This window comes from Malaya genurostris, chromosome 3, assembly GCF_030247185.1.
Source record: "Malaya genurostris strain Urasoe2022 chromosome 3, Malgen_1.1, whole genome shotgun sequence".
Classification (NCBI taxonomy): Eukaryota; Metazoa; Arthropoda; class Insecta; order Diptera; family Culicidae; genus Malaya; species Malaya genurostris.
The window spans coordinates 126522259-126810616 of record NC_080572.1 but is presented as its reverse complement, the minus strand read 5'-3'; the positions used below and the strand labels follow the sequence as shown (position 1 = coordinate 126810616).

The following is a 288358-nucleotide window of genomic DNA, read 5'->3' as shown; positions in this document are numbered from 1 at the left end:
AACTGCAAGGCGGTCCTGTGTTTGGATTATTTACATTAGAAGAAATAGGTGATAGATTTCTACCTAATATACCAGCATAACTGACATTAGAAGAAGATGATGACGAGGTCGATCTACCTGTCAATAAATTGTTTTCGTTAGAAGACGAATTGGCAGGCGTACCTGTTTTTTGTTTAGAAGAAATCAGTGCCTTAAAAGAATTAGGCGTGGCACCTGTAACGGTTTTCTGATTTTCAGGTATGTTCTGTAAATTTAAGGTCGTTGATTTGACTTGTTGTCGAAGCGAACGAGCGTTTAAATTTTTTTCCCTGACAGGACATTTCAAAAAATTGGATTTATGATTTCCATTGCAATTTGAACATGAAAATTCATCAGTGGTTTCATTCATTGGACAAACGTCTTTCGAATGCGATTTACCACAATTCAAACACCGTATATCCATATGACAATTTTTGATTCCATGACCGAAGCCTTGGCAACGACGACATTGCGTTAAGTTTGCAATACGATTATGCCGTTTATAATGTTCCCAATGAATTTTAATGTGGGAAATGAAACGTACTTTTTCTAAAATTTTCAAATTGTTTACATCACTTTGATTGAAGTGTATTAGGTAAAGTTCATGGGAAATTCCAGAGCGTGGTTTAGAAGTACCATTCGCTCTTTTTTTCATAAGTATTACTTGGGAAGGGGCAAAACCAAGCAGTTCTTTTAGTTCATTTTTAATTTCATCAATACTTTGATCATTTGATAATCCTTTCAAGACAGCCTTGAAGGGTCTGTCTGATTTTATATCATATGAATAAAATTTATGAAGTTTCTCGGACAAATATCGAATAAGACGTTCGTAATCTTCCAATCCATCCACCAAGACTCGACATTCTCCTCTTCGTCCGATTTGAAATGAGACTTTTACTTCCGGGAGAAAAGTAGAAAGCTCAGTACGGAATGCTTTGAAGTCGGAAATCATCACCGTCACTGGTGGCATAGATTGATGTTTCTTCCCAGAACGACAAGCGTCCATTTTGGGAATTTTTGAAGAATTTTCTTCTATGTCGCTACAATCGGATTCAGGAAGAATCTCGTAAATATTGTTAGACGGCATAGGATCAATGGAAGGGAAATCCGTCCGTTGTCTTTTATTTTTACATTCAGATTCTATAAGATCGTGAATGTTATTAGATAAATGTTGAATAACGGATTGTGATTTATTCCGTATTGAATTATTTTTAGCCTTAGGCTTGTTGCCTTTCCGGTTGGACGCAGGCATTTTTGAAATTTTAAATTAAATTAACTAGGCTAAATTAGTCTTCGATTAGACTCCTAGCTAGCCTTAAAGAAGGCTGATTAATTTCTTAGTCACTCTAATATCACTCTTTGTATCACTTAGTCACTCTAATATCACTCTATGTATCACTTAGTCACTTAGTTAGTGATTCAGGTAGCCTTGAAAAAGACTGAAGCCTTGAATCAATGAAACTCTAGGTAGCCAGAAAAAAAACTATTTAGATTAAATCCAATAAAACGCTATTTACCATGAATTTGATTTACAGAAGTTACAGGACCGCAGCATTTTGTTTGTATGCCTGCTGTCAGCGTTTGAATTGGCGTTGCGATACCCTGCTCTCCAATTACTTTTGCATATGATATTCAAGCTAATTTGAGTAATATTTTTTAATCAGTTGCCTATATGTGCGAAAAATATGAAAGTAAGTGCACTGACTTTTCTCAGAGACGGTTGCGCCGAATCAAAGACATATGAGAAAGGCATCATTACACCAAAGCAAAGTCTTGGCATTACATTCCCTTTGTGGAATTTGACCTTTCTGTTTCAACAGACTTCGCAGCCGATTCTTAGCATACAGAATCATTGGCATGGCTAGTACTATGGATCCTACTGACACTAAGAATCTTTCCAAGTCGGGACTCGAACATTACACCACTAGGTGGATTGAAACAGGTTTTTTATTTATGGTTTTATTATCGTTATAACTATTATTGATCACAGCACTTATTGCTTTTATTTATGATGTTACTCAACAACCACGGTATTACTGAATAAAATTTGAATATAACTCCACTTATCAACAGAGCAAATTGCAAGAGCTAAAACTTTAGCTTTTTTTCATTTCAACCACCTTACGCGCAATGAACATTTCAAAAAAGGTTCAGTTTTTGTTCATCGGTGAATTTATTCATCATGTATTCTGCAAAGGGTTGAGATATAACAACTATGAAAATAAATTTCCCAAAAATTGTGCGAACTTTTTCCTAAATATCATCGAGGATAATGTTCGCTAGTGATCTTTTTACAACTGATTTTTTTGTCATGTACGATCACTAGTGAAACTTTCTTAAGTGAGTTTTCTGATCGATGATTTTTTTGTCTGAAAATCCCTTGTGGTTTGAGTTGCGATTTTCGAAATTTTGATTTTTTCCCAACACTGCTACTGAGATATAATGCAACTTGTCAAACCAAAAAAAGTAAAGTCTTGGCATTACACAACCCATTCCTTCTGTGGAATTTGGCCTTCCTGTTTCAACAGACTTCACAGCCGACTAGTACTACGTTCCTACTGACATTAGGAATCCTTCCAGGTTGGGGTTCGAACATACGACAATTGGCTTGTAACAGATCGGCTGAAAAGTTCGTATCGTTTCTATGAGAGGGCGCCACTAAAATTAAATCCATACCATTTTCAGTTAGTGCCAACCTTCAAAAGATACGTGTATAAATTTGACAGCTGTCTGATTATTAGTTTGTGAGATATTGCATTTTGATTGAAGCTTTTGTTATTGTGAAAAAAATGGAAAAAAAGGAATTTCGTGTGTTGATGAAACACTACTTTTTGATGAAAAAAAGTGCCGCCGATACCAAAAAATGGCTTGATGAGTGTTATCCAGACTCTGCACCGGGCGAAGCAACAATTCGTAAGTGGTTTGCAAAATTTCGTACTGGTCATATGAGCACCGAAGACGATGAACGCAGTGGACGTCCAAAAGAGGCTGTTACCGATGAAAACGTGAAAAAAATCCACAAAATGATTTTCAATGACCGTAAAGTGAAGTTGATCGAGATAGCTGACACCCTAAAGATATCAAAGGAACGTGTTGGACATATTATTCACGAATATTTGGATATGAGAAAGCTTTGTGCAAAATGGGTGCCGCGTGAGCTCACAATCAAGACAATGCACCATGTCACAAGTCGATGAAAACCATGCTGAAATTGAACGCATTGGGCTTCGAATTGCTCCCTCATCCACCGTATTCTCCAGATTTGGCCCCCAGTGACTTTTTCCTGTTCTCAGACCTCAAGAGAATGCTCGCTGGTAAAAAATTTAGAAGCAATGAAGAGGTAATCGCTGAAACTGAGGCCTATTTTGAGGCAAAGGACAAATCGTACTACAAAAATGGTATCGAAAAGTTGGAAGATCGCTATAATCTCTGTATCGCCTCTGATAGCAATTATGTTGAATAATAAAAACGAATTTTGGCAAAAAAATTTGTGTTTCTATTAAACGATACGAACTTTTCAGCCGAACTGTTAAGACCAATGCCCTATGCATTGAGCGGCCAACCCGGGCCGTTGTCAAACCAGTAAAATGGTTTGTATCACATTTTTGTGAAAAATAACAATAAATTTTAACTCTCGATTTCAGTAACTGAGTGTAATGATTTACTAATTTTCAAAATAATATTTTTCCTGATGAAAGTGATTTGCAGATACTTTCACTAGAATTACCGATTATATGGTTGTAACTTCAATGAAAAGCAGCTAAAATGCTATGAGACATTATATTTAAAAATATTTCTAGTTTAAGAAGTTGCAGTATTCTAAGTTTCAATGGAAGATATCTCATATGTAATACACACTGACTTTATTGATTTTGCTTCCACCTTTGTTCTAAAACTGCAAAAATAAAGTTTGTATCACCTTTATTACTCACGCATCTCGCTTGATTTTCAATCAATTCCATACTTGAAATCAATTCAAACGTTCTCAGTCAAATATGATAAATTTATCTGAATTATACATGAATCACCGGTAAATGAAGATCTTGTAAAATAAGATTGTTGCTCTTCAATTCCAATTAATGGTAAGGCCAGAATACGATGCACAGTTATGACAAAATCAGCCAAGGAAAGCTTTTTTCTAATTCAAATTTTGAATCATTTCATTTCAATTTTGCATCATAAATGGCGATCATGAATGATGGAATTCAAAAACCTTATATTTTGATCATGAAATTTTTAATAATCGCCATAGTGTCATGTTATAGCATACTTCATTGTTGAAAGTTGTGACTTTTGTGAATCTGTTTATATTCTACAAACGTAAAATAAGAATGTTTTTTTACACGGAATTATCTAGATACAAGGATTTTCGAGAATGCATATTTGATAGTGCTTCTTCTGAGGCAGCTATGCAACAACTGAATTGCATCTAAGAAATCAAAAACACATAACCCGAGCTTTTGCTAAGAAATTGTAAATAACAACGTAAAATGCAAAAGGAACAACAAACTGCTATTTTCTTGGCATGCACAAAAACGCATTACTTGCGCTCGGCAATCACACAGGACAGACCCCGTAAACGAGATGCACTACAACGGTAAAACAAGTGGCGAGACAGAGAGCGAGAAAGCTCTCACGCCAAAGCAACGCCTACTTCTCTCGTGGGCTACAACCGCATTTCGTTCGAGGGGGAAAAGCTTTTCACCGGCGGCGCGTCGGAGTGTTGCATCTCGTGTGTACATGCTGCTGATGGCTACTGGTGCTGTTGCACTTTATTTTTCCGAGCAGCAAGTACGAGACTACGACAACGACGCTAAAACGAGTTGCCGACGACGATACAAACAGCATCTCAAAACGAAGCGTTGCACAAGAAGACACAACAAAATAAGCAGCAGCAGCAACAGCAATGGCAATATTATGAAACACACGATGAATGAGCTGAGCATACTTGTATACAAGCTCCAAACGATGAGAGAGCATCTCTTCTGTGTATGACCAACAGCAAGAAGGGAAAATCCAACTCATTTTGTGTTTATGTAGGATACTTTTCACGACGTATGTAAATAATAAATAAACACAAATACACGCCGGATCAAAACAGCAAAACTGCCGTTGTATTAATATAAAGCATGTTTTGTATTTCTTATCCGTCTCAGTTGATACTTTTCTTCCAGTAGCATAGTGTAGCTGCTAGTGTTCTGTTGCTAAATCGTTGTTCCGGTATTCGAGTGTTGTTGCACCGTGCGCTTAGAAGGTTTTCAAATTTTCGACAATAGAAACTTGGAATCACGTATCGACATCCTGTCAATCAAATCATTGACACAGAGCGTTTAACATTTACTATCTTCATTATGGACCATGATCGACCATCAAGCGTCAAGAGTGAAGAGGTCAGCAACGATGCACCAGAGGTTGAACCAAACAGTCACGGTAATTTAGTATTATAAGTTATAACCAACTCTTCATCAAAGCAATCCAACCCCTACGGAATAGAGACTGTAGAAAGAGAGTCAGTGCCAAAAAACGATCCGATAATGAGCCCATAATTCATCATTCTACCTCATATCGAACCGGAACACGTGCTGCAAGCGATTTCACGCCGACAGGTAAGATTTCGGACAACACTGCTAAATGTGGGCAAGGTGACATCGCCCTTCATTGACGAAAACACAACGTTGGGGACAAAAAACCACCCCGTAAGTATCGAAAATGTTAAATGTTGCTCCGTTGATAAATGGTTCGCAATGTGTCAAAGTGAGTGATTGAGGTAGAATGGGGTGAAAGTTTAGTTGAGGATAAAATTCTAATAAAGAACCGATTGGTTTAGATTGTTTTGATGAACGATGTTGGCGGATTCTCACTATATTTAGAAATATAAAACAGGTTCTTGCTTGCATCTGGATGGAAAATATTTGGATTAATTTTTACAGGTTGTTTATTACTATATACTCATTTGTTTTGTTTAAATAAAATTAAATATTATAATCAAGCATTTAACTATTTTACTTCAAAACGAGAAAATCCTGTATTGTAGATAACAGTTGGCCTTTTTACAAAAAAGGCTATGCCACACATAACCAGATTAGGACTAGTGTTATATACCACTCGACTCAATTCGTCGAGATGTACAAATAACTGTATGCGTATGTGTGCATGCGTTACATACACGCATGAATTCGTGAATGTAACACAAATGACCACTCGATTTCCTCAGAAGCCAGATAGTAGTAGTGTAATTTCCGTACATTGGCATTTCTCTCAGAAGCTCTTTGGTCGCCAGACAAGACTAGCTCCAGTAGTTTACCGTCACTATATTCTAATTTTCGTGAATTTCCGAAGAACAAATCCAATTTCCTTAGATTTTGTCTACGGATCCGCAAGTCTTAACCACAGGAAAATGTACTCAATATGAAAATGTTGTGCCCCACATTTTTTTCAATTACAACAGCAGGATGATGAATATTACAGTGATATCAAGAGTTTGTATCTGTAAACGACAATGTAAGAATAATCAAAATCGTTTAACCCGAACACCTCATCCTACTGGTTTGCTAATCCTGTTTGTTGATGACTGGTTATACAGGTCCCTTGTTTCCGGCATAGGAAATACAGAAGATAGAGGTAAAGAACACCAAAATGTATGTAACTCACTTTAATTTCTCAAGATGGTTGAGCCAATCTCAAACCTAGATTCAAATTAAAGGTTTCATGATCTCCTAATAAACTATCAAATTTTATTCATATCCGACTTCCCATTTTGAAAATGCAGAGTGATAAGTGTTGAAAATTTTAAACGTAAAAGGTTTTTTTTTCGACTAAAGAAGTTTTTACCTTAAGGTCATTCACTTCTTCGGGCCAGAAAAACCGTTTTACCTTATGTGCGGGGTTGGGAATCGAACCCAGGTGGGCTGCGTGAAAGACATCGACTTACATCATGTTATATCGGCTCATTTACGTAAAAAGTCTTCGGAACTGGGTTTAAATCTGCGATCAAACCTACCGCTCCGGCTGTACCAATTCCGGAAGTACCGAAAATGAAGAGCAAAACCCCCTAAAACTCATTTCAATGACTCATGTAAACGGAATCACTACATCACCAGGTGGATTTAAACAATTTTAATTGAATTTAGAAACACTAAACTTTACATAATAGTAACCACTAATTGGAGTCGAAATTTGAATGTTTGCAAGTAGTTATGAAGCTTTTGCACAATTTTATTTTCAAATATTACAACGTGGAAGTAAAATCATGGCGTTAACACGTCGGCCAAAGAGTCCCCGATCTGACAAACAAAACAACACATTCGTTCAAATTTTTATTCTATTCATCAAAGTATTCTCCTTTAAAGGAATACAATTGTTCAGATGAGAAATTTCTTTCCAGTTTCTATTTTAATATATATATATATATATATATATATATATATATATATATATATATATATATATATATATATATATATATATATATATATATATATATATATATATATATATATATATATATATATATATATCACTGGGGCCAAGTGTAGTGAATATGGTGTATGCGATATCAATTCGAATTTCAATTCATGGAATTTAGCCATCGTAATGATAAGTTGTTTTAGAAACCATTTCCGAAACAAAAGGTTTTGGATATCCAGAACATGGTGCATCATCGGTTGTTGCACGTTAAATTTAAAATTTGCCCATTCGTTCAACAAACTTCGATGCCGATTCTTTACTCACATAACCATTGTAATGCTAAGGCTTGTTCGCGAAAAAAATTAGACAACTCTAAATATCTCTGGAAATACTGGAACGATAAACAAAGAAATGTACTGTGAAGGATGCATGAAGGATCGATTACTACCATTCAAAAGCAGCTATGACGCTCCTTCGCTATACTGGCCTACTTTGGCATCTTGTCACTACGCCAAAGATGTTTTGGAATGGAATAAAGCGAGTGGAGTCAATGTACATGTACCAAAACAGGCGAATCCACCTAACTGCCCAGAGTTACAATATCTCAATATAAAAAACAAGCTACAACCATAAAAAATTTTCGATAATCATGGACAAAATCAGCTTAGTAAAATCGCAGTTTCTTCATGAAGTTTAATTAAATAATTGTAACTAGTTTTTAGATTACTAATAATGTACAATTAAATGATTAGAAAATACATCTTGGATTGAACTAACAGCAATCAACCCTTCTGAAATGAATATATCATAACTGGTTTTTCAAACGAAAACAAAGATTCACTTAATTTGATTATGCCTTAAATAAACATGTATTTATTTACCTCTAGGAACAGAAGAACTTTTTTAATATTTGTTTGTTGTTGTTGTTTGAAATGTGAAATTGAACTCGGCTAAGATACATGCATTGCGTCATGATTGCCAGTAACAAAGTTAGAAGGTTTGGGAGTTCTATCAGTTATGTGGTGATGGTGAGCTCACTTCGTCCGTTTTTGTTTCACCAATTTATATATCATAGTCAAATAAATCAGGTGATCTGGGTCGCCAGTCAATGTCGCCTCTTTTTTCCGATATATTCGACTGTTTTCGATGTAAAGTGTCACTCATTCAGCGCGTTGTTTCGGTGTGAAGCGATCCATGGTAAAAAATTGTGTTATATTGTACTGTATCATACTGTATTGCATTGTATTATATTAATATAATACATTTATCGTGGGGACGCAATGGGAGGGAGCATCAGGGCATCGGACAAATTGATGGCTAAACGAGGGATCGTGGATAGTCAGCTCAAGTCACTTGAAGAAAACTTGTTTTTTACCCTTCTCAAACAAACTATGTATAGCGATATGCTTCATCCATGCACTGGATATTCTGGTTGGAAGAGCATCTTTATAGTGACCAAGAGTTCGGTACTTGCATCGATATCTGATGAATGGATGAACCAATTTCCACTAAAAATTTTCACGACTTACTATTGAAAACAAAAAAAAAGAGTTTCGGCCGTGTTGGTTAACAATATCTGTCTCGTGAAGCTTCGGAAGTAATCAAAACGAATCAGAACGGAACTTATGTATAATTACGTGGCGAATGAAAAAAATTATATTAGGTAAGTGATATCAACTTCTCAGGACATGTTGGCACGAATTAAGGTTCAAATAAAAGGTATAATGTTGTTGGATATTAAGAAGTTAATTGCCAAACTCATAGTAATAAACAAATTTTATTATTATGAATAACAGTGAAGTTTGTATTGCGAGTATTTATAAGCTAGTTAGAGTGCTAGGAATTCGAACCTTTCAATGAGATTCGCAAATGTAGTAGAAATCTGATAAATTGTTACCATATATCGTTTTTGTAAGCTGTCATAAACTTTTGTTTATCTGGTTATATGGGAATATTCATTTAATATTATTTCCAATGGTAAATATCATGACTACCTCAACCTAAGAAAAATCATGTTTCAACTGCGATTGTTAATATAACAAGAATATTTTACCTCCGAAGCTGTTCATCCCTCCACTTTAGTTCATAATCGGTAGCTAATCCCACACCACTCGTTTTAAAAAGTCCCTAAATACTTGGAAAGGGAGAATTCACAGCCGTTGTTTCGAACGATTACGATTTTCCCCCACTTTTGAGTTCATATTTCATTGGGGTGGCCGAATACTGGTGAGGCGAAAGTGCGTGAAGTGTGTGAATTTTCACATCAAAATCTGTCCTCGATTCAGACGTGTACAGAGTAGAATGCTATAAATGTGCGGTAGAACTGCGTCGTCATCGGAACTGAGGAGTTGTTGGACGTATATATTTCAAATTCAGCCCCAGTGGTTTGCCAGTCATCGTCCGACTCTTTGCTAGGGGGAAACGAAGGGAGCAAAAGTGGACGACGAGAAGACAGGCATGATGTACGGCAGCACGTTGTTTTTACGTTTTTTATTGCGAACTTGACTTCCGGAATCAGCACGCAACGTGTCGCCGTGCCAAAATTGGTTCACCAACCTCATCAGGAGTAAAGCGGAAAGAAATCTAATTTTCCACATCCTATCACACGACGACTGAACGGTTTAGTTGGGTTTTGCTCGTCGATCGAAACGCATTGGAAGAAAATTGGTTCACTGACTGATTAGATTGTTTTATGAGTATCAGTGGCTTGCGGATAGTAACTACAAACAATGATAACACAGTATCTACTGAACACAAGTGATAAGCCTGCAATAATTTTGTGAATATACATAGATCGAACAGTAAAAAAGAATATTTGTACATTAATTGATGATACTCCCTGAGGCAATCAAATGCAATGGATGTAAAAATATTACGAGTGCATGTAACGATAAGTTTCACTAATGATGTTACAGTTTGTTACTTCAACATAATTTAAATTATCGAATGCTGCAGAACTACATTTTGATAACAAGTTTAACTATGAACCGGGGACAAAGTCAGATTTATACTTTAAGTAATAGCTATGTAATTTGAAGAAGAATCTCATTTAGGTGGATACGAGTTAATATTTCTGTCCTTATCACAGTAATCGTATTATTAATTAAGTGGTAACCTTCTAGCTACAGTACTAGAGAAGAGTAGGAAAGGGTCAAACATTTCCAATTCATCTGTTTTACAAAGATTAAAAAACCCGTCAATATTCTCAATTTTGCTTAATCGCTTCCATCCAATCATTTCTCACATTTGTATGCTTCTCGATTATCGTTTGAATCTCATAAAAGAAATTTAAGTTTTACATTTTGAATCAAAACCAAATGAATTAAATAATTTGAAGCTAAAATCTATTCTGTAATAAAGTACCGTTGCTATTAACACTGTTGCAAACAAGTGAAAAAAATAGTAGTGATTTGGTTAAGCAACAATAACTCTATTGGATATTATTATGCACTGATAAAATCAATTATATTGCTCAATATTTTATTTTAAAATAAAATGTCTACATTGAAGCTCTATTTATTGAAGGCGTAGTGAACTATATTTTTGGATTCAATACAAACATTTTCATGTGATGACGATAATAATGTGCAATGAAAAGAAGTTTTTTGGAAGTGATTATTTTAAAAAGTGGTTTTTAAGTAAGTTTACTTCATTGCAAATTAATTTCATCGGACTAGTATTGGTCCACATGAAATCTTGGATTGGAAAAAGCTCACTTGAGGGACACTCAAACGGGAATGTATACCCCATTATTTCTTTTCACATACAGTTAGGGTACAAAATATTGACAATACATTACATAATTAAATGGTTACATAGTTATAAAGTCTTACAATCTACATCAGTCGATTGATGGTAACATTATTCGTCACTGGTAGCGACCAAACCTCAACTTTACTGCAAGTTTTAATATCATTTGCAGTGCTTCATCATTAGGAATTCACTCACAAACAATTTCAGCATAGCAACATATTTAGAAATTTGTCATTCGATTTTTGTAAAAATTCTGAATCTTCAATAGACATCTGCTGAAAAATAGAACACGGTAGCTCTCCCGTTTTTACACAGTAAAAATGAAATGTCTTGAAACCACAGTCGCTTAGGTTTGACGATTGTGTTGTCCTTAAAATGAGAATTAACGTTAATTTCGTAGGTTTAAAGTCGGTTGATTCCCTCAACCAAACAGATGGACTGTTTGACTACGTCTTTCGAGAGAGAGTCTTCGCTCAGTGGTATCTACTTCAGGGAAATCAAGTTATTTTACTTGTTCCCTTATTTCCCAGTTCCCTCCTTATTTACTGTTTCCTATTATCTGTCCCTGATCGGTAGTTCATAGTATAAGGTACTGGTCTCGAAGACCAGCTGTCGTTTGTACGAAATCCAGTTTGGAATCACTCCTAATGACAATAGTATCGTAGCATTATCTATGCAATTGTCATGTCATTTATGAATCGGTTGCAAAACCTCTTGATACAGAAGAACAAGTTCCGTATCGGAATACGGAACCTTGAGTTTGTTTTGCTTAACTACTTACTATTAATTACAACTATACGTTAAAATACAGATATATTAGCGGAATAATGATACCTTTGTTCAATACCGGTTGAAGGAGAACTCAAGTCTTTACTACTTTTTTAGTACTTCTGGAACCGGAATCAGGGAGGTGGTATAGCCGAAGCCAATTCGTTTGCGTTTGTAACGTGTCAATCTAAATGACGGTTCCTGAACCGGAAATTGTATAGCAATTGATGCCAAAAGTTTATCACATCTGCAACAAAATGTCCAAATTCGCTTCCGAAATACACTTTTTCCATCTATCTCGCCTAGAATATAGTGTGTACCATTACTTTCCAGTCGTCCAATACCGTTCAAAAAACAATGTTTTTTATGAGAGAACAAAAAAAACGTTCCAGACCAAAAAAATTCTCTCGTCAATCTCTGTAAGAATCTTTAGGCTTCCTAATTACATTTAAAGAAACGTATACTAAATGATGAGACCGGAAACAACTGAATCGATTGGTGTATAATACAAGTTCAAAATTTGCTATACATAGGAACGTTTAGTTCAGGTTAATATTGGCTTACTCGAATCGTTTCACTTTCTACCTAGAGTAATATTTAATATAAGGCCAATTACATGGTGGTCATAGTCCTGATACAATGATGATCTTCTGTGTCAATGCGAGGGTAATTTCATCAGCCAAACGTTACAATACACAAAGACAAACCAAAACTTTCTTGACGACCGCAAAGAAGAAGTCCCAAAAGTTTTTGTTTTTCCTCCCAGATTCAAAACACGCTTTTCCGGAAAATTGAGATGAGGTGTGCCGGGTGAAAATTTGATTGCGTTCTTTTTTGTTTTATTTGCCTTTACTTTCCGTGGTTGGGAACCGCATCGAAAAGATTTTTACTTGGGCCCTACCGACTAGCCGAGAGTTTCATTCTTCGGGTTTGATTTAACGCGTAAGAATGAAGCGGCAGATATTCACCCCTCCAAGAAATCAAGGATCAAGCGCCGCAGCACAACAATAAACATAATTATTATTTTTCCATCCGCGTGCGTTTATCATTCATAATTTATTCTATGGTTTATTTATTTTTTGCCGAAAGCAAATCTTCCGTTGCTAGATATTTAAACTGAAAACAGGGATCCGAAGTAAAGAGAAGCTCCCTTTTCTTCATGGGGGCTTAGGTAATCGTTCTCGTGGAGCGCTCAGTTAGAAGATATTTTAGCTTTCCCTTCCTTTATTACCTAAACACTACCAAAACGAATTTTATCTGAACGATGATACATGATAGCATGCATCAGATAAGGTTAAACCCGAGTGTATATCATTTGAATTATCCTTGAATAAACGGGTATGCACAATTGGATGAGAATCTGTGCTGCATATATTTATTGCAGTGGGAGAATTGTCCTTTGCAGACTTTGTAACGATCATAACATTTGAAACATGGCCCTCACAGAAAAATTATGACTTCGACTTTTGAAATGACAATACAATAGCGACAATAATGTTATAAGTATGCAAATCAATTCAATAAGTTGATTAATTCTACTCCACAAATAACTCACAATTTACTCGAAATTTCAACCAAAAATAGTTCTAATATTTAAATAAAAATTCCCGTATTTCCATCTGAGCTCTTTCATTAGTCTCTTCGTTAGGAACCTTTATAAAGAGTGCAATTTGACATTTTAGTTAAAGGTATGGCTTCAAATGATAGGATGAAAAATGATGAGCTCACAACAAATATAATAAATGCATGCGTTATGCTTCTCTCCGAATCGCAATAAAATTCAACTCAGTGTTCAATTAGTTGAATTAAAAACATAAACTTCAAAGCTGAATAATTAAAACTAGCACCTCCATTGGCAGGATTAGGGTCACTATTTTTAAAACAAAAAGGATAACACAGCTGAAAGGAATGTTATACAAAATTCAAGGTCTTTGGGAGCTTTCATCACGGTTGCTAAAAAGATGTGAGGTTATTAATAACTTCGAAAGGCAAGTTGAGCTTCAATCTCAAACAACTTTAATGACAGTATATTTTAACCATATGTGACAGGAAATCAACCCTTCAAGATATATTACTATCCGTGACAGCCTCCTAAATGTCCCTGACTCAATGTTATTTTTCGACACATCCATACAGCGCGATGTGCGCGGAATCCCGGATCACCATTTACTCAAACATGATTGGCAAGAATGAACCGATTGTCTGGGGCAAAATAAAATAATACCTTAACGACATTTTAAATAATAACCTTTAAATCACTATAGTTTGGGTCCTGGCTCATTGCTCCATTCCAGGCAATGAAATAGTCGATATTTTAGCCAAACGTGGTGCTATAGAGGGTGAAATTTATGAGAGACCAATTGCTTTCAACGAATTCAATAGCACCAGAGATCACTTGCCAGCTGGCAAGCTTCTTGGGATAGAGATGATCTGGGTCGATGGATGCACTCAATTATTCCTAAAATATCGGTAAAGGTAGGGGACTGGATGTGAGTAGGGACTTCATTCGGGTGATGTCCAGACTCATGTCCAATCACTACACGTTAGATGCACATCTCTTTCGAATTGGACTTTCTGAGACTAATTATTGCGTTTGTGGCGAAGGTTACCGCGTTATTGATCATGTCGTTTGGACATGCGTGGAGTATCGTGATGTTAGATCTCAACTAATAAATTCCTTGCGTACTCAAAGTAGACTATCCAATGTCCCAGTTCACGACACTCTTGCTTGTCATGACCTTCCTTACATGAAACTTGTTTATCGTTTCATTGAGGCCATTGAAATTTCAATTTAATAATAGGTGAAATTCGGAGATTGAATTTCGATTCGATTATATAGACATCTATTAGAAAACGGTTTGTTATAGCCGTAATCAGTGCGAACGGATTGAATTCTGAGAAATGGATGAGATCGGAGATTGCGAGAGGGCACGACTGTAGCATATTAGAGAATAGTGTGAACCAGTGAACAATATAGTGCTTTTAGACAATATATGTTATTGAAGTTCTTTGTAATGCGAAATATAAACCCTAGCATCTTGGCAGCCTTAGAGATTTTTTTAATTGCCACCACACTCCCACACACCAAAAATCTCTACAAGGAGCCCCCTGGTAATGAACGCTACTAATCTCAGTTCATTAACACTGGCAATTTTAATACTAACAAAAAACAACAAGAAAAACTGAGATTACAAAAAAATTATTCTAAGATGTGCAATTAACTAATTTACTGGTATGGAATCCCAGTGGAAATAAGTTTCCTTTTAAGGGATCCACGTTTAATATCTAAAATAGAATAATAAAATACTGTTGACGTTCAACTAACATTGATATAAAGATAGATTACGTTTGTTCAAACGTTATCTATCTTTATATCACTGTTAGTTACGCTTATTGTATAAAAGTTTAGTTAAGTTTACGCTTATTGTATAAAAATTTCATTTAGTCTCTGTCTAAAGTAGTACTTCAATCTAGATTTAAATATGGTACGGATATTGATTTGTTATATGTCAAGAGAAAGTGCATTAAATTTTGTAGGACCAACAAACAGTATACCCCTTTGGTCCAGAGTTGTGGTTGTTCGAATGCGTTGCAAGTTGCCATTACGGCGCGTCGCGTACAAATGGTTTGGAGTTTAAAACAGTATGTTACAATGTGTCGTGACATGCAAGGTGTCATGAACGAACAACAAGGTTTGCATGTCACATAAGTAAGCTATTGGTAGAGCACATTAAAAACGTAGAAAACAGCAGAGGTCTATAAAATATGGTTTTAAGATACCTATTCGAAAGAGTTTGTAATTTTTTCAGATGAGAGCTAGCTGCACGGCTCCAGACTGTAACAAGACAATTAAGTTGTGAGTGAATATAAGCGTAGTAGTAGCTCAAAAGTGCACGCCGAGGAACATATGATCGCACTCTCCACATGATACCACAGGAAGATGCGATACACTTTTCAACAAAACTTATATGATGAGTCCAAGATAACATAAGGTCAAGATGTATGCCCAGGTATTTAAAGCATTGTACATTTTCAATTACGAAATCTGTTAGCTTCGGGTTGTCATGAATTGGTAACACTTTTCGCATCGAACGAAAGATCATATATTTCGTTTTAAGTAAATTCAATGACAATAACTTAACGTTGTAATATTTGTCGAGGACCCGGATCAGAAGAGAATATCAAACGAAGACCATATTATGTCATTCTTTTCAAAATAGCTAAATAGTTTTATTTGGTATTGGTTAGGTTTAATTAAGAGCTAAAATATCAAAACTGAATACCAAAAACTTACACCAGATACCAAAACAATACCACGAGAATATTAGTATATCCCGATCATAAGAGAAGAGCAAACGAATATCATAACTATAGTTTATTTGGTTATCATAGCTTATTTAGCTATCATAATGGACTGTAAAATGTTGCAAGAATTGCTGGAAATAGTAAAGTAATGAATAAATATACAATGATAGCTGAGGAATGTATGAATCTATTAAAGTGCCACTGTCAGCATTTTCTGTCATTTTTAGTATATTGTAGTGAGAAGTTCATTATATATACGGAAAAATACGAAATTTTCATCTTTCTCAGAGGATTCAAAATCTGTGATCACTATTGCATCAGCGGAATTTTCCCTCAAAGCTGAATAGTGAAAATTGCATCATTTCGCCACATCGCAGCTCTCTACACGGCCACTTATTAGAAGCACCCTGATTATATTTTTTTTTGAACTTAACTCCCTGTACCTCCGTAACCGGAATCCCGATTCAACTAAAATTCTTGAGTATTGTATTGGATCACAAGACCTTTTATATGAATCTAAGTTTATGAAAATCAGTTCAGCCAACTGTGGGAGAAAGTGAACTCAATTTGTTGTACACACATATACAGACTTTTCCGATCTCTTTTTTTAATTTACTATTTATTGGAATATGAGTTAAAATTAAATTATTAAGATTTAAATAGGGTGTTCAGCCACAAGTTGTGACTTCTCAGCCCTATTATATATATATGATTTGCTTCCGCAATAACTAATACAGAGAGCGAATCGATTCAATTGAAGATTGCATCGATTTTTGTCGGAATTTGCTTATAATATTATGTGACATTACATCTAATGGTTCTATATTTGTGAGTCTGTGTAACTCATTTGTACTAAACCAGGGAGGACGCTTCAAAATCATTTTCAGAATTTTATTCTGAATCCTTTGAAGCGTTTTCTTCCTGGTGAAACAACAACTTGATCAAATTGGTACTGCATAAAGCATGGCTGGTCTGAAAATTTGTTTATAAATTAACAATTTGTTTTTTAGAGACAGAGTTTATAAGAGGATATAAACATTTAATATATTGATTACACTTTGCCTGGATTTCTTCAATGTGATCCTTGAAAGTGAGTTTTTGTCATACGTTAAACCTAAGTATTTAGCTTGATCAAAGCATGTCAATTCCAAGTCATTCAATTTGAGAATGTGATTATTGTTTGGTTTAAGAAAAGAAGCTCTGGCTTATGAGGAAAAATAATTAATTCCGTTTTTGCTGCATTTGGTTTAATTTTCCATTTTGACAGATAATCACTGAAAATATTTAAACTTCTTTGAAGGCGACTGCAGATCACTCTTAGATTTCTACCTGTGGCTAACAGACTTGTGTCGTCACAGAATAGCGATTTCTGACAACCAACGGGTAGATTTGGAAGATCAGAAGTGTAAATATTATACAAGATTGGAGCTACGCTCGAACCCTGCGGAACAACGGCTCGTACGGGTAGCAATTCAGATTTACAATTCTGATAGCTAACCTGAAGAGTACGACTTTTCCGATCTTGACGAACGGATTCGAGTGGTAAATGACACTCAACCCTCTGGGTCTTGGTTGAATAGTCGTGTTCAATAGTGATTGCACATCCTTTCTATATAAGAAAGGCAAAACACAATAATCAGTGAATGTTAAATTGCAAATCAATGCGAACATCGGATAAAAGCTCTGGGTGTAAAAAACAAACTCGGGTCGTTTATATATAATGCAAAAATTGTTGTAAAACATCTTCATTTCTAGAACCGTACAAAAAAATTGTACGCAAAAACAGGTTTATAACATCTGGTTAGCTGGTTCTTCCGAAACAAATGCCTCCGATAGGTTTTGGGCCGATTATCGTTTAGAAACGCAGCGTGGATCAGACCCCGTAACAAATAAACAAATTGTTCTTCGTTCGCAGCGAAATTCAGTCGAAACTAAACTCGTTCTTTCTATACAAATGTTTGTTCGGTTCTCGCAAAATACATGTTTTCTAAACGATTTTAGTAATGTTAAGTCCGTGTTCGAATTCTGCATTCAAATATACATACTTAAACTGCCTTTCCAAATTTAATTGTATTTATCCGTTATTGACATATTAAAAGTTAATTTAGAGGCATGATAAATTTGTACATGCTTTTGGTTGTAAATTTAAGTAAATTGAGACGTAAATTACCATGATTTTCTCTTAGTATGCCCCTTACAAACATTTACAAAAAGACCTCTTCAGAAATGGAATAAAAAAAAACTTCGTTCATCTGTCGATTCCAGAATTCTGTCAAAACATTCGAACTACTGCAGTGTACCGCAAAATTAGTGACGTAGATTAGCATTATAATTTCGTAGAGGTGCGATGAACAAGAACTCATTACGTGGTTCGTGCTCGCATCTCACTCGACGCAGTCGAAAATCATTTTCGGTCGCAAATCATTTACGGTCGAACCAACAGAAACAAAGACAATACAGTACAGTGAACAATAGAGTGTACGGAATAGTCAAATACGATTTAACAAAGCCGGAATCTTGGCCTACAAGACCAAATTCAATTTGTATAGATTTCAAGCGTTGCAAAGTTAGACTAGCAGCAAATGAAATTGAAATCTTACTTAAAGAACGAATGCATCTAGACGCTAATAAAGTAACTGAGATTCAATTTAACAAGGCGTCTAACTGTGTGTACATTATGTTTAAACGTGAAAGTGATGCAATTGCATCCCTGTGCACATGGTGGACAATGCCATAGAAGTACGCGTGCATGGCCTCCCCCCGGCGGTCACCGATCAGTACGTTCGGGAGAATATGTCGCGGTACGGTGAAATCCTTTCCATCGAAAGGGAAGTATGGCGGAATTTTTCCCCGGTATCCGGAATGGCGTGCGAGTGGTACGTATGCATCTACGTAAGGCAATTCCATCTTACATCATTTTTGGTCAAGGTGGGACACATCCGTGTAAAACGCTGATTACCTATGAAAATCAGCTGGTTACATGCCAGTTTTGTGAACAACCTGCACACTACGGTAAACCTTGCACCGAAACTGCGAAAAGGACATCTTCAACCAAAGACAAGGTCAACCGTTCAACAATGGAAACTAGTGAGCGCAGTACTCCTGTTTCACCATCAAACCAACCAGCAACTGCAACCAATGTACAACAGGGCGCATCTACAGCAACTAGCAACGAGCTCAAGACTGCGAACATCAAGGAAAATTAAAAGAAGACGGAAATCAACAACAAAACCACCGATGCGGCAATGGATGACGAGACGAGTCACGAATAAAGTGCCCCTCAACCCTCGCAGGAGGGAAATGGAAGCTCCTCTCCTCCTAGAAAAAGAGTGACAACGAGATCCACTTCAAAAAATACATTATTTAAAAAATCGGCTAATTCGGCCACGTAAAGCTTGTACGCAAATAGGCCTGAATAAAAATACCTTTTAAATAAAAAAAAACTCATTACGTGCTTATATACTAAATGCACTTGAAAATTTTTGGATAAATTCGTTTTGACAATTCCGAATACATTTCATGAAATAACAACAAATGCAACAATGTGATGTATTTGAAAAAAATTCATTTCAATTCAATGTGCTTTACATATTACTAAAAATTACAATCATTATCGTTCCTAGTTACAGTTATTCATGAAAGAAAATAGGTAATCATAATTGAATGACACAGTACCTACATGTAATTTTTGGGAAGTTTTTTAATTGAACGGCATTTTGTTTTTCTGAAAATGGCAGTGTGAATAAATTTGATATGTGTAAAACATGAAAATATTGTCACACATTTTTCTCGTAGAAATGCGAACCGATTTCCTCCATCTAAGATTCAAATAAAAGGTGAATTATCTCATACAAATTTCCTATTTTTTAATCATATCCGACTTCGGGTCCAGAGATATAGAGTGATTAATGTAAAAATGTTAATTTCACACAAATTAATTGGGCTTGTCGGGTATACAGATTTTAATATTCGATGACCAAATAAACTTATATCAATTATAGCGATATTCGTTCACTTCGACGATGCATGGAATGCCTAATCAATTTTCACACGACTCAAAGGAATAATTTTATAATTTCATGCAATTTTTCTTTTCGATCCGACTCGCAGCTCCGAAGTTACAGAGTAGTGAGGGATTGAAATTTCAAACCATCACATAAACCGACGGTGCGAAAAACTAGCAACAACGACGAATATGCATGCGAAAACACATGTGGATTGATAAAGACAGGTAGTGGTAAAAGGTATCATCTCGCTGTTATTAGGAACGTTTTCGTATATAAGATGACTACTGGAGCTGAGATGAATATACCCCGCAATTGAATACGGGGCTGTGCACGAACGCACAAACTTAGGCTTCAGCGCATTCAAAGTAAGATCTTAAAGATGATTCTAAATCTATCCCTTTTGGACAAGGACTAGTGAAGTACATGAGATGGCCTCCCTAGAACAAAAATTCGAACAATACTGCACGAAATTTGATGAGAGGTGCTCAATCTCTGTAATACAAATAATTCAAAATTTGTACGTATTAGGTTAGGGATAGTTATAAGTAGGTAGATGTTTTATTAATAATTAAAATATATATTATATTTAAACATTAGTATGTAAAACAAGAGTACCTAAAACACCTATTATAAATAACGAATAGTATGAACAACAAAGATGAAAGGCCAAAGGGTCGAAACACTTGTAATGTAAAACGTAGATGTAATACACAAAAATAAGATTAATAAACAAATATTTACGAAAAAAATGCTGAGATGAATGGGAGTACGGTTACCCTACACGTTGCCGCTGTTCTCTCTGATGTTTTGTATTTCGGCAAATCGAAACTGGATGCGTCAAAGACATAAAAATTGTATTCATTAATCGATGTGAAAAATACAGAACATTTCCAAGAAAAAATACAGTACAAATTAAAATGCATTACATTTTAGAGCTAAAATCGATTGACTAGCTCACCTTAATTTCTGAAAATTTTGAGAAGTGAGAAATTTTATTCTTTGTTAATTATAGTCGAAAAATTGTTCAATCAATTAGTGTACACAAATTTTTTTCTTTGAAATGATTTTGACAAATTTTGCAAAAGCACCAACAATTTAAACAGTAGCTCTGCTCCAAACTTTCTTAAGATTTCAAATCAAATCAAAAGCATTCTGGCTGAAGAAAAAGATTTCCATTTGAGACTATCGAAATCGCTCAGCTATCACTTAGATCTTGATCTCTTTGTTCGATAATCGACACACACATACATACATACCATTTTTAGAAGTTTAAGCGAATTCCATACTTGTACAGACCTTACAAAAACTACGGATGAACTATTTTTTAGATATTGGATAAATAACATAAAATTTTCCATTTTTAATAAACAAACCATTTTAGATCGGATGTCGCAAAAACATATCTACCAACGGTTTAACATACTTGTTGCCAAAACAAAGTTTGATAGTTATATGAATCGAATAAAAATGTAATAAATGAAGATAAGTGCACCGCAAACAAACAGGTAAATTTTATATCATTGAAACCGTTGAGTTGCCATCTCATGTGTCGTGGAGTTTCAATGTTTACCATATTATCTCCTGTATCAACTCACAATAGGATGGCAACAACAGGATGTCTATATATTTAAAGTAATTTTAATGATCTGCACAGTTTTGTCAACTCCTGTGGAAATCAAATCGTTTTCATGTTGCATATTCTAAGCGATTTCAAATACAGTAATGCAAAAGCAATAATATTTTATTAGCATTTTTATCTTTATTGGATTATCGAAAGATTGTTTTAAAACCGGTTCGAGTTTTGGACTCCTTCGTTTAGATCTCCCCGTTTTACAGACAAGTTATACTGATCTAGATATTTGCAGTACAGAAAAACAGACTGACAAGACGAATTAGTGAAAACTCACAGAATACATCGTCCAAAGGCTGGATCGTTTCACAAAAAAGCAAAGCAAAGTCTTAGCATTGCATTCCTTTTGTGGAATTTGGCCTTTCTTTTCTAACAGACTTCGCAACCGATTCATAGCGTACAGAAGCATTGCACGACTAGTACTACGACACTATAAATCCTTCCAAATCGGGTCTGGAGCATATGACAACTGGCTTGTAAGACCAGCGCCGTATGCATTGCACCATCAACCCGGGTTGACGTTTCACTATCCCCGTTTTATGGACAAAGTTTGCCAATCTCAAAGTTATTTGCAGTACTTTATATCAGAGAAACAGAATGAAAAAATGAATCCACATAAAAAAAGCTATTTTCTTTACATAGTCACTGCAAGCAAACTAATAATTGCGACTTAACGTCAAACTTCCAAAATATGTCACTATTCATTCATGTAATCATTTTAAAAATTCGTTGCGAAACCGATGAGTACCTAATTCAACGGCCCCTATTTTTCTGCTCGTAATGCTCTGGCTCTGGGAAAACTCACAATTTGACGAATTCGCAATTCTGAACAAATTATCAGCAGTTACATCAAATTTACTTCGCCGTTTTGCTGCATTCTCTTTACTTGTTCGATTTCAAGGGTAAAATTGTTTTGTTTCGTGTCAGAGCAAAGAAAATTTCATCAATCATTGTACGTACCACTCAAAATTATTTTTCGTCTTCAACTGATCCAAGTGGAACAAATGCGAACTAATGTGCCTAACTGAAAATAATTTCCTTATTTTTCTAACATCCGCCTAGATTTATATGTTTTATCCGAAATAGAAGCATATTTATAGACAGTATTCTTGATTCCTAATATTAATTGTCTATACATGTATACAATGTGAATACATACGGACGAATGTGAACGCTAGACGTAACATATTCAAATAATTCACATAACATCATTGCTGGTAGCATGATGTTGTCAATAAGAAGGAAAAAATCATAGAACACAAAAACGAGCTGTATCATCAATTGTCTATTCATTTATCAACAAACTGAAAATTTAACTTTGACAGAAAAACTTGAAATAATGAAATAACAGATATAATGTACAAGATTGAAAACTCACTAATGCTGCAAAAAATTCTGGGACCCTTGAAAAAAAACTTGGAAATATAAGGCTATAAGTTCTTCATTTGTTGTAATTTCAGATATTCTCTTTAATGATAAAAAGGTTGTATTGATAAATAATGTAATAAAGTTTAATATTCGCGCGATATACGTAACTTGAACACTTGAACAATTGTAGAAAAGTGTTGGGGTAACAAATATGTATTAGAATTAACATGAAACAACTCATTTTTGGAATATTTATTTACACGTTGGCGTCAATCAAGTTTAAGATAACTTTGAACTTTCGGATTTTTCAAATTAACGTTTTTATTAAAAAAAAACTCATTGATGCATAATTTTCATTTTCAACGATTTTTATTAAACTGATGTAATGCAATCACTTTTGCACAACAAATTGTTAGGTTTACACTTAGAATTACCTGTCTTTGATAATTAAACACATCGCATTTACATTAATTTCTTTGTATTAAATAACACTCCTAATTTTTCTTGGGCTTATTTCATGCTAAATAATATCTTTTGAAATACTTAATTATATTTCATTCCTTCATTCCACCGAAGTGTTAATATGAAAACTTTTTTTTTATAAGACACAGATCTTATCCTACGGCAGTCTGCCGGATTACTAACGAAGAAGCTTCCGAAGCTACCAGATATCTGCTGAAAAGTATATAGACAGGATTCACTCTCGCGCACTCTCGTCGCAAGCTGAAGAAAATCGTCCTTCTATTTACTTCGCTTTCCCATTTAATATCAAACAAAACTGAAAATGTTGCAGCGTCACGCGGGCGATATAAAACATAAGCAAAAACAGAACCCGGACCTACATAAACAACAATCGCGTTAAGGATGAACATGAACAAGACGTCTTCGCTACCGCCACCGCAGCAAGGGATGAGTCTTCCGAACGCTGTAACGAACGACAGACCGAACGATGCCAAGCGGAAGCTTTACTAACGCGACTTGCTGCTGTTGATGCTGCTACTGCTGCACGCTCCTTTCGATGTTGTATTCTGTGTTGGTGAGCGAGTAAAGAAGCACGGCATGCTTTGTTGTGTCGCACCCATTTAGCTGCTGTTTGTACCGTCGAGCAACGGAAAATATATGCAGCGGCATTAACCAACACAACAACTGCATCCCTTAGGAAGAACACTCTAGTGAGAGAGCAAGAGAGGCACACATGGAGAGTGCAAAAGCTCTGTATGGCAATATGTTCATCAATCTTGGTGCATCCGGAGATGGGGTAAAAAAGGCGTTCCCAGACTGCACTAACAATGGTTGATGATTTTGTGTACATGAAAAGCTTTTTCTCTTTCACTTTAAAGATACCAATGTTGCAGATATTGTTGTTTTTGTATTACTGGTGCAAGTACACCTCTCTTAACGACGGTTATTACATAGCGCAAACTTCTCTTTCCGTCTCAAGCTGCAAGATGCGAGCTAGGCGAGTGTATCTTGTTTTTTCTTTTGTTGATTATTATTTACTGTATTTATTTTCATTTTTTTAATAGTTTCTGTTTATCTTTTGCTAGTTCTCTGCAGCGAGCTTTTCTCCATCTTTGCACCAATTAGAGAATGCGACGAACCTGATTCGATGCAGCCAAGCCCAGGATTCGTCTCGAGCTGTTTCACGAATCCGAAGCGAACGAATCTCCTCCCGCCTCTGGGAGTGTTTTTAACTGTACAAATGTAAATATTGTTATTTAAACTATGGCGTATATAATAAATAAACAATTTGTATATAATCTCTTCGTTGCATCTCACCCGAAAATAACAACAGCGTTCTTCAGGCAATCCGAGTATGGGCGTTAATACACAACAAATATGCTAAACAGCAGTCCCGATTGAAAACTTGCATCGGAAGGGTTCTCAGTATCGTTGCACTTTTACGCCCACAGTTCTAGGGTTTTCCCATTTTGATACAACGTATCGCGGAAAGAAAGTGTGAAAAATGGATTCATCAAACGACAACAGTTCTGGCATTCCTAGAAATGATTTCGACCAATTTCGACACCATTGCCGTGATGTGGATATGAATAATAATTGTGCATGTGTGACAAACGAGGACCACGATGTCGACGAGGGCGACGAACTTGTCTGCAATGAAAACCATCTCGTTGAGTCAATCGATCAGCTGCCTCTATTGATCCGTGCTGCACTCGTCCGCAGACGCAGGAGTAAAAGTAAAAAAAAGTCCCGTGTTACGACTGTCAGGCATGTAGTCACTATCGAAAAGCTAATCAGTCGAATTAAAAGTATAACTAGGAATGGTCATCATCTCCAAAAAGAGAACAACAAAACTGATAAGCATGCTGTGGGAAATGTTAAAGTTTTTCGATAAGTAAAACATAAGTAGATTGTAACTATTTAAGTTCAGTTCTCTAAATTCTAGTCAATAATGTATGTATAAAATAAATGTATAAAAGCGAACGTATACATGTTAATTAAACATTTTAATATAAATATCCTCCTATCTGAATCGAAATACAGCAATTCAGTTTTTACTCATGTAATACTAAGAATATCACATCCCTACAACTCAACAAAATATGACCATAACATTCCTCTTACCTTTCCCCTAGAGTTTACAAATCTTATTCAGTCTTTGAAATGGTTTCGTGTTTTTTACCTTTTTTTATAAATATAAAAAATAGGTATAGAATTCGCTCAAACTTTAGAAAAATTTTCCGAGGCCCGGAGGGCCGAATGTCATATACCAATCGATTCAGCTCGACGAACTGAGCAAATGTCCGTGTGTGTATGTGTCTGTATGTGTGTTGTCAACTAAGAAGTCTAGATCTCAGAGGTGGCTGGACCGATTTTGGTCAAACTAGTCGCAAATGAAAGGTCTTCCCGTTACTATTGAATGGTTTTGAGATCGGATGTTTACTTTTTGAGTTATACGTCAAGTGTTATGTCAAAATTTTCAGTTTTTTGACAGTATCTGTCACAATTGACCTTGAAAACAGAATATATTTTCAGACTTAGATTCCGTACGGTAATACCTATCCAACAAGCCATAGATTGCTAAAATCCGTCCATTTTTAACGGAGATAACGAAATTTTTGTGTAAGCGACTTTTCCCCTATTCCAGCAGTGGAAGTTTTGAGCGCTGTCTGGCAAAGAAATGCTTGGGAGCAACATAAAACACGATTTTTTATACTGTTACATACATTTGTCTCTAAGTACCCAAAAGACTGTGTACAGCATGATATTTTGCCTTGGACCGATTTTAGCACGGTTCGTTTTAGCAACATAATCGTTCGAATATGCCGTATGTAAACCAGATAATGGCAGAATTTTCGAGTTGAAAACAATTCCATAATTATATTGATTTAAACTACTTACAGCAATAAATGCTGAAAGAACATAACAGCCATATACCATTCGAATCAGTTCGTCGAGATCAGCAAATGCGTGTGTGACAAATAATTTCACTCAATTTTTTTTCGGAAATGACTCAACCGTTTTCTACAAACTCAGATTCATATGAAAAGTCGTATACACCCAAACACGGTTCCTGAATTATGTTTCGTTCCGACCTCTGGTTCCAGAACTACAGGATGATATGTGAAACGAAATTAAAGCTATGTAAGTCATTTTTCTCGTAGATGACTGAACTTATCTAAGATTCAAATGAAATCTAAGAATCATCTAAGATTCAAATGAAAAGTTTTAAGATTCTACAAAACATCTTGTTTTTCAGTCAGATCCAACTTCCGGTTTCGGAGATACAGGGTGATTAGTATAAAAATGTCTATTTCACATCAATTAATCAGGTTTATCGGGTTAGTAGATTTGGATAGTCGTTAACCAAATAAACTTGTTTCATTTTTGGTTGTATTCAGTTTTCGTTTCGGAAGGCACCCAAAAATTTAATTCGCACTACGATTCCTCAAAGATGTCTACATTGATTTTCAAACATTTTGAAACACATGTAAACTATTCAGCTACTCAGGTAAATTTGTCTAACTTCGACTACACCGAATTTCGAATTCCGGTTTCAGTATCGAATCGTTTCTCAAAGCTCAACTGTTTTCTCAAAAAAAGCCAAATCGAACCAAAAAGCCAAATGACCTTGAAAACAGAATATATTTTCAGACTTAGATTCCGTACGGTAATACCTATCCAACAAGCCATAGATTGCTAAAATCCGTCCATTTTTAACGGAGATAACGAAATTTTTGTGTAAGCGACTTTTCCCCTATTCCAGCAGTGGAAGTTTTGAGCGCTGTCTGGCAAAGAAATGCTTGGGAGCAACATAAAACACGATTTTTTATACTGTTACATACATTTGTCTCTAAGTACCCAAAAGACTGTGTACAGCATGATATTTTGCCTTGGACCGATTTTAGCACGGTTCGTTTTAGCAACATAATCGTTCGAATATGCCGTATGTAAACCAGATAATGGCAGAATTTTCGAATTGAAAACAATTCCATAATTATATTGATTTAAACTACTTACAGCAATAAATGCTGAAAGAACATAACAGCCATATACCATTCGAATCAGTTCGTCGAGATCAGCAAATGCGTGTGTGACAAATAATTTCACTCAATTTTTTTTCGGAAATGACTCAACCGTTTTCTACAAACTCAGATTCATATGAAAAGTCGTATACACCCAAACACGGTTCCTGAATTATGTTTCGTTCCGACCTCTGGTTCCAGAACTACAGGATGATATGTGAAACGAAATTAAAGCTATGTAAGTCATTTTTCTCGTAGATGACTGAACTTATCTAAGATTCAAATGAAATCTAAGAATCATCTAAGATTCAAATGAAAAGTTTTAAGATTCTACAAAACATCTTGTTTTTCAGTCAGATCCAACTTCCGGTTTCGGAGATACAGGGTGATTAGTATAAAAATGTCTATTTCACATCAATTAATCAGGTTTATCGGGTTAGTAGATTTGGATAGTCGTTAACCAAATAAACTTGTTTCATTTTTGGTTGTATTCAGTTTTCGTTTCGGAAGGCACCCAAAAATTTAATTCGCACTACGATTCCTCAAAGATGTCTACATTGATTTTCAAACATTTTGAAACACATGTAAACTATTCAGCTACTCAGGTAAATTTGTCTAACTTCGACTACACCGAATTTCGAATTCCGGTTTCAGTATCGAATCGTTTCTCAAAGCTCAACTGTTTTCTCAAAAAAAGCCAAATCGAATTTCAGAAACAAAAATAAATCCAATTTTATCCAATTCTGACTTCCGATTCTATAATTGTAGGATGATGAATTTTTAAAATTCAAAGCGATATAGAAGATGACAATCCCGAAAAGTTGGACTCAAAAATATTGCAATTTATTCGTCATATGGCCATATGAATCGGTTTGGGTTATGCTGGTTCCTGAATACCGACTTTGGAAGTACCTTAAATTACCCTAAATTCTGAAGTGGAAATTACTTCGACATATCATGTAATGTTTAATCGATTGTTACACTTTTAGATTCAAATTCGATCCGATTTGCAGTTTCGACATTACAGAGTAATGAGTGATTAAAATCTCAAATTGCCACTTTAAACGACGGACATAAGACTGAAACACCGAAGAATATTCATGCAAAAAACACATGCGAATTGACAAAAAAAAACCTGTTTTAATCCACCTAGTGGTGTAATGATGCCTTTCTCATGTACATATAATATTGTGGTATTCTATTTGTACTTCCGGAACCGGATACCGGAAACCAGCATAGCCGGAATCGGTTTGTTTAGTTGCCTACTGATAATGACTATCGATTTGTGTAGTTTTGAGACCAGTTTAGAATTTTTTTTACGTTTTTTGTTTCGCCGGTTTAAGTGACGGTGTACAATATTGAACACACTTTACTCTATAACTCCGGAACCGGAAGTCGGATCCAGATGAAATTCAGGAATTCCGTATGGGACCACGAGACCTTTCATTTGAATCTAAGTTTGTGGAAATCGGTCAAACCATCGCTGAGAAAAGTGAGTGAGATCCATTTTGGTATATATGACCACTATTTCCGGTACTTCCGGAACCGGGTACCGGGAAACAGGATAGCCGGAATCGGTTTGTTTAGTTGCCTACTGATAATGACTATCGATTTGTGTAGTTTTGAGACCAGTTTAGGATTTTTTTTACGTTTTTTGTTTCGCCGGTTTAAGTGACGGTGTACAATATTGAACACACTTTACCCTATAACTCCGGAACCGGAAGTCGGATCCGGATGAAATTCAGGAATTCCGTATGGGACCACGAGACCTTTCATTTGAATCTAAGTTTGTCAAAATCGGTTCAGCCATCTCCGAGAAAACCTAGTGAGATTATTTGACACATACACACACACACATATACATACACACACACACACACACACAGACATTGCTCAGCTCGATGAACTGAGTCGAATGGTATATGACACTTGGCCCTCCGGGCCAATTTTCACTAGTCGGTTTTTCAAGTGATTGCATAACCTTTCTATATGAGAAAGGCAAAAAGGTATCATCTCACTGCTAGGTGGATTAAGCACGTTTTTTAAGTTGAAATGGCTACAGATTTAAGCTCTGTGCACTGAATTTAAGCAACGAAATCAAGGTTTTTTCGCGAATGTTGAGAATACTATAATTTGTTTGAAGAGCACATAACCTTATCACAAAGAATAAAATGATAGCTCAGATGTCATGTGTCGATTAAAAAGTTAGGAAACGTCTGCAAAATCGATTCATAGCCGGCTGATTGTACTTTGGGAATTTTTAAATAATCTCTACTGGGACTGGCAAATCATCATTCAAAGTACATCTTCTGGTAAACCCAGAATTAATTGATTAGTACCGACACCGGTCAAACCCGATTGTAGATCGACTAAGAAATGGGAAGTGATGTTAGTCCAATACTTTATATTACTAGAGGCCGTATATACTAGAGATGGGAAATATCGAATAAAATCTGTTATCGATAATATCGATATATCTCAATTCAATATCGATATTATCGATAAATATCGATATTTGTCACCAGTTAAATGAAAATTTATTAAAACAAGAAAGTATATTTGATTGCAAAAATTAATTTTAGGTTCACAGCCGAACAAATTCAAATTTTCAAAAATTGAAATATCCCTGGGCTGAAACAAGCCGTGTTTCCCGCTGTGGAATTGACTCTTTCAGCGTCTTTTTTTTTGCTAGAATTATCAAAAGACGCTGTGCAATAAATTTCTGTGTAATTTTCCCAATAAGAGAACATATCTGTTTTCTCTGGTGCTTGCTCAACACTTAGCATACACGCTGCCAACAAAATACTTAACATTAAGTACTGTTCGCCCTTTACAAGAGTTGCGTGCAGGAAGTCAATTTTAGCAGACCCTGTCAGCTTGGAGCGAAATTAGTCTTCAGTCCAGTAACGCCATCGCACGGCATCACATTCAACATATCATGTCATTTGTATGGGCGCGTATTATTCGTGCGCGCCAAACGAATTTGACATTTCTCTCCCCTACTTCTATGCTAAGACAAGACCTGACAACTGGCTTCTTATTCTTCCTTCTGAATCATCCTTCTCGTCATTTCCGCCCTGTGGAATAAATACCAACGTATCGGCTACAGTGTAGCCATACTTACAGACTTTTTAATAACTTTATGATAAGAAAAAAATATTTACTTAATTTAGATTTTTAGACACGAGTTTTGAATTGAAATAAATATGAAAAATGTTTTGGTGCATTTTTTAATTTTATATTAATGCTTAAAACCAATTAATTGAGCTTTGATGACAAAACACGAAATATCTCATGTTGAACGCAAAATATAGTCCATTGTTGACATATTATCGGATCTTTTGGAAACCGGAAAAAGTCAAGTTTGGATAGAAATACTTAGTGCAACCACAGTGTGGAACACAACAGTTCATTCTTCTCGTAAAACTAAACAAACTTTCGAGTTTACACTAATTTAACCAATCTTTTTTGATTACACTTTAATTCACTAAAAAGAAAAACGGCTTGATGCTGATTTTAATTGCACAGTGCTGTTACTATATACATTTATTACAAATGAGATTGAAAAAAGTTAAACATTCTCTGAAAATTTTCATTGGTGAGCTAAAATTATACATTTTAATAAACTCGTTTCTGATTTTCTTCACACTTGGCATCATTGCTCGCGTACCCTGCAAAATATTTTTCTTTTCATAATGTGCGGGTAGCAACATCAAAATCAGCCAATCAGAAACTGGTCCATTTTGGAACAAAAGCAGCCCCCCAGTTGTCAGGTCTTGTCTTAGCTTCTATGTATGAGATTCAATGCGAACTCGCCTGAGGGTGCCATGCTCGCTAAGAACGATGTTGCCAATGATTTGTTCGTGAAATGTGAGAGCTGGATATCTAGTTAATATGATGTCTTTGATTTTAGGTAAGATTTTATTAACGTATTTTTTGACAAAGCCTAAATATCTAATATTAGATAAAAACTACACGAGCGAAGTAATAATAAGAAATTATAATTTTACTTAACTCCATGGTTGCAATATAGAATATCGATATTTTTCGTCAATGCTCTGAATTATCGATGTCGTCGATATCGTGGCAATATCGATATTATCGATAAATATCGATAAGTTTCCCATCTCTAGTATATACTACTGTTCATTCCACAAGTGTCACGAGAAAAGGATATTTGTTAGCATGAATTTCAGTATTGATAGTATTCGCGTACGACTCAACATTTTCCGGTATCAATATGCTCGGATGCACAACAAAACTCATGGAATTCCCAAGAAATGTTTCAACAATATACTGAACTCCCGAAAAGTCTCGATTCAAAGTTTTTATTCGTATAAACTGAGGCCAAATTTAACTATTTTTAAATCTATTTAACAGATAAAGTACGTGTATTAATTATTCTATGAATCATATCATCTCATTTTAAATCACTAAACAAAGGTCAACAGCCTTATCGAGCGTCTTGATTGTTTATTATTTGCACTATATTATTATTTTTTGCCACGAAAATGATTAATTGGTTATGTTGGTAGATCTGGGCAGCCGACTACCGAGAAAAAATAATTAATTTATTTACTTTTAATCAGAAGTGAATCTCTTCTATCGGTTATAAGGAGTTAGGTGATCAAACAAACAAGTATTTCTCCACTATACATTCAATATACCGATATATGTTATCTTGAAGGACAAGCAATAAAATGGAAAAAGAAAAAATAACAAATAAAACTTTTCTCAAGAGCTAGATGTAAATATCAGGTGTACAACTTTGCTTCCGCCGTTTGCCGATAGGTGGCTGTACCGGCTGAGGCTGGTTAAAATACATAGATGATAATGCCTTTAAAGTGAGTGTGTACAGTGCCTAACGAATTGTCATCGTCGGCTCAGTAACAGTTGTTCTTGTTTTCGTATTATTCACGCTCGAAAATGTCTGTTTATGTGCCCAATTCTCGCCATTTGCGGAAAGTTATAATTTTCTGCTACAATTCGAAAAAAATGCAACTGAAGCGCATCGAATGCTTTCAGAAACTTACGGTGATGCTGCTTTGAGTAAAAGAACGTGTCGGGAGCTGTTTCAACGTTTTAAAAATGGTGATTTCGATGTCGAAGACAAACATGGTGATGGAAGAGAAAAAACCACCATATTTGGTAGGATCAGCTCGATGTGATTTACTACGAGCTCTTAAAACCGGGTGAAACCATCACAGGAGATCGCTACCGAACGCAACTGATGCGCCTTAGTAGCGCGCTAAAAGAAAAGCGGCCACAGTATCAAGAGCGACATGACAAACTCATCCTCCAACACGACAATGCTCGGCCTCACGTCGCAAAAGTGGTCAAAAAGTACCTGGAAACGCTGAAATGGGAAGTCTTGCCCCACCCGCCGTATTCCCCAGATGTCGCCCCTTCTGACTTCCACCTATTCCGTTCGATGGCACACGGCCTGGTAGATCAACATTTTCAATCCTTCGAAGAGTTGGAAAAATGGATTGCTTCATGGATAGCGTCAAAAAAAAACTCCTTTTTTCGAGTCGGGATCCGAAAATTTCCGGAAAGATGGGAGAAAGTTGTCGACGGACAATACTTTGAATAATACATCTGTAAGCACTTTTTCACAATAAAGCTTTAAATTTTGGAAAAAAACGGGGGAAGCAAAGTTGTACACCTAATAAATAAGAAATCATTTTGTCGTGAAAATTTAAAAAAATATTTTAAATAAATAAATGTTTGTTGAATGAAAAGATAATTTAGTAAAACTGAAGAAAAAACGAAAATTATGCAATTGCCGCCTTTTACGACATAGTAGCAGGAAAAAAGTGGATTTATTCTTGGATGTTGTTTTCCCCGCCGGATCAAATGAAGGGCCGGATGTTTTTTCTGCTGCGTGACATCTAAGCAGGTCCTGCCCGGAGAAAGATAATATATATCTCCTAGTGGACTCCAGCTCCAAACATTGGAATGATCTCTAGTTGGTCATAAACACCCTAAATCAGCATCTAAACAGCCTGTGTAGTAAGAAAATATGTGGGTTTTATGGTGTTACTCTTTGGATACGTGTTCCCTTACAATATGCAGTTGATGATGAAATAACAACACATTTTAAGTTTGAAATGAGATATGAACTGATGAAAATCGATAGCATTGCTGACGAATCGCTACTTGAAAAAAATTACAGGGTTTTGTACGAGACACGACCGATCACGATGACATTAAAAAAGCATCAAAGAGAAAAAACCATTTATTTTTGTATACACTGTACATCATCTTATAACTTATAACTATCACTTTCATTCAAAGTAAGATAACTAGCTAGTGAAAATTGAAATTGAAACTCAAAGGGTCTTTATGAAATGATAAAGAAGATTCATGAAGAAGAATGTCGCGAACTGGGACATTGGATAGTATACCTTGGGTACACAAAGAATTTATTAGTTGAGACCTGCCATCACGATAGTACGATACGATACACGTGTCCAAACTACATGATCAATATCGCACAATTAGTATCGCTGCATGGATGTGTCGAAAAATAAAGTTGAGTCAGAGACATTTAGGAGGCTGACACGGATAGGAATATATATTGAAGGTTGATTTCCTGTGACATATGGTTAAAATATATTTGTCATGAATCTTGTTTGAGATTTAGGATTAATAACCAGGGGATTCAAATTTTTAGCATTCATGATGGAAGCTCCTAAAAACGATCTTTCAATGGAAGAACTCCCGCCAGAACTTCAAGACTCATCGAATGTGTAGAATACATGCAGCCTAAGGCGATTCGCAAACAACGATACTGAATTCGCTCAAGTTTGATAATATGAGAGTTTGCAGCCGAACGAACACAAACGCATCCATATTCCATCACAGAAAGTATCGTTGTCTGATACAATTTTATTGGATCTTCCGGATGAGCACCCCTTCAATATCCTGTTATTGTTTAAAAAAAACTCTTTGTTGGCATTTTGTTATCAAATACCTAATGTGTCCTCTCCACGTGCATTTGGAATCAAACCACACCCCAATGTATTTTAAAGTCAAAACCTGTTGGATCATTCTTCCCATCAAATGAAGCTGAAGCAGCGCGGGATCATGCTTGAAAAGCCGACCAGCTCTGTTTTCTCCGCAGAGAAATCGATACCCAGATGAACAGCCCAAACAGACAGGTTATCTAAGCTATCTTGCAATGGTTTTTGCAGATCAACAGCTTTGGGTCCAGTAGCTGAAACCATGTAATCATCTGTCAACTGTCTTAGTGTACATGGGGTTACTAAACAGCTGTCAATGTCATTCACGTAAAAATTATAGAGGAGCGGACTGAGGCATGAGCCTTGCGGGAGATCCATGTAGCTAATTCTGAATGTTGCCAAATCGCTATGTGAACCATACATGCATTTCTCTGACAAAAGGTTGTGCAAATAATTATTTATAATCGCTGGAATTCCATGTGGATGGATCTAGTCTGAAAGAACATCAATGGAAACTGAATCAAATGCTCCTTTAATGTCTAAAAATACAGATGCCATTTGTTGTTTTTGAGCGAAGTTAATGTGGATATCGGGCGAAAGCAATTCAAGGCAATCATTCGTCCCTTTATTCCTGCGGAAGCCAAATTGAGTATCTGACAACAAACCATTAGCCTCTACCAGACCCTGCCAGCTTGGAACGAAATCAATTTTCAGTTCAGCAACGCCATTGCACGGCGTCACATTCAACATATCATGTCAATTGTATGGGTGCGTCGGGTTACTATTTTGGCGCGCACGAATTTGACATTTCTTCCCTATACTTCTACGTAGGAGATTCGATGCGGACTCACCTGAGGGCGCCATGCTCGCAAAAAAAGATGTTGCCAATGATTTGTTCGAGAAATGTGAGAGCTGGATATCTTGTTAATATGATATCTTTGCCTCTACCCAAGTGTCGAAGAATAATGTTTTCGAACAATTTTCTGATGCAGGACAATATTGCGATGGGTTTATATGAGTTATGATTGGAAGCTGGTTTCCCTGACTTATGAATGGTGATAATTTTTATTTGCCTCCAGTCAGGTGGAACAAAATTTTGCTCAAGAAACTTGTTGAACAATTCCAACAAGCATCTTTTTGCGAGGTCAGGTCGTCTGACGGTGTTCCAAGAATGTCTCACTGAGGTTTCTCTTGACAAACCTTCGACAAAATATCTCCAATAGCTACACTTCTTTGCCCTTTTTAATTTTCGACAAGCCGACAACATCAATTTTCAAACGCTACTTGACAACCCAGTCACCATCTCAGATTTGAAAATAGCTCCAAACATTACTTTTTAACATAAATTCGCCATACCCGTTCCAAAAATAATAATATTGTAAGAATTTGCTTTATCCTCGATAAAGTGGAAGTCGCTAATTTGGGTTTAATAGTGACTTGAAGCATCATCCACACACCTTGCAATATTCGTCGAGCGAAATAATGTTTTGTTTTGTCATCCACTAATCAAAAAATTTGCCTAGCTCACAGTCCGAAGGGTCATATGTTAATAGATTCTCTTTTGCGCGATAGTTTGTACGGTCGAGAGGATGACATCATTATGACAAGCTCTGATTGGTTCGTGAAACATAGGTTCAAATCGATTTTTCAATGGTATACTATTAAAATACTTAAGCGATGTTACCTCATATGTTCAAGTTAAATATTTCCGAATCGATTGATAGTTAAATTATAATAGTCTATCAACAAACAACTGAGTTATACGCGTTCAAAATTATGACAATTGTTAATGCCAAAAGAAACTACTGCAATTGTCGCCTTTCAGAACATGGTAGCCGGAACCCAGTGGATCTATTCGTGGTTAGGTTTTTTTCCGCCGAATTCCAAACGGCATCTGTCCAGATTTCAACCGCCCGAGTGAACGGGTGCTTTTTGGGCATTGTGCCACAAACCCGCGAGCGCAAATTATTCATCATTTACTTTTACATTTCTTGACCCGCGGCGAGTAGTGCTTTTTGCCTTTCTCTATAAAGATATTAGAATTGCTGGTAAAACCGACTTTCGAACGGAGCCTCGGAGACCCATAGTGTTATATACCATTCGACTCAGTTCGACGAAATCGGAAAATGTCTCTGTGTGTGTGTATGTGTGTGTGTGTGTGTGTGTGTGTGTGTGTGTGTGTGTGTGTAGGTGGGTGGGTGTGGGTGTATGTGTGTGTGGGTGTATGTGTGTGTGGGTGTATGTGTGTGTGGGTGTATGTGTGTGTGGGTGTATGTGTGTGTATGTGTGTGTATGTGTGTGCACTTTTCGAAGATATTTTTACCGCTCAATTTTCTCAGAGATGACTGAACCGATTTTAACAAACTTGGGCTCGTTTGAAAGCTACTATCGGACCATTAATCAAGTTCGAAGACCAAAAGGCTGTGATTTTTGGTTCCAGAGATATAATGGTATAAGTGACGTAACCGACAAAACACGTTGATTTTTACCGCTCTTATATAAGGGTGCCAAAATTTTGGGTTCACCTCTATTTTCGTAAAGCTCTAGTGCTCAAAAGTTTAAACACCTCGAAAAAAGCCCTCATGCAAAATTTGAGCTAAATCGGACATGCGTGAGGGGTGCTGCTCGGCGGTAAAGTTTAGAAAATTTTCAATCTTGAAAAAGCACCATAGTCTCAAAACTGCATGAAACGTCGAGATTTAGTGTCATCTCAAAAATTTTTTTTTGGAAAAATCAACTTTCTGGGTCCCAAAAAGTCGATTTTTAAAAAAAAAAATTGCTTTCGAGATGATACTAAATCTCGACGTTTAATGCAATTCTAAGCCTTTTGGCAACAAATTTTTTTTTTCGATTTCGGAAATTTCATGTATTGTATTATTGTATTACTCAGTATTTAAAAACAACGGCCATATCGAATGAATCATTCAATCATATCGAGTCATTATTGACCGATATTCAAACGGAGCTGACCAAAATAAACAACATTAATACTGCAACCGAAAAAAAATATCACTGGAATTTTCTAAGCTATCAGAAACCATTAGCATCATTTAGGGGTTAGCCAAATTTTGTGTAGGGCACATAACCGTTTTTATTATGTTTACGTTTCGTCTTTGACTCATCAGTGCAGAGCAGTTCAAATTGAACTGCTTAGTAGACGTAAAGTTTCTGCTACTTACAGAACACTTTTTGTTTTGCAACGAAGTGCAATGTCTTTTCTGACGTGCCGAACGAAAACGTGTTTTCGACTATTTCTGGCCGATGCAGGTTTGGTCATTTAGGGGTTAGCCAAATTTTGTGGGGTTAGCCAAATTTTGTGGAATAATAACCATAAGTATGCCTGAATCTCTTGCTGATGAATCAAGTAATACACTGGCAATTAATGCGCAGTCGGCAATCGAAAAAAGGACTGCAGTTCTACTTCACAAATTTGACGAATTCGAAACAAGAATCGATGCTGACGCTAGTAGTCTCAACATAGACATGAACAAAATCGTCTACCAAGTTATGAAAGAAGTTGAATTTTTATCGTCAGAATTTTCTAACCCGAGGCAAGAGAAAAAATTCGCCCATCCAAGCCTAAAAGAAGAACTATTGGACTGGACTGGACTCCTGAACTCGACAGCACAACTTTAGAAACAGAGAAGGAAAGTCAAGCATGCGACAGTGGCTGGCGCTTCATTGGAAGTAAAAAAAATCTGGAAACGAGACTGGAGTGAGTATGACAAGAAACAGCGCACTCGACGGCTGCAAGAAAAACAAGCAGAAAAAGTAAACCTCAAACGGAAACATAGGAAGAGTAAACAACAAAATAACACAAATTTCAACAGCAAATATTACAGTATACGCAGTAAAACAACAACTACAACAGCAAACACGACAACAACAACAACGACAACAACGGGCACTCCAGCAGCAATTTCAACACAAATAGTAACAATACCTGTCACAACAATAACAATAATATGTCATTACAATATACCTTACCCTTGGAAAAGGACTTACTAGCAGCTGCACGGGTTCAATTCTCCGGGCACCCAGGTGCAGATATTGCCTCAAAATTCATAAATTTTCAAAAAGGTGAAACAATCAACCCTTACAAAGGAACAAGAACTAATCAAAACAACACTACTCTGGTCTTTGGAAGTAATGACATTGAATCTATACCACCCACTAGCTATGTGAACACATCTGCAATATCACAGAACATCAGGAATCAGAACAAATTGGCTCAAATGGCACGTTCTTGAAAGCAAGACTCCGTGACCCGAAAATAATGCACGTCGTCCGTCTGTATTTGTCATACATGAAAAATCAACAACCTACAGTATGCATCGATGGTATGATATCCACTAGTATAAAAATTCTATTAGCATCAGAAGGCCTTCCAACAACATTCTACGAATCTTCATCGAAGTCCACAGGAATATGGAATGAATCCTAAGGAGCGCTGGCCGACCTGGACTCTTATGGGAAATTTTTGGCAAGTGAACACATCCGCCGACTTTAACTAATACGGGAAGCCGAACACAATTTTACAAGGCCGAATCTTCGGAAATAACGACGCCCTCTATTGAGGTAGTATCCTTTAATAACATAAGTGACACTACACTTCACTCAAATCCTCAAATTTCTTCATATTCACATTCGTATTATTTTATTATCGGGCCAAGTACTCTAAAATTATATTCCAGATAGCTGATACAATCGAGAAGCGAATCATGCATATTTTCTGGTAAAAAAAGATTTCCTCAGGTAAATGAAACTATGTCAGTTTACGAAGCTTACATAGCTTCCAACTATAACCAATTCAAAGCATCATCAGAAACGGTATTGCTAGATAAGATGTTTAAATGTACCAGCATTCTACTTACGTGGAAAGGACAAGATTCAAATATTACCGACTGTGCACTTTACCGACTTTTAGAATTTTTTCGTTTTCGCTACTTCAACGTTTTCCAATTATCTTTCGTTTAATTATTTTATACTTGAGTAGTACCTTGTGTCATAACGAATGAAATGATGTTAGTTTTGCATTTCTTAGCTTAGAAATGTAAAATTTTCTGAAACAATTATGTATTTGGAATATGAAACTTTTTTTTCTATTAAGCACATTGTTGTTTTGCATTGTTCTGTCGATATTTAGTGTAAAACAATTGACCTATCGCAACATCCTCAACGGCCATTCCAAGGGATTGAAAAACTGTGATACCACTAATTGGAATGTTCTTCTGGTGCAGCATAACCTCGCCTATTTCACCAACGATATTTGCTTTCAAATTAACTAGTTCCGCTCGAACTCCATCCCAATAGTCAATGAATACTTGACAATCATCATAGACATCTTGGTCTATTTCGATATGATGAATAGCTCTAGCTCCAATAGCTGATGGGAATTAGTAAAATTAGTTCTCTTAAATCGAATAAATAATTTAAAAATGTACCATTAATATGTGAATTAGGCTTCAGATAGGTTTTGAACACCAGAGATTCGTTCGAACTGGTGGCTGTTACAAGAACATCGCATTCCTTGCAACAATCGGAAACGGAATCATGAACTGATATTTCAACTTCTGGGCTGACGCTGATCGCCGCCATTTCGATCAACTTCGTCTTCAATAGTTCGGCACGAGTTCTAGTACGATTCCATAATTTGATTTGATGAAACTTATGTGTGTTCATAAATCCAATAGCATGAAACTCTCCCTGGAATTGAAATAAATAAGTTTAATCAGATCGCTCACGAGCCCATTGGGAAATAATGTTCGTGAAAAGTGAAGAGCACTTCAGCAGTGGTCAAATCCAAGATCACCCGTGATGGAAAAACGTGAAAATAAAATTTATTAAATAATAAAATATAAATATTTATAAATTTTTCGTTACTAATTTAACAAGGAACCCAACTGAACGAAAAAAATGTACCTGTGTTCCGCAGCCGATAATTCCCAGAATTAGCTTGGACTTATCCTGAATTCTTGGGAAAAACACCTGCTCGGTGGCGACTATTGATGCAGCTGCTGTTCTCAATCCGGTGAGATAATTTGCCTCTAAAGTGGCCTGTAGTTTCCCAGTATTTTCGTCGAACAGAAATATATTGCCGTTAATGTCCGGAAGTGGAGAGTTTCTTCCAGGGTTGCCAGAAAAACTAGTTATCAATTTACAGGCTAGTGTAGACCGACGCGTGGAATCAAGAGAGTTTTTGAAAACGTTGTGATTTCCCATGAAACCTGGCATACATAAAAGAACACCTGTAATGAAATTTTTTTTATTATTGATAAATTTGATTATTGAAATAGTTATAGTTATAGACAAGCAAAATAGATCATAGTTTTTTTTCGAACCTCTCTAAAAATAAAATCGGCTTGTCAAACACACAAAATAATTTTATGTGTTTATCGGTATCTAACAAAAAAACAGAAGAGACTGAGATCCAATAAGAGACTAATAGTTCCTAACATCTTTCTCCGGACAGGACTAACACAGTGAAAAGTATTGTCTCTCATGTTCTGTCACAACGAATAAACTGGTATTTTTATGGACTCGATTGCAACTCTTTTTTTTTTAAATAGGTACCCGTACGCTTCGCACATTGAAATAGTTTCGGTTCCATCGATGGTATGTGCTAGAAGGAGGCAAAAGTCATAGTCACTTAAACAGAAAATGTTCATAGTCACTTGAACGCAGGTAACTTGAAATTTCGAAGTGCCGATGTTGAGAGAAATATATTCTCAAAAACGAAAATATAATTTGGATCTTGTTTGGGCTAATTGAAGACGAGTTTCATTGATTCAAGGCTTCAGTCTTTCTCAAGGCTACCTGTATCACTAACAGTCTTTTAAAGACTAACAAATAGACAGCCTTTCTCAAGGCTATACAAAGAGTGATATTCTAATATAATCAGTCTTTTTCAAGCCTAAGAAATTAATCACTTTTTTTAGGCTAGCTATTCGAAGAACTATTCTTCGAACTAATCAGTCCTTAATAAGACTACCACAAAATCAGTCTTTATCAAGACTTTTCCAAACTAGGAATCTAATCGAAGACTAATTTAGGCTAGTTCATTTAATTCCAAATTTCATTCATTTCAAAAATGCCTGCGTCCAACCGGAAAGGCAACAAGCTTAATGCCAAAAATAATTCAATACGGAATAAATCACAATACGTTGTTCAACATTTCTCTAATAACATTCACGATCTTATAGAATCTGAATGTCGAAATAAAAGACAACGAACGGACTTTACTTCCGTTGATTCTATGCCGTCTAACAATATTTACGAGATTCTTCCTGAATCCGATTGTAGCGACAGAAGAAATTTCTTCTAAAATTCCCAAAATTCCCGCTTGTCGTTCTGGGAAGAAACATCAATCTATGCCTGCAGTGACGGTGATGATTTCCGACTTCAAAGCATTTCGTACTGAGCTTTCTACTTTTCTCCCGGAAGTGAAAGTCTCATTTCAAATCTGACGAAGAGGAGAATGTTGAGTCTTGGCTAATGGATTGGAAAATTATGAACGTCTTATCCGATATTTATCCGAGAAACTTCATAAATTTTATTCATATGATATAAAATCAGACAGACCCTTCAAGGCTGTCTTGAAAGGCTTATCAAATTATCAAAGTACTGATGAAATTAAAAATGAACTAAAAGAATTGCCTGGTTTTGCCCCTTCCCAAGTAATACTAATTGAAAAAAAGCGCGAATGAAACTTCTAAACCACGCTCTGGAATTTCTCATGAACTTTACCTAATACACTTCAATCGAAGTGATGTAAACAATGGAACCAAAAATTGCCATATGGATATACGGTGTCCAATGAATGAAACCACTGATAAATTTTCATGTTCAAATTGCGATGGAAATTATAAATCCAATTATTCGAAATGCCCTGTCAGGGAAAAATTTTTAAACGCTCGTTCGCTTAGACAACAAGCCAAATCAACGATCATAAATTTACAGAACATGCCTGAAAATTAAAAATACGTTGCAAATGCCACGTCTAATTCTTCTAAGAATTTTCCAATTCGTCTTCTAACGAAAGCATTTCATTTCAAATCGGATGGCAATTTGCAAATAACATTGTAATGAATTTAAAATTTAACAGTGATGTTAAATAATTATTTGAATATTTTAAATTGGAATGCTCGATCTTTAAAATCGAGTGAAGATGAATTTTATAATTTTCTCAAAGTTCACAAAATTCATATTGCCATTGTGACAGAAACTTTTCTTAAACCAAATGTCAATTTGAAAAGCAATCCACATTGAGTGGTTCATCGATTTGACAGGTTTACTGGAATAGGTGGTGGAGTTGCTATTTTTGTCCAACGGCAAATTAAACATCGAATTTTACCATCTTTCAATACTAAAGTTATTGAATGCTTGGGAAACGAAGTAGAAACCATTCATGGAATTTATTTCATCGCTGAAGCATATTTGCCATGCCACTGCACCGGCAAACAATTAAATTTCTTTAAAGGCGATTTGTAAAAACTCACAAGATATCGACCGAAATTTTTCATATTAGGGGATATAAAAGCAAAGCATGTCCAGTGGAATTGCGATTACACATGCTGACTTTGACTCAGATCATCTTCCTGCAGAGATGGCAATTTACCAGAGTGATACACGCTGGAGTCAGATTCTTGTCCACACCGAGGATGCAAAAAACGAAGCACCGCACAAAGAGGAAAGCGCACTTCTTCTCAGTGTCGAATAGACAGCATTTGAGTGTGTGCTTGTGGTTAAAGCAGCTGGCGCGAGTGAAACACATTCTCTTCGCATGAATCGCTCACACGCGCTCTCGTCTAAATACACCCAAGTGACCACTGGCGCGTGATGGTGAGCGAACACTTCTGTGAACTTCAATTAATAGAGAGTAGATCTGGCTTGCTTTAAAAAATTTGCAAGGAAAACCGAAAATTTTACGATGAATTGTTTTATTTTGCTGATTTTGCGTGTCCACGCTTCTTCTACGCAAACCATACAGCAGAGTGCTCACCGGCGTGTACACCTCTGTGAAAGTATCTGCATCCACCTCAGAGAATTTATTAGCTAGTGCTCTAGCACTTTGGTGCGATTCAGTGGAAGAGGTAAAAGGAAATAAACAAACGCACTCATGATGCGTGCACACTTTATACAACAGTGGTGTATAAATGTGAAAGAGAAGAGCTCTCGTTGAAGTTGTCAGTGCGAGGGGAGAAATTTTGCTTGCTCTTCGTCACACAGAGGAGATAGACATCTCTGTCTTCCTGTAACATTCAGACTTTCCAACGAAGCTATAATTAATCAAATTAGTTCTATATTTAACTATCATAGAGCTAATTGGTTGGAATACAGATCTCACATTGGAAATCATGTGGATCATGAAATTATTTTTAAAAAAATTTTAAAAAACATCGACACAGCAATAGATAATTTGAGTTATTACATTATCGAAGCTAGAAATCTTTCGGTTCCCAAAGCTCCAACTAAATTAAATTCTCCTATCATCGATGACAATCTTCAACTGCTCAAGAATGTTCGTCGACGTCAATATCAACGTTCTCGTGATCCTGCTATGAAAACCATAGTTAAGGATTTACAAAAAGAAATTAAACATAGATTTACTCTTTTGCGAAATGAAAATTTCGCTAAAGAAGTAGAACAAATTAAACCATATTCTAAACCTTTCTGGAAACTTTCTGAGGTTCTTAAGAAACCTCAGAAACCAATTCCTGCTCTCAAGGAAGGAAATCAAGTACTTCTGACAAATGGCGAAAAAGCTCAAAAACTTGCTCAGCAGTTCGAGAGTGTCCACAATTTTAATTTGAACGTTGTAAGTCCTATTGAAAATAAAGTCTCACTGAAATATGATCATACTTTAACTCAAGTGTCAATCATTAGGAAACTTAAAAACACGAAGGCTCCTGGTAATGATGAAATTTTTAATATTCTTATTTGAAATCTTTCCGGTGTTGCCTTGAGACTCTTGGTTAAAATTTTCAACAAGTGTTTTTCTTTAGCTTACTTCTCAAAAAGATGGAAACGCTAAAGTAATTCTTTTCCTCAAACCTGATAAAATCCCAGCAGAAACATAAAGTTATCGACCAATTAGCTTACTTTCTTCTATCAATAAACTTTTTGAAAAAATTATCTATCAATACACTTTTTGAAAAAAAAAAGCCAAGAGTTTCATTTCTTAAACCAAACAATAATCACATTCTCTAATTGAATGGCTTGGAATTGACATGCTCTGATCAAGCAAAATACTTAAGTTTAACGTATGACAAAAAAGTCACTTTCAAGGATCACATTGATGGAATCCAGGCAAAGTGTAATAAATATATTAAATGTTTATATCCTCTTATAAACAGAAATTCTAAGCTCTGTCTAAAAAACAAATTGTTATTATATAAACAAATTTTCAGACCAGCCATGCTTTATGCAGTACCAATTTGGTCAAGTTGTTGTTCTACCTTCAAAGGATTCAGAATAAAATTCTGAAAATGATTTTTAAACGTCCTCCCTGGTTTAGTACAAATGAGTTACACAGCATCACAAATATAGAACCATTAGATGTAATTTCACATAATATTATAAGCAAATTTCGACAAAAATCGATGCAATCTTCAATTGAATCGATTCGCTCTCTGTATTACTTATGTCGTTTTCGCTTGAAAAAACTGAAACTGACCCAGGGTAGTTTCATCAAACAAACATTTTTCACGAAACTGTGTTGTTTTCGCACTTAGCAACGGGGGTTTGAACAAAGCTGATATAAAATCCAGGTTCGAAACTGGCTGGCTTCAAACAAACGGTTTGACAGCAGTTAGAGTGGAAACTGGGTTAGGTTTGGCATCGAGTGAAAACGACATTAGTGAGTTATTATATAAGTTCCTTTTCCCCATTACACAATACAAGTAGGTTTAGAATTTTCCCTACACAAAAGTCACAGAATTGCGGAAGCAAATGATGTCTTCACGGTAATAACCAAATCATGTATATAATAGGGCTGAAAAGTCACCACTTGTGGCTGAACACCCAATTTAAATTTTAATAATTTAATTTTAACTCATATTCCAATAGTTATTAAAAAAAACTCAGTATGCAGTGAGTGGAAAATTTCCAATTCTATACTGAATCATTTTCTAGACTTTCTCCACACAAAGAATCATTTGTAAATCGGCAAAACTGCTATTACTAATAACAAACGCCGAATTCGATAACTTTTGAAATCGATTGAACTTGGACTCTACCAGTATTTTTAGTTTGTTAAAAGTTTGTTCATTTCAAATTGTATTATGACTCACTACACTATACTACGCTTTGTTCCTGTTGTCTCGGTAGTAAGATGTTTGCTTTTCTCCAAGTGGTAGGTGCTGTATTAATTTAAATTAAATCTGCTACATAAGTCTTGGATCAAATATTCCTTATGCAGAATTTGACCTCAACAGACTTCGCAAACGATTCATAGCGTACAGAATCATTGAATGGCACAACTAGTTTATGAGTCCATTTACATTGAACCGCTAACCCAGCTAATTAAGAAATCAATAATAGCCCAACGTTGATAACTGATAGCTAATTTGTATGTAACTAAAAGTAGTTAAATTAATTTTGATGTTCGAAAATTCAAATATTTCAAAAACTTTCATCATATAAGGTAATGTATGCAAAACCAAATAGAACGAATAATAGCACCATAGTAACGGTAATTGATACTGACAATTTAAGATTATCAAAACAGTTTGATAGTGGTCTTCTAAGCCCCTTATCTACAGCTCGAATAACCCTCTCTTCATCTTCGGCGAAAATGTGATTCGACTATTCAAATAAAATTTGAACCTGCACAACCTTATCTAGGGTAAGAGATTATAAAATGTACCTCTTGCAAAATATCATAATATCCTATATTTATAGTTCTTTGAAACTAAAATTAAAGTTTTGCAACAGAACCCAAATACTAAACTTACATTGCAGAACGGTCCTCAGAAACGATAAGCGTTGAATGCGTCGAAAAACATTGCATTTTGTGGTTAAGACTCAGATGGACCATTTCATAATACTTCACCCTACGTCATTAGTAAGTAAAACACGCTCACCTTCGCCTGTACTCACAAACGACCTTTTTGGTTGTGAGCTATGAGGATGATTGCTTAACTTAGTCGTGTTTGACACAGATAAAAACGCTTGCTCGAGGACAAATTTTATCTCTTGCCAATTAGTATATGATTTTAAATCATTCTCACTGATAAACACTGGTTCAATTGAAGCCTAGAAAATAAGTTGTGTTAAATGCGATTTCATATGCCAATTAGTTATATTTTTACCATTTCCAAAATATGTACTTGCGATTGAACAACAAAAACACAAAACAAAACGAATTGAACCGGTTTTCGAGAGATCTGAAGATACACTGTCGATCGGTAGGAAACGCTTTTGAGCGAACAACGGATTGAGAATTTCGCATCAATCGGAGAGAAATCATTACACGGGCAAATTTTCGATTCTATAAATGAACAAAAATCACGATTTCTGAAAAAGAGTGTGTTTTCATGTTATGATGATACATCATAATTTATAGTTTCTATATCATGCACTATTTGGACTTATTTTGGTGCAACTGAAACGTGACGTACCTCACATTGCGGGTTATAACTTTATGCGCATCAATGTTATGATAATCATATTTACAGTACAAATTGAAATTGTCTTGAAATAAAAAAATGATTTCAAATTTAGAAAGCGAATAGCGAATTATAAAGCAAACAATCTTAATAATTTTTATTTCTATTAAGAAGAATGCTTTCGTATCGATCAGCAGAAACATATAATATTTTTACCAAACCACAATTTGAAAAATTGTCTCATTTATACCTAAATATATTTGTAGTTTATAAACGAATTTATCGTTTTCCGCTAGCTCTCGGAATATTATTTTAACAACAACCACAAAAATCAAACACTTAAAAATACATAACAACATATCTATTGAAAACTCATTAGTTTGAGGTTTATCAATTTATGATGTCAATTCTCTATCATTCAGTTAATCAATGCAATTCTTCTCTTAAATAAACATTGCTCACAAAAACAAATAAACAATTTCAATAGTAATTTTATCATAGTGTCTGATTTTGCCTTTCCATTATTCTATCACATTATCACTTGATTCAGAAGTTTCCGAAAAGAAAATTGGAATAAAATTATAGATTTTTCCATGCAAAGATAACTTTTGATTCTGGGGACGGATATAGCATGATGAGTTAGTCGATGCCTTTGACGCAGCCCACCTGGATTCAACCTCCAACCCTGCACATAGCGTCAGAAAGCTTTTCTGCCCCGAAGAGGCGAATGACCTGAAGATTAAAATGAAAGGTATATCCAAATTAAAATCCGCTTATTATATACAAGGGACGTTCAGAAAGTAAGTGTACTGGTTCTCTAACAGCTGTAGGGAATACTTTTTCGCCTTGTTGACCACGCTGCTACGTAGCCTGACCCCTGTCTTTCAAAATGAGACCAATCTGTGGTTACTTATTTACCTAGCAGTTATAGTACTGGGGTGTCCTTTGCTGTATCAAAGCATACGTCTCCACATAACTCGGTCTATGGCTTCTAGTCGCCAGTTACTCAAGGCGCGAATGCTTAGTAGATCGTCCTCCACTTGATCGACCCACCTTGCTCGCTGCGCTCATCTTCTTCTAGTCCCACTCCGTCACAGATGGCCCGCAGCACCTTTCTTTCGGGCGCGTTGGTCCTCTGCCAACATATTCCAGGTCTTCTGACCATAGAGAAAACCGGTCTAATGAGCGGTTTGTAAAGGTTGTTTTTAAGAGCTTAAGAATTTAAATAAAACACATGCCAAATTATGCAATGTTCAATTTTTTTTATTTGCCATTTAAAATTTAAATATGATTTCGGAAATATGGTTATTTTTCGCAAAAGTCATTGTGAAGGTCTAATTTTCGAGCACTTTTTCAAGCATTTGAGGGCGTATTTCAGCAATGACATGTTGAATATTGGTTTTCAAAGTTTTCAATCAATTGTTGCTGGTTTATCCACATAAAGCAATGACTTCATGTATCCCCACAAAAATAATCGAGTGATGTCCAATCATCCGAACGCAGAAGTCAATTCAACGGTTCATTTCTCGAAATAATGTTGTCGTTGAAATGTTCGTTCAATAAGTCGCAGTATGACAAGTGGCACCATCCTGTTGGAATCACATTTCGTGCACATCCATATCTTGAAGATTTGGCAACAAAAATTTCTTGATCGTGGTTCTGTATCGATTTCCTTTTACGGTAACGCGTCGTCCCTCATTTTGAAAGAAATAAGAACCGATGATTCCACTAGCCCATAGACCGCACCAAACAGTACATTAATCGGGATGCATAGGTAATTTTTGAACGGCGCACAGTGGTTCGAATCAATAAAACCTGTTTTAATCCACCTAGTGGTGTAATGATGCCTTTCTCGTGTATAATTTTGTGGTATTCTATTCAAAAATTTTCTCTTCGATTTTTGAAAGAAACCAAGAGATTGTTTGTGCATTAACTAGTATAACATACAGAATAAAACAGTGCTTTGATTGCGTAGGTCATCCTTAAGAAAACCAAGTGGGTTCACTATTATAAGCACTTCCGGCACCGGAACCCGAGAACCAGCATAATCAAAGTCGGATCGTACGGCCACCAACTAACATGACATACAAACTCTACTATTTACGATTTAAATGTATGTTGCATCCGAAAATATGCAGTAATTTTTGGTAGGACCACAAGACCTTTCAATTGACCCTAAGATTGGGAATAACGGTTTAGAGTCCAGTTTAGAAATTTTTTTACGTTTTTTGTTTCGCCGGTTTAAGCGACGGTGTACAATATTGAACACACTTTATCCTATAACTCCGGAACCGGAAGTCGGATCCGGAAGAAATTCAGGAATTCCGTATGAGACCGGAAGACCTTTCATTTGAATCTAAGTTTGTGGAAATCGGTCCAACCATCGCTGAGAAAAGTGAGTGAGATCCATTTTGGTATATATGACCACTATTTCCATTTTCGTATATATGACCACTATTTCCGGTACTTCCGGAACCGGATACCGGGAACCAGGATAGCCGGAATCGGTTTGTTTAGTTGCCTACTGATAATGACTATCGATTAGTGTTGTTTTGAAACCAGCTTAGAAATTTTTTTACGTTTTTTGTTTCGCCGGTTTAAGTGACGGTGTACAATATTGAACACACTTTACCCTCTAACTCCGGAACCGGAAGTCGGATCCAGATGAAATTCAGGAATTCCATATGGGACCGGAAGACCTTTCATTTGAATCTAAGTTTGTGGAAATCGGTCAAACCATCGCTGAGAAAAGTGCGTGAGATCCATTTTGGTATATATGACCACTATTTCCGGTACTTCCGGAACCGGATACCGGAAACCAGGATTGCCGGAATCGGTTTGTTTAGTTGCCTACTGATAATGACTATCGATTTGTGTTGTTTTGAGACCAGTTTAGAAATTTTTTTACGTTTTTTGTTTCGCCAGTTTAAGTGACGGTGTACAATATTGAACACACTTTACCCTATAACTCCGGAACCGGAAGTCGGATCCGGAAGAAATTCAGGAATTCCGTATGAGACCGGAAGACCTTTCATTTGAATCTAAGTTTGTGGAAATCGGTCCAACCATCGCTGAGAAAAGTGAGTGAGATCCATTTTGGTATATATGACCACTATTTCCGGTACTTCCGGAACCGGATACCGGGAACCAGGATTGCCGGAATCGGTTTGTTTAGTTGCCTACTGATAATGACTATCGATTTGTGTTGTTTTGAGACCAGTTTAGAAATTTTTTTACGTTTTTTGTTTCGCCAGTTTAAGTGACGGTGTACAATATTGAACACACTTTACCCTATAACTCCGGAACCGGAAGTCGGATCCGGATGAAATTCAGGAATTCCGTATGGAACCGGAAGACCTTTCATTTGAATCTAAGTTTGTGGAAATCGGTCCAACCATCGCTGAGAAAAGTGAGTGAGATCCATTTTGGTATATATGACCACTATTTCCGGTACTTCCGGAACCGGATACCGGGAACCAGGATAGCCGGAATCGGTTTGTTTAGTTGCCTACTGATAATGGCTATCGATTTGTGTAGTTTTGAGACCAGTTTAGAAATTTTTTTACGTTTTTTGTTTCGCCGGTTTAAGTGACGGTGTACAATATTGAACACACTTTACCCTATAACTCCGGAACCGGAAGTCGGATCCCGATGAAATTCAGGAATTCCGTATGAGACCGGAAGACCTTTCATTTGAATCTAAGTTTGTGGAAATCGGTCAAACCATCGCTGAGAAAAGTGAGTGAGATCCATTTTGGTATATATGACCAATATTTCCGGTACTTGCGGAACCGGATACCGGGAACCAGGATAGCCGGAATCGGTTTGTTTAGTTGCCTACTGATAATGACTATCGATTTGTGTTGTTTTGAGACCAGTTTAGAAATTTTTTTACGTTTTTTGTTTCGCCAGTTTAAGTGACGGTGTACAATATTGAACACACTTTACCCTATAACTCCGAAACCGGAAGTCGAATCCGGAAGAAATTCAGGAATTCCGTATGAGACCGGAAGACCTTTCATTTGAATCTAAGTTTATGGAAATCGGTCCAACCATCGCTGAGAAAAGTGAGTGACATCCATTTTCGTATATATGACCACTATTTCCGGTACTTCCGGAACCGGATACCAGGAACCAGGATAGCCGGAATCGGTTTGTTTAGTTGCCTACTGATAATGACTATCGATTTGTGTTGTTTTGAGACCAGTTAAGAAAATTTTTTACGTTTTTTGTTTCGCCGGTTTAAGTGACGGTGTACAATATTGAACACACTTTACCCTATAACTCCGGAACCGGAAGTCGGATCCGGATGAAATTCAGGAATTCCATATGGGACCGGAAGACCTTTCATTTGAATCTAAGTTTGTGGAAATCGGTCAAACCATCGCTGAGAAAAGTGCGTGAGATCCATTTTGGTATATATGACCACTATTTCCGGTACTTCCGGAACCGGATACCGGAAACCAGGATTGCCGGAATCGGTTTGTTTAGTTGCCTACTGATAATGACTATCGATTTGTGTTGTTTTGAGACCAGTTTAGAAATTTTTTTACGTTTTTTGTTTCGCCAGTTTAAGTGACGGTGTACAATATTGAACACACTTTACCCTATAACTCCGGAACCGGAAGTCGGATCCGGAAGAAATTCAGGAATTCCGTATGAGACCGGAAGACCTTTCATTTGAATCTAAGTTTGTGGAAATCGGTCCAACCATCGCTGAGAAAAGTGAGTGAGATCCATTTTGGTATATATGACCACTATTTCCGGTACTTCCGGAACCGGATACCGGGAACCAGGATTGCCGGAATCGGTTTGTTTAGTTGCCTACTGATAATGACTATCGATTTGTGTTGTTTTGAGACCAGTTTAGAAATTTTTTTACGTTTTTTGTTTCGCCAGTTTAAGTGACGGTGTACAATATTGAACACACTTTACCCTATAACTCCGGAACCGGAAGTCGGATCCGGATGAAATTCAGGAATTCCGTATGGAACCGGAAGACCTTTCATTTGAATCTAAGTTTGTGGAAATCGGTCCAACCATCGCTGAGAAAAGTGAGTGAGATCCATTTTGGTATATATGACCACTATTTCCGGTACTTCCGGAACCGGATACCGGGAACCAGGATAGCCGGAATCGGTTTGTTTAGTTGCCTACTGATAATGGCTATCGATTTGTGTAGTTTTGAGACCAGTTTAGAAATTTTTTTACGTTTTTTGTTTCGCCGGTTTAAGTGACGGTGTACAATATTGAACACACTTTACCCTATAACTCCGGAACCGGAAGTCGGATCCCGATGAAATTCAGGAATTCCGTATGAGACCGGAAGACCTTTCATTTGAATCTAAGTTTGTGGAAATCGGTCAAACCATCGCTGAGAAAAGTGAGTGAGATCCATTTTGGTATATATGACCAATATTTCCGGTACTTGCGGAACCGGATACCGGGAACCAGGATAGCCGGAATCGGTTTGTTTAGTTGCCTACTGATAATGACTATCGATTTGTGTTGTTTTGAGACCAGTTTAGAAATTTTTTTACGTTTTTTGTTTCGCCAGTTTAAGTGACGGTGTACAATATTGAACACACTTTACCCTATAACTCCGAAACCGGAAGTCGAATCCGGAAGAAATTCAGGAATTCCGTATGAGACCGGAAGACCTTTCATTTGAATCTAAGTTTATGGAAATCGGTCCAACCATCGCTGAGAAAAGTGAGTGACATCCATTTTCGTATATATGACCACTATTTCCGGTACTTCCGGAACCGGATACCAGGAACCAGGATAGCCGGAATCGGTTTGTTTAGTTGCCTACTGATAATGACTATCGATTTGTGTTGTTTTGAGACCAGTTAAGAAAATTTTTTACGTTTTTTGTTTCGCCGGTTTAAGTGACGGTGTACAATATTGAACACACTTTACCCTATAACTCCGGAACCGGAAGTCGGATCCGGATGAAATTCAGGAATTCCGTATGGGACCGGAAGACCTTTCATTTGAATCTAAGTTTGCGGAAATCGGTCAAACCATCGCTGAGAAAAGTGAGTGAGATCCATTTTCGTATATATGACCACTATTTCCGGTACTTCCGGAACCGGATACCGGGAACCAGGATAGCCGGAATCGGTTTGTTTAGTTGCCTACTGATAATGACTATCGATTTGTGTTGTTTTGAGACCAGTTAAGAAATTTTTTTACGTTTTTTGTTTCGCCGGTTTAAGTGACGGTGTACAATATTGAACACACTTTACCCTATAACTCCGGAACCGGAAGTCGGATCCGGATGAAATTCAGGAATTCCGTATGAGACCGGAAGACCTTTCATTTGAATCTAGTTTATGGAAATCGGTCCAACCATCGCTGAGAAAAGTGAGTGAGATCCATTTTCGTATATATGACCACTATTTCCGGTACTTCCGGAACCGGATACCGGGAACCAGGATAGCCGGAATCGGCGTTTTCTTCCTGGTGGAACAACAGCTTGACCAAATTGGTACCGCATAAAGCATGGCTGGTCTGAAAATTTGTTTATAAACTAACAATTTGTTTTTTAGACAGAGCTTAGAATTTCTGTTTATAAGAGGATATAAACATTTAATATATTTATTACACTTTGCCTGGATTCCTTCAATGTGATCCTTGAAAGTGAGTTTCGTTATTAGGTTTGAGGTAGACTGTGGGTCGCTAATTTCGGTGATTAACTCGACAGACAAGATAAACTTTTTGAAAAATGATTTCCTTGAACAAACAAACGTCAACGTGAAGGTTGAGTATAAAGCGTATTGCGCCTATTCTTCGTAAATATACAGAAGAATCCACTTTTGGGACGGGAATGGACGCGGGAAAATTTTGATTGGAATAAGGTCATACGCAATTATCATTTAACTGTCAATGCTACTGCGGTCCGAACGCATGCCGCAAGTTTGTACTTTTCCGCTGTTAGAGTGCTGCTAGAAAGATAACCAAGTGTTTTTGAGGACTCAACACATCTCGGTTTATACCAATCGACACGATTAATGTATGGTGTAGCACCGGAACCAGCAATTTTTCAACGTGAAATATATTTATATATATATATATATATATATATATATATATATATATATATATATATATATATATATATATATATATATATATATATATATATATATATATATATATATATATATATATATTCTGACGGATCCGAAAAACCAATACAATACGCATCACAAACCTTGAATAAGTCTCAGCACAAACTACATGCAAGTCGATAAAGAGGTATACGCGATTATATTCGGCGTTAAGAAATTTTATCAGTATCTCTTTGGTAAGAAATTTATTCTAGTTATTGATAATAAACCTGTGGCAAATTTTGGCTCCAAACATGATTTTTCCGACTCTATCGGCATAAAGAATGCAGCACTACGCCATATTTCTTGAATCATTCGATTATGACATTCGTTATCGTTCATCTAAAGAAAAGCGCATTCGTAACCGAATGTTCGAAGTGAGCACACGCGTTTTTTAACAATCGACATCGGTAAGACGAAGGTGCCTATCACAGCAGAGGCTGTAGTATAGGCATTAAATAAAAGTGATAAAAAGTAGCATCCCCGCAAGTGAGTTCTGTCTGTGCACCGGTTTTGTATCAGTATCGACAGTAGACGCTATTGTGCTATCCTCGGGCAGCAGTTATTTCTATTGTTTGCTACCCGCATCACAGCAGCCAAATCCTGAGTCAAGGTCACGCTGAAGCACAACGAAGGAGTGAAGGAGCAACTCACCTAACAGCTTACCGTGACATACTGTTAAGTATTTTCTCAAACTTTTTCTTTCAACTTTTACTATTCATATATTTTCTTTTCATTTTATTTCTTTCTTTTTCATTTCAAGTGCGGGAGACTTCTTTACTCCCGCACTTTAAATATGAATATTGATGACAGTGGGGGTGTCTCGGAGGAGGGCGAAGCTGAACGAATGAACGAAGAACATTTAGAGGCTGAGTTTGCTTCCGAGATGCCATCTACCCCTCCTATACCATCTCCCCCTCCGATACCATCTCCCCCTCCGATACCATCTCCCTCTCCGATGCCATTTCCCTCTCCGATGCCTCCATCTCCCTTTAAGATATTGCCTGCTCGCCAAAAAGTTTACCAAGACGATGGCTCGGGGGGTCCGTGGGTGGTATACTTCCGGCCCAAATTAAAGTCTCTCAGAGTTTTAAATATTGCTCGGGACCTGGAAAAACATTACTCGGCAATAAAAACAATAGATAAGGTTTCGCCAAACAAGTTACGCGTTGTTGTGTCCGACCTGAAGCAAGCAAACGGGATTGCTACCAACGAGTTGTTCACGAAGGAGTACCGCGTGTACGTCCCGTCTCATGTGGTGGAGATCGACGGTGTGGTCCGTGACGAAAGTCTGACAATCGAAGATCTGATGAAGGACGGGGTAGGCCGTTTCAAAAACCCCGACCTTCAACCAGTGAAAATTTTGGAGTGCAAGCAATTGCACTCCAAATCGATAGATGGTAAATTTTACCAATCGGACTCATTTCGCGTGACTTTTGCCGGATCTGCACTTCCAAATTATTTGGTAGTGAGTGGAGTTCGTCTACCTGTTCGGCTGTATGTACCGCGGGTAATGCATTGTACAAGCTGCAAACAGCTAGGTCATACGGCAACCTATTGTTGCAACAAACTGCGATGCGGCAAATGCGGAGAGGCCCATGAGGACGATCTCTGCAGAAGAGCAGTGGAAAAGTGTTGCTACTGCGGGGAGAATCCTCATGATCTTTCGGTGTGCCCTACGTACATACAGCGTGCGGAGAAATTGAAGCGATCCGTGAAAGAACGTTCTAAACGTTCTTATGCGGAAATCTTAAAAAGAACCACTCCATCGACCCCTGAGAACCCGTTTGCAATCTTGCCAGTTGAAGAGGATACCTCTGACGACCCAGGCGAAGGACCTTCCTACACACAGGTTGAAGGAAGCAGGAAAAGACAAAATCTGGCTTCTCCCAAGCTTCATCGTAAAGGCCTCAGACTGTCCTCTTCGTCACAAAAGAACCAAACGGAAACAAAAAGTGCTGACTCAAAACCGAAGCAAACACCTCCTGGGTTCAAAAAACTTAGGGATGATAAGGAGTACCCAGCACTTCCTGGGGCATCAAAAACCCCGAATGACCCCAAAGCACAACCAGAAAATCCAACAAACGCTGGATTATTGAAATTTTCTGATATCGTGGACTGGATATTAACAGCCTTCAATATTACTGATCCTCTGAAAAGCTTCCTAACTGCTTTACTGCCAACAGTAAGGACATTTTTAAAACAGTTGACTGAACAATGGCCCCTCCTTGCAGCGATCGTATCTTTTGATGGATAATTTACCACTGAGAATCGAAGATATGATCATTGTGCTTCAGTGGAATTGCAGAAGTATCATCCCAAAACTTGATTCTTTCAAACACTTAATACATACTCATAATTGCGATGTATTCTCCTTGAGTGAAACTTGGCTTACTTCTAACATCAACCTCGACTTCCATAATTTTAACATAATCCGCCTGGACCGAGAAGACTCTTATGGAGGGGTACTTTTAGGGATTAAAAAGTGCTATTCATTTTATCGTATTAACCTCCCCTCGACACCGGGAATTGAAGTTGTTGCTTGCCAAATTAATATTAAAGGCAAAGATCTATGTATAGCTTCTATCTACATTCCTCCCAGAGTCTCGATAGGGCATCGTCGGCTTGCAGACATCATAGAACTTCTTCCTTCACCGCGGCTGGTTTTAGGGGACTTTAACTCGCATGGTACAGGATGGGGCTGCTTATATGATGATAATCGTTCTTCGTTAATTCAAGATCTGTGTGACAACTTCAATTTGACAATTCTAAACACGGGAGAAATGACACGGAACCCTAGACCACCAGCACAACCAAGTGCGCTGGATTTATCCCTTTGCTCGACTTCGCTACAGTTAGATTGCAAGTGGAAGGTAATCTGTGATCCTCACGGTAGCGATCACTTGCCGATCATAGTTTCTATCACCAACCGTGGAAGACCATCGGAAACAATCAAAGTTTCGTACGATTTCACACGAAACATTGATTGGAAACGTTACGCGAGCTCGATGTCTGAGAAACTGGAAACATCACAGGAGCTTCCTCCGGAGGAAGAGTATACATTTTTGGCTGGCATGATTCTTGACACCGCAATTCAAGCTCAGACGAAACGAGTACCTAGCGCGCAAACTAGTATGCGTTCTCCCAACCCATGGTGGGACAAAGAGTGCTCAGAGCTGAAAACGAAAAAAGCTTCAGCCTTCATCTCGTTTAGAAGGAACGGAACTCCAGATAATTATCGGAAATACGCGACGTTAGAATTTCAAATGAAAAGTCTGATTAAAGCTAAGAAACGCGGTTACTGGCGAAGGTTTGTTGACGGATTAACGAGAGAAACAGCAATGAGCACTCTTTGGAATACGGCCCGTCGCATGCGCAATCGAAATCACGCGAACGAAAGCGAGGAATATTCTAACCGCTGGATATTTGATTTCGCTAAGAAAGTATGTCCTGATTCTGTTCCGGAACAGAAGATATCCCGCGTCGCGACATTGAATACAAACGAAACACCGTTTTCGATGGTAGAGTTCTCACTTGCGCTCTTGTCGTGTAACAATAGAGCCCCGGGGTTAGACAGAATTAAATTCAACTTGTTGAAAAATCTGCCCGACTCTGCCAAAAGGCGCTTGTTGAATTTATTCAACAAGTTCCTCGAGGGTAATATTGTCCCACACGAATGGAGAGAAGTGAGAGTTATTACTATTCAAAAACCTGGAAAACCAGCCTCCGATCACAATTCGTATCGGCCGATTGCTATGCTTTCCTGTATTCGGAAATTGTTGGAGAAAATGATTCTCTTCCGTCTAGACAATTGGGTCGAAACAAATGGATTGCTTTCAGGTACACAATTTGGGTTCCGCAGGGGCAAAGGAACGAACGATTGTCTAGCGTTGCTCTCAACAGAAATTCAAATGGCATTTGCTCGTAAAGAACAAATGGCATCAGTTTTCCTCGACATCAAGGGGGCATTCGATTCAGTTTCCATTAACGTTCTATCTGAGAAGTTGCATCAGCATGGTCTTTCACCAGTTTTGAACAACTTTTTATATAATCTATTGTCCGAGAAACACATGCATTTTGAGCATGGTGATTTGACGACAAAGCGATTCAGTTACATGGGTCTTCCTCAGGGCTCATGCTTAAGCCCCCTTTTATACAACTTTTACGTAAATAACATTGATGAATGTATCAACACATCTTGCACGCTAAGACAACTTGCCGACGACAGTGTTGTGTCTATTATAGGACCCAAAGCTGCCGATCTCCAAGGACCATTGCAAGATACCCTCGACAACTTGTCGACATGGGCTTTTCAAATGGGTATCGAGTTCTCTACGGAGAAAACTGAGCTGGTTGTATTTTCAAGGAAGCGAGAACCTGCGCAATTACAGCTTCAACTAGGGGGTGAAACCATAGCTCAGGTTTTCACATTTAAATATCTCGGGGTCTGGTTCGATTCCAAAGGTACCTGGGGATGTCACATTAGGTATTTGAAACGAAAATGCCTACAGAGAATCAATTTCCTTCGTACAATAACCGGAACTTGGTGGGGCTCTCACCCAGGAGACCTGATCAGGTTGTACAAAACGACGATATTGTCAGTAATGGAATATGGATGTTTCTGTTTCCGCTCCGCTACGAATATTCATTTCATTAAACTGGAAAGAATTCAGTATCGTTGTTTACGTATTGCCTTGGGTTGCATGCAATCAACCCATACGATGAGTCTTGAAGTGCTGGCGGGCGTCTTACCGTTGAAAAACAGGTTCTGGGATCTCTCATATCGACTGCTAATCCGATGCGACATTTTGAATCCGATGGTGATAGAAAACTTTGAAAAGCTCGTCGAGCTTAATTCACAAACCCGTTTTATGTCCTTGTATTTTGACTACATGGCTCAGAATATAAATCCTTCTTCGTTTGTTCCCAATCGTGTTCATTTTGTGGATACTTCTAATTCTACTGTGTTCTTCGACACATCCATGAAAGAAGAAATTCGTGGAATCCCGGATCCTGTACGCCCTCAAGAGATCCCAAAAATGTTTAATAATAAATTTAAAGAAGTCGACTGTAATAAAATGTTTTACACTGACGGATCATATCTAGACGGGTCCACTGGCTTCGGTATATTCAATGTAAATTTCACCGCTTCCTATAAACTCAGTGATCCAGCTTCAGTTTACGTCGCAGAACTAGCTGCAATTCAGTATACCCTTGAGATCATTGACACTCTGCCCACAGATCACTACTTCATTGTATCGGACAGTCTCAGTTCCATTGAGGCTCTCCGTTCAGTGAAGCCTGGAAAGCACTCACCGTATTTCCTGGGGAAAATACGGGAACAATTGAGTGCTTTATCTGCAAAATCATACCAGATTACCTTGGTTTGGGTCCCCTCACATTGTTCCATACGGGGCAATGAGAGGGCGGACTCGTTAGCCAAGGTGGGCGCACTAGAAGGTGATATCTATGAAAGACCAATCTGCTTCAATGAATTTTTCAGTTGCTGTCGTCAGAAAACTCTAGCTAGCTGGCAGAATACATGGAATAGTGGAACTCTGGGACGATGGTTACACTCAATAATCCCACAGGTATCGACGAAAGCTTGGTTCCGGGGGTTGGACGTGAGCCGAGACTTTATTCGTGTAATGTCAAGGCTCTTGTCTAATCATTATATGTTCAGCGCGCATCTCCGTCGTGTGGGGCTCGCTGAGAGTGGTGTCTGCGTTTGCGGTGAGGGTTATCATGACATCGAACATGTTGTTTGGACATGTGTCGAGTATTGTGATGCCAGGTCCCAACTCATAGGTTCCCTTCGGGCCCGAGGTATACCACCCTTCGTACCAGTCCGCGACGTCTTGGCAACTCGAAATCTTCCTTATATGACTCTCATCTATAACTTCTTGAAAACTATCAATGCTCAAATTTAGTGCTCTCCCTATCTCTTTCTCGTCTACAGCTCTACCGCACTCTTCTTTACGTTGCTGGAAGTATGGCCTGTGTAAACGATGCTTCGGAGCATGCACCTGCCTTGAACTGACTGAGTTGCTGGAAGCTACCCAAAAACGTCACATCAACGTCAGAACACACCAACGAAGCATCCCAATCCAGAATAATCTCTTCATTGCTACAAGCTGAAAAACATGAAGATTCATCGAACGCAAAATGTGTCTAAAAGATGTATGCCACAAACCAATGATGTATTCAAATTTCAATTCAATACTGTGTAGGTCCCACCCTCCCTATGTCCCCTTACTAACTGGGGAGTATGCCGCCCCGTAATACGGCATCCCTTTCTCTCTCCCTAACAACAAGACAATCGGCCACGTTAAGCTAAAGCAAATGAGCCTAATAAAAATTTTATTTGAAAAAAAAAAAAAACACTTGAGGCCTTGGCAACCAACATCAGCGAATTTTCTTTCGATCCAGAAAATGAAGTTACATTCGAAAAATGGTACAGCCGATACGCGGACCTTTTTGATTCGGACGCCAAGAACCTGGAAGATGCCGCAAAAGTTCGCTTGCTGCTGAGGAAGCTGGATACACCATCACATACGGGGTATACCAACTACATTCTGCCAAAGCTTCACAAAGATAGCAACTTTACTGACACCGTCGAAATCATCTAGATGATTTTCGCATCGCAAACTTCTGTCTTCAACAAGCGCTACCAGTGTCTGCAGTTGATGAAATCAGAAGTCAGTTACGGCGGAAAGGTAAACCGTGTATGCGAGGACTTCGATTTCAAGAACATGAAAATTGACCAGTTCAAGTGCTTGGTTTTTCTCTGTGGCCTTAAAGCGCACTGCTACACAGACATACGAGCCAGGTTACTTTCTCGCATTGAGGCTGAAACAGCAGAAGCTCCCGTTACACTTTAGAATCTGATCGACGACTATAAACGGCTAGACAATCTCAAGGCGGACACATTCATGATCGAGCGTCAAGTGAACCACCAATGCAAACAGTGAAACTGCAGTGGTCACAATGAAGGATACTGTAATTATTTTTCCAAGACGAAATCAGTTTTTTCTGGTGAAGAGAAGAAGTTACTGAACAGACCAAGAAAATCTGATAAAGCCAATCCCGAAGAATCTTTATTGTGAACCACATCGCGCGTGGAAGTCAAGCTGCAGTAAGACACAACAAGCGACATCACAGTGATATCTAAGCGAACCTGGAACTCGCTAGGTAAACCTTCTATCAAGAAACCAACGATTCAAGCCATGAACGCATCGGGAAAGCCGCTTCATTTGTTTGGTGAGTTTCATTGCGACGTCACCATCAACGGTAACACTAAAAAAGGAATATGTTTCGTCACAACGTCTATCAATCTCAATATCCTTGGTATCGATTGAATCGAACTTTTCAAGTTGTGGTCAGTTCCCATCGGTTCGGTCTACAATCAAGTAAAAACAGAATCGGTAGAGCAGCGAATTTGTAAATTTAAAACACTGCACGCCATGTTTATTAGCAGCCAAGACTCCTACAAAGCAATATATATATATATATATATATATATATATATATATATATATATATATATATATATAATATATATATATATATATAATATATATATATATATATATATATATATATATATATATATATATATATATATATATATATATATATATATATATATATATATATATATGTATATATATATATATATATATATATATATTATATATATATAATATATATATATATATATATATATATATATATATATATATATATATCGATTACGGAGGTCCCATAGATGGTGTCTATAGTTGATTTCTTCTCTAAGTGGCCTGAAATACATCCAACAAAATCGACGACAACAGAAACCTACTGATTCAAACCTTTGCAACATTCGGAAATCCAGAAGTAATAGTGTCCGACAATGGAACTCAACTTTCCAGCCACGAATTTCAAGATTTTTGTACAGCTCAAGGAATACGTCATATTCGTATCGCTCCGTACCATCCGCAATCCAACGGTTTAGCCGACTCCACATTCAGAAACAGGAAGAATCAGAAAAAATCATTCAACAAAAAGCACGGCGCAGTCAAAAGAGAATTTCAGCACGGAGATACCGTCTACGTAAAGGTACATCGAGAAAATTCATGGCAGTCGCAACCGTGATCGAGAAAATCGAATCGTGAACTACAATGTCTTCCTGGAGGATTAACATCGCCTGATACGGTCACATGCAAACCAACTCAACGCTTGAGTTCCTGAACCCAGTACACCGCTTTCGGTATTTTTCTTGAAATATATTTTTCTTGAAATATATACAGCTCTTGAAATATATTCTGTCTCTGTCACAAGACTAAAAGTAAGAATTTTGTTCAAAACATGTTTGAATTGCTCGTACACTTTCTGAAGTAACACTAGGAACATTTCATCCTTTCCAGAAGATTTGTACGGAGCAAAACTATCAACTGCATATTTGACCGATTCGATCATCCTTTTCTTCTAACAAGTGCCCAAGAATCTTAACTACTCGAAAAAGTCTCAGGAACAGCTGTCTCCATACATCTTGGAAAGTGAGTGCTAAAAAGATAGTTAAGTAAATCACCTTCATCAGACAAGTACTCAACATCTGAAATTCTTAAGAAACCGAGAAGAAAGTTTTTCGATTTAGAAAGTATCTTAGTCAATTTGCTAGGCTCGTGTGTTGTATCCGGAAACTCCCGGAATGAAACTTCGGATTGAATACTTCTAGCTGTTGCTTTATTGGAAATCAATCAAAGAATGAATAAAATAAGATTCATGTCAGCTGTTATATGATCGTCCAACACGGTTCTTCGAACACCTGTGGGTCTGGGTTGTCAACAGGAACATTGAGAGCTTTTGGAGCCGTTAATCCGAAACCATCGAAAAATACCGAAAGCGGTTGTACTGGGTTCAGGAACTCAAGCGTTGAGTTGGTTTGCATGTGACCGTATCAGGCGATGTTAATCCTCCAGGAAGACATTGTAGTTCACGATTCCGATTTTCTCGATCACGGTTGCGACTGCCATGAATTTTCTCGATGTACCTTTACGTAGACGGTATCTCCGTGCTGAAATTCTCTTTTGACTGCGCCGTGCTTTTTGTTGAATGATTTTTTCTGATTCTTCCTGTTTCTGAATGTGGAGTCGGCTAAACCGTTGGATTGCGGATGGTACGGAGCGATACGAATATGACGTATTCCTTGAGCTGTACAAAAATCTTGAAATTCGTGGCTGGAAAGTTGAGTTCCATTGTCGGACACTATTACTTCTGGATTTCCGAATGTTGCAAAGGTTTGAATCAGTAGGTTTCTGTTGTCGTCGATTTTGTTGGATGTATTTCAGGCCACTTAGAGAAGAAATCAACTATAGACACCATCTATGGGACCTCCGTAATCGATATATATATATATATATATATATATATATATATATATATATATATATATATAATATTATATATATATATATATATATATATATATATATAATATATATATATATATATTATATATATATATATATATACATATATATATATATATAAATATATATATATATATATATATATATATATATATATATATATATATATATATATATATATATATATATATATGTATATATATATATATATATATATATATATATATATATATATATATATAATATATATATATATATAATATATATATATATATATATATATATATATATATATATATATATATATAAAGGGTGATTTTTTAAGAGCTTGAGAACTTTTTTAAACAATAAAACGCATAAAATTTGCAAAATCTCATCGGTTCTTTATTTTAAACGTTAGATTGGTACATGACATTTACTTTTTGAAGATAATTTCATTTAAATGTTGACCGCGGCTGCGTCTTAGGTGGTCCATTCGGAAAGTCCAATTTTGGGCAACTTTTTCGAGCATTTCGGCCGGAATAGTTACTGGCTTATTTCTGTAGACTTTAGACTTGACGTAGCCCCACAAAAAATAGTCTAAAGGCGTCAAATCGCATGATCTTGGTGGCCAACTTACCGGTCCATTTCTTGAGATGAATTGTTCTCCGAAGTTTTCCCTCAAAATGGCCATAGAATCGCGAGCTGTGTAGCATGTAGCGCCATCTTGTTGAAACCACATGTCAACCAAGTTCAGTTCTTCCATTTTTGGCAACAAAAAGTTTGTTAGCATCGAACGATAGCGATCGCCATTCACTGTAACGTTGCGTCCAACAGCATCTTTGAAAAAATACGGTCCAATGATTCCACCAGCGTACAAACCACACCAAACAGTGCATTTTTCGGGATGCATGGGCAGTTCTTGAACGGCTTCTGGTTGCTCTTCACTCCAAATGCGGCAATTTTGCTTATTTACGTAGCCATTCAACCAGAAATGAGCCTCATCGCTGAACAAAATTTGTCGATAAAAAAGCGGATTTTCCGAATGGACCACCTAAGACGCAGCCGCGGTCAACATTTAAATGAAATTATCTTCAAAAAGTAAATGTCATGTACCAATCTAACGTTTAAAATCAAGAACCGATGAGATTTTGCAAATTTTATGCGTTTTATTGTTTAAAAAAGTTCTCAAGCTCTTAAAAAATCACCCTTTATATATCGATTACGGAGGTCCCATAGATGGTGTCTATAGTTGATTTCTTCTCTAAGTGGCCTGAAATACATCCAACAAAATCGACGACAACAGAAACCTACTGATTCAAACCTTTGCAACATTCGGAAATCCAGAAGTAATAGTGTCCGACAATGGAACTCAACTTTCCAGCCACGAATTTCAAGATTTTTGTACAGCTCAAGGAATACGTCATATTCGTATCGCTCCGTACCATCCGCAATCCAACGGTTTAGCCGACTCCACATTCAGAAACAGGAAGAATCAGAAAAAATCATTCAACAAAAAGCACGGCGCAGTCAAAAGAGAATTTCAGCACGGAGATACCGTCTACGTAAAGGTACATCGAGAAAATTCATGGCAGTCGCAACCGTGATCGAGAAAATCGGAATCGTGAACTACAATGTCTTCCTGGAGGATTAACATCGCCTGATACGGTCACATGCAAACCAACTCAACGCTTGAGTTCCTGAACCCAGTACACCGCTTTCGGTATTTTTCGATGGTTTCGGATTAACGGCTCCAAAAGCTCTCAATGTTCCTGTTGACAACCCAGACCCACAGGTGTTCGAAGAACCCGTGTTGGACGATCATATAACAGCTGACATGAATCTTATTTTATTCATTCTTTGATTGATTTCCAATAAAGCAACAGCTAGAAGTATTCAATCCGAAGTTTCATTCCGGGAGTTTCCGGATACAACACACGAGCCTAGCAAATTGACTAAGATACTTTCTAAATCGAAAAACTTTCTTCTCGGTTTCTTAAGAATTTCAGATGTTGAGTACTTGTCTGATGAAGGTGATTTACTTAACTATCTTTTTAGCACTCACTTTCCAAGATGTATGGAGACAGCTGTTCCTGAGACTTTTTCGAGTAGTTAAGATTCTTGGGCACTTGTTAGAAGAAAAGGATGATCGAATCGGTCAAATATGCAGTTGATAGTTTTGCTCCGTACAAATCTTCTGGAAAGGATGAAATGTTCCTAGTGTTACTTCAGAAAGTGTACGAGCAATTCAAACATGTTTTGAACAAAATTCTTACTTTTAGTCTTGTGACAGTGACAGAATATATTTCAAGAGCTTGGCAGGAAATAATCATCAAATTCATTCCCAAAGGTGGTCGCGACACTTATGAGGAAGCAAAGAGTTTCAGGCCTATCACTCTTAGCTCAATTCTTCTTAAAACAGTAGAACGTATGGTCGATCACTATATCAGAAATGTTCGTTTGTGCGTACATCCGCTACATGAAATGCAACATTAGTCAATGTTGTACACAACATCATGAAACAGTATTGAAGAGGACTTTCCACGCCGGTATGCGTGGAAAGTCCACTTCAATACTGTTTCATGGTGCTGTGTAGAACATTGATTATTAGGTTTTATTAAATATGCATTTTGGCACCTGCAGATCGTTCAGCATCCTTTAGGTGATGCTGAAAGATTTGTTTCTTTTTGTTTTGTTCTGTTTTTCTAACTCACCCACTTCATAATCATTTTCGGTGTTCCTTTTATACTTTCCTGTCCATCACGAAAATGAAGAAAAGTCACGGCAAGGCACAACTCTCCAAATAGCTAGGGGAACGCGCCACTTCACCCAATTAGTTCTGATACCTGAATCTACTGATTCACGTAAAACGTTAGATTTAAAGAGCGGCTAGGTCTGAATACGGTAATCATTATACGCAAAATAAGAGCGGCGTTTATTCTCCGCTTGATGGTGGCTTCGTAATCGTCGCTATGAATGTACGTAAAAGAGATGTCTTGATACATGAGAAATAATAGAGCGACGAATCGACATATTAGTAGCCAGCTATTTCATCCAAAAAGATGTAAACAATTATAGTGGTATTACGGTCACCTTACTTGTAAACTGGGAACATAACAGAAGCTGGGGAAAATTTCCATAGCGTGTGACATAGTCGACAAAGAAAAGCGATTAACACAGTCGATGTTCTGAATTATGCAAACCTTTTCATAACAGTTATTTGTTATTAGCCTAACAGGAGTTGTGATATGAAAATTATTTGAAAAATGTGATTTTTAAAATTGTTTTAATATAACAATAAACTTGATAAATAAATGATTTTAATTACAAATTATTTGTTTGACGTATAAATAAGACGATATGGATAGTAGTATTATACACTGTTTATTTTCAGGGCTGTAACTGTTTTACAAACTCATTCATTGTTCAAAGATTTACCGTGAAAAGAAAACAAATAATGAACGTTATAACTCAAGTTTTGAGGTCAGGTCAGCGAAATCATGTCCTTTCTATTTTAGAACAAATCAATTGGTATTGTGTGATTCAGTTCTTCTTGAAAACAATTTGAATGAATCGATACCAAAAAAGTGGTGTAAATTAAAAACATCATTAAATAATGAAATGAAACAAAATAGGTGCCATAAAATAACTTTGCACTACATCTACATGAGTAAACATGAATTTACAACATAATACGAAAATAATTTAACAGATTGTGAAACTTTAATTAGTTTGATAATGCATGATAATGTAGATAATGAATGGATGATGGATGACCTCCTAACTTCAATCATTGAATTGAAGTTCAACTGCGCTGAAATTCGAAGCCACGGCCCTCAAACTACGTTTCCCGTTTTATTTCAGCCCCAGGTGACTATAGCACATCGAACAACTCCGAGCATGACTACTCTTAACAAATGGATCGTTAAAATATTTTTTAAAAACAGATTTACTCTTAACTAATTCAGTTAAAAATTCACTAGAAATTTTTTTTGCGTGCGTTGAAAGGGAATATTTTTTTCTTCATATCGAATATTAAAGCTTGGATAATAAGTAAATGGGTTTCTTGGCAGATATTGGATAGTGACCATCTGCTTCAATATTATTGGAATAAGTCACTGGATAATCCAACTATTCAGAGAAGTACATTTTGAAAATAGTGATAAATGGTGATAGTCGTTTACATATGGCTATTTTTTCGAATATTCTGATCTTTAGAATGGTACACATGACGGCCCCTATGTCTATACTGTCTCAATTTGAAGAAATACTTTACAAAGCTAGATAAGAAATTAAGCGTAAGAAGACTCTCCATTGCTGTCATCTCCGTTAGTGATGCGATTACTAGCACGACTTCCGCTGCGTTCTTTCGTCGGTGATTTGGAAGCCATCATGGACGATGGCGTAAGGGTGATTCTAGAAGAGGAAAAAACTAAATTTTACGTTTCTATTAAAACACAAACTGAACTGGGTTAGTGAACCTGTCTCGCCATCGTTTATTGGGAGAGACGACTTTCAAGATGCACACATTAAACCATATCATGTAATACGCACTACACACACAATCGCGTTACTTACGAGGTGCATAACAGGTTAATTAAAGTTTGAACATTGTAACAAAGGAAAAAATGACTGTAATAAGTTTGGTAAAAGAAAAATATGTGATAACCATGCAAAACATATACTAATTCATACTTGTTAATCATCAATACATCAATCAAATACCACAAATGAGGATGCATTAAAATATTCTTGAAAACCAGCAGTCACTTTTGTGGGATTGAGCAAAATGTTCTTTTAAGTATTTAAATATTTTCCAAGTGGTAAACACAAACAAGTTTAGCGTTTTTTTTGTTAATATAGTTCTCCCGTTTGATAGAACCATACTGCAGTTTGAAACAATTCCATTAGGATTGGAATTTACTAATCTCAATTGAAACATTGTACCAGGGGTGGAAATAAGCAAATTTCTTGATTCACAGTAAGTAAAAATAGTTAGTATTATCTTTTCATATCACATATTTATTGCAGATATTATAATAGATTTTGAAACGAATGATTTTTGATAAAATAAATTTTGGGTTTACTTAGAATTTAAAAACGTCTTCAATTTTATTTCAACAGTTCCCACAATTTAAAACATAATCGCAATTTTACTTTTGTTACCAAATTTTTTAATTCACGGTGTTCGGTTTTTTGATTCACAATCGGAAATCTTGATTCACCTTTCCGTGCGTAAAATAGGCTTATTTTCACCTCTGTATCCATTCCATTGTACCTCAATTTAAATTTACCACGAGCTGGTTCAAACTATTGTTTGGTTTTCACAGAAAGTAGAGAGGAAAGGTAGAAACTACTACAAAAAAACATAGTAAAGTTTGTCGTTTATCGTAACTTTATCAGGTTGTAGAAAAATTAACAAATAGGAATCGGCCTGGAAAAGTAAAAATAGCATCAAGTTAGTTTGCCTGCATTCACAGATATGTTAACAAACAACATACTCACGACAAAAAAAATCTCATTGCCAAGTATTAGTTGCAGAAAAGAAGGTTTGGACATATTCACTCATTTCATCATATTATAATACTCTTAATTAGAGATTCTATTTTTCAAAATAGCCATAATTATTTACAGCTGGTTCACAAAAAAAATAAACACATCGTGTTTACAAGGGGTATTCAAACAATATATTATACAAAATCCGCACATATTGCTTATATACAACAAACGACACAAAACCCACATTTCCGAGGTTTAAATTCAAAATTAGGGATGCTGCCACCAATAATAGAAAGGACGAGGTTGCACAGCCCATTCGCAAACACTTTGTCCCTTGCGTGTCGATTTAGGACGTGTGTAGAAAGGAACGCCACTGGGTCTCCAAATCGGCGCCGAAGATCGAGAAACTAGACTGGGGAGGGATTTGGTTGAAGGACATTTTCTACAGGAAACGAAACGAACTTCAGTAAACGCATCCAACGATTTTCGGTTCACATTGAATGGTACTTTGTTTTGTGTTAAAATGGGTTTGACGGAATTGATGAAACGATTTTTTGTGATTGAGATATGTTACGGAAAGACTAGAAAAGGTAATCATTCTAAAATGACTTTGCTTGTTTGGGACCAAACGCAAATCAATGCGACACTCAAAGCGTTTTTATAGCATGTGTCTTGCCTTATTGATGTGAAGAAGTTCCGATAAAACGATACATCGTTTTGTGATTTTGTCATCTATTTCTTCTTGTTGTGTACGATTTGTTTACGACGATAAACTGGCTCGGGTTGATCAAATTTCAATTCTTTTCCATTATTTGCTAACGACAGTTTTTTACCTTGCAACAAGGTGGGGTTTGATTTATTCATTTCTTTTCTAGTAAGCGATTGGTTCCGATGCTTAGAATTGTTGTTTCTTGATTCTGTTGCAAAATCATTGCGCTTTAATTCAGCCTGTTTACCATTAAATACAGAAATATTTTCAAGAGTTAGTTTTGAAGCGGATTTGCTTTGTCTAATAGTAGAATCTCTTTTGCTACTGTTATTGGTTCCTCTGACCAAACTTGAATGCCTTTCACGTTGATTGACACTCTGATTATGAGATATTCTATTACTTTTCATTACACACTCATTCTTGTTAGTTTTTTTAACCTCCACATAACCTGTTACATTGGGCGATCGCGTCATTTGAATACAGGTTTTTGGTGGTGATCTAGCTTTTTTCAAACTTTCCGCGTAGGAAAGTGGTCTCTGTTCTTGGCCAAAGTTTCCAGATTTCGTTGAACTGAGAATTGAAGTAGATACTGCAGTTTTGTGCTTTACATCAGTTGACACTGTGGCGGCGTGCAACGGAATGACAGAACAAGAACATTCATTGAGCAAAGTCGTTTGAACTATTGCTAAATCGCGCTCACTTACTTGATTTGGTATGTCTTCAATAGGATCATTGAGGGATAAGGATGCTGCAGCTACATTTGTGTTTGTTGTTAATGGAGTCATTGTGTCGACAAAATCCCCGTTTACCAAATCAGAAAATATCGTATTTTTATTTTCTGATTCTGCCAAAGAAGCTCTCCGGGAACAAGAATTTGATTTGGAACTCACTTTTTTAGGTTCTATGGGATTTAAACAATTTATCTCAGATTCCAAATTGATATCGATTTCATTGCTACTCTCACCGACATTTGAAGTGGGGTCATGAAGGATAGATACCACTGTGTCGGTCGTGGATTTTAAAGTTAGAGCAATATTTTCTATATTATTCGAAAGCTCTTCTGGTTCAGTTGGTAGTGTCCTTGATGCAAAATCGTCGACAAATAAATTGCTTGTATCAAAAGAATTGATGAGGGACTTTGGGAAAATTATACTTCCTTTGTTCTCTTCCATCGATGTTACCAACAATTGAATAGTTTGATCTATATTTTCACACCTACAATCAGTAACTTCGAAGCACTCACTTTTCCAGCAGTGAGAAGTTTCTCCAGTAACTGTTTTGTCCATACGTTCAACATGATTTAATTTTATAGCGGGATCATTATTGTTATCGCATATAGTAAGCTTCTTTGGCGTTATGATTGGTGAACTTTCTAAACTTTGCTGTGGATCTTTAACTGTTTGTTGTTTTAATACTTTTGCATCCTCTTGAACGTTGTTAATCGTAGCACTATTAATGGAACATACCATACTTTCTGTTTTTGATTGCATAACTCCTAGAGTTTCAGGGACAACGTGATTGTTCGGTGTATTTTCATTTGAATTATTTTGGGCTGTTAAGCACGGCTTAAGAATGATCAATGATACCGAGTCATTTGTAGTTGAATTGGAAGCTTTAATCTGTTCAGCAATTTCTAACGAGTTTGCGAAACTGGTTTTTGATTGAGAAATGTCTTTAAATTCGGGATTTTTATCAACAGTACATAAATCAGCATTTACTATTGGTGTGTTATTATCACATGACTCATGTAGCACGATTTCTGTCAGGCATTTTTCTGTAAGGGCTATAGATGAAATATTTGGCTTCTCCTCCATATTACAATTGTTGTTGTCAATTTCCATCTGATTATAACCGCCAGAAGTTATAGATGTGGAATCGACTTCGGGCTGTATGATAGAGTCTTTGTTTAATATTTCATCAAAATTATTGAACTCTAGTACTATTTTGCTTATAGCACATAGAGTTGCTGGAGGCGGCGAATTATTTACAGCTGCAGATTGATCTTCAACTGTCATCGACAACCCATGATCAACGACGTTGTCGTTGATGTTGGTATCAAGAACAGGTAGGTCCCTTTCGGTTTCGCGACCAGAAACTCCGGAGGAGCTACCATTTGTTGTTACATCTAAAATATTTTTAATGTTAGCACAACCAAGCAAGCTTTGGAGCGAATCATTATTATCAGCTGTAGCATTACTCAAAATATTCGAGTTATTTTCACCTTGATTTAATGAAGACCCGCGCGGCGGCCCACAATCTTTAGTTTCAGCAGTCAACTTTGGAGACAACTCACTATCAGTTCCATCTTTCAATTGCGCCGCCTTATCAGTTACAGGCAGTATGACGAGCTCTGTTGGTGTCTGAGTAGAGTCTGTCATTACACTTTCAAACGATTTCAAACTGGACAAAGAATTTTGATCTTTTTTCAAGCTGTTGAATGAATTATTTTCTTTTTTTGTATTCGATAATGAATTATCGTCTTTTTCCGAAGACGACCGACTTAGTGATCTTCTCTCACAGCCTTTGTTCATCAAGGCAACCGTTAGAGCTTTTTTCATCTCACTAATCTCACACATAATGCCCTCTTTGTTCATTGATTTGGTCAAAGACGTAGATTCCTCCTGAAGTTGTTTCTTTAGATTTTGGATCTTTTCCTTCATGGATCTGATTTCATCTACATTCAGTTGACCATCAATTGGATCCAGTTTACTGGTTTCTGTCTGAATGTTAGTGTTAGTGGATTCTTTTGTTGGTAACGCAGCTGTTTTCACAGATGATAGTGGAAAATCGAATTTGGAACAGTGTTCTTGAGCGGTATCTTCTTTTAAACTGCGATTTAATCTTTTTATTTTCTCCTTGATCGATTTAAGTGCATCTAAATCGAACCGAGAATCATCGTGAATCTGATAAGCTAATATTTTAGAAGCATCCGTTAAAATATTCGCTGTTTTTGGCTCAGACATCGAATGCATGTTTATTGGAAGCAGGGTTTCGCTCATGTTGTTATTTTCATCTGTGAACGATTTCCCATTATTGGAACCATTCATATTAGATTGGAATTGGTTTTGCAATTTGTTGCATTTTGAGCTTCTTTCAGTAATATTGATTGACTTTTTGATAGTACCGGTATATTTCGGTTCATCTATCACGACTGTTTCCGGTCCTGTGAACTCTGATTCGGGACCATCTCTTATGGCTCTCTTGATAGATTCGATGCAACTATCTAATGCCAAGTCTTCATTGCAGCCATCTAATGGCTTGTTAACGACAGTGTTCAGTGTCGATTCCTCTTCGTCTTCTTCTTGGATGGTGAGTGGAACACGTCTTCTTCTATGGCCCATTATATGGAATTTCTGTCTGATCCTACATTTCAGCATATAGGCAAATAATAATATGGAAAGATTTGATAAACATATGACTTTTTAATAACAGTATGAAAGTAATCTAACCTGTGTAAAACACCAAAGCAAGCTTACGTCAAAAGCATGAATTGGAATGTTTTTTGTATGTTATGATTTTTATTACTATACTTTATATTTTTGTCATTATTACTATCATTGATATTATATTTCTATCCAGAATAGTAGTATAGTATGATGTTATTTGCGCAGTACTAAGGTGACTATGTTAATGAACTAAATAATGTTCGAATTTGTTTATTAAGCACACGATAAAGCACAACAGCAATGATTTTGTGATACCTAATAACTAATAATTTTTGCATGCAACTGTATTCAATCGTTTTATCAAATTTAGAGAGATTTGAACCATTCCCCAAAATATTTAAGATGTTACATTTTCCTCATATCTTTTACTAAATGTTGGAGGATCAAGAAATATTGAACTAGTCTACTTCGCTGCCACCACACATTTATATACGATCAGTTCCAGAAATTAACAATAGAAAAGGCAGTATGATCCGGATCGTGTCGCCCCGATTGGGATGAAACTTTGCAAACGTCTTTAGTGCGTCTAATCATCTGTTTTTCCCGGATAGAGAAAGCAGCATGAAAATAAACTTTTTGTATACATATATGTTTTTGCATTCCCTTTCTTCGAGCCGTTGTAGGTCAGAAATTAATTGTATAAAGATTTGGTTGAAGAAAAACATTCAGGAAATCGATTGGGCACTCTACAAAAATGTCCGCTGAAAAGATAAGTTCAATGTTTTCTCAAGAATTCGAAAATTAACCGAAAAAAATAAAATCTTACGCGTCTCCATTTTTTTTTTCATTTTTTTTGTATTTGAAATTTGTCATTCAATCAAACACTTGACGTTATTGCGATTAGTACTTTATTCCTTGATTGGAAAGCTAATTGATTTTTTTCGTATCTCACAGATCGTACTTTCTTCGTACGAATTGGAACTGTACTCTCTGAGATATTTAACTTTACATCGGATGATCCACAAGGGAGCCCATCTAGGATCACTCCTTTTGGTGCTATTCGTTAATGATCTATGCAGTTAATTGTCGTCATTTAATATAATGTATGCAGACGATCTCAGTGTTGTGCTCTACGAATGAAAAAAAAAACTACAACCACCGATTATATTTGAACACTCAATGATGGCGGAATAAACATTTGTGAAAAAAATATAGAAAACTAAAAAGTTTGCCATACTCAAGGCATGTGTAAAGTTTCATCCCAATCGGAGTATGTGAAGTCTAATGTCTTGTTACCAATTTCGGGAATTACGATTACTTATTCATGTTGCATATTTCGAATCTTTCTAGAAGCTTGTATTCTTCGACAATTTTTTTTATGAAACAATCAACTCTGCGGAGTAAAATCTAGAGATATGTTTATATGTTAATTTGTAAAAGTTTCTGGGGGATGGTTTCGGGGATATTGTACACGTGCTTATCTATGCTCCAAATTAAGGCGAAAATATGCTATTTGTGTAACGTGAAAAGATTAGGTTACCTTGGAGTGTTTTCTTTTTCTTCCCGAATACACAAAGTTGTGCTACTTCCATTGGAGCTGGTACCATTAGACTGACCAGGTCTTGCTCGTAATGAAACATTACTTGGACTACGGTAGCTCAATTCGCCAACAGAATCGATAGAACTGTCACTATTTTCGCTATAAAGTTAGAAATATTGTAAAGCAGTTATTTTTTTAATCATTTATCAATAATTATCACCTATCGGAATGCATCGAGTCGCCCTCTTCCATTGCTTGTTGCAAATCAGCAATTCGTTGAAGCGCTAGCCGCAGATCAGCTCGTGCCGATGCTGCTTCCGCTTCTACAGACTCCAGTCGTTTTTCGAGATCCTTTCGTTTAGCTAAACTTTCTTGCTCTTTGTTGGCTATAGTATGCAGTTCCTCACGTAGTTCTCGTATTGTTTTCTGCGATTTTTTCAGTGCGTCTTGCGCGTGCATTTCCTTAGTACGCGTTTGACTTACATCGAGTTGTGCCTTTTCCAGCGAATCCTTATGTCGCTGTAATTGAACCTCAGTTCGAGCACGATTAGCCTGTTCCAGTTCTAATCGTGATTCTAACTCTTTGGTACGCAGCTCAAGTCGCTTGAACTGTATACTGGACGATGATTCGCCAATATTCTCCACATTCTCTAAACGAGACGTTAACTCGAAAACTTGTTCTTTCAATGATTTTTTCTCTGATTCGAGCTCTGAGATTTTAAATTCGTAATCCGCTATAATCGACTGTTCAGAACTCAACTGTTTAACCGTGGAACTATACTTTTTCATTAGCTCAGCCATTTCTTCTTCATTTTCGTCGATTTGCGCTTGTAGTTCGGAACGATCGCGCTGGGCTGACGTTGCCTTATCTTCGGCATCATACCTACCCCGTTGAGCTTCTTCTAGCATTAATTGAACATCTTGTAACTCCCCTTCCGCTGCTTGTCGTGCTTTCACGGCAGCAGAGCGGGCAGATTCGACATCCTCGAGCTGATTGCGCAGCTGACGAATAAGTGCTTTACCAGCAGAGTCGGCTTTGGCTCGTTCGAGTTGAGTTTGTGCATCACGGAGTAAGGCTTTGTACTTCCTGAGGTCTCGTTTTAATTTTTGACTGGCAGCTTCCTCAGCAGCTCGTTCAGATCGATCGTGCTCTTCGAGGTTATTAAGACGCCTCTCCAGTTCGTGCTTCTCTCGAAGCAGCAGAGTACGCTCTTCGTGTTCTTGCTCAAGTTGGCATTCCAGTGTTTTAATTTTCTTATAAGAACTACCACGAACTTCTTCAAGTTCATCGTCACGTTGTTGCGATTCCTTGCGCGCGTCCTTTCGCATCGTTTCCAAAGACATTTCCAAGCGCAATTTTGCTTGTTCCAGTAGCTGAAAAGAACAAAGATTATGATATCTCAGAACACACAGGATTGTTTATAGTGAAGAATGAAATAATTATAACATTACTACTGTAACAAAGTGAAATTGTTGCTAATATTTTGATTGTAGGTCGATTCAAATCATTTGAACAAACGGCTTTGCATTTGGCCACGGGGAGACACGATTCGATACTGGAACCGGAATTCTAAAATCGGTGTAGCCGAAGTCAGTTAAGTCCACCTAACAAGCTGTATAGTTTACATTTGATTCAAAATGTTTGAAAATCAGTGTAGACATCTGTGAGAAATCGTAGCGCGAATTAAATTTTTGGGTACCTTCCGAATCGAAAACTGAATATCACTAAAACTGAAATAAGTTTATTTGGTTATCGACTATCCAAATCTGCTAACCAGATAAACCTGATTAATTTATGTGAAATAGACATTTTTATACTAATCACCCTGTTACATCGAAACCGGAAGTTGGATCTGACTGAAAAGCAAGATGTTTTATAGAATCTTAAAACTTTTAATTTGAATCATAAATGATTCTTAGATTTCATTTGAATCTTAGATCGGTTCAGCCATCTACGAGAAAAATGAGTTACACAATTTTAACATAATTCAGGAACCTTGTTTGGGAGCATACGACTTTTCATATGAATCTGAGTTTGTAGAAAACGGCTGAGTCTCTCATCCTAAATTCAATTCACCGGCCACTACCGATCGCCAGCTGAAAGCTGGATTCTCGAGAATCCGCGACCCCGATACTACATTATATAATGATACTATTCTAGTTTTAAGTTAGACGATAATTAAGATTAGTAAATACCCTTGGCATCTTAGAGCGTAAGCAGTGTGCCTTAATATTATATTATATTATTGAATAAAAAAAACGGCTGAGTCATCTCCGAAATAAATTGAGTGAATTATTTGTCACACACGCATTTGGTGATCTCGACGAACTGATTCGAATGGTATATGAGTGTTCTTCCAGCATTTATCGCTGTAAGAAGTTTAAACCAATATAATTATGGAATTGCTTTCAACTCGAAAGTTCTGCCATCATCTGGTTTACATATGTCATATTCGAACGATTATGTTGCCAAAAACGAACCGTGCTAAAATCGGTCCGTGGCAAAATGTCATGAAAAACTCCTACTGCTGGAATAGGGGGAAAAGTCGCTTACACAAAAATGTTGATATCTCCGTTGAAAATGGACGGATTTTAACAATCTATGGCTTGTTGGATAACTATTACCGTGCGGAATCAAAGTCTGGAAACATTCTGTTTTCAAGGTCAAGTGTGACAGATACTGTCAAAAAACTGAAAATTTTGACATAAAACTTCATATAACTCAAAAAGTAAACATCCGATCTCAAAACCATTCAATAGTGTTCTGGGTGACGGGTAGACCTTTCATTTGCGACTAATTTGATCAAAATCGGTCCAGCCATCTCTGAGATCTCGACTTCTTTGTTGACAACACACACACACACACACACACACACACACACACACACACACACACACACACACACACACACACACACACACACACACACACACACACACACACACACACACACACACACACACACACACACACACACACACACACACACACACACACACACACACACACACACACACACACACACACACACACACATCAGGGCAGCAGGGACTAGTCCAAGGGCTTAACGACCCCTCCCCATGGCCACTGCGAGTTAGGGGGCCTGCCTAGGATGTGGAGGGGTTCGGCAGTGGGCTCTGTTGAACTTCTATAAAAAGCTGCATGTATCCGCAAGTAGGCCCTAGCAAAGCGACTGTGTACCGCTCAAAGCACACAAGCCCAGCAGGAGTGCCAACCGGCACATCAGGTTCGATACCAGTAAGACCCTGATTATTATATACTGGCCACGGCGAACAACAACGGACATGATGCGGATAACGGATCGGATGACGATGATGGGCTGACATTCGTGCTGTTCTGTTCCCTGAGTAAGGAAGGGTGATACCGACTTGAAACGGCGAGCGGGCCAACAGTACGTCTGCCTCCGTCCCGTTAAAACCTTGGCAGGCCTCCGGGTACGTTCAATACTCGCACCAATTAAGGTGGGTAGTAGGCCCAGTTGAGAGCACTCCTGGCTTACGCTGATCCGGCTCTGGACACGAACCCTATGAAGGTACGTGTTCAACCCTCGCTAGGCCTCCCTGCTCGCAAAGATAACCTAGGGATCATAAGCGACTACTACAACGAGTGGAGATAGCGGCCCGGAGTGGGGACCCTAAAGAATGGAAGTAATCGAAATCGAAGTTGAGAAAGAAGTGACAAATCCGTTTGTCAAGAGTGGCTTGGTGAGGACACCGCCGCCGCAAACCCAGCAGGTGCAAAAGCAGCACACGAACGAGCAGCAGGCTCAGCAGCAGGGTCAGCAGCAGTATAGCGCGTGGACGAAACCACCACAACCACCGAGGGTAGAGGCAGCGAAAAAGTTGGTGGACGAGCTGCACGAATATGTGGATAAGAGAAGTAACGTGCACAAAGACATCAAGGCGTTGGTGATTAAGCTCCAAGGCGCTCTTGGTTCTGCTGTAAAGGAGTGGAAAAACGTAGTGCAGAGAGCAGAAGCTGGGGAGAAGGAGTTGTTAGCGGCGAAAACTGCTTTAGAGGCACGTCGCGCAGCGCAAATGCAAAGGGCAGAAGCCGACACAGTTACGAGGGAGGTCAACACGGCGAGTAGTGTTCCCCCTGGGGTGCAGTCCACGCCCTTCTTCACACCAAAGAGGCCAAGGGCATCGCCTGGAGATGTTAGACCAGGTGGTCCCAAGAGACACAAGGATGCCCGTGTCACTGGAGCTAAACTACCACCAGAAGCAACCGACGCGGTAAACAGCCGCACTGAATGGCAGGTCGTCGGCAAAAAAAAAGGAGAAAGCGAGCAAAAAAAACCCGCCCAAAAAACGTAAGGTCGTCAGGACGAGGAATAAGAGCGAGGCTCTCATCGTCAAAGCGAGCGACGACTCGTACGCCGAAGTCCTACGCGCTATGCGGATGAACCCGGATCTTAAGGAGCTAGGGGAAGACGTGCAAAAGGTCAGGCGCACTCGTAATGGTGAGATGCTTCTCGAGCTGAAAAGAAACCCCAAAGCAGGCAGCATCTCGTACAAGGAGCTTACCGAGAAAGCCCTCGGAAACAAGGTGGAAGTAAGAGCCTTGTGCCCGGAAGCGACTCTCCGGTGTAAAGATCTGGACGAGATTACTACGGAGGAGGAGGTAAAATTAGCCCTGAAGGAGCAATGCGAGCTAGGAGAGGTCCAGATGACCATCCGTATCAGGAATGGACCTGACGGCACCAAGGTAGCCTTAATTAAGCTGCCAGTAGATGCAGCTAATAAAGCGTTGAAAGTGGAGAAAATATGTGTGGGTTGGTCTGTGTGTCCACTGAGCGTTTCCCAGCTACCGGACGTGTGCTTCAAGTGTCTGGGTTTTGGTCACTTCGCACGGAACTGTCAAGGGCCGGATAGGAGCAAACTATGCAGAAGGTGTGGCGAGGAAGGTCACAAGGCAAAGGATTGCACGAAGCCTCCGAAATGCCTAATTTGCGCTGCCACGGGGGATAACAAACATCCTACAGGCGGTAGCAGATGCCCGGCCTTCAAACGAGCGAGTGCAACGAAGTCCCAGTGGAGGTAGTGCAAATTAACCTCAACCACTGTGATACGGCACAACATCTTCTGCGGCAATCTGTTGCGGAACATAGATGCGATGTTGCGATAATTTCGGAGCCATACCAAATTCCACCCGGAGATGGAAACTGGACATCAGACGGAGCCAAAACAGCAGCGATATGGGCAGTGGGAAAATACCCCATTCAAGAAGTGGTGCACTGCGCAGATGAAGGGTTTGTTATAGCCAAAATCAACGGAGTCTTCATATGTAGTTGTTATGCACCTCCACGATGGACGATCGAACAGTTCAACCGGATGTTGGACAAACTAACGGAAGAGCTAACCGACCGAAGACCAGTAGTAGTAGCTGGTGACTTCAATGCCTGGGCGGTCGAATGGGGCAGCCGCCTCACGAACTCAAGGGAAAGCAGTCTTCTGGAGGCCCTAGCTAAGCTGAACGTAGATCTTGCCAACGACGGTACCACTACCACCTACCGTAAGGATGGTAGAGAGTCCATCATAGATGTCACTTTCTGCAGCCCGGGTATGATAAGGAGCATGCACTGGAGAGTGTGCGAAGAATACACCCACAGCGATCACCAAGCGATCCGGTATTGTGTTGGACGCGACTCGCAGGTGGAATCAAGCAGAACGCAGTTTGGTGAGCGAAAGTGGAAAACAGCGAACTTTAACAAGGACGTATTTGTGGAAGCACTGAGGCTCGAGCGCAACACAATAAACCTCAGCGCGGAAGAGCTGACTGCAACACTATCACGTGCGTGTGATGCAACCATGCCTAGAATGTGAAAACCCAGAAATGGGCGACGTCCGGCGTACTGGTGGAATTCGACGATCGCTGACCTGCGGACACGTTGTCTACATGCCAGGAGAAGGATGCAGAGAGCTAGAAACAGCGGCGAAAGGGAGGAAAGAAGGTTGCCCTATAGAATAGCAAGAGCCGCACTCAACAAGGCAATCAGGCTCAGCAAGAAAGAGTGTTTAGAAGAGCTGAACAACAACGCCAACGAGAATCCGTGGGGTAATGCCTATAAGATGGCCATGGCAAAGATGAAAGGTCCAGCAGTTCCACCGGATAGGTGCCCGGAAAGGATGAAAACTATTATCGAGACCCTGTTCCCGAAGCATGAGCCTACGATATGGCCGCCAGTACTGTACGACGTACAGGATGTCCGCGGCGACGAAATCCGAGTATCAAACGAGGAGCTGATTGCTGTAGCGAAAGCCTTACCGGTGAAGAAGGCTCCAGGCCCGGACGGGGTTCCAAATGTGGCCCTTAAAGCTGCGATTCTGGAGAATCCAGACATGTTCAGGACTACATTCCAAAAATGCATGGAGGATGGTAGTTTCCCTGACATCTGGAAGCGGCAGAAGCTGGTGCTGCTACCAAAGCCAGGCAAACCACCCGGCGATCCGTCAGCATATAGGCCTATATGCTTGTTGGACACAGTCGGAAAACTGCTGGAGAGAGTGATCCTTAACAGGCTCACGAAGTACACTGAGAGCGAGAACGGTCTGTCGAACATGCAGTTCGGATTCCGGAAAGGCAGGTCCACTGTAGAAGCCATACCAGTGGTCATGGAAACCATGGAAAAGGCCCAGAAGCAGCAGAAAAGGGGAAACCGCTACTGTGCGGTGGTCACATTGGACGTGAAAAACGCTTTCAACAGTGCCAGCTGGGTAGAAATAGCCGACTCTCTGCACAGGTTGAGGATACCAGAGTACCTATGTCAGATTCTGAAAAGTTATTTTCAGAACCGGACGCTGATATACGAGACAGACGCCGGATACGTAAATATGTCTGTCACGGCTGGCGTTCCACAGGGATCCATACTGGGTCCCACGTTGTGGAACATTATGTACGACGAAGTGCTGAAGCTAAATCTGCCCAGGGGAGTTAGGATTGTCGGCTTTGCGGATGATGTGGCGCTCCTAGTAATCGGCGAGTCTCGAGAAGAGGTGGAGGTTCTCGCCATGGAGGCAGTAGACGTCGTTGAGAATTGGATGCGGGAAAAGAAGCTTGTGCTGGCACATGAAAAGACTGAAATGGTCATCATCAGCAACCGAAAGGCGGTGCAACATGCGAGCATCTCGGTCGGTGAATGCATCATCAATTCGAAGCGTGAGGTCAAGCATCTGGGCGCTATACTGGACGATCGACTGAACTTTAATAGTCACGTTGACTACATATGCAAGAAGGCAATGAAGGTGATATTGGCGTTATCTCGGATTATGCCCAATAATTCCGCGATTGTCAGTAGCAAGAGGAGGTTACTGGCGAGCGTGTCATCATCGATCGTACGATACGCAGCTCCAGCGTGGTCGATGGCATTGACAACAGCAAGGAACCGAGCCCAGTTGAACCGCACTTTCAGACTGATGGCAATGCGCGTGACAAGTTCGTACCGAACAATATCGTCAGACGCTGTGCACGTGATAGCCGGAATGATCCCCATCTGTCTGCTACTGGAAGAGGATAGCCTATGCTACAGGGATCAAGGCACAGGAAGAGCCCGGAGCAGAGAGAGAGCCAATACGCTCACTAAATGGCAACAGCAGTGGGACAACGCGGAGAAGGGAAGGTGGACGCATCGATTAATTCCTAACCTGTCGGTTTGGACAACCCGAGTGCACGGCGAGGTAAACTTTCAACTGACGCAATTCCTGTCTGGACATGGCTGTTTTAAGCAATATTTGCACAGATTTGGCCACGCAAGGTCGCCGTTGTGTGTTGAGTGCCAGGAAACAGAAGAAACGCCGGAGCACGTAATATTCAGCTGTCCACGGTTTATCCAACCGCGTAGCGAAATGACTGCCATCGTTGGCGCCGATGTCAGTGTGGAGAACATCGTTCAAAGGATGTGCAGTGACGAAGGAAAATGGAACGCGGTGAACCGGACAGTTGTTCAGATTATGTCCACACTGCAGAGGAGTTGGCGAGAAGAGCAGCGTCAAATGACCTAGGTCCAAAGACGAAAAATGCCGGACTGTTTTCGGCACCCTAAGAAGACGGACGAAGCGTGTGGAATGTGGCTCGGTTTTCTGGACAGGTTTCTTCGCCGGGAAACTCTCCGTCGGGTAGGCTAGACCTACCACCGTGGGCTAGTTGAGTAGGCTCGTCGTAAACCGGTTTCGGAACGTCGGTTTCGAGAGAACTTCCAGCGTCGGGAAACTCTCTGTCGCGGTAGGCTAGATCCTTCGGCGGGGACTAGTCGAGTAGCCACCACAACACCGACTTGTGTCGTCGGGGCGCCAGCCAACCAGAAGCTATGCTCCAACTGGAATCGCTGGACCGACCTCGGCACTCTCTCGTGTGTCCCGAGCGGTGCAACAGGGTACTCGGTGTCGGGAGAGCCTCTTTCGCCGGGGAACTCTCCGTCGGTGTAGTCTAGATCTTTCATCGGGGACTAGACGAGTAGATCGTGGCGTAGCACCGTTAAGATAGTCGGGGCACCAGTGAACCGGAAGCCATCCTCCAACCGGCATCACTGGATCGACCCAGGCATCCTTACGGTCGGGCCGTAGACGGGTATCGAAAACGTCGGTTTCGGGAGAACTTCCATCGTCGGGGAACTCTCTGTCGGTGTAGGCTAGATCCATCACCGGGGACTAGTCGAGCAGACGCCACAACACCGATTCGAGTCGTCGGGGCATCAGCGAACCGGACGCCATGCTCCAACCGGAATCGCAGAGCAGACCTCGGCACTCCTTCGGGTGTCCCGCGTGGCGTAAAAGGGGAAACTCTCAGTCGGTGTAGGCTAGATCCATCGTCGGGGATCAGTTGAGTAGTGCGGCGCGACGTAGCGGCGTTGGGCTGTCGAGGCGCCAAAGGTGGATCGAGAGGGATAAAGATAGAAACTCAGGAGCTCATTTTCTCCCAAACGAAGAAGTGCATGAGCACAGCCGAGATGTATATAGAGAGCAGGAGCTCATTTTCTCCCAAACGAAGAAGTGCATGAGCACAGCCTCCCCCGAAGTATTGAGCTTAGCTTAGTTCCGGGGGGATCAAGGCAAGATGTCCAAGGTGTTTTAGTGGGTAAGGTTCAGCCAGTCCCACTCGCTGGTTCACAATAGCGGTAGCTTGACAACTACTGAGCGCGTGAACTGGGAAAGTACATAAGTAGGTATTTCACCTTGTAAAAAAAAAAAAAAAAAAAAAACACACACACACACACACACACACACATCCACGGACATTTGCTCAGTTCGTCGAGCTGAATCGATTGGATAACAAGTTTGAACGAATTCTATACCTATTATATATATATATATATATATATATATATATATATATATATATATATATATATATATATATATATATATATATATATATATATATATATATATATATATATATATATATATATATATATATATATATATATATATATATATATATATATATATATATATATATATATATATATATATATATATATATATATATATATATATATATATACATATAAAAGGTAAAAAACATTTTGTATCACTCTCATCGATTTTACCCACCTGTATCTGACCGGCCATTTCATCTAATTCCTCTTCCTGCTCTTTACAACGTCGATCAAGTTCCAACTTCTGACGTTTCAGCTGAGCTATCTCTTCCTCTGTTCCACCCCCGAATGTCATCTCTTCCAATTCACGCTGCAACGCACTGTATTTTTCTTCCTTTAGTTCGAGCTCTAAGCGAACATCCTGTTTGTAAAGAAATCAATTTTTGACATATGAGATAAATTTGAATTAGCTGGTCAAGGAGAAATACATATGGGATGTTGCTTCATTTCATGTCCCAACATAACATATAAGCTCATGTTAGCTAGAAATATATAATAAAACCACCCAACATAGTTGGACACTACAAGATAACTGAATTCTAGAGAGCATTAGCTTGTCTTTCTTGAAGGCCTGTAAAGTTGGTTGAATAAAACTCAACTTCTGAATATGTGGTGAGCATAATAAAATCGTGAGATATGAAAGAATGCGTGGGCTCATTATTTACTTACCGATAACGTCTGCTCTGTGGTAAACTTTTCGGCAATAAGAACGTCTTTTTCGCGGACAAGGCGTTCTTTAGCTTGTTTCTCTTGACGAGCTGAATCCTGATAAAATAAATGTGAACATAATTAACTTCGTATCATCGTTCACTTATGTATAAACCTTACCTGCAACGCTTGGCACTCTGAATCGAATTTACGCTGGCGCTTTTCAAGAAGATTATTACGACTATTTTGCTCTTCAAGTAGCATTCGCAAGTCATTCATTTCGTTTGTCATTTTTTGTGCCTTACGCTTCCATTGACCAACTACCTGGCGCTGTTCTTCGACTTCCTCGTAGGCATCGGCCAGCTGGAATAGAATTGAAAAAAAAACATGATATCAATTTGATAATAAACTGTCGTAAGTAGTATACCTTTTTTTCTAATTGCTTTTTCAGACCGATCAGCTGCTCAAGATCGTGCTCATGTTGTGTTTGCAGGCGTTTTTTAGTGAATTCCAATTCTCGAGCCACACGCTCGTATTTGAGTCTATATGCGTTGCTACTAGCATCGTCCCCTTCTAGGTCATCGTCCAAATCACCGTTCAGATCTGACTTGGCACACAGCAGCTCCATTTCAAGCTTCTCGGATGATTCTTGTAGGTTGCGGTACTTGATTTCATGCTCCTTCACTTCCTTTTCGAGTCTCAGTCTTTCGGTAGTTTCTGCATCTAGGCGCTCGCTAATCACATTGGACGACGAATGCTCCTCTGCAAGCTCAGCCGTCATCTCGGATAACTATGAAAAAACACGGAAATGAAAAAAAGACAATGTTAAAGGAAATATTTTAAACGTTATAAATATATACATTCTCAGATTTTTTTTCTTTAACAAAAAAAAATTAGCAACAGAATTCGAGATTGAATGATAAAGTATTCTTGCAACTGAATTTCGATTGGCACCGTATCGCTAGATGAGCGTTGCCAAAACTCTTGTATGTGTACTTTTCAGGCTTATATTTGAGAAATGTCGTTTACCATCTGTTTGTGTCCAAAAGCATTTAATTTGCTTTTGGTAATTAATCAGCTGCGATTCGAATAAGTATTGCATAAAAGGCGTCACATCGTTTATAAGATACTGTTACCGAAATAAAATAAAGCGACAGTTATTTCTTTTCAGTTCCTCATGAAATATATAGCTCCTACACTATAAATAAATTAGTTGGATTTGAATCGAAACGGGGAACGAAGTAAACTGATCAAATTCATTAAATCTGCTTTAAGAACTTTTTCTCAGCATATTAAACAATTACAACGTTCAATACCCCTTTCATAGAATTTATACTTTGACATACTAATGTTAAACCTCATTTCGGAATCAGGAAATGGGGTCCAGAATAACCGAAGTAAGATTTTTTGTCAACAATCAGCAAACTCTGTATACGCTGAATACACATGATGACCATTTTCGGAGCGTCACTTATATGACTGTACGTAATTTTTCGCTTTCAACAAACTGTGAATCCGTGAACTGGTAATGCGTTCAAAAGCACTGTTTTAAGACCTGTCACATGAATAAAACTTTCTGTTGCTTGTGTATCTCGTCCGACTAAATCAACATGAAAAGAACCGCTAAAGACAAGAATGAATGAATTAAAATAAACGAAGAAGTGAAGTGAAGAACAAGACGATTTCGAAGAGAGCTAAACTAACGAACTTATCAACCATCGCGTCCAAGGTTAATCGTTATTGAGTTTAGGCTGTGTCGTGTTCAACTTTCAGTACTAAAAGTTTTGCATAAGGTGCAAATACTCCCTAAACTAAAGAACATGTAAGAGATTCAATTTAACGAAACCGATGTGCATGAATCAATCAGTTATTTCAATCTGGAGGATTTTCTTTCCTGGCATCCAGAATGGTGTACGTATGTTGCTCTGCGTTTTAATAAACCGGTTCCTTCTTGTGTGGTTTTTGTTCGGGACACAGAATATCCATGTAAATCGCTGGTCCCCAACCATAATCAGATGGTCACACAACTTTATTGTTATGAATCAGTAACCATATGGATTATACCAGTTCAACGAAATAGAATTGCTACATGAAATCATTGAGCCGTATGAATAAAACATAGCAAGCTTGAGTTTCGGTAGTAAATACTACATGTGGATCACGTGCTACAAACTGTAGTATTTACTACATGTTTTCAGTAGGTAGCTCTAGGGACAGTTTTTTGTAGTAGTAAGTAGGTTTATTGCTTTGTGCGTGGTTATGACAACATTTCAGGTTATGTGTATATACGGCATGCAGTTTATGCTCAAATTTGAAAGTAGCGTTTACTACAAATTCGAATTTGTTTTTATTCATACCAAACTGCATTTTACTCTGTGGACTTTGTTTTTTAGAAGATACTAAAAACATCGGATTTCACTACATTGTATTCACCCGACCCAATGCCTTAGCTAGTGTAAAATCAACTTTATTTACCAATGTTGGTCGGTAATACAAAAGTAAAATAGATTAACGACGTAAATTTGGATGTGGAGAATATCAGAACCAAAGAACAGGTAAAATAATATAGGGGAGTCGTTACTCTATATTATTTTAACTGTCTAGTAGTCATCTCATATAAAAAAAACCATTAGTTAGAGTGAGATCTGCTGTTTCTGTTCGATAGACTGACATTAATAATAAATTGAAAATAGTTGCATTCGCTTCGAGTTTTCGCGTCGCTATAACAGCCGTGTTAAACAATTTTCGAGCTATTTTTCCTGCGGTATTCTTTTTTATAGTAGAAGAAAAGGTATTGTAACCGATTTTATCGCTATTGGTTGATTGAAAGTAATCGGACAAATAATATTGCAGCTTTACTAATGATATGACTATTGGTACAATAGCCCTTTTATGATACAACGATGTTTGAAAATTGCCTTATGCAGTGTTATGTTGAAATAAGGAAACATCAGATCATATAAATTGACATTTAGGAGAATGCGAAATCATTGTCTCATTCATGAGATTTCCTATATAAATATTATGATGATCTTTGCCAGTGACAACATCTAGCTTTTCATTTACTTTGAAACTTTTCAAAGCAACTTTTCTGCTGTAGTTCAACCACAGAGTTAACATACTGTTGTGTTCGTAAAAATTAGTTGAATGAAAATGGGGTGTGACTTAGCTAAGAAATTACAGCACGTTTAATTGGTGAATTCAACTAAAAACTAGCCATTTCAACTAATATTCTATTATTTTTAAGGGAATAAAAATTAAAAAATTTAAATTACCAAAAGTAAGATTTTTTTAGATGTCTCAAAAAATAACTAATTAAAAACAGAAAATCTACTAATATTTTCGCCAAAATGCAGAAGAGTCTAATAATACTTTCCCGTTTTATAATAGCATTATAACAACATTTATTCTGGACAGTTAAACTGTGTCACAAAATCTGGACAGTTAAACTGTGTCACAAAATCACCGATATTCGAACACTTTAACCGCAAACCCAAATTATTAATCTATTACCCAGTAAAGCGTTTGTCAAAATGAGAGAAGGGGCTGTCAAAGTAGATTTTTTTAAGCGCGAAGTGGTTTGAATGTCTATACTCTTTCATATCTTCAGTTATCTCGAACGGAAAAGAGTAAATTCAATCTGATTTTTTAATAGTACTATATTTAAAATTATCATGTTCGTATATACAACTTATATACGTTTTAGTTCAATGTTTTCGAATCAATTAGTAATAAAATGATATGAATCCATCCAAAAATCACCGAGATATTTACTGTTTCAGAAGAATGTTTAACGATGACCAAAAAATCGTTGTTGCCTACATAATTATTTCAGTCATTTCAAATAAAAAAAATCATTTTATCTCAAAATACTATTTTTTATGTGACTCATTTGCGTCGCTAATTGACAGAGAGTTATAAGCATTCAGATTTGAGACTAAACGATGTAATGCAAGTGATTAAGGATTATAGATTAGCCTATCGTTCACTATTGTACCAAAATCAATATCGTTTACGAACGCACACTGAGTGAACACTGAGTACTGATACCAAATAGTGAGTATACGATATTTGGAATAAATGAGAAATAATTTAAAAATCCTTTACGTTTCGTCTTCAGCTCGTCAGTGCAGAGCAATTCAAATTGAGCTGCTTAGTGCAGTTCAATTTGAACCGCTGAGCAGACGTAAAGGTCACACTATTCGTGAAACACTTTTTTATATTGCACCAAAGCGCAAAGCATTTTCTGACTCCCCGAAGAAAACGAATAGACGACTGAACTGGTCGTGAACTTTATGTCTACTTAGCGGTTCAAATTAAACTGTTGAAGTTTGCACTAAGCAGTTCAATTTGAACTGCAATGCTCTGACGAGTCGAAGACAAAACGTAAGGAATAGTGAAATCGGTTATGTGCCCTGTTGCCCGACGGCGAGCACGATTACGATACGAAAACGAAGTCGATTCCGACAGAACGGCGAATAAATCACGATGAGAACGTTGAGGGTTTTTCAACTCGGAAATGTGCATTTTTAAAAGAAAGAAAAACGCGTGTTACTCTATACATGTTTAATTTAGGAATAAAAAAAAGAGCTGGCGGAAATTACAAATCACATTTTTTCTGTTGGCAACAATTATTTCTCTACGCTCATTCCTGCTCTTTGTCAGGGGGTGAGCAAATCTTCGACTCGGAGATAAAGGATCGTTCACCGCTTACGTCCGTAAACACCGCGCCGGCCTTGAGGCGGTAGCCTCAATTGCAGGCCGATACAACCAGCTTATGTATGGGGCATTGATATTGAGTTTGAGCCCGCCACAGTGTGACTTTGCGTACAATCCCGTTAGCATCTGGATGGACTGCTACCACACGAGCAAGCTCCCAAAAGGCTGGCGGTGTATTTTCCGCCTTGACCAGCACAAGGTCTCGGATTTTAATGTTCTCATTTGTTTCTCGGCTGAAAGGTTGCGAGATATTGAGATCTTCAACGCTCCCAGATTTCAGTAGTATACCGACCAAGTCGATTTTCTGGCACATGGCTTGTATTCGGCTCTGGTATCAAGTTCAGTGGTTTCCATTCCAGATCCTGACGATCTGACTGCAGGCAAACTACGCATCAGCTGCTGTGCAGTTTTGGCCTTCCAACGAGCACAACGAACACAGTTGTTGATCACGGATGATAGTGCTGTATGACATCGTAGAACCCAGTACCGTTGATTTAGTGAAGCAATCACCAACGTTGGCCCAACGTGTAGATTTTGCAGATGCTGTTGCTGGATAAGCAAGTATGTGTACCGATGTGTCTTCGGTAGAATAACCGGATGCTGCATGTAGTAGGGTAATCCTGAGTTCTGCAACCTGCCTGAGACTCGCAGTGTACCCTGTCCATCAAAGAACGGATAGGCTGATTTCAGCTGAGCATTTTTTGGTTCCAACACTTTACGAATGAGATAGAGATCGCGACCGAACTGTTCGAACTGAGCGAGTGGAGACAACTGCGTGTCTGCATGTTGTATTTTAGATGGTGTTAAATTGCCACTCATTAATGCCACAACCGGATTGTCAACGGATGCAACATGATTCCATGAGCTTCGAGGAAGCAAATCGAGAATCGTCGACGTGCGATTGGCAACAAATGTTTTCCATTTTTTGGGGTGCGCTGAGAGAGTCTCCAAAACAATTCGGGAGTCAGGTCAGGCATGGACGCTGACTTCTAGATCGGTGAAGGCTTCCAGAATCCGTCGCAAAAGATCGGTCAGCAAGACTGCCGCATTTAACTCTAATTTTGGTATGAAAATTTGACGAATGGATGCAACTTTCGTTTTGCTAGCGATGAGAGAAACGTATACCGTACCATCACTGCTCACTGAGCGTGCATACACAACTACTGCATAGGCTGCTTCCGATGCATCGGCGAATCCGTGCAGCTGGATCTTTCCATTGTAATTTGCTAGCCACCTAAGAATGCGTATTTCCTCAATCAACTGCAAACACTCATCATCATTAGCTGCAGGAAGGGGGTTATCCCAAGATAAATCGAGAAGCCAAAGTGATTGATACAAAATTTTAATCCGAACGATTACCGGCGAAATCCATCCAAGAAGGTCGTACAAGCGAGTCGTATCTGACAACATTTGACGCTTGGTATTTTGCTGATGAATGTCCATTTTCAGTTTGTAACAGAATTCGTCCTTTGATGGAGACCAATGTATCTCCAATGCTTTCACTGAATCCGTATCTGGTGCCAGTTTCAGCGCAATTGGTTGTTGCTGCATTTCTTTATTTAATTCCAGCAACTGTGGAACATTTGTCGATCACTTTCGCAGATTAAATCCAGCGGCTGATGTTATCTGAGTCAGCACCCGACAGGAGATCGTCGACGTAAAAACTCTTTTCAATTCTTTCAGCAGCAACGGGAAACACTGTCTTGCTGTCCCTGGCTGCTTGTCGTAGTGATTCGATGGCTAAGTAAGCGGCACAAGCCGTTCCGTATATTTCCGTTAGAAATCGACAATGTTCTACAGGCAGTTCGGGATCAGTTCTCCATACAATCCGCTGGAAATTCGCATCAGCATTGTTCACCCACACTTAGCGGTACATTTTTTCTACATCTGCCATAAAAGCCACCGCGTAGCTTCGAAAGCAAGTAAGTATCACGAACAAATCTTCGTTGAGGTTAGGCTCAACCAGGAGCCGATACTCCTGTTGATGTTTTGCTCGAGCCGTCAAACACAATGCGCAACTTTGTTGTGGTAGTTTCGCATGCTGGGCCAACTCACGTCGCTCTTTCACCGGTGCTTGCTTAAAATCACTGCATTGATAGATTCCGTGATCTTCGGAACAGATTGGGCATGGAAACTTCTGGGCGATGTTCATGCTTTTGATTTCCTTCTTTATTGTTGGGTATTTCCTTTCCTCCTTCATAACTTCACGCTTTGTATTATCGTACGATGGTCTACTACCGAAAGCAGCACAAGTCTCGAACGTATCGCATTTGCGTTTCAGGAACTTCATCAGATCGTCGAACGTCTGTACTGTGCTCATTGAGTTCGCAGTTCGTCATCCAGCTTCTTAAGAATTAAGTGGATGAGCCAGGGATCTCTCGTCTCGTGTTGTTGTCCCACAGCTTGTAGCTGGCGTATGACTTCATCGGAAGTGGATACGAGATTTCGCAGATTTGCCAGGTTTGGCACCTTGATTACCGGCTGGTCGCAGAATTCCTGAACAAGCGACGAAATAGCGAATTTCGGTTTGTCGTAATGCTCGACCAGGGTATCCCATACTTGTTTATAGTTAGCATCGGTGAAAGTATAACTACTCACAAGACCTTTCGCTTATACTTCTAAATGTGACATCAGAAGTTGCAACTTGAGTGCATTCGTGAGATTTTTCCTGTCTACGCTGCTGATGAACAGGTTCTTAAATGAAGGCCACTGTTTCCTCTCCCTTTTGAAGACAAGAAGGCTATACGACGGTAATTGTGTATCGATTGGCTCAGCTTGTCTTCCTCGGAACTGGACAGCCAACTCCTCCGCAGATGTTGAAGCTGCAGCTTGTCTGGTCAGCAACGCCTTTTGTGTTTCGAGTAACACTCTTACTGCTCCTTTTAAACCATTACTGGTATCCATAACAGTCTTATCACTACCGATTTCTTGGTCCTCATTCAACATCGGAACATATAAATTTGTTGTCGCATAATAGATTTTTTCGAAATCCGATCGAATGTTTAAGACAGACGACAAATCATCCGGGTTAGATTGCTCCTCGATTTCGGATTGAATCTGGTCAAAGTTCTTCTCCATATCCACCAGTTTCTGCAGGTGATCTTTAATTTCACTAGCCGGAGGGTCTTGTGAGCACAAGCTTCTTACACTCGCGTGTTCCCGTTTCAGCCTTTCGATGGCGATGTTTCGTTTATTCAGCAGCACTTCCCTAGTCGCGAATTCGCTGCTATCCGGTTCGAAGGACCAAATGTTGCCCGACGACGAGCACGATTACGGCGAATAAATCACGATGAGAACTTTGAGGGAGCTTTTTTATGAGAAAGAAAAACGCGTGTTACTCTATACATGTTTTATTTAGGAATAATAAAAAAGAACTGGCGGAAATTACAAATTTTTCTGTTTGCAACAATTTTTTCTCTTCGCTCATTCCTGCTCTTTGCCAATCTTCGACTCGGGGATGAAGGATTGTTTACCGCTTACGTCCGTAAACATGCCCATATAACAAAAACGGCTTTCAGCCAAACCCCTATATAATTCAAAAATGATTTATGCTTTAATCTCACAGAATTTAAGCAAATCTGATGGATACAATTAATTGTTTGCTAATAGTGTTATACAGGGTCTGCCATGTAACTTTTTTTTTTAAACATGCAATAAAACACAAACGGTTCATCCGATTTCAAAATTTATTTTTTCATATTAAAGTACAATCCTTCCGGTTAATTGTGGAATATAATTTCATTCAAATGGCTGCCTCGGCTGGTCTTGCAGTACGCCATACGGTCGGTCCAGTTTTTTAGTACATCTTCGATTGTACACACTTAAATTTTATAGCTGAGTCTCGGCAAAAATATGCCGAGATTCGCACAGCCGAGTAATCAGCAATCATCTCGGCAAAAATAAAATTACTGAGCGTTTCGGCACCCTCAAATTTGACAAACGTCAAATATTGCCGAAATCGTCAGCATAAGATTTACTGTTTGCTCAGTGAAACGTTCACTGAATATTCGGCAATCCAATAAAACGAAAAAAATGAAAAAATAAATTACTGAATCATCAGTAATTAAAAATCTAGTAGATTAATTTTGTTTGTGATTTCTCAACATTATAAACACGCCATTTAGGATCAAAAATTCATTTTATTAACATTTAAAGGAGACTCACAAATTTGTTGCCAGCATGTAGCATACAGAAAAATTTAAAAAAATGTCAGAAGGCTCGCATACTGTAAAAACCATGCAAAGAGTTTTAAATGCTGACAGTATTTCCGGCCCTATGGGAACTATTATATCTCTCCAAAATAATGAGCAGTCTCCTTCGCCAAATTCTTCAAACATCACTACCATCAGCGGCATTTCCGGATGGCTTGAGTCGAGCTGGAAATATGAAAATAAATATATACATTGATTTTTGGCTTACAAAAATTTTCAATATTTAATGATGCATATACGGTATTGTTCAAATAAACTTACTTTGATCCATCGAATTATTCCATGCATTGGGTTATTTTTTCGCATATCCCCCAAAGTTTTGTCTCAAGGACGCTTTCAGCCCCGAGTTGGGTGTTTTCCCTTATAATCGCGAGTGCTCTGATAAAGTCGCTTTTTATAAAACGAAACATTCAAGCTATTTATTCAATATTTTTACTTGCAAGTGGTTCCACACTTCTTCGAAGATTATCCATTTTTTCACTAGAGAATTTCATCAGAAAATAATCGTGCAATGCGAAGCGAAAATGTTACGCGGCAATAAATGACAGCTGTTGTGCTGAATCTCGGTAACAGCTAGCGCATATTCCGAAATCTCGGCAAACGTCTCTGCTGATGTCGGCATATCTGTTGTTTATTGATAAATTCAGCAAGCAATTATGCCGAATTTCGGCAAAGTGAAGCATTTTACCGAAATATCAGTGAATGCATTTAACGAAGTTCAGAAACATGCGTATTGATTACTGAGCAATCAGCAAATTTACGTGTTGCTGATCAGTTTCGGCATTTTATTATGCCGAGCTCAAGAAATGGTTTTAAGTGTGTATGCAGTTTTATTTCAGCTATGGCTGCACGAATGTTGTCCTTCAAGGCTTGAATTGTCTCTGGCGTGTCCACATAACACTTATCTTTGACAGACCCCAAAACATAATAGTCTAACGGCGTCAAATCACAGCTCCGAGGCGGCCAAACGACATCCGAATTTCGAATGATAATTCGATCTTCGAAGACTGTGCGCAGCAGATCGATCGTAGCGTTGGCTGTGTGGCACGGAGCGCCGTCTTCTTGAAACCAAATGGTGTCCAAGTCTTCCTCTTCAAGTAACGGGAAGAACCAATCGCTCATCATGGCGCGGTAGCGCTCGGCATTGACCGTGGCGGCGGCTCCTGCCTCATTTTCGAAGAAAAATGGCCCAATGATGAAGCCAGACCAAAATCCACACCAAACCGTCACTCTCTGAGGATGCATCGGCTTCTCCATGACAACGTGTGGGTTTTCCGTCCCCCAGATGCGACAATTTTGCTTATTAACATACCCGCCGAGATGAAAATGTGCCTCATCCGAGAAGATGATTTTTTGGCAAAAATCGGCGTCTTCTTCAAGCTGATTTTCAAAGAAAAACTGCACTATTTTCACGCGTTCCTCAAGCGTATACACAACCATTTTCGTTCAGCGGATGGATAAAACTAAGTTTCTGTCAAATCAGAAGTGACATTAAGGATACCAATGTCGAAATAACCGCTGGTTCAAAAAAAAAGTTAGATGGCGGACCCTGTACTTTACAAGGAAACAGACTATAATATTTAAAAAGTAAACCGCACACATATACAAATTCAAGTGATGCCTTAATTTTTTTGTTTATCTCGTTTCCAGAGGTATCTCTTCATTGATCTCTGGTTCTAGGATCACTAGAAATGCTAATTCATACACTCTGATTCATATGTTAGCATTGACTGAACTAAATTTGACGATATCAGGGTAGCAAGTGAATTGCCGATTTCTATTTTCCGTTTTTCCCGTATGCGAAATAGAATACCCTCAAATGAATTCTCGTGCTCTGATTGTGATGGAAACCATAAAAGCAAATATTTTCAATGTTCTATCAGACAAAAAAAATTTTCTCATGTAATAAAACTCAATTCAATATCAAGAGATGTACTTATACCTAAGATTTAGCAAAACTATTCAGCTGCTCCAACTTGTTCTTCTAAAACACCATTTTTTTCTAATGTATCTAGTCAATAAACAATAGGTACATTTGTCATGTCATCCCATTTTTGAAATGCAGCATGTTTACCATTTCAAAACATTGATGAATAGATTTCCTAAGAATTTTGTTAAAAATATTCCCGATATTACCTTGACTCTTTGCCATCAATTTTGCACTTTTTTCGTTTCGATTATAGAGGTTTTAACCTGGTTATTCATCTCTTCGGGCCAGTAAAACTTTCTGATCCTATGCGCGGGGTTGGGAATCGAACCCAGGCAGAATACGTGAAAGGTATCGACTCACCCAACATGCTAAAACCGTCCCCTAATTAATCTAAAATTTAATAAAAATCCAACAGGAGCATCCCAATTGTCCTTACTTTTCAAAATGAGCTTTCATTGTGCTGTTATTGATAACAACTAAGAAAGCACTGATGCTTCCTGATTGATTCAAAACTGCTGTTAAACTCTTAAAAATCATTGGACGAGATATGGGGTGTTGACACAATTTCTAATAAAATGTTCAACAGAGAACCTGTATGGGACAATAAGTTGTTTTACTGAACATCTCGCTCAAACCCAAAATTGGGTATCGTCTCATACTTTTCGCTTGTTAAAAAAAATCATGATGCTAACAACTGTTACTCATGTTTGAACTAGTAATATTTTTCCCGGGTTTTCACTCGAATTCCCAACTTTTTTCCGGTTTTCCCGATGTTCTTCTGCGATAATATTCGAAGCTGCAGTTACATTTTAAGTAAATAAAACAGTAGAATAATTTTTACTGGATTTCATTGTCGAATTCGCTTGTATAACCCATCTGTCGCTTTAAAAGAATAAACTAAGGATATCGGCAGAAACACGTGTTGGATCATTAGGTTATGCAAACAAATATGTTAAGTTTTGTTTACAACAAATATAACATGTTTCAAGACATATTTCGCCCTCGGTATCTCAGAGCGGAATCATCGCATGACTAGTACTACAATCCCACTTGCATTAAACATCTTTTCAAATTGGATACGACAACTGGCATGTGAGACCAGCGGCCTTTGAATCGTTGGCCTCTAAATCAAGCACAACGATTTTCACTTCAATATTTGATTTGGTTAAACTGTCCGTGTTTATAAAGTATACGGAATATTCTTGTTTATTGACAAATGAAAATATTAATCATAGTTCTGTACAATTCTAAAAGGGAAGACGAATCTACAATGCAAAGAATATTTTATGAAATAATATGACACGTTGCAAAAGCTGAAAGTGAAATTTGTTCTGTTTTCGTTTGACATACAACAGACACCTGCTACTGTTACCAAATTCAAAACACTGTCAAACCAACAGTTTCAATAAAATTTACGATCATAACAAAAACCATCTCACGGTTTGATTGAAAACAAGTATGGAGGGTTTATACGAGAATAACTTTACTGAAGGAAAGAGCGCACGCGTTATGGTGATTCAAAGTTCGTCCCAGTTTATGCATTAGTTGTGTCTCCTATTTCAACTTTACCCTAGCTCAATTTCATCCTTCAGATTAACGCGGTCACATGCCAGTCTATTAATCGACAACCAAAAAAGTTACTTAGTGCTAGAGCTTATATACAAAGAAATAAAATAATTTAGAATATTTTCCAGAAAATATGACGAAACAAAATACTCAATAAGAAATCGAAACCTTTTATTCAGTAGAAAGTATCACATCAGCTCTATTCACTTTGCCAAAGAAGTGGACTGAATCGAGCCATCACGGGTGCACCGAACTCGAGAAATTGAACAGATTTCGAGAGACGTAGAGACACGTTTGGATATTTAAAATACATCACACGAGGAGACAGATGGTTATTTTTACTCATGGTGTTAACTTATATTTTCTTGATAGTAATTGAAGTAATAGTATAATAAAGCATGTTTTCAGCAGACACCATGCTAGTATATATGCTGTGGATACAGAAAATGCATTAGAAGATTACTGTCTGCACAAGTTCTAGAGATGCTATAATTAGAAAACTCGCTTTAACACCAGAAGCGTTGTAAAATAATCGCAGTCTCTTACCAAAAGTTGTTTGTCTGCAGTTCCTGTTTTTTAGTATTCATTATCTGTCGGGTATATGTTCAATGATATCTAATATTCAATATAAATACAAGCTTATTCGCATTTTAGTGTACAAGAGTGAAATGTTTTCACTCACTTTCACCATCATTACACTCACGGAAAGTGAAAAATAAAAATTTATTTTTCGCTTTGATTAAACAATTGCGAGAATGATACAAATCTAATAAATCAAAATCAAATGTTAAGTCAAACGGAAGCAATCAAAGTTCACTCCATGATACATCACTCCGCCTAGGAATTCGATAAACCGCATTTGAAGTCTACTCTAATGAATTCGACATTCGACTGAGTGGTAGATTCAACAACTGCAATTCAAAATTCACATTTTTGATTTGAAGTTTGCAATTTGAAATAGAGGGTTAAGTTTCACATCGAAATGTAGCATCCTGTTTTTGATTTGGTCTAGCCAAGGATGAAGGCTTCCGAGTTACATACATTAGTGTCTAGACGTTAGCTAGGCTACGTTACCCAAATGAACACTGGTCGCTGAGAGCCGAGACTGTTATAGAAATAATAGGTACTTGGAAGAAATGTACTTAGCCTAGTCACCAATCAAGTATTGGTCCGAGTGTTTCCGTTCAAACGTCCTCAGTGTTGTTGTTTAAGCATCTGCATGGTTGATTACTTGAAGATTCGAACATAGATGGGTAGTTGTTTGTTGTCGTCTGAGTGTACGCGTCTCTAGACATTAAAGTGATTGTAAGCAGAGTGACGACAACTGTTCGTTTGGAATAGACATGTTTGACACTATCGTTCTGAACGAGCAAACGACATGTCAAATGCAATATAAACCTTTTTTTTGATGTTTTGAGTTGTTACTAACATTACGGATGAGATGTCGTCACTCTGCTTACAGACACTCTAATAAACGGAAGCTAAAGCTTTGTTTCTATAAAACTTTTCGCAATAGAAAAGTTCTGCAATCACTGTGAAAACCGACTTTTGAACCGAGGCCCGTAGAACCGATTGTCATATATCATTCGACTCAGTTCGTCGAGTACGCAAAATGTCTGCGTGTATGTATGTGTGTATATGGAGTTTTTGATGTGCAACACATTTTTTTTTATATAGGGGTGCAAATCTGGAAACTCAAGAAAATATACACGTTCAATTGTGGTCAGGATTTAAACACTTACAGCTCAGTCTATTTTGCATAAATATTTCATCATTTGATTGGAAATATTTCTAAGTTTCGATTTGAATGTATCAAGCCACGTATTTCAATTATAAATGACTGAAAATTTGAATAATATCTAACAGTGTCCTATTTTGTCTGCTGAAAATCTCCGATACACCGGATTTCCCTGCCATAGAGGACGCTTTTGAAGCAGTAAGCGATATATCAATGGGAAAGTACCGCTCTGATTGGTCAATCGATGCAAAAGCAAAGCTGTTGGAAGCACGCAAATCTATAAATAGAAGCGAAATTATAGCTAACGTTTCGGTCCTACGCGTAGCATGCTAAAGACCATAAAACGATTTGAAGCTTTAATTGGTATGCTCTGATCTTGTGTCATGCAAGCTCGGTTGAAATTCCATGCTATGTCGTTTCGCCTGAGAAATTGACAACAACCCAGGATAAATTTTGAGTGCTTAAGATTAATTTCTAAATTATATGAGATGAACTCGATTGATAATGAGAAAAAGTTTATCGCTTCAGCCGAAATCGCAGAATGGTAGAGAAACTTAACGCTATAGAAATAACTGTGCATACAAAACTTGAACACAAGATTGGCGAAGAGAAGCCTAAATATCGAAATCGCAAGTATGTACAAACATATAATTGCATACATTTGGGATATAGGTGTAATTTATGTCAGTTACAAAAATTAAATCTGAATTTTATAGAAAGAAAGGCCACCCCAGCAGTGTTTTACTCGTATTTCAAATATACAAAAAATAGAATGGCACCGTAGATCAGTTTTAAATTTGACAGAAGAACTGCTAGAATAAATAAAACTAGAACGGCTTGCTGGAGATACGTTTGTTCCAGTTTCTGTTCTATTATAGATCTTCCATACAGAACTTCTAGCTGCTGAATTTGCTCTAATTTCGTCGGCTATCTATCAAACAAATACAAATCAAGACAAACGATGTTCGGCGTAGATTCCTAATCAAGATCAATCTAAGCAGACTCTCGTGCAATTGCGGATTCAAAAGTGTGACGATTGATTGAACTGTTTGATTGTAGATCATTAGAAATTTTGGTTGCCTTGTTCCACATCAATGGCTCGAACAACACCATGGGGCTGATCCTTGTAGTTTTTGCAATAACGGAAATGGCTGGGCTGATTTTCACAAACTTAGATTTAAATGAATTGGCTTATGATTCTATACAAAACTTCTGAATTTCATCTTAATCCGAATTATAGGGTAAAGTGTGTTAAAAATTGTATACCATAACTTAAAAGGGTGAATCAAAAAACTTAAACCAGTTTAGACCTCAAAACTACTCCATTCGATAGTCATTATCAGCAGACGGTAAAAAAAACTGATTCCGGTTATCCTGGTTCCCGGCTTCCGATTTTAGAAGCACCGGAAATAGTGGTCATATTTTCATAAATGGATCTCACTCACTTTTCTCAGCGATGGTTTGACCAATTTTCACAAACTTAGATTCAAATGAAATGTGGTCCATGTGGCCCCATACAAAGTTCCTAAATTTCATTTTGATCCGACTTCCGGTTCCGGAACTACAGGGTGATATGCACCAAAAATGTGAAAATATTGTCACTCACTTTTCTCCGAGATGGCTGAACCGATTTTTATAAACTTAAATTCAAATGAAAGGTCTTATGGTCTCATACAAAGTTCCGGAATTTCATTTAAATCCAACTTCCGGTTCCGGAATTACAGATTGATATGCACAAATGTGAAAATAATGTCACTCACTTTTCTCGAAGATGACTGAATCGATTTTCACAAACTCAAATTCAAATGATAGGCTTCCGGTTCCGGAATTATATGTTGAAGTGTGGTTAAAATTTATACCCGTTTAGGGCGAAACAAAAAGAGGAAAACAAATTCTAAATCGCCATCAAAACTGCTCCAATCGGTAGTCATTAGACGGCCAAACAGAGCGATTTTGGTTATTGCTTCAAGAATCGAAGAAAATTATTTTGAAGAATACCACCGTGTATTATATGTTAGTATGACTGATATGAGAAGGCATCACTACATCACTAGGTGGATTATAACAGTTTTTTTTATAATATACCGAATTTCACGAATATGTATACCATGTATCAATTCCTGAAATTGTAGGCTTCTAAGACATGGAAGCAGGAACACAGGGGATCTTTTCTTGACTAACTTTTATTTTGCCACACGGAACGACCGAAATTAGCTCTGCGCCTAATTCGTATTACTGTTTTTGAATTAGTTGATTCTAACAACAAAATTTCCAAAATAACTATAAAATTAGTTAAAATGTAGAATTTACTGTGCTGAAAAAAGCTCTTATTTTTAGAGAATGTGTTTAGTTGGCGAATATTCTGGACACAAACCAGCAATATTTCAATCCAACACGAAATTCTCATTGACAACTAATTTCGTTATTAAAATCAGAAACTTTGATTCTATTTATCTAACACCGTCATTACTGAAGGACAGCAGTGTCAAAGCAAAACAATCCATTAAAAAGCTAAAAGGGACAGTCTTGTTGAAACTGCTCGCAAATTGTTTAGATGTTTTTCGCATGTGTTACGATATATCCCTATATAATTTTCTAAACCGATATGTAAAAATGACGTAAACTGTTAGTGGAAAGTGTATTTATTCAGAATTTGTGCGCACTTGAAGCGATTGTGCGTAATAATGTTTTTACGCGGAGCAGTGATGTGAATTTCGAATGTTTCACTCTAATTGTGATGAAGTTTTTTTGTATCTTCAAACCTTCCGAGCTGCGCCGTCCGGTGTACTATTTGTATTCGGTTTTTGTTTTCCGAGTGCTCAAAGTTTTCAGTGAGAATGAAGAAACAGTGATTTAGAAGAAAAAAAATTCAAAAAGATGTTTACGTTTCGTTTATGTCTTTTTCTCCAACACAACATCGTATTTATACCTGCCAATATAGAAAAGACAACCGCGTCTGAATTTTTTTCGGCAGTAGTGTGCCATCTAGTGGCTAGTAGTCATTAAGGTGTTACCGTTTCGGTGACAGGGCGCCATATAGCTGCAGATTGCAGAAGCCAATTCAACCATTCATATTGGTTGAAAACAACATTATATTTCTTTAATTCAACTAAAAAATTAGTTGACTGGATATGAAGTGTGCCTTAGTTAAGAAATGACAGTACGTTTAATTTGTGAATTCAACTAAAAAAAATAGTCATTTCAACAAATATTTTATTATTATTAAGGGAATGAGAATAAAAAATCTAAATCAGCAAAAGTAAGATTTTTTTAGTTGTCTCAAAAAATAACTAACTAAAATCAGCAAATCAACTAAATTTTTCGCGAAAATGCTGATTTCGGTCGTTCCGTGCACCGAAAGCCACCTGGCTTCTAGGATGGTTATGTCCGGAGAAAGATGAGAAGCGCTAACAATTTTTCAGCTGACCCTAGCCTTTCATTGTCAAACCTTATAATTGAAAGTAAAAATCTATGTAAATAGAACAGCGAAATGAAATTTCTTTTGTTAAAAGTTTTTCGCGTTCTTCAAATGGAAAACTACACTGAATTCTTGAACACGATAGATATTCATGTGTCTTTGAATAGTTCACAGTATCATTAAACGTAAACCTATTTTACTCATTATACTATGTTCAAAATACGCCAGATTGAAATTGATTGATCTCTTCAATAAAATGCGATTTTCAACGTTTTTTCGTTCATCATCTTCTTTCCAATGTACTGGACACTTTGACATAAGGAAGTCAAATGTTCAAAATTAAATATACGTTCCCGTCATTACAAGGAAAAGAGGAACATATTGCTGTTGAGCTCAACACGCGTTTGATAGTTGCAACGAAACGTTGGCATGGTGCCAAATTTAATATTGCTTAGCTGTTAGGGTCTGCCTGTCTGTTAGGGTTCGAGTGTAATGCAAACAAATTAATCCATTTCACTCATTTATGATCACATCGCGCTTACAATCGAGATGAAGAGTGGATATTTTTGTAAGTAGGAGTCTTTCAACTAAACCTTACGTAGCAGGGTTTCACGATTTTTTTTTTAATCAAGGCAATCGTCAGCTCCATTTTCTATCTCATACATACAAAAAAAACATTGATTAAAGTGAAATGAAAATATCTTTGTTTAATGCGTTTGCTCAAAGGATAAGATGAACATAGATGCATTCATTTCGAATAATCGCGTCGAAGTTTTATTCAATAGCTTAGGTTACAATTTTGTGCTCTTACCATATACAAAGGCTATGCAATCACAAAATAGTCTGTGAGTGTAACAAAAGCAAAGGCCCCGGAACGAACAAAAAAAAGTATTCATTCAGTTTTGTCCGAGATGGTTGAACCATTTTCAACAATATAATATTCAGATGAAACCTTCCACTGTGCCATAAAAATATTAAATGGAGTCATTTCACTTCACTGCGAGATGACTACACCTATTTTCACAAATTTATACAAATTTCAAATATTAGGTTTTACGATACAGCGTAAAATTTGTGAAATTCATTCAGATCCGACTTCTGGTTCCAGAAATACAGGGTGTGAAAAAAAAAACTTCAATTTCAAAAGTATACTTAAAAAATGAAGATGTGAAGTTATTTTGGTGATGAAATTTATTAAAAGAAACGAGAAATCATCTAGCTCAGTTCACTCAAATGATAAGACAAATAAGGAAGCACAGACTAATATGGGAATGTTCACCCTGCCGATTTAAAAACGCAAAATAATAAGTGCTTAAGTGTAAGAATATGAATCAGTAAAAACCTACGAATATTCAGACTTACTTCTGCGTCATCCACGATCGTGACGTTGTCGTCATCCATGCAATCGTGAAACGTGTCCTTACTGATGGATGACATACGAGAACTTGATCTCGACAGAGAAGGTTGAGTTTTCAGAAGTTTCATTCCACGAGACATAATGCTCGAAACGCTCTTCGAACGATAAGTTCCACATAACTCTTGTACGGCGTCGGTCTCTTTATTACTTTTACCAAACTTTTTCCATTCTTGTGTAACATGATCAGTGCGTTTGAGGAAATGCTCTATTTTGTCGCTAAGATAGTCTGGCGTAGCTGATTTTTCCATAGATGCTGATAATGATCGTATCGATGATCGCCTCCGCGGTATCTCCAAAGAGCCATAATCGTTAAGTGGCATATGATCGTTCACCTCGAATGATTGCGATAGCATCCTTCGCGGTGTCACCGATCGTGACGATTGCCACGAATCATAATTGCTTAATACAGATGATGATCTTGTAGTATACTGAGAATATGGTGAGGATGATCGAGAAACTAGTGACGATTCTCTCGATAATTCACCCAGCGTACTATCTCGAGAAATGGTAAGCGAAAGTGGAAGTTCGTTAAGTTTTCCCCAGCTTCGCCGGCGATCCTTATCCAAAGACAATTCTTTTGGGAAATTATAGCTACTTTGAATGACGGTGGGTTTTAGAACCAAATTTGTCGCTGCTCCGAGATCAATTGTCTTCGACCTATAAGCAGGAAGTATTGGTCGAGTGCTATTATTTCGAACAGTTTGCTCGTTTGGATTCAAAATAGAGGAATCTAATTTGTTTGAGCTATTGGTAATCAATGACGTAGTATCTAAAGACTTGGCGGAGTTCTCTTCATGTGAGCCAACTGTCAAGTCTTCATCATTTACAGCTATTGTTGGTGTGGAATTTGCATGTTCCGGTATCTTAATATCGATCGGATCTAGTAATTTAGGTTTGGGAATTTCATTGGCAGAGTCCTTGGAATCTGTATCCAGCACAGTTTTCTCGTTTTCTACCGCTGCTTGAACCGTGGTTTCGCTAGGTTCTGGTTTTGCTTTAACTATTCTTTTTTTCACAACTTTTACTGTCTTCTCCTCACCACCTTCATTGTTAGATGTAGAGTCCAATGCCGATTTGATCACTGTTCTTTTAACGATTTTCTTAACAATTTTCTTGACTTTCACTGGCGGAGGCGATGTAGTAGATCGTTCAGTTACCTCGCTAGAAAGTACCGTATTTGTAAGCAATTTCGTTTCGTTTTCAGTTGGATTTTTTATGAGGCCATTTTGAATAATGGCTTCTTTACTACCTTCGGATATATACTTGGGTGTAAAGTTAGAACTATTCTTCACACTCGATTTACCTTTTGAATAAGCTTCAGCACTAAAAGATACATTATTCGCATCTCCTCTTTTGCTGATCATATTTTCTGCTGGCATAGTGTGTATCATGTTTTCTATAGACTCCGTAGAGACTGAACTCGTAGCAACTGGAGCTTGTAAATTATTTGATTTCTCCTCATTGTTATTCTCATCAGTGACTTTTGTTTTCGTATCCTTGATTAAGTTTGCCGTGGCAGGCATGTCGGTGAAACTAATAGTAGGTTTGTCCTTGTTCGAAGACGGTTTGATAAAATTTCTCCATGTCACTTTTGGTTTGGTGTCATCACAATTTTGCTCGAATTTAGAAATACTATCGCTAAGTAGTGAGCTTTTTTTCACAACTGGGGGTGGCTTCTTTGTAACTGAAGCTTCCAATTTCAAGGAGGATTTTGATAGTGTGTTTGACGAAGAAGTAAATAATGTGGATGATGAAGGTGATAGTATAGGTTTCGATTCGTTGTTGGTTTGAAGAAATTTTCCATTGTTAAATGGTCGTCCGTTTGTTTCAAGGTTGCTTAAATCGGGCATAGTCTTGGAGTTACATATCGTTTCACTTCCAATTGATATGGTCGAATTCGTGGTTGGTCGTTGGACAGCACTGGTTGACGGCGAAGACGCCGGAATGACGGTGATAGGACGCATTCCCTTCTGGATTGTTAGCCTGTTTCACGCATACCTAATTTTTAAACGAATGATTTACAACTTTCCCTAAATGCAATATTTATTTCTTCAAACTGGTAGGATGACACAGTTCAACTATTACGCACAATGTTCAACTTTGCCAAAAGAAAAACTCGGTATACTTTCACTTCTTCTTTATGATAGGTTAGTAATTAGTAGCTTCCGCCTTCAAAAAAAATCATTCAAGAAAGTATATTTAATCGATTTTAGCAGTTACAGAAAATCAGTGGTTTCGATCAAAATAAAAAGGGTCTCTCAAGAAGTTTTTCGCAAATTCGAACACACGGAAGTATAACGATGATCATCACTTGAGAGGACGACGTATATTCAAAATTCGAGCATTTATATAATACTAATTGGAAAATCAGAGCGCCACAGACGTGAACGTCGATTCACACTTTTCCTTTCACATAGGAGCTGCGACCGAACAAACTTCGCTGCACTCGTTAACGATTGCTTCTATCACACTGACCGAGCAAAATAACGAAAAAGAAAACAAAAACCCAAAACAAAATTTTAAGAGATCTGCACGCTAGAGCAACCAACTGAGAACTGCTCGTCGCCGGCATACAAAATATCTTCACCACACAAATTTTGTTAGTCGTAGTCTGTATTTTCTTATTTTTTTATCATTCTTTGGCAATATTCCTTTGTCGTCTTTTTCCCCACAACGAAATTGCTATGCGCGAACGCGCTTTTCGCATTTCGTACATTCGATGAGTATTTTTAAAATTTGAACCAACTCGCGCATACTAATTGTCGTCTCATTAGGTTGCAAACAACAAAATCGGTTTTACGAAAATCTGATGCCGATGGGAATGTGACGAAAGAAGCAGCCAGCGTAAACAGGTGGCAAATAAAAATAATATGAAACAGACTTTTTAGAATATTTATATGCGTTTATGAAACACGCGACCGATTCACGATCAGCTGTTGACTTTGATTCAGTACCTACTATATGTTACCCCACGTTTACCGTGTTCTTAAACGCACGTGAGAGACCATGTTAAGCGGAAATTTTCCGCATCGTGATCATCTTTAATTATCTTTTTCGTTTACTATCTTTTTCGCTTACTAGAATTATCAGAAGTCAGGAAATTGAAGCAATACAGTTTTAGTAGATTTTGATCTATTATTTATAAATTTTGGGTTGTTGTTTAAAGTCAAATCTACGAATTTTCACGAATAAAATTCGACATTTTGTTGGTCCTTGTAGCTGTAAAACCTCCTCAAAGTAACAAAAAAACGAAAAGGAAAACGTTGGGTGTTTTATATGTAGTAAGAGTATGGGAAAAATTTAAAATTAATTGGTGAAGTAGTCTTTAAATAACGATGAATGCGGACTTTTAAAAGGTGCTTCCGAGAAAAACGCGTTCGAAGGTTATTGTCTATAAAATCAAAGGAAACAATTTATTTTTCTAGGGGCGGGTAGGGTAAAACACATAATATCACATTTTTTCTTTATATTTTATTGTAATAAAACATTTCAAGAATGTTTTGTCAAATTTTCATGACAATCGAAGCCGAACTCTTGGGACTTTTTGTCGAGCTCTTGCCTCTTCGCATTATGAGATAAGAAAAGATAGACCCATAACTTTCAGGGTTTCGTTCCGTTAGGCTTTAAAATTAAACAAAACAACATTCTTTAAATCTTTTGCTATAAGAAAACACAAAAAACTGATTTTTCTAACCCCTACCCGCCCCTTGATTTGTTTTTAACGTCCTATTTTAAACTCTCTGTTGAATTTTTAAGAATGCTTGAGGATACGAAAAAGTAGAGTTTATGCCATGTGATTTGGTTTATTGAGGTTTTATGTTGACCCTATGTTGGAAATCAAGTAGGCTGCTAGATTGACATAGGGGTAGATGGGATAAAACGTACCCACTAAGAAAATATTTGCCAGATGGAAGATTTTCCAATATTATTCATTAAATTGATAACTTATAACACACGGATCAATAAGTCCCGAGACTAACAATGGAAACAACATTTTGTTTGCAATATTTTTTTTAATCATCAACATAATCAGCTTTTAGGGTGATACAATGGTTCCAACGTATTTTTTTTTCGATAAACTGCTTTCTGAATCGTCGACTCGTTGCTGTTTTTGTTCCATCGAAAGCAATCGCGGCACCCACTTGGAAAAAACCTTTTTCATGCTCACTTTTTCATGACGGATAGTAAATACACTTCCATATAATATCTGTGTCATCTCAGCAATCTCACGGAGCTTCACTTTACGATCTTTCATTATAATTTTTGTCACTTCACTCACATTTTCCGGTGTAACGGCTTCCACAGGTCTACCCGAGCGTTCCGCGTCATATGTGTCGGTACGACCACGTTTAAACTCGGCGAACCACCGACAAATCGTTGCTTTTGATGGACAAGAGTCCGAATAACATTTTTCAATCCATTGTTTCGCTTGCACGGTGTTTTTACCCATTAAAAAACAATGTTCTATCAAAACACGGAACTCGGTTTTTTCAATTTTTTAAACAAACTACAAAACGACTTCACTCCAATCTCGATAACTCAGCTGTTTCTGGTCGGATCGACTTAAAATTTTGACCCGTTTCAAGCAAAGGTTAGTACTCTAGAAAGATGTGGTTACTGGTTTACTACGAGTGCCATCTCTGCTTTAGTCTCGGGACTTATTGATCCATGTGTTACATAATTTTTGTAAGCGAATTCTTCAGCATTCTGCCCCACACAATTCGAGTCATTTTGCCCCCAAAAACAAAAGACGAAAATTTTAACGATTTATTCCAAATAGTTGCAAATACATCGTCTGTATTAGAACTAATTTTAGAAACACGAATTGGCAAAAAAGTTTACTGATTGCATAATTGAAATCGTCTTCCTCATTGTAGAAAATTACTATGGAACGAACATTAAAGATTATATATGACAGATTATTATTTTTCCAGATATGATTGAACCGTCACTACCAAAATTTTTTAGTAATCTGTTGTTATGACGGACTTTCAGTTTCATTAAAATTTCTGTGAAAAAAATTGGTAGCTTTTGAGAAAAACAAAAGGTGCATTTTGCCTCGGGGTGCTTTTTACCCCATCTTTCCCTAATTTGACATCATCGATAGTCTCTCACAGATGGTGACTTTTCGGTATCAGTAGAACTATTGATCTTCATTTAAATCACAGTTAGAGTTATTGTTGCAGTATTATGGAAATAATAAATATGAAATAATACATAATAATATGAAAAATCGGAGGAACGGGTATAGCGTGATGGGTAAGATGATGCCTTTCACGCTGGTCATCTAGGTTCGATTCCCAACCCCGCACATAGGGTCAGAAAATTTTTCTGGCCCGAAGAGGTGAATGACCACAATGTTAAAACCTATATAATCAAAAAAAAATAAACATATTTCAAGCACTTATTCGTGGTATATAATTAAATGATTGATCCATTGAAACGTAGTTTTCTGCGCAAAAAATTGTTCTTCCTTTTTTGGGAGATCGACGAATTGTGTTTCCGAAAAGATTATTTTTAAAGTCGATTCGACTGACCTGTGGGATTACGTAACGCTTTCGACCACTTGATCGAGATCCTGACAGGGTGGTACTAGATTTCGACTGGTGCGGTAGGAATTGTCAAATAAAAATAAACAGACCTATATCAGACCCTGTCAGCTTGGAGCGAAATCTTCAGTTCAGCAACGCCATCGAACGGCATTACATTCAACATTATGTCAATTGTATGGGTGCGCAGTGCTGCTATTTTGGCGCGCACGAATTTGACATTTCTCTCTCCTACTTTTATGTACGAGATTCGATGTGGACTCGCCTGAGGGCGCCATGTTCGCAAAAAAGGATGTTGCCAATGATTTGTTCGGAAAATGAGGGAGCTGGATATCTTGTTAATATGATGTCTTTGCCTATATACATTGCAATAACGAGAAAATGAAACTATAAATTATTGTTTGGATATTTTCGATTACATTTATTCAGTTCGAGTACTGAAAAGAAAGAAAATGTATGTATTAAGAAATTTGGTTTGGAATAATTTGATCACATTTCTGTAGTTTAAATCAATTGAGACGCCGATGCTTATCCACAATCTAAAGATAAACTTTGGAAATTATTGTTGCATTGTTGTATTGTTGCAAGTCAAATGCAATTTACGTCGTCCGTATGTGTAGTTTTAATCAAAGGCTTTTAGGTTCTCAGCTTGTAGCATTGTAGTATTGATAGTCTATCTAAGTACTGTTGAAGAGTCAAATTTGCGTACTTATCATGAGATTGCGAGATGGTGATGCTTTTGACATATTCCATATATTTTGAACACGTTTGGAAAACAGTTTCAGTTTACTTGAGCTTAAACGACTACTGACAATAAATCCTTACAAATATGAAAAGACATTATTGTTTTGTAGTTTTGTGTTATTGTATGCATCTTTCAATTGATATGACTTTTAAACAGTCCGACTCAAACATAATACGCCAAACCCCAAGTTGGCGATTTACCAATTAATTCGACCTTCGATACGAGAACTTGAAGGTTTGCTTAAGGAGCAAATGTATCTTGATATCAAGCGCGTGCATTTATTTCAATGCAACAAGACAAATAGTGTTGTTTACATCCAGGTTTATAAAGAGTTGGATGCAAATCAATTCGCTAATAACAATAACATACCAGTAGATATGGAAGATAGTGCTATAGAAGTGAGTGTACATGATCTACCCTCAAGTATATGTGATCCTTTTATTCGAAAAACTATGTCTCAGTATGGAGAGATACTATCAAAAAAGGAAAGTGTAAGACCTTGTCATAATTAATAACAAACCATTCTCTTGCTGACGTACATATGTTGTTGAAATGTATTATTATTGTAAGTATATTTCATCCCCACTTTAACCATATGGTCTTTCGCCGAAGGAATTGTTGAAATGTTATTCCAGCTCTCTGATATTGAAAAATAAACTAAAATGGTAGGCTTAGCCCCACTTCCCCTAATTAAATTTTTGTTGTTCGTTTTGATATAAAGCCAACAGCATCTTTTTTTACTTATTTTAGTGTAAGCACCTAACGGAAAACACAGAGGCTTACGCCACAATGGTGAGCATATTACTCTAGAATCCTGCTATAATAGCATCAACAAGTTATTTTGCTTAATTTTTCTTTATATATTTGGTATATATAGTTGTTATACCATATAAACTATTTTACCCTATTGCCAGATACTGAGAAAGAATACAAATTGTGAGAATTTGTTTTTGCCCAAACTATACGCAATTAGTAAATCCCTTTATTGTACGTCTATAAGATTAAGCTTTGTCACAACTGAAACAATGATATTCAGTTTTTCACATTCATCTCAACTATTCCAAACGTCGTTAAATAATATTTTACTAGCATCACGTATCTCCAGTACAAAAAGGGAAAAATTTCAAAGAAGCACTTACCTTCAATTCCAGTTTGGAGTTTTCCGCCTTAAGATTATTTCGATCACTTTCAACTTTATCCAGCTTTGCTTTCAACAGTTGTAATTCAGTAGTCGCTATCTTCAATTGCTCCTCGGTACGATGCACATTCAACAGAGGCGTAACCCTTACTAACAACCGCCACCAGGGCCACTCACGAACTTTTAGAAAAGCTCGTACGTTACGTTGGATGCATTTGACCGCGAGTTCCTGTACGAAATGGTAAAAAGATTAATATTTAATTCAATTCAATTGTGGATACAAGTAATATCCATCCAAGTTCATCAGATATCGCTCGCTTTCACACATAACCGTCATATGTCATATCCGCCCATGTGCGAAGAATTTCGGAAGCAGAAGCAATTTTGTAAAATATATAATATGTGTTAGTTACCTGAACTCTTCTTTGAGCTAACCGTTTTCTAGCCAAATGACCACGGCTAAATGCTTGCAGTTGAATGATACGGTCCGATAGTAGTTCATCGCGCTTCGCTTCCAGCTGATTCAGAACACCCGATCGGAAAAGAACCTGTGTAAGTAAAAAATAATAATAATGAATGTTGATATTGAAAGCGAAACTATGAAATATTCTCATTCATCAGGTAGTGAAACTGTTCTTATAAAATAATTATGTTCATCACTTGCAGCACTTGAAAATTTATGTCTATTTGCTGAAAACGATTAAAATTTCAATTGATGATTGGAAGATATTTCAATAGTTACGGAGATTACTTGCCGCATATTCTAGGGTTTTTAACCCCGGTCTTACACAGATGCTGTGAATAAATTGAAGTATTGGAATAAATTTAAAATATCGATTCTGGAAAAGGTGCGGCCCCTCACCCGAATTTACCATAGTATATGTATATTCTTTAAAGTGCATTAGATTCGTCAGCAACATTCTTGAAAAAGGAATAAGAAGCGAGCCATTTTGCAGGTGGAAAAAAGCCCTGCATTTGGGATTTACAGCTGAATTCTAGCGTTGCATTTCTTCATCATCAGAGTTTAATGTTAGGATTATAGGCAGTTTTTAGGTAAAAAAACGTTGCTAAAACGTTGTATTTTACTACCATTTTGAAGCATAAAATGTCCTGATTCGATGAAGGAATTGAAAAACAAAGAATGAAGAATTAAAATTAAATTAAAACAATACTATTCAATTACATTTCGTTTATGTTTCAATACACTAATAGTAAAAAAATATTTATTATTTCAATAAGAATTTAATTAATATCAACTGAATAATTGGTTAAAACGTCTGATACACTTGTTGCTCTCATGCATATAGGTAAGTACAGAAGGAGAATGTTATTGCTCAGTTGTACCAAGGAAACTATATCGTAAAGTTTCATTTTCCATATGGGGTATGTCATCCAAAGTAACAATTCGAATGTCTTCCGGTTTTAATTATAATTGAATAGGGTTTTGTAATTGATTTATGACATATATAACAGATCGGCTGAAAAGTTCGTATCGTTTCTATGAGAGGGCGGCACTAGAATTAAATCCATACCATTTTCAGTTAGTACCAACCTTCAAAAGATACGTGTATAAATTTGACAGCTGTCTGATTATTAGTTTGTGAGATATTGCATTTTGAGTGAAGCTACTTTTTTTACGAATTTCAATAGACAACCAAACAACCAGATTCCGGCTATGCTGGTTCTCGGTTTCTGATTTCGGAAACACCGAAAATAAAAAAGTAAAATAATGTCTAAACTTGTCTTAAAACTATTCCAATCGGTAGTCACGGTCAGTAGACGGCCAAACATTAATTTAGCTTTCCTTGTTCTTGGGTTTTTGATAAATGGCCGAAGATTGTAGCCATAGACTCAAAATGGATCCCAGTCACTTTTCTCGAACCAACTTCGATTATACCGATTACCAGATTCCGGTTTCGGAAGTTTCCTCAGAGATGGCTTAACCGACCTGAGTACTGTTTCACTCTGTAGGTTATACTAATTTATGGACAAACCTTTCTTGTTTTTTAAGAATCAAAGAAAATTATTTTGCAGAATACCACACATTTATATATGCGAATATGTGAGATATGAGAAAGGCATCATTACACCACTAGGTGGATTAAAACAGGGTTTTTAATGTATTGAGACTTACTAAAAATAAAATAAATGAAGCTGGAATACTGTAATAAACAATAATTCCAATTCCATTCTTTCACGAAACTAGTTGAATGTTGGTTTTAGGCTATAGGATTTATTATTTCTTAGGTTAGACTTCAAAATAAATTTCTAAATACAAAAATAAGGATATATGCAAGCGGGTAATGACTTTTATGTTTCAGAACTCTCGCACAATCTTTGACATAATGAAACTAATTTATAGCAAAATAATGATAAATCACAAAAAAAAAAACACAAATCATGAAGACTTTTGCAAAAACCGTATTTATTTCAAGGCGATTAGTTATAATTCTAACGTTCACGATAAAAAAAATGTGAATCATTTTTTTTTGCATTCAGAGAAAGTCTCAAAGTCGTAAAAAATCAAATCCTTTTTATTCTATGGAACCATCTTCCAAAAAACGACATGTCATATACATAGTTGATTTAAAACTTGGTTTAAAACTTTCTTGAATTTTAAATCATTTTGAAATAGATTTAACGCAGGTTTATGCAGATTCTTCATTTTCACTAATAGTACTGTTGTTGTACCGTTGAATTCCACTATATCACACTCTCACAAAGTCACTATTTTTACAGTCACTATTTTTTCCGAAAGTGTATCAAACGTTATAATACAGATACGTATTTCGGAATGGTATTTGCATCCTTCTTCAGTGTATCGGTTTTATAAGTTTATTGAAAGAATGAGTGAAGTTCCTTTCATACAAACGTAAGTAGGTAGAAACGTAAGTAGGTAAACCACAAAAGGAACAAAAAAAAATTGAAAAGGTAAAAACAGGTAACAGAAAATTGGAAGAGTTAAGTGTTTTCCATGTTTGTTTTCATCTTGGATATGGGTAGTAACGGGAAAAGCCAAGAAGATCTATTCCCTTCGTCTCGGTTTAATAAAGAGATGGAGTTGTTTTTGAATATTTCTAAACTGCTGAATCTAATTTCCATGGATTGGAAATTTGTCTTAAGATTTTAATGTCATTAGTAGTGAGTTCATGATCTTCAAAAAAGGGCATGTTCTGCTACTTTTGACTTGAAGTGATGTGGCTTTCGCTATTTCTGAGATATGTTCCTTGAAACGAATGTCTAGTGTTCTCTTTGTTTGTCCAATGTATATTTTATCGCAATGAGGACACGAGATTTTGTATACCCCAGACTTTTTCAAATTCTCTGTAGGATCTTTTGTAGAGCCTAGTAGAGTTTTCAATTGGTAGTTCATACTGCTGAACACTGAATCTAAACCAAATTTTTTAATTTTGATTTTAGTGGGTGTGAAATGTTTCGATTGAAGTCCACCGATATTCTTTTAAAATTTTCAGAAGGGGGGGTCGAAGTTCTAAGTGATTGTTTTTTCAACAGTCTTAATTTTTTATCGAAGATGGTTTGAATTGTATGCTATGGATATCCATTGAACTTTCCAATTTCGAAAATAAAGTTTTTCTCATTTATCGCAGCATCTTTTCTAAGGGGAAAGGATAGCATTCTGTGAATCATATGGTGGAATGCTGCCATTTTGTGTTGATGGGAATGATTAGATGTATTTGGTATGACACGGTCCGTATTGGTTGGCTTCCTATATATTTCGAAAGTTAAGGATTTTGCCTTCCGGACAATAACAATATCCAAGAAAGGTAAACTGTTGTCTTTCTCTTCCTCATGGGCGAATTTAATATTATTATGTAAATCATTAATTATTTCTTTGAGTTTAAGTTTGATAAATCGTTGCGTTTAATGATGCAAAATATATCATCTACGTATCTCCACCAGCGATTAGGTAATAATCTCTGCTTATTTAAAAGTTCTTCAAGGTTTGCCATAAATAATTCACATAAAAACGGGGAGAGTGGATTTCCCATTGGTGCCCCTTGTAATTGTTTATAAAGTTCCCCTCTGAATTTGAAATAATTTACATCCATGCAAAGCCGGGTTAGAGTAAGATAAGACCGTACTTTGCATTTCCATAAGCTACTACTATTTTGTTGAAGTAACCAATCTTCCAACAGATTGATTGAGTCCTTCACTGGGACACTTGGGAATAAGGCGGTTACATCGAAAGATACCATCATTTCGTCATCTTCGATTTCGCCTGAATTCTGAAGTTGAGTAGCGAATACCTGTGTGTTAGGAACTGATTTACTGAAGAATTTTTTTGGCATAAATTGGAATTCTTTTACTAGCCATTTGGAGATTTTTTGAGTTGGGGCCCCTACTGAAGAAATGATTTCCCTTATTTCGTTACGAGGTTTATGAACCTTTGGTAGTCCTTTTATTTTGGATAAAGAGGGGTTAGAAACTTTGAGACTACTGAGATTGATATCGAAGTTTGGGTTGCATTCATGAAGAGTTTTATCTACTTTTTTAATAATATCTGGAAGGGGGTCGGATCTTTCTTTCCTATAAAGGGACAACAAAGAAAAATTGCGCTTTTTCCATAACAGAACAGTCACCACAATAGTAGTATAAACTAAATTGATAAACATAATCACAAGCACAATCAGTAGAAAAATACAGGACAGCAACTTAACGTGCTACTTGGGTACTTTTATTATAACCGGGTTTTGATTTCCAACGAACAAATTAATGCGTATGTTTATTACAGCTAACAAATTTGAGAATTTCAAAGGAATGAATGGATTCACATCATTCAATTGAGTAAATATTTGACACTCGAATTTTCATTTTACACTTCAAATCTGATTTTAGTAAATAGCTGTATATCTCGACAACAACATCTATGCATGCATGCCGAAAATTGTGGTCATTTCTCCTGCCGAAAACTACGAAAAGCCCAGTAATATCATGGGAACATAACGATAAATGTCGTCGATAAATGTAAAACCGTAAATACAAAGAATTATGATTATATTTTACCTTGCCGAGATGATTACCGAGCATTCGGATGTTCAAATCTCGACAAAGTTTTGCCAAGTTTCGAGGAAAAAAAGTAGTGTGTAGTTTTACCATTTAACAGTTTTGATCAATGATAGCCAAAGATATTATGAATAGTCAGTTAATCATAACAAAACGATAGTTTAAATAGATAAGAATAACTCATATTAACAAATAGACTCCTCTAGACGCCCTACACTAACCATTGGTGAAATTCGCCTTGCTAAAAGCTTTTTGCAAATATGAGCTATCTTGCTCAAGTCAGTATATGTTTAAACAGTTTCAAACAGACTCATCGAAAATTGTATGTACCTTAAAAAAACTAGATAAGCAGTATTAAACTTTTATCATGTGTAAAAACTTGTGCATTATGCTTACCTGCATGGATGTGTATTATAATTTAGTATAATTGTTGCACAACAAATTTCAAACGTATAATTTTTTCGATGAACTGTTAGAAAGTATCATCAATCTTAAAGTGAATATAAAGATGAATATCGACTGTTTAATTTCCCAAAAGTAATACTTATATTTACCCTCAACAGATAGAGCGAAACAAATTAATTACCTCAGCATTGCATTGCGGCATAGTCTCCGCACAGGAAGCAGCCACATTTTTCTCACTTGTATTAACATCACAAGTTCCACCGATGGCTTTTCCCGTCGGAACCGCGGCGATCACATTTACCAACCTCATTTCATTTCTATTGGACAACTTCTTTGATTCACTAATGATCATCTTGCTCTCACTGTTATCGCAAGTGCCACTTCTATTACACAACTCGTGCAGACTAGAGATGCGGTCGCCGTAATTTTCATCACTGTCAGTACCTTTCTTACAGTTTTGCTCAAATATCTCTAGCAAGCTTTCAGTTAGCTTTCCCGGAATTGGTTTCATATTTTCTTCATGCTCGTTGTTTTCATTTGAAATATGTCCGGAATCATCACTGCAATCACTTTGGTATATTTCCTCTTTATCACCGATATTCTTCTTCACACATTTAAGATGATCGATCACGCGTTGCTCTTCTTCGTTACAATCTTTTTCTTCTGTTTTCTCATTCGGATTGCTCTCGTTAATCTTTTTGCCTAGTAAGTGGTCGAGGTTCTCAGCGTCCGGTGCGTGTTCCGGTTCATCTGAAGGTACCGGTGAAGGTGGTACTACAACAACCGTTGCTATTACTGGAGACGTTGATGTCGCCGTCGTCGTTGGTGGTGCTGAGGATAGCGTTACCGTTGAAAGTGACGCAATTAACTCATTCCGCGATGATACTACTGGTAATATATCTTCCGCCAGTTTGCTAGCACAATTATTAAGATTTTTTAAGAAATCGTTCATAAAATTTGCAGTGACAACACAAAGGCATCGATGTAATATATATTTTTTTACTTTTACTCTTTTAAATAAATTTCTGGTACCGTGGAACGAGTGGATAAAAATAATCTCATTGTTATTGTTATATTCATTACAGCTTATTTAAAAATAGCAGGCTGTTGTTTTTTTAAAGTGCTCATGATTTCACTAGCTTGGATTTCCGAATTTCCGAATTCCCGATAAGTACTAGATTATTCCTCTTTTTTTCAATACACATTTCTAGTTTATCCACTTGCCCCACAGTACCAACCATATCATTTTTTTTTCTAAAAATACAACTTCCTCCATATTGTCACACAATATTAAAAGTGTAACTTACCATGCAACAATGGACGATAAATTGGAGAACTTATTCTGCTTCACTAATGCGGGTGACTTTAGTGGCGGTGCTACAGTCAGCACAGAAATTGTAGAACCATATTGTTTATAACCGGGTGATTGATTTTGCACCAATTCAATCGTGTTGGCAGATACTGAACTGGAACCGATACCAGCTGTTCTGGACATGTTTAGTTTTCCCGGAATTAATTTCGCTCTAGCACTTTCATTCTTCGTAGGACTATTTATAAACCATCCAGTATTTGCACTACTGTTTTTGCATTGATTTTCAAAATTAGATATGCAATTCTTAACGATGTTCTTATTTTTCAGATTGTAGTGATTTTTCTGATCCGTCGTGACACGGTTCACACTTCCACTTGCTTTGCCACTTGTCAGATGAGTTAAAACCGGCATATTATACGTAGGTTTTAACTCAAAAACTGCATTGCTAGTTTGAGTGGCACTGTTGTTTGTATGCTGTTTCTTACTCGAAATCGCCATCACATTGTTTTGTTGTTTTTTGAATTTGCTGCCTGACAGATTATTCATACAAATCGAAGTCGTCGTTGGATAGGGGGCTTTCGATGCTAGAGTGTACTTTTGGCTTTTGCTACGACCGTGTAGGCTAATGTTTTCACTAGAATTCAATCTGTCGAGCGTCACGAAACTCTTGATATGGGCGGGTGAAACAGTATCTCTTTTATTGTTGGTAACTGCACTGCTATTATAGACGGCATTATTTACGTTAATGCCATTATTCCTCATACCGCAACTTGGTTTGGACACCACAGGTTTAGGATTGTGACAACTATCGTTCTCATCCGGAGCATCCAATCGAATCGTTCTGCTCGTACTGGATTTCATCCCATGGCTTTGAAATGTAGATTTCACGGTCAGTTTGATTTTGCCTTTTTGGTTTTGGTTTGCACAGCTTAGCTCTTCAACTTTCTTCAAGATTTCATGTCCCTTTTCCAGACATTTGCTTAGTAGTTCATCTCCATTTTCTTTGGACTTCTTATATGAACGTGGGTGCGATCGTAAGTTCGATTCACTGGCCGAAGATTGAATTCTTCCACCTGAAGACTTAGCTACGATTGAACTGGTAGACGTGCTGTTTCGTATTTTATTGCCACAGTCTTCGATCGACTTGAATCGGCAATCGTTCAGCTTAGCAGCTGAAACTGATAACAGCGAAAGTGTATTGCCAGGGGAAAGAATAAAACTGTTACTTCTACTTGAACTTGTTGATATAGGAATTTTACTGCCAGAACTTGTCCGGCATACAGATGCATGGCTACCGTTACCTAGTTCCCAAACGCTCTTTGCCCGTGGAAGATGACTTCTATCATGATAAGTATTGGTACTACTACCGCTTGGTGAATGAGTATTCGAACTATCAGTGCTTGATGTTAGACTGCTTTTTCTAACTTTATAGGTGTTGTAGTTTTTCGGCACTGATACTTTCTGCATATTGCAACTGTCTTCTTGATGTGTAGGGGACGGTGATGATGATGATGATAATGAAGACTGCTGTACCGTAGATTTCGCAAATTCTTTCAAATCTTTCAAGTTTAACAAACTGCGTGTTAAACAGACGTTTGAAAGATGCGAGTTTGGCAAACTGATACTTGATTGTCTAGTTTCATCGTAGGAATCGGATTTCTTCCGAATGCATTTCGATTCGATGATGCTGCAGGTTTTTGATTTGTGTAATAATTTAGTTGGAATGATATATTGCTTTGAGGGGTTTGTTTCCACTTTACTAGCAGCGATATTCTGTCCTTCCGTTGTCGATGGATGATTTCGACTAATGTTACTGCCTGGCTCGATAGAATGACGTACTGCAGGGAGAGTGATGTTATGCGTCTTTGATTTTAATCCATAACCATTGTACTCGGATAAGATTTTATCGAAATTTTCCAATGCTGCACATAGTTTTGCTTCATCGTGCGCTACCTTTTCGAGTTCTTCGAAAATCTCATCTTCTAGTGAACAAGAGTATCGATCGTCGTGTTTATGCGATCCTGATGAAAACAGTGCGGCTGCTGTTGCAGTCAAAGGAATCAAAGCAGCTCCGCCTCTCTTTACACCAACATTCGAACGGTTACCACGATTGTTGCGCTTGCTGCTATTGTCTCCAGAACTCGATAATCGTGACACTACGACATTTTCGTAATCATGGTATTGCCCATTCACGATGACTTCCTGTTTGTAATCGCGCTCATTGCTCCCGGCAACGGTATCAATAACCAGTGTTTTGTTTTTCTGATCTGCTTGTAGCGGTGATGTTATCTTCGGCGGCTGCTGTTTTACCGCTAGTTTGTTGCTTTTGTGAGGAAAGTTGTTGATCTTGTTGATTAGCTTGGAATACAACTTCTGGGGTCCAGCTCGACTCGATCGTGTTGTGCTTGCATGCATGATCGTACTGATGCTGCCGAAAACGTTCGCCTTCAATACCGAAAATCGCGCCCCAAGGTGGGGGGAAGTAGAAAAATGAAAAAGCTTCGTCTTTTTTCAAGTTTCCAGATGTGTGCCGTCGGGTGCAATTAAAGCGTTCATAGATCCATTTTCACTTTTCATAATTCCAAATCTTTCTGTGCTCAGTCGGTTATAATTATTCTGTACAGTATACGAAAAACACAATGCTGAAAGCACAAAGAGAAACACGTCGCGTTGGATTTTGCAAATGAACAGAAACATTGAAACATTTTGTTCGTCTTCATTTTTTTTGTTCAATATATCGTCTTCCACTCGTGAATAGCAGCATAACGTTTCTTCTGTTCAGAATTTGTAATGTTTACGATTATGCTAGTTGTTGTTGCTATCATTTATAGTTCATATAACGACATTTTTCTTAACGAAAACTCCAATAGATGCATCTTATATCTTACATTAAACCTAATTGATGAACCGAGCTAGATGCTGAGTTCCGATTAAGAATTCATATAAAAAATCTGATATCAAATTTGTACTAAATAGAGGATTCAGTCTCACAATGTTCTGTACTAGCCAAGTATTGTTTTGTATTTTATTCAACTGTACCCATAGTTTATCGTGATACTTTCCTATAACACTGGATGGAGTTTGTCTGAACGGTAAAACAAAAGAAGTTTCCCAACCACCATCGATCAATACGTATAATTATCAGGTAATCTGTAATGATCACCTCAATACAATTTTGTAGTTGCTACAGCATGGGAGGAGTAATGAGAACCGTATATAGTATATGAAATATCCGATAATCATCCGATCTATCGTAGCACGCAATACGATTCAACAAACGAGAGCAGAATATTTTTTATCAAAAATGAATGATATTATAGTACTGTGTTGTCTTCCCAAAACACAATCATTATTCATTAACCGTGGGTTGTTCAGAATCCCAATCTCACTTATACTCAAAACCACGGATATGAATCCTACAAGAATTGTCCAAACGAATTCAATAATCATCTTAAAAATCATCCTTAAATTAGCAGTATTATGTAACGAATTTGGCCCCATTCAGAACCAAAATTATTCAGATGCATTTGGATTATTTTTGACTCTTGCAGGCAAAGCAAGTTTATATCAAGAAATTTCAAATCTTTTCAAACCATTCAACGTCCATTAAACAACGGAATGAACCACACAGCAATGATGTTGGCCATTAATTGGGAGCATAACGTGAACAAGTGGAGTGCAAAATGAGCACAGTAACTATCACTTGTTTGTTGAGTGCATTACGCGATACTGCGCATTTCCAGTGCAACTGAAGATGTACTAATCATGTATATAGTCGGTCATTGTACGGTTGGTTCAATGGATGAATAGTAACCAAAATAAACTTCCGATATATTTGGAACTGAAAACGATACTTGTGAATTCCATTGAAATGAGGTAAAGCTTTCAAATTCAAACGTGAATAAACTATCAATAGTATATATTACTAATGGAAGGGAACTGCAAGTAACAGCAAGATGAAAAGGAATAGCTAAAAATTTGGAATAAATTGAAGTAAGTTAGCTGAATTGTATTGCAATGACAATATTAGGGAATCATTCATTGAAACGTTATCTATCCCACCAGAACAGAGCTTTATTTCCTTCGGCATATTATTGTGTTAATAACCACCATTTGACATGGCCCAAGCAAAGTCTACTAGTTCATTGCGCTATAAACAACTTTACTTTGCCTACTACCAGTCATCATCAACACGGTGTATTGTTAGGCATAACAACAGCATGGAGGCGAGCAGGAGTTCATAAATAATTTGTTGTTCGTTTGTTGCTGTTGCGCGCTTCATCAAATTTATGGATTAAAAGTGAAATGAAAACTTTCACTGTTGAGCTATACTACTACTACCTTTAGATGCACAGGCGATAGCTCAGGGTTGCAGTTTTACACTCATATGCATGATAGGGTGAATGTATGAAGCACATCCCCGAGGAAGCGAAGAAAAAACATGTGAATTTTCATACATTGATCCCATTCAGAAAAATGCAATGTACTTAACTACTCGTGAAATGTTTCTCAGGTTTTAATTCATATTTTTTATCTGTTATCACCCCAACCAACAGCATCAATGCTGGTGTGAGCGAAAATGAAAGATGATTAGTATCATCTTTATTACAAGATACCAAGGAAAATATGCACTTCGAATCGATTTAATTAGGTAAATTCGATCTCAAATATAGATGAAGGCAATACCTTAGATCAGTGTTTCCACGAGAGTTTAACTATGAATGTGATGTAATATCTGGTTTACTTCCGTGTAATGTATTTATTTTTTGATTGTACAAGATGAAAGAAACACAAAAAAACACCTCACATAACAGTAACCACCGAAGGGAAATTGAGGTAGTGGGTTTGAGATATGTTCCCTTGCGGTATGAAGTACCCGGGTGAGACTGAAAAAACAAGTTCAGTCTATGTGATGTCTAAACATGCACGGAGTTCTGTACAATTGGGTTGACATCTAGGTTGTGTTTCATCACATGCAAAGTAGGGCAATTGACAAAACGATTAGGTCGGATAAGAGAAAATAGCGGACAGTTTTTCAACTATTTTTTATTTCTTCTTGTTAATTCATCAGTCTATTTCCAGTCTCTTTTTGTTGATAGAAGTAAAGATATATTTATTAAAGTGGGGAAATATTGTATGGAAAAATAAACAAATTTTTGTTTGAGTAGCTGTTTTGGTTATTGTATGAATTCCACAACATTAATGCAAAATATCAACTTAGTATCTAAATGTTTGCATCATGAAGTCCGAATTCCTGGTTTGGTATAATACAAAGTTGATTGACAATCCGATTAACATTTCATAGAAACAATCAACATTTCTCCAACCACTCAAAAAGCAACCATATTGATTATGAGATCAATTAAGAATTCTATGAAAGGTAGCAAATTGTAGGGAAAAACTAATGGTAAAATGGTACCTTTCTCATGAGCATATATGTGGGGATTCGCTTTCAAAAAATAGATAAAAGATCAAATTTTACAAAGTTTTACAATAGGCCCGAATAGAATGAGTTTATTATTGTTATTAATATTTCTTCCATTCGAGCTTCAAACAAGGGCGCATATGACTTTTTCTTTTGTATTTACATTTCGTCTTCAGCTCTTCAGTGTATAGCAGTTCATGTTGAACTGCCACGCCACTCAGTAATTCAACATAAACCTAAGCAGACGTAAAATTACCTCTATTTGAGACACGTAAACTTGTACCGAAGCACAGTGTCTTTACTAATGAAATCCCGAACGTTTTCAGCTAGTAGTCATCTAGGAGTTTTGGTTACACGTAACCGGTTTGTTATGCGCGTACATGACTGGTTTGATTATTTTTTGTATAACCAAAGTGGAAAATGAATCAATGAGGAACAATTCTCCTCCCGTAAAACTGATTCCATCTAGAAACATATACGATATTCTTTCATAATCGAATTGTAGCAACACAGAACAAATTTCTTTAGGAATTCCCAAAATAGACGCTTGTCGCACTGAAAAATGAACAAAAATCTATGCCCGCAAGTTCCAGGATTCGTGAAAATGGAAATTTTAGTTCGATAGGAAAATTATAAACGGCATGATGGCACTGCAAACCTAATACAATATCCTTATTGCCAGGGACTCGGCCTGCTTGAATTGTGGTAATTCGCTTGCAAACACGTCTGTTTAATGAACGAAAATCTCAGATAAATTTCCATACCCTGATGTTTTGTTATGGTAACCATAAATCCAAATAGTGATAACGTTCTGTCAGACAAATAAAAATCTTGTCCAATAAACTCCAATTTAAAATCATGAGATGTACATCTTGCTCTTCTAAAGCATCGATTTTTGCCTTTCTATATGGAAAGGTATTAGAATTACTGAAAAAAACCGACTTTCGAACGGAGCCTCGGAGACCCATAGTGTTATATACCATTCGACTCATTTCGACGAGATCGGAAAATGTCTGTGTGTGTGCACTTTTCGAAGATATTTTTACTGCTCAATTTTCTCAGAGATAGCTGAACCGATTTTAACAAGCCTAGGCCCGTTTTTAGATTAGCATCACTCTTCTCATAAAAATAGGCAACGCAAATGTCAAGCGCTTGGTTGGAAAAATAATGCCTACTATGTAACATAAACGCTGAAGCAGGCTTTTGTGAACTACTCGATTCAATCTGAATCAATTGGTGTCAAAAATGAGCCCAAATTAGTGTCACAAATTCTTTAATAAAAAGATAAAAAATATTTTTATGAGACTGTTTTGAAGAAAGCGAAAGGTATTATCACACCACTAGGTGGATTAGGAAGGGTTTTTTTTTTCTAATGTACCTGTTAGTCAATAAACGATAGGTACAACCGTAATGTTGACGTAGTTATTCACAAAAATCATCCGGTAATCGCAGACATAACCCATGCGAAATGATTACTGTGGATCTAATAATATTAATAATAAACCTACCACGTTTCGTGCTCGCATCTCATCAGACGCAGTCGACAATTGCTTACGGTCGAGACGATAGAAACAAAGACAATACAGTGTAGTGAACAATAGAGTGTACGAAATGGGCAAATACGATTTAACAAAGCCTGAAAGTTGGCCTACAAGGTCAAATTCAATTTGTATTGATTTCAAGCGCTGTAAAGTTAGACCAGCAGCAACCGAAATTGAAATCTTGCTTAAGGAACGAATGCATCTAAACGTTAATATTGTAAGTGAGATTCAATTCAACAAGGCGTCTAACTGTGTGTACATTATGTTCAAACGTGAAAAAGATGCAATTGCATTTGCTTCGGTTAATAACGGGGTGCACAGTATTGATCATGACAATGTTAAATATAAAATCCCTGTGTACATGGCGGACAATGCCATAGAAGTACGCGTGCATGACCTTCCCCCCCAGACCAGCGATGGGTTCGGAAAAGTATGTCGCAGTACGGTGAAGTTCTTTCCATCGAAAGGGAAGTATGGCGGAATTTTTTTCCGGGTATCCGGAATGGCGTGCGAGTGGTACGTATGCAACTACGTAAAGCAATTCCATCTTACATCATTTGTGATCAAGACGGGATACATCCGTGTAAAACGCTGATTACGTATGAAAATCAACTGGTTACATGTCAGTTTTGTGAACATCCTGCACACTACGGCAAACCTTGCACTGAAACTGCAAAAAGGACATCTTCAAACAAAAATAAGGACAACCGCCCAACAACGGAAACTAGTGAGCGCAGTACTCCTGTTGTACCATCAAACCCACCAGCAATTGCAATTAATGCACAACAAAGCGCGTCTACAGCAACTAACAACCAACCCAAGAATGCGAATTACAAGGAAAACGAAGAAAAAACGGAAACCAACAACGATACCACCGATGCGGCAATGGAGGACGAGACGAGCCACGAACAAAGTGCCCCTCACTCATCGCAAGATAAAAATGGAAGCTCCTCTCCCCCTAGAAAAGCGTGACAACGAGATCCAACAGTAAAAAAATTATTTTATCTAATAAAAACATGGCTCATTCGTCCACGTAAAAAAGCTTGTGCGCAAATTGGCCTGAATAAAAAAATTTAAAAAAAATAAACCTACCACCTTGAAATATTCAAAACATTCAACTATTCATTGAGCTGTGTGCCAATTCATTCCAAAAAAGCAACCATAGGAAATAAAAATTTGACACTTTTGATTTTTAAATATTCTTCTCTACTCAGTATTATGTAAAACTAAACTTTAAAACACTGAGCATAAATTTAGGGTAAATAAAAGGATGCAACAACAAATCTTATTTGTTTTGTAAATGATGCTTTGGCGAGCTGTACTTATATAGCCAATCTGTTTTAACCCAGCTAAAGGTAGAAATAACGTTTTCTGTTTCTGCGAGAGTTTGGGAAAGAACGTGTTGGGTCAGTGTATTCCGATAATTATTTTAATTCTACATCAATTTCTGTTTTCCGGTTCGCGTAGTTTCCGTTTTCAAGCATTTCATCGAAGTGGCCGCGAAAGCCGTGTGTGAGTCTATATATAGCACTAACTCGTATAGCTTTACAATACACATTGTTCAACTAATTTTTGTTTGAAAGACAAAAGAAGAACATTTTACGTTTTTCAGATAGTTACAAGAGATTACAATGAAGTTATGTTTACATATTTTTCATAAGTCACGCTTGTACTTATAACAGTGTGGTTAGCCATCTTTTCTTTCATCTTGGGCATTACAATTAACCATCGGAAATCAGTTCCGTTCCGACGCTTCCAGAAGCGCTCGACTGACGCCGTAGACCCGACAATAAATCACTGGAACTTTCACGCCGATTTTGATGCAACATTCCAAGTGAGTGAAAAAAGCACTGCTATCTAGACCGCAGTTTTACTTCTGAGGTATAGGAAGAGAGTGGAATAATAATTTAGTCGCATTTCTAAGTTCAGTTTAATTATTGTTCAGCATGTCTTAATTATGAGGTTATCAAAACGTTCCACATAAATGGATGAAAAGCTATTGGGCTGAGTGGGGTGGCACAATTATTGCAACTGTTATACCAGAATGTATGTTTCTTTCTTTTTTGTTAAAATATACCTGTCCCCAAGCATAGATACTTGCGCATTTGCTTCAATTTGGCTCGAGAAAATCGATCGGATAACGACCGCAGATGCTTACATCAACTACCCGTGAGAAAATTGGGAAGTTTACACGAGTCCAGTTTGGGATGGGTTCGGTTTGTTGGTATAAAAACGACCCTAAGCATACTATCAACAAGACCAAGTCGAATCAAACCGCGACACATATAGAGATTTGAAAAACTCGTAGCAATCGATAATTGCCCGTTTGAAAGGTTTTCATTAATATATTTAGACAATTCAATGTATGTTCGTCTTGATATTATCCACCTATAAGTGAGACAATGCTTTTCTTCTATTTGAATTTAAATGTGGTTTTCGGTCAATTTCTTTCTTAACCAAATATTAATTTTGTGTTGCTTGTCAACGTTTCGAAAGTTTGTTTCATCGTCTCCAGGATAGAACCGTCTCCGAAATGACCAAAAATATTTTTCGTCAAGTATATCGTAGCATTTTAAATAATTGGCACGGAATAACTGGAAATCATTTCTAACCGTACCACATTAACCACAATTTCTGAATAAACAAAATATTCGAACATAATTTATAAACATCCTCAAAAAAAAATTTTTTTTTCATTTAAATTTTATATCGATTATTTATTATTTTGGATAAACAATTATTTCAAATTTAATTTGTTTGTTCAATCCAATATGCTCGATTTCATTCTTCTCTTGCTCCTCATTTAAAAATTCAATAAAATAATCAGCTCAGTCAAGAAATGCGCAGGGTGGCACTTAGATTTTCGAAAAGTGCAGAAAAAATGCTCTAAGTTCAATTACGAGTAAGCAACTGCTGCTATTTCCTACTCAGTTGAAAATCTAGATACAATACGTCGTTTTTGCGTCAGACATTTTTATGGAAGAAATGAAATTAATCTCAGAGCACATCATCTCAATTCTGGAGAGTTTATTTCTCATTCAAAAATTTTCAAATTTCGAGCAAAGATTATTGATTCCTTGAAAAGTTTAATGGCATTTATGTTTTAAAGGCTACCCTTCTTCTACACGGAAAAATTTATTTAATTCGATCAAACGATGAGTTAGAAAAGATGCGTTTTAAGCAAAGCCGCTCGAAAAAGAATTTCCTACAGTTTTGCTATGAAGTGCAATCATCTTCAAATCCAACTTAGATTCCTGGTTTCAAACCAAACGCTAGTAACCTTTTACGTTAAGCTAACAGCTTCTGTGAAAGCTTAAGCAGTGTGCCTTAAAAGTTAATTTAAAAAAAATAAAACTTCTGTGAAGACACCAACCACCAAAAAATAATTTATAATAGACAATATAGATGACTAGGATAATTTTAGACTACAACACCCACAAACTTTTATTCAAGCACAGAACTACAAAAAAGATACACTAGAACATCCGTAATATGAGGCACAATTCCTTTAAATGGTATGTTGATGGACATGATCATTCAATGTCAGAAACATTCCATTACAACGACAACGGAGAACGGCACATGAACCAAAAATGATAGCAACATTACAACACCAGCTTGACCGTCAAGAGCCTAATGACATTATTAAGCCATCATAAATGTTTTCAATTACTGCATTTTATGTAAGATCGTATGATCAATTTTCACTGTTGACTGGTTTTCATTCACCAATGACGGATTCACTTTCCACGGGAAGTAATTGAGGAGCAGATTATCCCACAATCACTAATCTAGTTGTGAAATGAAACGTTGCTGATATTCCTGATTTTGAAACCGATATAGTCCTTCCCGATCGCGACCTTAACCCGCTGTAGCGCGTCAAAATTGTGTAAGTTGCACGTTAAACAGACGATTTAATACTGAATGCATATCAGTAAGCGAATCAAGGTAGCGCATAGGGAAAACAAGTACCAGTACCTACACATAGTCTTCTCCGATGTTTTCAACTTTCAGCTTTTTCATCATTTTCTGCTTTACTGGTATTATGTTATTATAGTACATATAGACTGAGTAACAGTGCAAAGTCAAAGAAGAAATAAAAAGCAATAAACTCTATAGTCAAGCACAATACAAACAAAACCGGCTTGTGCTCGCGATCCCAACGCAAAAGCCACCGACACGAAAGCTTCACGAAAACAAAAAACCCTTTCAGTAAGGAAAGAAGAGAAAAAAACGTTCAGAAAAAGTATACCAACGAAGAAACTCACGCCAGATCAAGTGCGTGCAGCATCTAGGGGATAAAGCTTATTCTGAGTCCTATAGATTTGTTACTAACTTTAAAATTCATAACATGTTTCCTTTCAGAGAAAAGAAACTACCGAAACTTTTTCACGGAAATCTTCATCATAGTCCGACAAACGTCTTCTCTCCCCTATAGTTACCTCTAGATATGATCTTTTCTTCCTTTTGTGTAATCCAACCAACGAACACGATGAATGCATATAAAAACAAAACACAGGTGAACGCTTAACTGAGGGAAGTGTGCTAAGCCAAGCTGTATACATACTACCAGTCTTATATAAGGAAAAGTTGTTTCAAAACTCTCAATGATCGAACAGAACAAATTTTTTATTTTGTATGGAGAACTACAGCGTCATTGTTCCAATGAGAATGGAGTCTATTTCCCTGCTTCAAGTGGTTTTACTTTTACCAATTTGATGTTCAACACAGCAGTAGTTATGTACATCTCATCTATCAAATTCAACAAATTCATTGCTGCTTTTATTGATAAATTCATTACTGCTATCAAACGTAGTACAACAAATTCCATGTTTATGATTAATACTCTTCATTATAAAACTAGCAACATAGTAATAAAGAGTAATGAAGAGCGAAAAGAAGCTGTGAATCAATTAAAAAAGAAGCTATACTTTCCAAAGCAAATAGTAGGTGCAAACGTTAATACAATTGACCTGAAGTCGAATCCAATTACTTCATAGTACTGCGTTGTGAGCCAATTCGGAAAGCGGTTTATTATAGTTTTTGGATGGGTTTCGAAGTTCAACCTTAAACCACTAGACGTAACGGACAAAAAATTAAATTTATTTTTAATATAAAAACTGTTTATAGATCCGTCCCGACCAAATTTATCTTTGGTACACAATTTGTTATCAATTGGAACCAGTGTGCAGTAGGTGCTGTTTGCCAGTGCACAGTGGTTCGAAACGGGAAATCAACGTGACAAAAATATTTTCACTATTAAATATTAGTTTTTTGTAGTTGGTGTCTTCACAAAAGTTGTTTGTATTCAAATGGCGCTCCTTTTGATGAAAAATGTTGCTAGAGTGGTCCTCATTTAGATTGAAATCTGAAATCTAACTTTCTTAATTGAACTCAAAAATGATTTTGTTGTACAATAAAGTTGTAGGAGCTTGGTTGAGCAAAATTGTGCGCAAAGATTAGTACAACAACTCTTCTGAATACAACTTTTCCGTAGAACGTTTCACAAAAAAGTTAGAACAAAAAAAGTTAATTTTCAGGAGCCACCCTACTTTTATTCGGAAAATTTATGTAACTCGATCAAATGAAAAGCTAGAGAGGTGCTTTTTTCAGCAAAGTTGCTCAAAATAAAATTTCCTACAACTTTATTGTACAACAAAATCATTTTTGAGTTCAATTAAGAAAGTAAGACTTTAGATTTCAATCTAAATGAGGACCACCCTAGTAACATTTTTCATCAAAAAGAGCGCCATTTGATTACAAATAACTTTTGTGAAGACACCAACTACAAAAAACTAATATTTAATAGTGAAAATATTTTTGTCACGCTAATTTCCCGTTTTGGACCATAGTGCAGTGATAGGTGAGGTAGTACGTGACACTATACGTGAGAATGGCATCATTGTTTTCTTTCCTTTGTGAATATGATTTCCTCAACAACAGTTAACTGATGAAATGGAAAGGTGCCACATCACCATCTAGATTTAACGTCAGCATGCACATGCTATATACAGCAAAGTTATAGATATGGTGTACAATATGTGGGAAGACGAGAAGATGAGACAAGTAAACTATATCGAGAGTCAGATAATCGTAAAAAGTTGTTAAAGTTTGCTAAATTGTGTTGTTTATCTGAATTTGCTTCGATTTTAACAGTTGTTTTCAAGGCAACCTGAATCATTAACAGTCTTTTTAAAGACTAATAATTAATCAACCTTTTAAAGGTGTTTTATACTTCGAACCAATCAGGCTTCTTCATAACAAAATCTAAATTAACCTTTTCAAAGCTATCGGTCAAACAATTTTTTTTCATTATTTATTTATTTTATTATTTTTCTAGCTTTTCAATCAGGGAGTCTACTAATTTAACTTTTACTTTTTCCATTACAATTGATGAGGTTTATTCACAAAAAAACTTCTTAACCCACGTAGTGGTGTTATAATGCCTTTCTCTTGTCATTTGAATAGTCTCCTTAAAAAATATTTCTTCGTTAGGATAATTTCTGACACGAATTCGGGCTGATTTTTAACACAAATCCATTCAGATTGTTTCGGTTAGTTCAGAAAAGCGTGACTCGACCAGGGTGGTAAGTGAATTGCCGATTAGAATTTCCCGGATTTCTCCCGGTTTTTGGAATAGGCTAAAATCGCCTCATTTTTTTAAATACTACTTTAATTCATGCCTTTAACGAATATCCCATGTTCAAAAAAAGAACATTATAATAGGCCCGCTAATTGAAGATTGAAGTTCTTTTCAGGTATCTCGATGTACAAATAGAAAATATTCATTATTACTAGTGCATATAATAAAACCATAGAGCCTTTTTCTGGTCACCTACGTAACCGCTTTCTTTCAAGCGCACATGACTGATTTTATTTGTTTTTGGTATACATATGATTAAAAATAAATCCATACGCAATATAAATCAATAAGGAACAATATTTCCTAAAATGGACGCTTACCACTTTAGAAAACCAACAACAATCTATGCCTGCAGTTTCAAAGCTTTTTGTACAGAGCTTTCTTCGTTCCTTCCGGAAGTGAAAGTGGAAATCTCAGTTCGGCGGGAAAATTTCAAACGGCATGGTGGCACAGCGAACCTGACACAATATCGCCATTGCCAGGGGTACGGCCATGGCACAACAAATTGACATATGGACATACGTTGTATAAATTGTAGTAATTTGCTTGCAAGCACGTCTGTTCAATGAACGATACCCTCAGTTGAATTGTCAATAATATAAATCATTACATTATTGAAGCTAGGAGTCTATCAGTTGCAAAAGCTTCTACATCAATATCAACGTTCTTGTAAACCTTGAGGACCTCGTTGTCGGTTAAGCCACACATACTATTATATCTCCGGAATCAAACAGACAGCTACTTGATATTCGAACTTGATTCACAACTTAATAGTAGCTTTGTATCGCTTATACCAACATATCTCCGGAAACAGAAGCGATAGACACTTGATCTTTGAACTTGATTCACAACATAGTAACTTTAAAACGGGCTTAAGCTCGTAGAAATTGGTTGAGCCATTTACAAGAAAAGTTAGTGTAAAATGCGATTTGTCGATTACGTCACTTCAACGATCAAAAAAAGATCGAGATTCTGTTGTTGTTGTTGTTTCATTAGTTTCTACCCCCACCGGGTTTGTTCATCAAAAAACTAGGAAAATTTTCCGGAAAAGTTGGAGAAATCCATAGTTATTTTGTATGGAAAATGCAATTTTCCGTTGAAAAAGTTTCCTTTGCTTGCTAGATCATCGATAGGTATTTGGCGCATAATGAGTTGCATAAGTGCTTGACCGTCGAAGGAAAGAATACTAGATCGTTGAAAAAATTGTTTAGCGCGCAACGAGTTGTTTTGTGTGGAGATTTTAGATTTTGTTCCATGTGACTTTTCATTTCGAACCACGTGCTTAATTAGGTATCAAAATTATTGCTTGCCAAATGACTCAATGACGGAATGCATATGACTGTTCTAGATAACCGCTGCAGGCAGGAGAAAATGTTCTGATGTCATTTACCAGTTGATAAATTGTGTTCAATGGAGTCAGATGAATAAGGAGTGTATCGAAAATAAGCTATCCACGAATTTTTCTTTCAAATTATGATAAAAAAAAACGATATTTTATTCAAACTGAAAATTGATCCTTTATTGTACGAGGTTAAACTTGAACATAATGAAAACCGGATGAAATTTAAGTTATTCCTTTACGAATTTTCGAACTTTTGATTGAAAGCTCTTCATCAATTTCCGGAAAGTGTTGCATAGTATTTTTTGAATGCTAGAATCCAAATTCTTTTGAACTCCTGCATGTACCCAGCTGCCTTAAAAGTCTTTTTGAAGACCCTCTTACGATTGCCCAGTAACGTTCGATGGGTCGAAGCTGAGGGCAATTAGGTGGATTGATATTTTTCTCACCGAAATTTATACCCATTTCCGAAAGCCAATTGAGAGTGATTTTGGCATAGTGAGCCGACGCCAAATCCGGCCAAAACAGTGGAGGTGTACTATGCTTCTTGTGTAGAGGCAGCAATATCTTCTGGAGACACTCAGATCGATAGATTTCTGCATTTATAGTTCCGGTAGTGTAAAAAATGGTTGATTTCAAACCACTGGAACATATTGCTTGCCATACAAGTACCTTTCGGCCGAATTTCTTCACTTGAATCGACCTGTCCGCATTGCTCACATCCTCCCCAACGACGACAGTAAAATATTGTGGACCTGGAAGGGGTTTTGAGTCCTCCTTTACATAAATCTCATCGTCCATCAAAACGCATGCATCCGGAAACTGAAAAAGACGCGAATACAATTTCCGGGCCCTTGTTGCTGCTCGCTTCTTCTGTTCTACACTTTGTTTCGAGATTTTCTGCTTCTTGTAGGTCTTCAGGTGATTTCGCCTCTTGATACGCTGGATCATTCCTACACTCGTTCCTGTTTTTTTGGCCAAATCACATATTGACATTGATTTGTTCTTCATGATTAGAGATACCACTTCCTGATTCAGTTTCGGGTTGGAAGAACCGGGTTTTCTGCCTCTTCCTGGTAGCTCATCCAAGGAATAGTGTTCCCCAAACTTATTAATGGTGGTTTTAACACTGGCATGATGAATTCCAAACCGCTTCGCCAATTTTCGCATAGTAATACCCTTCTCACTTAGCCATGTGTCCAGACCCTTAATTTTCACTTCCTTTTCAATACGCGACATTTTGAAAACGCCGAATTTCTACCGCACAAACAAGTAAACAAACGAAAGCTGACAGCAACACGCACAACATGCTGTGATCTGAGCATAAAAACATCACAAATACATGCGTACAACACAAATGTATGTGGATAGCTTATTTTCGATACACTCCTTAGTATTGGTCATTGCGGGCGCGAGTTTAACAAATCAGAAAATTTTTGAATGAATCAATGAAAAGCTTGTGCTGTAGAAGCGCTAGGGTATAACTAAGAGATTTTCCTAGCATTTCGCTTTCTAATGATTTAGATTGAACTAAGCGCTAACGATAAGTGGCAATTAGATATCAATGTTCAAGATGATTACCATTATGGTAATGGATTGAGACACCCATTTATATATTTCTTATTCTGTGAAGAATGTTCTATTTGGTAAGATCAACATCAAATTAAAATTTTAGCGTCGTTTCTCTAAGCAACCAAACATTCCACAGTACCTGAAAAACATCCACTTTATTGAAGCTCTAAAGTACGCGTGGCACTTTATGGCAATTTTAACATACTCAACGAGTTCTGAGGAAACTTTCTCGCTGCTCAAAAGCTGTACAAGGAACTGCTTTCATGTTTGTTCTGTTGTGTCGTGTATGAGTAATTTCTTAAAAACGGACTGTTCAGAATGCTTTTTATGCTGCCCAACTCAAATACTTTTTACGAACTTTTGGTTACTTGGGCTAAATACAAATTGTAAATATATCCTACTCTACCGAATGAACAACTCTAGAACAGAAACTCTTCAACGTTGTGTTAAGTTTCTCAATACAAAATTCTGCTAACTGCATTTTTTGTCGAAAGCAAGAATCACATCTGGAAGAGAAAACGTCTATTCCCAAGTAGCATCTGTAACTTGTTCATAAAAAAATAAAATAAAATAGATGCTTCATTATGGTCACATGACAGACACGACGAAACAAATCGTATTATGATGGTGACAATGAAGTCAAATTAATGTTACGAATTGACTAAGTTGCAGTTCCACGTATCTTTTCGGAAACCTAATTCAAACGACATGTTCGCATTGGCTATAACAGTAGTATCGCACAATTGTCGAGCACTTTTCCATGTGGTATTCCTTCTTAGAGCCGAAATGAGGACATTGTACTCGATTTTTTAGAAGTTCGTTGATGAAAAGTCGAACAATCCACAGAATAGAATGGCGGCTCTAATAATGAGACGATTATTGGTACAGTAGCCCTATAACTTCGTCATGTATCATGAGTGGAAAATTTCATGTTTGCATTGACTTGAAATTAGAGACAAAAAAGATTTGTAATGAGAAAGAGTATAGGGAAGATACCGTGAATCTAAAGGACTTAAATTTATTGATTGATTAAAAGTAAGTAAGTAGAGCTGTTTCATCGGAAAAAACTATTCTTTCTAGAATCAAATTTTTGTATTTATTGATTTGGTTTAATTTATCAAAAACAGTTAGCCCAATTGATTTGATCCCAAGTAGCACGTTAAGTTGCTTTTCTTTATTTTTCTACAGATTGTGCAATTTATCAAATTAGTTCATATTACTATTGTAGTATCTGTTGTGTTATGGAAAAAGCGCAATTTTTCTGCTTTGTGCAACATATCTTTAAGTTCTTCCGTTGTCACGAACATTTATTCACAATTATTGTGCCACTGATACAAAAACTCATGCAGCAATTAAATCAACGAAAACACAATTGTGAAACTCATGCGAACTACTACGTAATGTAAACAAGAAACATAGCAAACATAATTTCTAATGAATAAGTTTCACATTTGATTTTCTATACAACTGCTCGTAAGACAAACATGGAACTTTAAAAAAATTCTGCACATAAATAAATGGTAATACTACATATTGTAGAATTGATCTTTTATGTTTTAGTAAATAGAAAATCGACAACGAACTGCATTTTTATGGTGAAACATGTCTTCGTACGCCTGAAATTATCAAGTGCCTTTGAATGTACGTGTTTTGATGATTGCACATAAATTTCTATGAAAATAACAATCTATTCTTTTCACTGAATATGATCGTACACCTTATCAGATGATTTTAATCATATTGATGTTTCAATTAATCTGAAAAATCTTGAAATGAATTTTTCTTCAATATTTTCCAATATGGGGCATCGAGGGCAACAGTGTGTTGAAAAAAAATGGTTCACCCAACGTAATAATTTATTTTACCTATATAAAAGGAAATATAAACATGTAAATATTGAAATGAGAAATTTTAGTTTTTATTTTTATCAAAATAGTTGTTTTTATTTCTATCAAACTAGTTGACTTAAATAACATTACAATTAAGTCATTCATCTTAGTGAACCCGACATTTGTGATACGCACTGTAGATATTAATTTGGTGAGCCCATGTGCTTTAGTTGCAAAAACAAGTTGCTCAAGCGGTAATATGTAACTATGAGAGTAACTATGATGAACTCAATTTTTCGTTCAATATCTTTGAAAAGTGATGTCAGGTCTGTTCATTTTTTCGCGAGATGAAAATCGAATACAAATTATCTGATTTGATTTTTGTTTTCATTGCGTATGTAATGCTGTATTTCTGAATCTTTTATGATAATATTCTCATGTCGGCAAGTTTTTTGTTTATTTCAAGCAGATAAATCTGGTAAAACTTATTTGCAAGTTTCGAATTGTTTTTCTAAAAATGAAGAAAACTGCACACACTGACCTAATATTTCATGAGGCAGTCAAGACAATACGGACTCGGCAGCAAAATAGTTTTTACTGCGAGGTTTTCAATTCGGCTTATCAGTTTTTGCCTTGAGGAGAGCATAATTTCACTACTTTTTTTTCACAAGAGATATACAGCCATTTGGCATATATTGAGTCCGATACAATTATGACAGCCATTTGGAAAATGTTTGATAAGTTGAACAATTGTTTTAGTTACTTCGTTTTTACATGACGATGTGAAAATTTTGGCAGAACTTCTATAACTGCTAGTGCAACGTCGGCAAGTTGGTGATATGCTGCACAATTGTTTTAGATATACGTAAAATTGTTCTATAGTGATTTTTTTCGGTATTATCGTAAAACTTAACAGGTATAAGTTGCACAATCGATTTTTATATATTCAAAAATCTTTTTGAACATATCTAACATAAAAAACAATTGTAAGACAATTGTAAAACCTCTTGAAATTTCAATAAGTTACATTTGCTACTTGGGATGTTTCCTGGGCAATCTCGGGTAACTCTAGAGATTATATGAAGAAAGTATACACTGTGTCTCATTTTTGAAACAAAATAAAAATACAATAGGTTTTTGAAACGGTATCTCGGTAATGGTAGTGTTTAGCAACATATAACATTGTCAAAGACATTAAATCTACCGGGAAAAATTTTGTTGAGAAAAACGTATTTGGAAATTTCCAAGGAGTTTTTGCTTAGACCCTTCTCAAACGTAAGACTAGAGTCAAAATTGTGAGCTATTGATGCGAATTGTCCTTTATGATCATGAAGAAATTAATGCAAAACTTGATTTAATCAAAATATACCTACAAAAAATCGACCTTCGAATTTATATGGAATTACTCAGTAAAGTCCTCAACATGCCAAGTAGGTTCACAACGACTTTATGACTTTATATTGTGAACAGGAAGACGTTTTTTTCTGGTTTTGCACAATAAAATAAAGAAGTGTAGCATTTCTTAACTGTTTCATAATTTATGCTTATGCCAAGATATACCGGATTATCTTTTGTATACGTGCTCAAATCTCATGTCGAAATCATTTATATGTCAGACAAATTAGACATCTTCAGGTGCAATAAAAAAATGAAATATATTTCTCGGAATGTTACCCGGTTGTACTCTAAAATATCCTGATAACGTCGTAAAGATACTAATTATTCACATCAACTAATCGGCATGTTATTTACAAGGCTATACATAGCAAATGCAACCTTCATTATTGCAGAAAGCAAACTAGAAACAAAAGAAGGATGCTTGTTATGAGCGTAATCGAATGTAGACACGAGAGAGAAGATAATAACTATGGCACATATTCATCTTTCCTTTCATTTTTATTCGTTGCGACATTGGCGGAATCAATAAAGATCTCAATTATCCAAAGTTTTATATTAAACCGGCAGGATTCAAGTTATTTTTCGTTACCGGTCTTTTTTTAAATGTATATGCAGGATAACAATCACAAAATAAAAAGTTCGTTTAATGTGAATTATGTTGCATTATATGAAGGTAAACTATGCATCTATGAGAAAAGACAAGTGTTGTTCCAAGGGAAAACGATAGGATGATAAAAAATCGAAAATCTTCTTTGACATAGTATCATACAACTAGCAGTTTACGGAAAGCAGACCTAATAAAGTATTTATTGTGTCCCCAACGAACCCAAAAAAACATTCTATTTAACCAACTGTTTGTTACGCATACATATTGTTAGAAATTTGTCTGTACAAAACTTAAGAAATAAAATTGCGTACTTTTTTCCATGAGTCACTGAGAAAATACCTTGTGTTCGTATATAAGTCTTAACCTACTCTGCTTATATGGCCCGATCCAGTGGCGTACCGAGGAAATGTGACGCCCGGGGCAAAATAAGACGCCGATTGATGGCACACAAACTAACTTGTTGAAAGATTCACCGGAAGTTGCTCATGGTTATTGGTTGACTCCATACTAATTTCTTGAACAAACACATTCAAACCGTTTGTGATGTTTACTTGACGAAATCGAGGGAATTTAATCATTCCGTTTACTATTCCAACAACTGGAGAAAAGTCTCTCTCGAGGCGCATTTGAAAAAAAACAATTGAACTTCAGTTCAAGCCAAAAAGTGATAATTTCACCTTTCAATGTATGCGCCCGGAGAGTATGCAATCAATAGCACACTTCTCGCATGCTGCATAATTTTTAATTTCACATAAAACCTACACCTGTACGAAAAATTCGGTGCTTACCTGACTAGGTCCGATACGGTAAACTGATGAGTCGATTTCATTGTGATTTAATATGCTTTCCACTGTAACATCACTAAGTGTTCCGTCTGCGAGCAAACCAAAGCGCCGAGTGAATTCTGACAACGGCATGCCAACTGGAAAACCTAGCCGATGTAAACGCGAAAAGTCCAGTATTTGTGAACCACGTAACTGAAGAATGATATATTATAAATATTTTTTTAAATTTTATTCATATTATGAGCTTCACCTGACTTCTTAACAAAGGCACATTAACGATGTCATCAGTGTGCAATGCTTTGGTGTTTACATTTATATAGTTGGTAGTACCGGCATTGTGCTGCAACAGATAACAGTGGACAAAGTGTGTTCCGGTTCGCCTTAACGTATCAATAATCCCATCGACTGTGAATTTAACCTGCAGCATCACAGAATTACGCTTAATACCAGCTGACGTGAATGAGCGCCGAATGCTGGAGACGCGTCGTAATGACTGGGTACCTTCCGTGCCAACGATTGAGCCAAAATATACAGTTCCTCCACTTCTCGTAAACCCGCTGGTAAAGAGAGTGCTTATGTCCGTTTTGGTACTGTCCTGCAGTAAACTGATGGCGCACTTCGTGGAACCATGTTCATGACTTCCTTTCAACCAACCTGTCGAGCTGTATAATACAGGATTCGTTCCTTGCATGTGTTGCAAGATAAATTGGCGTGTTCCAGCACCCCTGCGAATCAGTGAGTGACTTTCACGATCTCCATAAAACGAAAATAAACGCTCAAAAAGTGTATCATCACTAGCATTCGGATACATGATCTCTTCGTCCAGCATCCATAACAAACCCCTTTTATCTTGATCGCGAAGATTATTCTGTGATGTTCGGACGACATGGTTTTGTGGGGCTTTATCGAGTAGATTTACTAGTGGTCCGGGATTTGTGTCTTGTAATATACCGGTATCAATTTCTACCAATTCCTGTGCATATCTATTCCGTGGAACGACCAGAGCTACGTGGTGAAATAACAGCTGCAATCGTTCTTGCAGATAATTATGTCTTAAATCGGATAAAGATGCACCGCTTTGCTGCCCACAACTGGCCGGATTTTGAAAACCAGGCGTGTCAATCAAAAGAATTGACGCAATTGTATTACTAGACGTACTGATAGCCTTATTAACTAGTGCTACCGCAGCGGCCATTACTTCGGAATACAACCCTATGACGAATCCTTCTAAGCTGTCCAATGCCGCGGAAGCTAAATCAGATTGATCTGAAAATGATGCTGATTTGACCGGTGAAGCAGGATTCGACTTTAATGCATTCGAAAATGCAGCAGTTGTCAAATCATCCATAGAAATTCCCAACAGACTAGCAGCTCTACGTGCAGCTGTTGGATTAGCAAATTGCATTCTAGCGCTCGATCCCGTTCCAACAATCGAACAGCTTGCGCTACCTAAATGATATATTGCAGCTAACACACACCAACAAGCTCTAACAGCCGATTGTTCAACATTGAGCAAACTGAATGCTTGTTGAAGCCGAGCGAAATCCATCGACGCATTCTGTTTATCTTCCAACTTCGTTGGTAAAGTCACGAATAGATTGCTTTCGTCGAAGTTTATGGTGTCCAGAAAGAGCTCTTTTTGAAGATGACCCTCAGCTCCTGCTAGTAATCTACCAAAAACATGGAAATTATGTTGGTCACTTCCAGAGCGCCTTCCAACTCGGGATTTCTCCAGCAACAATATTTGAACCGATGCCGATGCGATTTGCCCACAGTGATCGAAATCCAAGCTAAGAATTTGCGTGAAACGTGTAGCGTTTACATTGAGACACGTTTTTGCATTGCCAAACGCCTCCAGGATCGTATTCATTGCACTTACCCGCTCCGCCGAGAGTATTTTGTTGGCTGAACCTAGAACAATAAACTATTTAGCTAAAATGGGATACGAATTGCATTCTATCCAAACCTGCTGCTAATGCCAAATAATATAGAGCATGCTTGAAGCTGGTAGTTTTGCCTGATCCGGAACGTCCCATGAAAATAAGGCTTTGATCTCGACGCGTTTCTAACATTGCACGATAAGCTGTTTGCGCAAGAGAGAATACATGTGGAGGCATGTCTTCTGTTTTACATCCTCGAAACATTGACACCACCTGTAAAATATAAAAACATTCATCATTCTAATTCACCCTTACTTATTGTTCAGTGTGGTGTTAATATGATACGAGTTAGTAATCTGAAACTCAATACGAACTTTAATCAGAATAAGATCAACAGTTCAAGCTGAATTCAGAATTTTATGGACGTTGAATGGGATTGAAGATTCGAGATCACCATCAAATGTAGTGTTCCCTCCATATATTATTAATTGGAAAGATACAACATATCTAGTTGGCTAATCTCGATAAACTACGATTCAGTGAAAACAATCTAAAAAAACTTAGATAAAATCAGATCTCTGATCTAACTACAAGTCACTACACTATACAATTCAAACTCAATTCTCTTGAGTTTCAAGGGATTGATGATTGATTAGACCCCGAATGTGTTTTTGAAAATATTGACGGTTATTACAGAATCGTGAAATAACACAGATAGAATGCAGATATATGTTTACTCACTAAGATCTAATAGCTTAAACGGATACGTTCAGTTTTAACTATCTGTCTTAGTTGCATCCATATATCGATAATATATTAATCCCTGAACAATCTAGAAACTTACGATTAGAAACAAACTGATTTCCAAGAAATGAACAAGGATTACGTCAGCCTACACGGCTACAAAAGCAACATTTTATTATTTTTGTGAATCCAAAAACAAAGTGACAGCTTTTTAAGTGAAGCTACTTTTCATCATTTTTAAAACAATAAATTCAAAACAATTTTGAAATTTATCATTGCTTCTTGATGAAAAAATATTGTAAAAGTTCAGCAATGGCTTCAGAAGTATTATCCGGACTCTGCTCCTTCGAAACAAAAACCATTTGTTATTGGTTTGCTGAATTTAAACGTGGTCGTGCAGACACCGATTATGTTGAACGTTCTGTTCGTCCAATTGAGGTGGTTATTCGAGGACACGTTGATTATATCTGATCATAAATTGAAATTGCGTTAGATAGCTGAAGCCGTACAGATATCGAAAGGCAGTGTGTTTACAAATAAGCAAATAAAAATTTCTGCATAAAATGTTCAAAACGACGTATGTAACATTTCAACTGAACCGAGAAAAACAATGTTGAAAAATAATCGCACAATTTTAAATCCTATTTAAAAATGAGTAATTGAAACAACTTCATCTCTTTACTAAATCGTCCAATTTGTATGCGTGCAACCTATCATAGTGACTAATTCACAATTTTCAACTACAGAGAAAACTTTTAGGCAAAAACGACACTTAACACATGGATCAATAAGTCCCGAGACTAACAATGGAAACAACATTTTTTTTTGCAAATTTTTTTTTTATTCATCAACATAATAATCACCTTTTAGGGTGATACAGTGGTTCCAACGTTTTTCCAATTTTTCAATACAATGTTTATAAAAAAATTTATCTTTCGCTTCAAAATAAGCTTCAGTTTCAGCGATGACCTCCTCATTTGAGCCAAATCTTTTTCCCTGGAGCATTTTTTCAAGATCAGCAAAGAGCCAGTAGTCACTGGGGGCTAAGTCTGGCGAATATGGGGGTAGGGAAGCAGATCAAAGCCCAATTCGTTCAATTTCGCCATTGTTTTCATCGACTTGTGGCAGGGTGCGTTGTCTTGATGAAAAAAGATTTTTTGTTCTCTGCATGTGCGGTCGTTTTTTGCGATTTCCTTCTTCAAACGCACCAGTAAGTCAATATAATAATCACTGTTGATCGATTTACCTTTTTCGAGGTAGTCAATGAAAATCACGCCATGCGTATCCCAAAAAACTGACGCCATGACTTTACCAGCTGACTGCTGCGTTTTCGGACGCTTCGGACGGCTTTCGCCAGCTGTGCGCCACTCAGATGACTGCCGCTTCGACTCTGGAGTGTAGTGATGTATCCATGTTTCGTCCATGGTCACGTAACGACGCAAGAAATCTTTTTTGTTGCGAGTAAATAGCGATAAACTGCTTTCTGAATCATCGACTCGTTGCTGTTTTTGTTCCATCGAAAGCAATCGCGGCATTCAAGGGGAACGTGCCATTTGAGCCAATTTGTTCTGATTCCTGAAATACACTTCCATATGATATCTGTGTCATCTCAGCAATCTCACGGAGCTTTACTTTACGATCTTTCATTATAATTTTTGTCACTACACTCACATTTTCCGGTGTAACGGCTTCCACAGGTCTACCCGAGCGTTCCGCGTCATTTGTGTCGGTACGACCACGTTTAAACTCGGCGAACCACCGACAAATCGTTGCTTTTGATGGACAAGAGTCCGGATAACATTTTTCAATCCATTGTTTCGCTTGCACGGTGTTTTTACCCATTAAAAAACAATATTTTATCAAAACACGATACTCGGTTTTTTTTCCATTTTTAAACAAACTACAAAACGACTTTACTCCAACCTCGATAACTCAGCTGTTTCTGGTCGGATCGATTTAAAATTTTGTCCCGTTTCAAGCAAAGGTTAGTACTCTAGAAAGACGTGGTTGCTGGTTTAATCTTTTTTGTTGCGATTAAATAGCGATAAACTGCTTTTTGAATCATCGACTCGTTGCTGTTTTTGTTCCATAGAAAGCAATCGCGGCACCCACTTGGAAAAAACCTTTTTCATGCTCAATTTTTCATGAATGATAGTAAATACACTACCATATGATATCTGTGTCATCTCAGCAATCTCACGGAGCTTTACTTTACGATCTTTCATTATAATTTTTGTCACTGCACTCACATTTTCCGGTGTAACGGCTTCCACAGGTCTACCCGAGCGTTCCGCGTCATTTGTGTCGGTACGACCACGTTTAAACTCGGCGAACCACCGACAAATCGTTGCTTTTGATGGACAAGAGTCCGGATAACATTTTTCAATCCATTGTTTCGCTTGCACGGTGTTTTTACCCATTAAAAAACAATATTTTATCGAAACACGAAACTCGTTTTTTTCCATTTTTAAACAAACTAAAAAACGACTTTACTCCAACCTCGATAACTCAGCTGGTTCTGGTCGGATCGACTTAAAATTTTGACCCATTTCAAGCAAAGGTTAGTAATCTAGAAAGACGTGGTTGCTGGTTTACTACGAGCGCCATATCTGCTTTAGTCTCGGGACATATTGATCCATGTGTGACGTCGTTTTGTAATTTGATCATGTACATTGGACAGTATTATAGGTCGTTTTTTCTTGGTTGACTTGACACATAAGTTGTTTTGCTTCTGTTAGTTACGTCGCTTTGCGAAAGTCACAGTGTTCATTCGTCGTTTTGTTACTCGCACTTGTGTGAAACCAGTTTTGCTCGAAAACATTAGTAAGAGCTAGTTTTGCATATCAAGTGGAAAAAAATGACAGTCGACTCGTTTTTAGTGTGTTTTGATAATTTTCGCTTTTGTTTGACGAAGGATTCATAACAGTTTCTACGATTGGAAACAAAACAGTTTCTTTCCAAATTAATCAGCGTATTTTTCAACAAGCTTAATAGCAACTCGATCCCATTAAATATCTCCAACTTTACAACAAGTCTCAAACTTGGAAGTATGTACGAAAGTTGTCGTAAGTCCGCGGAAAAATATATTGTCGTAAGTCCGTGCATATACTTTTGTTTATGCTTTGGTACATTGGTCAAAACATTGCCAATTGACGAAAGTAGCATTAATGATTATTTTACATTGATTTCGAAATACGTCAAATGTTGTTGGTTTGTTTACTTTTGTTACTTAGGTCGTAATGAACATTTTATACAGATTTGACCATGAAAAAGCTATTTCGAAAGTGAGTCCGTGTTTATTCACAGTAGTTCACAAGTAATGATTTTTTGCGTCGATATGTGACAATGGATGAAACATGGATCCATCATTTCACTTCGAAATCAAAACGATCATCTGAGGGGACTGTAGTCGATGAACCACGTCGGTAGCGTCCATTAGCACAATAGTCAACTGGGAAAGTTATGACTGCAGTATTTTGAGATGTACATGGTGTAATCGTGGAAAAATAATCAATAGCGAATGCTACATAACGTTGTTAGATCGTTTGAATGAAAAAATCAAGGAAGAATGACTTCATATATCTATGAAAAAACTACTGTTTTAAAAAGGGAATGGAAGACGAGAAATATCTCACCAAGAATGGCAACGACTGGCAGGGCACATCGTATTTTACTTCCCCTACGAAGGAAGTGGGTTCCGAGGTGAAGTTCTTTTGACACACCAAGTTCCCCAAGAAGGTGCTACTGTGGCAGACAATCAGTGAGAAGGAGGAGTTCAAGATGTCGGGCACTACCGGTTTGAGAAATCCGATGGTTACTTTTTGCCTTTTTCCCATACAATCGTTTAGCACCTTTATGTACATACCACGTATTTTCAGTTACTCCTTTTGATAGGGCTGTACATGTTTTAATCAGAATACGCAGGTATTATTATGATGAAAATGATATGCGATGGTATTAATTGTCATTACAAAACAGGCAAATCACTAAAAAATCTTCACACGGAGTTATCGTATCTAAATAGTTTATCGAATGTTGACAAACGTATCGCCGATACGAATTTGTATTGCAAGAAACTACAGAGCTCCTTCCAAAGTAGGTAATCGACTCTTCCCGAGACCATGCCTTCAGAAGATAAAGAAACATTTTCCACCTGGGTCGTGTCGAATGACCTTCACTGTATCTTCATTCGAAGTATCAGTGGTACGTTCAAGCTCAATGACCTAATTAGTCTTCATATCGAATAGTTAGATTCTATTCAGCATACCGTTAAAATCGTTGATGTTTTTACTTTCTTGCTTCACCGTTGCGGATATTGAAAGGCCCATGGAACAATAAAATTTGTAAAGCATTCGATTGAAAAATTCATGAATTCATAACCATAATAATAAATATGTCATGAATAATAACTGTTCACCGATAAAAAAAATTATGTATGAGATTTTCTTTATTGCAACATAACTTGTGAAAAAATCAACAGATTGCAACCAAACTTGGAACAGTAAATTCCGCATCTACCTGTAAGGAAACATGCAAGACAAGCTTGGTTTTCCTGCGAGCACTGTTCATAACGTTTTTTAATCTTTCGTTTGACAACAGCCAGGAAAGCTAGGAGCGGAACAAAAACGGATCTCCTGAACCACCAGAAGAACCCGAAGGTGGATCAAATATTGCAGAAGAGGCCAGATCTTCCGGTACATACTTTGGCTAGAAAAATAAAAATGTCTTCAACTTTCGTACATACTTCCAAGTACCGGCAAGGTATGACGTCGTTCAAGGTGGAAACAGTACCAAATCGTAATGATAAACAGAATGTGATGGCTTAAATCCGGGCTCGTTAGTAGTATCGCGTATTATGTATTGGAGAAGAAAGCAGCTTCTCGGAATTTATTTTAACACTGCAAACTAACAGCTAATTTATTTTTTTTTCCAAATTTCATCTGTCCAGATTTTGTGGCGAGCAAACCTTAGTCTAGCATATTTGGTAATGATACCTTAGGCCAATTTTTAAACAGTTTTTTTGGAGAAATAATAAATTTCATGGTTTGTAACAAAAATAATCAACATCAATTTCAAGTAAAATTTCACTTTTCAAACTCGTTTTTTTACGCAGTTCGAGTTAGTTGCTAAACTGGATTCCAAAAGTATCTACCGTAGATAATCTACGCAAAAAAAGAATAACTGTTTAGAAAACATTATAGGGCGATATATATAGTCTTTTAATTCAGGGGTTCTTTTACTGGAGAGAAAATCCTTGGAAACAGGAATTATACTGAAGCGTTATTCGAGTCAGTAAAAATGCGAGTTACAATTATAGTGAACTAATTAAAAAACGAAGGGCTTTACTAGTAGAAAATATACTGTAGTAGAAAATAAGTTCTGATACAACATGTTTTGATTTGACATTCTAAATAGAATGTGTATAAAAAATTTAAGGGGCCTAAACTGCTTGAATTCATATATAGATCGATTTGTTAGCAGTTTGCGTGCTGTTTTATATAAGAAACAAAATAGAGGACAATAACTTTGGATGCCAATGTCCAGAAATATATTTGCATAGAATTTGTGGGTTTGAGAAGACTGCCTTATGAGCGAATGTCACGCATAATGTTCTTGGTGTAAAACATTATCTTACCTTTTCAGAGTAAAGCGACAAAGGTGCCATCGGATTGACCACCAGCAACACCGGACCAGCCCGTGTGTGGATGAGATTACTGGCATATCGCTGTCGAAGAACGTGTAGAACTGACGCCTCATTTAAGTGTCTCAATTGACATATATCCTCCACCAGGTCCAGCGATTCCGGATTGGCCTGCTCAATATCATCGTCATCTACGCTCAACTCTTCCCCGTTGTGCTCGAGCTGCAACATCGTTTTACCTGGTTCCGTAATAATACTGCTCGGTAGTTTAGAAGCAGCTGTGAAGCCACCACGATGTATGAGCCATACTTTTTCGCTACTCTCATGGCCATTCTCTCGATCTGTGTCGTTCAGATGATTCGATTTAATCTGAAAATGTAAAGAGAAAACAAAATGAAAAGTAAGGTATGGGGAGACACGAAGAAAAAAACAATATCGATGAAACTGAAATACACAAACAGAGCAAACAAACCGAACATCGGTTTTTCACCTTAGATCACATTTCACATTAGATTGTTCTGGGATTTGTTGTCTAGCACGCAGTTTAGCTCGTAAAATTTACATCTTCCATAAAATGTCCAAAATAGAATATTTGGTAGTCGGATCTACACAGCCAGCGGTTTCAACTCAAAATCTCAAAGGTGCATGACCTCTGTTGCACTCTTTGACGCTGAGTTTCTGTTTAGTTTCAGATGCACATACGCAACCGGTAAGCAAACGAGAATACGGAAAACATTTGAATAAATTAAATTATCTTTGACCGTCTGCGGCCAGCATAGAGTACATGCTTTAGCAGCAGCCAGAGTGAGCGGGGTAAAGTAGCAATTTAAGCGAAATCCCAATGATGCAACACACTAGTGCATACTGGTCGCATACTAGTTGAGCAGCAATGATATTATGTTATTAATAGAGCATTCGAACCATAAACCACTCCAGTTGAGTGCGCTACAATGTGTGTAAAGTACAGTTATATCGAATTCGTTCTATTCATTACTTTAAATTACAATCATATTTCAAAACATTCTATTCTATTATTATTAGATATATATTCAATACATTGAAATTTTTCATGTTGAAGGATCCACTAAACACGAACTGCCTCGAGTCCAAAGACACTGAATTTATCACTGTATTATCAACGTATAGTAAGAGTTTGCCATGTACTAAGCCCTAGAGATTCATTTTCCTCATCTATACTCATACTGCATACTAACTTAACTCATGTTATAAAAGATATTAATAATTCAGCTGCAAATAGTGATCCATTCGGGTGTACGATTCACTAGTTTTACTGTAAAAATGTGAGGATCAGAATAAGGAAAATATCATACACCTTCGGCATAGTAACTAGAGGTTGATTAATTGGCGATCTTTTGTAATGTTGGTATCTTGACAGATTGAATGACGGATCAAGTATTCATCGTTGTGATAAAATGGCATGACTTGACAAAAGCGAATCGAGAACTGGCGATGATTAAATAACACAAAACAGTTCAAAATGTGACATTTGCAAAATTCCATAGTAATTGAATAGAATAATAAATTATTACTATGAAACACCGTAGAAAAAAGTGTAATAGAAATATGTTTTAGTATAACCCACCTTATTACCTCGTAGGCTACGACACACAAGTTGTGTCACACCCAGTAGCTACCGTAGGTAGTAAAAACAAATAAAGTCTAAAGAAATCACCAGGGTACCGGGTAGCTGTAGAGAAAGTCATAAGTCTCGTTTCTGTGGGAATAGTGCGTGATTGTGCATGGAACGCCGACGATTATTTATTTACAGCTTACCTTCTAGCAACATGCCGTTCGTGCTGATATTTTATCTTCTCAGGAGTGGCTGACTACATTGGCTTTTGAAACACTGTTTCTTGTTAAAATATTTGAATGCCTCCAGCAGCTACATACGAAAAACTGTTTCTAGGCTCTTAGAAAAAAAAATTAATCTTACACTTGACATAAATTCGAGCATGTTGTAATTTCTTGAGAGATGAAAAAATGCTTCATCTATGGCCATATATTGTCTGTTTCGATATGAACTTCAGCTAAATTATCTGTAAAGTTAATTATATAATTCATTTTTACATGCATTGAATTATAAAGTGAAGTGAATTGTGCGCTCTTTTTACGTGCATCTATAGATACGTAAATTTACACGTTTTTTCTAAGTGTCGAAGAAGTGAAGGTTTGGTGTCTGATTGGTTTGCTTCAAAAGACGAACATTTCTATTAGCGTGGTATCCATAAATTGCCAGAAAGTCATTGAAAAAAAATTATTTTCCTATTTAAAATAAGGGCTTCATTTTAACAGAAAAATAGATTGCAGTTCATCCTCTATCAGGAACTGAGATTGCCAGGCTAAAAATAAATACTGTTCATCCTAACTGCTGATGTTATTAAAAATGTGTTCTCTTTAAAACAAAATGATGAATGAAAGGTTCACGTTTGTTGATGAAGGAATTTCCGACGCAATTAGACTTTCTGCGTTCTTTTGCAAACTTAGTGATATTCACTAGTGGTGTTTAGTTTAGATTATTTCAATCAACAATACAACCGAATCAGAGACATTGTTACTAATGAAATTAGCTCAATTCAGCAAAAAAATATTTCCGACAAAGCAGAGGTGGAAATAAGCCCATTTTGCGCAGGAAAATGTGAATCAAGATTTCCGATTGTGAATCAGAAAACCGAACACCGTGAATTAAAAAATAGGGTGACAAAACTTAAATGGCGATTTGTTTTTAAATTGTGGGAACTGTATATTAACCAGAGTAGCAGCAGACCTTATCCTTACGCGCTCTTTTTATTGCAAGACAAATTTGTTCTCATTCTCAGAAGACAATCTTGCGCAGGGAAGTATTAGCTGCTCTCAAAAACTCGTTCGTGCATTTAAGTAAAGCTTGCTTCATTTAGAATTGTAACAAACATTTGCTCATATTGTGGCGCTCCTGGTGGACGGATTTGGAAGTTCTTGGCACCCACGTGTCGGGAATTTTGTCAGCTTCACGTATGATTTTTGACATTCCGCTAATCGATTGTACTTTGTAAACAATCAACATGGAAGCCGAAAGAAAAGAAAAAATTGTGCACAGTTATTTGTAAAATCCATTGTGGTCTGCATCTAGGCTAGCTAAACAGCTGAAATCGCCCAGAAATACCGTATGGTGCGTTATCAAACGGTATAAGGAAACATTGACGACGATTCGGAAGCCTCAAACCAATCGTCGGAGTGGAACTGTTGATCGGAGACTGCGTGGTAAGATTTTGAAGACGATTAAGAGGAATCCTAATCTGTCGGATCGTGATTTGGCCAGAAAATTCGGTGCTGCCCATAGTACCGTGAGGAGAACTCGACTCCGGGAAGGAATCAAGTCGTATCGAGCTAGCAAACAGACAAATCGGACTATAAAACAGAATAGTGTGGTCAAAATTCGTGCTCGGAAACTATATGACCAGGTGCTGACCAAGTTCGACAGGTGTCTTCTGATGGACGATGAAACCTATGTCAAGGCTGACTTCGGGCAAATCCCAGGTCAAAAATTTTACTTGGCAACGGCTCGGGGGGATGTTCCGGCCAAATTTAAATTTGTTTTAGCCGGCAAATTAGCAAGAAAATTTATGATTTGGCAGGGCAGCTGCCAAATCATAAATTTTCGTTACAAATAAGACAATGACATCGGAACTAAAGAGTGTCTCCAAAAACGAATTTTTCCATTCATTCGATCCCACCAGCATCCTGTAATGTTTTGGCCAAATTTGGCAATCTGTCATTACAGCAAAGTCGTTCAAGAATGGTATGCAGAGAAAGGGGTCCAGTTTGTTCCGAAAAGCCTTAACCCACCCAACTGCTCCAAGTTCCGCTCTATCGAGAAATACTGGGCAATCATGAAGAGGAGACTCAAGGCAAAGGGAAAGGTTGTCAAAGACATCAATCAGATGACGACCTGGTGGAATAAGATAGCTAAAACGATGGACGAAGAAGGTGTGCGCCGCCTAATGAGCCGTGTCACAGGAAAAATTCGAGATTTCCTTCGAAACCGTGACGAATAATTTTATCCGTATTTTTTGAAGTATGAAGAAAACGCTACATTTGTATAAAAAGATCTTGAATTCAATAATGAATTAGTGAAATACAGGCAATTGTCTTTGTTCCAATTCGATCTGAAGCAAGCTTTACCGCGGCAGAAATGGATGTACAACACTTCTTTCGTTCTCAGTGCATTCAGCCAAGAACGGAGTTCCAGTGCTCCATTCGCATGAGAACAGGTGTAGCAGCTTGTGCTAATTAACTCTCCGACAAGCCCCTGATCACAATATAATATTCATTCCATTTTTTTAATAATATTTAACCCTACATTTTTTGGCAGTAGTTTTCTGAGACTTGTTTAATTACTTTCCTTGGCGTACGGCACAATTGTCAATAATTAGGTTTTCAAAAGCGAGGAAAAATATCTGTAACTATTCAATCATTCTAAAGTTTCTTTATCCACTTCTTGAAAATCCTGATGCGATTTTGCTCAACACCACCTTAAAATTTATTTAAAATTGTTTGCGTGGTACATAAAAATAATTCAAATATGATCTAGAATTAAATATAATAATCACAATAGAGATTTTAATTATATGAAACTACTTCTTAAACCTGAAAATATCGATAATTGAAGTAATTTATCACACTTTTATGAATTTTGATTCCGAAAAATATTTTAATAGACATATATTATCGAACTTAATTTGTCAAGATAAAAATATCCGAATGCTATACAATTAGAATAATAGAATAAAATTAAAGGTTCGTCATTAATATCCAGTACACAAAAAAAATCTTTTAGATCTCGAACAACATGTAGGTTAAATAGTGGACTGCAAGCGCATACATTCAATTAATACGGCAAACTACTTTGAATCTGTTTGATGAAATACATAACATATAATGTTTGGAATACGTAGAAAGTTTCCATGCAAAAATCAACACATTTGCTCTGAAAGTACCGACTAAGATTTAATCCGGTTATCCGATTCAAAGTAGAAAAATCAATATCAAACAATGATTAAATCGTAATCACTAGCAAAGATGATCGATTGTTATCCTTTAAAGATCAGTTGATCAGTAATCTTTGAATCACATCGATCAAAATCAATACTGATCGGTGGTGATTTTGAGCTACTATTATTACTGATTCCTGTAAGATCAAATTACAGGACGATTCGATCAGCTTTGAGCATTTTGGAAGAAAATCACATATGAGCAAAATCAGACGCGAGTGCCGATTGATTTACATCTAAAATCGTTGATCCCAAAGAGGGGCGTGAAAATTAGTGACAACAGTAATCCTATAGTAATTTTTAACTTAGGATAACGCGTGTCAATGAGACTTTTAAAATCGTGGAAAATTGCAAATTTGGCATCTTTGGGAAAGGAATATTAAAGGAGTTTGTACATCAATAATTTTCATCAATTTATATGCATGAGGGTGCTCAAATCGGGGAAAACTGTCAATTTGTAACTGTCAGGAATGCTCCTTTAACAGTATTTATCACCAGAGTTGGGAAAAATGCCGGTTTCGTTACGGCACGGTTTACGAAGTTTCAACACATGTTCTCCTTTGATACAAACCGTATTCGATTTCGCAACCTGTTGTTTAATTGCAATAAAATGAATACTGGATGAAGGTATAAAACCAAACCATAAATAATCAGATTGGATAATAATCCATAAATAATCAGATTGGATCGTAATCCAATTGATAATGTTAATTTTACAGTTTTCGCTGCGCAATATCAAATACGCAATGCAAAATTAGTAAAAAAAATACACCACACCAAATAGTGATTATAGCGACAAAAGATTTGGTTTTATTTCCAGCTGTTTGATGCTGATGATGATATTTGTGCACTATCCAGATTAAACCCAACTATTTGACATGAATTTGGTTCAAAGAAGTAACTGGAGCGCAGCATTTGGCGCAGCGTTTCAATGGTGCGTTTGAATTGGCGTAGTCAAATATTGCACTCCTGTTACTTCTGTGTATGATATTCAAGCTAAAAAGGGGAATATTCATCAACTCCATAGCACACTTTGTGATAATATTAGCTGTTTCTATTGATGATATTACTCCACCACGACGGTATTACTGAATAAATTTTAAATACATCACGAAACATGGCGTTTAGATGCGAAACTTAATTAACTAGCCTAAAATTATTGATATCTGATAATCCATATCCGAGGAAATTGAGCGGTAATCAGTTTTGACGTTAACGTCACTTATACCATTACATCGCCGGAACTATAAGTGACAGCCATTTGAACTTCAAACCTGTTTGATGAACACAGAGTAGCATTAAAACGAACCGAACTTTGTTGAATCAGACAGTAATACTGATAACGATGAAGACATTTATAAATTCTAAGTAAAACCAAAATTTATCTTACGAAAAATCAATATGATATGAAAAGATAATACTAACTATTTTTATTTACTGTGAATCAAAAGCTTTGCTTATTTCCACCCCTGCGACAAAGATAAACATATTATTTTCATTCAATGTCGTATTCTTGTAAAAAAATTATTTATCATAAATAAGTGTTGATTTCTTATTTTAAAGCCATCATTGAGCTGACAAATTCCATACAGAGTGATTGAAAATCAATAAAGAAAATCGTATATTCAATTCTTTCTAGAGATGAATAGAATAGATTGTGCAACGTTGTAATCGAAAAAAAGGAGTTCATTAACAATTGAAAGCCCGACAGTTATCCGCAGTCAATGCAGCTAAAACACTCAACAATGTATTTTAAACATTTCAACTTGTTATCGTTATATTTACCTTTGAAGTAACTAATTTCTCATACGTCTTGTAGACTCCGCCACTTGGCTTAACACTGAACGACTGCTCCCAAATGTTATTCCACTGCACGATGTTCTGCTTGTGACGAAATGAATTTCTCAAACCACGATAAATTCCACCTCCGCTTACTGATGTCGTAGTGGTGCCACCGTTTGTCGCTGGATTTGATACCGAGATCGAACTTGATCTGCCGTTACAGTTTTGGTTTGCTGTATCATTTGGATTGCTAGAACGCCTCTGTACAGTTGATTTCAGGGGTGCTCCATTTGTTTTGTTGTTTCCGATACCATTGCCAGCGGGGGCTCCATTGCTAGTAGAGCTAAGTAGTGCTTTGGATCGTACTGTCACTAATGGTGAAACTGGACTGTCACTAGATCGACGATTGTGTAGTTGAAAGCTTTGACTGTGTTGTAATTTGTTAGTTTTTGGAGGTGGGGTTCCATTGACGGTGCACGATGTCGGTTCCGGTGTTTGTTTTCTACTTTCGGAAGACTTATCGCTGTCACTATATAATCGACCGCGAATCCTAAATCTCTTAGAATCACTATTGATCTCATCAGATGATGGTACGTTATCAGTCGTTTTTCGACGAAATGATGCAAACAACCGAAGCTTTCTAACAGGCGGTTTAAATTCAACCGCTAAATTCAACGGTTGGTGTTCGTTTTGATTAGATTGGGAAATGTCAGAGCTCGTGTCACTGATTGTGTCCGAACTGAAACTTCCCTTTCGGAACGGTCTGTCTGCAACCGGCGTGTGTCGAATGGTTTTCAGTGTACCGCAGGCATGAGCTTTTCCAGTACATCCTCGATGAATTTCTTTCTTCACTGGTGTAATGACAGATGTAGCTATAACCGTACCACTATTATATGACGAACGCAATGACTGTTCGAAGCTACGTTGAAATTGATTCACGGACATTTTCTTCACCTTTCATGAACGTAACAGCTACCGTGCAGTGCACTCACTACGTTTTATCTTCATTTACATCGAATCACTAACAGTGTCATTGTAGTTAACTAATATTAAACGAAATAAGTTCTCATTAATGCCGGTATAAATTGATCAACATAGTTGAGCTTCATAAATTGAAATTTCATAAGTAACAAATAAATTGTTATAAGACCATTGTTCTAAAAGCAGAGTCATTCTAAGAAATATTAGAGATTTGATGAGTACAACCCTACTGTTTTTTTAGCGCTCAAGCTACTGTTACTAAAATATATATTCAAATAGATTTAGATAGTTCCGTAGTTTAGATTTGAAATCTACAAACGGATTGTTGTGACAAGACCGCTAGGGAGTTATCGTGAAATAAACTAGCGCGAACATTACATAAAGCAGCTTAGCGAGTTCCTACTATTGATATTTATGTAAATTGGCATTCAGTAGAAGGTGTAAAACGATCGAATATTTATAGATTCCAGTCTCGATGAGTTATCTTTCTCTACGCGATCACTACTTGGCAAGGCGTATCAAGCTTTTGGTAGCTTTATCGAAGGCGAACGAATAGAAAAAAAATAGGCGCAGCAATAAAAAGTGATTGTGCTTGGGTGCTCGAAAACGCACATGATGAGTCGTCTTCTTATCTCTTTGTTGCATTAAAAACCATAAAGAATAATAAACAGTTGTTATTTTTTAAGGTTCATGCTGAGGTATTCTGATTTCAGATATGTCGAAAATCCTCCGTATGAACCGTGCCCGATTAACGTATAATAACTGTTGCTAATTTAAAAAGTAATTAGAAAAATTAGTTACTTTAACTACTAACGAGACCAGACTTATATCAGTATTTGTAACGAAAATTGCCTTCTGTTATGAACTTTTTACCAATTGCTAAAATTGAATTATATGACAATCTGTTGAAGGTTTTGAACATTTAGTGTTGTACTGATTTCAGAGACATTCAAATGAATTCAACTGATGAGTGCAAGTGAACTGGTTGAATTAAAAGAAAGAAAATCAACATAAAGTAATTTGATTTGACAAACATGTTCTATCAATATTAAAATCAGATGGTTGAGATTCAATATGTAAAAACATTCGTACAAGTTAAGCCTCAATATCTTTCCCTTCGGATTCATTTTTTCTTACATTCTACGTTCTAGAATATATTCGCAACATATTGCAAAACATATATTCGGTTATATTGGAAAACATGCGAGGGACACATTGATTAATTATTCATCATAAGGCATTCATGGAGCCCAAAAAGCGCTTATTTTAATTTGCAAACTGCACATCAGGTATGTCCAAACACTGCACTGCACCGCGTGCTTCATATAACCATCGCGACCCCGTGTATTGAGAATGCCATTGCGTGCCAGTGCACAAAGAGAAACACGAAACGCAATATCCGAAGCCACGGTGCTCGTAGTGCTGTTTTATTTTCGGCACTGGTGTTTCAAGCTTCGGCATACACCGAAACCGCGTGTTTTCAGTTTCATTAAACACCGGAGCCGAGTGTTTTGAATTTCGCGAAGACATCGAAGAGCACCCATGCGTTGGTTATATTGTCAATCAATTGAATTCAATCAAACGCGTATTGTTGAAAAAAGAATGAATCATTCAAACGCATTTTTCGTCATACCGTCATACCGTGGTGGTATAGGCGATTATAATACAAGCAACGTATAAGGCAAAATCGGAAACACTCGGTTTCGGTGTTTGCCGAAGTCAGGGACACTCGACTTCAGTGCTGCCCGAAAAGCCAAACACCGTTGCTTGGCAATTACACGACCACCGCTACGTGTACTTTTTCTGCTGCGTTCGGTGTTTATTGTTCAACACGGGTACGAAGCGTAGCATTCAATACTCCTGGTGGTATGCTCATGAGTGAAGGTGAGTCCCGTGCAGAACGGATCCGTGTTTTTGCCATTTCGTAGACATATTGAAATAAATTAACATTGATACACAGGGGATACTTGAACACGATCAGAGAACTAAGGATTGCCGGAATATCACCATAAACTATAAACCAATTTATTATCTATTGTTTATGTTTATTAACAAAATTTCTTTACCAGTCGTGCGAATTACCTCAATCTATCCCGAATACTATTGCTTTTCTATTTATCAACAGGCATTCGATGCGTTAGCGATAAATTTCGCTCAAGGAAGAAATTCTCTTCAAACATAAGTCCCGTCGAGTTAAAGCTTTGATTTTACGTTTCGCCTTTAACCCATCCGTGCGTAGCAGTTTATGTTAAACTGCTAGCGCGATGTGACAGCTCAACATAAACCGCTAGGCAGTTCAAGTTAATAGGAAGCAGTTCGCTTTCGTATTTCGCTCCATAAAACTAGATGGTAATAACAAAATAAAGGGTGATTTTTTGTTGGTTTCTTTTTGGCAACACTGTTTTTGACAGATAACGCGTGAATCGTGTCTTGTGCCATAGTCAAATTTGTTCAAATTGGTGTATAATTGAATCATGAATCGTCATTTGGTCTATAATTTAATCATGAATGGGTGCTGGCAAATGGATGATTGAATGGATACGTCAACAAGCAGAATTGTCGCATCTGGAGCGAAGATCAGCCAGAAGCATTGCAAGAGCTACCAATGCATCCCAAAAAAGTCACTGTTTGGTCTGGATTATGGGCCGTTGACATTATTCATGAAATACCGGCCGATATGTTGAAGAGAGAATATGCCAAAACTGGACTTAGCGCATTAGTCATCTAGAGCAGAGCCGCGGCAACATTTGCATGAAATTATCTTCAAACATTAAACTCTATTGATCGTTCTATCGATTCAAATAAAGATTTCATCAATTTTCTCAGTTTTTCTGTGGAAAATTAAATACTTTACCTCTTAAAAATCACCCTTTATGAAAGCAAAAAGATAGATATAAGAATTCATCGAGAAATTCTTCTCAAGGCTATAAATCGGACTTACAAAAAAGCATTCTATTCGAGCAGATAGTATATCAGATACAAGAACATCGATAGTCAGAACATATCTAGCCTTGGAAGAATTCATATGTGTAAGGCGTTGGAATCGATTTAGTAAAGTCCAGGATTCTGTTTTAATGTTTGACAGTAAGGATTCCATTATTGAGAACCCAATTCTAACCTCGACTAAACTAACACCAAATTTAAAAAAAAATAAGCTATATGATTTTTTCTGAGATCAACGAAACGAAGGAGGACCGAATCGGATGATATTTAGTAAAGTTTAGAAAACTTTTGTTTAGCACACAACAGTTTCAGAATTGTCCAATCAATTCGTCAGCATGACCTCATGACGATCGCTGCTTGCGGTAGTGTAATACTAGCAGAATACAGTTATGAATACGGATTTCTTACACACAGGGCAACGAGTTAGTTAGAGTGAGATCTACTGTCTCTGAACGGTAAATTGAACTCAAGGGTAAGATTAAAAAAGGTGCACTCGCTCTGAGTTTCTGCGTTGCTATAATAACAATATTGAACAATTTTCCAACTATTTTTTCGATGGTATTGCTTCTTAGAGCCGAAGCAAATATGTATCCGATATTATCACAATTCATTGATTGAATTTTTTGACAAGTTATTTTAATGTTCAAATATAACCAAATAATTATCAATATTTGAACAATTCTGACCCTGCATTAAAAAGTTTTCTCACAAAAGTTATCTTGAATGAGAGTTTTCGTATGTATTGAAAGTAATTTTGATAACGTGTCTTTTAATTCAATTCTGGATGCAGGAATGCTTAGCTATCGACTTCTTTGTTCATCACTGCGGCAGGCAGAGTTTATAAAATGAAGTGCTTGTGAGTGTGAAATTTGACCATTCTAGCTCAACAGACTTTGCAGATACCTTGCGTATTGGCAGAAAGTAGAACTCGCTACTATAGATAGTCTAGTAATACTGCTGTACATCAAACACAATAAAAATTATCATGAACAAGCCGTCTTAAGCTTACAGAACTCTGGAACAGTAACCCTATATATGATCGGCACTCGCTTCTGGACTATCTTAATCATGATGAGCGGTTGTCTGGTCACATAGTTTGTTATACGGACAGTTCTCTGTTGGATGATCATGCTGGTGATGGTGTGACAATGTACTGTGTACCAAGCAGACATCTTCGCGATTCTGAAAGGTGTACAATTGTCGTTTCAGCAGGCAGATCTGAGGTAAACGAATTAATTTTCGTTCCAACAATCAGATTGCCTGAAAGGCACTCAGTTCTAATGATTCACGACCGCATCTAGTGATCGCACGTCAAACTCAAATCGAAGATCTCAGCAATTCAATTGCTGCTCTCTACTTATGCTATTTACAATAATTACTATTATGACCGAGTACCATACTGGTAATCATAGTGTAAAACATAAAATACTTGCCTCGCTAACCGGCAAAGCAAATCTCTCACTAGGTCACAGACTCAAATGATGGAATGCACAAAAAATATCAACTATTGTAATACCCATTCATTTTCATTCCAATACTGGATTTTTTCGTTATTAGTAAATTTATTAAATATGTATGGCACATGAACTGCTTTGCTTTTGAAGATGAGAAACTCTCATTTAAACGCATTTCTTGTGATTTAATGATGTTAAAGTCTAGTGCAGCAAATCTAAAAGTTCTTAACGAATCAAACCAATGAATTTGAAAAGTTTATATGTTAGAACAATTAGAGACCTTATCTTCACAAAAACACAACAACCAGGTACGGTGTGAACAGTATCAGGCTCCCTTAACCGTGCCGTTGCGTAAAATTGGTTTATTTACGTATTCTTCTATTCGATTGCTTCATACACCAGCGCCTTCAATAAACACCCGTTCGTTCACACCCGTTCAGATCACATCCCATTCACTACCTGCGGTATGCAAATCAACTTTATTTCTCTAGATTTACTCTCACTTACACTGACTGCTAGCTATAAGCTGCAAAAAATAACAACCGATTTACGATGGGAGGAGCTGTTGTGTTGTGATCTATGAGGTGTGCTTTTTCATGCAACATAACTTCGACGATGCCTGCATGTCAAACCGTTGTGGTGGCGGCGTTGTGATCGAACAACTCAGTTCGAATAGATCGCAAACCGAAAGATTATGAAATCATCAATCGTTCATTTGTTCAGTCTCTGAATCAAACCACGTTGGTATTTCAGTGCATATAAAGGCACTACTTCAATGGATATTAATTATTTTGATTACTGATGGAACGTATTGATTTAGTACTTGTTTCTGTGTGTATGGTTATTTGATTATTTAGCTTTCGATAAATGAAAACATATATGACTAGTCTCAATAGGTATTGAGATCTACCAAAACAGAAGAACTGTCTGTCTGAGTTGGCTTGTCAAATGGTACAAATTAAGGTATACAATAACTAGCATTCTTAACTATCACAACAATAAATTTATGCGACCACCACGAACATAGGATGCGGATACATGTAACCAAGCCACCTGGATGATGATGAATGATGACGACAATTTGACCCAACTACCCCATTAAAACAATTACAGAAATCATCCTAGCCTAAGTAGCTAAGGTAGTGTCTTTTATAAATATATTAAAGAATAAAAAAATAATAAATTTAACAGTCGTTCTTAATCCACGTAGACTCACTGTGGAGAAATAAGTGTCTTAAAATTTTCGTTTGCCTACGAGGAAACGTATTATTATTATTTATTACCCAAAATTATGAAAGAGATGTAAATAAGAGTGCTGATCAATCCTGCTTAAATCATTGATGTTATTATGATTGTTATAACTACACTCTAAAAAATTTTGAATTTTACAGCTGACTTAATCCCTCATACGATGTAATTCATAAAGACCTAATTTATAAAATGACGGAAAATTTTATTTGTAATGACTTAATGTTAGATGAGCTTGAATTTTACTGGTTTCGACTGTAACTTGCGTTCTATTAGCAGGTTCGACTGTATAAATTTAAATGCACCTTTTACCAGCCAAGCAGATGCATGCTTCTGTGGCTCAGTCGATTAACAGACGTACTTGCGATCCAATGATTCTCGGTTCAAGTCGCGGTGGTTGCTATCAGTTTTTTTTTATTTCAATGAATTTCATGTCATGGAGTCTTAAGACACAATATTAAATGTTCTTCGACGTAAATTTGCGTGAACTGCGACGCTCCATTTATGTGCATCCAATAAGATGTAAAATCACAGGGTTTTTTTTAAGTGTGTATAGGCAGCAAATTTAATGTCCCTTTTTTTGCAATTCCGAACGCGATGGTCGATAGTTTAAGAGTTGATGAATTGTCACATGCCGTATATGCGAATTCTGACCCGGATGGCTTCTTAGTAGGATCGTAGCACTAATCATGCAATTGGCATATACACTGAGAATCGACTGCGGAATCTTTCGAACCAGAAGGTCAAGTTCCACATTGGAATGTAATGAATTTAATAACGGGCTTAAGTTCTATTATTTACTGTAAGACTAAACTTTCAAGATGAGATGATATTACGCAGTATAATTGAAAAGCCTGAATGATTCGAAACACCACTTTATTCTATTGGAGCTCCACAAATATCAAATCGCTTTTTTTAATTAACAATATAATATAAGGCACACTGTCCGGATTGGCGGTTCAATGCATAGGGCACTGGTCTAACAAGTCAGTTGTCGTATGTTTGAGCCCCGCCCAGAAAGGATTCTTAGTGTCTGTATGGGATCGTAGCACCAGCAATGGTTATGTACGCCTTCAATCGGCTGCGAAGTCTGTCGAAACAGAAGGTCAAATCCCACAAAAGGAATGTAATACCAAGGCTTATAGAATTACTCCTACAGTAATTTTGAGGTCGATACTATTTCATTCCTCTTACCCCATCGAGATAGGAAAGTCAATGTTGGTCGAAATAATACCTAATTTTTACAAAATAGATTCAAATCTAACGCACAATACCGTCTAAAGGTGAAATAACTAAGTACTCACAAATTCCAATCCCCGAGATATCCCCGTGAGTCTATGATGGCATTTGGTGAATAGAACGGCGTCGACTGGGTGCTATCTCCCTTCTGCGTGTGTGGCAGAATGAGAGGGTGCGGATTGGTTTGTATGTAATAACTCATTCGAAATTGCGAAGTTAATTAAAAATACTGCAAATAGTACTTCGTTGTCAAAAATAAGTTTTTTGTGCGGTTAGTCAAGTTAGGTCAAGTATTTCCGCTCGACTTCTATTGCTGAAATGTACACACTAAAAAAAATGAATTTTTCCAGATGACTTCATCCCTCATACGATGTAATTCATAAAGACATAATTTGTCAAATGACGGAAAATTTCATTTGTAAAGACTTAATGTTAGATTAGCTTGAATTACAGAAACCGTTAATGTGGCTTGAAATTGGTTTCAATTTTCGCAGACTTTTCGTCAATTCTTCGATTTGTTTTCATAAAAACCGTCTACAACCGTCATTTTCATCACATCAATAATTCGTCGTATGATACAAAAAATACGTCTTATGAGTAAGAGTATATGCATAAAAAATATTGCTCTATATAATATTAAACAAAAATTGTATGCTTATTTTCAGTATTCTACATAGGGCCGTTCATAGGAAAGGTCCACAGGTTCGTATACCATTGGTAAGAGAAAGGACATTGCATTGGGATAGGTTAAACATACACCCAACAGATTCAAATAATCTCCATCAGGTATTAATTTTATATTGAATCGGGATTCGAGTTTCATTAGTGAATAGCTATCAAAGAATAAAAGCAATCAGCGCGCAAAAAGTTACCTAGAGATGTTAAATGTAAACATAACACATGTGTTAACTTATTGAATTACATTGAATTACAGATATTTTTGTAGGTACCAATTAGACCAGACTTTAGAATCATTTGTCGTTTCGTTGCATTGTGATACTGGAATAGCTGAACTTTTCGTTACATGAATATTACTAATTGTCAAACAAATTTATTACCATTTAGTCACTAACGACAATGTAAATAAATCAATCAAAATTGCTTTCTATCAATAATAAAGAAGAAGCATGATATTTTGCTTTGCTTTGATTATAGAGGTTTTCTGCTTTCTGACCCTATATGCGGGGTTGGGGATCGAACTCAGATGGGTTGGGTGTAAGGTATCGACTTACACATCACGCTACATAAAAATATTGATGCGATATACAAATTTTGAAGCAGTTTAAACTATCGAGATTGAATTTTAGTTTTCTTACTTTCTCTACGTTCTTTACATTCTCTACGTTTCGCAATTTAATTTTAGTTTTTTTCCGGCGATAACTACCCCATATCTTTATTCTTCGTGTTTATGTTAAGCCATTTGAAAAAACCTGTTTTAATCCACCTAGTTGTGTAATGATGCCTTTCTCATATAAATCATACTATCATATACAGGGTGATTTTTTAAGAGCTTGAGAACTTTTTTAAACAATAAAACGCATAAAATTTGCAAAATCTCATCGGTTCTTTATTTTAAACGTTAGATTGGTACATGACATTTACTTTTTGAAGATAATTTCATTTAAATGTTGACCGCGGCTGCGTCTTAGGTGGTCCATTCGGAAAGTCCAATTTTGGGCAACTTTTTCGAGCATTTCGGCCGGAATAGCCCGAATTTCTTCGGAAATGTTGTCTTCCAAAGCTGGAATAGTTACTGGCTTATTTCTGTAGACTTTAGACTTGACGTAGCCCCACAAAAAATAGTCTAAAGGCGTCAAATCGCATGATCTTGGTGTCCAACTTACCGGTCCATTTCTTGAGATGAATTGTTCTCCGAAGTTTTCCCTCAAAATGGCCATAGAATCGCGAGCTGTGTAGCATGTAGCGCCATCTTGTTGAAACCACATGTCAACCAAGTTCAGTTCTTCCATTTTTGGCAACAAAAAGTTTGTTAGCATCGAACGATAGCGATCGCCATTCACTGTAACGTTGCGTCCAACAGCATCTTTGAAAAAATACGGTCCAATGATTCCACCAGCGTACAAACCACACCAAACAGTGCATTTTTCGGGATGCATGGGCAGTTCTTGAACGGCTTCTGGTTGCTCTTCACTCCAAATGCGGCAATTTTGCTTATTTACGTAGCCATTCAACCAGAAATGAGCCTCATCGCTGAACAAAATTTGTCGATAAAAAAGCGGATTTTCTGCCAACTTTTCTAGGGCCCATTCACTGATTTGCAAGCGTTGCTCGTTAGTAAGTCTATTCATGATGAAATGTCAGAGCATACTGAGCAAATAATAATGCATGAAAATCATAACCTCAAAAAATCTGAGCAAATACTAATGCATGAAAATCCTAACCTCAAAAAAATCACCTTTTATAATACTGTGGTATTCTTCAAAATAATTTTCTTCAATTCTTAAAAGAATAACTGAAATCGGTTTGTTTGACCGTCTACTGATAAAAACTATCAATTGGAAAACATTTGAGGTCGATTTAGAATTTTTTTCAAGTTTTTTCCCCATTTTCAGTGATGGTATACACTTTTTAACCCACTTTACCCTATATTTCCGGATCCGGAAGTCGAATCCGCATGAAATTCAGGAATTACGAATGGGACCACAGAGCTTTTCATTTGAACCTAAGTTTGTGAAAATCGGTCGCGCCATCTATGAGAAAAGTTAGAACATATAGTTTCTTATTTTTGCACATTTTACCCCATAACTCCAGAACCGGAAGTCGGATCCAAATAATATTCAGGAATTTTTTATGGGACCTCAAGACCTTTCATTTGAATCTTAGTTTGTGAAAATCGGTTCAGCCATCTTCGAGAAAAGTTAGTGCAAAAAACGTTTCATACACACATACACACACACACACACACACACACACACACACACACACACACACATTTTGCGTACTCGACGAACTGAGTCGAATGGTATATGACACTCGGCCCTCCGGGCCTCGGTTCAAAAGTCGGTTTTCACAGTGATTGCATAACCTTTCTGTATGAGAAAGGCAAAAAATGATTAATTAGCCAATTTTTATGTTTGTCCAATATATCAAATAATATATCAGAAGAAAAAGCCCCAAAGTATTCGCAATATTCAAGCCACCTATTAACAACTAGGCTTTTACAGAAAATTTTGTACAGTTAGTGCTGAAATTGTTTGTTACAATCTTTTCTGTTAATGATATATCAATTTACGAATTCGATTTGCACATTCGCTTGTACTTTTGGGTCAACATAATTAAGACTTCTTCTTTTGAAATACATTCAAAATAGTACGTACAATTGATAAATACTATTAGTTTGGAAGAATTCCGATTCTACAAATGAGTCATGATTTGAGAAAAAAAAGAGGGTATTTTCATGTTATAATAACACACCATGGTAAAAGGTTCTCGGTTAATGAACTATTTGGATATATATATATATATATATATATATATATATATATATATATATATATATATATATATATATATATATATATATATATATATATATATATATATATATATATATATATATATATATATATATATATATATATATATATATATATATATATATATATATATATATATATATATATATATATGTTACTTTTTTGAAGAACGATGCTTAAATATACATTGCTCCGGGTTCGATTCCGCATTTGGAAAAATTTTAAGGCGTGAATCCCCACACAAAGAGGGTAAAAGTGCCATTGAGACAAATTGTTGAAATTCAATAAACTAATTTATTCTTCGTTTGCTTGCAAAATGTTATTCTAACAACAATAGCCACATTAAATATACAAGAATACATTCAGATGCTTTTATACAAGATGTTATTTTGATGAAATATTTCCAACAAGTAACGCAATTTCCCACCATGAGTAATTTTCATCGGATCATTGGATGTATCATTCTGATCATAAAATCATGAGTAATCATAACTTCATGATTTTTTAACCATGACAACGGTAATGATAGTTTGGTTAATGTGTTATGACAAATTTATCAACTCATTACTCATAACTCAGTGCATAAATTCTAGTGTTGTTTTGCTTGAAATAGGATATTTTGATAGAAAATAAACGATTGAACAAAGTATTGTGAAGTTCGCGGCTTCTAACATCATCTGCAAACTAAAATTTTTTTCTAATATCAAAACCTCAAACATTAAAAATTCTTACTGAATTCGATGCGTATAAGCACAAAATATACAACGTAACCGCACAGTAACGATTGTTTTTTTGGTTTAATTTCAACTATTTACAATCTGAGCGATAAAAAACTATCAGAACTATTTCGAGAAAAAAATCAGATCACAAACTCTTATATTCATTTCCTAGCATGAGATTAGCGAAAAAAACTGTTTTAATCCACTTAGTTGTGTAATGATGCCTTTCTCATATTACTCAAACCATCATAAATATTACTATGGAGTTTTAAAGACAAGTGTTCATTGAATAGAAACAAGAAAGTTTGTTCGACCGTAATCAAGAAAAATCTACGAAATAAAACACGGTTCCGAAACTGGTAGTATTATCCACCACAAATTCAGGGATTCTGTATACCTTTTCCTTTGAATATATAAGTTTGTGAAAATCGATAAGGTAGACCCTTTTTGCAGTTTTTGACCACTATTTCTAATACTTCCGAAATAGCCCGCTGTGTGCTTTGTAAAGGCGAGTTCTGTCTTCTTCTTTTGTGCCAGCCCGTACCGGTGCGTACTGGTTTTGTATCGTCATTTTATATGGCGGTTTGAAAACTCAGAAGTCAGATCCGGATCAAATTTCACAGTAGTTTTTGAGACAATATGAATTTCAGTTTAAATCAAGATTTGTGAAAATCGGTTCAAGCATCGCTGATAATAAATCGAAGTGAGTTCTACTTTTGGAGTTTTTCTTCGCTATCTTCGGTGCTTTCGGAACAGGAAATGGGAAACTGTACCGGAATCAAGTTCAAATGCCCACAAATTAATAAGTTCTGCAAGCTAGACGAAACTAACAGTCAGTTTTATGAAAAAAAAACACTTGAAATTGAAAATTTTCTACTAATCTTACTCTAGTTCCGAAACCGAAAGTTAAATCCGGATGAAATGTTCTAGAAAATTTTTAATAGTTATAAGACCTTTCGTTTGAAACTCAGTTTGTGAAAATCGAGCATATTTTACACTTTATTTTCACATATTACCCTATAATTCCGGAGCCGGAAGTTGGATCCAAATGAAATTCAATAGCAGACTATGGGACCAAGAGACCTCTAAGTTTGTTAAAATCGGTCCAGCCATCATCGAAAATAAAGTGCACATTTTTGTTACATACACACATATATATATACAAACGAACACACAGACATATGCTCAGTTCGTCGAGCTGAGTCGTATGGTATATAACATTCGGCCTTCCGAGCCTTGATTAAAAGGTCGGTTTTCACAGCGATTGCATAGCCTTTCTATATGAGAAAGGCAACAAACTTGAAATATACGGATAGTTTTAAGAAGAATTACGGAATTATTTGAACAACCACAAGCAACAATGAAATGTTCTCTGCACTATGTTGAAAGTAGTAACAATTTTAAGTAATAAAATAGCTTAAGGTTTAGTTTGAACTAAATTACAATTAACTGCACAACGCGTCTTTTCATAGCACACTATGTATTTGAAACATTTCCGCTCGTGCTCCGGGAGGACTAACCAGTTGACATACACAACCACGAAGTCGAAGTCAGACATGTTCCTATTCAATCAAGTATTGCTTAGAATTTTTCTTAGAAGCGAAGAAAATATGTGACGGTAACTTTGGTGGCTCAGTCACAGTTGATCCGACAGCTAGTCAACGACTATGCAGGTTACATGCGGGTGATAGAAATCTGGCACTTGATTGCTTCACATCAAGTTTGGCGGCGATCGTTGATTACAGGGCGGTGTAATTATGTATGCTAATTCTTAATTCGCATCCAATCAATACATGCACCCTAGGTGCTGCGTATATCATTTATCATCAGCGATAGAGTTCGTAGCTACGTCAATTTGTTTGGTTGGTTGTTTCGAACGGTCATTGGCCACCCGATGTAGGCAAGTAAGCTTCATTCAATGGGAAACAGTGAAAGATGTTTGTTACTCAACACATATTTACTATTACGAAGACCAAAATGCTGCAAATTGTTGAAATAATTGCGACGACTATATGTTATCCAGGCGTCAAATGTTTAACGATTAACACATTGTTTTAGCTGCTATATTTCACATCCGGTAAAATATTTTTCGAGAGTAATTTATAATTGCGATACCGCTTTTTGTGCATATTCAAAATCACCAAATTCGAAAGGGAAAGGCCAAACGGACCGTGACCACTGAATTGGAATAAATTGAACACGCGAATGTGATTATTTTTCACCGTTTTTCGAAACCATTTCTTCAAATCACGCATATTCCTGCCGATATGGTTTCGGCCACTAAAACAAACTCAACGGCCGAAAACCATTTGCTTTTGAAGCTTATGATCATTCAACATTTTTACTCCTCCACACAATTTTGTGGCCCGCGGCTACTTTTTTTTGTTCCAGCGCAACGCACCAAGGCAACTATAATGTGCAGACAAGCTTTGTCACCACTGCTAAAGCACTCTTTTTCATCGATCTGTGCGCCCACGATCGCAAAATGACCTCGCATTTTGTAGTCGACCTACACAAGAACCACGCGAAGTGCTAAACGCACCGTCCACAAGTCAGCTGGGCTGGCGCAACAACACCTCATGCGATCGTACCAGCACAAACCGGCGACAAACCTGCCCGTATCGAAGTTCAAGCGTAACTGACTCTCATGCTCCACAGCCGCAATGCTGATAGCCCGAACCATCGGGGTCCAACCATTCCAACTTCGGCATCCACAACGTTTGCTGTTTGGTTGGGGTTTTTTGTATGCTACAGGCCTACGTATGCGCAGCGACGTAGAGGATCAAATCTGATCGAAAGAAAACGTTAGGCGGAATAATGAAGCTAAAATATATGTATACTGCCGATTGTCTCCACAAGCAAAGAACTGGATAATGCTGTTGATGTTGATGATGATGAACATGACGATCGATGATGACGGTGATGGTAGTACTCACTGGGGTCGATACCCAAACGGTATAATATATCTATGTTATCGGTCGATTCGGTCGTATCGCAATGCACAGTTGTATAGTAGAATTAAATAACAGTAGTAGTTTGAAAAGAAGTATAGAACTCAATTGTTCGCGGCATACATTTGAGATTCTCCAAGATTCATGAAATACATTCGATTTCGAATACCTTATTGCTTACCAAAAATTCAAAACGTAATTAACTCCATGTAACATGTGTTATGTTATTCTATAGTTTTTTTTTTACTATTTTTTATCGTATCTGTCCATACTGAATTATAAACACAATTACGATTGCTTTAATCATTTCGACGAATTCTATTTCCTTCAATCCGATTTTTAAATTGAAAGTGCAGAATTCATTAGGATTCAGATGAAATCAGAAGAAGTTCATGGATTATTCTACCAATTTTTTTAACCGTGCATCACTCATTTCGATTAAACTTCGGAATATGATAATCTTAACCAAAATAGATGTTTGAAGTACTTTTGAATTGGTGGAGTCATTTCACCATTTTCACCATATACATATGGGGCATTCCACGCAAAATCTGCCACACATTTTTTTTCATCTAACTTTTTTTTCCGGTAAAGAACTCGAAAATATTCGACACGTATTTTTTTATTTCAATGTGATACGTGAAATTTTCGAGAAATGAATTTTAGAAGTTTCAAGTTTACAAAAGAGCTTTTTTTCAACAGCCTATACTATAAGTTAAACCCCTAAGGCTTCTTTTTTCAACTAAAAAAATAAAAAGAATTAAGCTCAAGTTTGAAATTTTTTTATTTGTTTATTTATTTTTAGCTTTTTTCATTAAATTAACTTCAAAGGTTGTTTTATGGAATCTCTTATTTGAAAGCTAAGGAAAAGACGCACATTTCATGCCTTGGACGAATTTTTGTATCTTTATTAGATTTTATAGTACACTGAATTCTTTTTTTACGCGAGTTTACGTACCGCAAAAAATAAAAAAAAACGCATAACTCTGAAAATTCGCATAAAAAATCGCATAACTCTGAAAATTCGCCTAAAAACCCGCATAACTCTGAAAATTCACATAAAAAACCGCATAACTCTGAAAATTCGCATAAAAAACACCGCATAAAATAGACCTTAGTGTATAGGCTGTTGAAAAAAGGCTCTTTTTGTAAACGCGAAACTTCAACAAATCATATCTCGAAAATTCCACGTACCATATTGAAATTAAAAAAATACGTGTCGAATATTTTCGAGTTCTTTTCCGAAAAAAAACAGTTAGATGAAAAAAAAAATTGGGTGACAATCAGCGTGGAATGTCTCATATATAAAAAATGTCAGCTTTTCAATAAAATATTTAGAAATTGAAATATTCTAAAATATCAAAGAAAAAAATTTTATTTTCCTTTTAAATTAATCATTTTTTATTTTGCTTCCAACTGTACCTCGAATGTAACATTTTTATTAGATTTCTTGTCTTTTTCACCTTTCTCATATAGAAAGGTTATGCAATCTTTGTAAAAACCGACTTTTGAACCGAGCCCCGGAAGGCCGAGTTTCATATATCATTCGACTCAGTTCGTCGAGTACGAAAAATTTCTCTGTGTGCATGTAATGTTTTTGTGCAATAACTTTTCTTGGAGAAGGTTGAATCGATTTTCACAAACTTATATTCAAATGAAAGGTCTTGTGGTCCCATACAAAATTCCTGAATTTTATTTGAATCCGACTTTCGGTTCCAAAATTATAGGGGAAATATACAGAAAATTAAAAATACGTGCATCAACTTTTCTCGGAGAAAAAGTTGATTTACAATATTAGAATCAACAGGTATTACAGGGTGATTAGTGTAAAAATTTCAATTTCGAACTACTTATTCCCTTTTCTCAGAAATGGCGAGACCGATCTTTACAAACAATTGCCGGTAGTACAGTAACATCGTACCGGAGGTGTAGTAATGTCAATGAAAACTGAAAATAATAATTACTTACATACTGTGAACAAAATTGATTAAAAATTAATGTTCTGTTTATGCAGCTTATTCAAAAATAAAACCCTGTTTAACTAGAATTTCATATACAAAAGTAAGTAGAAGTGTATCCACGGCTCGTTTGTTTTCGAATATAGAACATGCGAGGTAAGTCAACAACTGGAATTAAAACAAAGACTTTGTCTCCCCATAATCAATATTCAAAATGAAATATTTAGTTCATTGAATTTATTGTTAGTGGGTATAGAAAATGGAACCAATTCCTTAAGACTTGCCAGTAAATTCTTCTACCATGTATGTCTTATTCGCTTATAACCAAACAAACTAACCGTGACTGAAACGGTCGAGCTTCTATTGAAATAAATATCTTATTATCCTATTGAATAAGGTTGAATTTTATCCGGATCCGACTTCTAGAATGAAAAAAGTTATAAATGTCTAACCTTCATATAGTTGACGATACAAAAAGTACGAATAATTTTCAATACAGATTATAAAACTATTTGAACTTGTAGGCATGGCTATTTGATGGCCGGTTCTGGAAACAGTTATTCGAAATGTCCAAAATCTTCCATCGATTTCTCGTGAAATGTTAACAAGAGAGGCTAGTTTGATTAAAACAAGTTTTTTTTATAAGAATCGATCTTGGAAAATATGTAAAACTACCAAGACTCAAAAACAGTCGGAACGGTATTTTCAAATGACTGTATCCTCATTGGTAAAGAACCGATTTAAATAATTTTGGTATCAATAGATTTTTTGGAGTGTTTAAATTAATGTAGACTAACACTGACTTGTATTTGAACATTGGTCAATTTTGAAAACTAAAAATGTCGAAGCAGGTACTGTAAAATGACCTATGAATCGCAACAATAGTAGACAAACTTACCATCTGTCGCGATAATCTACGTTTTTTTTTATTTTGCATCATTTACCTTATGATCAAAAAAGAACCGGAATTTTATTAAAAAACACAATTTTTAATAAATTTCTTTATTATCGCCTTCAAAGTACTTTCCTCCTGCGGCAATACATGCATGCCAACGCTTGATCCAATTTTCCATACAAGTTTTATAGGCCGCCGAAGGTATGGCCTTTTGTTCACGCAGCGAATTCTCTTTTTTGGTCTCTATGGTCTCAAAACGCGTTCCCCGTAATGGCAATTTGCATCTGGTGAAGAGGAAAAAGTCACCAGGGGGCCATATCTGGAGAGTAAGGTGCTTGGTTGATGATATTGGTTGAGTTTTTGGCCAAAAACTGCGACTCAACCAACACTGTGTGGCCTTTTTTTGCGAATGGCCTCACGCAAATGACGCATAACGGCCAAATAATTTTCCTTATTAACCGTCCGGAAGGAATTCATAGTGCACCACACCACGAATATCGAAAAAAACAGTCAGCATAACTTTGATTTTGGACCGACTTTGGCGTTCTTTTTTCGGTTTCGGCTCGCTTTCGAAGCGCCAATTTTCAACGTTTCGGAACACTTAAATCCATTTGCAACACAAAATTTGATGCACGCACGTTGTTCTTAATTTTCATCCATTATAAAAATCACCACACGAAAATTTTTCAACTTCTTTGTATAGACGCCAAACAAAAACTAATCGTACAATATGCGTCAAAATTTGACAGAATGTGTATAAAAGTGTTGCCAACGTTGAGAGAATAAAAGTTTACCGATTGGACAAGCGCGGGAATTTTAAAATGAAAATTCCGGTTCTTTTTTGATCATGATGTATATTGACACTAGTGAGAGGCTCTCAGATCACACATCACATGAAAAAAAAAAATCGACGATTTGTTTTAGTCTTGTTAAGACGTAGAGCCGCCTTTTGCTAGTTTTAATTTTTCATTTTCTCAATCTGTTTTCTTCGTTAGATACTGATCAAATATAAACAAAGGTTTGGTCCGACATAATGGAATTCCAGATTCGAAAATCGGATGCCGATAAAATGCAATAGCAGCCTATGAAACAAAAAGACCATTGATTGCAGTCTCAATTTGTGGTATACGGTGAGAAATATAAGTGAGTTCGATGTTGGAATTTTTGGAAATTATTTTCGGTACTTCCGGTAGCGGAATCCGGGGACCGGTATGCCCGATATGAGTATGAGGGGTCACCAAATAACAAGACCTGTGAACTTGAGGATTTTATTTACTATTTTTGAGAAATCAGCTTATCCTTACATTTTCTTCTATTGAAGAAAACTATTGTATTTGCAATTTATTCCACTTCTCATTCTGTTATTCCGTAACCGGAAGTCAGATCCGTATGAATCCCTAAAGCATGTTTATGGGGTAATAGTTTCTTTCATTTAAGCATGTGTTTGTGAAATTCAGTTCAATCATCTCGGAGAAAAGTGAGTGCATATTTTTATCATATACACACACAGACATTTTGAGATTTCGACGGAGTGATTATAGGTATATGAGTCTTGGTTCAAAAGTCGGTTTCCACAGTGATTGCATACCCTTTCTTTGCGAGAAAGGTAAAAATGAATAAAGAAACGAATGAAATTATCAAATTTATGATAAAGTCGGGGAGAAAGATATATGTACTGATATTTTTTAAAGAGAATTGTTTTCAAATTGTCAAAATATGTTTACCGAAAAGACGAGACAAAGGAAAATGCATACTTTCAAATTTTTGCAGTTAATTTCAAAACAAAAAATTAGAATTAAAATGTTTGATTCTTTTATGCAAAATTTGCATCACGTTCAAAATTTGTCTAGAGCATATCAGCTTTTTCCTCCGGAAAACCGAGCTCTGTCTGTTCCGCGTCTGTCTGTATCGTTCCTCGTGCGGTGTTGCAGCATCTTCGGCCTTGCTGCATTCTTCTCTTCGACCAACTGCTTACATTCGCCGTCAAACCAGTGATTTCCTCGATTCAATAACCTCGTACCTAATACGGTAGCACTAGCTCCAGATGATGATTGTCTATAGTTTTGAATGCATACAAACTGCGACAAGATAGTGATTAGAGTCTATGTTGGCACTTGGACATAAATGATGTTGGTGAAGAAGCGCCCGTCGATGAGAACGTGGTCGATTTGGTTTTCCGTATGTAGATCAAGTGATCTCCGTCGTTGGCCGTTGTCATTTGTTACCACGCGCAGGCTCTCCTGCCCAACTACAGGTCTGTACGTAGCCACCCGACCTACTTGAACGTTCATGTCGCCGATGACGAGTTTTACATCCCACAGTGGACAGCTGTCGTAGGTTCGCTCCAACTGCGCGTAGAATACTGTAATTGAAAAAGCGGCCCTTAATTTTCAATACACACGTCCTGGCTGCCACCCAATCACGCGCTGGTGCATCTTGTTCGAAAGTTCTGACAGAAAGGCCGCTCGATGCCGGTTTTTTACACCTTCTGTCCCGTCCAACAAAGTTCCTGCAGTGCTACGACATCGAAGTCGTGTATTTGAAACTCATCATACAGTATTCGGTCGTATCCTGGCAAGCCAAGCGATTTTCAGTTCCATGTGCCAAGCTTTCAATCGTAATCCTTTGTTCGTCGCCTTGGTCGATGCCGATAACGATCCCTGTCAGCATACGTCCTAAAGTCCCACCGGTTGGTTAGCAGTTTTTTCGTAAGGTTACTCGTACCCCAGCCGGCACCGTGGGGAGGTGGAGATAGAAGTTACTGGACAAGAGGCTTGTCCAGTCGTTTAACAACCTGTGCCTATCAAATGAACTACTAGAGAGCTTGCAGTAGGTACTATATACTTGAACAGTTAACCAGTCTTGAACGCTGAAATGTCAATCACAGAATGTACTTAAATTTATTGCTTTCTCTTCCAATATTTATTTTGAATACTTTGGAATACGTCTCAATGAAACAGTGAAACAGGTAGATTCATTGACGCTTTAAACGGAGCTAGCGATGCTTCAAATTACTAGGCATGGTTATTCAATTGAGGATGAGCCCAGTGGATCTCATTTGAATATAACCACAAAAGTTAATTCAATGAATTGGAAAGCATTGAAAGGCCAGATATTTTATCTTTATCAAAAAAAATTACATTCGAAAATGAAATTTTACTTCACTGGTCTAGAGTGTTATTATAGTTCTAGAAAGAATCGGTGCAATTTTCAATTGCCACGATTATCTCTTTATATAATTCATGTGTTGATTCTAGATTTCTCTTATCTTGTTTTTGTCATAACGATTTATTTATCAAGGCAATGTATATGAGTTTTCTTCGACAAGGTGTTATTTTTGCATACTTCTAACATATATGTTAGAAATCTAGAGGATGTTTATAATATAAGCACTTAATATTACAGTTTGATTGTCTTGAATTTCAATTAGTTCACCTTTTTGTGTTGCATTTTAATTTTCTAATTCAACTTGTAACTGAATTTGGGGAATAAGATATATAAGGGAATCCAAATTTTTCGTTAGGTACTGGAATGAAAAGTCCCGCACCTCTCACAGAAAAGACGTGAACAGTTTCGAACCGTGTATATTTTTGTTGAGAACAAGCCTCCAGATGTCCCAATACCAAATTTCATGACAATCTATCCACTAGTGTTTGAATAATAGTTTTCATCAAGCTATGGAAAAAGACGCAACAGCGCATAAATATAAAAGCAACAGTGAAATTTAATGCTTTGTGGTGCGGATTGGTCCACCATCCCCAGTATTTTTCAGACCTGGCCCCCAGTAACTATTATGTATTTCCAAACCTGAAAAGATTTCTCCAAAGAAATTTTCGTCGAATGCCATTGCAGAAATGGAAGCCTATTTTGAAGGCCTTGACAAATCATATTTTTATTTCAAAGGGTATCACAATATTGAACGACCGATAAGTTAAGTGCATCGCTCTAGATGGAAATTATACTGAAGAATAAAAAAGTATTCACGGTAAAAAATCGAATTTTTCTTTGTTTGCCCCGGACTTCTCATTCCATGTAGTGTATTACCGGGTATTACAGTTATTTATGGGGAATTCTTTGAACGGAAATTCATGTTGATCGTAAGTAATAAATTCAGGATACTTTATTCAAAGTAGTCGCCTTCGAAATAGCTTTGAAAAAATATGATTTTTTCATGTTTCGCACCAACCCACGAATACCACGTTGAAAGAACTATTCATCTTTTGAAGCGATCCTTTTACATCTTCATAACTAGTGAAGTACTATCTAGTAAGTGCGTGAGACATCAATGAAAACAAATGATAGTCCGAAGGGATCAAGTTTAGGAAGTATGGTGGGTAAGGTTCCACATTTCTAAACTTGATCCCTGCGGACTATCATTGGTTTTCATTGATATCTCACGCACTTGCTAGATTATTTCCATTTGAGTACAGAAATTATATTTTGGACCGCTTTCGCTGTGTGTGCGGAGGTGATGTAGTACTAAAAAATTACTTTCTCAGGCCTTTTGGAGCATTCTGGTCATTTTCGAACAACGCTTGACCCAGTTTCATCATTTGCTGTCGGTATCGATTAGTGTTTACAGTTTGTTAAAATTGTTAAAAAGTTTGTAGTACAAGACAAATTTTTGATCCCACTAAATGTACAACATCGTTCTCTTTCCGAAGCGAAAAGGTTTTGCAGTTGATGTCGATAGTATGCCAGGGTCTACCGATGACACCTTGGGATTCTCAAAATAAATCCATTTCTCATATCCCATCACGATTCAGTACAGAAAACCCTTTGTTTTTGCCGAGAAAGCACAATTTCGCTCATCGTTTTTCGCTTTACCTGCTACCAATCATTCAGTTCATGAGAAACCCATTCTGCCACCTTCTGGATATTTCGCATGACGAGAAGACTATCACAAATGGATTGGTGACTAACGTTTAACTTCTCCATCATTTGCTTTTGAGATCATTGTCCTCGGTTTTGTTTGAGAAGGTGATGATATGTACAAAAATGATAATGATAACCTTCTCACGAATGACTGTGAGGTGATCGACAGATGTAAGCCGTATTAAAAGTGCCTCCCTGCTATGGAAGCTGGTTCCTGAAAGCAACGTATTTTGTTTTGGTGGCGTTTTTGTCAACAATAGGTTAAGCTACGTTCATACAATTTCTATGCACACAGAATATAGTTATAGAAATTCGAATCTATACTGAAAATCTTTAAATTTTCAATCCGGGGCAGAGAAATCAAAAGTCAAATAATAATAATAATATATATATATTGTCTTGGATATGTTGTAAAATAAATGTTTAGTTGCACTTATATCGTAGAAAAAGAAGTGATATCCTATATATTATCTCTGAAATCATGAGAGTCATTCCAATAAAGTTCCTGCTGTTTGTATGTATTTTTAATAAGCATGAGTAAATATAGAATGAATGGAACGAATATTTAGAAATAATTTTAGGGCTTAGATATTGCAAAAACAATTAAACTATCCATTTCTTCTTTGCTACGAGAAGATTATTGTAACAGCAGTCATCTAATTAATGGGTTATTTTGGATATTACTTGACTTTCAATCAGCGAATTGTGAACTCACTAAAGAAAAGTTCACTACTGATTTTTTGCAAACGCGATTCTCACTGAAACGGCTCTCGCATGTTTCAAAATCAGTAGTGAAAAACTCACTAGCGAACAAAACAGAATATTGTGCTAGCATTAAATAAGATACTTATATAAAATGATAGTGTGCTATTTACTACACTTTATCACTAGAAGATTCAAAGTAAGATAATAAGTAAATTAAACGATGTATCTAAGCAATATATTGTTAGTACACGTACAATAGACGGAAGTAACGACGAAAGGTTAGCTTGTTACTATATACTATATGCAGAAACAAATACTCAATTTAAAGATATGTTTGAATTTAAATAAATGTAGCTAAATGATTTCATACACGTTATATAAGTTGATTATTTTTTATTAAACTCGTTATTCTCAGAACCCTCTTTTTCAAACTAACAAAGCTTGAAATAAGCATAGTTGCCTTGGAAATTACAGTTAATGAGCATTCCCAAAATTTTCTGGAAAATTATTTTCGTTGGATTGGTCATTCTAGTCAGGCGCGTACCCAGAGAAAAATTTTCTGGGGGTGTTTTCTAATATAGGGGATACCGGGGCTAAATCGGACAAAACAAAAAAAAATTAAAACTGGGTTTTTACTCAAATTATCTCCAAGCGCATTTATAAAGTCAATCTATGAATCGAAATAATAGCAGGTTTATAAGATATTTAAGCTGTCCGGTTTAACCAAGTGTCCGGTCTAGCCAATGCCTCCACTAATAATTCCTGAGTTTCTGGAAAAAGATCTGTTCCTATGTTGTTTCTGTATTATTTTCCATCTTGGGAAACAGTTTCTAGGTATTTGCTTCTTCTGGGAGATGGCATTCTGGGAAATGGTACACTCTGTTGTGTGTCTTTCCACTAATTAGTACCTTCGTGAATATGGTTTTCTGGAGAACGGTACATTCTGGGGAAAATACTTCGTTGCTTTATTTTCTGGGAAATGGTTTTCGTGAGAACGTCGTACAACCGGTGGGAGCAGTTAAAATTTAATTAATTTGGATTGTTTAAATTCAAAGAGGAATTCTCTCAAATAATTTTTTCATTGACAAGCAACGCGGAGCAGTATGAATTTTTTTCTCAAGGAATTCTTGTTTAGTACTTTTTTAAACATTTAGCTCGATCTGTCGCAACGCTAGTCAATCGGTAAAACATACTAGCAATGAAATTAATAGATTTGCTGCAACTGTCAGTCTTCAAAAGACTGCGAAATTGACTCTATGAAAGGATTTTTCTAGATGTCTTGAGGAATACATGTCCAGTTATAGTTGAGTTGTATGATAAGTTGGTAGTACGTTATAAATTGATTTCATTTTTCATATAATAAAATCGTCATCTGTTTCATTTCGTATATTATAAATTTCTTTTCTAAAATTCAAAAATTCACGCTAAATACGCGAAACTCTGTCTAAACCTTAGTCGAAAGCGCAAGAAATTCCAGTAAACTGTGAAAATCATGAAGTTTGCGCGACTGCCACAAAACTTCGCGTAACTAAAAAATTATATTGTGCACTTGTCCGTTCCACGCTTGAATATGGCGATATTATTTGCTCATCTTACTATCAAATCGACGATATGCGCGTCGAAGCTATCCGGCGAAAATTTGTTCGGTTTGCTCTACGCAATCTACCATGGAACGATCCTGCTAATCTACCTTGCTACCAAGATCGCTGTAAACTTATATGCTTAGATCTATTATCTGTTCGTAGGAATGTCTCAAAAGCAGTTTTCATAGCCGATTTGTTACAATCACGTAACGATTGTCCTGAACTCTTACAATTAATTAATTTCGACATTCATCGGCCAAAACAAACTATGGATTCAATGAAGCATTTACTAGTATGTGCCGTTTATTCGATAACTTATATAATGTCGATTTTCATGTATCTCGAAATGTAATCAAACGATTGTTTCTCAGTCATTTATCATGTTACTTTAGAATCAATGGTAGTTTGTAAGTTATTTTACAGTCTTGGTAATGTTTACTTTAGTATTAATTATACGTGTATCATTTGGATGTAAACTATCTGTTGGTAAAAAAGATGAGGAGACTCGTCAGTGCAGAGCAGTTCAAATTGAATTGCTTGGTGCAAACTTAAACAGTTCAATTTGAACCGCTAAGCAGACGTAAAGTTAATGCTACTTGCAAAACACTTTTTCAATTGGCACCGAAGTGCCATGTCTTTTCTGACGTGCCGAACGAAAACGTCTTTTTCGACTAATACTGGCCGATTCAGGTATGGTTATTTAGGGATTATCCTATGTTTGTGATTTGGGCACATAACCGTTTTTACTTTTCTTTACGTTTCGTCTTAGACTCGTCAGTGCAGAGCAGTTCAAATTGAACTGCTTGGTGCAAACTTAAACAGTTCAATTTGAACCGCTAAGCAGACGTAAAGTTAATGCTACTTGCAAAACACTTTTTCAATTGACACCGAAGTGCCATGTCTTTTCTGACGTGCCGAACGAAAACGTCTTTTTCGACTAATACTGGCCGATTCAGGTATTATCCTATGTTTGTGATTTGGGCACATAACCTTTTTTACTTTTCTTTACGTTTCGTCTTAGACTCGTCAGTGCAGAGCAGTTCAAATTGAACTGCTTGGTGCAAACTTAAACAGTTCAATTTGAACCGCTAAGCAGACGTAAAGTTAATGCTACTTCCAAACACTTTTTCAATTGGCACCGAAGTGCCATGTCTTTTCTGACGTGCCGAACGAAAACGTCTTTTTCGACTAATACTGGCCGATTCAGGTATGGTCATTTAGGGTTTATCCTATGTTTGTGATTTGGGCACATAACCGTTTTTACTTTTCTTTACGTTTCGTCTTAGACTCGTCAGTGCAGAGCAGTTCAAATTGAACTGCTTGGTGCAAACTTAAACAGTTCAATTTGAACCGCTAAGCAGACGTAAAGTTAATGCTACTTGCAAAACACTTTTTCAATTGGCACCGAAGTGCCATGTCTTTACTGACGTGCCGAACGAAAACGTCTTTTTCGACTAATACTGGCCGTGTGTTTTGCAAATAGCATTAACTTTACGTTTGCTTAGCGGTTCAAATTGAACTGTTTAAGTTTGCACCAAGCAGTTCAATTTGAACTGCTCTGCACTGACGAGTCTAAGACGAAACGTAAAGAAAAGTAAAAACGGTTATGTGCCCAAATCACAAACATAGGATAACCCCTAAATGAAGATGAGGAGGTTTTATGCCTGCTGGAGGCAGAGGTTTAATAATTCACAACTCCAGCGAGCTTTTTCCTGCTCCACATAAATAAATAAATAAAATTTCTTTGATGATGATAGCATTACATTTATATTTAAAATGTTATACTAGTGTGGGCAAAAAGTAGTAAGACTTGAATTATATTTCACGCGGAAATTTTATTCATCGAAATATTTTTTTCTAGGTTGGTATGACTGTCAGTGACATCTGTGCCATGTGATGTGAAGTATTAAAAGTGCAATCGACGATTTTTACAATGAATGAATGAAATAATTCAACAAAGAAGCTCCATTAAATTTTGAGTGCGGAATTAAATATGTTGTACCGAAACATTCAGAATGATGCAAAAGGTCTTCGATGATAATTGTTTGTCGCGAGCAAGTGTTTTTGATTGGTAAAAGTTGTTCAAAGAGGGTCGAGAACGCGTTGATTAAAAATCAAGTTAATGTTGACAGTTTTCTTTGATTTTCGAGGTGTGATGCACTCCGAATTCTTTCCAACCGACCAAAATGTCAACAAGGAATACTATTTGAGTGTTCTGTGTCTTTTCGTGAATCTATTCGTAAAAAGAGGTCGGAATGTGTGCCGGCAACTCTTGGTTTTTGCACCACGATAATTCACCGTTGCATACTGGATTGATTCGTTGTGACTTTTTCGCAAAAATTCAACCGTTTCGCATTTAGCTCCGAGGCTATTGAGCAAACTCAAACGACCGCACCGTCAATTGAAGACATCAAACGTGAAGGCTTATGAACAAAGTCTTAGTATTTTTTGCCCACAGTAGTATATCCCAAGAAATTGTGTTTGTAATAAAGTGAATTGTATTTACCTCGGCTTTGAAGCGCTTGCTAGCACTCCGTCGTAATGTGTTACATTCGATCATATCTACTGATGCGGTTCGATCTTTTGAGTTATTCACAACTGTCATACAACGACGCGAAAGCTCTACTAATTCAGCAACTGGTTGAACCTAAAAGATAGATCAGTGGTTAAATTAGCCAAGAACTTCTGAGAAAGAAATTACAATACCTGCACTAGAACACTATCTCCGCTATTACGAATTAACTCGATAATCATTTCTCGAGAGAGCTCTTCAACAGACATACCGTTCACCTTTAGTAATCGATCGCCAGGAAGCAACCCAGTATAGGAGCTACTGTTTGTGCTAGGCTCGGCGAATATCACCGGGCGGAATGTAGGTGACAGCAAAGAAGAAGCCCGATCTAAAACCATTGCTTTTCTCAAACTGAATCCAAAATCGTTGCGAGGAGTTTTCTGCCTCTTGATCAATAATTCTCTGGGTGGTGGCAAATCTACCAATTTGATCGCTGGTAGTGGAAGACTAACATCCTCAAATATTTGTACTCTAGACCATCGAAACGAGCCTTGTGACTCGCCAACTGGGCTAAGCGAGAAAGGTGGTGTGGCAAAGGAGGAATTCGTTGTATCAGTAAGACTATCAGCACTGGGAGATGGAGAAGTCGTTACATGCAAATGATTTACATTTCCGGGGCTCACCTGAAAGACAAACAAGCTATCAATGACATAAATTTAACACATACAAGAATATCTTTACCTCTCCCATAAGTCTCAAATTTTCGGCAGAATATCGAGTGGCCAATTGTGAATAGTTTATGCGTTCGTTTTGTATCGTATTTCTCATTAATACTGTTTTGGAATCAGGAGATGATGTATACGAACCAGCGCCATCAGATTCGTTTAGGTTTAGTCGGGAACCTTTTAAAATACCACGTTTTGGTGGTCTCGGTGGCACGGGCGGTAACACTTTCGTCTGGAAACGGGAAAAGATTTTGATATTGGGATGAAAGTGAACAATTCCATACAAACGAAGTCAAAATTGGAGCATAGTTAGCTAATAGTGTCGAAGCGAAGGATTACAATCACACCCTTTCGTACCTGATTAACAGTCACCGAAGTCATAGACGTTTCAGAGCTGTCGGACTGTGATACGTTTGCGGTGGTAAATGACACCCGTTCGACCATTTCTCCATTGCTGTCGATGTAGGTGGTAGTGTTGGCTAGTGCAACAACTTCCTCTGTACCCCGGTCTTGCTCCGGTTCCCGATCTACATCAAGCTGGGCGAAAAATGACGCACTATAATCAGCAGTGATTCCACTGGGCAACTTTTCCTTCTCTTTCCGCCGGCCCCGTATCTTCAGTGATCTTCGTACCTACGAAAAGACAGAGAACAAATGGAAAGTTAATATTTTCATTTATGCATTAGCGTGTTTTGCTGCTTTTCGAATGAAATGTGTTTTCGTTGACTTGGCTACATGGTATACAAACGAAAACAGCAAGAAATAGAACGCCTTTGAAACCACAAACCATCAGCTTATTCCGAATGCTTGGTTGGAAAACATCCGTAAGTTGATACCTGCCTTTAGTCAAACAACTGTCACTGCTGCTGAAGCCAATACGATTCCGCTGCTACCGGCAGACAAGAAATAAATCTTTTTTGCATTTCTTACCCGGCTTCCATTGTTCACTAATGACGGTTTCATATTGTTTTGTCTAGAAAGAACTTGGTTGCTATACAATATTTGCAAACTAAAACGTTATCAAGTAAGAACGTTGGTATAACATTAAACCAAATACAAGGCACGATGGACCGTTAGCAGTCTCAGCCGTATAGATGCACAGTAAAGAGGAAAAAAAAACAAATACAAATCATGATATCCGTACAATTGTTCAACCGAAATCCGTTAAATTTCGTTTGAACAAACAAATTTACAAAAAAGATTTTAACTATTAATTTCATTTGAAATTGCAATGGTTATGCTATTTTCATGTGGGATTCGTTTATCACTTACAATTAATCTTTTTTCACATTTTTATGAGAATGTTCAGTGTTGTGTGTTTTGCCTTTCTCATATAAAAAGTATTCACTGCATTCACTGTAAAAACCGAATTTTGAACCGAGGCCTTCTAGAAGATAACGATAACTTATGTCATTTTTCATTGAAAAACACTTATGGCGATTTTTATTGAAAAACACTGGTGGCGTAGATTGCTCTGGTTTTGCACTTTCGAGCAGAAATGGCAATGAAACGCCGTCAGAATATTGCATTTCTGCTCGAAAGTGCAAAACCAGAGCAATCCACACCACCAGTGTTTTTCAATGAGAAACGGCATTAGATTCAAATTAAAGGTCTGTTAGTCCCATAACCATAACCCATAACCATAAGTCCCATAGATATTGAGTTTTAATGCGGGACGAACTTTCGGATCTAGAGTAGCCGGGTAAAATGGTGCAAAATATACGAAAAATTGTTCATTCAATTTTCCCAGAGACCGCTTAATCGAGTAAACTTAGATTTCGGAATTACAGGCTGATTTTTTCGATTTCTAGACAGTATTTCATGACTCTGAAAAAGCGAGAAAAATATTTTCAAATTTCACTTCATTTTTTTTTCATTTAGGCAGGTCAGGTCTGGTTAGTTTATGACTAAATACATTCATTTTCGGTGTACCGAATTTACGTTACTGGTTCCGGAAGTACCGCGAAAAGTGATCTCCAAATCGAAAATCACTCCAATTTTTCATAAACAGCTGGGCTGATTAGAGAATTTTGTCCGGATCCGACATCCGATTCCGGAAATACAGAGTGAAATGTGTATGGAATTATCAACCGTCATTTAGAGCGACAATGCAAAAAAATCTTTTTTAAAGACTATAGATATGCATTTGAAACCTGCCTTCACAGCAGGGCCCTTTTACAGATGGCAGAGGGGCAGAGAGGGACAAGTGCCACCCTGGCCCAGTCTAAGGGGGCCCTTGGCGGGACTCGCCAAGCAAAAAAAAAATGTTTTATTTTTATTTATTTTTCGAGCAATCGGACCAAATTTGTTTGAATTCTTTTGGAGATGTATTTCTTACGCTAAAAATACTTAAAAAATATTAAACATAAATAAATTTCTTTTTCTTTGTCCATCCGTCCAACCGAACGGACGTGTTCACGGGACTCGTGTCGCAGTATATCGCGCGCGTATATTTAAACTTTTTATTTCGACGCAAACGTGCAAGTAGGCACTCTTTTTTAAATAGTAATCATTTTTTAACATACCGTCGCGTAAACATGAAGAAGTGCGGAATTAGTAATTGTACTGTCTACGACAATCGCTATCTCTGGAAGTGTCACGGAAAGTGCAATCGAAAATTTCATGCAGCCTGCGTGGGAACACAGAGAAACCACGAAGAATTACTAAGGACCTTCATGGTACCTCTCTGTATTGACTGTCAGCAGGAATTTGCCGAAGAACTGCAAATGAAAAAACTTATTCATCAACAGCAGGAATTGAACCAAACAGTCCGTGCCCAAATTGAAGCAAACCATGCTTTATTCGCACAAATAAAAAGCATGAAAGTATCACATGACGCTCTCGACAGCATGGAATCTCTTTTGCTGAAGCTAGAAACGGACATAAAAAATGTAAACATTAATACATGCAACGCGGCCAGTAAAGTCATAAATCGCATTTCATCACTTTTGAATGAACGCGACGAAACTTTTTTAGCTGACATAAAAACCGCCAACAAGCAACTGTCCACTAAGACAGAAGTAAACCTTGAAAAAGTGTTTACTTTTTTCGAAAACAAAATTGACGGCGTGCAAACAAATATTAATGAAATAAAAAGTATCGACCCACCATGCAGCTTATCATCGAAAGAATTTTTGGACGACATCAAAGCACTGTGCAATGAAGCAATAATGAAGAAAGAGCAAGTCCCTCAAGCTCATCCATGTATTGCTGAAGAAATGGGAATCAGTGCCCAGTATGCTAAACCTTCGGAAGAAAAAGCTGACTCGAAAGTCACGTCAGGCTGGCGCTTCATCGGCAGCAAAAAAATATGGAAATGCGACTGGAGCGAGTATGACAAAAAACAGCGCACTCGACGACTGCAAGAAAAACAAGCAGAAAAAGCAAACCTCAGACGAAAACATCGGAAGCGGAAACAGCAAAATAATACAAATTACAGTATACGCAGTAAAAACAACAACTACACCAACAACAGCAAACACGACAACAACAACAACAACAACAACAACAACAACAACAACAGCAGCAACAACAACAACAACAACAACGACAATAATGTGCACTACAACAGCAACTTGAACACTAATAGTAACAATACCTGCCACAACAATAACAATAATGTGTCATTACAATATACCTTACCCTTGGACAAAGACTTACTAGCAGATGACATCGAAGCTGCACCATCCACTAACTATATGAACACATCTTCAATATCACAGAACATAAATACGTCTGCAATATCACATGACATGAATACAGACAGCCAATTCGAAATTGATCCAATGCGTCCTCCAATTGTACGTCTTACTTCACAATCTGCAAATGGCGACGAACGCTTCTTAAAAGCAAGGCTTCGTGACCCGAAAATAATGCACGTCGTCCGTCTGTATTTGTCATACATGAAAAATCAACAACCTACAGTATGCATCGAGGGTATGACACCAACTAGTATAAAAATGCTATTAGCATCAGAAGGCCTTCCAACAACACCTGACCACCTTCTACGAATCTTCATCGAAGTGCATCAGGAATATGGAATGAAACCTAAGGAAGCGCAGGCCGACCTGGACTCTTATGGGAAATTTTTGACAAGTGAACACATCCGCCGACTCCAACTAATCCGGGAAGCCGAACACAATTTTACAAGGCCGAATTTTCGGAAATAACGACGCCCTTTGACGAAGGAATAGAAACAGGAATTAGTAATGTAAGTATTCCAGAATTCTCAAATACTTCTTCGCTTCACAGACAAAATGTGACTGAAATTTTGGTCTATTGCCAAAATTTCAACCGCATGAAAAGCCCGGCCAAAATGAAAGAAATTCACCAAAATTTAATAACCTCCTCTTTCGACGTAATCCTTGGAACTGAAAGCAGCTGGGATGAAAGTGTAAGAAGCGAAGAAGTATTTGGAAATAATTTTAACGTATTTCGGCACGACCGAAATTTATCTCTCTGTCAGAAAAAATCTGGAGGTGGAGTCCTTATAGCCATTAACTCTTGCTTTACTTCTGAAGAAATTATTACTCCTAAATATAAAGAATTTGAGCATGTATGGGCCAAAGTCTCAATATTGGGAGAAGAACATATTTACTGCTCTGTCTACTTCCCACCCGAAAATGCGAACAAATTCTCTTTTGAATTATTCTTTCAATCTTTAGACACAATTATTTCGAATATGGAACCTGAAGTAAAGCTTCATATTTTTGGCGACTTCAATCAACGTAATGCGGACTTCATTTCTGACTTTGAAAATGAATCAATCTTACTTCCAGTCGTAGGAGAAAACGAAACATTGCACTACTTTTTCGACAAAATTTCTAATTTTGGCCTACATCAAGTAAACTCCGTAAAAAATCAACAAAACGCATATTTAGACCTTCTTTTCACAAATTGCACAGAAGACTTTTGTGTGAATGCATCAAACCTGCCATTATGGAAAAATGAAGCATTTCACACCGCAATTGAATATTCATTATTTACACACAATGCATCCCTTCCCTACGACTTGGAATATGAGGAAGTGCCGGAATACAATAAAATTGGTCGTCAAATGGTGAGATAACTAAGTCCTCACAAGTCCCTATCTCATGCCTCCCCGAGCGTCTATGATGACATTTGGTCAATAGAACGGCGTCGACTGGGTGCTATCGCCTTCTGCGTTAGTAGCAGAATGAGAGGGTGCGAAATGGCTTGTAGGTTGAAGCCCATCCTAAAGTGCAGTGTTTATCATAGTATATTACAACATATAATTCTGTTGTTTATTACATAATGTATTATTATTATTATTATTATTATTATTATTGTTATTATTATTATTGTTATTATTATTATTATTATTATTATTATTATTATTATTATTATTATTAGAAGAGCGTAACTTACACTGCGACATTAACTGTTGTATTGTATCATAGCATATAATTTCACATATTATCGGCTTACACTATTTTATGTTATTATATACTATGTTGTATGGTATTATACTGCATTGCATTATATCATATTATATGGTATTATATTATAATATATTATATTATATTGTATTCTATTATATTATGTTATATTGTATTGCATTATGTTGTATTATATTATATTATATTATATTATATTATATTATATTATATTATATTATATTATATTATAGGGTTTATTATGAGTAGTACTACGTACCTCTGCGCAAAATATAAATTTGTTTTCCTTATAAGTTATCATTTTTAAAGTAAATTTTAACTAAAGATCAAGGTCATCACAAGGTGAGCTTGGTCCTCACTGGTTCCTGTTGTGTTTTATTCATTCTATTATTTATTATATAGTTCATTGTACTACATTATGTTGTTTTTTTATTATTTTCATTATTATATTTATTGTTAGTATTATTAATTTGTCATCAATAATAATAACATATATTATTTTTATAGATGTGGATATTATTATTCTTATTAGAAAAGAAATATTCTACTTCCTGCAGTACTGCGAAGATAGAAGAGCATAACTGACACTCTACAGTAACTGTTATTTTATATATTGATTTATAATATATTATATTGTATGACATTGTATTATATTATATTAAATTAAAATATATTTTACTATATTATGTTATATTATATTATTTTGTAGTATATAAGTATTATTATTATTATTATTATTATTATTATTATTATTATTATTATTATTATTATTATTATTATTATTATTATTATTATTATTATTATTAGTATTATTATTATTATTATTATTATTATTATTATTATTATTATTATTATTATTATTATTATTATTATTATTATTATTATTATTATTATTATTATTATTTTTATTACTATTATTATTATTATTACTATTGTTACCATTATTATAATCTTTATCATTATCAGCTACATTTTCATTTCCATACTAAACATTTCACTTTACACATATATTATTAAATTGTATCATATTATATTACGTCATATTTTGTGGTATTATATTATATTACATTGTACTATATTATACTATATTATGGTACAATGTTTGGTATTGTTTTATATAGTATTGTAATGCATTTTTTGATACACAATTATAAGTGTATTATATTGCATTGTGATGTATAACATTTTTATATTTTATGCATAATAATATTTTATTATATTCAGTGTCGTATAGTGACCAAACTATATTATAATATACTATGGTATATTTTACTATATTATGTCACATAACATTATGATACTATTATATTCATCATAAAATATTATAGTAGACTATAATACACTGTACCATACGATTTTGCACCGTTTTATACTATATTGTGTTTTATTGTATTATACTGCCGGAAATTATATTAAAGTGTATTATGTTACATTATATAATACTATGCTCAAGTACATTGTAAGGGAAGAGGGATGGGAGTGCATCAGGGTATCTTACAAGTGAATGACTGGATGAAGGAGTGAAATGTCAACCCGATTCACAGGGGAAAGCTGTGTGTTTTCCCCAGAAGGTCTGAAATGAGTAAGACGCACCCTTCTAACAAACAAACCATCAGGCAGGTTTAAGCTGGTACAGCGAATTCTTTTATTATATGGCCGGATGTTATTGCTGGAAGGCGCCGGGTCCTCAAAGTCCATTTTGGCCTTCTTAACAGCAGTAATATGAAAGTTATCTGATAATCAAATTCGGATCTACTGTAAGTCTACCTGCATCCACTGGTAATGCCTTGAACTGATGGTGGCTTCACACATACATACATACATACATACAAGTGCCGGAATACAATAAAATTGACTTTGAAGTAGTCAAGTGTAGACTAAGTATAATAAATTGGCGGAACATACTGAGTACAGAAGGAAATGTCGACGTCGAAGTAAACAAATTTTATCACATTATAAACAAAATATTAGCCGAAACTTTGCCTATGAAAAGAAGAAGAAAAAATCATAACAGCAAATTACCTGTATGGTTCAATTCACAACTAAAACATTTGAAAAATAGGAAACAAAAAGCACACAAAACTTACAAACAAGAAAAAAGTGACGCTCATCTTCAAAATTACTTAAATCTATGCAATCAACTTAAAATAGCCATTAACACAGCACATGAAGAATATAACCGCAAAATTGAAAACGAAATAAAGACTTGCCCTAAGAACTTTTTTAACTACACAAAAACTAAACTAAAAAGCAACAATTTTCCATCTCAAATGCACCTCGACGAACATGTAGGGAAAAATACTACAGAAATCTGCAATCACTTTGCAAATTTTTTCCAAGAAGTATATACATCTTATTCAGAAACTGACCGTGACCGTGAATACTTCTCTTTCATACCTGCATTTTCCAACTCCATCTCTGTAAACTATCTATCAGAACATGACATTTCGACAGCACTGAAAAACTTAGACGCCTCAAAAGGGCCTGGACCTGACAGTATACCACCAATATTTTTAAAAAATCTTGCTGAAGAACTTACACTACCACTACAACTACTTTTTAACCTATCACTTAATAAATGTACTTTTCCTAAAGCATGGAAATCTTCCTTTCTTGTACCAATATTTAAATCTGGTGCAAAATCTAACATTCGGAACTACCGTGGAATAGCCATTATCTCATGCATTCCAAAATTATTTGAAAAAATTGTAAATGAAAAACTTTTTCATCAACTTAAAAATGTAATAACAAACAAACAACATGGCTTTTTTAAAGGCCGCTCAACTACAACAAATCTCTTAGAATTTATGACATTCACTCTGAATGCAATGGACGCCGGAAACTACGTAGAAACTCTTTACACTGACTTTAGCAAAGCCTTCGACCGTATTGACATACCATTACTTCTACACAAACTACAAAAATATGGCATAAAACATACTCTTCTGGAATGGCTCAAATCATACTTAACGAATCGTGTACAGGTAGTCCGCTTCCAAAACATTCTGTCTGAACCAATTAATGTAACTTCTGGCGTACCTCAGGGTTCTCACTTAGGGCCTCTCCTTTTCATTTTACATATAAACGACATTTCCTTCATACTCAAAAATCTGAAAGTGCTTATATATGCAGACGACATGAAACTCTTCATGGAAATTAAAAATATTAACGACGCTGTAATATTCCAGAACGAAATCAATCTATTCCACATTTGGTGCTGCAAAAGTCTACTCCAACTCAATGTAAAAAAATGTAACTCAATAACTTTCAGTAGGAAAAATGAAACTATACCTATAAACATACATCTAGGAAATCAACTTGTAGAAAAATGTAAAATTGTAAGAGATTTAGGCGTAATCTTAGACTCCAAGCTCACTTTTGTGGAACACTACAATACCATAATCAATAAAGCTAATAGCATGCTGGGCTTTATTAAACGCTTCAGTCATAACTTTCAGGACCCATACACAATTAAAAATTGATTCATTTTTTCTCAAAAATATTAACAATCAACCATTGCCTTTTAAATAAAAATTGTGTTTTTCTGTATTAAAAAAATGAAACCGAAAAACTTCAATATGTCCAAAAATTATTAATTTATTATTAAAACATCCAGAGTAGTACCAGAATCAGACGAGTGATAAAAATAATTGAAATTTTTTTTAATATTTTAGTGCAGGAAATAAAGCTTAAAATTTTTTAAAAAATTGGGCATTCCTGACTATGCCTAAAACATCGCTGATTCAATTTCCATCGAGAAATAGATTTCAACCCTTTAAACGCCATACCGATAACTTCATTGAGTAGCAGTTAAAAAAATTGAAATTTTGGAAAAAGCTCCCAGCTCTTTGATATGTTGTATAACAATATGATTTTTTTTTTGTATTTTTTGGGGACAGATTACACTTGCTTACTCATATATAGTCTTTGGCCCGATACTTTTTCAATTTACAAGTTATGTTAGTTACTGGCCAATCTAACCGACTCCAGCTATATCGATACTATGTTTCAGGTTCCGAAAGTACCGGAAATAGTGGTCAGAAACTCAAAAACGGAACACTCTTCATTTTCTCAGAGACGGCTGTGTCGATTTTTACAAACTTAGACTTAAGTGAAAGGTTTATAGCATCATACACTACAATTGACTTTTGTTCGGATCCTATATCAGATTTCAGAACAACAAGGTGAAATGTGTTCAAATTATGAAACCTTCATTTAGTACGACATTCCACAAAACTAAAGAATTCCTCTAAACTTGTCTCAAAACTGTATATACATTGAAAAGGTTAGGCTAATTTATGCCCAAAAACTTTTTTGTTGTTATTCAAGATTCAAAGAAAAATGTAGTAATATTTGGGAAACGATCAGTTATACGAGAAACGCATAATTACACCACTAGGTGGATTAAAGAAAATATTTAAAGCAAAGTCTGAGAGCTGTGCAAATTTTTTTCGAAGTTTCAAAGTTCAATCAAATTTCCGGGACTGGAAAATTTTCGAAATCGATATATTATTTTATCTTGAAAAAAACTGGAACTATTTTCTAAGACATCTGGCATCAAAACAAATCTCGACGTTTCATGAATTTACATCTGACAAAAAAAATATTGCGATGTTATGCGAAGCATATCCTCGGTAGAAAAAAGACTGAGTGTATTTGATGATTACGAACGCCTCTTGGAAAGTTTACCATTAACTTTCAAGATAAAAAAAAATGTGTCAAGTTGCGCTAATATATTTTGATTATGGGTATCAGTCTCTGTGGTTATCTTAGTGATAATGATGTGAACATGTAGATTACTAGACAAATCTTACCCGGCTTCATTCACCTGAGAGTTGTATTTTTCCCCGTTTCGACATTCGGTTGACACTCCAAGCGATAGTTTCAAAAATGCCGGTTTGCAAGCATTGCATTTTCGTTAAAAGACTGTAACCGTTTAAATATTCAGTGGTGAATCGCTTGTATCATAGCTGTCTGCTAATTTATCTTTTCTTGCCGGACGCTAACCAATGATTTTATCTATTACATTTCATTTTTTCTGTGATAATGGATAAAACAATGGAGTGAAGACAAACAAAAAACTGATAAACTGTCAACCCGTTCTCAAGTTATACCGTTTGGAATGGATACCATTTTAGGTTATGCATAGATAAACTGCACATGTGCCCAAATTTGAAAGAAATAGCTGGTGCTTTCTATTCGTCACTGGGACGGATGAACTAGAGGAATACTGTCCCATTAACATGCTGCACAGATTGGGCAACTTTTTTGGCTTAACTATTCAAGTTGTAATGATTTTCTGATACCGGAACAATCGGGACATCGAGAGTGACACTTACAAAACCGCTTTACACTTGGTGTTAGCAAAATAGAAAGGGAAAATCGTGGGTTAAGAGATAATTATGTAAACACTACAACCTTTTGATGTAGGAGTCCTATGGTTTAAATCGTTTTAAAACTGTTTGTGTGATAGATCTCAGAAAACTGTTCTAACCGTATAGTGTGTAGTTCCCTCGATAATTCATTCGTTGTACCACAGGGACAGCTTTTGCTTTTATTTAAAATAAGTTAAACTTTTAGGTTATGATTTTTGTGTTTAAGTTGATTCGATTGTTTTCCTAAGAACCATCTATAACAATTTTAAGTATTCTAATAATCATCTATAACAATTCTTGTATATAAAAGGTGCGAGTGAGTTCCAACAAATATTCAATACCTGCAAACACTACAATATACATCTAATGAGAGATAGTTTTACTGATTGGATATAAAAGAATCTCTTATTCATACTATTAGTTACTTATTTAGGACTGACTATTTCAGATACAAACAATATCATAATATGTTCATATTTTAAAACTAGTGGGTCATGAACACTATAGGTTTATGACTGATTAAATATAAGACACTGTATGCAAGCTGGAGTATTGTTAACCCGAACCGGTTGTTTGTATTAAATCGATACAAGTAAGAAGTGTATCGATAAGTAGTTAGCAACATTCAAACAGTTATTACTCTGAAATGGCTTAATTTTTTGCAGCGTGTTTTGCGGTGACATGTTTGTTTACATGTCAATAACAGCTGCGCAATCGATTGGTTTCGGTATGGTTTTTCGTTTCAATGATGAGTCAAATTGATCCGGAAACGCGAAAAAAAATCTGCACTCTTGGTGCTCAGAAAGTGGTGTCATGTACAACGAAATTGTAAAACGGGTGAAAGTGGACCACACCAGTGTCAAAAATATTATCGAGAAGTTCGGTAAGACCCTTTCCATGAATGATTTGCCCCGATCCGGTAGGAAAACGGGTCCGAGCCAGCCCGGCCAGGACTTAAAAGTGGTTGAGTACATCAGGAAAAACCCGTCGGCGTCGACGCCAAGCAGTTCATCACCAGCATCGGGATGATTAAACGGATCAAAGTTCGGAACTCCCTGAAAACGTACAAGAAACAGAAGGTCCGAAAAAGTCCCTGGTACAGCAAGTTCATGCCAAAACAAGAACGCGAAAACTGTATAACCGGATTCTACAGAATAGACGGATGCATCCTGATCGACGACGAAACCTACGCCAAGGAAAACTCTCGAGCGCTGCCCGGACCGCAATATTACACGAAATCGGTGTACCAGGACCTGGACGACGCTTACACCACGGTGGCGATAGAAAAGTTTGGGGCAAAAGGTGTTGGTCTGGCAAGCAATTTGTACCTGTGGTTTGCGGTCGTCGATTTTCTTCACTAAGGGCACAATTAACGCAAAGATGTACGAGGAAGAATATTTGAAGAAGAGAATGCTGCCACTGTACAGAAAGCATAAGGCTCCTCCTCTCTTCTGCCCAGTTTTGGTTACAGCCCACTACGCCAACTCCGTTCTGCAGTGGTTGTCAAAAAATAATGTACAATTCGTGGAAAAGGACATCAACCCACCGAACTGCCCGGATCTTCGGCCAATTGAAAGGTATTGGGGAATTGTCAAGCGGCACGTTCGGAAGGAAGGTACAGTGTCACAAAACATGCAGGAGTTCAAAAAACTGGCAACTGCCACCAGGAAAGTCACAAAAGTAACTATATAATCAGTGAAATGCATAAAAATGTAAATTTTCTCAAAATTTACACGTTGCTTCAAAAACCTGATACTGCCACTAAAAGTACTACCCACCATACCCACCTCGTTCACCGACCCCGAGTGCTACTAGGTTTGCAAAATGGTTATTTAATCAGTATTTAACACGCTCTTTCTGGTAATATTCGAAGTTTTATTGAAATATAAATATCAATAATATAATTAAACTAATGTCACGGATACCAAAAAAATATATGTTGATGATAATGTAAAGAAGAAAAAAAACTTTTTTCATTACATTATGAGAAAACCTGGCAACCTTTACCAAATGAGATGAAAACAAAGCGCGATCAAATTAATTAAGTGAAAAATTTTCATCTCATATTTTTAGAGACTTTTATTGCTTGTCGAATAATATTAAAATTTTAAATCGGTAATTAAACAAGTACAAATTGAACATTACTAAAAATGAAGTCACCCTACATTCAATAGGGGTGTAATTATGTGAAATAATGATCATATTTTTATACAAATCGATTAGTAAATATTCAGAAACATGACGAACTGTAAACTTGAGACGAGAATGTTTCTTAAATTGAAAAGTGAGTTTATTTTAAATGAAAAAACCTGTTTAAATATACCTAGTGGTGTAATGATGCCTTTCTCATATATAATACTGGGTATACTGTTCAAAATGTTTCTCTTCGATTTTTGAAAGTAACCAAGGGATTGTTTATGCGTTAACTAGTATAACATGAAAAATGAAACAATTCTCTGATCGGTTAAGCCACCCATTAGAAAACGAAGTGCATTCACTATTATATGTACATCCAGCACCGGAACCCGAAACCGGTATAATCGAAGTCGATTCGTACGGCAACCAACTAACATGACGTACAAACTCTAATAGTTTTTATTCAAATTTTGAAGATTTTATACGATTTTGTCATCGTACTCAAAACGACGATTGCAATTTCCGTTGTGTCCTTTCTTTTTTTTTTATTCAATAATATATATTAAGGCACACTGCGTTAAGCTATAAGATGCCGAGGGCATTAATTTTACTACTTAAAATTAGAGTAATTTCTTCTATTTCGTGATGTGATTTCGAGGAGATCAGATTTCAAGGATGTAGTCTCCAACTAGTCATCGATAGCGTCTGGTCGGTTGGAACTTGTACGCTGAATTAATAAGACCTTTCATTTGACCCTAAGATTGGGAATAATGGTTTTGAATCCAGATTAGACTTTTTTACGGTTTTTGTTTCGCCGGTTTAAGTGACGGTGTACAATATTCAACACACTTTATCCTATAACTCCGGAACCGGAAGTCGGATCCGGATAAAATTCAGGAATTCTGTTTGGGACCGTAAGACCTTTCAGTTGAATCTAAGTTTGTGGAAATCGGTCAAACCATCGCTGAAAATCGAAGACCACGACGGCAGAGCAACGGAGATAGCAGAAAGCTACTGCCAGGTAGATCAGTATTTTTATTTTATTTCAAATCGAAGCATCATGATACCAATTTAAGCATATTTATATAATGGATAATGGATGGGTTTTAACCTTAAGGTCATTCACCTCTTCGCACCAAAAAAGCTTTCTGACCCGTCCTCTACCATGGATAGTCTATTTTCGGTGCAAATTAAAGCCATTAAATTTATTCCGGATTTCTAGAGACATGACATTACGATTCTCCTCTACCAAAAAGATTGTGAAAGTCAATACAGACAAGATTGTAACATACGAATTTTTTAAACGCGAATATAATGTATATTCCTTCGAAGGACATTAAAATAGACAGTGTTGTCATCGAAGCGGGTCTTTCAATTGATGAGTTGCATGAGCATGGAGTTGGTCATTTTAATAACTCTATGATTGAGGAAGTTAGGATACTCGGGTGCAAGCAATTATACTCAGTATCTTATGAAGGAGGAAGCAACACTTATCACCCTTCAGAATCGTTTCGAGTCACATTCGGCGGGTCTGCGTTGCCTAGCCATGTCCAAATCGATAGAGTTCCTGTTACAATAACTTGCAACAGGCGTTTCCAGAATTCTAATACGTTTATTCAGACGAATTAAATTTTCCCTGCAATACATTATTGATAATTACAGTGATATGTTAGAATATGTACTTGACTTACGTTAAGTGCCTTACTCTCCTATTAACGACCGGAATATGAGTATCAACAGTAGTTAAGATGTGACAAACTGTAGATGCAGTAATATGTATTTATGAAACCTAAGGAAGATTTAGTGAAAGGAAATGATACCTGCTAGAATTATCTCAATGTTCATCAAATACGGACTGATATTCATAGATATTTTCGGAGAGGGCTACGACAAGATGATGGACGCTCTTGTATCTTGTTAAACATTGTTTTGAAAGGTTTAATTGGAAGAGCGAAGACCAACACGAGTGATACAACCTTCCGACAGTGCGTACAGCATTTCGGTTTCGCTGACGATGTTGATATTGTGACACGTAGCCTTGAGAAGATTTTAAGAACGTACATCGGACTGAAAGCTGATGCTAGACGTATCGGACTAGCTATAAATGCGTCAAAAACAAAATACATTAAATGTAGAAGCTCTAGGGAAAAAAACACTACGCTTCCCATTTTGGGCTTTAAAAAAATCCTTCGATCGAATAAAGTACGCCATTGCACGAAGTTAACCATCTACAATACGCTCATTAGATCGATTGTCCTCTATGGCCGCGAGACCTGCACTATGTTGGCAGAGGACCAACGTGCTCTTAGTGTTCCCAAAAAAAGGAGCTGTGGACCATCTATGGTGGGGTGCTGACGGAATACGGCGTATAATTTACGAATTGCAACAGTTGTTAGGGAAACCACCCATCGTACGTACAGCTAGAATTGGACAGCCCAGTGAAAATGGTTCTTGTTTCTAATCTGGGTGAAACGAGAAGATGAGGAGTGCAGCGAGCAAGGTGAATCGACCAAGTGGAGGGCGATCTACAAAGCATTCGTTCCTTGAGTGGCTGGCGATGACCTGCCATGGACCGAGTTATGTGGAGACGTATACATGATACAGTAAAGGATCTTACTTAGCACCTATAGTCCTAGCTGCTAGGTAAGGACAATGATAGCAGCAGAGAAATAAAAAGGCGTATTTTAGCAGGAGATCGTGCGAACTTTGTACTTACAAATTCCGTTCAATCGAGTGGAGCAAGGCTCCGCACGAAATTGACCATCTACACAACGTCCATGAGGCGTACAGCAAAAGTTGGATAACTGCGTTGGACTGGACAATAGAGACGGTCGGGTTTCGGGTATTTGTTCCCGGTACCCGACGGATTTTTGGGATGGGTAAACATTTATATTTTCAATCGGGTACGGATAAAAACTTTTACTGCTCATTCCGGTACGGGTAAATTTTTTTATTGTTTAATCGGGTACAGGTAATTTTTTTTTATTATTTTTAATCAGGTACGGGTCGAGTACGGGTAAAAATGAACATGAACATCGAAATTCATTATTTGTAGAAGAGTGGGACAATCGATTCGCGATTTTAGCAAATTTACAATGAGAACCGTCTTACTAATTTTACAACGAACAGATAACACATCTAGAACAATAAGCCTACGTCGATCTTGATTACATAAAAAAATTTGTAGATCTTTGCACGGTAGATTACGAAGCATCATAAATCAAATAAACATAGATTTCCAAGTGTAATAGTAATGTAGTTGAGCAACCCGTGACAGCAAAAGCACCGTCTGGTGGAGAATGGGTGCGTAAATGCTCCTAAAATGCATGCAAAAAGTTGCCTGCGCATTTAACACAACCACAGTAGCTAATGGAAAAAAGTACACCCGTTTGTCACTAGAGGTGCTGTTAGTGTCACCGTATAGTGAGAAATCTATGTTTATTTGATTTATGGAAGCATGAAGCGACCACAATTGTGTCGGTTGGCTTCGATGCGATTGAGGTTGACTTGATAATGAGTCTCAGACAACCACTGCACATTCTAGCAAAGTAAAAACCAGAGAATCGCAGAGTAATTTTAAGCAATACATGTATGTTAAGTTTTTAGCAACACGAAAGATGCAATTATATATTTTAAGTGATTTTCATTATTCATCTTGACATCTTGAATGACACTTAAGTCTTTAAAGAGATTCTCGCTTTAGAAATATCCGCGATAGATTATCATCATAAGAGATTAATGAATGTTTGCGAGTAAATGACACATCGGAACTAGTTAATGCATCCAAATGTGAAAAGCGTATTCTGAGGTTTTAATCAGATGATAAATTTTAAGTCGTCGGCAAACAAAAGCTTTAAAAAAGTATAAGTCGTTGAGTTAGAGTAATAATATTATCGGTCCTAAATGGCTGCCTTGTGGAACTACAGAACTCGCGGTAAAGGATACTAATAAAAAAATCTCTGATTTTCACAGACAGACGAGATATTTCAAGAAATTCATCATCTTGATTGCTCAATTGTGTTTATCAAAACAATCCTAGGATAGAGTTGCTATTTTACGCACATATATAAAATTCAAGTTGAAGTTAATGAAGATTGAACTGAATATCTCAACAAAGATTTATTTTTTATTATTTATCTTAAAGATGTCGTGAAATAAATACAAACATTCTCGGTTCAGAAATATCTAAGTCCAATATTGATCATCTTTTCAAAGTATTTTCATGAAATTAAAATTATCTATCGTATTAAAATTATCTATCATAAGAAGGAACCTAGGTTTATGAAACTGCATGTTACGGGTTGAAAACAAAACTTATCTCAACTAAAAAATGGAAGTCCAATGAACTTCAAATGATTAAATATGTACCAACCAAATTAAACGTTTAATAAATAACGCCCTCAAGAGAATAAAGAACCAAAGCACAACAATAACAAATTTATTTGGTATTGACGATGTAAACATTAAGCGAAAAATATAAAACATTTTTCGAATCCACTCTCACGACCATCTACTTTTGCCACTCGAAACAGCTGATAACAGCACAGGTTGTAGTCAATTTTTCTTTTATTCCTTTTGTATGCTTGTACGGTTTTTTAAGATAATCGGGTTTAATTGACTGGAACTATCTCAAGGTTACTACAATTACGCACGAATGCGTACAGCTTATCCCGTACATTGATTTGGCTCGATTTAATACATTGGTTCATCTTTATGTATTTCACTTTTTCCTATTTTCCACAATCAATACCTAATTGCAATAACAAAATCAGATTGTATCGTGTTTTCGTTGCAGTAGATGTTCATTTGGTTGATTGGAGAAATGCGTTGTTTACAATGGAGTCTTGTTCAATAACCTAGAAAATATGTTCCAAACTAGTGCACACTATGCTTCAGTTGCATTCATATTGAAGCGATGTTAAATCAGATTTGAACAATCTCTATGAAATTGTGTTGTGGAATGAAATTTCTAATGCATGAATCGTATGTCAATATATGAATAATAAACTAGCCAATATGCCACGATTTGTGTCAACCCTAACCCGAAATTCATTACAGCTCTATCCACCTGTAGAAATGCTTAGCTAAACTTCTCACATTTTCATAATTTTGTACCTAACTTTTCTTTCAATAACATAGAAACCGATTGGAAGCAGTGTTGGTGATTGCCGAAAATTTGACAGAAGCTGCTTTATCAATATTGTATACAACATTTTCAATCCAATGCTACAAGAACTCAAGTCTCTCAATGCATGAACCGCGAGAGAATTTTTCTACATATTTCACGGCCCTTAAAAAATTACATTATGATAATGATTCGTGCTGTGTGGAATTTACCAAGAGAGAATCGCAAGTTGACAATTATCGCAGAAAACCGAATCGATGATTCGACTTGATGATTCTCATACTAGGTTGCAATATTTCAAAACCCTTGTGGGGAGCATTCACATACATTTTCATAGACACAACTTATACAAAGGTTATATGCACATAGCTAGAATAAGCGGCAATAGTAAAATGATTCTATCGCTAATATCCACTGCCCATACAGAATCGGATCACGAAACGAGAATAAGCGACCGTTTGTTGCTTCAGAGAGAATCTCCACAGCAGCGAGCTAACCTTTGATCCTCAGACAGGTCATCGAGAGAAATTTGATCTCGCACTGGTGTCGATTCTATGTTAAATGAACCATGCCGGTGTTTTTATTGCTGCGATGATATCCGTCTCTCTTTGATGGCACTGATTGAATCGTGTGAAGAGTTGCTAGTGAGGCGTTCTTTGATTCGATAAAGCCATCCTTGATTGGAAGTTTATACATTTCGGAGTTTTATTTTAGGGAATTATCGAGGTTTCTACACTTTGTCTTTTATGGCCAAGTACATTGAAAACATGATTTTTCATTAGGGCGTATAAGCACCAGTTTATCTTTGTTTACTTTCTCTTCTATTAATTACCAAGCGATTTCCACGTTTATCACTCAACTCTTCGCATAAAATGACACCCGAAACTTTCGATTTTCAAACAGAGTAGTGAAATCAAAGAAAATCTTTTTAATCACATTACAACAATCAAAATTTGCTTATACGCCCTAATGAAAAATCAATCGAGATTTGGTAAAAATCATCCCATTTAAGGTCTACTTTGATACAGAATGAGGTTTCGGAATTTCGGAGAATTTCGTATTGTATCCGCTGCGGTCTTGGCCCCGCATTCTTATATAATCTTTTATGTCTGAAACGGTACATACGATTATTATTATAATTATCTAGAAATGATATCGAAATGATTGGTACTGCAGAGGAATACGCGCAACAACTGGAGCAAGTGCTACCAACGGAAGAGCAGCTTGGCGCGGCGACCCTTGAAGACGGCTGGAGGAATATAAGATCCGCCGTGAGTAGCACTGCTTCAACCGTACGAGGTTATCGAATCGAGGAAATGACTGGTTTGACGGCGAATGTCAGCAGTTGGTCGAAGAGAAGAATGCAGCAAGGGCGAGGATGCTGCAACACCGCACTAGAGCGAACGAGGAACGATACAAACAGGCACGGAACAGACAGAACACGGCTTTCCGGGGGAAAAAGCGCCACCAGGAAGACCAAGATCGCGAAGCGATGGAACAGCTGTATCGCGCAAATTCTATGAGAAGGTGAACCGCTCACGTAGAGGCTTCTCGCCACAGGCCGAAATGTGCAGAGATACCAGTGGTAACCTTCTCACGAACGAACGTGACGTGATCGACAGGTGGAAGCAGTACTATGACGAGCATCTGAATGGCGGAGCACAAGATACAGAGAACGACAAAGGAATCAATCTGGGTGCACGCTCAGCCGACGACAGATTCCCAGCTTCTGATCTATCGGAGATAAGTGAGGAGATCGGCAAGCTGAGGAACAACAAAGCCGCGGGCAATGACCAGTTGCCAGGCGAGCTGCTCAAACAGAGAGGTACTGGCGCTGCACTGGATGATTTATAGGATTTGGGAGGAGGAGATTCTACAGCAGGAATGGATGGATGGAGTGGTATGTCCCGTCTACAAAAGGAGCGATAAGCTAGACTGTTGCAATTACCGCGCAATCACATTGCAGAACGCCGCCTACAAGGTACTCTCCCAAATCCTTTGCCGTCGTCTATCACCAATAGCTAAGAAATTCGTAGGGCCGTACCAAGCGGGATTTACTGGAGCCCGCGCCACTACGGATCACATATTCGCGATAAGACAAGTACTCCAGAAGTGTCGTGAATACAACGTACCCACGCATCACCTATTCACTGACTTCAAAGCGGCATACGACACAATCTATCGAGAACAGCTATGGCAGATAATGCACAAATACGGTTTCCCGGATAAACTGACGCGATTGGTCAGAGCAACGATGGATAGAGTGATGTGCTACGTCCGAGTATCTGGGACGCTCTAGAGTCCCTTCGAATCTCGGAGAGGACTACGTCAAGGTGATGGACTTTCTTGTATCTTGTTCAATATAGTCCTGGAAGGTGTGATTCGAAGAGCGAGGATCGACACGAGTGGCACGATCTTCCGAAAGTCCGTACAACTTTTCGCTGACGATATTGATATTGTGACACGTAACCTTGAGAAGATGACGGAAACCTAAATCGGACTGAAAGCTGAAGCTAGGCGTATCGGACTGGCCATAAATGCGTCAAAAAAAAAATACATGAGAGGAAGAGGCTCTAGAGAAGAAACACAACGCCTTCCACCACGAATATTTATAGACGGTGACGATATCGAGGTGGTTTACGAGTTCGTGTATTTGGGTTCACTGGTGACCGCCGATAATGACACCAGCAGAGAAATTCAGAGGCGTATTTTGGCAGGGAATCGTGCGTACTTTGGACTCAGAACAACCCTTCGATCGAGAAAAGTCTACAAAACGCTCATTAGACCGGTTGTTCTCTATGGCCACGAGACCTGGACTGTGTTGGCAGAGAACCAACGCGCCCTCAGTGTTTTCGAAAGAAAACCTATGGATCTTTCACATGATTCGAAGGAAGTGATCAGAAGTGTCATTCTTATGAACAGGATATGATAAAAGTGAGTTGTGATGGTGAGGTTCGTTGGCAGGCAGTATTAATTATTAAATTTATTGGTTATAGTTATCAAAACTCAGGAATTATAAGCACGTTAAGAATGTGAGATAGGCTCAAGTTAGGTGCCGTTTCAAGTATTGATAAATTGGTATGGTTGATTACATTTTACATATTACACATTTGCACTGAATTAACCTCAATATAATTAGTTAGGCAAAACGTTTCAACCGTATTGAAACTGCATTGAAAAATTTATATATATCGGCGGTAAACCAGTTAGGTTCTCTATCTCGGATAGTGTGTTATTCCACTGAAGACAAGTGAACGGACAGGAGAAAACTAAACGTGAGACGAATGTAATCCCTTCAATGAATTATGTACAAATTAGTATGTTTCAGGAAATTTTTAATACCTTTTCATTTCAACCATCGAATAAATATTAAAAATTTGGAAATATCTTCTGCTCTGTTTGCGCCGAAACAACATTAAAAATTTCGTTTATAAACAGCGCGACAGGTTATGTCAAGGAAACCATCCGACATGAACTCTCCCAAAGGCGGGAACAACAGCTGCAGAGTTTGTAACAGAGATGATAATAGTCGCATGGTGCAGTGCGACACATGTGACGAATGGTTCCATTTTGAGTGCGTTGGAGTTACACAAGATATTGAAAACTACGATTGGTTGTGCAAATACTGCACAACTAACCCATATGATAAGAGAGAAGGACCGAATCGTAAGCAATTTCAGCTTCCAAGCACATCAGTAACATTTAAAACACTCTCAACTGCTATTGATGAGCTAGCACTAACAACTTCGAGCAGTACATATTTCGCTAATGTGGCATCAAGCTCGTTTTACTCACCATCAATACATCCTTTATACACTTCATGTTCATCGAAAATTGTAGGACAATCAAATACTCATGTTTCGTATACAACGCGGGTACCTATGAATGCTTCTGTGGTAGCACCAACCATGTTTCCACTAGCTTCTCAAGTCAGCACCGGGCCTGCAGGAGCATCCGGCTTTTCACATATTACGAAAGTTCCCATGAATGCTTCTTTAATAGCGCCAAGTATGTTTACATTAACTCCTCCAGTTGGCGCCGATCGTCTAATAACTACTGCCGTATCGCATGAGGCAACACAGTTTGTTCGCCAAAAAAATAATATATCGGCAACATCGGCTACACAAGACAATGATCTAGGAAGTACTGAAATGCAATCTAACAAGACAAAGCAATCTAGCAGGGCAAGCTCAGGGCAAACATCAAGACACAGACGTTTACAGCTAGAACTGCAAAAGCTGGACAAGGATCGCGAGCTCGACGAGCAAGAAGAAGCTAGAAAACGTGAATATCATCGCAAACGGTTCGAACTGCTACTGGAGATGGAAGGAGATAGCGAGGTATCATCCCTTGAAAGCATGAAAGAAGAGGAACACATGAGCAAAGTAGAAGAGTGGCTATGCAAGACTTAGAAAGACAAAACCAAAAAACATGTCATCCTCCACCGTATTCAAATTTACAGCAGAGAGCTCTCCAAGTATCCACACATAATAAATTTGAAGCACCAATCAACCCTTCATTACAGCAACGAAAATATGCTGAATCTACAGGTAATCAGCAAACTGCGCGAGATTTCCTTCCGATGCTAGGTTCCACACCTAGACAACACCACGGGCCACGTGCTCGCCGAGACGATGAAGAAGATTGCATAAATCTATCCCGGAGCCAGGTAGCAGCCCGTCAAGCCGTTTCTCGAGACCTTCCTAGTTTCTGTGGTTCTCTTGAAGAGTGGCCTCTCTTTTTCTCGACTTTTAACACAACGACTAGTATGTGTGGTTACACGCTGGAAGAAAATCTAATTCGTTTGCAAAAATGTCTCAAAGGCAAGGCCTATGATGCTGTAAAATGTAGGCTAATGCATCCATCGAACGTGCCTGGAATTATATCGACTTTGAAAATGCTGTATGGAAATCCGGAGGGTATCATTCATAACATAATTGCGAAGATTCATGCAGCACCGCCTCCGAGGACGGATAAATTAGATAGTTTGATTGATTATGCTCTAGCTGTACAAAATTTGTGTGCCACTGCAGAGGCATGTCAACTACAGGAATATTCATATAATATAGCTCTCCTTCACGAATTAGTTGAAAAGCTCCCCCCTTCTATCAAGCTAGACTGGGCAAAACACCGCCGAACGCTTTCTAATGTCAACTTAATTAGTTTTGCTGCATGGCTATATGATTTAGCAGAAACCATCTCGCCAATTACACCTCTCAGTATTGACGAAATGAAGCGATCAAGAGAAAACAAAAGAGCCACTGTCTATTTCAACACGCATCTCGAGGAGATTGGAAAGCCTATTGAAGGTCAAACAATCCATGTTCATCAAACAAAACTGGTAAAAAATTGTCTAATATGTAAAGGAAATTGTTCATCGGTCGAAAGATGTGAGCGTTTTGGTGAACTAAGTTGTAACTCTAGATGGGCTGTAATCAAACAGTTTGGCCTGTGTCGAAGATGCTTGAAGAGGCATAGCGGATTTTGTAAATCACAGAAAATTTGTGGTAAAAACGGATGTTTGTTCAAACATCATAAGTTTCTACATGACGATAAGCATGATGCAATGAACTCTAGCGATCGTGCACCGGTCGATAGTTCATTAAACATATCACAAAAACCTATAGTTCATGATTGTAATGCACATCATAATTATTCACCAAAGACTCTGTTTCGTGTAGTTCAATGGAACGTTTCCGCTGCCTAGAATCAAAGTTGCGAAAGCAGCCCGATCTTGCGAAAACAATGCGGGCACAAATAAATGATTACCTTCAGAAGGGTTATATACGAAAACTCACAAAACAAGAGCTACAACAAACACCATGTCGGTTATGGTATTTACCGATATTTCCGGTCTTTAACCATAATAAACCAGGGAAAGTCAGAATAGTGTGGGATGCAGCAGCAAAATCACATGGTGTTTCCTTAAACTCGCTGCTTTTGAAAGGCCCAGACCAATTAGTATCTCTCAACTCCGTCTTGTATAAGTTCCGAGAAAATCGTATAGCTATTTGTGGTGACATCCGTGAAATGTGCCACCAAATGTTTGGCTTATCGACAAAGAGGATCAGAATTGTCAGAGATTTTTATGGCGAGAGAAACCGAACGACGTATACCCCAGCGTATTTGTGATGCAGGTTATGACGTTTGGCGCAAGCTGTTCCCCGAGTTGCGCACAATACGTTAAAAATTACAACGCGAAGCAATATGTAGGAACGTTTCCCAGAGCCGCGAATGCGATAATTTTTAGGCATTATGTAGACGATATGCTGGCGAGCGTAGAAACAGTAGAGGAAGCTTTTCAGTTAGCACATGATGTTCGACACGTGCATGCTCAGGCGGGATTTGAAATGCATAACTGGCTATCCAATTCTCCTACGGTTTTGGAGTCCCTGCATGGACTCATTAAAAAGGAAAAAAGTCTCAACGTCGGAAATGAAATGGCAACTGAGAAAGTCTTGGGCATGTGGTGGTGCACAACCACAGATACATTTACTTATAAACTTTCGAGTAAACAAAACGACGAGTTGCTACTAGGAAAACGAAAACCAACGAAGAGAGAGGTTCTACGTATGCTAATGTCTATTTTCGACCCGTTGGGTCTTATATCAAATATTCTGATCTTGCTAAAGGTGCTTCTCCAAGAAATTTGGCGCTCGGCTATTGGATGGGACGATGTGATACCTGAGAAGTTTCATCAGAGGTGGGAACAATGGATTACGGTACTTCCAAATGTACAGAATCTTCGAATTCCACGCTGTTATCGTTTCGTAACCTCCATAAACCTGGGAAACTCCGTTCAACTTCACACCTTTGTGGACGCTAGTGAGACCGGATACGCTTGCGTAGTTTATCTCCGATTTCAACCCAGGATAATATTGAGTGCTCGATAGTTGGAGCCAAATCTCGTGTTGCGCCGTTAAAGTACACCTCAATACCACGAGTAGAGCTGCAAGCAGCAGTAATTGGATCGAGGTTATCAAATTCCATCACCAAGGCACTCTCGTTGAAAATAGACGAACACATATTTTGGACTGATTCAAAAGATGTGTTATACTGGATCCGGTCGGATCACAGACGATATACCCAGTTCGTCGCGTTTCGTGTAAGCGAAGTTCTCGAAACCACTAGCATAGAAAACTGGCGATGGGTTCCTTCTACAGAAACTGTAGCCGATGAGGCAACAAAGTGGCAAAACAGGCCTAGCATGGACGGTAGCAGCCGGTGGTTTTCGGCTCCAAGAATTCTTTGGGAGGTACCGGAGTATTGGCCTTCAGAAACACCAAACATCCGACCCACAGATGAGGAGCTTCGTTCGAACATTTATTTTCATACAACCGAAATCCAACCGGCTATTGAAGTTAAAAAATTCTCCAGATGGAAGCATCTTCTTCGAGTTACAGCGACGGTGTGGAGATTCATAAGTAATATGCGATGCAAAAATAAAATCTTACGTGCAACCGGTCCTCTAAATAAGAGCGAGCTGAATCAAGCAGAAGTTTATTTATTGAAGCTAGTGCAGCAAGACGTGTTCGCCGTTGAAAAAAGCATACTATCTAAAGAGAAAACTGATAAGCATGTTATTAAAAACTCAAGTGTAATTTATCGTGAAAACCCTTATCTAGACGAACAAGGCCTAATTAGGCGCCGTGGTAGAACTACACTGTGCGCATACACAACTACAGATGCGAGAAATCCTATCATTCTGCCAAAATTTCATCATATCACTATTCTAATTGTTCAAGATTATCATGAACGCTATCATCATAGAAATCACGAAACCGTTGTCAACGAAGTACGGCAACGATTTTACATCCCTAAACTAAGAGTAGTGTATCGGAGAGTAAGAAATCAATGCCAGCTATGCAAAATTCACGATGCAATTCCGACGGCCCCTCCGATGGCTGACCTACCCCCAGCTCGATTAGCAGCCTTCGCAAGACCCTTTTCATTCGTTGGAGTAGACTTCTTCGGTCCAATGCATGTTGTTGTAGGACGACGGAAGGAAAAGCGCTGGGGAGTACTTATAACATGTTTAACAGCAAGAGCGATACACTTAGAAATAGCACATTCCTTAAACGCCGATTCGTGTGTGATGGCGTTAAGAAATTTTATGGCAAGACGAGGAGTACCAATTCAAATCTTCAGTGACCGCGGCACTAATTTTCAAGCAGCTAGCAAGGAGCTAAAGGCTATGCTTGAGAACTTGGACCAAGATAAAGTAATGAGAGAAATTGTTAGTCCCCAAACAGAATGGTGTTTCATTCCACCCGCTTCACCGCACATGGGCGGATCGTGGGAACGATTGGTACAAACAGTTAAAATGAACCTTGAACGTATTAAGCCAGAGCGTAATCTAACAGACAAGGTCCTTTGTAATCTTCTGATTGAAATTGAAAACGTGGTAAATTCCAGACCTCTTACACACGTACCTTTAGACGACCCAGAAGCACCGGTTCTTACTCCGAATCATTTCCTTTTGGGATCATCTAGCGGGTTTAAACCTGCGACACAAATGGACGACAGGTTCTCAGCTTTAAAACAATGTTGGCGTATTTCTCAAATAGAAGCAAACTTATTTTGGAAGCGTTGGATTCGGGACTACTTGCCAGACATTTCTAGAAGAACAAAATGGTTTAAGGACGTTAAGCCAATATCCATAGGAGATATCGTGGTAATTGTAGACCAAAGCATGCCACGAAACTGCTGGCCCAAAGGGCGCGTGATTGCTGTAAATAAAAGCAAAGATGGAGAAATCCGCTCAGCGGCAGTTCAGACCGCGCGTGGTATTTATGAACGACCAGCAGTTAAGATAACTGTTTTAGACGTTAGGCGCGAATTATAGGTAAACCGAATTGATGCAAACGGCATACGGGGGAGGAGTGTTAACGCACCTTCGGTCGACGCACCGTACTGAGACAACCTCCACTCTAAAACCTATGGATCTTTCACATGATTCGAAGGAAGTGATCAGAAGTGTCATTCTTATGAACAGGATATGATAAAAGTGAGTTGTGATGGTGAGGTTCGTTGGCAGGCAGTATTAATTATTAAATTTATTGGTTATAGTTATCAAAACTCAGGAATTATAAGCACGTTAAGAATTTGAGATAGGCCCAAGTTAGGTGCCGTTTCAAGTATTGATAAATTGGTATGATTGATTACATTTTACATATTACACATTTGCACTGAATTAACCTCAATATAATTAGTTAGGCAAAACGTTTCAACCGTATTGAAACTGCATTGAAAAATTTATATATATCGGCGGTAAACCAGTTAGGTTCTCTATCTCGGATAGTGTGTTATTCCACTGAAGACAAGTGAACGGACAGGAGAAAACTAAACGTGAGACGAATGTAATCCCTTCAATGAATTATGTACAAATTAGTATGTTTCAGGAAATTTTTAATACCTTTTCATTTCAACCATCGAATAAATATTAAAAATTTGGAAATATCTTCTGCTCTGTTTGCGCCGAAACAACAGGTACTGAGGACCATCTATGGCGGAGTGCAGATGGAAGACGGAACGTGGAGACGGCGTATGAATCACGAATTGCAACAGCTGCTAGGAGAACCACCTATCGTACGGACAGCTAAAATCGGACGTCTACGATGGGCTGGGCATGTCATAAGGATGTCGGACGACAGCCCAGTGAAAATGGTTCTTGAATCTAATCCGACTGGTACAAGAAGAAGAGGAGCGCAGCGAGCAAGGTGAATCGATCAAGTGGAGGGTGATCTCAAAAGCATTCGTGTCTTGAGTGGCTGGCGACGAGCAGCCATGGACCGAGTTATGTGGTGACGTATGCTTGATACAGCAAAGGACACCCCAGACCTATAGCTGTTAGGTAAAGTAAGTAAAAGCTATGGGAAACGTCAATGAGCGGAGAACATGAATTGAATGAAAGACAGATGGAAAACAAAAAAAAAACACTTGTGAAATTTCGTTTCAAAGACACGAAAGAAATTCAGTTCTGTATCGAATCGTTACTGGCGATGAAAAATGAATTTATTTTAAGAGTCCCAAATGGAAAAAAAATCATGGGTTAATCCGAGACAACCATCATCATCGACTGCAAAATTAGATCGATTCGGCAAGAAGGCTCTGTGTTTAGCGGGAACAGAAAAGTGTGCTGTATCATGAGCTTCTAAAACCTGGTGAAACAGTTAATACTAAACGCTACGGACAAGAAATGAGTTGAGCGAAAAACGACCAGTAGACACGACAAAGTCATTTTGTTACACGACAATGAACCTAATCACAAAGCAAACCCGATTCAGAATACAATCAAAGCCCTTGGCTGGGAGCAGCTATCCCATTCGTCGTAATTACCCAGACTTGGTCCCTTCCGACTACCATTTGTGTTCATTCATGGTCAAGATGTACAGAAAGCAATGGTCAATACTTAAATTTGTTTATTTTCCCATCCAAAATTAGTGTTTCATTTTAACAAAAAAAACTTTCATTTCATGCCGGTATACCTGGTGATTTGAAATTAGAACTATATATAAAAACTATATGTTTTGAATTGTTATTGTTTAATAATGTTTTTAAGGAATAATTTGAATAAAAATTTGAAAACTTCATTCATAGATTGTTAACGTATTTTATGATACAATGTTCCGAACTGTTGATAAAATCCAACTCAATTGAAAATATTTTTTGGATCCGAACAGTGGTTGAGAATTTCTTTTTGTTGATAAACTTGAATATTTCTTGTTTCAACAGAAAGTTGATAAATAATATACGTCGTTATGGTGAACACCTACTACATTATTTCAATTGATTTTGTTTTGGAAATATATACAAAAGCTCATCAACAATGAAATAAAGAAAATTTTATCGATTTTCAGTTTTTCCAGACAAGCTTCTTCTTTTTATTAACCATACCATTATTATAAGATTCATTTCCCACTTTCTGTCATTTTTTTGCTAGGCACGAAACTTTATTGTGCATCATATTCGAAGCTCTAACTGATATTCTTATGCTATAGTATTGTTTTTTAAGCGATAAATACATAGAATTGAACAAAAATTCTGTAGCATTACCTCGTCTAGTCGCAAAAGCTCTTCAGTACTCATGCTTCCAGACACACCCGTCCCTTTGCCATCCTTCCGCATTTTCTTTTCTCGTTTGCGACGTTCCTTTTCATCACGATCGTCACTTACTCCAACACCTTTCTTCATAAAATTGAACATATTCGGCTCGTATCAGACGTAACTCTCCCCTTTTTTTAATTTACTGTCTTTGGCCAGACACTCATAGATTATATTGGATAAGCACTTTTACTTGTTTTCGTTTGCCTCAGCTAGCAGGAAAAAGCACAGGATTTTTCTTGTGAACACACACACACATATTCATATATCTGGGAAAACAATCAACATCGTTGCTTTCAGTATATTCAACACCTAGTTCATGACATTTGGACCATTGCCGTTAACCCATATTTTTATACCATCACAGTCAACATTTTTAAGTTCAAACCAGTGACCAGATCTAAATATCAACACTTCAAATAATATTAGACTTCATTGTATTTCACCTCCTGCATCAATTCACACCTCACAGAAATCACTTTCGCGACCACATACCAAAGCTTCGGTCAATTTTGCATACAACGGGACTTATCAGTACACTAACCTTCCCGATCCGCCCATGTGATGAATTAATATTCAAAATTCATCCAAATATATTTTCTATGAAATTTACACATTCTACTTTTTATCGACCTCTCATTCGACCCGTTTCATTTTTCGAAAGTTGGAACACATCCGCATATACTATTTGGACGCACACTAGTAGTGGGAATGTAATATTTGGTTAAACTGCGCTGTTTTGATGATTCTGCTTCTACGAGTGCTGTTGGTTCACTGGACAATTTTCTTTTCTACACCTCGCGACCGGATTGTTGCCAAACTTTACCATAGAACATTTGATAATAAATTGTGTAAAACTGCAATCTAAAATTTTCTTATTATACATAAGTACATTATTTCAAATCACTAATTTAAGCACAAATTATGATACAGGTTAGAAAAAATTTATAACACTCGGTAAATTATAAATATTATACATCACGGTCACATTCTGTAATGAGCACTGAAACATCGGTAAAATAACCAGCAACACTAATTTCTATGGTGTTTGCATTCGACCGTGGCAGTATTGGATCTTTGAGAAAAGTAATCTGAATCATTTTAACAATACCAGATATTAGTAGACAGTTGCGTATATGGTGAAGGTAGAATGAGGAACTCAGTGAGTTCAACTCACACATATGAGTGAATAATTTTTCTAGTTTTCTTTTACAGTCATACAATTGTTTCTTTGCAGTACTTTGCGATATTGTTACAATCATTCACCAAAATTGATATTCCGCGCCCGAGAAATTATGCACATATCAGAACACTACGCAGAGCTCAGAAAATCTACCGAAAAATGTGTAGAAATTGAAAACTTATCAAAAACAATTTTCAGCACTAACCAGCGATACGTTCTTCCTGAACTGCTGGTTTAGTGATGACAAACCACAGTCCACACACGCAATTGGTCCAGTTGACTCGCTCTGACTTTCTCTACGATATAGATTGGTGTATGTGTATGCCAATAAGAAATACTTTATCTCTTTCTCTCAAGCAGCATTGCCAGGTCATTGTTGCAAAAATCTGTATTCGGCGCAAAAATCTATCTGTACCATATCGGTATCAGCATCTAGTCAACATAAGTTCACGGAAATGTCACCAAAGCTCATTTTGGTTAACAAAACAAAGGTCTCGTTGCAACCTTTTCTCCTGTCTATCCACGCTATCAACGAAAATCGGTATTTTTCTGTACGATTCGTGAATTATCGGTATTTTGGGAGTACATATCTGTATTGCGGTATAGAGGTCAAAATTTCAAATCAAATTTAATATCTGCAAAAATACCGATAAATCGGTATACCTGGCAACGTTGCTCTCAAGAGCAGTAAGCTGACAAAATTATTTCTCCATACAGAAGTGTCATGATCATACACTGAAAAGAATTTTAATCCTAACAGCTGTCATTTCGTACACACAGCAATAATTTTACAATATTTTGGTAAATTTTATATGTAGTGGAAACATGGAGTCCCGGGAAAATTTTATACATATTCCCGGGAGATTTGTACGTAGGCAATTGCAATAAACGACACCGATAAGCAGCCCTTACACGAGATAGAGATGGTCGGGTATCGGGTATTTTACCCGAAACCCGACCCGTACCCGTACCCGACGGGTTTTTGGTCGGGTACGGGTGAAAATTTTTATTTTCAATCGGTTACGGGTCGGGTACGGGTAAAAAATTTTACTGCTCACTCGGGTACGGGTCGGGTACGGGTAAAAAAATTTACGGCTCACTCGGGTACGGGTCGGGTACGAGTAAATTTTTTTTTCGGATCGATTACCCGACCATTTGTACTTCACAGAAATACGTTTACACGTTGACGAGATTTTTTCATTGCAAAACAGTTCTTCCGAAAAATAATCAATTTGATTCAAGGGGGATTCGCGCCTAGGACCAGACCTGTCAACTGGCATCTTTTTCCAGAAAAAACATTTTTTTTCTTCATTTAAAAAAAAGATCAATCATAGTTACGTGAAAAGTTATGTGAATAACAGATCGGCTGAAAAGTTCGTATCGTTTCTATGAGAGGGCGCCACTAGAATTAAATCCATACCATTTTCAGTTAGTACCAACCTTCAAAAAATACGTGTATAAATTTGACAGCTGTCTGATTATTAGTTTGTGAGATATTGCATTTTGAGTGAAGCTACTTTTGTTATTGTAATAAAAACGAAAAAAAAAAGAATTTCGTGTGTTGATGAAACACTACTTTTTGATGAAAAAAAGTGCCGCCGATACCAAAAAATGGCTTGATGAGTGTTATCCAGACTCTGCACCGGGCGAAGCAACAATTCGTAAATGGTTTGCAAAATTTCGTACTGGTCATATGAGCACCGAAGACGATGAACGCAGTGGACGTCCTAAAGAGGCTGTTACCGATGAAAACGTGAAAAAAAATCCACAAAATGATTTTCAATGACCGTAAAGTGAAATTGATCGAGATAGCTGATACCCTAAAGATATCAAAGGAACGTGTTGGACATATTATTCACGAATATTTGGATATGAGAAAGCTTTGTGCAAAATGGGTGCCGCGTGAGCTCACAATCGATCAAAAACAACAACGAATTGATGATTCTGAGCAGTGTTTGGAGCTGTTATATCGAAATAAAACCGATTTTTTTCGTCGATATATAATATATAATCGCTGTATCGCCTCTGATGGCAATTATGTTGAATAATAAAAACGAATTTTGGCAAAAAAATGTGTGTTTCTATTAAACGATACGAACTTTTCAGCCGAACTGTTATTTCCCGCCCTACTTTGTTTATAACATATTTAATAAGACACACTGCCTTAGCTCTATGATGTTGCGGTCGGAATCTACTTTTCACGTAGGTTTTAATGGACTGCTATTTTAAAGCTGTTTATTGCACAATCCAGTAAAAATTATTTGATTCACATACTGCCCATACTCGCATATCAGTCTCATATCGATTTTCGCCAATTTTGAGTTAGCTTGAGGAATGGAGTCTTTCCTCAATATACTCTCAGAAATTGCAATGAAAGTTGAGGGTTTGTTCAGTAAAATATAAAAAAATATCAACTCATTTCTGTGTCCCATATGCTAAAGTACCCGCATATCAGTCCCATTCAGTGCAAAATTTCAATAATTTCATTTGTTGCAATATTGGAACAGCAAAGGTGTATTACCGATATTTCATGTAATAATACCAAGATTTAGCATTAGGGAGCAAAGCAAAGTCTTGGCATTACATTCCATTCGTGGAATTTGTTGAATTGAATTCCTTTCTGTTTCAACAGACTTCGCAGCCGATTCTTAGCGTACAGAGTCAGGTCGGGGCTCGAACATACGACAGCTGGCTTGTAAAAAAATCGGAAATAAACTTTTGATCGTCTTTTTCTCAACATGCCGATTTCCCATATGGGACTGATATGCAAGTATGGGCAGTATATAAAATGTAGTGTAGTACTCATATCACATTCAGATACCAGAAAACTGTTATTTTAAACATTTATTTCAGAAAGTCTGCATAGAAGTTCTTATTATTCTGCACTTCTGGGTGGTGTCACCTCACTTTAAATGATACCGATTGATGGCACAGCAAGTTGGGCTATATTGCTAGTTAATTTTCGTTTCTTTTCACTGGACTACAAGTGAAAATCTCGATGCGTGACAACGTGGAGTTGCAAAAGTAAGGGTGAAAATCTTTTCTCGCGAAATACTCAAATTTTCACCGTGTTCACTCGTTGAGGGTTCCACCGGTTCAATGGCTGTAAAAACCACCAGCTACCGATAACATCGTGGGTGTGGGTTTGTGAGGCTTACAAAAAGGGCATAGTTGACAGATTAATTTAAATCAAAATCATAATTAATTTTGCTTTGTAGTAAAAATTGTAACCAAAAAAATTTCCTGCGAATGTTCAAACTACTTACACTTGAAGGACTCACTGTTCACCATGTTCAAAATTGAATTTTTCACACACGTACATTGTTTGATTCTTTGGTCAATTCACGTAAACGAACTGATAACACACTACTCATTTTAGGGGATGTTCGCATAACATTCATTTTCGTCACGTATAATATTCAATTTGACATTTGGAACTATGTTACGTGATTCGAATGTGAATTTTTATTTGTGTGTCAAGATAATGAGCACGCTTACTTGTGGTTCTAAAGAATTGGATCAAATTCGCACTGTTTCGTAAAAACCATACCTACCCAAAATTGAATACAACGGGTATTACGACATTTTGGGTAAATATGCTTCTCGAAAAATTTGAGTTGATATTACTCCCTTTTGTTGACATTTGTAAATGAGTATAAAATACCAAAGACATTGAAAATCTGCAGGGTCCGCCATCTAACATTTATTTTTGAACTAGCGGTTATTTCGACATTGGTAACCTCAATGCCACTTCTGATTTGACAGAAACTTAGTTGTATCCTTCCGCTGAACGAAAATGGTTTGCATGTTTAAAAAAAAGTTACATTACATTATTAATGCTTCACATTTGATTTATTTATAACAAGCATTTTAATGTATTTTTCTTACCAACTAGAGCCTGATACGGCTCGATATCTAAAACACTTTATTTTTTCCATACTGAATTTTGGTAAAATTTTTACTACTCATTCGGGTCGGGTACGGGTACAGGTAATTTTTATACGGGTACGGGTCGGGTACGGGTAAAATTTTTTATTTTTTTTCGGGTACGGGTAATTTTTTTTATTATAGATCGGGTACGGGTCGGGTACGGGTAATTTTTTTAATTTTTAATCGGGTACGGGTCGGGATTTTTGTGCTGATCACTCGGGTACGGGTCGGGTTCGGGTATAAGAATTTCTATACCCGACCATCTCTAACACGAGACAATATTATTGTCAATACAAGGAGTATTGACAATACTTTTGATCGTGTAATGGAAACTTCATTGGATTGACGAAAATATTGTCAAAAAATCAAAACTGTTCATCAATCCGACAATACTTTTTCTCCAGAGAGGAAACTGTCAAATATGTACAATGAACTCTTCTCTCAATGTTTCAATGTTCAGTTGCATTATTTGAAGCTTCAAACGCTTGATTATTTCGAAAAATGCGGACCCAAGTTACCAAGTCAATTGGATTGACAGTATTGACAATACTTTGGATTGACAATAATATTGTCACGTGTAAGGGCGGCTATAGATGACTAATTTTTAATTGCACTTTTTTGTTTTAATTTTCCTAAACTTGTCACATAGCCGTACACTCAGAAAAATATTATAGTAACCGCAACCTGTTCCTCATGGTCATTTCAACTATGCACTCAAATAATATTAACGACCATGATATCAGATTATTTACCATCTGTATTGTAATAAGCACTAGAACAAAAAATCTTCTTCTTGACTATACTATTTGTCTTTATGACTTTTCTGGTGTGGTAATTCTGACAATCATCAAAATAAGGACGAAAAAGTCCCAATGACAACTACAAGTAAGGTGAAATTAGGTCATTAGAAAGTTGAGAAGTAATATAGTTATGACTACCATGTGAGTAAATTCTTCTTCAGAATATAAAAATGTTACAATGAATAAACATTTAGTTGGATAGAGATTATCAAGTTTGAAAGCACTATACATATTGTTCATATCAACATAATTTATGTAGAAAGAACATCGTCGTATGGTGTTTTTCAACCGACTATGTATTTTCTTAGTGCGACTATACAAATTGTCAACCAACACGTCTGCTTTTTTTTAGTGTCACATAAAATTTCATTACAGCGGCCGATTTCATATTCCAACGACGAAATTGCGATATCTTGTATAAGTGTTTTATTTTGTAATAGTGCCCAGTTTTACTTCAGCATTGGTATTGCAGGTGAGTAAATTTCATTAGAAAAAATGATTAAGGAAAGATTGTTACAGATTGCTACAAAACATGGAGAACTCGATTCGGAGCATGTTAAACATTTGGCACATGTCGTATTCGCCGGTTTTTCATCAGGCTGAAGAAACACTATGAATAATTTTTTTAAATGTTAATGATAATGTTTATATATAATGTTAAATTAATGTATGAATGTTAAGGAAAATAAAGCAGGTTTTAATGTACTCTTGTTATTCTTGCATCGATATTCTAATTAATATAACTTTTGAACGTTTTCGCATGTTCGAATGATCTTCACCATTGTCAAATTAAACATTTCAATTGTAGTAGTTATTCATACGTTATACAGTTCAACATTACTATTCTAGAGCCAAAGCCATTCATAGTAAAAGTGAGCTTGCATATTGTTAACATCATCTGATTTTATTGTGTGCTGAAAACCACTATACTCGTATGGTTAATCTAACCTCCCATATGGTAGCTGTTACCATCTCATTTTTCTGAGTGTATAAACATACGATAATACCCGCATAGGCTTGGCTGTCATACGGCTAGCTAGAAACTACCAGCGAGTAAAATGTGGCTGGCAGACTTTCTGGCGTCCGGATGCCTCAGCGCCACCAAACATATTGTTGCGTTTGTGATCAGTTCATTTAGCATATTCAATAGTTAGCACTATTAAAAATAAAAAAGACAACAAATAGTAATAGTATTTAGCGGGTAATAGCACCACCGATTCCCTCCATCGAAAGTCAAATCTTATTCGTCAGCCAACAACACAAATTGAACAAGATAATAACACACAGGCCAGCAACTCTGGCATCACTGCTTGTTTACGAATCGCTTCCTCGATAAACGCACGATGTAAAACATGCGGACACTAGCTTCCGCACAAACGTCAAATAGCACAGAAAGGGAAAAGCAAAGAACACCCACAGTCGGCTCAATCAGTCATCGGAGGCGGACGTCAAATTCACTCCGCAGTGATACGAAACAATTCGCCGCTATCGGCCATTCTACATTATCTGAAAACGTGGCCGTAAACAGCTCGAAGATCCGTCCACAACGACCAGCAAGAGGAAACCAGCTAACGAACTGGGTAGGAAAACGACTGCGACGCTGTTAAAGCAAATCTAGCGCTAGGAAAGAGCAAGACCCCAAACGCGAATCGGCGGGCACCAAGCATATTAACGGACACCCCGAAAGGGTAATAACTCACCAAAGAGGGTGGTCACGAAAAGATTCAATATAGCCATTATTTCAGGGTTTTGTTGGTTTCGGTTCGCCTCGCATTTCTTCGGCGACGGCTCAATTCATTGCGTCGGCAGGCGTGCGATCATCGACCCAAGCGGCGCGCGGACAGACAACGATTCTCGTACTTCAAGTTTGGTGGACTGACCCTCTCGTTTGATTCGAGCATTGTTGACGGTGGACAAAGCGGAAAGTTAGCTGGCGCATACGGTGCAAGAAAAGTACCGTGGCCGGACTCAGTGCGCAACTCGCGGCGTTGGATACCGGCAAGTGAATGCTGACGAAACACCGTTGGCAAAACGGCGACGTAATTGAGATGATTCATAGGCTAAGTTCACAAGTCTCCGGTACCGTGAGTAGAAAATCACTATTGTAAATATTATGAGATAACGCTGAGGAAAGTGAAGAATTTAGAAACGGTGGAGGAAGGAAGATTTTGTGAGGTTATGATTTGTAGAGGATGGAAAAATAGAGAAAGAGTGCGAAGAGCAGGCCAGTTTTGAGCGAGAAGGTAGGAATGTAGGGAAAGGAGGAGGAAAGTACAGTTGAGTGAGGTTATGATGATGGCTTATGATTGAATATAAACGCATGAAATGACACACCGACTTCATTTTGATTTGTTTGAGCAAGCCTGGAGTAACAATATACCTCAAATGAGACAACCGTATCTACCAGGATTTCTAAGGTAGACTCGGCTGCCAGCGGTTTGTCATACCGATTGAAATCTCTGACATTTTTTGCGAATGTGAAAAGTTGAAAACGCTCGGCTAACTAAGATACAGGCGACAATGTTCTGCTAAATTGGATTTGACAACCGTCACTAAAACAATTTTGAAAATCAATATAGTTGCTCCACAATAATCGAAAGAAAAAGTAAATACAGAGAAACTATCATTTCCTCACACGGCAATTATAAGTTAGCTGTTAGATTTTAACGGGCTTCGGCCGGATTTACATTTTGATATTCAATACTATTCCTGTAAGAGTAGATGATGTGATATCTGCCGATGAAACTGGGAAGAATCACTCCGTTCATCTAGTTTAGCGAAACCACGTCTTACCTTTACAGGGGCTTGAAGTTGAAAGAGGCCGATGTCAGTCGCAGCTTGTCCTCGTTCGTGGTCAAGGATTGCTGTGCCAAATATTGGTAGATACACGTGCTAACGCTGACATAGCTGTCAAGTACAAAACCCTTCAGACACAATGATCATTTGTATAGTGTTGTCATATCTCTATCCCACAGTAGAGATATGGTTCCGATTTATTCGGGTAATTACTGAGCCATCAGCAATTGAAAGTAAATGAAGAAAATGTTTTTTTTTTAACATTCAATTGGGGATCAAGATTTCATTTTGTTTCAGTATAAACATACAAAAAATATACAGTATAAACATACAAAAAGATATCCAGCCGAATTTCGGCAAAAGCAAACACATATTTCGAAATTTCGGCAACCGCATTTGTTTTCAACAGACTTCGCAGCCGATTCTTAGCGTACAGAATCATTGCATGGCTAGTACTATGGATCCTATTGACACTAAGAATCCTTCCAGGTCGGGGCTCGAACATACGACAGCTGACTTATAAGACCAGCGTCCTATGCATTGAACCGCCAACCCGGGATTTATTAAATTTTGTTTGAATAAATTACAGATGATGCTTGGGAATAATATATCTGACACCAGTTGCACACTCTGATGTTCACCCCTATTCTGTACGTAGATCGATTCGAAATATTCCGAACGAATGTGCAATTTCCATTCTGCATTCCGTTCGAGTTGGGTATGAACTTGAATATCATTCGTTCGAATTGTTAAATTTTCGAACATTACTCAATCGACTTGCGAACGTATTACTTATGTTCGGTTTAGAATCGTTCTAATTTGTTTATACAAGTGTGACGGGTTCGTTTAATTAATAATATGAATAATATAGAACGTGTAAGTAGTGTTGACAGGTTTAACGGTTAGTGTTCGAAATTTCAAGTGTTCCCGAACGAGAGTCGATTGAATCATACAAGTCGAACGGAATAAAGAATGCAAAATTCGAACTCGAACGAAAGTGCAGATTCGTTCGTATCACAAATACGTCGGATTGCAGAATCGGGGTGATTATCAAAAAGCATTTATACACACAACATCCGATTAGAAAAGAACCGAGAAAAAATGCGAAAATTGTGCACTGTAAACCTTCACTTACTTGATTATATTCACTTCCAATTTGCATTTTTCAACAGATAAGCAATTCTAAAAGATCTTTAGATAACATTTGAAGTCTTAAGAACGGCTGATTCCGAAGAATATTCCCCATCGTTGTATTTTTCTCCATTGCAAACGACCAACAGCAGAATGACGCAATCGCTCTTGTTTGAAGCGAAACCGGCTCTGTGAACTTACCGCAATTGATTCAAAACTGACATCTTATTGACAAAATCGATTGGGTATATGAGAATAGCTCAATCAACTGCTACCTCAGTTCGGTTTCACATCTCATCCAAGTCAGTCGATAAAACAAAACCGCTTACGTTCAGGACAGAAGAAACCAAATACAGTATTGTGTAGTGAACAATAGAACGACCTCGAAATGAGTGAACCAAACGAACAAAAGCTACCGCCGACACGAAAGAATACAATTGTTGTTGACTTCAGACAGTGCAAAATTCGACATTCGATACGAGAACTTGAAGGTTTGCTTAAGGAGCAAATGCATCTTGACATTAAACGTAATCATTTACTTCAATGCAATAAGACCAATAATGTTGTTCATATCCAGTTCTATAAAGAGTTGGATGCAATTCAATTCGCTAAAGACAATAATAATGTGCACTATGTGGAGCATGAACATATCAAATACAACATTCCAGTATATATGGAAGATAGTGCTATAGAAGTGCGTGTGCATGATCTTCCCTCAAGCGTCATCGATCCTTATATTCGCAAAACCATGTCCCAATACGGAGAGATTCTCTCTATCGAAAAAGGAAAGTGGAAGAATTTTCCCCCGGTATTCTAAATGGCGTACGTTTGTTACGCATGCGCTTGAGGAGGCCTATATCTTCTTATGTGACATTCGGTCAGGATACAAGAATCCCGTGCAAATCACTTGTTACCTATGACAATCAGATGGCCACATGTCAATATTGCCAAAAAGCTGTTCACTACGGTAAGCCATATGATAAACTGGACAAGGAGACAACTATACCAAAGGACAACGGTGCTTTCTTCACCCCAACCCCAAGCAACCCCAGTACACCTGTGACAGTCACCAACAACAGTGAAGCATCCCCTTCAACGAAACCATCCAACGTGTCCCCTATAGAACAAAGTACACCAGCTGCAGTTAACAACTTACCATCCAACCAATCAGCAACTGCAAACAATGTACCGACGCATCTACAGCAACTAGCAACGAAATCAACAACAATACCACCGATGCGGCAATGAATAGCGGCTTCTACACGATCATTAAAAGTGTCATTACTAAGTAATGACACTTCTGCTCAAACGCTCGTCATTACTGCATTATTGTACATCATTACTTTAAGGCATTACACGTTCATTATTAATGATGAGTATTTGTAACTACTCCAGCCCTAGGCTTGTGACCAGAATAACTTTTCCTCAGCAATTGAAGAAAATTAGCAATATTCTTTATATTCGTTTAGCTGAAAATAAAGTTTGTTTGCCATACACTTTGTCATTTCCAGAATTTTTTTTCACGTATAGTTCTGAAGAGAATGTTTTCTTCGTGGTTGTCAAATTTTCTCATCTAATACAACTGACGATATTCAGCACTTCCACACAAAATAAGAAGAAGAAATAATGTTGGTAATGAAGGAAAATCCGGAATTCCATCATTACTCGTGTCATTACTGAACTCGCAGACCTTACACGATCATTAAAAGTGTCATTACTTTTGAGTAATGACACTTTTAATGATCGTGTAAGGGCCGCTAATGGCGAGACGAACCGCGAACAAACTGCCCCTCAATCCTCGCAGGAGGAAAATGGTAGCTCCTCTCCCCCTAGAATAAGAATGACAACAAGATCCAATACAAAAAAAAATATCTAAAAACTCAGCTAAATCGGCCACGTAAAGCTTGTACGCAAATAGGCCTGAATAAAATATCTTTTAAATAAAAAAAACTGCTACCTCCATCAATTCATATCCATTCTTACCACCAACCACCACTGCCAATGCCACCATCACCTTCAGAAATTCGACTAGTACGTGCAACACTGATACCTCCTTTGGAAATGCTGTCACATCGGTAATCAATTGGGCCGCTCCATCAGTCACGCTGTTGGTAAATTATTCGACTATGCAGCCGATGCACCGAACATCCACACGAATTTTGTTCCACGACATCGTCTTATTTCATCTCAATCTAATAACCTGATCAGCAATGCAGCGCACGCTACGATACCAATAGGTAATACAAAACATCAGTTATTTCTAACATTCCTTACGTAGGCCCCACTCAGTTCCAAATAGTTGATACTAGTCGCAAACAGGTCAACTGCATTGTACCTCCCCCGCCACCTATTAAAAAAAACACAGGCTTAGCCAATACCCAGAGCACCACCCTTCTGGTAGCTTCTTCTGCACCTCAGACTCTTAGCAACATAAACAATAGAAATTGCTACTATCTTACCAAATTTTTACCGAGCGAGTCAGAAGAAAATATTATACTTTACGTTCATTCCAAAACGAATTGTAATCGTAGCCAAATTTGGTGCTACAAGCTCGTCAGTCAGTACCAAGATAGACCACTATCATTTATCTCGTTTAAATTTCTGTATTTCACCAAATTTTTGGCCTAGCGGAGTAACAATCACCTCTTTTTTAGAGCGCAGACCCGAACAGAGAGCAGAACAAACTTATCTTTCTCTACTCCTACGCAGATCAATCCCCTCTCGGCCCCCGTACAAACATCAAAATTTGCACAGCACCAGTACGCAAAATCAATCACCTCGATTGTTTCTACCCGATCCACGTCTCTTTTGCCAAACCATCCCCGTTACCACTGACTCCGCATCGCATATCCACTAAGATACTGGTTTGAATATATACCACAGACTAACAGACATGACAGTATGAGTAAATTCTTATAAAAAAAATTTTTCGTTATGCACTAGCTCCACCTATATTGTACTGCGCGAACTATTTACTATTTGTACACCCCTTGTGTTATGTGAGAGTATTTTTACTAGTTGGTTTCCCCTCGTTTGTCAACACCGATCAACTGCTTGCAGGGATGCATGATTTCATCAAAATATTTGAAAATGAATCGTCACAATAAATTATTGGATTACGTTGATAATATATTTAACGTTTTCGCGATGTTGGAAGGTAACCATTTATTTGACTCATTTTTATTTATTGTTGTGTTGGTAGTTATCACCCGAAATTAAGTGGCGGCAGACCAGAAGCAAGTAAATATTGTAACAAAACGGGTTCGATTTTGTCTTGCGTTGGAGGATGAGAAGTAGGCACAATTATGTATATAGTTTTGGCAATATGTATTAAACCTGTATCCTGCATGAAATTCACATGGACGTATACAAATCAATACATTATAGGTAATTCTGTATGAATGGCAACTCTGTTGGTAAATGAAAAAAATAAACACAGTCTAGATGACAGACAGGATGTTTTTGATAGGGTAACGTGGCGCCATCATGACACATGTGAGTACTGTCCCAAATAAAGGAATATTCGAAATAACCTTTAAAATGATTGAAGAATCTAATTTGAGTGTCCTGTCTGTTAGTCTGTGTATATACTACCAGAATATTGGGGAAATGAACCGTTCTATCAACAACTACCATCTTGCATGTACTGACGCAGAATACGATATATAGTTACATACTGATCAATCACCAACGGCCCAACTCGTTCGACCACGCCACTGCAGAAGTGCAGACATCAGCAGTACAGTCCGGTGGACTTTGCCAACTCGTTCGAACACGCCGCTGCAAGCATTCCAGCCCGGTGGACTTCACCCCCAGGCCAATATAGCATGATCAGCAATTAGAACCATTAAGTAGAACCTCGATAGGTAGGGCATACATTCAGTTTCAATCGCGCGACGAGTTCAGTTAGCATAGCATAGTGTTAAATGTAAATTTAATTAAAGGAATAAAAAGTTTTTTTTAAAGACCACCGCGTGTGATCTTTTTATTGGCGCAGCCGTCCGGAGTCGGCTGAGTGATTGCTTGTGATTAAGTGGAAAAATTACGAACACGAAAACGTAGTTACAGTGATTCCGCCGCGTTCATACGAAGAGAACAAAGCATCGGTGGCACGTAGATGATTTCATCGCCACAGAGTTGAGGATCCCCCCGCAAGCAACACCTGGAGTAACCAGCATCGTCAGCCCGGCCTACACAGGACACGACAGCAAAACCGTGAGTAACACAAACCTTTTTTTTAAGTGATCAGTGAGTCTTTAGCAAGGAGATTTTGCAAACTCCTACAGAAAATTCGCACTACCAGATAGACGAGTTTTCTGTCCCGTTGACGTACTACCAGATAGGCGACAATTTGTGGTGTCTTTTCGGCTTATCCGACCTTTTAACTAAGTGCAGTGTTATTTACGAGGAGGTTTCGCGCACTACCAGATAGACGCAATACCTCTACAGAAAATCGCACTACCAGATAGACGATTTCTCTGTCCCGACTTGACGCACTACCAGATAGACGACAAGTTGGAAACCCTTTTCTTTTGAATTTTTTTTCAAAACCCTATGAGCCAATTGCAAGAAATCCTGTTCGCGATACGCACACCCAAAAGCGACGACGAACACAGTGATAGCAATAGTGAGTGTTCAAACGATTCAGGAGATTTAGCGCACATACCAATTGCAAATCTCGACATCAATTTAGAAGAAATGTCCCTCAACGAACAACAGCAGCAGCAAGCGCCAACAGCAGAACAAGTGCTCGCGCAGTTAGTAGATCAAGTTACAAGTTTAAATGTGACGATTCAACAAATAACATCGAAACAGCAAGCGCACGATACAGTGCTACAGAATATGGCAAGCCCCCCTGGCTCCTCAAGAAGCAACACCGCACCACAAACCCAGTTGGCAGGTGACATTTTTAGAATTCCTGATCCGATTAAAGGAATTCCCACTTTCGATGGCAACCGCAAACAACTCCAATCTTGGATTACCTCTACGGAAAATACCCTAAACGTTTTCAAAAACCTCGTGAACGACCAAACATTTCAAATTTATGAGCAAGCGGTGCTCAATAAAATCACAGGCATCGCAAAAGACGCGGTTTGCCTCGCGGGTAATCCGCTTAATTTCGATGATGTAAAAATCATCTTATTAGATTCATTCGGCGATCGGCAAGAGCTGGCAACATACAAAGCTCAACTTTGGTCCAACAAACAAAATGAGGATATGAACATCCACAAATATTTTAGACGAACCAAAGAAATAGTGCAAAACATCAAAACGATCGCTAAACAAAACCCGGACTACTGCAACAACTGGGCAGTGATCTGCAAATTCATCGACGAAGACGCACTAGCCGCATTCATTTCGGGGCTTAGACACCCGTACTTTGGATATGCTCAGGCAGCAAAACCTGAGAATATAGAAAATGCTTACGCATTTCTTTGCAAATTCACTTCTGCCGAAAAAATATCATCACAGTTGTTTTCTCAGGCAGGACATAGTAGGCAAACACTAAAGGAAAAAACGCTATCGGATGGCCGCTACCAAAAAGGAACCCAAAATCACACCAATCAAAAAGGAACTCAAAACTATGGCAACAACAGCAATGTCGAGAATAAACAAAAAGCGGACCAAATGGAGGTCGACCCATCCCTTAAAAGCAGACTGACGTTAAATCGGAAGCTCGTCAACAATCAAGAAATTGATTCCGACGACGACTCTAGCGATGTAGAAGCAAATTTTTGCACGATGACGACGCCAGACACGGATCCGTAAAACAACACGACTTCCTACCATACTTAAAAATTGTTGACACGAATGAAAACATTACTCTGAACATTTTGATCGATTCCGGCGCAAACAAAAACATTCTTCGACCAGGGATTCTTAAGAATCCTAAGAAAATTAAACCAACTATCACCAAAAATTTTTGTGGAAGTAGGACTATCTCGTCAAGAGGTATGGCTACACTTTTAGGCTCAGAATTACCAGCAATTCCGGTTTATGAATTAAATTTTCATAATTTTTTCCATGGATTGATAGGTTCAGAAACCCTTTCAAAATTTAATGCAACACTTGATTACAATAATTCAACCCTGAATGTACTTAACAAAACGATTAAGTTTCACAAGTACACAATCAGGCGTAAATCAAAACAGTTCAACCATCTTATAACCCTACCAAGTGACAAAAATGGAAACTGGATTGTCACCAAGCCTTCAAAATTAACTAAAAATATCTTTATTGAACCCGGATTATACAAGTCAGAACAATATAAAACCACCTTTCTCGTCAGAACAAATAACCCCGTACCCCCGGAAATACCTGTTAAAAAACTATCTTTGAAGGTCAATAATTTCGAAGTAAACAATTTCTTTACCCAGGCTAAACAAACCGACAAAATACCGACAGAGACAATCGAATCATTAATTAGAACAGACCATTTAACCGAACTGGAAAAATTAAAAACTTTAGAAACTCTTGCAAAACACGACAGAGTTATTCTTAGAGATAACGAAAAATTAACAGCAACGACTAAAATTAAACACAAAATTAACACGACCGACGACATTCCAATCTATACGAAAACGTACAGATACCCACACGCTCATAAGACAACTGTCAAGGACCAAATAGAAGATATGCTGGAAAACGGAATTATCACACATTCAGAATCTCCGTGGAATGCACCTATTTGGGTCGTCCCAAAAAAGACAGACGCTTCTGGTATCAAAAAATTTCGCGTAGTTATAGACTATAGAAAACTTAATGACAAAACAATTGACGACAGACACCCCATCCCACAGATAGAAGACATTTTAGACAACCTAGGGCGCTCTTGTTATTTCACCACGCTTGACCTGAAATCTGGTTTCCACCAGATAGAACTCGACGAAAAATCGCGACAGAAGACTGCATTTAGTACAGACTTAGGGCACTATGAATTTTTGCGGATGCCATTTGGTTTAAAAAATGCACCCGCCACTTTTCAAAGAGCGATGAATTCCATCTTAGGAGACCTCATTGGTAGTGTATGTTATGTCTACCTGGATGACATAATAATTTTCGGCAAAAACCTCCAGGAACATCTTGAAAATCTAGGCAAAGTACTTGAAAGGCTCGCACAATCAAACTTAAAAATTCAACTCGACAAATGCGAATTTTTGAAGCGAGATTGTGAATTTTTAGGCCACATTGTCACAGCCGAAGGCATTAAGCCAAACCCCGAAAAAATTAAAGAAATTCAGAAATGGGAACTACCCAAATCTCAGAAAGAGATTAAGCAGTTCCTAGGATTACTGGGCTATTACAGAAAATTCATTAAAGACTACTCCAAATTAGCATACCCAATGACCAAGTACTTAAAGAAAGACAGAGAACTGGACACGACTGACGCACTTTACATTCAGGCATTTGAGAAATGTAAAAAATCTTGACAATGGACCCAATTCTGATTCACATAGACTTTTCGAAACCTTATGTACTAACAACCGACGCTTCAAATTATGCTCTAGGGGCTGTTTTATCCCAAATCAATGATGGAAAAGATCACCCAATAACTTTTGCATCCCGAACTCTGAACAAACACGAAGTCAACTACTCCACGACTGAAAAAGAAGCGTTAGCGATTATTTGGGCCGTCGAGAAGTTCCGACCTTACTTATACGCACATAAGTTCACGCTGATTACCGATCATAAGCCACTAACATTTATCAAGACCTCTACAAAAAATCTAAAAATCCTACGTTGGCGACTGGAACTCGAAAACTACGACTACACAGTCGAGTACAGAACCGGCAAGACGAACGTTGTTGCCGATGCTTTGAGTAGGAAAGTGGAAGTTAACGCTTTAGAAAACGGAAACGACACTGATGGAGAATCTGTACAAAACAATGCCGCTGAATCTGACGTAGACACCGTCCATTCTGCTGACACATCAGACGATTTCTTTCTTCATTTCACTGAACGTCCCATCAATTCATATAAGAATCAAATTACTTTCAAACATGCCAGAATAAACACCACAACACAGGAAACCATTTTCCCTCACCACACTCGCACAACAGTATGCAGTAACAATTTGGATAAGAACCTAATCATTGAAACACTCAAAAATTACCACAACGGCAAACAAACTGCAATTCATGCTCCAGAAGATACACTTCAATTAATCCAAGAAGCGTACCGTGAACATTTTTCGGACTCCCCTTCACACTTCGTCATAACGCAAAATATGGTAAATGATGTTACTTCCGAGCACAGGCAAGATTCGATAGTAAAAAAAGAACATGAAAGAGCACACCGTGGCATTCAAGAAGTTGAGAAACAACTCAAACGCTCTTACTATTTTCCAAAAATGTTGAAAAAAATCAAAAGGTATAACAATTCTTGTCGCATCTGTTTCCAACACAAGTATGAGCGAAAACCATACAATATAAAAATTACCCCCAGACCAATAGAAAAAACTCCATTCCAGAGAGTACATATGGATATTTTCGGGATAGACAACCACAACTACCTATCCCTCATCTGCGCGTTCTCCAAACACCTTCAGTTAATTCCAATTGCAACGAGAAATACTCTAGACATTCAAAATGCTCTTACAACTTATTTTGCTAACTTCAGAACACCACGTACTATAGTCTGTGACCACGAAGCCTCCTTTACTAGTATTCAACTTAAAGGATTCCTAGCAGATTTAGGAGTTCAAATAGAATTCGCATCTTCATCCGAATCCAACGGTCAAATAGAAAAAACCCACAGCACAATAATAGAACTTTTCAACACAAACAAACATAAATACCCAGAGTTACATTCACCAGAAATGTTGAACGTAATATCTTCACTCTACAATGAGACGGTCCATTCTGCCACCTCGTTTACTCCAAACGAGATCATATTTAACCAGAGAAATTTGGTAAACCCTCTCGAAATTGCAGAAGCTTCACAAAAAATTTTCGATAACGCCATAATTCACTTAAACAAAGCCAAAAAGAACATGCAAAAGTACAACGCTAACAAGGAAGATCCACCCGTAGTCGATGTTGGCAAAGACGTTTTTGTGAAAAAGGGTACTCGAAAAAAGTTAGACCCCCGCTTTACAATCGCTCAATGTATCGAAAATGGTATCAAAACAGTTAAAATACCGAGGAATGTAAAACGTAACAAGAGCAAAATTAAACGTTTAAGAAGATGAAAATTTCAACTTTACTAATTCATTTCTTTCTCGTTACAGGTTCCGGTACCCTCCTCCAGGAATCACGACAAAAAAAAAAAAACAAATAAAAAAATTTTTCTTTGCAGCACACAAAAAAAAAAATTAGAACCAAAGTTATCATAATCTTCTTTTTCTTTTAGGCCACAGTTGCGATCGATGTTACATGGATACGTGAGAAGACGCTATCGACAGACAGAACGACAAGACAACACCAATCTTTTCCTCTCTTTCCAGCGCGTTATTACGCACTTAATAGTACAAGTTTAGTTGAATAATCAATAATTAATCAAATTCCAATAATGATAGGGTTTAAAATATTCATGCTCGTCGCAATAATTGACGTTAGGGCCCAGAAATTAGAGATAGCTAACATAAATGAGCAACCTCTCTTAACATTGATTACAGGCAAATGTAGAATTCAAACAGGGAATATAAAAATTATACATCCTATCAATTTGACAAATATAGAAGCCACAGTTAATCTTTTAACCAACGTTGTTCACGAAAAAACTAACAATCATTTAACAGAAATAGCAAAATTCAAAATAAAAGAATTATATTCAAATTTTGTAGAGATCAAGCCTAGGAACCACAGGGGACGCAGAAGTCTGGAATCTTTCGGAACGGCATGGAAATGGATAGGAGGCAGCCCAGATGCAGAAGACCTGAGGATCATCAACAAGACAATGAACGAGTTGATCGCCAACAACAACCAACAATACCAGGTAAACGAACAGCTCAATAACCGACTGAATTCAATTACCAGGAGTATCAACGCAATCATCGAGAACAAAGCAAAAAACAGAATAATACTGGACGAAATGGAGACCATCGTCACCATGATAAAAATAGACGTTATCAACAAGCTGCTAGAGGACATAGCAGACGCCGTTATTCTTTCCAAATTGGCAATAACCAGCAACAAAATACTCTCATTGAATGAGATATTCATCATCAGGAAAATCTTAGAAGATCAGGGAATTCAGACGGACCTCCCGGACGAAGCACTAAACCTCGTGCAACCCAGCGTAGCTGTCAACGATCAAACCCTTTTGTACATCATAAAGGTCCCACAGCTGGAAAAAGAAGAAGGATCCATCATTCGAATAATTCCAACGACGAAAGATGGACAGATAATCACACAGTTTCCAGATTATCTGTTAAAAATTGGAAAAACATTGTACTCCACGAACCAACCGACCGCGTATATTCAACGCAGCGCCTTCATTCGTGAGTATTCTGATAGTTGTATACAACCTTTGATAGAAGGAAAGACGAGCAAATGCTCAACAAAAGAATCGTTGGAGACAAAAAGTTCTCTCCTTACAGACGGCATGATACTTATTAATAATGCCCGGAACGATTTAATACAAACCAATTGTGGACCAGATGACCGCAATTTGACCGGAAATTTCCTAATATCATTTTCAAACTGTAGCATTTCCTACAGAAACGAATCGTTTACATCGAGTACGAAGGAAATAACAACAAATATTTTACATGGAGCAATGCACAACCTTGTAATGGAACTGCAACCAGAGGACGACGTACTGAAATTAATCAACAACTTTACAATAACCAACAGGAAGAAGATCGACCATGTCTATCTAATGCAGTACAATAACAAACTTTGGGATTGGAGCCTACTAGGAGGAATCTCCATCTCTACGGCATTAACCATAACAGTATCTGTTTTTGCTTTTTTACTCTACAGAAAGTCATTATGCACAATATTATCAAAACTTACTAGGAAAAGTAAACCCAAGACCCCATCACCTGGAGATCAACCAAATCAGGACGCGTGAGGTCACGCTTTTTTACCCCCCGGAGGAGTTACATACTGATCAATCACCAACGGCCCAACTCGTTCGACCACGCCACTGCAGAAGTGCAGACATCAGCAGTACAGTCCGGTGGACTTTGCCAACTCGTTCGAACACGCCGCTGCAAGCATTCCAGCCCGGTGGACTTCACCCCCAGGCCAATATAGCATGATCAGCAATTAGAACCATTAAGTAGAACCTCGATAGGTAGGGCATACATTCAGTTTCAATCGCGCGACGAGTTCAGTTAGCATAGCATAGTGTTAAATGTAAATTTAATTAAAGGAATAAAAAGTTTTTTTAAAGACCACCGCGTGTGATCTTTTTATTATATATGCCTTTACGGAAACTTGGCAGAATGAGAATACGTTAAACAACCCGATCTTCGATCGTTCTTACTCCGTATACCGGCAGGATCGTAACTGTCAAAATAGTTGCAAAAAGAGCGGCGGTGGTATCTTGATTGCCTGTCGCTCGAAATTCAATTCTCGATTGGTGCCTACTAGAGAAGGTCGGGTATCGGGTATTTTACCCGAAACCCGACCCGTACCCGTACCCGACGGGTTTTTGGTCGGGTACGGGTAAAAATTTTTATTTTCAATCGGGTACGGGTCGGGTACGGGTAAAAAATTTTACTGTTCACTCGGGTACGGGTCGGGTACGGGTAAAAAAATTTACCGCTCACTCGGGTACGGGTCGGGTACGGGTAAAAAAATTTACCGCTCACTCGGGTACGGGTCGGGTACGGGTAATTTTTTTTTTCGGATCGATTACCCGACCATTTGTACTTCACATAAATATGTTTACACGTTGACGAGATTTTTTCATTGCAAAACAGTTCTTCCGAAAAATAATCAATTTGATTCAAGGGGTTTTGACATTCGCGCCTAGGACCAGACCTGTCAACTGGCATCTTTTTCCAGAAAAAAAACATTTTTTTCTTCATGAAAAGTTATGTGAATATTTCCCGCCCTACTTTGTTTATAACATATTTAATAAGACACACTGCCTTAGCTCTATGATTTAGCGGTAGGAATCTACTTTTCACGTAGGTTTTAATGGACTGCCATTTTAAAGCTGTTTAATGCACAATCCAGTAAAAATTATTTGATTCATATACTGCCCATACTCGCATATCAGTCTCATATCGATTTTCGCCAATTTTGAGTTAGCTTGAGGAATGGAGTCTTTCCTCAATATACTCTCAGAAATTGCAATGAAAGTTGAGGGTTTGTTCAGTAAAATATAAAAAAATATCAACTCATTTCTATGTCCCATATGCTAAAGTACCCGCATATCAGTCCCATTCAGTGCAAAATTTCAATAATTTCATTTGTTGCAATATTGGAACAGCAAAGGTGTATTACCGATATTTCATGTAATAATACCAAGATTTAGCATTTGGGAGCAAAGCAAAGTCTTGGCATTACATTCCTTTCGTGGAATTTGGCCTTTCTGTTTCAACAGACTTCGCAGCCGATTCTTAGCGTACAGAATCATTGCATGGCTAGTACTATGAATCCTACTGACACTAAGAATCCTTCCAGGTCGGGGCTCGAACATACGACAGCTGGCTTGTAAGACCAGCGTCCTATGCATTGAACCGCCAACCCGGGACCAGCATTAGGGAGCACAATAAATAAAAAAAATCGGAAATAAACTTTTGATCGTCTTTTTCTCAACATGCCGATTTCCCATATGGGACTGATATGCAAGTATGGGCAGTATATAAAATGTAGTGTAGTACTCATATCACATTCAGATACCAGAAAACTGTTATTTTAAATATTGGTTAGAGATTTTCAAAATTTTCATAAAAATCATTGGGATTCTTACCATAAAAATATGAACATTTATTTCAGAAAATCTGCATAGAAGTTCTTATTATTCTGCACTTCTGGGTGGTGTCACCTCACTTTAAATGACACCGATTGATGGCACAGCAAGTTGGGCTATATTGCTAGTTAATTTTCGTTTCTTTTCACTGGACTACAAGTGAAAATCTCGATGCGTGACAACGTGGAGTCGCAAAAGTAAGGGTGAAAATCTTTTCTCGTGAAATACTCAAATTTTCACCGTGTTCACTCGTTGAGGGTTCCACCGGTTCAATGGCTGTAAAAACCACCAGCTACCGATAACATCGTGGGTGTGGGTTTGTGAGGTTTACAAAACGGGCATAGTTGACAGATTAATTTAAATCAAAATCATAATTAATTTTGCTTTGTAGTAAAAAATTGAAACCAAAAAAATTTCCTACGAATGTTCAAACTAATTACACTTGAAGGACTCACTGTTCACTATGTTCAAAATTGAATTTTTCACACCGGGAATACACGTACATTGTTTGATTCTTTGGTCAATTCAAGTAAACGAACTGATAACACACTATTCATTTTAGGGGATGTTCGCATAACATTCATTTTCGTCACGTATAATATTCAATTTGACATTTGGAAATATATTACGTGATTTTTCAAGTGATTCGAATGTGAATTTTTATTTGTGTGTCAAGATAATGAGCACGCTTACTTATAGTTCTAAAGAATTGGATCAAAAGTCGCACTGTTTCGTAAAAACCATACCTACCCAAAGTTGAGTACAACGGGTATTACGACATTTTGGGTGAATATGCTTCTCGAAAAATTTGATTGGATATTACTCGCTTTTGTTGACATTTGTAAATGAAAATAAAGTACCAAAAACATTGGAAATCTACAGGGTCCGCCATCTAACATTTATTTTTGAACTAGCGGTTATTTCGACATTGGTAACCTAAATGTCACTTCTGATTTGACAGAAACTTTGTTGTATCCTTTGCTGAACGAAAATGGTTGTGTATACGCTTGAGGACCGCGTGAAAATAGTGCAGTTTTACTTTCAAAATCATGGTAATGTGTGCAAAAAAATCATCTTCTCGGATGAGGCACATTTTCATCTCGGCGGGTATGTTAATAAGCAAAATTGTCGTATCTGGGGACGGAAAACCCGCACGTCATCATGGAGAAGCCGATCTCAGAGAGTGACGGTTTGGTGCGGATTTTTGTCTGGCGGCATCATTGGGCCTTTTTTCTTAGAAAATGAGGTAGGAGCCGCCGCCACGGTCAATGGCGAGCGGTACCGCGTCATCATTAGCGATTGGTTCTTCCCGTTACTTAAACAGGAAGACTTGAACACCTTTTGTTTCCAACAAGACTCCAACAAGAGCTCCGTGCCACACAGCCAACGCTACGATCTGTCATCTGTGCACAGTCTTCGAAGATCGAATTATCAGTCGAAATTCGGATGTCGTTTGGCCGCCTCGGAGCTGTGATTTGACACCGTTAGACTATTATCTTTGAGCGGCTGTCAAAGATAAGTGTTATGTGGACAAGCCAGAGACAATTCAAGCCTTGAAGGATAACATTCGTGCATCCATAGCTGAAATAAAGCTGCATACAATCGAAAATGTATTAAAAAGCTGGACCGACCGTATGGCGTACTGCAAGGGCAGCCGAGGCAGCCATTTGAATGAAATTATATTTCACAATTACCCGGAAGGATTGTACTTTAATATGAAAAAATAAATTTTGAAATCGGATGAACCGTTTGTTTTTTTATGCATGTTTAAAAAAAAGTTACATTACATTATTCATGCTTCACAGTGTAACATATCGGCTGAAAAGTTCGTATCGTTTCTATGAGAGGGCGCCACTAGAATTAAATCCATACCATTTTCAGTTAGTACCAACCTTCAAAAGATACGTGTATAAATTTGACAGCTTTCTGATTATTAGTTTGTGAGATATTTCATTTTGAGTGAAGCTACTTTTGTTATTGTGAAAAAAATGGAAAAAAAGGAATTTCGTGTGTTGATGAAACACTACTTTTTGATGAAAAAAGTGCCGCCGATACCAAAAAATGGCTTGATGAGTGTTATCCAGACTCTGCACCGGGCGAAGCAACAATTCGTAAGTGGTTTGCAAAATTTCGTACTGGTCATATGAGCACCGAAGACGATGAACGCAGTAGACGTCCAAAAGAGGCTGTTACCGATGAAAACGTGAAAAAAATCCACAAAATGATTTTCAATGACCGTAAAGTGAAGTTGATCGAGATAGCTGACACCCTAAAGATATCAAAGGAACGTGTTGGACATATTATTCACGAATATTTGGATATGAGAAAGCTTTGTGCAAAATGGGTGCCGCGTGAGCTCACAATCAATCAAAAACAACAACGAAAAACCATGCTGAAAATGAACGAATTGGGCTTCGAATTGCTCCCTCATCCACCGTATTCTACAGATTTGGCCCCCAGTGACTTTTTCCTGTTCTCAGCCCTCAAGAGAATGCTCGCTGGTAAAAAAATTAGAAGCATTGAAGAGGTAATTGCTGAAACTGAGGCCTATTTTGAAGCAAAGGACAAAGCGTACTACAAAAATGGTATCGAAAGGTTGGAAGATCGCTATAATCGCTGTATCGCCTCTGATGGCAATTATGTTGAAAAATAAAAACGAATTTTGGCAAAAAAATGTGTGTTTCTATTAAACGATACGAACTTTTCAGCCGAACTGTTATTTATATGTTTAAAAGTAAACAAGCATTTTAATGTATTTTTCTTACCAACTAGAGCCTGATACGGCTCGATATCTAAAACACTTTTTTTTTTCCATACTGAATTTTGGTAAAATTTTTACTACTCATTCGGGTCGGGTACGGGTACAGGTAATTTTTAATCGGGTACGGGTCGGGTACGGGTAAAATTTTTTATTTTTTGTCGGGTACGGGTCGGGTACGGGTAATTTTTATTTATTTTTGATCGGGTACGGGTAATTTTTTAAATTTTCAATCGGATACGGGTCGGGTACGGGTAAATTTTTTTGCTGATCACTCGGGTACGGGTCGGGTTCGGGTATAAGAATTTCTATACCCGACCATCTCTAGTGCCTACCTCAAACTGCGACTATGTCGAGAAAATTTGGATCGCTATTACGTTCCCACATTTTACGCTATACTTGTGTGTGCTTTACCTCCCTTACCCTTTCACCTTAAATTGCAAATTTCTCCAATACTAACCCGATTCACGAAAAATCAAAAATATACGATTGTAGATAAATGATTTTACTATGCATTTTTTAAAAAATATCAGTTAGAAACCATTTCTTTCGCGAGATTTCGTGCGAGCTTTGTTACACATTTTGTTTTCTTGTGTGTTGACATTGTGTGTGTGTGTGTGCGAAAGAATAAGGAAAAACTCATTGATTTTTACAACTCGCACGAAATCTTTCGATAAAAACGTTTATCAGATACAATTTATATACGAATCGATATAAAAATTTATTATCTAAAATCGTATGCAGGCCTTATGCACGCGCGCTCTTTATTTTGCGCTGAGACAAATTAATTCTCATTCTCATAAGACAACCACGCGCATGCGACGTACTTTTGCCGCTCTCAAGAGAACTCTTTGGCACATTTACGTACCGCACCAGAAACTGATGCACGCTTCGCTATATAGTCTCATCGCATTCTGTCAAGAGCGAGGCTCAAGCGCTCTCGTCGCATGAGATAGCGCGGCGCGCTCGTTTCATGCGATCTACGAGCGGTTTGTACGTTATTTTCATCCTCTTCATCTCTTCCTTTAGGATAGGACACAAGTCGCACGAACCGCTCTAGGCACGAAAAAATAATTATAACAGCAGCTTTTACTGTGGCTCACAAAGCACACAAGCTGCGTTCATAAAAAATCTCGTGCGCTGTCTCGTGAGACCAAAGCGCACGAGTCGCGCGCAGAAGAAAATGCGATGCTCTGACATTTCAAGCAGTACATCCCGTTTCTATGTGCTCGCTACGCGTCTCGTACACGCTTTTGGTTTGCTCTTTTAGTCGGCGCTCACGCTCACAGGATACATATGCGACACACACATTTTCGGTGCGCTCTCGCTGTCGCATTTGTGCACGCATGAGCATTCGGAAGGCCTGATCGTATGTTCTTGGAATTTCCGTTTTCTTCCTCGTTCTCTCACAATTTTGGGCAAAGTACGTGAAACCCCGCGATAGGCAGCGAACTTCACCTGACCACGGCGAAGCTTAAATGATAAAAACGTTATCTTGGGGGATTTCAATCAACCCGGTATTAAATGGATTCGAGGTTCTTGCGATTATCTCTATCCCGATGCTATATTCACTACAAAATCGCATACTTTGTTAGGACTGCTCAATGATTAGTGTTATAATCAAGTTATAAAGCTGGCCAAGTGAAAAAAACGTATAACTGCAACAACTACATCTCTGAAAGTCAACACGGTTTCATGCCAAATCGATCAACCTCAACAAACTAACAAACTAAGGATGTGTAAGATCATTAATTATTCGATGTCTACAAGCACTTCGACAAATTGACGCTATATATACTTATTTCTCCACTGCTTTCGATAAAATAAACCATCAAATAACAGCTACAAAACTCAATAGGCTTGGATTCGGCGGATCACTACTTAAATGGACACAGTCTTATCTAATTAGTCGTGAAATGTCAGTAAAAATTGGAGACTGCATTACAACACCTTTCGCAGTCTGCTCTGGAGTCCCTCAAGGCAGTCACTTGGGAGCATTTTTGTTCTTGCTCTACCTCAACGATCTCAATTTTATATTGGAATGACACAAACTATCTTTCGCAGTTGATTTCAAACTATATTGTCCAATAAAATCACCTGACGAGACCATATTTTTGCAATCACAGCTTGATATATTCCGGAACTGGTGTATTAGCAATATAATGGTTTTGAATGCCTCGAAATGTTCCGTTATATCGTTTACTCGCAAACACTTGTTAATTAGGTACGACTATAACATTTTGCAGAATATACTTAAACGTGAATCTATCGTTAAAGATCTAGGTATCATTTTTGATATCAAGCTGGATTTTAAAATCGACTATGTGATTTCTAAGGCATCCAAGCATTTAGGTTTTGTTTTCCGCATCACCAAGAGCTATGTCAATGTACATGGTCTAAAAGCATTATATTGTTCTCTAGTCCGCTCGACACTTAAATATTCAGCTGTTGTCTGGTCACCTCATTATCAAATCGATATAGAGCGGATTGAAGTCATTCAGCATAAATTTGTTAGATTTGTCCTGCGTAACCTACCTTGGAAAGATCCTGCTAATCTTCCTAGTTACATAGATCGCTGTAAGCTTATTGACTTTGATCGATTATTTGCTCGTCGAAATATCTCCAAGGCAACATTCGTTGCTGATTTGCTTCAATCACATTTCGACAGTCCCGAGCTTTCGCAGTTGATTAATCTCGACATTCATCGACGCAATCTACGTTTCCACCCCTTTCTATGATTAGCTATTGCAAGAACAAATTATAGTTATAATGAACCATTCTCCAGTATGTGCCGAACTTTCAACAACTGCTCCAATGTTTTCGACTTTCATTTATCTCGAAATATGATTAAACGATTGTTTCGTAGTCACTTGTCAGATTAGCCTTATGATCAGTATTTGCTTTGTAACCGACAATATTGTTTTTTTCGTTCAACTTCCACTTCGTCTCTCCACCATCTCCATTGGAAACTAACTAGATTTGCTCGCAAAAACTAACCCGGTCGTACATTCCTCTTTTTCTCTGTCTTCTACCATGCTTTCTTCGATCACTAATTAGATCTACATGCCGATTCTAATATCGTCGTTTGCTTTTCCTTCCACCATCCGTCGTTAGCCCACGCTCGTTTACCACCTCCTTCACCAACCCTCGTACTCCATTCGGCTACCCACTTTTTTCTTCTCTCTCACCTTTTAAGAAAGAGCACTATTACTGCCATGTAATGCTTGGTGTCATCAACTAGTTATAGATTTAGTTTTAATTGTTAGTTTTGATTGTTTTGATTGATTGAACTAGGATTATAGATTTAGTTTTAATTGTTAGTTTTGATTGTTAGTTCTAATTGTTAGTGTTAAGTCCAAATGTATCTGTTGGATCATTGTAATCTGTTGATATAAATGATAAGGAGGTTTTATGCCTGCTGGAGAGAGAGAGATTGCCAAATTCCATCTCCATCGGGCTTTTCCCTGCTCCCAAATAAATAAATAAAAGCAAGCAAACCGTTTGCCCGGTCTGCCCGTTGGAAGAATCGTTTCGGTCTTCTGAGATTCGGCTTTATGAGTTTCGGCCTTCTGAGTTTCGGCTTTCTATGATCAGTGGCGTACCGAGGAAATTTGGCGCCCGGGCGAAATTGTCGCCCCCATCGTTAATTAGTGAGTAGAAAAAGCACTCAAAAAACAAACACTCCATCTGAACTCCTCCGGAAAGATGACTTGGTCGATAAAAAAACAGATCCTAAGGATTAGTTTGCCGCCCCCTAAAAACGTTGCGCCCGGGGCGTTCTCATATAGAAAGGCTACACAATCACTGCGACAATCGACTTTTGAACCGGGGCCCGGAGGGCCAAATGTCATATACCATTCGACTCAGCTCGACGAACTGAGCAAATGTCTATGTGTGTATGTGTGTGTATGTATGTATGTGTGTATGTGACAAATAATGTCACTCGGTTTTCTCAGAGATGGCTGAACCGGTTTTCACAAACTCAGATTCAAATGAAAGGTCTCATGGTCCCATAGATCACCCGGTTACGGACTTACAGGGTGATATGCACCAAAAAAATGAAAAAAAAAATTGCCTCTTTTCGCAGAGATGTTGAGACCGATTCTCACAAATTTAGATACAAACCAAAGATTTTATGGCCAATTGAATTTTATCTTGATCCGACTCTCCGTTCCGGAATTACAAATACGCATTCAATTTTCTGAACCGATTTTTACAAACTAAAAATGCGATAGGTTTAATAACATTTTTATAAAATTTACTGGTAAGTTCATCTAGTTGGCAGACCTTGTTAGTATAGGTGAGTATACTATTATTATGGTGAGTATATTATTAAATTATGCCAAACAACAATTATGCCAAATGAAACAGTATATCTTTTTTATTTTATGCCAAACGACATTATGCTAAACAGATTTATGCCAAACAAATGTATGCCAAACAAAATTCGGCCAAATAACGTACACCCCAAACTTTTTCAAAAAACTGTGTAAAGCATACATTTCCGTTCAAAATCACCATTGCGTACGACTTTGCACGTATTATTGACTATTGTGTGGCACGGAAGGAGAAGAAAACGCACCCGCCTAGCATACAGTGTGTTTTGTTTAATTTTCTATAGCGTGCAGGGTTGCCATATTTAAATCTATATTAACTGGACATTGAAAAGGTGATGGTAGTTTATACCAAAGAAAATTTCTGATTTTATTCAAGATTGAAAAAAAATCTTGACAGAATCTTCTAGTGATGTTTTTGAAAACAAGTAATATGAGAACGGCACCATTACACCACTAGGTGGATTAAAAAACGGTTTTTTATGAGTTGTTCAGACGCGCACCACGGGTTCGTTTTACTCGAAGTCAGAGTCGCCCGCGTGTAGGTTAAAGAACGTAAGACGAGAGCTATCGCGTGCTTTAATGATAGCAGATGTTTTGAATGATAGGATCGACTGCCCCACTTTGCTCCGTGAAGTCAACATCAATGTTCGTTCTCGAGCTCTCCGCAACAACGCTTTTCTTCGACTTCCTTTACGCCGCACTAACTACGGGATAAACGGTGCGATTATCGGCTTACAACGGTCATTCAATCGAATGTCATCTGAGTTCGAATTCAATCTTTCACGGTATAAAACAACCAAATTCCTACATAGTATTAGAATTAATCATTAGGACCACATCGTGTCTGTTGATTTTACAATAAATAATTAAATAAATAAATAAACTGAGTATCTATCCAATAGAAAGTACGTAAAAAGTTGGGTGGATGAAATTCATGTATGTTTTCAGGTACAAGTAACGTGATTTATTTTTTGAATGATGATATCTATAAATCTCATCAAACGTGATCATTCGGGAGATGTGATATAATGGAAACTCTGTTTCTGTATAATTTAGGATATTTTTTATTACACCAGTAATTTTCTGTATGATGCAAGTTGAATTATTTTTCGCGGGTTTTTTTCTGACAATTATAACCATCGTACTTCTTCAATAGTATTCCTCTCCAAAACAATTTCCACTAAAAAACCTCTACTATTTTGTTGCATGGTTCCACGCTCGTTTTTCTGTTCCATGTCACGCAATGGTTTTTCATATGCACATTAGTCATCTGCACACATACTTACTACGTCAAGTTTAAATATATTTTGCAAATATTCTAAATATGTTCCAATACATTTTCACCATTCTACCAATGACAGTAGCTTAATTTTTATATTGAATATTGTTTGTTGCCTTTTTGAAAATGTTCATCATTTGTCATCATGTGCAATAGTGATGTTGGAAGCTGGAGCACTTGATGAAGGAAAAAGTTGAACTCAATGCTAATCTCTGAGATCAGCTCTAAGTGTTACAGTTACTGCTTTTTCGGAGCCTTGGCTTTCAGTTATCGGAGTAGTCGATGTTGTTTCATCAAGCTTATGCAATTGTTCTAGTTGCTGCCCTGTTGGATCACACAACTTTAAAATGTGCCCCGTAGAGGGATCCTCGTCGTGTTGAAGTTCTGTTTGATCTTCGTTAGATGCCATTTGATCAGTGATAGTGACAATATTACTAGTTGCTGATGTTGTCATAGCTGATTTAGGTTTGCGGCTGTCAAATGGCAACCATTTGCTGTTATTAAACTATTTTATAAAATATTTTGCCAACAATGCATAATTCTGGCATTTTATTATTAGTTATGAAATAGTGTTTAGTCAATAAAAATGGTTTAATAGGAAATACATACAAAAATTGATGAGTACAGTTTTGCTTCATGTGGTATGTGTCAAAATCATCTCGCACTTTTACAATTTTGCCATAACATTACTATCTAAAACAAATCTTGCTTTCGTAATTCTGTACAGTTCAGTTACCATATTTACGTTTTTGCTTGAGAAAGAGCAACTCGGTGTTTGACTTGTCATATGATACATTCGAATGAAACATCGAATAAAAATTATAGACTGCAAATCACAGAGTTAATATAAGTATCAAGAAAATACGTGAGTGTTTGGTTAGTATCATTTATACATTTGCTGATTAAAAATAATAGCGAGGATTATACGCTTAGCTTCATTACAACGGAGTATTAGCTTTAAAAAAATGTTTGAGGTTACTTTTCGCTTCATTTCGCGAAAACAAAACAACAGAGACACAGTGAAGATAACATTTCTTGAAACAATAGTGTTGATGCAACATAGACCGTATGCTTGCGTTTGATTGAAAATATTTCGTGTTATCATTTCGCTATCATTTTCTCATACTAACAGTTTTTTTGCTAGCTCTGTTTGTCACATATTTCTGCAAGCAAATATTGTATCTTTATCTATGCACGCTTTTTGGAACCGTCCTGTACACAATTTTCAATCAATCATCTGGACAAGAAGAGACGAACAGAAAATGAACAATATGATAATCGGTTACAAGAATCATGAACAGTATTGCACCAGGAATTAAAAATAGGCCAATATTTACAACAAATATTAACTCCTCGCCTAGCCACACCACAGAAGGAAATGACAATAACATGAAATTAGCAAGGATATTAAAAGGAACAACAACAAAAACATTAGGAAGTCGAACAAAATATAAGAGAATACTCACATTCGGAGCAAACGTAAAATCTTCGACCATTTTCCCTTAAAATTTGCTGTTTTTGGCCAGTTTTTGAAAACCACCTGGTGATGAGTTAAAGAAACATGTTCATTAATTTGTTAAAATAGGAGAACTTACTCGACTCGGACTGAGTCGGTCGTAAATGAGAATAATGGATATTGCTTCTCACCAATCGTTATTCGCTTAAATCATATAAATCCACAACCAACGTGCATTGGGCTATTTTCAAATATTATTGGTGGTAAGCAAAAGCCTTCTACAAGTCTGAAGTTTACCAGATCTTTTTGTATGACAACAAATGAATAAGCTCGATTTTTATCTTTCCATGTATATTGAAACTCACGGTCAGTTCGGTTAGCTACACAATTGCTGGTATAATTAAAATTCGAATTCTAAAACTCTTCAAGCTTAATTGTTTGCATATCTGTTGAAGTAATGATAGTTGGTTAAAGTGTACAAAATTTTTTTGTCCCGGGGAAATTGCAACATATGCAATAAAATAATAACGTTGGCTGCTTAGTCTAGAGACAATTGTTCTCATTTAACTTTACATTGTTTACACGAGGTTCGATCTATTGTCTGTGGAAAACATAAACATAAAAAATACAAAAACATCCAAAATTTCGATCAAGAATATTTTTCCCAAATAGGTTCCAATGTTCCATTTCGCAGAACACACTAATTTATGTACAATTATTGTACTGAATTTTTGCTATTCAAAAAAATTAAAATCTTCAATTAAAAAACGAATAATCAATTAAACATTTTTTTTTTATTTTCTAAAATTTCATGAGCATATTTTGCAATAGCAGATATTGGTTGTGAACTATTAAATGTTTTAAAATTATCATACATCATTGATTTAATTGTAGCCAAGCATTGTTCGTATTGAACAGAATAAAGTTTTTTTTTATAATTAATTCTTGTTGTAGTTCTATTTGTCAAATGTCGGCGATCACTAATTTCAATTCATAAGTATCTTTAATTATAGTGTGTTCAAACAAGTGGTCGAACTTTCTGAGAAAAAGACAAGAAAAATATGCTCTGGATAAAACAGGAATCGGTATAAAAATTGTTCGAAGACTTCTCACAGGGAGCAAGCACTGTTGTGATTCATTATCACAACATATTCAATAGTAATTATTAGCTTCGGCGTTTTAGAAAAACGCCACCGTATTCTCTGTTATTAAATTTGTTTGTTTCTATAAGTGTGTGCATGTATGCGTGAGGGCTGATTTCTTGACGTTTAAATCATTATTAAATAATTATGAGCTGAAGCTCACATTGAAAGATTTATTACCTGCTAAGTCATCCTGTTATTCACACTCAACTCTTTTTCAGGCATTTTTGTGTCGTAATTTAATGCTCATTTTAGGCAAAAATAAGCAACTATCGTTTTCGCGTAAAAAAGAGTTAGGTGTGATTTCATGTCGTAAACTCTTTTTTTTTTAATTTGTATATAGCTCTCTTATCTATTGTCTGCTTATTTTTTTTTATTTTTACTGTAACCTCGTGGCGGTGTAACCGGTCGTCCAGAGTTTATGCCGCTGTATTGAAACTTACGTTTGTCAGCTGGTTTCAGAATCTGGAAAGAACACATAAGTGTGTCGTCCACAGACATCATCGCTCCTGAAAACGTTACACCAAAATATAATTTGAGTGAACGGACATTTAGACTAGCAATAATGTTCTTACCTGCGTTATCGAACTCGCCACAGTAGTTTGGTGCAGAGAAGAGAGTAACGAGTTGCCGCTTAGCAAAGAATTCGTATCCATCTTCAACCACCTGATGGGCTCGGCATATCAAGTCAAAGTCATGTTTACTTAAAAATTTGCCAACAATCTGAAAATTGAAACAAAAACACATTTGAATGTTACAAAATATATTTATATTTTAATTATTTATTATTATTATAATTATATTTCAAGTGATCCGAAACGGGAAATGAGTGAATAGAAAATTTTCTCTATAAAATATGAATTCTTCATGGTTATTCGTCGAATGTTATGCTTAGATGTACATATTTCAGCAAACAGTTATTTCATGAGTAAGCAGTATAGGTGCATCTTACCATTATAGGTCATTAGACATAACGGTCGTTTGGCACAAGGTATTATGTGCATGTGTGAACTTCGGGTGGAATTCTTTGAAAAGTTTTGTATGGCGGGATATTCGTTTGGAATTTCGAAACAACTATGCCTGGTAACAGTTGTACCAAACACAACAACATAATTCATGTTACATGTCATCAGAAATATGATCAGCAATTTAGGGTTAAATTTTCAACAGTGTGAGGTAACCATAAATAAGTCAAAAATGAAGTTTCCTCAAGCTTTTGGAAACAATAAGGAAAACTCATCATGCTTGCTTGCTATTTGCCCACTCGGACGGCAGTTTTGAGGTAGTCAGACACATATCAGTCCCGATGCTGAACTGGACGTGTATAAAAAGTCAACCGTGGTCGAATATCGATCATAGTAAATATTATGATTAAACATTAGTATGTAAAACAAGAGTAACTAAATCACATATTATTAAAAACACTTGTACTGTAAAACGTTGACGTAATACACAAAAATAAGATTAATCAACAGATATTTATGAAAAAATGCGAATATTGATCATTTTTCCTTGTTCTTTACACGTAACTGGACGTCGTGGTGTGCACCTTCCATAGACAATAAAAAAAACCTCAAACACACAGGTCGCGTTCTCATATTCGTCATCTAACACTCGATGTGGATAGACGAATAACCTACTACGACTAATTACGATTTTGTTTTATTTTTTATTCGCAGTTGTCTACCTACCCAAGCTATGGGTAAAAACCGCCATAGATCCGAGAAGGATCCAAAGGATGCTAAGCGTCTGAAGCCAAGTGATGTACAGGTAAACGACCGTTTGCTGAGTAAAAACCAATATGCTGATCTGCCAGTAGATGTCGAAGAGGAACTGCAGAAGAAGGAAAAAATGCCGCCTTTCTACCTGAAGGGCTTCCCACCAACTCTACGCCCGGATTTCAACACACTGATCAGCAAAGGACTACAGGCAACAATCTGTTTATGTACTGAATGCTACAAAATAACTGTTCCGGCTTTGAACCACTACAAAGGAGTGGAATGCTATCTGAAGCAGACAAAAGCGGAATACTTCACACACGATATTGCCGCCAACAAACCTATGAAAGTTGTACTTCGAGGACTACTCGACATGATGGAAGCCGAACTAAAGCAGGCACTGTCGGAGGCTGGACTAAAGCCTTTGATGGTATTCAAAATGAAGCGCCATAATACGGACAAAAAGTTTAGAGATCAACTGTACCTGATTCATCTGGAGAATGGCTCCATCACCATGAGTCAACTGAAAACGATTAAATCGTTATTTCACATAATCATCGAATGGCAAAAGTATAAACCGGTACACCGGGATGTCACACAGTGCACGAACTGTTTGAACTACGGCCATGGAGCGAGGAATTGCCACATGAAAAGTCGGTGCGGGAAATGTGCCGAACCACACAATACCAACGATTGCCTACTAGATAACATCGCTGTAAAATGTGTGAACTGTGATGGCGACCATCCATCTACTAGCAAATCGTGTCCCAAACGTGCTGAGTTCACAAAAATTCGACAACAGGCGTCCCGCAAACAATCAACGCGCAAGAATGTTCCACAGAAGGATGAAGTTAATTTCCCACGGCTCCCACCGAAGAGGGATATTCCGAATTCGCCGCCACTTCCTCGCAGCAATCCAAAAGATTCAGCCGCTGGATCACAAAAAGAATCTTCCTCAAAAATCCCTCCTGGATGGGGCAATAATCAACCACAAGCAAAGGATGACTCTGGTGATTTATTTTCTGCTGAACAACTGATCGTCATTTTTGAAACAATGACAACAAAACTACGAAACTGCAGAACGCGGTTAGATCAAATCAACGCCTTAGGCAAATTCATCATCGAATATGCAATATAATGAGTTGGTTATAGTAAATTGGAATGCTTGCTCCTTCAGGAGCAAAACTGCTGAATTGACCGACTTTCTTCAAGAGAAGAATGCCGATATTGCTATTTTAACTGAAACTCATCTTAAACCTGAAATTTCTATTTTTATTTCCAATTACAGGATTCACAGGCTCGACAGGGCAACTACCAGAGGAGGGGGAGTTGCCATTGCCATTAAACGATCCATTCAGCACAGGCTTCTGTCATCCTTTAAATTGCAAGTCATAGAAGCCATCGGAATTGAGATTACAACGACGATGGGACCCATCATCATCATTGCAGCGTACTGCCCCAAACAAACCAATCTTCGAGATGGTACGTGTGCATCATTGAAGCGAGATCTGGCTATGCTCACTCGACGACAGAACAAATTCATCATTGCTGGGGACCTGAACGCACGGCATGAGCTGTGGGGAAACAGAAGACAGAATCGAAACGGATTCGTACTTGCCGAAGATTACGAAGCTAGACAATACAACATCTTCGCTCCGGATCAACCAACGCGACTTTCCAGATCGGGAGTTCATTCCATTTTGGATATATTCATCAGCAACATCGCCATAGACAGCTCTCCGGTTGTCTTCTACGAGCTCTCTTCTGACCACTTTCCAGTAATATTGACGTTGGGATCTTCACCAGAAACAGTGCCTATTCAACCACGGAGGAACTATTATCGCACCGATTGGGTCCAATTTCAACAAATCGCCGACCAACTTATTAATATCAATGTTCCACTAGATTCCCCGATGGAAATCGATGCGGCCCTATCTTCCTTCCAGCATTCAATCACAGTCGCTCGTGATAGGACGGTTCCAGTACAACATATGCCGAGTTCCTCTCTTCAAATCGACAGTGTCACCAAGAAACTCATCCGACTTCGGAATATCTATCGGAGGCAGTATCAACGAACTGGCATCCTAGATAGGAAGACTACTTATAACAACTTAACTAGGATAATCCAGATATCCTTGAGCTTCGCAACAGGAACTTCCAGCAAAAGCTTCGAGAAATTCTCCCACATTCAAAGCCCTTCTGGTCCTTAACGAAGGTGCTTAAGAAAAAACCGTAGCCTATTCCTCCTCTGATGTCACCCCAGGACGCAGCTGAAGGAATACCTTTAATCACACCAGTAGAGAAGGCAAATACGCTAGGCCAGCAGTTTGTGTGTTCTCACAATTTAGGACTCAACATTGTTAGTCCATATGAAAGAGCCGTTGCTGATAGCGTAGCTGAGGTTGACCAATCAGACAGCTTGGTTCCTGAGGAAAGTAGAGTCACTGCGAATGAGCTGATGGCTTTTGTGAAAAAATCCAAAAATATGAAGCCCCCGGTTTCGACAACACAATCAACATTGAGCTGAAACATTTGAGTATTCGCTCATTTGTCTTCTTAGCTAAACTTTTTAACAGGTGCTGGGAGCTTGGTTACTTCCCTTCAATGTGGAAGTTAGCTAAAGTTATCCCAGTTTTGAAACCGGGGAAAGATCCTTCCTTTTCCAAGAGCTATCGGCCCATCAGCTTACTCTCTGCCCTATCCAAGCTGTTTGAAAAGTCAATACAAAGGCGAATTCTTGCTTTTGCAGATGAACAGGATATATTTCTGGAAGAACAGTTTGGGTTCCGGAAAGGAAGATCCACCATCCACCAGCTCACAAGGGTTAACAACGTCATTCAGCAAAACAAATCAGTGTCCAAAACGACTGCCATGGCAATATTGGATATTGAAAAGGCATTCGATAATGTGTGATTGGATGTTGTGGATATTGAAAAGGCATTCGATAATGATAATTTGCTGATGATACTGCCATTCTTTACAAAGGTCGTGTCATTAATGCTCTGAAAAATAAACTACAGACAGGTCTGGACGCTTTAACGGAATATTTTACAAGCTGGAAAATTGTGATCAATGCAGCAAAAACTCAGGTCATCTTGTTTCCACATTCAAGATCTCCAAAACTTGTTCCATCAGACGAATGCAGAATACGATTCGGTGATGAGGTCATTCAATGGTCCGATGAAGTTATCTATCTAGGACTCATCTTTGACAGACATCTGATATTCAGGTCACATGTTGACAAAATCATTCAAAAATGCAGCATACTCATTAGGTCTTTGTATCCGCTGATTTGTAGAACATCTAAACTATGCCTGAAGAATCAGATGGCTGTCTATAAACAAATCATCTACCCCGCAATTGAATACGCAGTCCCTGTTTGGCGGGGCTGTGCACGAACACACAAACTTAGGCTTCAGCGCATTCAAAGTAAGATCTTAAAGATGATTCTAAATCTACCCCCTTGGACAAGAACTAGTGAAGTACATGAGATGGCCTCACTGGATATACTAGAACAAAAATTCGAACAATACTGCACGAAATTTGAAGAGAGGTGCTCAATCTCTGAAATACAAATAATTCAAAATTTGTACGTATTAGATTAGGGATAGTTATAAGTAGGTAGACATTTTATAAATAATTAAAATAAATATTATGATTAAACATTAGTATGTAAAACAAGAGTAACTAAAACACCTAATATTAATAACGAATCGTATGAACAACAAAGATGAAAGGCCAAAGGGTCAAAACACTTGTACTGTAAAATGTTGATGTAATACACAAAAATAAGATAAAAAAAAAAAAAAGGTCGCGTTCTCATTCGCTTTTCCAGCGTCGTGTCGAGCAGTTCTCAACTAGCAGTAGCAACAACAGATTATCAACAATCGCATTCAGCTTCCGAACACTGGATCTGGATATGGGTACTGAATTTTGTATTGCACTTTGGAATAAAATCATAAAACTGAACTCGTCGGAAATTCGAATTTTTGACCTACCATAATTCTAAACATAATTTCAGCTTGAGAATTTAGTTCCAGATAAAAGGTTCAGATTTTGAAACTATAACTGCATTCTGGAACAGATTTTTGGAACTGAGTTTAGTTCCTTAGTTTGTGTTCGAAATTCAAATCCACAATTCTGATTCAGAAATTAAATTTTAAAATCCTGGAACAAAATTCAGGATACAAATTTTAAATCTAGAACCCGGCACTGGATGTCGGATCTAAACTCTGAACCCGAATATTAAAACTGACTACCGTACTAGGATTTAATTCCCGAATTCAGTTTCAGGATTCAATTTCTAAATTCAGTTTCCGAATTCAGAACCTTCATGCTGGAACTAAATGCGAAACTTTCATTCTGAAATTAGTTTTTAGAACTGAATTCCGTTTCTTTATTTAGGATCGGAATTCAACTTCAGAATTCAGTTCAAGAACTTCTAGATTCTAGAATCGAGTTCAGAACTAAATTCATCTACTGAATTCTGAACCTGTTTCATATTTCGAATTGGTTCTTGAATTCAGTTTTAGTTCCTGAATACTGGCCCAGTATTCAGGAACTAAAACCTGAACTTTGTGAATTCTATGAACAAAAACGTCAATTCAAGTAACTTTCATGTTGTGAGTTTTTGTTTGTGGCCTAGGTATAACCGCTATCGGGTAACACGTTGATCTCAATAGAATAATAGACGAAATAATAAAAAAAACTTGTCGAACTGACTCAAACGATATATGACACTCGGTTCAAAAGTCGTTTCTCATTGATAGCATAACCTTTCTTTATGAAAAAGGCAAAAATTTAATAAAAAATATGTTCATAAGTATGTTTCGGTGCACCATAATTTCCTATTCAACTCTGAGCCAAAATAACGATGTTATTATACCGAAAATAGTTCAAAACATGTGTAGGGTAACGGCTCCCTATTTCATCTGAGCTCCTATTTCCATCTCATCCCTTCACCTCATTACTTTGAACATAAATAATATCTTACAACGTACCTGAATCAAACTGTAGAATGTTTTAAAATGATTATTCAAGCTATTGTCACACTTTCTCATTGGAAAAAATGATCTTAAATTATTCGGTGATCGTTCTTTTCATTTAAAACAAACTCACTTTTCAATTTAGGGCACCTTTTCGTCGCAAGATTTACAGTTCGTCATGTCTCTGAATATCTACTAATCGATTCATCTCAAAACATGATCACTAATTCGCACAATTACACAACTATTGAATTCTTCATAAACTTCAAAAATTACAATACAAGCAATAAAAGTCTTTAATAATATGAGATGGAAGTTTTGGAAGTTTAATAATATGAGATGGAAATATATTTTCATAGAAAATATGTATCTGCTCTTTCTGTTTTCACTAATAAAATGAATCAGTTCAAATTGGTTTGAAATTTTAATATAAATGTGCATCATCATCAAATACTTGCACGAAAGATGTCCATTTTAACATGTGATTCTTCCGTTGATTAATAAACTTTTAAAGAAATACTGGCCCTTATTACCAGTGTCACTACACGGTGAAAACAAAGTGAAGTGACTGTGACCCTTATTATGGGTATCACTTCACGGTGGAAATCAAGTGAAGTGAATGTAGGTCCTTATTACGGAAGTCGCTTCAGAGACAAAAGTAATTACTAGGATTAACTTGATGTCATCATAAACATCACACTACCAACATTTTGTTGAAAAAATTAGTTTTTTCCACCACAGTGATTCACTTCACTATGCATGATACTGGTAATAGGAAAAATCAAGTGAAGTGACATGTAAGTGAAGTGAATGTGAAAATGGAAGTGAGAACGGAAATAAGGGCCACTGCAATCAGATATTAACAGATACTCAGAGAGAAAAGTCTAACTTTTTACTTCTCACTTTTTATGAACCTTTACAAATCTTTATTAAATTTAGAAAATTGGTATAAAATCTGTAATCTGATTTAAATCAGTATGCGAACGCCAAAATCAATACAATACAGATGAATCTGTTTAAATGGCATCTCTGGTTCTGCATTTTGTTTTTAGAAGAGCTAATGCCTAAATAGTAACAATTCTTTTTTTTTTTTGTTTTTTTTAGTTCTCCAAATTAACTGCACAGTAAAATTTGTAATTTAAAACAAAAGGTAACGAAAACGATCCAAAACATTTTAAACGTCGAAATGATTCCAAACTGTTTCTAATAATATCGTGTGTTGTTTCATAGTTGGCATTGAGCCCTTTTTAGGGAAAATTCTGATTCTGAGTGTCATAGTGCAATATTTTGGTTTTGATTGCTGTCGCCATTGCTAATTTATGGAATGAATAAAGGACCAACGATAGGTTGAATATAAAACCTTTGAGATGAAGTTAGGAACACAGTGTTTTTAGCTGATTTTTTAAATATTATTTCAATTTCCGAGGAATGTGAATCAGTTCTCAATGTGGAGCAAGGCAAATTAAGCAGGAATATGAAAAAATCGTTGTGATTTTAGTGGCTAAATCAGTTTTTTAAGGTAACGTCCTTACAAATGAGATGAAATAGGAAGCCCTTACCCTAAATTAATTGTATACATGATGATGAATGATTATGGGGTTTGGTGCATTACTGAATTTTAAAAATATTTGCAATACCGTAGCCTAAACAGTAGATTTTTTTTTGTTTCTTTATAAACCCCATCCCAAGGACTGGTTGAGCAAATGCGCAATATGAGAATTAACGAGTGCCTCATTAAATCGGTGTACAGCCTTTTTAGAGAACGCCGACTGACAGCGGCAGTGGAGAAATCAAATTCACTTCAGCGGACAACATGGGTGGGTATCCCACAAGGTTCACCATTGAGTCCTCTTTGCTTCAACATCTTTATCCATAACCTGTTCGAGACCCGAAACCCTGGCGTAATAAGAATAGATTTCGCAGACGATATAACCGTAACATATAGAGGGTCAAATCTTGAGGAAAATATCCGGAACATACAAACGGCCGTTAATGAAACTGTTGAAGGAATCAAAAGCCTCGCTCTTCAGGTGGCTCCAAATAAATGCAGCTCTATAATATTCTCAAAAAGCTTCGTCGACGTTGATATAATTCCAACAATAAACATCAGCGGGCTACAGGTGCCATATAAACAAAGCATGAAATTACTAGGCCTTCATCTAACACCGACATTATCATGGCGAAAACACTTTCTGAGTGTGAAGCATCGAGCAGCTACATACACTAACTTTATGAGATCAGTAGCCGGTCAGAGCTGGGGATCTGATCCAACGGCAATGTTGACGATCTACAAGTCATGTATTAGACCGATTTTAGAATATGCCTCAATTTTCTTCGGAAGCGCACCGGAAGCGGATACGATCATACTCGATCGTATACAATGGAACTGTATAAGGATTGCACTGGGATCAACTAAAACTACACATACTGGTTCCTTAGAAGTTATCAGTGGTATAATGCCATTGAAACACTGAAGAGACATAACAACAATGAAATTCGTTGAACGTCGGTATTCTATTCTAACATGGAATGAAAAGTTCGTCAGGACTACATTAGAAGGTCACTCGGCCAGCTGGATACGGCGGAATGTCCTTCAATACAGGTCATACACTGGATGGGTAGATACTATCGACACTCTACCATGTTTTCATTATGATTTGGACATTCGACATAAGCAGTTAAAAATTGATTATACCATTAATTATGCAATCTCACGGGACCGAAATGATACAACATCTAAAGTAGTGGAGCAGACTCTGCTACGCAAGTATCCTAATGCTCATCTACTTGCGACTGATGGTTCCAAAAGCAAGACGGACGTGGGATACACCGTAGTTGACGAGCAGATGCGAACCATCAGCGCAACGAAATTACCTAATCAAGTGTCTATATTGCACGCTGAGCTTCTGGCCTTGAGGAAAGCTGCCGAAATCATAGCTACATTGGAGACAGCAGAATATGTCGTTCTAACAGATAGCTTGAGCAGTTTAACTAGTCTGTCCAACAAGAGAATACATTCATACCAATCTCAGGCGTGGTTCGAAATCAAACACCTCGTTGATAAAATAGAAAGTAAGGGATCATCGATAACGTTCATGTGGGTTCCATCACATACAGGTATACCACTGAATGAAGCAGCAGATATAGCAGCCAAATCAACAAATCAAAATGGTGAACTTGAAACATTTAAATTCTCAAGCATCGATTTAAAGTTTCCGGTACACGCGCGAGCTGTATCCAGTTGGCAACGGGATTGGAACACCGGTACAAAAGGCAGGTTCTGCTTCGCAATTGTTCCAACAGTCTCAACATCAGCGTGGTTCAAGGATGGCGGATTTAGCAGACAAGAACCGTCCTTACTAGATATTGAATCTCATATAGCATAGACAGACTGCGTGTAGAGTGGTATTGCACTAAATTATGGGCAGATTGGTTTTACGGACAAATCAAATTAAAAAATAAACATTTTCTATAATGCTTTAAGATATGACACTCACATCCACGCCGAACGTGAAGCTAACACCACGATCATTCTCTCCGTAGCCATTAGTGTCCTTATCCGGATCCGACCACAAAAGATCACAGAGCAAACCTTGATCGGGTACGTCGGTTGGTCTCATGATGCGTCGAATTTGCTCCATTGATTGCAAATCTGGACTCAGTCCACCATGGCAGCAGAAAATTTTTTCGTCCACAATAGCCGCCACCGGCAAGCAGTTGAAACAATCCGTGAATGTTTTCCACATCTTGATGTTGTAGCGTCTCTTGCATTCATCGTAGAATCTATCAGAAGAGAGAAATAAAGTAAGTTAGTGAGGGCGATCAAATTTCTTGAAGTTGTTAGTTCAATTTCCACACGCCTATAGCGAATCATGTGACGACATGATGGTGTTTTCAAATAATAACATACAAATAACTGCACAGAGAGTTTGAAATGAAACAATCGATTGAGGTTATCAGTTAACTGTGTTATGAATCACGTAGAAAAATAACACAACCAATCATTAGAGTAATCTGGAAATGTTTTCTATTTGTAAGTGAAGCTGACATTTGATATTAATCTTGGTATAAACCAATGGTGAGTGATCAGAGGTGAACTAAATTTTACTCATACTCGTAAATTAATGATACAATTTATTTATGTCCTTTATATTAGCAGAGAAGGTTATGTAATTACTGGGAAAGTCGATTTTGATGGTATCCAAAACTCGTGTATTTTATCCGGATCCGACTTCCAATTCCGAAATTACAAGGTTATGAGGCTTAAACTTTCAAAGCGTCGTTTAAGAGCAACGATACGAAAATGAAAAAAAAAATTGACTCACCACTGTTTACAAATCGAAAAGGTTATGCTATTTTACGCCCAAATGAACAAAAACAATAATTGTTGGAGATGCAATGAAAGAAGAATCCCTTAGTTATCAGGCTGGCAAGTGAATTGCCGATTTCAATTTTACAGTTTTTCCAGGTTTGCGAGAAAAAATTTCCGGTTTGCGAAAAAATTCCCGGTTTTTTAATAGGCTCAAATCGTCTCTGCTTAGTTTTTTCTAATATTCGTTTAATTCAAGGTTTGAACAGATATCCTTTGTCCAAAAAAGAACATTAAAAGAGGTCCACTAATCGAGGATTGAAATATTAATTATTACTAGTGCAGATAAGAAACGCATAAAGCCTTCTTCTAGTCATCTAGGGGTTTTGGTAACCGAGTGCACATGACTGTTTTTATTGTTTTTTAATAAATCAATAAAGAACAACAATCCCTGAAATGGACGCTTGCTACTCTGGAAAACCAACAACAATCTATACCAGCAATTTCAAAGCGCTTTATACAGAGCTTTCTTCGTTCCTTCCGAAAATGAAAGTGGAAATCTCAGCTCGGCGGGAAATTTTTAAACGGCATGATGGCACAGCGAACCTGACACAATATCGGCATTGCCAGGACTTCGGCCATGTTACAACAAATTGTCATATCCACTAGGATCTGAAATCTACGTGATGGCTTTCTCAATACTTAGCAGAGAACTGACTGTTGAGTCGATGACTGACGTTTTACAAAGAGGGTTTATTCAATTAAGTCGAGTGCTTTTATAGCGACTGAAATCTGGCAACTCATTCGAGGTTTATATCTTTTTACCGTATCATTTAAGCCGACTGAAAGGGTGCTATATACATATTACGAACTACTACAATTCTTGCCTCTTCAGTTAATTAATACAATCCTAAACTTTTAATACATTATGTACATTATATAATGAAACAATTCATTTTATATACAAAATTTGATAATATGAATTCATTGGTAAACAAAATTTTTATCTTTTTTCTTAACTTTTAATCTACTCGAACGCCTAATGTTAGGCAATGATTTTTGATCACTGGATAAGCAGTTCTTCTGTTGGCCATGTTCGACCTCAACTGGAACTTGTGATTTCCGAGTTTCGATGGTTTCCTCCGACGAATCAAATCCATCGAAAATGAACGAATCCGAAACGAATCCATAAAAATCTTCATCATTTTGCTTGTTGCGCTGCTTTGCGTTGTGTTGGTTGATATCGTCATCCTCACGTCTTCGCTTGCTCAGACGGACTGGCGGAAAATCGTCAAAAATAACTGACGCTCTCGTCCGATGCTTTCCTTCCGCCAAACGGAGTTGATGCCTGTGAGCTGACACCAAACGACCACCGAGCGAGATCTTAAACAAAATTCTGCTCAATCCAGACAAAAAAAAATTTCCTCAAAAAAAATATCTCAGCTCGGGGTAGCAGCGAAAACGGCACCGCAGCAGCAGTAGCAACCAACAAGCAGATTGTCGTGTATCCAAAATCTCGCTCTGGGAACGGTTTTTCCCAGTATCCAAAAGAAAACAGAATATTTCCAGAGCAATTTGCGCTCAAAATCCTCCAATGCCGGTCACACAGACAAATCCGCAACGCAGCGGCCAAATTTCCGCGCTCTGCCTGGTGACAAAAGAACAAACAATAAGTTCTTTGAATTTGATACAATTGTGAATAAAATACGTTTACAGATATCACAAACAAATTTAGCGATATTATAAAATTCAACAGAACAAAGAAAATCTACCTCTTTGTATTAAAAATTTTAAATAAAAAAATTGATTTCCAATATAATTTGCCAACTGGTATAATGGAATCCAAAATGGCTTACAAAAGAGGCAAATAAAACCGACGCCACCGACTCACCTGCAAACAAAATGTCCAGCACACCAAGCGTTTTAAACACTATTTTATCACCAGCGCACTACCGGGCAAAATTATACCCCCGGATTTTATATATCTTTTTCGCTTACTCACTACCGGGTAAAAACTCCCCCCGGATTTTATTAAAAAATTACTTTTTCTCGTCGCCACTGAAATCTACATGATAGCTTTCTCAATACTTAGCAGAGAACTGACTGTTGAGTCGATGACTGACGTTTTACAAAGAGGGTTTATTCAATTAAGTCGAGTGCTTTTATAGCGACTGAAATCTGGCAACTCATTCGAGGTTTATATCTTTTTACCGTATCATTTAAGCCGACTGAAAGGGTGCTATATACATATTACGAACTACTACAGGATCCAGATCTCATATCGAAAGCAATGTAAACCCTGAACAATTCAATCCATATTCTAAATCTTTTTATATCTATATTGGCCCTCAGAAACCAGTTTCAGCTCTCAAAAAGGAACTCAAATACTCCCTGCAAACGGTGAATAAGATCAAAGTGAACAACTTTTCCAATTTTGTCCTATTGACAGCTCACATAAATATGAACATAACACAAGTATTGTCTCAATATGACATTACTGAGACAAATTATTGCATCATCAATGAAATCATTAGCAAACTTAAAAACCTGAAAACTCCTAAAAAATTTTAAAAATTTTATTGAAAATTTTACCGAACCAAGAAAACAGTGTAACAACGAGATCCAGCAATAAAGCTATATGAGAAAGGCAAAAACAACAGCATTTAACAGCAGTTTTAAATCAATCAGAGAGAGCATCAGAGTTTTGTTGTCGTCAATTTGCGCAATACATGATTTTTATCATTCAATTTATAATCAATAACATGGAAGAAGAAAACATTCCAAATAAAACTTTTCTCCGAAGCTAGACGGAAATTGATAGGTTGAATGAAGAGATAATTTAGTAAAATAGAGTAATCAGGCGTGAAAGGAAAAAGAAACTCCTGCAAATGTCACCTTTTACGACATGGAAGCAGGAACCCAATGGATCTATTCTTGGTTCATTTTTTTCCGCCGGACTCCACACGGCATCTAGGCTGGTACTGTCCGGAGAGAGCTAATAGGTACTAACAATCTCCTAGTGGATACCAGCTCCTCACACATCTAACAAGTTGACAATCACACAAAGTCACAGCCGGTGTCCGGAAGGAACGGAAACAGAGATCATAATCTCCAAAACCGCGCTCATTAACTTTTCTCCAAAATAGTTCGAAACTATTCCGATTTTGGAAATACACGTTTTTAGTATAATTAATTAAAAATATAACTGCGATCTTACACCAATACGCCGAAAAACCCAGTTTTGGAGAATCAATGCATAGGGTGGTTTAACAACAAAATATACAGATTCAATCCTCCCAAGATACACGGATTCTTATGCGTTTCTCTGCGAATTTTTTGTAGTATGTGCGTTTGGAATAACCGATATAAACGGTGATGCAAAGTATAGGATGCCTTCATAATGTTTGTACTATAGAACTTACCCATATATTCTGTTAATGCTGGCGCATTCGTGGTTTCCTCTAAGCAAGAAGAAATTTTCTGGGTATTTGATTTTGTAGGCAAGTAGTAGGCAAATTGTTTCAAGCGATTGTTTTCCTCTATCTACGTAGTCTCCCAGAAAAAGGTAATTCGCTTCTGGTGGGAACCCACCGTACTCGAACAAGCGCAGCAGATCGTAATACTGACCATGAATATCACCTGTAAATACATTATAAAATCGATTAAAAACAATACCAACATTTTTTAATGATAAATGCTAATTGAACATTTTGATTCAATTCTTTTTGTTTTGGATTTTTCCAAAGTTGTCTTCGTGTATTCAGTCATAGGGAAATAAAAAGGTATATTTAAAGTATTTTTTTGAATTTTTATTTTAAATGCATGAACGGTTAAATTCAAGACTCGAATCCCTATACTGTTCAGTAGTTCCAGCCATAGACCCTCTATACCTCAATGAAGCCCATAGAATAAGATCGGTACAATGTAGATTCATTGGATTTGTTTTTCGTCGATTACCTGGGAACAATCCTCATCAACTGCCAAGCTATGAAAGTCGTAGATTGTTGATTAAATAAGTATTAATAAATCAATTAATAAATTGAAGACAATTTTCTTTTCGAAATAACAATCGGTCAAAGAGGTTGGGATTTGGGATGGTAAAAAAATTACGACGACGTTTTGTTACACGGAGGTGATTTTCTCGAAGTTCGTCTAGAAAAAACGGTTCGTCATAATTCACTAGCAATAGTCTAATCTGCCAAGCACGATTCATTCTTCGATTTAATGGACACTACGAAAGCTTTCCGTCAAGGTATCAGAAGACATCTCTATGTAATAGTGATTCTGATTCAGATCAACGATATCTGGAAGGTCATCCATACAAATTACTCTACAGCCCTAAACTGTCCAGTCGAGTCGATGCAAGTCTCGGATTATTTCGTTCGGATCAACAGAAGCTAAACTTTTGTTGCAAATTATTTTATATCATGTCATCGATCATTTTTCCTTTCTCATATATAAAGGTTATGCAATCACTGTGAAAACCGACTTTTGAACCGAAGTCCGGAGAGTCGAATGTCATATACCATTCGACTAAGTTCGTCGAGTACGCAAAATGTCTGTGTGTATGTAACGATTTTTGCACAAACTTTTCTCGGAGATGGCAAAACCGATATTCAAAAACATAAATTCAAATGAAATATCTTGTGGTCCCATACAAAAATCCTGAATATTATTTGGATCCGACTACCGGTAAAATGTTAAAAAAAAATGAAAATATGTGTTCTAGCTTTTCTTATAGATGGCGCGACCGATTTTAACAAACCTAGATTCAAATGAGAGGTCATGTGATCTCATACAGAATTCCTGAATTTCAAATATAGGATAAAGTGTGTTAAAAATTTTATACCATCACTGAAAAGGACGAAACACTGTTAAAAATGTTCTAAATCGACCTCATATCTTCTCCAATTGATAGTTTTTATCAGTAGACGGTCAAACAAACCGAATTCGGTTATTCTTTCAAGAACCGAAGAAAATTATTTTGAGGAATACCACAGTGATAGTATATAGATTGATATGAGAAAGGCTATAGATTCAAACAGGTTTTTTTTGTAACAACCAGATACTTATTAAAGAACTCAAGACAAAATAAAGCAAAAAAAGGGTTGAAAACTTCGTTCACTGTCTCTGAATCCAGATTACTCGTGAGAAAAATGCTGCATCATTAGATTAGGTAATGACATCACTACTTGATAGATATAATATGAAAACTTTGAGACAGTATGATCATTATCAAAAAACATTGAACAGTACGCGCTTTGATAATAGCAGATATATTCAACGGTAGGATCGACTGTCCCGTTTTGCTCAACGAAATTAATATTAATGTCCGACCCAGAGCTCTCCGCAACAGTGCTTTTCTTCGACTTCCTATACGACGTACCAACTATGGCGCAAACGGTTCTATTATTGGTTTACATAGATCGTTCAACCGCGTTTCATCTGGGTATGATTTTAATGTGTCACGAAGCAGAATACGTACAAATTTTTCTGAATATTATTAGGAATTATCATTAGGACCAAATTGTGTCTGTTGATTGTAAATAAATAAATAAATAAATAAAGTAATATCCACTGCAACATTCAAATCACGTTACACGAAATGTGTATGTGGATGTAGAAATATAGCTTATTGGCTGTTATCCCAAAAAAACGCGTGATATGCTGTTGTTCATTTATACAGTAATTATAATAGACTCCGCTTGACGTGTATAATTTAGTACTCTAAAAATCTAGAAGCACCATACACCAGATTCCAAATTATCTGCTTCATGAAATAGTCGAATCATTTACTTTTTTTTGTTTGTTCAAAAACTTTTCCTACTCACTTATTGATCACTTTACATAAATACGATGAAATAATACTTTCGGTAGACGGGGTACTGAAACGATAAACAAGTTCTTAGAAGGCGTCAAAATAATTCCGAGGTGTGAGTTTTAGCACACGCGCAACAGATAAGATAGTTATCATGCTTGGGAAAGAGAATGGATTCTTATTCAAAACTACATTTAATGACCGTTAGCTTTCTGTACACATGATAGCGAATATTATGAAATAAGACATACGATATCAATCGACACATCGTTCTGCGTAGTGATAGCAAATATAAGAAACGACACAAAGATATAAACCAAACCAAATTCAGGTTATCGTTCGTAGACCACTAATTCAATGAGTTGAAGTACTGCGTTACATATAAATTAGGATGCCAATATTTTAGGGTTATCTCTAATTTCGTTAAGCGGTATTGCTCAAAAGTTTAAGCACCTCGAAAGTCTCTTTGCAAAATTTGAACTAAATCGGATATGGGTAAGGGGTGCGCCGCACGGAGGTGAATTTTTGAAATTTCTTTATGCCAAAAGACTTAGAATTGCATGAAACGTCGAGTGTTACTTCGAGAAAAAAAATTTTTTTAATCGACTTTCTGGGACTTTGAAATTTTGTTAATTTTTTAAATATTACCATTTAATTCTGTTATAAGTATATCACGACACTATACAAATTCACTATGTATCTCACGACACTATAAATCTTGTATAATAAACGTCACATCACATATGCACATTTCGAATACAATTTATATTCATCTTCAGTGTGACAGTTTTGTTTAGTTATTATGACAAAACTAACTAAACATAACTATCACACTGAAGATGAATTTAAATTGTATTCGAAATGTGCATATGTGATGTGACGTTTATTATACAAGATTTATAGTGTCGTGAGATACATAGTGAATTTGTATAGTGACGTGATATACTTATAACAGAATTAAATGGTAATATTTAAAAAAATTATCCTTGTAAAATCATTCTGTTCAAACACTCAAACTAAAAGTTAATGATTTTGTTAATGCCAAATGTCATAGAATTGCATGAAAGGTGGAGGCTAAATGATACAAACTTCAAGTAAGAATGACCAAATTAGTGAATAATAATGAATAATACTTACATCTCACAAGCGTAATCATTTAAAAAATGTTAAACTATTTTCAATTTAAAAACAATATCTTTTAGTGATGAAATTTACGCTTTATGTGTCGTTCGGTTTAAAATTTCATCATTTTGTTATAGTGCAATCTGTCAGTCTTCTGGAGAATGAGATATACTCTTCATCAATGTTTTTTACCTTTTTTATATATATAAAAAATAGGTATAGAATTCGCTCAAACTTTGGAAAAATTTTCCGAGGCCCGGAGGGCCGAATTTCATATACTAATCGATTCAGCTCGACGAACTGAACAAATGTCCGTGTGTGTGTGTGTGTGTGTGTATGTGTGTGTGTGTCTGTATGTGTGTTGTCAACTAAGAGGTCGAGATCTCAGAGATGGCTGGACCGATTTTGTCGAAAATGAAAGGTCTCTCCGTCACCCAGAACGCTATTGAGTGGTTTTGAGATCGGATGTTTACTTTTTGAGTTATACGAAGTTTTATGTCAAAATTTTCAGTTTTTTGACAGTATCTGTCACAATTGACCTTGAAAACAGAATATGTTTTCAGACTTAGATTCCGCACGGTAATAGCTATCCAACAAGCCATAGATTGTTAAAATCCGTCCATTTTTACTGGAGATATCGAAATTTTTGTGTAAACGACTTTTCCCCCTATTCTAGCAGTAGGAGTTTTGAGCGCTGTATGACAAAGAAATGCTTGGGAGCAACGGAAAACACGATTTTTTATACTGTTACATACATTTGTTTCTTAGTACCCAAAAGACTGTGTACAGCATCCTTTTTCATGATATAATCGTTCGAATATGACGCATAAAAAACCAGATGATGGCAGATTTTTTTTAATTATATTGTTTTAAACTACTTACAGTAATAAATGCTGGAAGAACATAACATCCATATACCATTCGAATCAGCTCGTCGAGATCAGCAAATGCGTGTGTGACAAATAATTTCACTCAATTTTCTCGTAAAATTTCTTTTCTACAAATTCAGATACTTACGAAAAGTCTATGCTCCCAAACAAAGTTCCTGAATTATGTTTGGTTCCGACCTCTGGTTCCTGAACTACAGGATGATATGTGAAACGAAATCAAAATTGTGTAACTCATTCTTCTCGTAGATGGCTGAACCGATCTAAGATTCAAATGAAATCTGAGAATCATCTAAGGTTCAAATGAAAAGTTTCAAGATTCTATAAACCATCTTGCTCTTCAGTCAGATCCAACTTCCGGTTTCGGGGATACAGGGTGATTGGTATAAAAATGTCTATTCTACATAAATTTATGAGGTTTATCGGGTTAGCAGATTTGGATAGTCGATTAAAAAAATTAACTTTTTTTCAGTTTTAGTGGTATACTGTTGTCGATTCAGAAGGCATCTAAAAATTTAATTCGTGCTTTGATTTCTCAAAGATGTCTTCACTGATTTTCAAATATTTTGAAACAAATGTAAACTATACAGCTACTCAGGTGAATTTATCTGACTTCGGCCATACCGATTTTAGAATTCCGGTTCTAGTATAAAATCGTTTCTCATAGCTCAATCGTTTTCTCAAAAAAAGCCTAATCAAATTTCAGAAACAAAAATTCAAATTAAAATTAACTTATATACAAACCGATATAGAAGATGACAATCCCGAAAAGCTTTAAAGTTGGACTCAAAACTGTTGAAATTTATTCGTCATATGGCCATACGAATCGGTTTGGGTTATGCTGGTTCCTGAATACCGGCTCTGGAAGTACCTTAATCACCGTAAACTCAAAAGTGGAACTTACATATCATGGCATGTTTAATCGATTATAAAACTTCTAGATTCAAATTCGATCCGATTTGCAGTTTCGACATTACAGAGTAATGAGTGATTAAAATCTCAAATTGTCGCTTAAAACAACGATCATTAAAAAAATGTCATGAAAACTTAAACACCGAAGAATATTCATGCAAAAAACACATGCGGATTGATAAAAAAAGGTATCATCTCACTGCTAGGTGGATTAAACACGTTTTTTTTATTTCAAACTGCTTTAAAACTTGTATAAACAATATTGATTGAAAAATTTTCTTTATTCAGAATATGACGGTATAATCTTAAAGGAGAAATTATCTCCTCATGTTCAGAGATGCTCATCTCAAAATTCCTATTGGAGGTGGTTTCGGTATGCTAATAAAAAACCTTCTTGAATCCACCTACTGGTGAATCAAAGCCCTCTCTTCAGAATTTTTGTAATTAATAATGAAATATTTATAAGTTCGACGGATTTCCAGCCATATAAAGTTTTCAGTTCAGCTTCAGATGGTACTGGTTCGTGCACACAGGAAATCTGCCAGATGTTTGCAAAAAGTTTTCTAGGGTTTTTTCAAATGAAATCCTGACTCAGCAACAAATTGCTGCCGCAGCACTTAACGTTCCCCTGTCTAATAACTCATTGAACTGCATCAATATTGACGAAGACTCAATACGGACGGCAATTGTAGGAATGAAAGCCTCAAATTCTCCAGGCCCTGATGGAATACCGGCAGTTATTCTTGAAAAGTGCTCGCGTGGAGTAATCGCTCCCCTCTGCAAATTGTTTCGAATGTCTCTCACTACAGAAGTTTTCCCCAATTTATGGAACGCTTCCTTTATGTTCCCAGTCCACAAGAAAGGCGATAAAAAGAATATAAACAACTACCGCGGTATCACTTCCCTCAGCGCTATACCAAAGCTGTTCGAAATGGTTATACTGACACCAATTTTCAATCACTGCAAGCAATATATCGTCGATACTCAACACGGTTTCATGCCTAACCGCTCAACAACCACAAACTTACTATCGTTTTTGTCTTATGTGTTTGATGCAATGTCTAACGGTTTACAAACGGACGTTATCTACACAGATCTTTTCTCCGCTTTCGATATAATCAACCACGACATCACGGTTGCTAAGTTGGACAGACTTGGATTCAGTTCGAACATTCTTCGTTGGTTGCAGTCGTATCTTAGGAATCGTCGTTTAGCAGTTAAAATTGACGATCATACTTCCGGAGAGTTCCTCGCATCATCCGGAATACCACAGGGAAGTCATCTAGGACCGTTAATATTTTTACTGTACTTCAATGATGTCAATTTTGCCTTGGAAGGTCCTCGCTTATCGGTTGCTGATGATGTCAAGATCTATCACATCATCCGCAACTTAGAAGACGCAGCCTTTCTCCAGCGGCAATTGTTAATCTTCGCAGATTGGTGTAAAGTTAACCGTATGATTGTAAAGCCAGACAAGTGCTCAGCCATTACGTTTACGAGGAGAAAAATGCCATTGCATGTCGAATACTTTCTGGATGGATCCTTGATTGGAAGATCTACTAGCGTTAAGGTCCTTGGCGTCCATCTCGATGAACAACTTACATTCAAGCATCACATCAATTACATTGTAGCTAAAGCTTCCCGTAGCTTAGGATTCCTAATGAGAATAACTAAGCACTTTACAGACATACACTGTCTAAAATCGCTTTACTGCTCGTTTGTTCGTTCAACTCTCGAATATTGCTCGGCAGTTTGGAACCCATGCTACCTGAACGGTGCTCATAGAACTGAGGTAATACAGCGCAGATTTGTTCGCTTCGCTCTTCGCCGATTGCCGTGGACCGATCCTTATCAACTACCTAGTTATGAAAGTCGCGGGTTATTAATGGGTCTCGACACATTACAAGTGCGACGAGAATTATCACGCTTTTCTTCGACTTCCTATACGACGTACCAACTATGGCGCAAACGGTTCTATTATTGGTTTACAGAGATCGTTCAACCGCGTTTCATCTGGGTATGATTTCAATGTGTCACGAAGCAGAATACGTACAAATTTTCTGAATATTATTGGGAATTTTCATTAGGACCAAATTGTATCTGTTGATTGTAAATAAATAAATAAATAAACCAGCCATGCAATGGTTCTGTACACTATGAATCGGCTCCGTCCGTCGAAACAAAAGGTCAAAATCCTTTACAGGAATGTAATACCAAGGCTTTGCTATTACATCCCGTTTCACATCAATATATCACGCACGACATTTGCATTCAGCAATTCGAGCGAATTGATAAAATATGAAAATATTATTAGTGATATCAGTGACATGCAACCAATCCTGTGGAAACAATGGCAATGACATTTACTTTGATCTCTTCCGTCACTAAAAAAATATTCTTCAGATTACAACCAACCTCTTTTGTATTTATTAGCGTACATTCCATCATTATCTTATGGGATTTAAAACATGGACTGAAAAGTCTCGGGCATAACAAATAGATGGCGCTAGTTTTATTGCAGTAACATTTATTTCAGTCAATACTAACCTTTAAAAGATAGCTGTTCAAATTTCATGATATTCAATTAATTAGTTTGTGAGTTATTGTGCTAAGAGTTGTTATTTTCAAAGCAATGGATAAAAAACAATTTCGTGGTTTAATTTTACATTGCTTCTTGATGGGAAAAAATATCGTTCAAGCAAACCATTGGTTTGAAAAGTGTTATGGAGACACCGCTCGATCAGAAACAACAATAATACGTTGCTTTGCTGACTTCAAATGTGGTCGTAGAGACACGGATGATGTAAAACGCAGTGGACGTCCAAATGTAACACCAGAAAACATAAAAACAAATCCACAAAATCGTTTTGAATGATCGAAAAGTGAAGTTGCGTGAGTTAGCTGATATTTGGCTTTAAATTGCATGAGCATTAGACTATGAGAAAGCTCTGTTCAGAGTGGGTACCGCGGTTTGCTCACTGTTGACCAAAAACGAGAACGTGTTGATGATTCTGAGCATTGTTTGATCATGTTTAAACGTAACAAACCGTAATTTTTGCGTCGTTTGTGACAATGGATGAAACATGGATTCATCACTTCACTCCGGAATCATCAGTCATCTGAGTGGACAGCAACTGGTGAACCTCGTCCAAAGCGCCCGAAAGCACAACAATTGGCTGGAAATGTTATGGCCTCGGTATTTTGGGTTACAATGATTTTCACTTGATCAATAATCGAACATACTTTTCCAAGTGCTTGGAAAGTTGCTGCTATAGTTCAAATACATAACAATGGAAGCACTCATAATGTTTAAACGTACAGAGGAATCTTCATTTATTTTGAACTGCTTAGCTAAAGTACTGGAAAAGTTAGTTTACAACGCGATGTACTCTAAAGCATTTCAAATCATTTTTGATTGTCAACACGGGTTTGTGGAAAACCGTTTAACAACGTCGAATCTGTTTACATACACAAACAGTGTAACGTTTAGGTCAAATATATAAATAACGTATGCGGTGAGTAGTTTGGTAAAAGCGTGCAGACTGAAAAATCTGTTCAACCCTGCGCGAGAAGTTTGACAGTAGACTGAGAGGGACGGCCGAAAAGATAAAGAAAAACGGAAGTTTGACGCTGGCTTTGGCTCGAAAAAAAAAAAGAAAACGAAGATGGGAAAAAGTCAGCAGAAGAGTGAGTTCAGTTCCTTTTCGCGTGTCTGTGAGTGCGCAGCACTATTGGCCTTTGGCCCGATACAGCCAAACAGTGTGAAGAGTGTGCGGTTTCCCCTGCCGGCTGGAGCTCCGGTAGCGAATGACCGAAAGGAGGAAGTTTTCCGGTCTACCGCAAAAGATCGTTCCCGTGTCCCTCTGTGCTGGTCAGCTCGAGACGGTGATTGAAGTGGCGTTCGACGTAGTGGCCGCTAAAACGTGCATCGTGATCGGAGAGTGCTCCGCGTGCTGGAACCTTTCTTCAACTCGGATCCTTGTGGGACGCGTTCTACGGACATCGTCAAATTGATAGATCGGCATTCAACAGTCTGCGCTCGATTGGCACTTATAATCGGCGCTTCGTAACGTCGATCATCGGACTCTCAGCCAATTCATCTTCGGGCATTCATTCCACGTGAGGAAAATCTGATGGGGTGGAAGCTAACCTCAAACGTTCGTTGCTGAGCACCACTGTGCAGATCTTGCAAACTATGGACAACATGATGACGTTCCCGGCAATGACACGCGGACGAACATTCTGCGAAGGCAATCGGTAAGTCTGCACAACTTTTCCTACCTACACTCACGTTAAGCATAACCCACGCTTTAAGGGTCCATTAAATGAAATTAGAACAACAGCTTGGATCCCATTATCGAGAAACGATAACACGTTTATGGAGAATCAGTCGTACGTTCCAACTATTTGTGAGTTCAAAAAACATTTTAAATTAAAGCCGAAAATGTCGGAGCCTTCGCGTAATACTGTGAAGCAGTGAGTGGGTTTTTTGAAAAAAACAGGTTCTGTAACCAAAATAAAACCTCCGGGTCACGTCCGGACTATCTTTATCTTGGTAGCTGTCATGTTAGACTGTTCTGTAAAGGGCGTGTTTGACGTAGGTCTGTAAAGAGTCATCCTTTCTAATCCGCATTCCACCCATTCCATCCGACTAGCAGTGTTTATATGTGAGATTCATTCAAATGCATTCAGGCACATCCAGTGGCGCGCTTCGTACACTACGGCCAAAATTGAATTCCATAAAAAATGTAATAATAACTGTATATTTCGAAAAGGTTGTAGATTTTAAGAATGCAGTTGAAATTGTATACCTTTGAATAAATACATAAAAGTGAACTACTTTGAATACCTGCAAAAAAAGTTATTGCATTTCCATTGAAGAATTTGTTACCAATGAAATTTAACTATTTGCTCTCAGTTGGTTTTTGCCGAAAGATTCAGGAAAACTAGTTTTTTTCGCTAGAACTATCATATTCTGAACGGTTCTTTGAAATGAACTGTTTCGCCCTTTCGTTATTTACACCCATCTCATATACATCCAACCGGCCCTCTGCCACGACGCCATCTTGATGAGATCAAAATCGTAACTTCATTGCAGCTGATTGCAACGTAAATAAACAATCAGTAATGTAATCGTCTTAAGAGATGTAAGGTTCCTAAAAGTCTTCAATTTGCTAAGGAAAACACAATTTTTTTACATTTATTTTCGACAGCGCGTTTGAATGTATCGAAACCGTTTTTTTTTGTCCACCAAAATGATTCCGATCAACAATGATGTTTTATGAAGTGTGCACTGATTTTCGGTTCGATCGCAGATTTTTGAAAATATGACTATGCATCCTTGAAAGTTTTACATCTTACCGTGTTTATTGCACGAAAATTACAAATTTTCGGTCGATTCTCTCACAATAACTCGGTTTACCGGTTATTTTCACAATTTGAGAGTCGCGATGAATATCAAAACATCGCAGTGTTTGGGGTCCGAACGTAATCGTGTCTATTCCATGAAAATGAATTACTTTACAGATTTGTGAAGAGAAGGTATTACTTAACTCAGCTCTGTTGTTCTCTCTGTCACGTTTGGCTCTGTAAGAACTTGTATGCACACCTACAGGAGGGGCTTCAGTGGCTTATGCTTATTGCAGTTGAAAACAAATTGCTGTCTCATTTGTAACGTCGAATCGATTTTAATGACGAAGTTATTGACAGATTTGCTCGACGTGTGGTGTGCCGAATTTTTCTATTTTATCGATAATACGAAATAAGTTTAATAACAAACTCCCATTCAAAAGTATATCGTTATTTCATTGTATGTAAAAACACAAACGAATATCCATTCCTCAACCTTTAGTTTTACTTACAACGAAATGTTACATCTAAATTTTGTCACGGGACGTCACTGCTAAAATCTTCAATAAAAGCTCTGGCGCAATGGTATCATGCACAGTAATGTTCCCATTAATGTGTGGCAAGATTGGACCATGGATAAAAACAAACTTAAGGTTCCGCTTACAATTCCAAGAAAACTATCACCGCTGAAAAATGCAAAAGCAGCCCTCCCCGGTTTCGTTGAGCAGAAATTTAAAAAGAAAACAGCAGTTCATCTAGTATTTTTTCTTCAACAATCTGATGAATTTTTCACGAAGAATAATCTAACGGTAGAAAAAAAAAACAAAAAATGTATTTTTTCGTAAATTTGTACTTCCGCAATGTTAGACCTATATCTCTTGTCGATCACTGGTTTCTTTATGTGTTCATACTAATTTGAATTAGGTTTTAAGCAGTCCATACGCGCTCAGTTTTCCGGACAGCTTCTCGTGAACTAAACGATTAACTGAAGTGATGGAAGTGTTCATCCGGTCAAACGTCCGGTTTTTGCACTGAAGCTCTCGAGCTCAGTTTCATCCGGTAAACTGATCAGTTCTTCAGTTAATCGTTCAGTCCATCAGTTTTCTTTTGATCAGAATAATGTGCTTCTATGAAAAAAAACTGATGAAACTGTCATGGAGACCAGCGTTGCCTGGCTGCCAGATTTTCCTCGCTTCGCCAGACACTCAAACTAACCAGATTTTTTACCAGATTTTCTAAATTTTCCCAGAATTTGTCAGATCTTGCTAGATTGTTACGGTTTTGGCCTCTATACGATAGACTTTTTTCGCTCACTGGAAATGAAGCCCGGCAAAAATTTCCTTGTATATAGTAGAGCCAAAGATAAATAATAGAGATATGTATGTGCTTACAAATATTGTAATTGTAATTGTAATTTATCAGCCCACAACCTGGCAGACCGTGTCCGCCCATCTGCTTGAGTGAGGTTCACTACAAGCTGGTTGTGAGCCTACTAAAGCCTGACCGTTGATATGCACTAGACCGTATAGCACACCGGCTTCCTCCACCAGCAGGCGCTGCTCTGAGTCCCACTGGTTTCAGATACATTAGGTTAGGGATAGTGGAGATGAATAGGGAAATTTAGCATTTAGAAGTTTACTAACTACTACTAACTACTGTGTTTATGGCTGAAAATAAAGCGTACGGAACTATATTAATAATAAAAAATAACAGTTAGTTGGTTTGTTGAATTATATAATGTAAGGTAAGGATGCGAATTCAACACTAGATTGTCCAGGGAAGTCACAGTCGCCCCTACTCTGAACAACGACGCATCGATTCTTCGATCGAATGTGATTCGGTCGAATCCTAGTTACCTTTGATTTTGCTAGAGTTATTAGGAATACGAATGAAACACGGTCGAAAAAACGACACGTCGCCATTCAGAACAAGGGCGAATGCCCTCGCCTCTGGCCGAATCAGTTTCGCCGTCAATGCAATTTGTATAAGTACCGATATCGAACCGGATCGGAAAGTGCAAAAGTTCACGAATGCAAAAGTTCAAACTCTGTAACTCGATCGAAGGTGCTTTTGTATGGAAAATTCGGACTCGATCGAGCACAGAACACAAAATGCCTCCCTCGTTCGAAACAATCCGATACGAACGACATACTGAACCGGGATGAACACTCATCTCAATTGGATCAAGATAATTCAAATTGGTGACCAATTCCAGGCATAAGAATGCCTGAAACCACCCAATGGCCTATTGTCAATTTCAAGCAGTACTAGTCATGTCAACTTCGTGATCAATCCAGATGACATAATCGCCCTTATTCTGAATAACAAGCAAAGATACGCGCCCTGTAGTTCATCATCCAAAGCTTAGGGCAATAGGATAGTTACTAGTAAGAATATAGAATTTATGAACGTGTTGCACACTTCCCACGTTAAGAGTATTAGTAAGAGTCACAAAGTGGGTTGATAATCGAGACATTTATAGTAATATGGTAGCTCCCTATCAACAGTTGCACTCTGTCCCACCGCTTGCTAATACTCCGCACCTCCTCATTCTGCTAAAAACAGGAGTCACCAGTCATCATTTGACACCGGGTAGGTATGAGGTGGGAGCTTGTGACGACCAGAGCTAAGTCAATCAAACTGCCGATACAAACAGTATGATATGATATTTGTCGCTCTTTCCAGGATGTCGTGCACCTTTGACCCCCATATGTATGTGCTTACAAATATTTAAAAAAAATCCGGTCCGTTTCCGGTATTTTCTAAAATGACCGCACTCACCGCTTGGTGGAGCGCGAGATTAATTGCATTGTTATCATTTCGACCAAAGTGTGCCATAAAGGACTATTCACACATATCCGGTCCGGTTCAGGGCCGGCACGACACTGTGCACGTATACTGATATTATTTCATTAGCGGCCCTTACACGATCATTAAAAGTGTCATTACTAAGTAATGTCACTTCTGCTCAAACGCTCGTCATTACTGCATTACTGTACATCATTACTTTTTGGCATTACACGTTCATTATTAATTATGCGTATTTGTAACTACTCCAGCAATAGCAATAGCAATATTTTTATTTTCGTTTAGCTGAAAATAAATTTGATTTACCATTGAAACGTTAATGTTAATGAAATATTAACAATTTAAATCTACACTTTGTCATTTTTTCGCGTATAGTCCTAAAGATATTCAGCATTTCCACAAAAAAATAAGAAGAAGAAATAATGTTGGTAATGATGGAAAATCCGAAATTCCATCATTACTCGTATCATTACTGAACTCGTAGACCTTACACGATCATTAAAAGTGCCATTACTTTTTAGTAATGACACTTTTAATGATCGTGTAAGGGCTGCTATTCGTTTTCTATGCGCGCATTCACACCTATCCGGCACCGTGCCGTTTCAGTGCAGCTTGCCGTCAGTGTAGTGTCCGTCCGGCAAACTCAAATTCGTCGTCACCGATATTTTTTTTAATTTTCACTGAAGTCGGTATATCACTGCATTTGCTGTGCCTAAACGGAAGCGGCACGGAAACGGAACGGAAGGATTCCGATAAAAAAATAACACTGAAGGCACTTTCACTGAACCGTCACGAAACTGAAATGTGTGAATAGTCCTTAGAAGCTAACGAATCGAAAGGGTTCTCACGGTTTGACATTTGCATTATGAATGCGATGATGGGAACTCAGCAGTGCAACCAATTTATCACAATTGGTGCCAGTTTCACGGAGGACCGTAGATGTGTGCCAAAAAAGATCGTGACTGTCACAGCACGCTGGCAACAATAGCTCCAGCTAGTGCTATCGTAACCAACATCTCAGTCCTTCGGGGCCATAAAAGCTAGCAAGTCAGTGAGAGCAAAGTAAACAAAATGAAGTACAATACAACACTTCATTGATTGTGAAAGTCAGTATTACAATTTGGCAGCGCACGTTTCATAACGATATCACCTTTATAATCAAACATAAAAAAATCAACTTTCACAGCTAAATATCACAGATATTTGGCAACAACGAACTTATATACTTCTTCGTTGTTTTCGTCTTTGCGGAAAAGATGATGGTCACGAAAACATGGCGGCCTAGCAGGGACTTGGACTGTCATGTCTGGAAATTCGTTTGTGGTAGACCCAAACAATCCAGATAAATTTTTGAGTTCTGACAGATTTTTGAAAAAATAACCTGGCAACTCTGATGGAGACAAAACGCAAAACAAACACACGCTCAGTTAGGTTTTTTACCGTCACTGCTAACCTCAATCGGATGAACACATTTTGACAGTTCAGCAGTACTGTTTGTAAACATAAATTTCTTTTGTTTGTTTATTGACAAATTGGATCAGACCATTTACGGTTCGTAGTGCCTAAATAAAGTTTTAAAACATTTGTTCAAGATTGAATACGGTTTGTGTTTGATATTTATTAAATAAAAGTGACTAGTTACAAAGTGTAAAGATGATTGTTTTAGATGTGCTCTTCGATTTTTGTTCAAGTTTGTTTGTAAACAGTACCACTGAACTGTTTGTTTGTAAACAGTTTGTTTGTAATTAGGTTTTGCACGAACATGCCATAACCTCACAAAATTAACAGAATGAACTTTTTTTGACAGTCGACGTGTACTTGTTTACAGTTTAAAAGTTCATCGTTCGAATGTAAAAATTGCAAGTCGCCTCACACTCAACAGATTCATACATATATCGATCCTTGATGCTGGAAACACATACAGGGCAATCTTTTTAGTTATTTTCACTGTGGAATACGTTTTTAACAGGCACTTTTTCGTCATTTTTACGATTTTTAACTTGCAATCGCAAAACAAAGCAAGTACACGGCAATTGTCAAAGACGAACTTGATTCATCGGCAGTTCATTTGTGTCGTGAATGTGTGTGAACAGAATGAACTTTTTTTGACAGTCGACGTGTACTTGTTTACAGTTTAAAAGTTCATCAGAAGTTCATCGTTCGAATGTAAAAATTGCAAGTCGCCTCACACTCAACAGATTCATACATATATCGCTCATTGATGCTGGAAACACATACAGGGCAATCTTTTCAGTTATTTTCACTGTGGAATACGTTTTCAACAGGCACTTTTTCGTCATTTTTACGATTTTTAACTTGCAGTCGCAAAACAATACAAGTACACGGCAACTGTCAAAGATGAACTTGATTCATCGGCAGTTCATTTGTGTCGTCATCGTGCAAAACCTAATTAGGTTTTGCACGAACATGACATAACCTCACAAAAATGAACAGAATGAACTTTTTTTGACAGTCGACGTGTACTTGTTTACAGTTTAAAAGTTCATCAGAAGTTCATCGTTCGAATGTAAAAATTGCAAGTCGCCTCACACTCAACAGATTTATACATATATCGCTCCTTGATGCTGGAATCACATACAGGGCAATCTTTTTAGTTATTTTCACTGTGGAATACGTTTTTAACAGGCACTTTTTCGTCATTTTTTCAATTTTTAACTTGCAGTCGCAAAACAAAACAAGTACACGGCAACTGTCAAAGATGAACTTGATTCATCGGCAGTTCATTTGTGTCGTCATCGTGCAAAACCTAATAGCTGTCAAAATTAGTTAATTTTGTTAATTTTTTTAGGTTATCATGTTCGTGCAAAACCTAATTGAATTTTTTATCGTGACGTCACGAATGAACAACAATTCATCCTTGACAGTTCAGCGGTACTGTTTACAAACAAGCTTAAACAAAAATCGAAGAACACGTTTCAAACAATCATCTTTACACTTGGCAACTAGTCACTTTTATTTAATAAATCTCAAAAACTCTATTTAGGCGATATGGACCGTAAATGCTCTTATCCAATTTCTCAACAGTCAAACAAAAAAATTTGTTTACAGTACTGCTCCGATTGAGGTTAGCGGTGACGGTAAAAAACCTAATTAAGTTTTTTATCGTGACGTCACAAATGAACAAGAATCCATTCTTGACATTTCAGCGGTAGTGTTTACAAACAAGCTTAACACATCATCTTTACACTTCGCAACTAGCCACTTTTATTTAATAATTCTTCAAAACAAACGGAATCGAATCGTCAACAAATGTTTATAAGCTTTATATAGGCGAGATGGACTGTGAACGGTTTTATTAGTCTGTCAAAAAAAACTCTATTTACAAACAATACTGCTGAACTGTCAAAATATGTTTATCCGATTGAGGTTAACAGTGACGGTGAAAAACCAAATAACAAGGAACAGAATAAAATGACATGGCAGGAACATTTTTTTCCCTTTATGGGCTACTTTGGCCGAGGGGGGTGGTTACAACGATCCGCACTTTCCATACCGGACGAACTAGGCTATGGTGCCCAAATGAACACTATTAACGAAGGAGGAAACCGGCCTATCATTGATAGGTTCCCTCCAGCATGTAACCCAAGCGACAGATTCCTTTACGGTTATCAATTTGCAACGAAAGATACGAATATCTTCGATTGCAAGTTCACCAGAAAGTTTGTCACTTGGGCAGGAAGTGTGTGCTTCACCCTGTAACCAGTCAATCATTGAGTCGTGCGTCTGTATCGTATTGGTATTTTGTCATCCTATCAACTGCTTCCGTGTCTTAAATGTCCTCGTCGATGAAACTTTGCAAAATTTTGCTTTGTATCCGCTTCGGTCTTGGACCTGCTTTCCTATATAGTCTTTTATGTCTGAAGCGGTACAAACGATTATTACTTTAAAGTTCCTGGATAGATGTAGATATGTTTGATCTACTAACACTATCCATTCTAATCTGCTCTGATTGTTTCTATCTTTGTCGAAGTTACGTTACATTTCCTTTTCTCCATTGCATCGCTTTTTTGACTATGCCGGAGAAACCTTTTAATATCTCAATGTGATAATTTATCAAGAATAAAGAAATAATAATAATTACTTTTTTCTGGGTTTACCGGTCGGTAGGGATGTGCGATACCGAGTCGATACTTTGAGGTATCGATACTTTCTTTCAAGAATCGGGTATTTTTAGTATCGATATCACATCAGAGCGATACTGTTAGTATCGATACTTTTGGTTTCGATACTTACAGTATCGCAACGAATTAAAGTCAATTCCCAGTGCTGCTAATAGAGCGAGAGCCCAGTGCATGAAGCACATTCTCGAGCGAGTGCGAGACGTACTCTATCTCACTCGCACTCCTCCGTGCACGCTTATGAGTCACTCACAAAAAGGTGCATTTTAAACATGAGTGATGTTTTTCTTGGGTACGATGAGTGAGAGTCAGTAGGAGTAAACACTTACTGCTAGGTTACTGCTGCGAGTCAGCTCGCTCTATTTCAGATCATGTCCGTACTCACTCAAAAAGGAAGCAGGAACGAAAATATATAAAAGGCCGCTACCAAGTGGGGATGCATAGAGCATTCACCATTTACCACTTCACATAGGATAATGACAAAAACCATCAACCTTCGATATGCATTGTAGAATTGATTGAGAATTACTGGAATCTGCCGTAATAATTGAAAGAGAAAGTAAACAAAGAGAATAACTGTAATTTGCTCTTGAGACCTTCTCTAATGTTCATCGAGTAATGTTTTCTTCTTTATGATAGTAATACATGCTAAACAAAGTCTTAATGCATAACTTGTGCTGAATCTGACATGGGCATATGGTACCGTTGGAAATTTCCATCTTAAAAAATTGCCAATGACGAAAGAAAGGAATAAATTTTATTCTAGATGATCTAGTAGTGCGTGGGTGCATTAATCTAATGCAATATTGACACCTTTTTTGCGAAAAATTTAAAGAACGCTTTATTCTTGCCACCGGGCGGGTTTGAACGCTTGTTTGTGTTCGCTCTATCCAAGTACTGCGCTCCTGTTACTTTTGTGTATGAAATTCAAGTGAATAGTGTAAATATTTTTGAAACTGCTGTATGAAACATGCTTCGAGCTTGATCAGATTGCATATTAAGCATTGGATCAAAACCAAATACAGTATGAGAATACGAGTGGGAGTAGCAATGCGACGATCTTTGGGGAATACCTTCACAAAAAAGCACTGGGAATCGAACCCAGGTGGGCTGCGTGAAAGGCATCACGCTATATCAGTCCCCAGTAGAACTTTATTTTTTGGCTTCGACGAAGTCCCAGGCTCGTGCATGGATTGGTATGACGTGGACAAGCCGTTGTTGAAATTCGTTCTCGACAATTTCGCTTCGTCCCACAAGCGCACTGAAAGAAAGTGCAATGAGAGAAAACCATCAACAAAACACGCACATAAAGGCCATACTCTCAGTGGATTCAATCATTTAAATTTTTCACTCTCATTACATTCTCTCAGTGCGCCTATGGGACGACGCAAGATTGTGTCTTCCGTTCCGTCCGTCCCTGGTCCCATAGTGATAGCAACAGGAATTGTTTCTATTTCTTCACATTTCGCCTGCGGCTCATCAGTGCTTAAAGTATTTTAAATTTAACTGCCATCTCGCGCCTAGCAGTTCAATTTAAACACTAGCATAGCACTGATCAGTCGAAGGCAAAACGCAAAGAAACAGAAATAAAATATGTGATTTTTGCATAGACCAACACATGCAATGTGTTGACATGCAAATTTTTGAAAAAAAAAAAAGTAAAATGTGAAATCATCATGGCTCCAACACAAAGTGGTTTTTGACGTGGTTCTTTGACGTGGCAAAATTCGTAATATGCGCAAGTATCAATTGATACTTACAGGTATCGATACTTTATTGCCTTTTGATACCTTGTATCGATACCCAAAATTTTGGTATCCCGATACCCTAGGTATCGATACTTTGCCTTCCGAGTACCATCCCTACCGGTCGGGCAGCTGAATAGCGCAGATTCTAGACCAGGCCCATTTATGGATCCAGGATATACAATTTCAATTCCTTGTCAGACGAACTAGTCTATGTTGACCAGCTGAACACTGGCGGCCAGGAATTGTGCATTGATCCTTTCACCATGAGCAAATTCGTTGCTGAAATATTTAAAGAAGATATTCAATTGAAATTATACTCACTAAATATGGCTTGACGGTGTACTTAATCTACAATCTTGGAAGAGGAAATAAATATATGTTTTGCATAGTAGCATATGAATGATGATTGATGAGTGAGTGAATCATTAGTTTGGATCTAAGTAAAAGTGTCGAATGTCTGAGAAAGCGCCAAGCATACTACAATGTAATCTAAGAGAGAGTTATTTCCAACAAGCAACTAAATTACTATGTGTGGATGTTTCGGGCGCTGTTATCCACTCCATTTGCGGTTCCAAGAAACAAATAGTATATGATTCCGTCATCATAAAACCAACTGCATACTGCAAAAGAGATCAAACTTGATTAGTAGATCGCTTCTCTACCCTAGATCAAAGTGTAGTATTTGTTGTAGCATGGACAATGCCTGACAAGTTTGGCACTCTAAGAAAGAGGAACGTATCCATTTTATTGTTCCCATTCTGTGTATTGTTGCCTCTTCTTGTCAGACATTACCCATGGCACCATTAGTGTGCATCCTTCTCCATTGAGTAAGGATACAGACAAGCCCTGGGACCGCGACAGCATCATTCAATCTGTCTCAAGGTTGTGCTAACGCCCAGGGAAAATGACATGGCATGAACATGTAAACAAACCACTGATAATTTTTTTTTTGTTTCGATTATAGAGGTTTTAACCTTAAGGTCATTCGCCTCTTCGGGCCAGAAAATTTTTCTAACCCTATGTGTGGGGTTGGGAATCGAACCCAGGTGGGCTGCGTGAAAGGGCATCGACTTACCCATCACGCTATACCCGTCCCCACTGATAATTGTAAAACGATTGATTCCAGCTCATTTTGTGTGGTTATCATTCTATTCATCTTTTTTTGTGAGGTTAAGCCATTTTCGTGCAGAACCTAATACCTTCAACACCTCCAACCATTGGAGGGTTTATCGCTGTTTAATTTCGAAACAGGAAGCCATATAAAAAAGAAAAAAAGATTTGAATAGCGTTCAATGGCAGTGCTTCACAACCTTTTTCATCCCGTGAACCTCTTTGGAACCATAATAAATCCCTCACGTTTAAATTTGATTTTGTTCGTTGGAGATAGATTTCAACGAAAAATGACACAAGTTTTAAAACCAAATTATTTATTTTGGTTAAAACCAAAATAGATTGAATTTAAAACAAAATAAAGAACACTGCTAGAAACAAACAATTCATGAAATTAATTCGCGTCCCCCAAAAAACACAGGTTGCTGAAAAGTTGTTCTATGGCCTTGACAACAAATATTACAAGGGTTTGGATGATCAGCGACGGTATTTTTTATCTGAACGTCTACATGTTTTCAGGAAAGGTGAGAAATAATTTATTCTAACGAATCTTGAATTCTTATAACACTCGGCAAACCAAAAGTAAATTCATGATAGATTAAACATCGTTTATTTTACCCCGGTTTCAACTATTTAGTCGTTCGGCGGATTGGAGGTTCATCTAATAGAAACATACAACAATAACGTATGGTGATAAGCGGTATAAAACAACGCATTTTGTCGGTTACATTACTTATACCATTATATCTTCAGAACCGAAAGTGACAAGACGTTTTCCGATCTCGTCCAGCTGAGTCGAATAGTATATAACACTAGCGGTATCCGAGGCTCCGTTCGAAAGTCGGTTTTCCAGTAATTCTAATACCATTCTAAAGAAAAAGGCAAACATAAAAAAAAGAAAATCTACCTGCATTAACTCTTACTACTTCTATCGTATGTTGTTAATAATTATTTGTATATTTCGAAGCTTGCATTGCCACTCTAAGTCTAGATAAAATATATTGAACTTTTGACCATTAAAAACAGCTATTTGCTGTGATCCAAGCAACATTAAGCAAACCATACAAATAACCACCGTTGTAATACACACATAGACGCACACAACTGTGTCTGGTAGTTTTTCACCGCGATTCATCATCAAAATCAATGCCTAGTACATCATTCATCACCGTGCTATCATTGATGTCATCGTCAGTCGTATTCAAAAATAGTTAATTCTTCGCCTTTCTTTCGACTAAAGTCGCAAAATTTATCTAATTGTTTGAGGATATAAAGAAATAAAAAAGTTACACTTACCGCAAATTTTCAGAGGTGCTTCCAACTCTAGTAGAATCGGCTGCGACAGGAAAATTTCCCGAGATTTTAAACACAAGCCACGAATCTCATTTTCCGACAGCTGAACATTTTTTCCTGGCCTTGCACCACGAACTGAAATAGGAAAAGCAAATTGCAGATTCAGCACGCAGTTGGATACTGCTTCAAACGAGTCTCATTGTGGTCATTTTATTGCGGATGTTTCCGACGAAAATAAGCTTCCTCCTTCATCAAATTTTTATCTCTCAAATCGAAGGTAGTGCCACTGAATTGCCGATGCATTTGCGACGTTTTCGTCGAGCAATATCGATAGCAACACAAATCTTCTTATTACACTAATTCACATTGAAAAAAAAAACTATCGGTACTTTTACTGTCCTAGTATTTTTACATTACCTTCTAAAAGCATAGCAATCAGATGATCGATGTTTAATGCGTCTGGGTCCGACATTTTGTTGGATTACTATTTTCACTCTCGCGCTAGCTTCACTTTGCTCTTCTTCCGTTATATCTTATTGTTAGCGTTCCGCGACACTTCGAATGAATGAAATTTCCAAAAAACCGTGTATGCGTGCTAGTAAACGAATAGTATTTGTGCAATTAATCTGTTTGCGTAGTGAAATGAGGCTCAGAATGGCACCATTGAACGGAAAAATGGGAAAATTCACAGAATTTTCACACAAGAGGAGAGACGAAAAAGTTGCTACCACCACACAGCACACAGCAACGCGGACTCATAAGGTGAGAAAAGCAGTAGCTCGTTGGCATTTGAGGTTGGTATGAGTCATCCAATGAGAAGATTCACATTTCATCCAAAGGTTCTACTCGTACAATAATTTCAAATAAAACCTCTTGGCTATAACTGAAAAATCCTACATATTTTCGGAGTTGCCTACAGGAAAATAATGTAAGAAAAGATCTATGTTTTTTTTTATATTTCAGTAATTATATAGAAATACTTTTCAAACACTTCAGAGGTTAAAATGTTTTTAACAATTTGCCAAATGTCGTTTAGTCCATTTGGGTAAGACAGTCATGATTATCAAGTAATGAACGGCGAGCAGTTGATGAGACGGCGACAATGAATATTTCATCGATTTTATCACTTCTCACTTTTGACACAAGCTAAGGGGTCGCACAAACTGTTTCTTTAAGGTAACAAGGGGTTTGCTATGGAAAGTTTGATAACCGACGGAAAAAATGGTTAGCACACTGATAAAAATCGACACGTTGTACAGAAGTATTTTACATTTAATTTCGTCGCATACACGCTCTTTGAACATAACTCATGGTTTGAGTTGCGATTACTCAAATTCATAAACTGGAACAATATGTCAAAATTTGAGTATGGATTTGAGTAAAATAAACTCGTTGCCATGAGTTCTCTCGCATTTATTCATACATTAGAGTAAGCGTTGAGTTTTTAAACATTTGAGTAAACAAAATACTTGCAGTTCTGTGTGTTTTCATTCTCGGAATATTCTTATCGAAATTAAGAATGCAAGAATACGTCGTTTTCCATTGCCGTTTCTAGATCCTGTTTTGAAAACATGAATCAACGTCAATCATAGATGTTTTGTGGTTTCAATTGTGCTTAGTGAAAAGCGCAACATAAGAATATCAAAATAATTCAATTTTGACTCCAAACCGTTCAAAAGGAAACGGTTTCGAATCACTATTTTGCGCATTCAAAAGAAAGAAGAATAATTTTGTATAAAAAAATTACGAAAAAAAATTTCTTCATTTTGAGATCAAGGATCCAAAGGATTTTGATCCAAATATTTTTTACTTATTTTGAGTAAAAATTACTCAAGTTTTGACAAATTCGTCCGTTAACGCAAAAATGAGTAGATAGGTCATAACTCAAGTTTAGAGTACGTGCACTTTTTATGAATTTGAGTGATGTGTCACTCAATTTTGAGTTATGTTCAATGAGGGTGTATGACTCTAAAATTCCAAGTGTATAAATACCTTCAAATGATATGTTTATGCACGTTTTCAAATTTTTATGAACCAAATTAAAGTTTTATCAAAAACTACTTTGCAAATTAATTTAAGAGAAATCATTTTATTATTAAGAACAAACAAATATACACACTTAAAACCATTTCTTGAGCTCGGCATAATAAAATGCCGAAACTGATCAGCAACACGTAAATTTGCTGATTGCTCAGTAATCAATACGCATGTTCCTGAACTTCGTTAAATGTATTCACTGATATTTCGGTAAAATGCTTCACTTTGCCGGAATTTGGCATAATTGCTTGCTGAATTTATCAGTAAACAACAGATATGCCGACATCAGCAGAGACGTTTGCCGAGGTTTCGGAATATGTGCTAGCTGTTGCCGAGATTCAGCACGACAGCTGTCATTTATTGCCGCGTTCGAGTGAAAAAATGAATAATCTTCGAAGAAGCGTGGAAAAACTTGCAAGTAAAAATATTGAATAAATAGGGTAACAGAGGTATTTTGGCCACTTCATATATTTTGGCCCACCTAACAAACTTTATCGATTTTATCGGATTTTATCCATGTTAAGTACCCCATGTTGCATCAATTTGATTACCTATCAATATTAAATTACCTATTGCGGGAGGGTTTTCCAAAGATATCACAACATTTGGTGGATATTTGTACAAAGTGGGCCAAAATAAAATCAATCCTAAAGTGGGCCAAAATACCTGCCTCCTTTAAGTGTTAATAAAATGAATTTTTGATCCTGAATAGCGTGTTTATAATGTAGAGAAATTACAAACAAAATTAATTGACTAGATTTTTAATTACTGATGATTCGGTAATTTATTTTTTTTCATTTTTTTGTTTTATTGGATTGCCGAATATTCAGTGAACGTTTCACTGAGCAAACAGTAAATCTTATGCTGACGATTTCGGCAATATTTGACGTTTGTCAAATTTCAGGGTGCCGAGACGCTCAGTTATTTTATTTTTGCCGAGATGATTGCTGATTACTCGGCTGTGCGAATCTCGGCATTTTTTTGCCGAGACTCAGCTAAAAAATTTAAGTGTGTATGTGATTATAACAAACAAAAGAGTTAATTGAAATAACCAAATTTAATTTCACTTATTTCAACTGACTAGTTTGTAAATTTGAAGCGCTAAAAATAATTAACTTAAACTAGAGTTCGTTTATTTAAAACTAATTTTTCGAGATTTTCATTTGTCACTATTTCAATAAAACAATTCGTTGTGTGAAACCCAAATTCGGCTATTTTTACAATATTTTTCTCTATGTGTATATGAAATCATATTGAAACCTGTTGGCAAATTGTCGCAAAGCTGATTTACCGGTGGCGACACCTGCCAATGAAAAATGGAACCAAGAAAAGGAGGATTCTTTCGGAAATTTTCATACCGGCAGTAGTGATTTGCAACATTTTTATTGTTTATTCAAGAGTACAAATAGATATTAGCAATAAAAGTACACTCGGAGTAGAAGAGAATCGATTTCAAAGTGATTACTACTACTTTTTTTAGTGTAAACTACGATTAAACATGGAAAATCTTCAGAGATGTGTGAAAGTGGGTAAGGTTAGGTTTTTTCGGATCAACTTTTTTTTTAAGAGAAACCAGTGTAACGTTGATTTCACGAGTACTAGAATGTATAGCGATCGAGTACTATTTATATCGGATACTTTATTTGTTATTTCCAGACATTTGAAGAATGGTATCAAACCAAGATTACCCAAGTAACAATTCGAATGCCTTATGGTTTTGATTATAATTTATAGGAGTTTTGTAATTGATTTTTCAATCACTACCTGTTTTATGCCAACTATAATAAGTGTCTCTTTTAACCAGTAATATCATAGTTTTCAAAACTTCTATAAAACCCTTTACCTGCATTAAAAATAAAATAAAAATAAAACAATTTGCACTAGAATAAAACCATGCAAACACTCTTAATATTGCTTTCAAACATTATCTTTAAAACATTATTGCCAGTTAAATTCTTTCATAAATCTAGTTTTGTGTGTGTGCGTGTTCATTCTATGACAATTTCACTCAGAGTAAATTTGAGGGTTCTAAAGTACATTTATGACGCATTAGTTGTAGGCTATTTGATTTATTGCTTCTTAGGTTAAGTGTAATTTGCATTAAAAGAAATTTCATGGCCGCCATTATGATGTTCTTTGCGTAGCCTTTATTGACATCAAATAAACTTCGAAATGCAAAAACGAGGAAATATGTTGGACTTTCATGATTCATTTTCAGATCGTATGCACAAGTTTTATCGCTACAGAATAGTTTTATACAAAAATGACGATGAATCACAAAAAATAATTTTCATAAATCATGGAGACTTTCGCAAAAACCGCTATTATTTCAAGGCGATTAGTTATAATTCTTATTTTTATCCTTACATTCACGATAAAAATTAAAGCGCATGAAGTTTTTACGTTCGGGAAAGGTCTCAAACTCGTAATTAAAATATAATATATTGTTACTGATTGCATTCAAAGTAGACATGACACACATAGTCAAGAAAAATATCATTAAAACGACAGTTTATTCATAGCGGAATTCATTCCATCCAAAGAAATTTAAAGTTGATCGTAAAGCTGGTTTCAAAATTTTCTTGAATTTGAAGTTTTAAAGCAGGTTTATGCAGATTTTTCATTTTGATTTATAAACCTTATGAAGAATGGTCCACTTTGCAGGAACATGCTCTTATAGAGGTTTTCAGTAGGTTTTCGTGGAGTTTAAAGTTTTATTGCAAGATTTATTATGTAGCATTGAAGACAGCTACAAGTATTTATTAATATTAAAATTGTTACTTGGGTAATGCTCCATTCTGGATAAACGGTAGATTTCGGACAATTAACTAAGATCAACATTACCACCTCAGAGTAAAAAGGGCGGGTGGGTAAAGTCAGAGACATAACTGGAGGTCGTGAATACGAAAAAACTGACACTTTTCCGAATATGAGTTAGTTGATTGATTGTATGAATTGTGCAAGCTTTCCTCTTTTTCACTAATAGAGTTTGAAGCGATGCACCTACATTAAAGTACAGATTAGTTACATTAAACAGCTACTATTCTACAACTATATATTTCAAACTTGAAACAATTCCTTTTTAATTTGCTAATATAGGAGGCTAGGTACGACAAATTTGTAGTTTATTTTTATTGAAGCTATGAAATTCGAAGATATCTGATTCTTCTCGAAATTTCAGTACGAGACAATTGCAATGGCCTGGTCTGAAATGTATCGACGATCTTCGGTATGCAAGAGTCATTCTAATAATAATAATGATAGTATTAATAATGATAATAATAATAATAATAATAATAATAATAATAATAATACAGATTAACCTGTATATATGGCAACCCTGTTTCGTATGGCATATTTTCACACGACCCCATACTAGTATAAAGATGTGTTCAACATCATCACTTTCGCTTTCGCATTGCCGTTCGTAATTGAATGTGTTAGTGACGGTCCAAATTAATTTAACTTCCATCTTGATGAATCTTTTGGTAGAAAATATTGAAATCTGAGATGGTTCTCGTGTGTGTCTTGTTTCGGCAATGGGCCTTGCTGGACTTTTTGGCTTGCATTCTACCGATTTTCGGTGTCATTGTGCTGACGGTGTCTCGTGCATTCAGATCGGGAAACAGTGAGACGACAGGTCCTCGATGTTGCTCTCGTGTGTCTTGTTTCGGGAACAGTTGCTCAGCAAATGGTAGGAAAAATTTTTTTTTTGCATAAATATCTGTTTATTAATCTTATTTTTGTGTATTACATCAACATTTTACAGTACAAGTGTTTTGACCCTTTGGCCTTTCATCTTTGTTGTTCATACGATTCGTTATTAATATTAGGTGTTTTAGTTACTCTTGTTTTACATACTAATGTTTAATCATAATATTTATTTTAATTATTTATAAAATGTCTACCTACTTATAACTATCCCTAACCTAATACGTACAAATTTTGAATTATTTGTATTTCAGAGATTGAGCACCTCTCTTCAAATTTCGTGCAGTATTGTTCGAATTTTTGTTCTAGTATATCCAGTGAGGCAATCTCATGTACTTCACTAGTCCTTGTCCAAGGGGGTAGATTTAGAATCATCTTTAAGATCTTACTTTGAATGCGTTGAAGCCTAAGTTTGTGTGTTCGTGCACAACCCCGCCAAACAGGGACTGCGTATTCAATTGCGGGGTAGATGATTTGTTTATAGACAGCCATCTGATTCTTCAGGCATAGTTTAGATGTTCTACAAATCAGCGGATACAGAGACCTAATGAGTATGCTGCATTTTTGAACGATTTTGTCAACGTGTGATCTGAATATCAGATGTCTGTCAAAGGTGAGTCCTAGATAGATAACTTCATCGGACCATTGAATGACCTCATCACCGAATCGTATTCTGCATTCGTCTGATGGAACAAGTTTTGGAGACCTTGAATGTGGAAACAAGATGACCTGAGTTTTTGCTGCATTGATCACAATTTTCCAGCTTGTAAAATATTCCGTTAAAGCGTCCAGACCTGTCTGTAGTTTATTTTTCAGAGCATTAATGACACGACCTTTGTAAAGAATGGCAGTATCATCAGCAAATTGTGACAGAACACC

The 288358-nt window shown here is 37.1% G+C and overlaps 3 protein-coding genes across 16 annotated transcripts; all 3 read right to left on the bottom strand.

Moving 5' to 3' along the window:
- Positions 1 to 38333: 38333 nt before the first annotated feature.
- On the bottom strand, positions 38334 to 47200 carry LOC131438634 (ketimine reductase mu-crystallin). The gene is made up of 5 exons (XM_058608771.1): positions 47020 to 47200; positions 46792 to 46963; positions 40631 to 40956; positions 40153 to 40414; positions 38334 to 40094 (listed from the first exon to the last, which is right to left on the bottom strand). Exons 1-5 carry the CDS (start codon positions 47020 to 47022, stop codon positions 39814 to 39816), a joined length of 1044 nt encoding a protein of 347 aa, XP_058464754.1. The 5' UTR covers positions 47023 to 47200; the 3' UTR covers positions 38334 to 39813.
- A 19892-nt stretch (positions 47201 to 67092) lies between these two features.
- Positions 67093 to 213284, bottom strand: LOC131437545 (unconventional myosin-XVIIIa). 11 transcript variants are annotated; one of them, XR_009230773.1, is made up of 20 exons: positions 211804 to 213284; positions 183053 to 183328; positions 182712 to 182927; positions 182165 to 182653; positions 181965 to 182105; positions 147575 to 147949; positions 141282 to 141468; positions 139566 to 141226; positions 139319 to 139507; positions 111848 to 111982; positions 111436 to 111663; positions 85431 to 85793; positions 85184 to 85366; positions 85025 to 85120; positions 84531 to 84716; positions 75178 to 76331; positions 74958 to 75116; positions 72253 to 73394; positions 69999 to 72156; positions 68102 to 68239 (listed from the first exon to the last, which is right to left on the bottom strand). XR_009230773.1 is itself a non-coding variant. In XM_058606957.1 (20 exons), exons 1-20 carry the CDS (start codon positions 211951 to 211953, stop codon positions 70636 to 70638), a joined length of 8766 nt encoding a protein of 2921 aa, XP_058462940.1. In that variant the 5' UTR covers positions 211954 to 213284; the 3' UTR covers positions 70488 to 70635. The 11 variants fall into 11 exon arrangements, 5 of the variants coding, with proteins under 5 accessions (XP_058462941.1, XP_058462943.1, XP_058462944.1 ...); XM_058606957.1 differs by lacking the exon at positions 68102 to 68239 and having other exon boundaries at positions 70488 to 70650; positions 70736 to 72156; XM_058606958.1 differs by lacking the exon at positions 69999 to 72156 and having other exon boundaries at positions 67093 to 68239; positions 211804 to 213283.
- Positions 213285 to 242696: 29412 nt separating this feature from the next.
- LOC131437536 (serine/threonine-protein phosphatase alpha-2 isoform) lies at positions 242697 to 282499 on the bottom strand. Of its 4 annotated transcripts, XM_058606945.1 has the most exons (8): positions 282149 to 282499; positions 281735 to 281866; positions 259968 to 260184; positions 255734 to 256019; positions 246109 to 246256; positions 245977 to 246042; positions 244402 to 244475; positions 242697 to 243408 (listed from the first exon to the last, which is right to left on the bottom strand). In XM_058606945.1, the coding sequence occupies exons 1-7, from the start codon at positions 282201 to 282203 to the stop codon at positions 244438 to 244440; spliced, it is 942 nt and encodes a 313-aa protein (XP_058462928.1). In that variant the 5' UTR covers positions 282204 to 282499; the 3' UTR covers positions 242697 to 243408; positions 244402 to 244437. The 4 variants fall into 4 exon arrangements, 3 of the variants coding, with proteins under 3 accessions (XP_058462928.1, XP_058462927.1, XP_058462926.1); XR_009230772.1 differs by having other exon boundaries at positions 244402 to 246042; positions 282149 to 282498; XM_058606944.1 differs by having other exon boundaries at positions 242697 to 244475.
- Between the last annotated feature and the right edge of the window lie 5859 nt (positions 282500 to 288358).

Bases quoted from the DNA above. Each gene is read 5' to 3' on its own strand.
- LOC131438634 (XM_058608771.1), bottom strand. The intron at 40,957-46,791 runs GTGAGCGTGTTT...ATTTCATTACAG, and splicing joins GTTTGTGAGTACAGGCGAAG to GTGTTCTTTTATGTATGCCA. The intron at 40,415-40,630 runs GTACATTTTTTT...TTTCAATTCCAG, and splicing joins TTATCGGCTGCGGAACACAG to GGAGAGTTTCATGCTATTGG.
- LOC131437545 (XM_058606957.1), bottom strand. From the start codon at position 211,953: ATGTTCAATTTTATGAAGAAAGGTGTTGGAGTAAGTGACGATCGTGAT. The intron at 183,329-211,803 runs GTAATGCTACAG...GTCTTTTCGTAG, and splicing joins AGCTTTTGCGACTAGACGAG to GTACGAAGATCACTGAAGAT. The intron at 84,717-85,024 runs GTAAGTAAATAA...CTTTACAAACAG, and splicing joins CCACAGAGCAGACGTTATCG to GATGTTCGCTTAGAGCTCGA.
- LOC131437536 (XM_058606943.1), bottom strand. From the start codon at position 282,203: ATGTCGGACCCAGACGCATTAAACATCGATCATCTGATTGCTATGCTT. The intron at 281,867-282,148 runs GTAATGTAAAAA...TTCCTATTTCAG, and splicing joins GATTGCTATGCTTTTAGAAG to TTCGTGGTGCAAGGCCAGGA. The intron at 246,257-255,733 runs GTGAGTGTCATA...TTCAATTTTCAG, and splicing joins GCTTCACGTTCGGCGTGGAT to ATTGTTGGCAAATTTTTAAG.